Source organism: Chlamydotis macqueenii, chromosome Z (assembly GCF_036417535.1).
Source record: "Chlamydotis macqueenii isolate bChlMac1 chromosome Z, bChlMac1.mat, whole genome shotgun sequence".
Classification (NCBI taxonomy): Eukaryota; Metazoa; Chordata; class Aves; order Otidiformes; family Otididae; genus Chlamydotis; species Chlamydotis macqueenii.
The window spans coordinates 58,150,591-58,410,502 of record NC_141593.1 but is presented as its reverse complement, the minus strand read 5'-3'; the positions used below and the strand labels follow the sequence as shown (position 1 = coordinate 58,410,502).

The 259,912-nt window shown below is 38.8% G+C and overlaps 1 protein-coding gene across 1 annotated transcript; it reads left to right on the top strand.

The window, feature by feature from the left end:
• The first annotated feature begins 16,590 nt into the window (after positions 1-16,590).
• Positions 16,591-229,408, top strand: EFNA5 (ephrin A5). The gene is made up of 5 exons (XM_086770409.1): positions 16,591-16,752; positions 190,241-190,533; positions 219,611-219,676; positions 220,074-220,154; positions 225,204-229,408. Exons 1-5 carry the CDS (start codon positions 16,625-16,627, stop codon positions 225,323-225,325), a joined length of 690 nt encoding a protein of 229 aa, XP_086626535.1. The 5' UTR covers positions 16,591-16,624; the 3' UTR covers positions 225,326-229,408.
• Positions 229,409-259,912: the final 30,504 nt, after the last annotated feature.

The following is a 259,912-nucleotide window of genomic DNA, read 5'->3' as shown; positions in this document are numbered from 1 at the left end:
GAGTTAATCAAAAAGGTGTGAATATCTTCCTAAGCCAGCAAGACGAGTGTGGAAAAAGTGTACAAGTGGCTCAGCCCAACATAGACTATAAAAACTGAGCGATCAACAAAATGAACTTTGAAGACAGCAGAAGGCCTGAGCTGGCTTCAGTCCACGTGTTCCTTCCAGTGAATGGGGATGATGAGCACTGTGATGGTAAGCATATAGAGACTGGTAACGGAATCATATTTTTATTGTTATTTGACCATATACTGCAATTGGTTTATTATCCTTGTGCTGTGATTTCAGTACATTGTGGTATCACTCCACTGAATCAAAATGCCGTGTAACATCAAATATCTTAAAATAAGTAAATTTGGTACTAAAACATGAAAACTACCCCTGTGTGGAATATCCAAAAGAACCTGGTCAGAGAGTATTGGACTCTATCATCAATTTAGTCCAATAAGACAGAAGCAAACCTAATTTTTATAATTTTGATTTGAAACATCTTCTAATTAAATTCAAACGCATGCATTGCAAGATTGCAAATCCCATGAAGGAAGAGCAATTGTTTATGGACACAGCTAGCAAGATGGCATAAGATTAAAGTACAAGGAAATGTAGTTTGAATGTCAGAATAAAAATTTTCATGGTTAGATCTGCAACGTTACGGGGTATCTTCTGAAGAGAAGATGAATATTCAACACCTGGCAATTTAAAACTCCACTGGCAAAATCACTAGGGACTACACCAGAGGAAGTTCATCCATCTCTGCTTTCTATAGCATGTAATTTGTTTTAAATCTACTGTACATGCTTACAATACTGCTTCTTTCTAACTCTGATCAGAGTCTTTGGTTTTCTTGTCACTGATGTCTTTATCATTACCTTAAACATAGGACAAAGAAAATCAAGAATATAATTTATGTTGTTAAATGGGAAATATTCAGATGGATAAATCAGGCTACAGTGATCTAACTAATGCAGAAGAAAAAGAACTGAATAAAATGCAATTTACTCATTGTTGAGATCAGTATAATGATGGAGGTCCCAGAGGAACTGAATAAGGAGAGAGTGTTCTTAAGGATTGTTCTAGTTAGTTTGAAAGAAAGCAAAATGACAGAAAGAAGCAGAGGAAAGAAATATGGGGAAATAAAAAAAAAATGTTCTGTGAAAAAAAATCTTGCAAGATGCAGTTATTGCCTGGGGATTACAGAAGTAAAACTACAAAAATACGGTGCACAGAAAGGCTACTGACGCATACCTTTAGTCTCCCCAAAATTTTGAATGTAACTGTGTGACAGGGGAACACATAGAATTTTACATGCTACTCCTGTAAATGAAGAATCTGATATTCCTACATGTGGTGCTTGAGTGGACTAAAATGTAGCAAAGCATTCATTTATGCTACTCTTATTCAATGGACAAGCAACGGAATAGAGAAAATGATGGTCATTTTGACAGACCAATAGGCTAAAAGGCTTCTTTAAAAGACACTACGTTTATGTTTAGGGTGACTGATCAAGTGTTTATGAGCCTCTTTATTTATTTGATTCAACTTTACTCATAGAGATAATGCAACAGTCAGAAGCGTAGGTAGAGGAATACTTACCTGTGAGAAGTGAGACCATCTGTTACCTTTATGCAGCTTGCTGAGTCCATTTGCATCCAGTTCTAGTATCTACACAAAAAAATGCTGAAAATTATGACATCGTTCTGTGACGAACTACCAGAATGAATGGAAAATGGAAAAGTAGGTTATTATTGAGCTCCTAGAGTCACTCAGCTGGTCCAGCTTATCAGGGAGTTTTCAGTCAGAGGGAACGTGAAGCATCAACTCAAAGAGAAGATACAGGATGATAACAGAGCACTTATACATAGCAAACAAAGGCAAGATGAAATCAAAAGGGATAAAAGCTGTAGCTCAGCAGATTTGATCCAGCTGTGTAACAACTAGTTTTATAGTATCAGGTTACAACTGTCCAGGGATATCAGATAGTCCATCCCTCAAACTTTTTAAATCCAAGACTAGACATTATTCGAGGGGAGAGACACTTGAGCAACCACATAGCCAAATGCAATGAATTTACAGGGACTGTAATACTGAAGATCAGATTAATGATTACAATAGCCCTTTCTGGTATTTAAAATTCTGAGCCTAGAAGTAATTTTTTTTTAATTTAGTGTCTTTCATCCAAGGCATTTTAAGTGCTTAACAAACACTAATTAATTAATCCCCTCAACACTTGAGAACAGTGGGCAATTATTACTAAATCTACTTTGCAGATATGTAAGCTGTGGATCAGAGAGGTTAAATGACTTGTCAAAGGCTGTGCAACAAACAAATACCAGATCTGGACTGCAGGAAAATCTAAGTTCCGAGGACTTGTAACTACAGTAACTGTATTATATTCTGGACAGAACAAGGTTGATCTTCTGTTTTCTTAGCAGTCAGGTGGCCTTAACTAAGTATTTGCAACGGTAGAGAAACAGATCTGAACAGAAGAGGTGAAGGACCGGAGTGCTGATCTGTAAAGCTGCGAAGTTAGTGAAAAGATACCAACGAGAGAATACAGTTTATCTAACAAAACCCAAACCAGCTAACGATATTAATAAAGCTTGGGGTGCAGTGCTTTTTCTTTGTCTAAAAAAGATGGTGGAACACATTTGTAAAGCCTTTAAAAGGCACTGCTTTTTTGAAGCTACTCACCACCAGCAGCGTGCTCTGACTTTCCGCTGCCTATCTGATTAAATACAGCTTGGTGCTGCCTGGTATCAGCATGCCGGGTGTTCATAAATCCTGGTCTGGATTCTGCTGCATTAAACTGGGCAAAATTCCGATTTCACTGAAGTCAATAGTAAAACCCTTCCAGACTTCAGTCTTTTAATTTGTGTCGCTCCAAACTCTCAGTCCAAATGAGAATTTTCACTGCTATTACATTTTATTTCTCCCCTTACGTTTGCCTGGGGAGTAATTTCTCCCTCTTGTTTGCATCATCCTATTAAATTGGACCATGGAGAACCTGTGAAAACGGAATGAAAGCTCTGAGGCATGCCTTTCACAGTGTTTTCTCTGCAGCATACTTCCTGAGTTGAGAAGCTTAGTCCTAGTGCGGTTCATAATAGAAGAGTATTTTTGGTACTGCTGGAGAATGAAGCCAGGACAGCAATATTCCACAGTTCTGGTTTCTTAATAGGGTGGCTCCTCCAGAAATCATGACACCATTAGCCAAGTCTTCCTGTTGATCATTCAAGAACAGCTGAGGAAAGCACACAAAAAGGGTCTGTACATTTCAGAACTAAAATATTGTGCTGTTGTATTTGTGGATACCAACCTGCTGAGTTAGCAGTGATCTGTAACTCACAGCCATCCCTAAATTCAGGCATCTACAGAAAAGTCACAGCTAAAGACTTGAAGCAAATGCTCCTAGAAAAGTACCAAATTCAAGTGCCTCACACCTCCCAGTAAAAAAAGAAAAGAAGACAAAACTCTTCTCTATCTTCCTTTGTAAAATATATTTAAATTGTTGAGTACCTAAACACTGCACTTTATAATTTTTGTTCCTGTGGTGCCACTCATGCTTCAGGGTGGATTGCCAGTGTCCAGTCATGATTCTTAGAAACACAAGAATACAATAGATCTCCTAGAAGTGAGACCATGGATTCAGTGCCTTGCTACGTAGGCATCTTTTCTTCACATTACTGCTTGAATAACCATGGGCTAGTTCATCACTGCCAGATTGTTACGACTTCTATGCCTGCTTGAATCATCTCCTGTTTGCATATAATGTCAAGTGAAAATGCTAATATGACTGAATGTAATGCATTATTTCATTCTAACTCACATTCAGCCTAATATATTTTCCCTTGTTTACAACGAACTATATTTTCCATATATACTCCTGCACGTTTCTTGACTAAACAAGATCTATCTTCATACCTGCAGAATGCAACAAATCAGAGAATCTTCTTTTATACTTTGGAGTGAAATTTGCAAGCTTCTGAAATCCATTAAAATATATACCATTTTTATTTTTCTGTTAGCTGCAAATAAAACACAATTATGTTAGGAGATCTGGCAGAGTATTCTGAGATTTAACACCACTTTGTTGCGTACTGCAGCTATTCTGTTTGCTGCTGTTAGGTTACTCACTCACTGTGAGTGAAATCCAGATCTCAGTGAAGTCCAGGAGGAATTTTACCTCTATCTTTCTAAGTAGACCAAATAAAAAACTCCAACTGGAAAAGGTCTAGGCCCATACACATGACTGAGAAGTTATTGGCAAGCAAGGCTGAATACTTTCAAACAATTGTTATGCATATGCAGTACAAACAATAGGATATTGTGTATGTGGAAACTTTGTGCAAGTCTGAGACCTTTACTGCTTCTGTATCTTTTGATTTTAAACTGCCACTTCTTTTAAAATGCATGCTACCAAATTACAGCCAGCTCTTACAAATCAGTAACAAAAGCAAAGAGAAGCTAGAGAATATCAGGATAATGCAAGTGCAACTATAGCTGTCAAATGTAACCTGACTTGCTTTTTAAGTGCAGTTGCTTAAATGAGTATAAGAAAAACAGATAAATACAGTAGATTAGGAAAAGGGGAAAGGACAGTAGAAGTGTCTTGGGAAAACAATACAACAAAGCATCTGGGTTTTTTTTCAGTTCTCTAAAGGGTTGACATGCCGGGTACTGTTCTTTTCCAACCTTTTTTCTTTTTAAATGCTTCCCAATAGCTTTAATATATTCCATCTATGCTTAAAGAAAATAATGAATTGACAAGTAGATGATACTTTGAAGGGATTAATTGACTGCTGCGGAACAAACTAGATCAACTGCAAACTAACCCGAAAACTTAGTGAACTTATTATTTATAGATCCTTTCTAACAGAAAAGCAATATAGTCAAAATTAAGTAGTCTTGCTTTGAAAATTGTAGTTATTTTGATAAACAGTGCTGTCACAGCAACAAACGTGAATGCCACAAACTCTAGATCATTCGCTTTCATGTAAGGTTTACAAGGTTTCTTGTGAGAATACTTCATAGTTAAAGTATGTCTTCCCTTGGGGATCACACAAGCATTTAATTTTTATTTTGGCATTGGGCCCATTGTGTTTATGAGGTTCTTTGGAGAAGTGGAATTGATGACCACAAAGGAAAAATTGAGAGTTACTTATTTTAAACCATTATTACAACCTTTCAAGATTTTCGGGGAAAAAAAATGCTTTCTTCCATATATATATATGTATAAAAAGAGACTTTGTTGAAAAAAAGCCTTAGAGTTCCATATTTAGCCTACCAATATAAACAGTCATATCAGGCTTTATACTGTAGGGTCATTTATTGTGCTATAATGATATCCTTTGCTGTTTTGCCCAGTTACAGTAAATAACGTGTACTCCACTCTCTTGATCTGCAACAAACAATATTTTTGTTGGCAAACTAAGTTTGCAGGTAGAACACCAACTCAGTTGAATATTCTTTGATTTTTCACATAAGCTTTACAATTATTAATGAAAATTTATCATACATTTTATTAATCTTGATTTCTCATTGATCATATATTTAAACTTACACTGCATATACAAGAATCCCTTAAGTACTAAAGCCAATGCAGTGGAGCATGATCTTACAGGTACAAGTCAAGCAAGAGAAACCCTGCTGGGGCACATCTGCATGATATTGGCAGGACTGCGTTAAGTGTGGTGCTACAGCTCTTCTCATAACTGACTCGCAAGCCACTCTTTCTGACAATTTTCATGGATGCTGGGCACAATCTGTTATGTTTTCTAATGATACACTAATTTTCTTTTACTGTAACTCGTGGAAGATTTAGGTGCTGTAGGCCTACTCCTGTTGAATTCAGTCTCATAAAACTCTAGGCATTCTTTACAGCACCAAAGACAATGAGAAATGAATATGCTCAGTGTGTCACAGTATCACTTAGTGCCTTCCAGGAGCAGGAAGTTTAACTGAGCACTACTATACAGCAGTTGCAGTGTCAGTCGTGCACTGTGTTTGAATAAAGAACATCCATTCTGCTGCTTATTAGGTCATGTAGACAAATGCTGAATTTAACCTCGGGGATCTGTTAAGTGGGAAGATGTGGCAATAAATTATGTGACAAATTCCTCCTGATAAAGTTCTGATATTTTAATATATGTTAAAGGAATGACAAACCGGTCAGATCCTGGGTAACTTAGTAATAAAAAATCCCACTGTGATTGACCTCAGACATTGAGTGTCGCATTCTGGTTTGATTTGTCTGGGTTTTTTTTTTTCCTTTTCACTTTTTTCCCCTGTGAAGTAAGGTTTAATAGTCACATAAAATTAATTATTACTCCTATTTCTTTGCTCAGAGAAGATGTAGCAACATTTGCACAACAGAAAACAACAATTGTCACTCAAAATGAAAACCTTTTTACTGTCATAAATGATTGCAGATCTGTTGATTTCACCAGCAGCCTTTAGAGTAACATGATTTTCCACTCTTTTTCTGCCATATGTCTGTTGACAAAGGATTTCTGAGGTATCAAAAAATTACTGTTTGTTTTCTTTTGTTTATGCAGAAATGCTAAAAGTTCTAAAACAAAGAATAGACAGTGGATTTTACAAGATATTAATAATCCCTTTTAATTAAGAAATCTGCTTATGAATGCTTTTCATGATCATATTTCTACCCTTCTATTATTTATCAGTAATTGCTCAATTCTTGACTTTGGCATTTCCCTTTCACAATTATAAGACAGTCTTACATTTCCAAACTGTTCTTTAGTCATCTGTTAGCTGGATTCCACTATCTCCTCTGATTTCTTCACTTTGAAATGGAAGTTTGATATAATTAGTTCTGAGAACACCTTTCCAAAGTCAAATATAAGATGCATGTCTTTGGAGTGCATATGGCAAAGGTCCAAAATGAAAGATAGTAAAAGCAAATGATTGCCAAAAAGATGTGAAATTAATTTCTTAACTGTACAAGTCTTCTGTAACTTTAATTTCAAAAAGTAATATTTTCATGAACAGTTTTCATTAAGCAGTGCAAAATCTGTACAAAAGCTAAAGTGAGATGGAACACATAAAAAAAATCATAATGAAACAAGAGGGATCATGAGTACCAAAAAGAGTACTTTCTCTCATCTAAGTTTGTAACATTATGGTCTAAGAAAATAAAATTCTCATATTTTCTTCTCTAATGGTACAATGCTTTGCAAGGCTATGGCACAGCTGATGATAAGACAAATAATATTCACTTAGAACTGGCAGAAAGCAGACAATGTCATGCAAACTTTTGCAATCTTTTCTAAATTGAATTATCCACTCTCAATGAGACTATAATCAAAGTCTTGCTAAGCAGGCTTAAAAATTTTTAACCTTACTCCTTTTTTGCTTCTGGCTTTCCATGACCATTATCAGACTGGCATTTGTCAAGCTGACATCTGTTTTGTTGGCATAGATCACACACGGCAGCTAACTCCGCTGTGTTCTTGTTTGGCTGAGTCTAATCTATTGGAATTCAAGAGTCAGCCAAACTCAGTATATGGTATGGAACAGAAAAGGCTGCATACAAAATCTACAACAGTAGTGCTATGTCAGTGGTCCTCTCTGATTTAGGAATAAAGAGGGTTAAGAAAATGTTCTCCTAGTCCCTTCTTTCATGTCCCTGTCTTGAAAGTTGTGTTTTAGTTGCTTTCCAAAGTTTCTTTAATAACTCTCTTCTTTTTATTATGTATTGGAATTGACACAAACACAGAACTGCAAATGCCAGGTACCCAGTCATGAAGGTGAGATCTGCTATTTAAAAAACACTTAGAGTTCCCTCTTCAACCTCAACTCTGCAAACTGTACAGAAATGTATTTTTTAAATGAAAGGGTGTATTTTATCTTAGTCACATGATTTTAAGAATGGGATTTTCAATGAGAAACACTCTTGGAGTACAAACAGTATAACTACAGACACTGCAAGTGTCTTCCACGTTGCCTAAAGTAAATGTGTGTTCAGCATTTCGTCACTGAAACCCCTGAGATTTCTTTCCTCCAACTAAGACCTTCCCAGGTGCATAGCTGCAGACAGACTTCTCCAGAATTTCCTTGCTAATTAATTGTAATAACATATATCAGTCTTGTTTCTGTTTGTTCTTTTAACCAGATAAGATTTCCTCCACAACACAAAGGACCTTGTTCCATTACTGCAGTACCAATGGAACTGTTGTTCTACAAAATAAACAGTCAGAAGCTACACCCAGCATTCTCTGAGGTAACCTTTATACCTTGCCAACAGCCGCCTTGGAAGACCACCATCTGTACAGACCATGTGCCTGCCGTGGCACGTAACAACTCACTATCAGGTCTGTTGCTCCTGCTAAGGCAGCAGCTCCTCTGCAAATGGCTCTCCAGCATGTCATGCACACAAAGCTTGTATTTGCAAAGGAACTCTGAAGCTTCTGAAACGGAAGGACTATCTTGTGCCATTTCGCTAGATTTGCATATAAACTTCTTAGAGCTGTCTTTAGACTACAAAACTCTACCCATTGCTTGTGCTACATATCAGGGCAAGTGCCTCCAATGCAAAGAGAGCAGAGTTGTAGCATGACCTGTAATAACTTACTTCACAGCTCTTTGTGTAGCATGATCTGTGATAACTTACTTCACAGCTTTTGGTTTTTTTTCTGTTGATTCATTTTCACTAATGTGAGTAATGTTAGTTGATGGGTGGTGCTGCGTGAGGAGAGAACAGTGTCAAAGTCTAAGACTTTGCTATGCACTGGAAGATACACACAAGCCAGCGCAGGGTTTTGTGACAGATAGGAACTGTTTATGAATTTATGGCTTATGATTTATATGTGAAATGGGCAGCAAGGATGGTTGCAGCTTTGCAAGCTTAAATTGAAAATTATTTTGAATGTTGATTAAATTCTGAAAAGTGTTAAAGAGTATTTTGGGAATTTTTTTACTCTTGTAAAGTGTGTTACTAATAATAAAAATCAATAGTCATGTTTACTACATAAGGCTTGAAGGCAATCAAATACATGGTTTCCATCACATTTCCAGATGATAACAGTAGTCCACCCCTCCCTTGATCTTCTAACTTGTTTTTCTTCATTTAATCTGAAGATAGAAAAAACCCTGCTAGCTGTCCATCCCATGCAACAAGAATTAAACAACTAACAAACAAAAGACAGCATGCTCATAAACAAGATCAATGATATTACTACAAACCAAGAAGCACATGTGCAAACACATATTTCTTGTCATATATTATTTTGAATTTGGTTGTACCTGCAGACGTACCTCTCTTGGTTTTCTGTTTTTTTGTTTGTCTGTCTGTTGGTTTTTTTTATCTCCTTCTGTCTAGTTTGAAAAGACTGTTTAAAAACAGGGTTCCTAAGCAAACACTGATGTTCCAGACCACCAGCTGCAGTTACTCACTGCAGAGAAAGCATCTTGAAAAGCTAACTTTCATGAAGAGGACTGTGGAAAAATGCACTTTCAGCATAGGCATTTGAACAGCAAGCAACATAAAATAGCATTTAAAAATATCACTTAAAAATATCACAAGGTCAAATTTACTTAACTGGTTTCAATCCTGCCATGTCATCATAGAAGATGCACAGATGCTGAAATGAGAGCCTGCTCATGTAACGTAATCTGTATAATGTGTATAGTGTATCTGCTCAATACAGAGCTTTTTGCAGGAGTGAACAGGAATCTGTGGTACAGCTATATTCATACTGTCCACTGTATCTGATTGCTTTTTTTTTTTTTGGTTTTCTACTTTAGTTTTACAGTATAGTACTTAATTTTTCTTGCACCTATGAGCTTTAAGTACTTGTCTCTACAGTGATAATACCAAAATTGGAGGTTTTGTAAGATACTGGCTCTGTAATAAATTAAAATTGAGCAATAGCTTTCAGAACTCTTTTTAAAAGATCTTTAAATTAATGTCTTTAACTTGGAGAGTGTGGAAGAACTGAAGTGCACAGCAAAAAGGAAAGTTACACACTTATCCTAGGACCACTGATTCTCTTGCTTTGGCTTTATCCCTGAGCTATTCCAGTAATTCTTACTGATTCAATATTAATGACAAATCAGTGCAATGGGATTTGCTTTTTATAAATCCAGAAACTGTACATAGGATCTTGACTGAGTAGAAACAAATGCTTTTATTTGGACTTTCAAAATAGCAGTATTAAAAATATTTTAACCTGCACAGACAGATATTTAGAGCTCTTTAAAGTGTGTCAACAAACAAATTCCTCATAATTAGGTATTTAGCAAACATGAACCAAAATATTTGAAAAGACCAACAAATGTGAACTTGAATGGCAACACACTATATCTAAGTTATTACCTTTATATATGGAAGGAATATTCAAAGCGGATTTTTCTACTGTCTCAAGGGGTAGATAAGTGCCCTGCTTCCATTTATGTTTTTGAAAATCTCCTCCCTTGTAATTCTTTTTATCTCAAACTTAAAAAAAAACCAAACCCCAAACCAAAAATGTCACTATAAAGCCAGGAAACTTTTTGTTTTCTTCTCAAAGTTTTCCTCAAGGTATTAAATTTCTGAAGTTTCCAGACTAACATCCAAATAGTTATGTGCTGAAGAGGTCTTGCCTAATTTGTGAACTGAAGCTCTTTTGACTGGTCAGCCAGATACGCAGATTTTGAACTGACAAACTGAATTAGAAGCTAAGCTGATAACTGTAGATAATATTCATAAAAAAAACAACAGCAAATTCTTAAGAACTGTATGCAAAAAGAAGTATGTATGATTTCTGGACACAACAACAAGCCTGAAAATGTCTCTGGATAATATCATACCAAAAGATGCCTAGAATTCATTACTGTATTTTGTGTCATGGCATCTTCTTTTTTTTTTATACAAGGATCTCAAAGTTACTCCTTGTAACTTCATGAAAACATGAAAACATGAAGTTATTGAGCCTCTGTACATCACAGTAAAGTAAGCATCTATGTTATCGCTGGTTGGTAGAGTGGAAAATGAGGGTTAGAGATGCTAGGGAGTTGCCAGACAGTTTAATAAAAAAAAATATAAAGAATCTTAATTTAATTCCTCTGTTCTAGCCAGCTGAAAATACTCACACACAGAAGTAAACATTGGGTCAGGTTTGTCTGCAGCCATTTCATTCTGTTCTCTCCCATAAGATTATTTCTTCCTCTCAGGGAAAAAAAAAAAAAGGAAAAAAAATTCCATGTATGCAACACACACACACACAGTCTCTCACAGGTAAATGTATCTGAGAGGGGAAAAAAACATCTTAAAGTCAGAGAAATCACCTAGAAAGCAAGCTCTTATCTTACTCAAAAATATTTGCAATCAAATGATGAATACATTTCTCCGTAAAGAATTCAGTGATTCTCTCTATTCAGTGATTCTCTCTATTTATGCCTTTGGTACCTACTCCTCTCATATGGAAATTAGTCTAAGATTTTGTTCTGTATTACTCTTTGACAACTCACAGTATCAGGGATTACAGTAAAAGATGAGAGAATATGTAACAATTAACCATTCCATTCAGTTATTAATTTGCAAAACTTGAAGCTGAGATTGCTTCTCAGTCGTTTTTAGCAACATATTTATAGGATCAGAGAGTGATTAAAAATATAAGAAAGTGTGATGCTTTCAGGTCCACCAATAAACAAAAAAGCTACATTTGTGTACTATCCTTTTAACAAAACATCAAAGATTATTTAAACACAGACCACTAGAGGATTATCTATTTTTCTGCTTGGCTGTCTTTAACCAAATTCTACTAAAAGGGAAACACATTATTTAAAAGTCCACATTTTCACAAAATTTAGACAAAAAAAGTTTTATGATGCAGCTATATTCTTCACTGATTTGCAGTACACATCCATTTTTCCAGAAATATTTTCCTTAATTCTCTGAGTTTTAACAAAAGGGGAAAAAAACCATAGGATTCACTTGTTTAACTCACTTAAAGTCACCAGACTTAACGTCAGAAAAGAGGGATTGAGCCCTACTAGTTAGTCTGACTTCTGAAGCATTACTCGAATTTATAAAAGATAAAAATCACATGTACAAGACATAGGAAAAAATGTAGAGATATCTTTGTTATTGTTTGTATTTCATGGGTGCTAAAGTCTCTTTGAATGGCAAAGCAAATTATTTAAATTACTGTAACGGTACTACCTACATTGTAAAGCCAGAACTCATTTGTATCTGTTTAAGATACTAAATATTGCTGAACAATGATAGAAGCACCATGTCTATTTTTAAGGGAAATCATCAGAGAAAGAAAATCTACAGATCTATCACTTTTCCCTGCGACAAAGTCTTAAGCTCTGCTTAGTTTAATTATTTTGAGGAACACAATCAATTAGCATAGTACAGCATATCAATACACTGAAATTCTGTTCAGCTACCACGGAGGTACATGCTGCACAGCGTGTGCTGAAGACTCATTTACGTTGGAAACCTGGCGATCCAGGGGCAGCTACAGAGGCTTGTCAGAGGCAGTTTCAGATGCTTAATGTGGATTTTTCTAAACACTGTATTAAAACTAGTTTAACTGATGTTGAATCACTTGCTAACAGTCTTTACCTTTCTGCCAAATGAAGGCTAATGCCAGAGGCCACTGGTATACAGAAGCACTTTACAGCCATGATATCAATAATTGTTTAGTTGTGTAATCACGAAAATGGAGAGCGGACTAGGTGACCTTCTTCTGGGTACTGGGTATTTGATGGGCTCATATGAATTGGCTATGATGTAGCAAAAAGCTAACTTTTTGTTCATTTAAGTATTATTTTTATACTAGCAGAATTAATTACTTCTTACGTTAGTCCAAAGAATTTATGTCTTTGTATTGTTTATAAACTAATAAGATACAGTCACCTACATCTTGCTTGCTAAGCAAAACAGGGAAAAAAAGGTATCTTCCTGCTATAGTTAGTCTTTTTTGGAGGTTATTTTCAGTTATTAATAGTTTGACTCCTTTTAACAGCTTTGTACGTGATGAAGAAAAAAAACCCAAGTACTATAAAGGTATTTTAGACACTAGATTAAGCTCAGAGTCTGCTATTAAGAGGTGTTTTAAGTTATACAAACCAGACCCTCACTCTTTGTCTGTGATGCTTGTCACAAGGCATGAGCAAAGAGAAGAAAAAAATCATTAAGCTTTCCTTACAAATGTGGCTGAGGAGATGCTTCAGAAAGAAATGTGTTATTTATTCTGCTTCCTGTAACAGCAGTGATTTCCACACATCTGTCTGTGCTGGAGAGGAAAGAATACGGAAACACTGGATGTCCCCCGTTCCTATTCCAAGATTTCAGTCCAAAGATAGCAAAACATTGTAAATGCTGGGGGTCTTTTAATGAAAAGGAACGAAAAAAAGTTTGGTTTTATGGCGGCTGTTACACCTGGGGTATTCAGCTGATGTACTTCATACCCTGATCTGCAGACCTTAACATATTAAAAATAAGGCTGAAGGAAACCATAGAGAGAGAATATTTAGACAAGTTTTTAGGCCTTTCGTACAGATCCTTTGCTAAAAAAAAAAATAAATTAAAAATTAAAAAAAAAAAATCAAGGGATTCGAGTGTTTCTGTTTAGCTCCAGTCTGTTCGCCGTCGCTTCAATCGCTTCCGAGGGGACGACGAAGAGCAGAAGCCCCGCGGTCCCCCGGCAAAAGGCCGGGCGGGTCAGGTGGTGCGCCCGTGGAAGATTAACCTGAAACACCTTTCCGCGCTGAGAAAAAAAAAAAGAAAAAAAAAAAAAGAAAAAAAAAAAACAAAACCAAACCAAAACTAAAGGAAAGCGGGGCCAGCCACCCGCCGCGCGCATCCCCCTCCCACCACGCGGCCCCTGCCCCCCGCCCCCCGCCCCCCCCCCCGCCGCCCTGCGGCGCCGGCCTCCGCCGCTGGGGGGAGTCGGGGCGCTTCCGAACGGCGGCGCGGCGAGCGGCGCGCCCGGGCCCATCCCCGCGGGCACTGGCGGCGGGGCGCCGCGCAGGCCGCCGCCGTCGTCGCGGCAACGCCAGTGCCCGCCCTCCCGGAGGAGGAGGCGGCCCGGCCCCGCCCCGCCCCGCCCCGCCGGCGGGAACCGCTCACCTGCCCGCGACGCGCGGCCCTGCGGCTGCCGGCGGCGCTGGGGCGGTGGCGCCTCCCCCGCGGAACCGGTGTCGGCCGGCGGGGCAGCTGCCACCTTTCCCCGCCGGCGCGGTCGCTGCCGAAGGGGGTGGGGTGCAAGGCGAAGCGGAGCGGTGCCTCCTTCCCCGGTTGCGGCACAGCCGCCTGGGTTCTGCGGGCTCAGGCGACGCCTTTGCAGGCCGTGCCGAGCCCAGCCGCGGGGGAAAGTGGGGAAGGAGTTTTTCTTCGGGACTGAATTACTCGGCGTGCCGCTTTCCGTGGCAGACGGAAACTCATCCGTACGCAGCCCGCGTACGGAGCATCCGGCGCTGAAATGGTTACGCGTAGCAGCAGGGCGGCACAGGAACCACTCCGATCTTTTAGTAATTCAATTAGTCAGGTTTCCAGAAGGTGGGGCTGGGTATTTTTTTGGCGTGGAGGAGGAGAAGCCTGGGACGACGCCTCCTCTCTCGTGTTGCAAGCCAATCAGGTCGAGGTGTTAGTGGAGGAAAAAAAAAAAAAAAAAAAGGAAAAAAAAACGGGCAAGCTGTAAGCAAACAGCAGGCCGTGCCCTGACTGGCTCCGCCGGCAAATCCCCCCCTTTCCCGAGTAAACTGCATGCAAAAATCCCACATGACCAAGCAGCAGCGCCCCTGCTCTAAGCGGGCTGCCTGCACCTCCTCCTCTTCGCCTTCGTCCCTCACGCACATCGGCGCCAGATCCCGCCTCGGACACACGCGTGTGCATGTATGTATGCATGTAATGTATGTGTGCGTGCGTGTGTGCCTCGCCGTACCGCGTACCACTCTCTGCGGCTGCCCGTCGCGCACACGCATGCACAGAGGCAGCCGGGCACGCCAGGCTCCCAGCCTTTCCAGGCTGCTGATGTCGGATTTACACGCAGTGAAGGGACCGGTCATTGCAAAAGGGGGCGTGACTGTTTAAAGATTTTTTTTCTTCCTCCCATAAAGCAATTTCTTTTTTTTTTTTTTCAGGACTGACTTTTGCCCCTCCAATCCTCGTCGCGCTTTACGATCCCTCCCTGCCTGCCGCTGCATTCAAGTTTATTTATTTGCCTGCTGGCGTGGTATATTTTTCCTTGCTGCTCTTGCTGCTGCTGCTTCAGAGGGAAAAGAGGAGCAGCTGTTGGGCAAGACCGAGAAGAACTGGGTGTTTTTTTTTTTTTCCGATCTCCATATGTAGTCATCTGAGGGGTGGATTCCTTTTCTCTCACCCCCTCCCTGCTCTTTCAAACTGTTTTGTCCTTCCGCAGAAGTTGATGCTCCTGGGACTGGACCCTGCTTTATCACAGAGAGGCTCCGGGAGGCTGAAGCAGGAGATTTCCGCACCTCGCCGTGTCGCTCCGTTCGTCCCCCGAGCAGGAGAGGCCAGCCAAGACCAGCACCGTCAGAGGAGTTTGCAGGCTTGATTTTCCACTTCTCCGAGGTTTCGCTTCTTTCCACGCCCTCTCATAAACCAATTTTTTATTTCCATCTCCGTGGTTTCCACGCCGCAATATTTCTTGGATTGGACAGTTGTTTTTTTTTTGTTGTTTTTTTTTTTTTTTTCCCCCTCCCCTTTTCTTTTCTCCTTGCCTTTTTTTTTTTTTTTTTTTTTTTTTTTTCCGCCTTTGCTGTTGCTCAGTCCTTGGTGCATCCACCGCCCAGGAACAGGAAGGACAAGAAAACCACTCCACAAAGTCTCCTTCAAGACACTCTCTGTGCTGCAGAACAGGCTCCCCAACTCCATCAGCGCGGCAAACAAACTCCTCGGGGCTTTTGCTTTCCCCTCTTTTCCCTCCCTTTCTTTTTTTCTTTTTTTTTTAATTTTTCCTTTTTTTTTTTTTTTTTTTTTTTGTTTGATTTCATTCGCGAGGGGCGGAGGGCCAGGAAGGAAGACACAAACTTTGTACTTTTAAGATCTGCTGGTACTTCTCGCCCCTCTCCCAGCCGGTGGCCTCCGATAGACTGCCAGGGCCCCCGTGGGCTTGCAGGGAGGAAGCTCTCCTTCCCCTCCTCCCCGCTCCTCTCCGGCTTGCTCTCCCGATCCCTCCATCCCCGCGTCCCCCGGCCGCCCCCGCCCGTCCGGGACCGCTCGCAGGGGGCAGAGGAGCAGCGGCGCCCCTCGCCCGCCCGCCCGCCCGCCGCGCCGGCGGGCCGGTGTATGTCGTGCGGTGGGCTCCGTGCGGGACTCCCGGTGAATGAGCACCGCCTGCCACTCGCCGCCCGGCTCGGCCCCCACCTCCCGCTACCGGGGTGAGGCTCCCTGAGGGGCCCCGGACCGCGCCTCCCCGCCGGCTGCCCGTCTGCGGCGGCAGGCGCCCTCAGCTCGCTGCGGCGCGGCACGCCGCCGAGCCCGCACTCCGCTGTGCCCCGCCGTTTATTTATCCATCCCGCGCCCCGGCGTGGTCCCGTCTGCCCTCTTCCCCCACTTTTTTTTTTTTTTTTTTCCTTCTTTTTCTTCCCTCCCTCCCTTCCTTTCCCGATTTTTTTCCCGCATCCCGTCTCGCCGCGCCGGCCGGGCGCGATGCCGCACGTGGAGGTGCTGCTGCTGCTGGCGGCCGCGGCGCTGTGGGTGTGCGTGCGCGGACAGGAGCCCGGCGCCAAGGCGGTGGCCGACCGCTACGCCGTCTACTGGAACAGCACCAACCCCAGGTACGCGGGGCCGCCGCGGGCGCGCAGCGGGCGGGAGGGTTGAGGGGGGGTCTTGCCCAGTGCCTGCAGAAACTGCCCCGGCTGCAAGATGGGGTGGAACACTGGAAAACTTTCTTTTTTTTTTTTTTTTTTCCCCTTTTCCGGAGGCGAGGCAGCGGGTAGCGGTGGTTTTCTCCGCTGCCCCGCCACCCCCGCCCACGACTCCAGCGCTGCACCAGGCGAGCGGCTTCCCCGGGCTTGGCCGCCACCGTTCCGCGGGCGCCGGGCGGATGCGCCCCCTCGCAGCGGGGCAGCCTGCGGCCGAGCCTGCGCCCGGATTTTAGGCGGGATGAGGGGCCGCAGGTAGCGCCCCCACACCCCACCCCGTTCGTGCCCCTGCGGGCTCCTGCGGCGGGCGGGGCACGGCCCCGGGCGAGGAAGGCGGGGGGGGGCTCCCGTCCCGGCGGGATGGAGCGGGGCAGCCGGCCGCGGCTTGGCGGCAGCCCCAGGCGGGATGGCTGTCGGGAGCGGCTTCCCTCTCTCAAGCAGCCGTCCGGAGGAGAGATGGGTACCCCGTGGCGGGCCGTGGGGTGCCGGTGTCCCCGCCGGGGCTGAGCGGTGCTGGCGGAGCCTCCCCTCCCGCCCCAGAGTTTCTGACACCAGGCTTTGCCCGCGCCTGCACGAACCTTCCACGGGAACGAGGGGTTTCACTTAATTTTTCTGGAATCTTCCTCCCTCGTGTTTATCACCAGAAGTTTTCAATCCTGCTCCAAATGGTATCCAAGTGTTTGGGCAAAAAGTCACCTGGGTATTAAATTTTTTGCCTTGTGCATCTGAGGAGACCTAGGTTGGTTTTGTTTTTGTTTTTGTTTTTTTTTTTTTTTTTTAACCTGTCAAGGTAGTCTAAGTAAATTTGGGGACATTTTATCTTAGGTTATCTGTTTTTTATGCTTCTGATACTGCTGTTTGGTTTGAGATTAGCACATTGATTTTTGTCACAGGTCATGTTTTTTAATAGATCTGTGTTGCCTGCAGAAAACTCCTCCACTCGGTATTCCAGAGTGGCTTCAGAATAGGTGATGCAGAAGTTAACAGGCAGAATTTTCAAGTGCCCAGAGTTAGCTAGTCTGTCCAGCACTTTAATGCTATGTTCCTGGTAACAATGCCTCAGTGATAAATAGTTGGCACAGGAAGCTTGAGATAAAGAGGATTTATCCAAAGGAATAATCATGCTTGGGAATGATGACCATCTGTAATTTTAAATGCTTATCTCTACATTTTCCTCTTTTTACATATGTTACCTGAAAAAAAAAATGCTCAGCATAAATAAGACGAAAAGTTACATCTCACATCACATGTCAAATAACATATGTCCAAAAAAACTGCTTGTTTCTCAAAACCCGGATTATTTTTTTTTTCTGTTGTTGTTAAGCAAAATGAAATGTAACTGCTGGAAAAAAATAAAGTAATATTCAGAAATCCCACTGGGCGGAAGGAGGATTGTTGAAAGAAGTATTTTTGACTAAAACCACATGTTGCTGGCGTAACAGCCAGCATAAAATATTTAAAAAATAACCTTACATTCAGAATTTTTTCACTTCTTCTCTTGTGTGTCATGAGCGTACAGAATAGCTGCATAGGTAAAGACAGTTGAAGGTACAAGCAACGCTTACCTAGTTGGTAGGTATTCTGCATTAAGTGGATTTGTAAGGATTCTAGTAGGTTTAATCATATTTTATTGCTGTTAATGAAATACCTTCTTAGTCTGATATTAAACATCAGCAGACTGCAAAGAAAACTTAGTTTTCTTAGTCTTCCAAGCACTAGAGGAAGAGTTAATTGTAAGATGTTTCTAAACCTTTCCTTTTAAAAACAAATATTTCTTCTTGTCCTAAAATATTCACTGCATTCTCACAATGGAAGTATCTATTTGGACATGTCATGTTTATTCGTGAGTTAAAAATCTGAGAAAAAGCAGGGTGCAGATGTATTTCTCCTTTGTTTTATACAGTGCCGGTTTTTGCGTGGTTTCCAAGTTACACGATCATTACAGAAATACAGGCAAACACCTGATTGGTAGGTGTAAGAGACCCAAAGGAAAGAAAACACTTATGTTTTGAATTTGTTTCATTAGAATCTAAGCTGAAGGCAAAATTAACTTTTGTTATCAAAATTTTTAGAGCAGTTAACAATGTTGCAGGAGTGACTTTGCAGTGATTTATCTGCTTCCAGAGACAGACTCAGGGGATGAAGAATCTGGTTTTCATACACGCAGAAGCAAGTAGGGATGCTTACTTGGTGAAAAAACCGTTTGAAATTAGAAGACAAAATATACTGTCATTCTTCAAACACAGTTGTGACCATTGTGCTTTAGCTTACTTCTTTACTGAATTTATTCAGAATTAACAAGCTGCTGCAGAACTAATTAATTAACTTTAAAAATGACATGTTGATCATTTTGATAGTGATTAAAGGCGCTCTAAATTAAGGTTTGGTCAAAACTTTGAAGAATTTAATAATGATTGTACTTCCCTCAGAGGCAATGATGTTTAGGTTTTTAGTATGAAACTCCAGCAATTTATTGAAATACATAAAGAGCTCATCCCTGTTAAAAGACACATTAGTAAACTGATGTGTGGCCTAACTGATAAGTGTTCCTGGTGTGAACAACATTTCAGTAAATAAAAAATTGTAAGAGTTTATTAGTAAAGTTTGTATTAGATTTCTTGGTTAGTTGCCAAAGTTCTGCTAGAACAATTAAAAAATGTTCTATGATAATTATTGTAAGCATGTATCCATAGCGAAGTTGTATATTCTTACAGAGCTTGTCTGTTCTTAGAAATGTTTCAAGTATTCCTGTGCCTTATTTTTGTTATATATTTAATTATTAGCCTACGTGAAGTACCATAAATGCTGTAGTCCAATTCTGGATGAGAATTTAAGGGGGTTTAATCCTTTTTCTATGGATTGGAAATTAATCCTCAAGTAAGCTTGAAAATGTGTTCTAATATTTTTGTTATTTATGTAGGCTTAGAATTAAGTGTACATAAATTCTAATTATCACCTTAAAGTGCCTTAGTCTTTCAGCACTATTTGCATACGAGTTGTTATATGGGACAGCAAAATACTATTGTCAAAGAATATTATTCTGAATCCAACACTTAAAATAGTTTGAAGAGTTTGTTTTGTAATGGAGCGTATTCATTTACTCTCGATTCCTAGTGTCCTTGTAATGATAATTCCGCCAAAATGTCATGTACCTGGGCCAAATTTTGAAGCAGTCTGCTTGCTTAGTGCTTGCTACTGCTTTTAATGTTGTCAGAGTTCAAGCTGAACTACTTGTGGTAATTATTGCTACATTTTTTCTGCTTGCAGGATTGTGCTTCATCACTGTGGTTTATATTTGGGTGTTTCCGTGTGAGTTGTTTCAGTAGCAGGTTATGTAGCTTCATAAATTGTTACTAGTTTCAAGTAGTAACATTGCATTTCAAGCCTAGTTTCTTGGCCTCTATAGAAGCCAAACCTTGTAGCCTCACAAAAGCACATATTTTTTATTAGAAGTATTATTTGATTTGGCTGTATCTTATACAAGAAAATTGTGTATAAATTCTCTTCACAAGAGAATTATTATAAAGAGGTAGGATGCCAATCTATTTTCCGTTTGTGTATTTATGTGGATAATAAAATCAAGAAATCAGCTGATAATTAGAGAATTTAGATACTGAGAAATAATTTCAACTTCAACTGGTCAGTTCCCGAAATTTAGCTGGATACTACAATTTGATCAGTATTGGTAGAGGTTTTTTTAAGATAGATACTTGGGAACAGCGAACAGAAAAATGAGTGACTACTACTGAAAATTCTGTGCATAGACCAGAATTTCACAACCTGGATGTCTAAACCTGGGTGAATTTTGTAGTAGGCGCCAATTCAGAAAAGCATCTGATTTCCCTGAAATACTTACTGACACACTTAAGTTCTGTGGCAGTTGCGTGGATGAACAGATGTGTACTTAAGTGCTCCACCCCGCCACCGGACCAGCCACATGCATAGACTTAATTTTGCGATGCTCTGAGGGTGGCTGCTTCTGCATGCATGGCATTTCTCTGGAGTACACCGGTCGGCTGGCTGGATGTCTGAGTATCCTACCATCCATTTGTATGTGTTTTGCAGATTTCACCATGGCATCTTGGTTGTAGGTGCTGAGGCTATGTGGCTTTTTTTTTTTTTTAATTTGTTTGTTTGGGGTTTTTTTTTTTTGTTTTCCATCTAGAAATAGTTCTGGCTATGTTCAGAGATGAGGGAAACCATGCAGAAGTGGTTGGAATAGGAAAAAGGCAGTTACATGTGTTAAGAACAGCTAAGAAGTTGGGGACAAAGAGGGGCAAAATAAAGGCATTTGCTTTGGTTTTGGTATTCCATGTAATTTTTTGATGTCAAGGGAAGCATAAGAGCTTAAGTATGTGGGATATACACACACGTATAGATATGTAACTGTTCTGAAGTAGCCTAGCTTGTATTTTGAGAGCATTTTACCCAGCAGCTTGCTCTGAGAGCTGAAGAAATCTCTGACTGATTTCTTGTAATTAGAAGATCGGTAGTAGAGCCTTCAACTCTTTACACCTAATTTATGTGCTTTTAATACTTTCACTAACACCTTGTGTCTCCAAAAGAATACTGGTGTTTATTTTAAAAGTGGCATTTTGAAACAGTTTGAAACATTCTGTGGAAAAACTACACAGAGAACAATAGTTTCACTGGCTTCCACCTTCGTATGAAAGCCACCTTGTTAAGTGGTACATGGTCTTCACGTAATGCTTCTTATTAAATCTTTCCTAAATGCACGTAGCAAGGACTCTTCACTGCATTCTTTCTGCTAGCCCTACATCCTTTTGGAGAGGGACAGATAAAGATGAGCCTTCCTTTCTCTCCCCTGTTGCTATGATCCCAGCAATCTACTAGCTCCATGCTGGGCGGAGAAAATGAATGAATGCAATTAGTCCTTCAGGAGTCATGGTCTTTGCAGTCATACGGAGTGGCATATGTATTGTATATACATTTGTATGCGAGTATGTATGCATTTCAATGTATGTATATGTATGCTTATGTATATGTATGGATATATATATATGTGTGTGTCATTAGAAGGTGATGTGGTGTAGAGCGAATAAGGAATATTGTGTGAGAAAAAAACTCTGAAAATGAAATTTTGTAATTGAAGAACTCTTAAATGTTTAGAAAACGGATAGCTTTACAAAGTAATTCCCAAGTCACACCTTCCAGCTAAGATCTTTTGTTTTAAAATTTTAAAAAATAATTTAAAAAAGGAGTAGAGTCTGTGGTTTAGTTCTTGGCCGTCTTCCCATCGTGCTGTTTCTTCGCATGCTTGTAGTCCCTGGGTCAGTAGGTGGGCAGGTAGATAAGCAAGCACTCAGGCACACAAATGTAAAATGAAACAGAGAAGATTACAGGGATATGCGTTGAGAACTCTCTGGGCTTATTAGAGTACCTTGTTACTGCTTCTTCCTAAACAACCAGTCTGTCACAGTGTACTGCATTGTTGAAATATTAGACTTTAAGAATGCACCTAAAGAAAGCTGGTTGTTTGGATCACCTTAGAGAAGATACTAACAAACATGCAACCTTTCCTGGAGAAAGCCTGAGTAGACAGTAGTTTGCCTATAGCTGTGCAATGTGCCTCTCTTGTTTTGGCTCACTGCTTTTCAATTTTTTAAATGCAATTAGAAATATTTTGGAACAGAGATTTTCTTTGAATAATCATTCTTTGCTCTACAATCTGATTCTGAGCATTGTTTTTTTGTTTTGTTTTTTTTTTTAATGTATTTAGTCTTATGATTAATCTAATCTTCCAGTGTTTCTGAATGATCCAATTCACTGTTGAGAATAAAGGGCCTGTTTTGTTTAAGTTTTTGGGGCACTTGTGCTTAAAATTTAGTCAGTCAGCGGCACACCAACATAATGAAATGGAAACATTAGGTTTAAAATAAACAGACACATTACTAAAACTGCTTTCTAGTGGTATTACAGTTATCATGAGTAAGCTCTACTGTAATGTACTTCAGCATAGCTGAATGAAAGTAGAATCCTTCACACATTAGAAGTCTTCCTTGCATTTTTCCATTTTCCTTATTCATTGTAGTTTCTACAGGCTAGATTATAGTTGAGCTCATTTAAAATGGTGGTTATTATTTTATAGTGTGCAAACATGTATAGATGTCTGAAATCCTCTTTTTTTTTAAGAAACTAAACATATATTGTTACATTACAAAACCACAAATTCCTACTCCTACACATGTAAAAAATAATTTGTGTTAAACTCAAATATTTGAAAATATATTTTAAAAGGATGCTCTTCTGTGCGGACTGAGATTGTATTGTGCTCCTGTAGAACACCAAGGTTTCCAATAAAAGAAAAATACCCCCTCCATATATATATATATTTTTTTTTTCGTCTGAGGAAACATCCTTCATATGTTACTGTTGACAAGTTGATGAAAATACATTATTAGATCCTTGTTTTATGACATGAAAAAAAGAGTTTGTTTATTTTTGACTGCTGTAAACTGTAAAGAAATTGTTTGATACGCATGTTCCGTTAACTGGTATGCTAGGTGTTTTATGGCCATTTTTCTGATTAAATGCATGACCAGTAAAAATGCTATCAAAAGAAAAATCAACGAACGAGAAGGTACACAACAGTTCTGCTTGAATTGCTAATACCAATTTATAGCAAATTCTTCAGGTTCGGCAATTCTTACTCGAAAAGCCTTGAAAATTACAATTGTTACTGTCACTTGCATTATAATCTGGTGGAAGAATTTACCTATCTGTGCTGATATATAGTATGGGAAAAAAAAGGATCTTAGACTGACAAAACTTGTAAGTTCATTATTAGTTAATTTTCACTTTATTTATTTTATTTTCCGTCATTAAATCAACATATTAATCTAATGAGGAACTGTTGAACAGTAATACCTGCAATAAAAAAATTTACTGCATGTTTGTCACTGAGTAACTTTATATTTTTTGTTTATTTTCATTGGACTCCTGAAGGACCATCTTACTCGATAGGCACCATTTTTAGTTTTTGATGACAGTCATGAAGTGGTGCTGGAGTGCAGAGAAGGAACCATTTGCTTGTGAATCATCCAGTGAGCCAAAAAACTGGAGGAGGAAATAAGTGTGCTTTGACTCTGATCACCCTCTGCTAAAATATCTTTTTATTCCATTCTTAAAGATAAAATTTGACCTCATGACATTTAAAAGGATACATATTTTGACAGGACATGTAATTAATGTTTGCTGTGTAGCAGTGACATTCTTTATTTGTTAAAATAATACAATTTTTCCTCCCCAAAATTATTTCATTTTTTTGCTTGATGGTGGGTGCTGGATAGTGGTAGTGAGTTTGCATTATGTGAATTGTTTATCAGTAGTAGTTGAGCACTGCGGCCTTTGTTTAGGGGGTAGCAATGATGCACTACCGTTTTGTTTTTGTGGACTTGAAAGTAGTATTTTTCATATTACAGCTCAGAAGAAATTGTTTCTCTCTACAGACAGTCAGATCACATTATCTTATCATACACAGAATTGCTAAGAAATACATATTAATTTTTATTATAATAATAGTGCATAGGACTTTTTATTTTAACTTTTACCTTACACTTGTTTTAATTTTGTAAATAAATTTGAGTGTCTTATCTCAGTCTGTGCCTTTGAAAATGGAGCTGAATACATTCAATATCTTTTCATCCAAACTGAACAAAAAAGGCCCCCAAATCTCTCAATGTCTAATATTTTGTTGTTTTGGCAGTGCTGTGTAAATACAATACAGGTTTGTTTTTTTTTTTTTTTTTTTGTGAGGAGACAGAAAAAAAAAATAAATATTTTACTTTACTTACTGGTAGATTTAATTATGATCTTTGTAGCACAGTTACCAGACTGTGATGCTAGTTCATCAGCATTAGGTAAGGACTACTAGCAGTTTTAATAATGTTGAGTCCCCTGGAATTGTTAAAAGTTGTTGCAAAGATATTTGCTAATTAATATTGTTAATAAGCAGGATAACTAGCTGCATTTAGTTTCTTTTTTTTTGTTGTTGTTGTTTTTGTTTGTGGGGATTTTTTTTGCTTTAGTTGATGCCTACTCAGATCTAAAAAAAATAGTTACGTATTCATACAGGCAGGGTGTTTGGTGAGCAGAAGTTAACAAAGTAGGAGCTATCAATCCTTCTCTCTTTCCTATTGTTTCCAGAAAAGAAGGAAATAAAGAAAGACTCTGGAATTTGAAAGTATTGACCTTCTGACATGCACACACAGCATGGTCATTGCACTGGCGCATAAAGTGCCTTAAGCACCATAATGGTAAACTGCATTTTTGAAGTTACTGATATGAAAGCCAGCTGGATGGGGGATGGAGGGCCAACACTGATTCTGCAGCTATTTGCAAGTTACCACTTTAGAGCCAGACAGCTTCACTTTTATATTCCCAAACGTACCCCTTAGGAATAATGTTGCTTTGTTCAGCTTAGCCAGGGATTTGTGACTGCTACATAGACTTAGAACCGTTTGGTCCAGAATTGTGTGGTCATTCTTCATAGAGATCTGCTTCACAGAGTAATTTCATTCATCTGGTGGTGGGGGAGGGATGAGAAACAGTGAAGGGACATTCAGATATAGCATTCTTCAAGGAAAATGCGCATCCACATTAGATAGTTACTTTTTTAAAGCTTTTTAAAGATAAGGCAGAGATTTGGATCAAGTAGTTAAAAGCCAATTCAGACCTGTGTCTTCAGATTAAGTGTGATCTCCTGGATAGGCTCTCCATGTTCAGTGTGGAAAAGACCTCCTATTTTATGTACTGCAACAGCTTCCCTCCCACCCCTCTAAAAAAATTTGTTTACTGTTATTGCTCCAATACACTTATACATCTTTTTGCAGTTCTCGTGGGGCTTAGTTTATTAAAAATTAGTGATCCATCACTAAGCGGGGTACAGTACAAATACTGGTGCTCCCAAAAGGGAGTTTCCTGTGCCAAACCAGAAGAAATAATAGGGATACAAAAGCTGCCAAAAAGCGTGTCTCCCAATTGCTAATTAATCAGGCGAAAAAGCACCTCAGCAACTACAGTTGAATGTGGGACAGTTTATTGTAAATATGTATGTAAGAGGGCATAGTATCTTTTTGTTTGTAGCTATGTATAATTAAAAAAAAACCCCTCAACTATGTGCCAGAGCTGGTGGGGATTTCTTTTACGTCGATCGTATTATCAGTGGATAGACCTCTTTCAGACAACCTCATGCTACTTTTGTACAAAAGAAATTACCATTTTGTCGATTTATTTTTTCTGTCTGTTTTTAAGGTGGTGGTCTTTAATAACAATATCTGTGGACAATAAACAAAGCTTTAGAAAAGATAATTTAAGAAACTCATTATCTTGAGTAATCTGGGTTACAAGGTATGGGAGAAAAAGAACCATTGCTGTGAATATTTGGTATCCAAAGCTGCCAATCACTTTTGGCACAGCTCCCATCGTGGTCGCTGTGCCCATAATTAAATGCCTGTCATTAGTGTATTTTTCCATAACATTTACAATGGAAAAGGCAAGGGGTCCTTGCAGAGCTATGGCTGTCAGGGGAACAATAAAAACTAATTACACACTCTGCTGTCACCATTGTCAGCTCTGCTTTTTGGGGGAAAGAACACGGAAAGTGTGTGCCTAATAATTAGATATATAAAATTATATATATACAATACCCAATTGGGGAAACTCAGTCATAGTGAAGTGATATTTACTTGGAAGTTTATTATTCCTGCATTCAAAAGATCTTAATTCTAGGGTTGTATTTTTCCCTTCACTTAAACCTAAGTTGCATACACTTTTCCCTTTGCATTTCAGTCACTTTTGCCTTTCTGTCTTGCACACTTTCTGGTGAACCGAGCTTTCCAGTAAAATTACTGGGATCAAAGCCGGTATTTGCCTGCATTTATTAAGGGGGTGAAAATCATCTTATCTTTTGCTTGTGTCCTGCATAGTAAACTGGATTTTTAAAAAAGCTGAATGAAAGCAGCTAGTTTGCATATTCACTTTTTTTTTTTTTCTGTTTTCAGCCCATGGTAAGCAGATCATCTTCAGCAAAATTAGGTTAGGATTTTGGAGTACTGCAGTAGCGGCTTTGCTGAGAGGTGTGCTAGTTCTATTTATCACTGCACAAATATTTCCAAATGCAAGCATAAATGCATAATTGCAGAGCGAATTATCATGAATTCTGTCCTTAAAGACATTGAAAGAGTGAAGTTGTGGCTTCACACTAATATTTGCTAATTTTTTTTTTTGTACCCCCTAAAATGGGTCACTTATTTAAGCAGGTTTTAGCCCACTGATTTGAAGAAGAGTAGATCCTCAGAACTAGAATTCTGGATAGATATATTTAGGTTTATATTTAGGTACCAAGAGTTGCAGACAGGAGTCATGCGGGATTTTTGAGACTGCTTGGTGCCTAACTGTCTTGTAGATTTGATTTCTGCTTTTTTACACCCTCAGGTGCTTAAATACCTTTCAAAAAATGGTCCCTAAAGCTGATTAAAGAAAGTAGTTTAAATAAGTATCCTAATGTTCAAGAGTTGCGGAAGTCAGTAGGAGCTGATGGGTACTAACAAGGAATGGAAGTCCATCTATTTATTTGAATTGTATGCCTTGATAGATACTACAGGATCTAATGTTGGTATTTTTTTTCTTAATACACCATCTTTTAATGCTTTTTTTATTTTATTATTTTGAGCAATGTTTAGATCCAGCTCTATTGAAGTAAAAAGATTCCCCACTGCTGCAGATGGGAGTTGATTTAGGTCCATTATTGGTGACTTTATGGTGTAGTTCATGAATAAGAGTTTCAGTAGTTGGGCTTGTCAATTTTTGTAAGGCCACACAATGTACATGAATCAAATCTAGTGTGAGGGCACAGCAGCATGGGGCTATATATCCCTGTGGGTATTTGTCTGATTGGGTCCAAATAAATTCTAGACTGAGATTTTTTTGAAAAGATTTTTGCAGTGTTGGGACCTTCACCTTTTGGGGAGTTGAAGAGGGTAAGAGTGAACCTGGTAGAAGGAGTAGTTGTTTTGCTGTCAGCAGTTTCAGAAGTGAGAACTGGCTTACCATATGTGATTAGCAGATAGGCATTAATGAAACTCTGAGGTGTTGGATGCCTTATACAGTGGAGAACAATTTGGTATGTGCCAAAAAAAAAAATCATTAATTTAAGAGCATGAAGGTAAAATTAATCAGATATAGTAGAACACCATTGGGATACAAGTTACGTATTTTCCAAAGCACTATATGCAATATACTGCTCTCTTCTAGATAAGATATTCCTTAGAGACCAGATGAATCTTGTGAATGCTCAAACAGGATAGAATTGTTTCCTCACTGAAATAATTAAAACACTGTATTCAGGAAAGAAGTCTCTGTTTTCTAGAAAAGACAACAATAGCCTTCTACAAAACAGAAGTCCCTGTTTTGCTGGAGAATGCTACCTCTCCTTGCAGATGTTAACTCTTTGATATATATACCATGTGATTTATTACCTGCTTACCAAAATGGTGAGAAGCGATTCGCATGTCACTGTATTTTGAGGCTGCTGGGAGAATGAGAAAGCAATTTTTCTCAAAGCAATTTCATTAAATGGAATATCAAGTATTAAATTCTTTTTGATTTCCAATGGACCTGCTGATGTTTAGTGGCTGTGAGATACAACATAATGAGAGGAAGACACATCTTTCAGGAAATGTGGCACATGTTTCATTTGAGAAGACAGGTGTTGATGAAATCAACCTCTTTTTCTTAACATTGAGTTTCACAAAAAATCAAGTTCTAATTCTTAAACTGTATCCATCGTGCATACATTTGAAATTCGATCATGTTTTCTAGTCTCTGTGTTGGCAGATCCAGTTGTAAGACATTGTACCCAGTTTAATGTTACTTGTATTTGTATTTGTAGTGAGTTACCTGCAACATTCCCAGAAATTTTTGAAATTTTCTGTGAAGTTGATTTTTAAAATATATTTCAAAAATGCCCTGTGAATGTTTAATAGCTTTTTATGTTGAGTTCACAAATATTGTAAAGGAATGCATACACAATTTTATTGAAGAACTTATGTCTTAAACAGTCCTCAGACAAACTACGTTTACAAAAATACTAGGAACACCTCCAGTTCCAGGAACAAACCAGTCCATTAATGCATGGTACAAAAGTTGTATTATAGATAGGAACTTCACTAGCAGAAGTTCCGTACACTTGTTGAGGGTTTTGAGAGTCTAAAGAGATTCTTCATTAAAATAAAAACAAAATAAAAAGAGTGGTGTTATTTGCAGTATCTTTAATCAAGGTGATATGAAATTTCTCATTAGGGTTAAGATTCACATTATCATAACAAGTGACAGTGTGGGTGAAGAAGGAAAATTAATTAGAGAGGTAGATCATACTTGTTTCTCATTATTTCATGGCTATTCGCTGCATTCACATTCCAAGCAGACCCTTTCCCTGTATGACAATTATATAAAACTTATTTGCGAAGAACACTTTATGAAGAGATTCTCCATATTCAGTGTTTCCAGTCCAAAGCATGATAGTTAGCTGTAAAAAAAAAAAAAAAAATTAGAAAAAGTTTTTTTAGTGATTTACAGCATCACTTTAATATTACTTTTTCAGAACCTGTCTCTGGCTGAAATACATTTTATAGCTTACTGTAAAAAGAAATCTCCGTTTTCCATTTTTCATACTAGCTGTCTTGATTTAGTGCTGATATAATGGCCTTCAGAACAAAGCATTTGGAAGAGTTTCATAAGCACTTTATTTTAGGTGTAGGGTTTGGAGCTAATATATTATTACTGATGAAAGCAATTTTGCCTTTGTAATGTCTGTGAGTAAATCAGACTGTTGCAATGCCCAATTAGGATTTCTGTACTGTTTTTTTTTCTTATGTACAACAGAGGAATGATTGCATCTTCTTTGTGTTTATGTGGTTCTTCCCGTCATAAAACCAGTACAGTGGATGCCTACAAGACTTGATTTTTAGATTAGAATTAGTATCAGGTATGTTTAACCTAATCTTCTGGAATTATCTGTTATCTTTCATATTCAGCCCTACACTTAGGACAGAATGTCCTCTGCTTTCCACATGGTAATGAGAATGTCAGAGACAAAGCAAGTCTTGATAGTGTCTTAGGCTAAAAAATATGGTGATGTACACAGGTGAAAAAGTTCTGTGGTTTTCAGTGAAATGTGCTAGACATTAGTATTGTTACCTGTGATTCCTGTTAGGGATAGTATTCGTAATGGTTTTGGTCTGAGAAACATTCCTACCTTTGAGAAAGAAAATAAATAATTATTTTTTAAAGATAAATTTCATAGGATTTAGAGAGAACCTTTCCTGCACTCTCTACTTATTGTGGTTCACATCACTGCAGTGATATTCTTATTTAAGTAATACATCAGAAGCAAGAATATTGTGTACACAAATATGGCTTGTCAGTTGAGAAATTATCTGAGTAATACAGAATATTCTAATTTATGATAATACCAGATTACTGGTTACCTTTTTCTGTAGTATTCCATAAGTGATTGGGAACAGACTTAAGTAGTATTCTGCAATATTTATCTAACAAACAGAGGGTAAAAGAAAGAGTATGTTAACATAATCTGACCAGATGCTGTGCTATGTTTGCATGAAATTCCCATTGAGTTTACTGAATCATTGGGGATGTTATTTATTTTTTAAGTTGCAGTAATAGAAGAGAAATGAAGTATCAACTGTTCAGTCAACAGTACTTCACTGTGCCTAGTTCTCTTTTATTACCCTCCAAATTTCAAAAACATTATTAGTAATGCTAAGCTATTTTAAATCATAGTACATGATTAAATCTCTCTAGAAAGAATTTACCCTGTGTTTTCGTTTACCACTTCTGCAACGCCTGTTTTACTTTTTATTTCAGTTGTTGTTCACTGAATGTTTTTTCCTCTTCAGAACTTTGTTTCCATCTTAGCTACTGTTTTGGGCATGGTTACATATTTATTTTGTATACATTAAAGCATATTTATCCATATTTGGATTCAAATTCTCACCCTGCATAGGGGGTTAGGAGAAGGTAATATAAAAGATAGGTAAGATAGATTTGTTACAAACTGATTTTGGTATAAAGGAGCCTTGTACTTATTTCCTTTGGACTCATAACTTTATTCTTCTAAACTCTGTTTTGGGAACAAGCATTTGTCAGTTGCTCTGGAGTCTTACCTGTGTTGCAGATGTGTTTGTGTCTGTCTTTAATTGTAGTGGTTCTTTCTGCCTATCTTTTGATGCTTATAAGATTTCCTGAATTCCCTTAAAGTGAGAGGAGTGGAATGGAAAGCAGTTGAGAATCCCATCTGATGTTATAAAATTTTAAAAATCAAATGGCATGACAGTAATGCAACTTTCGCAAATAAAGCAACTGAAACAATCAAAACTCCATGCATCTGAAAATTGAACATGCAAGGTGGAAAGATGCATCTGTTCTGCTGTTGCATGCCCTTTAACCTCAGGGCTGGCTTAAAATGTGTTTTTCACAAGATCCTAACACATCTGAAGCTAAAGCTGTAATTTTTTCCTGTTTTAACAGTGGCTTGTCAGACTCTTTGACTCAAAACTTTCAGTGGAATCTAACATGAGAAAGCATGTTCAGACAGGACTCCAACCACTCTAAACAAAAAATCATACAGCTGCCTTTCAGTTTGAACAGGTAAATGATGATTGTCATCGAGTTGTACTTCACTGTCAGAAACATGGTTTTGGGAGGTTTTTTTTTATGATGTGAATGATTATGGGGAGTAAGGGAAGAAGCTGAAGAAGAAGGGAGGGAGATCATTCAAATGATAACCTCAGTTTTCCACCAGGACTCTTTCGGTTTTGCTGCAATTCTGCAAGCTGTTGGAAATACATGAATATCTCTACAGAAGCATGATTGCAATGGAAAAAAGAAAAAAAATCCTGAGATTTAACTTTGAAATTTTTTTATTTAAAAACATTTAATTGTACTTCCATTACTTGAGAAGTCATCCTTTTTTAGGGGCAAGTAATTACATCTTGCATATGATGTAGGTCCTTAACGTGAAAAATATAAATTCTTAACCCTTTTTGTATCTTTATTTGCTCAATAAACTTAAAGTGTGGGTTTTTACTTATGTTTTTTAAACATCAGAAGGTTGTATTTGTGCAAAAAGGTGCATTGCTATAATGTATGCTCATGCTATAATCTGTGGTCATGCTGTGACCTAGATGTTGCAAACAGAATGAGAGCTTTAGATAGTTGATGAGGTGAGTTTCCTTGCATACTTTGTTTGCTTGGGTCACTTTAAATGGATTTGTATATAGTAGCTGTCTGATGTGTGATTTTCAAACTTTGCTAATCAGCTTTAGGGGAAAAAATACTTTCCTAATTATAAGTGGCTGATTAGTCTTCAAACATAAGTTGTGGTATTGTTGAGGGTCCTCTATTGATTTCCTGTCTCTCTTTCCTTTTCCTTTTTTCTTTTTGTTCAGTGACCATGAGTGTTTCCAAGAAAAAGTATTTTTGTTTGGAATCTGTATACTCTCTTATTTTTACCTTGTTAGATTAAAATTGGGTAAGGTCTTGAGGTTCCCAACTGGAGCATTCTGCTTGGAAGGAGCCATGAAACAGTGGCTTCAAGCTGCAGTAAATATTGACTGGGTCTCTGAGCTGAGCCTTGCTCAAAGACCACTCTGAAGACTTGAAAGGCTCCTATTGTTTCTTCTAAGTCAGCACACCATAGCCAAGGCTAAAGTATGCATGTGTTAGGAGAAGAAGAAAGGCAGTTGGGGAAATTAAAACAGTGAACACAGCTGAAGGCGTAACTGCTCAGTGCAGAGGAAAGGGAAGCCTCCGACAAAAAAGGGGCAAGGACTTGCTGTGGGTTGCGTAAAGGTTTGCAGAAGTGGAGTGTCCAACGCCATCCACCCTCTTTCTGTGGGAGGTGCTAGATTAATGTAGCCTTAGCATCATTTAGGTAGGATGTGGAGAAGGGGTACCAACTTTTTCTTTCAGGGGATGATTCCTGACAAAGATTTTGCAAGCCTTTATGAACAGCTAGGCAATGAAATTGGATTCTTGGGCAACTCTTTGTCCCTCACTGTTTGAGGCTCTAGTCAGAGCAAGTTTGAATGAAATATTCTGGAGAGTTTAACCACTGCTGTTTTGTTCCTTTTAGCTGTTGTTTTGGCTGTGCAGAAGGAAGGCAAGATGCAGAGGATGTAGTTTAATTGGGCCACTACTTTTTATTAATTCATTTGGGAACAGTTTGGCAATAAAACACAGACTGCAGATTGTTGTGCTTTCATTGGCCAGTCCATCCTTGTTGGAGAAGCCTCTGCCAGCCAGTGCTGGGCGGGTGATGGACCTCTGCTCTAAGGCAGGATGGGGAGCTGTCTCATCTGTTTGTACCCTCCTGTCCCCTTTCTGTTTTCTTTAGAAGTGTTTTTTCCTAAGTTCCTTTCAAATTCTTGTTTGCCAGGATATTTCACCTCTTTGTAGGATGAGTACTTGTGTTGACTGGGTGGGTAATACAGTCTACTACATTATATTCACCTGAGCCGAATCTGTGTGCATATAGATCCCTGACTTGCTGTGATGAAAGTGAAATTCATCTCACCAGGCTTCCTAGCTCACTCCCTCCCTTCCCACCCAAAAAAAAGCCTTCAAAGAAAAATATAATTAGCATTGTACCTGCTGCTAGTCTTAAAAAAAAACAACAAAAAACCTTTCCTGCTGATTCATTTTTGCTTCTAGATAGGTGCTTTGTGAATGTGATGAAAGAGATGTGTCTCACACATTTCACAATGGTCAGCTGTCCTCATCCCTTTCTATTTTGTCTCACTTACGTTCTCCATTCCCTCCTGTCCTTCAATCTAGATGATGTAAGGAAACTTCAAAGGGCCCATGACCTCCTTTTCTTCCTACTCACAAGACAAAGCCTTGCCCTCTGCGTTTAAGATTACAGAAATGACAGTGTATCTATCTCATTATTGTAAAGCATAGTGGGATGTTTTGAATATGAAAGGAGCTGTATAAAAGCAAATTCTGTTTACTCTTCTCAGATGGGAATAGGATTGTCTTGTTACTGCACTGGTCCTTTATCTAGGAAGGAGAAGTGCTTGACATCGCGCTAATAACGAGTTTCCCGTGTGCTTTGTGCGCACCCTCTAGCAGCATGATAGCAGGAAGAAACCCAGTCTTCAAGGATGAGGTAGGAGAAGTTGAAACAAGGATGGGAATTACGTGAAATATGAATATACTGTTGATAAGAAACTTCAAGTACAGAGCCTTAAAGTTTTTCAAGCTTTTAGAGAGCAGTACTATTTCAAAGCCAGAAAAAATGACGCCTGATAAGTCGGTAATGCATTATTATAAATTGCTGTGGAGCAATGTGATTGAATTTTAGTTAACCAGGTTTTTCATTTCGCTGGAGATCAGTTGATTTCGTGTGTAGAATTCTTAAGAATATAAAATCTGTAAGGTTGAAGTAGATTCCCCCTCTGCCTGCAAACATAGTTTTCTTTTTTTTTTCCCTCTAATGAGAATACTCTATGTAAGTATTGTACGCTGATCACTAGATCCTGTTCAAGTTCCTTTATCTGTTCTGAAGACAGAAATGCATAGTTGAGGCATTTGTAGTTGTGATACAGAAGAAGGTGGTTTATAAGTTTTTTTTCCACAGTGAATATGTTTTCCTTTGAAGTAGTAGTTTAAACACATAACAGATTTACATCTTGTTAGTTTTAACCATTACTTATGTTTTCTTCTGTCTTGGAGTTCAAACCAACAGCTGGAAAATATATTTTACTGCAATCACTGCATCACAAACACCAACTTGAAAAAGTTAAACATCATTAGAAAGAATTTTTGTGTGTGCCTCGAATGCAAAACGGCTTTCAATAAAGCCAGTATAAGGAAACAAGTAACCAGCCACTTGTCTAGGCTAGTTTTCTTTTCTGTTCTTTTTTGATATCTTTCTTATTTGTGTGTCTGCCTCTCTTCCGCCTTCCTCAGCAAACATAACAATTTTAATATTATGATTGATATTTTACAGACAGGAGAATTAAGAGTTACTGCTTCTGCAACAATTGGAACATTTATCTGTTACACGAGCCATAAGATTTTTATTTTAACCTTAAAGCATGTATATACAAGATATAATGCCTGCATTTTGGAAGGGTTTATTGTTTAGACTGGAAAACAACATATTGATGTACAAATTATCCCTCTTCTACTTTTAAAATTTAGTGTAGAGTTGTTTTTTGTACTTGCCAAGTCAACTGTTCTAAATGACACTCATTTGTGAATTGACTGGCCTTTATTAAAAAAAAAAAAGGTCAGTCAAAGTTTTAATGTATTTATGTGCTCTTTTTCTTCAGTTTCATGCTGAAAAAACAAACCCCAAATTGTAGCTGATATTTAAACTGTAACCATGAGTTTTCCACAAAGTTTATAAGTCTTGGTAAAAATATGGTTTTACTTTTTTTTTTGTCTCTGTAATGCTACCTTTGCCTGACAGCTCCATAATGCAGCTTTATTTTGTATGCTAACATTCTAACCAGCTGTTTTCCCATTTTAGCAGAAGCCAGTTTGAAAAACAGGTAGTTGTTGGTCCTTACCATTGTGCACTTAGTTGCATCTGTTTTCTTTTTTTGATTCTTTTATTCTGTAAACATTTATCCAAATTTCAAATGAGTACCACAGTTGTACCATGTTAATGCAAAATACTCTCGTCCACATGCAGTAAGGCCCACTGTTTCTCACAGAATTTCTACATTTATCTTTCATGGTTTATAATAAGAAAATTTTATGATGGACAAATAATATCACAAAATTGAATGAGTTTATTGCAATATTCTTATTTTATTTTTAAAAATCTCATTCTGCCAGTGTTTTCTTACAAGAACTTAGAGAATTAAAATGTTGTAAGGACTGGGAGGAGTTTTAATTTCTCCAACACTCTTCTCAAGAAGAGTGTTTTATTTTACAGTAGGAGTCTGCAAAGAACAAAACAAAATCATACAAAGACCTGTTAGGCGTATCTCCATGAAGACTGAAGCAATGGATGCTGGGGCAGGTGGCAAAGGGAGTTACGCTGCCTGGTTCACTGCTAACCATTTACATCTTTCACATTGAAAAAGACCTGCTTGAGAACAAAGGGAAGAAAACCTCTTGTCATCCGTGCAGGTACTGATTTTCAGTTCAGCCTCACTGTAATCAGTTTCCTGGTTTGATCGGTACATCCTGTTTCCTATGGCAGTGTGGCCTTTCAATTAATTAATTGAAATCACAAAACATGATAAAGAGCTGTCCTCCTAGAGCATGGGGTTTGTGCATAGCCATTTTGTTGCTTTAGGTAGATTAACCAGGGATGTACACAATGTCCTAATTGAACGCAATTTCGGTGCCTTTGCTTCTGTGTTTCTGACTCAGAGAGGAGTTGAATTTATTTGTTCTTCTGTGTTTGTCTCTTAACCAAATTCTGCACTGACCTGCTCATCTGTGACTAATGAGAAATGTAAAAGTTGAGGTTTAGCAGAACTAAACTTAACGTGGCTTGATTAGTCAGCAAACATAGCAAACAATGGTACTGTAATTGGGCAACAAGTTTTATTTCTTGACAATTCTGTGCTAGTTTTCATTGCTATATTTTAATTGTAATGAGAGGATAATTTAGGACATGAAATTCAGGACAATATACAGATGTATGTTTTTATTATGATACATTTCAGTTATTTTTGGGAGGGATTACTGAAATTGCTGCTTTTGCCCACACTGACAATATGCATATATATCCTGTATGTATTTTTCATATTTTTATTTTAAAAACCAATTGTGACTTACACCAATGAAATAAAAGCAGTTCTATGAAACTGTTACATCTAAGCCAGTTTCCTTCTATTTTTAAATATGCTTCACATTTGTGTGTATGCCTTACTTCTTTATTTCTCATTTAACGTAACAGTTTTAATAGTACAATAGCATTTTACAGCCAGAAAAATTCAGGGTGCATCAGTGAAAGTCCTTTTTGAAGCATTAAAATTTGTTTCCTTAGAGTAGAGTCCACAACATGCATGGACATTTTTTTTTTTGCATAATTACTCATCCCATTGCAAAGTATTAGAATGGCTGTACCAAACAGGGTATAACAAAGTATGAACCCAGTGGGTTCCTGAAGCCCCATTGTAGTTTATAGTCTCTTATCTGAACTAAAAGTTCGGAACAAAGTAGTTTTATGTAATTTTTCCAAACAGAATATGAAAATGGTCATTTAATCTCTGTGGATATTAGATACAAGCCCAAATCATCCTTAAAAAGCAAATGCCTAGAGAAGATGTTCACTAGTTTGAGATAAGGATTCTTGCTAAACGCTGAAGTAACTGCTTCGTGGAATATAAAAATTGGCACATGTTTTACAATGATCTGTGCAGGTTTCAGCAGATGAGATTCATGATATCTGGTCTAGCACTCGGCCTTAATGGAAAAGAAAGCAAATGATACAGATTTATTTGTGTACATTTATGTATGAGAGTTGTCACATTAAAAAAAAAAAAAAAACAAAAAACCAAAACTTTCTGAAATTCTGGTCTAATATCTGTAAAAATACTTAGAACATGTTATATAAGTGCCTGTCTCATCAGGCTCCTCTCTAAAAGTGCAAGGACACTGTAGCAGTTTAGAAAAAATATGATATTGTGGAAGGCTGGTTTTATCTGTATTAATTAAGATACTATGCTGCTTGTGCTTAAAATAGTTTAAAGAAATTTATAATTTATAATAGGCTGTGTCATGAATAGTCAGGAAACAGGTAGAAGCGTTTTTCAGGTTTTCAACGTGATCTTTTACTTAAGCAGTCAGCTTCTGACATGCTGAGAAAAAATATTTATTTTCAGAAATTGATTTTGCAAATATAATACCTGAAAATACCAAATTTATAGTTTTCAGCTAGGGAACAGATGTATCATTTTATCCTTAGGGCCTTAGATGATTAATTACATTCATTCATAGTTATTTAAAAAAACAAATACATGTTGTGGCTTTCAGCATTATTAATGCAGACTTTTAAATTCTGTCCTCTAGAATATTTTTTTAAAACCCTGTTATAACAGTTTCTGAAGATATGCAAATTGCACATTCAGTTTCAGTTTTGAGTGTATTTTTGCACTAAAATATAGCAATTGACCAGCTCATATTCTTCGTTTCCCACAGCCTCCATTTTCTGGATAGGTGTTCAATAATCCCTTTTCAACAGCTTGTCTAAATAATTGCTGAAATGAAAGAACGCTTTCACTTACTTGGTAAATTATAAAACACACACACACAAAAATCCCTGCACTTTGGAAGGGTTAAGGCTTTCCATAAAGGTTTGATAGAAAATAAAGAAGTGTAGCAATGTAGTGTTTGTTTGAAGAATTTGAGCCAAGGTGTCTATTTATCTCTAATGGAAGATGACAACGAAGGATTTAAGAAGTCATCCCACTTATTGTCTCCAACACAAAAACCTTCCGCTTGGATCTTTCAACTTGCTTCGCCACATCTGAAGAAGCAGTGGGCAAACTGCTGAATTTTTGTTAATCAGCTTAACCTAATGAGATGAAAAGACCTTTTCAGAATTACAGGCGGAGAGACATGCATATACAGAGAAAACTGTTTCTGAATGCTTTCACATCTAGAAATTTTCTTCATACTAGCTGGGAAAGGGCTGACCTCAGTTTTGCTTCTGTCTTCCTCACCTGCCTTCCTCATTTTGCTTTCCTACCTAATTCTAGATCTTTGGTAAGCTTATGTTCCTGAGGTGTTTCCCCTCTTCCTTACCCCTTCAGGAACAACTAAAAGGAAGACTTAATGCAGGGTTGGGGTGGAGATACCTTTGGCAACTGAGGCAAGAAAGCCTAAGCTGATAAAACGTGACTCTTCTGATGGGGGCCCTGTTTGGATAACTTGCCTCTTCTAAATTCTTCTTTTCCCTTCCCTCCCTCTCCCCAGCTCCCTCTCCTTTTCTCTCTGTTGTCAAGCCTACTTCATAAACGGTAGCAGCTGGAGATCTTTTTAGTGGCATTCAGGGATTACTGCCCTTCAGGATTTTAATAAGCCCCACTGCCTGAAATGCCTGTGAGGGTGCTCTCTGAGACAATTACCATTCAGGGCTGAGATTGAGGGCCCTTCATAGCCCAGATGGCCAAGGGGCTGTGCACAGGCAGATAGTATTCCCCAAACAACAGATCATTGGAGCAAAGAGAGAGTGGGTTTGTTGTGGTTTTTGGTTTTTTTTGTGGGTTTCTTTTTTTTTTGTCATTGGTTTGGATGAGGAGCGGAGAGAGGGAGAAAAGGAAGTGAATAAGGGGGTTCTATCCCTTTGCAGCTAATCAAAGTGAAGTTTGCTCATCCTTCTATACATAACTGGATTTAAACTGTGACCTCTTAAGAACCACAATTTGAGGTTACATATCCCTGTAAGGCAGCTGCGCTTTGTAATTTGAAAACACAATACCCTGATTGTGAGGAGTATTTCTGAGCTGCCCCCACAGGAAGAAATAACCTGCAAAGGCCAGAACGAGGTATCTTCTTACTTTAGAGCTGGGAACAGAGGAGAAGTATTTCAGGTGGAAATGACTGGTAGCTGTGGATGCTTGGGCAGTCTGGAAAGTATAGCTGACTAACAGAGGCTAAACGTTTAGCCAGAAGGCCTTGGTCGTTTAGGCTTGCTGTTACTAGCAGTATGGCATGGCTTCTAGATGAAGCACAGAGAAATGAAGTAAATGAAGTAAGTGGTGAACTTCTGGAAAGACTTTTAGGCACTGAAATAAGGGCAGTGCAGGGTTTAGGAGAGAAAGTTTGGAGTTGTTTTAGCAAGGACCACTTCTTACTGACTTAAGTGCTTACAAAGCTAATTTCAGTACAGCCAAAGCTTTTTGGTCTTGTAGTCCTGTGCAAAAAGTGCGAAATGTGCCTTATTAGCTCAACAGCTGTTCTCTGTCTGGACGGACAGACATTGATTTTTTTAATCCTTGGACCCCCTGATCGCAGAAAAACTAATTTATGCCTCTTCACATTGAAGTTAATATTTGTGATACAGAGCTCAGTTGCTGCCCTTTTGCTTTTGACTTCTACAATGAATACTTCATTCTTTTAAATCATATTTAATAAGAAAATAAAATGCATCATGCCATAAAAGAGAGAAATTGCATTAAATAAAAAGCATACAGCTGGACTGTCTTACGGCTGAATAGTTTGGATGAATGGGACTAATTCTGTAGTTATTGATCTTGAGGTTTCTTCTCCCATACCCCAGTAAGCTGTAGCAAGTTAATTTGTGGAACGGCTGAAACTCCAATTCAAACTTTAAAAAGAGTATTTGATTGCTCTCTGAGAAAAATAATAGATATGAATTGATGCTAGAATTTTGCATACTGATAATGTATATGTAAACAGCTCTGCTTCATATATGGTTGGTACACCAAATTGAAACAGGGTGATAATCTCTTACTCTAGGATGTGTGGTGATGGCTAGGGCACAGAGGTAGGTTCTTCTATCTGTTTTAACACTTCTGAACTCTTCCTTCTTCCTGTAAATATCCAGAGTTCTTGAGTAACTGTGTTCACAGATACCTCTGTGGTTAAGAAAGTATTTGTAACACAAATAGTGATACAGGTAGATAGTTCACCTGAAGATGATGTTTCATTAGCCCCTTTCAAACTGATAAGCATGATTGCTTGGATATATTCCCATTATGAAACCAAATGATTGGCTTTGTTTCTCTCCTGCAGTACCATCAGACCCTTTCCCCCCTGCATTTAAGTGTTACAAGGATAACAAAATTAAAAATAAATAAGTAAAACGTTCATAAATCAGAGAGGACTTAACTTCAGTAATAGGTGCAGGTTGCTGACAACTCGGGTATCAATGGCCAAGTGAGACAGTGCAAAGCTTGCAGCACTTTCCAAGTGTTACAAGTATTGACACAAATTCTGCCTGCTATACTTGGATAAGTAGACTCATTGCAGTAATTGGGATAATCATTAAAGTGGATAAGGTGAGTAAGATTTGTGCAGTATTAAGAAATAATACTATTTTACTATTATCTTTTGAGTCCTCAAATTCAATTTGCATGAGAAGACAGCATTATAAATTATAACAAGTTATTTAACATTGAAACTTGAATCTTCTGTTTAATTTGAATCTGTAAGACTGGAAAAATTCAGCAAGAGATTACTTGTGTATATATAAACAGTGCTTCAAACAGTCAGGTATATGGTCTGACACTTCTGAGAACATCCAGCATACGTACTGCTGCATTTCAGCTACAGGTTGCAGAATGTGTAGTTGCCTACTGGAACATTTGGGTTTTTATTTTGGTAATAGATACATGTGTAATGTTACATATAATAGCAGTTGTGCTTATCAGGGACATTAGTGTGATTTACTGATTTAGAATTGAGTGCTTATAAGATTGGACTAACAGTGTCATGATGAATCAGGCTAAAACTTTAATAAGATGTGCAGAACTAACTATTCAGAATGATGGTGCAGTGTTTCTGTCTGTCAATGTAATGTTAAAGCTGCTTTATGGGCTCTTGGTTTTGATTATAATTTTGGATCATTTCAAGGTATTTCCAGTTTCTGATATGTGTGATTTATGTCAGAAATTGTGTGTTTTCAGAAGGACTGCTGGTCTGTAAGTTAGTGCCGTGTGCATCCCCTCATCTCTGAGCATTGCTGCAATGTCCAGATATGGATCAAAATAAATATTTAAGCTTCTATGTGATATCTCCTGTGAGAGACCTGTGATTCCTCAGACCAAGTTCAACACGTAGTTTCCTTCTCCATGTTCAAGTTTTGCCAACTTTTTTATTGTCCTTTATTTTTTCCCAATACTAGGATAGATCTAATTTTGTAATACTATTAAGAGATGACTTTCTCGCTCGCTGTGTTCTATCAGGATTCTTTGTTAATAGCAAAGAATGCTAGACATACATGCAAAGACAGGACTTGAAAAACAGATACTATGTTTGAAGGCCTATTTGTAACATATAAGCATGTAGCACTGGAATATTTTTATTCCTTTTCCTCCATCTTCAAGCATGACATGTCTGATTTTAGCCTTTTCACATTTTTTTTATTTCAGTGTCAGCAGACAGTGTATGCGCGGTAATTTACCTGACAGTGTCTACTGCTTCCAGGTCTAGAAGCCTGATGGAGTCATGGAACAGCATTATAGTGCTTGTCATTCTAAATGTCATGGGCATTTAGCTAAGGGCTCCTGCAGCCTGAATGGATTCTCTCCAGTTTTTGTTTTTAAAAAGGTACAACCCTTCATTAGAATTTGTGCATTTTTTCCTAGTTAATAATATATGCCATGAAATAATTATTCGATCCTAGTTTTATAAAGGCAGGTGTGTAAAAAACTGTTTTCCTTTCATTTGTCATCAATGTTGACGGTCCTTCTGTGTGTTTTGTATTGCTGAATAGTTGCAGAAATCACTGTGGAAGTTCTTCTAATAAACTTAGATCAGCTGGATAAAATAAAAACAGTTGAAAGGTGGTTGATAGGCCATTACCATAATTTGTAGGTACCATTTATAAACTTAACCAGCAATTTTGAATCTTCTAGTGGAAGTAATAGTTTAACATTCAAATATAAATTGTTTTATTAAAACATATCTCCTTCAACTATTGTTCTGGTAACTACAGAATCAATTCTGTAAGTGATAAAATATGAAGTATTTTCACTTCAGAACTTCTAAAATTTTGGACTTTTGTCTCACGTCTTTGACAAAGTATATGTTTTCAGATTTCTGTTAACAGAGAAGGGTGTTGCTACCTAAATGTCTCCGTGAGCACATCCAGACCACACTGTTCAAAGTGCCGTCCTGCAACACAATCTGATACACTGTAAATGGTCAGTATTCTTAGGTGTCTTTTAGTGAAATGAGATGATAGTGTTAGTCTCAATATGTGTGAAAATTCAGGCAATCACAAAAATACAGTGACATTTAGCAATTCATAGGAATCTTTTTTTCAAAGCTTTCTATGGATGTAGTTTCCCATTTGTATGTTAGGGTGGATTTGTTAAACTAGCATTGTTTTTACCATTTTGTGAATTAAATCCCTTTCCTCTTGAAAAAAAAATGATGAAAATAATTTTTAATGACATGTTTAAAGTTGGGGGGTGGGGGAAATCTTTCAGAGAATTCATCAGGGTAAAAGTACTCTGGTAACCAGTTGAGCCCTTGATATTTGGTCTGGTTTTATGCATCAGCGAACAAAAGACTCTTAATTGGTGTTTATTCACTCCAAGTGTCCCAAACAGTAAACAGGAATAAAAGTGTTCAGAAGTGTTTGCACGTCATTTCCTCACAACTTGCTATGACTCCCTGGCGCTTCTGGTTTTGTCGGATTATTAGTCTGTGAAGGAAGAGATAAAGCATTTCCTTGTATTGAATTTGAGCACGCTCTGTGCTTTCGGCTGAATGAAATATTAAAGGCTGTTTGCGATCTCACAGATGAGTAGGGCAGGCAAACTTTCGCACGCACATGGGGGGGGCGGTGGGCAGGCTGAGGTAAAGGCATCCATAGATTCCCGAATTTAGGAGACTTGTTTGTGGTTGCTGGCAGTATTTTCCTCCCATATACAAGGATGCTCCACCCACATGGATTTCAATGACTACTTTTAATTATTTTTGTAAGCATCTCTGGACCATATGTACCTGTTAATCCTTCTGTTGACTGTGGCTACTAAAACTATTTCATAAACACTGTAAGCATCACTAATTGTAATGAACTCCCAATCTAGCATTCCTGAAACCGTGGAACCTGCAAGACGTGCTCCTGCAAATGAGAGGGTGTGGGTGTACTGCTCTCGTTTTCATCAATAGAACAGATTAATTACAGTGGAGGAGGAAAGCAATAAATGATAGAGTCCACCTGGGAAAGTAAAATAATTTGGGATACTATGGAGTGGTTAAAATGTAAAGGGTTCAGCCTATCATCCGTCTTTATTTCTCATTTTCTATAAGTACATATACTTTGTATACACACCTGTGTAATAGCATACTCTCTTTACATATAAAGTGAGATGGTCAGAAAAGGATTTCTGCAGCATTGACTAATGTTCTTAATACTGTATAATACTACAGAAATGGTAATTGTCCTATAGAGAGATGATGTCCATGGCAATCCTTCTTTATTAAAATTACTTTACGCGTTGGCTCACTGCTGAGACCTTTCATCCCATGGATGGCTGGTTTTACAAGTCTGGCCTTATCTGTCAGCCTGCCTGTGTGGAACCGAACTGAAATGTATCTATATTACTTAATGAGAAACTTTGTCTTAAGTGTAGGGAAGTCTCCCACTATGAGGCTGTCAGCTACCTGAGCCCTAAAATCCATGATAATTACCGTGTCTGTAAAATGTCCCTCATTATGGCACATAAAATGCTTGGCTGCAGAGAACTGCTGTGTGAAGATGGTGTGCTGCATAACAGTCAGCATAAAATAAAACTCCTGGGTAAAAAATAAATAAATAGACATTATACCTGGTTTAATTTGCACAGTTTTGATGAACGAGATTTCCAGGTTTTCCAAGCTGTCTGGCTGTGGTACAGCAACAATTTCACGCGTGCAGTCTTGACCACAGAGGAACTTAGTGGCCCTACTGCAGTCTGGTGGGCCCTGCTAGTCTATTACAAATGAAAGTGCTGGCACTGGGAAAGTGTGGTACAGGAGGAGTTAAGCAAGGCTATTTGCCATCGATCAATACTGGAAAAAATATGCAGTAAGAACCTAGTAACTTTCCAAAGAAGTTGCTTTGAAATACTCGTACAACGATAAAGGTGCAAATTCTTTTCTTTATTTGAAGGAACTTAGCAAAGATGCATCTATCAGGAGGAAATATGAAAACACTTTTCCTCAATTACCAATTGTTAGCTCAAAGCAAGTAATGAAATTGTTTCAGAAAATAACTGCATGATTATTTATTGACTTTGGCCACATTGATTTGCTAAATCATATGGATGCTATTAAGGTTTGCTGTTTTAAGCAACAACACTCACTGCCCCACTTCACCCCTTCCTTTCAATTGACGTGGTCAAATCCCAACACAGTTTTGAAACCACAGTTTGAAAGATTGTGTATTTCAGTTATACATGTAATGGTTTCATATTTCTTAATTCCGTCCCCTTGGCCATTCCCACCCTTTGTATTTTTGAGTTTTTCTGTGTAGCATGGCCCTCAGCTCAGACATGAAGCTATGAACTGTGTTATTGTATATGTGTTTTTGGTTCAAAACTTGGTTAACTGGAGTGCGGACTATGTTTTTCAAGTGGCAATGTTCCAAGTATCCTATATTACAATGTCAAATTATTAGTGGATTTTCAAAGCAAATAAAAAATGTAATTTAAAGCCATCTCTCTCAGCTGCAGGTTTTTTTTCCACAGTCCCCCAGTTGTTTTAAAATAGCATATGTTAGAGCTGTCCCACATCTTATTACTGTGAAGGCCAGTGACAGAAATGCTGAATCATGCAAAGGATATTATAGAAAACTTGGAGCATACTTAAACTAATCCAGATATTGCAAACTTGTTCCTTAGCCATTTTTATCCTAGGAGGGCCCCATTTTGACCTTTACCTATGCATTTTGAAGGAGGTATCAGGTTCTTGATCTTTAGCTGTTTGTGAGATAGCTGAGTTGCATACTAGGAACAAAATTCAACTCTCTGGAATAGAAGTTGGAAAATTTGCTATCGTGTTTAAGTGGCAGCACCAATGTACTGTGCGGCCTAACAGAGGGAAATTAACTTTCTATAGTTTATAGTACAAAATCAATTTTTTTACTATTCTGTTGCTTAAAAAGGCAGTTTTGTCTTCCACTCTTAAGTAAGCCTAAAATTGTTTTATAGCTGCGTTTTATAACTTCAACATTACGTTCCCCATTTGAAAGCCCATTTTTAACCTTTCCTTTGAATGAATTAAGAGGTGAAGGAATCTATGTACCAGAGATGTAAACAGAGTTTGCCGACTTCTCTGAACCACAGACTTTCAAACCTGCATCTTCTCATACTTGTGACTCTCAGTGATTCTCTTTTCTAATTAAGAAACTCTTTTTTAACCCTCTCTGTTGTTAGACTAACAGCAGCATTGCAGCAGGCCCTCCCTATCATCTGAACAGAGGAGTTGTCAGTACATTAAAAGCCTGAGCCTTCCCCTGTGAGTGCATCGCATCCGCCAGCCGCATATCACTGCTAAAAGAAACATGGCACGCAGGTGTTTAAATTATTTACACTCATAATCGGCCTTTATGTTACATTGCTGAGCCAAGCCTCTGTTATTCTAGTGCATAATTGATGGTGCTCAGTAGTGGAAAAGTTAGAAAAGCAGAAGTAATGCGATGCGAAAGTCGAGTGAGGCAGCTCCAGCTGGCTCAGCGTGCCTGGGCTGAGCCGCCTGCGCAGCCGCCTGGTGAAGGCAGGGTAACAGGCCGGGACTGGGCATCATCTCAGGGCCTTGATTTGGTGTTTGAGGAGGAAAAGATTTCTTCAGCCAAGCTGTGTGACTAGCAAGGACTTGAAGGCTTTAGTAGTTTGTCGCAAGCCTCGTAAAGCTCTTGGGGGGGTTAGAAGTCTGTGTTCTCAGAATGGGGTAGCTTATAGTGAATCTTGCATGGTTTTGGATGGTCCAGTGGATGGCAAAAGGGTCATAATGCCCTATTCATTCTAGAACAGAGAATTGCACAACCAGGAGTATCTTGTAAAGGCTACAGACCTTCAGAAATTATGACCATTTTGTCATACACGGGAATCTCTTGTACAAAAAAATAATCCAAAGACTGCCCTATTTTGGAATTACTTGTGTGATATTCTGGCTATCTTGGATGCAAATCAGTATAGTACAAAATGCACTCAATTATTTCAAAATATCAATTACATTATTTCCAGAAACTTCTGTTAATTTTTAAAGCAACTTAATATCTCATTTTTGGTGTAAGTATTGAAATATTTTTTAGAGAATCTATGTGATTTACAAGTATGAGCTAATTTTAAAGGTTCATTCCTGCCCTTCCCTGCCTTTTTTTTTTTTTTTATTTTAAGTCCATGGATTTATTTTTCTGTCTCTCCAACACGCTACATGTGTGTCTTGTATGGTAACGCACCACATACCATGACATGACAGAGGATGAGTGATTGTGTCTCTAATATGAAAAGAAATAATCTTTCTATTAAACAATAATGATCGTTGTTTTGGGCTTTGTCCTGTATCTAATAAAATCTGTAAATGTTTAATACTAAATTATTTTGGAACAGCAGCAATTCCTTTGTTGCTAGTTTTTCTAGATGAATGTCCTAATCACCAAAGCCCGTAGCATTTCTCGGTTGTTATCATCAGGATAAAAAAGGCTCTTTCACTACAGAAACAAGGAAGATGGTTAGGGTAACAAAACAAGTTAGTCAGGAAGTTATTGTTGCTTGTATTATTGGTCTCTAGGTACACTGAAATTTTTTTGTAGCACTATTTGGTCTTTGAGGCGACTAGTATTTAGCCACGTGCTGTAGCTGCAAGTAGACTGCTTGTGTAACTGGCAATGAATAGTGCTAATGAGCAGGACTTTCTCCACTCTTGTGAAAACAAGAACTACAGCTTGTGCAAACTGCAATGGACATATTGTGACAAGGGATGCGTGGCTGAAATAATGAAACATTTGTATGCTTCACTTTTATTTTCACAGAAATGGATGCACTTTTGATAGTTGGAGCCCTTGACACAAACATAGTGTTTTAATGCACTTGAACTGATTCTGTATTTTCAAACTAAGACACTTTCTTGTGTCCGTGTTGTAAATTACCACGCACTGTTTAACTAAACCTCTGCTTATATTACCTTCATACGCAGAGGTGGTGCCAATGCTGGTATTTGTATGCTAAATGCTCACTGTGTGACAGTTCTTCAGGTGATTAAGTGTCTAATAACTTTTATTATTATTTCTAAGCAGAGAAAAGGAATGTTTCATTGTTAAGAATAGTGCAGAGATCCCAAATAATTTAATCCCTGTGCTTTAATAAGCTGGTCTCATTAATATTTCCTGTATCAATTCTGCCAAAAAGACCCAAACAGACAAACAGCAAGAAAAGAAAAAAAAGAAATGAAGGAAATCTTGCAAAGATTATTATGACAATAACAATGACAAAAAATGCACAAAATTGTATTTCATATAGAAAACACAGCCTTGTAACATTTAATGAAGCAACACAAATCCTTACAGCTTCTTTGATGATGGTGCTATAAAATACCCTATTAAGCTATAAAGAAGGGAGCCTCTGTCCTGTTGAAAATAATGACGATAGCAAATTCCTGTGCCACAACATTAGGGAGGCAAAAACAGAGAGAAAAGTAATTAGACACTGAACAATAAAAATCCTCAAGCAATCTTTTAGCCTGGCACTGCGTTAAACAAGAGCTTTAAGTATATGATATTAAGAAACACATTTTTTCAATTAGAAAACATTTTGAAGAATTTGATTTTGTCAAAGTGACTTGCACAGTGGAAATTACTTTCATGTTCCAGAATAAGGGAATCAGACAGGTACATACCATTTATATGTTTATATCTGTTTGTAACCTGGATGAGGCTCTGAGCAACCTGACCTAGTCAGGGATGTCCCTGCTCCTTGCAGGGGGGTTGGACTAGATGACCTTTGAAGGTCCCTTCCAACCCTAACCATTCTATGATTCTATAATCATGTGTTTGTGTGTATATAATTGCTATACGAACTCACATTTTTGTAGACTCTTTCTGTACCACAAGTATATGAATATCAGTGTCTAAATCAAGACTCCAACCTACCTTTGACTTTGGAAGAGAAGGAGGAAGAAAAGACTTAGTGGTTTGAACTGTTCTTCCTTGGCTTCCATCTTTTAATTTGTTATTCAAAACATTACTTTAAAGAAAAAGATTTGTAGTCCTCTAGGTGAGTGAAGGATTTAGCACTGGCAGAAATTCATATCACAGCTGCAGATGTGTAATGGCAATGGTGACAGGCTGAGTTTTAAAGGTTGTGTCAGGAAAGCTCTCGCATGCCAGCACTCTAAAAATCCAGATGTGTAGTCTACTTTGATAACTCAAAAGTGCAGTTACTGTTTCTGGTGTATTGTTCAGCTTAGTGAGTCAGCAAATATAAGCAGTTGCAATTTAAGAAGTTAGATGATCAAAAGTTCTTAAAATGGGATATATCAATCTATGAAACATCTTCAGGTATGGGCTGCAAATTTATGTGGGTTTCTTAATGCATCGTTTACATCCCAAGACTTCAGCAGTCCAAGGTTCTCTGTCTTGTTTTTGAGTTGCTTTCTGTTTCTGGGACACTTTTTGTAAGATAGCTTCATACACATTATTTGTAATCTAAATTTGTATATATGTAATGTATATTTGTAGCTATATATTTAGGTGCTGTAAATATATAAGGATATGAAATTAAAGAGTCTCCTTGCTGCTTCTCGCAGAAACAGATGGGCTCTGTTTTCTCAAATCTGTCCAGCAGTGTTCCTTGTTAGATGTAAGGAGAAGGCTCCGATCCTTTAATACTTTGTTGTGATTGTTAATTAGCACTAAGATAAAGTGAATCTGTCTTGTAGAACTACATTTCTTATTGATCCAAAATTAAACTGTTAATCATGTTTTCTACTGAGTAAATAGTAGCCAATATTTACGAGTGGAATTTACACCGGGGAATGTTGTGAAATCTGCCATTTTTGGTTTGGCTGGAGAGGTGTGCTTTGGGGTGGATGGTGAGAGTCCATCCTGGAACATGGTGGCAGACAGCTAACTAGCTTTCTGTCAAAAGTATGACAGTTAAATCTCGACTCATAGGACCATCCAGGCTGGAAAGGACCTGAGGAGGTCTCTAGTGCTGCCAGGTGCCCCTGAAACCATCCCTGCTCCTTGTGGACAGGCCCAGCTTCTTTGGCCTCTCTTCGCAGAGCATGTCTGCAGCGGTGACGGACTCTGTGGCCTCCAGCTCAACTCACTTCAGTCTATCTGGAGCAATAATCCTTGAGAGAATTACACATCACATACATAAAACACCAGACCTTGTAGTGCTGTGCCCAGAGGGGTCTGTGCAGGGTGTCCAAACCACTCATCTTATCACACTGAATCAGGAGGGGCTGAGGGTGTACTTCTAAAATGGTGTCTCCACCTCCTGACTGCCATTTCGACGGCTCAGGCTCACTCAAGCATCAAATCTTTCCGTGAGCTCAGGGCTTGCCCTCTGCACGCTATCACTGCAAAGGGAGTGCGCTGCTGGCACCCGAGAAAGAAATTAACCCAGCTTTGCCAGTCCTGCAATTAGTCAGCTCGCCGTGCAGGAGGTGGAGGCTTCTAAAAAATATTTTCCTCTCAGTCAGTGAATTTAAACATTTCTTACTTGAATCCTTATGGTTGTTTCAGGTCCCTTTTATGAGTTTTTCACATACTACCTTGGATACTGCTTGGTGTAATGAACTCTCATGTGTAAATCTCAAAACATCTTGACATCAAAAGTCACTCTTGTTTTGGTTTCTTGTATGTGTGTATGTGTCTGTGCTTTTTTTACTGGTGTGCTTCTTATGTCAAAAAAAAAAAAAAATTGAGACAGATATTTCCAGAAGCAGACTAAATTACTAAAGGCTGCCAGTTGCCTTCTTGACCGCTTTAGAAATTATACCAGTTATCTCAGAAACTTGTGTCTGAGATGTGCATTTGAATAGGTACCTTCTGTCACATGTAGTTTTCCTCTCTTCCTTTCTTGGTCCTTGTATTTTTTCTTTTTGTGTCCAACAATATAGTTCTGTGCTTGATTTTGTAGAGAGAGAGATGTCTTTAGGGGGAGGACATGCTTATTAAAGTGTATAGGCTGTTCCTAGGGAGCTGCATATCTGGATGGTCTGGATAGCTCCATGGCGTTTACCTGAGTTCTTACTGGCCTTATTTATGACTTGTGCTTGTGGAAAGAACATAAATAGCTGGGGAGAAAAACATGCAGGGAATACTATCCTGCAGATAAAGGGAGGTGGTGCATTTCTGTATTTAGCTTATCTTTTTCCATTGGAGAAGGAAGAATTAGTGCATCCTTCAGGGACATAAAAGATTTTTCTGCCAGAGTAATTTATAGCATGGACTAAGTATTTTTTGTAGCTGCCAAGTGCTTTTTTTTGGTTGTTTTTGAAAGTAATAAGGCAGGATTACAAACTATAAATTATTGTAGTGGTAGCTGCTCACAAGCTTGCCCACCCATTCATGATGCATAATACTTTATGGAAAGTTATGTTTAATTTCTCTTAATGAGTACTTAGGACTGAGTCTTCTGAAATGCTTTGATGGGCTGTTAAATTTACAAATGTCCTGCAGCTATAAATTACCAATAAAGATTAGTAGAAAGAGTACATTGCCATATATTTCACATGATTTACTTAATGTCACAGTCTTTTCTTCTTTTTTTTTTCCCCCCAAACTGGAGGCCCACAAATGGTGCAGCAGGATGTGCCTACCATCTGTGACAATTCTTATTTCTGCATTAAGGTTTAACTACTTTTTGGTGTTTTGATTTTTTTTTTCTGTTTGTTTTTCTCATAAGAAATGAGCAGAAGAGTGTGTGTGCATTTATTCATTAATGGACAACAAATGGGAATCTGGCAACTGCTATAATTAATAATATGACATTACAGTTAAATCGAATAGAAATACCTTTTAACCTACAAAAGGAAATCAGATACTATTTTTTATTCTCAAGTGTTGCTGAATGCTATTTCTAACAACAGAACATATTAACCAAACTTAATTAAAGGCTTAGTTGTGAAAATCATCTCTGTAGTCAAGTAGCCATTATTCCTTGACTTCACTGATACTTTTTTAAGTGAAAAAGGATTATTTTCCCTAGTCTATGGATTTGGAGTTGGGCCCGAAAATAATTTGCTTTGTATATGTAACTGAAGGGGAAATGCAGTTTGTACCTTTTTGAAACAGATTTTTGTTTTAATCTGTGAAGGGGACAGCTTGGGCAGCAGATGAAATAATTCAATTTCTTCTGATTATTTTCCAAATTTGTATAAAATAGCTGTCAAGCTTTAGAATGAATTGTTCTCCTTCTTATATTCTTGGATTTCAGTTGAGTTTTAGATAAAGAAATCTGGCTGCTTTGATTACTTTTTATCTTGAACATGTCATGGTGTCGTCCCTTCATCCTCTAAAAATAATCTTTCATTGCACTTGCTTTAATAAATGTAAAAGCTGTGTGTAATAGATTACAACTAAAAATGGTACTGATTGATAACTGTGCATGAACAGCTCTGTTAAAGAGTAATAAATGTGCTCTCCTAATAGTGTTTTAAATAAGATACTTGTTAACAAATTATTTTGTTGATTATTTTTCTGTAAATGTATATCTGAAAACAACTGATAGCTCTGCAGTTTTGTGTCACTGAGATTTTGTGGCAGGGGAAGATTGTTGTGGTTAAGTGCTTTTGGGGAGAGCTCAGTGTGCCTATAAGGACTTTTAAAAAATATTGCTAACTGTCCCTTTTGTAGGACAGTAGGAATTTGTGGGAATATCTTACATGTTATAAAATGTGAGATCTGAAGAGTTTTTAACATAATTTTCCTTTTTTTTATTGGATGAATATTACAATTGTGGTGCTATTTCTAGGTATAAGTTAAAATTTTGCTTATTGTCCTATCTATAGCTCCTGTGAAGACAATGAAAGTTACAGATAGAATGTTAACTGCTGGGAAAAGATCATATGGGAGAGAAATGTTTCTTTTGTCATAGATTATGTGACAAAATTATTAGTGGAGTCCTACAACAGGTATTGGGTTATTAAAGTACAGTAGTTACCTTTAAATGTATTCATATTTAAATTAAACAGCTTTCTGATTGTTGTCCATAGAAACATATTTAAAGGCATTTTATATTATACAGTAAGCAAGAATATAGACTCTCTTATTACTCTTTTCTCAATAAAATAATGTTTATTTTTTTCAGGAGAGGCTAAGCAAAAAAAAGGCAAAAAAGCAAAACAAGTTGCTAAAAAATGGTGATTTGAAAGATAACCCATATGTGGTTCATCCTCCTTCATTTCAACTAGATGTTTACATGCCATTTCTGATGTAAAGTACTGTTCTGGAAAGATGGTGTGTGATTTTTCAGAGCAGTCGTGTGGCAGTTTTTTCACTTTATATGGAAAATGCAGCAAAATGCTGCAGTTTTCTCTTTAAGTACCGGGTTTTCATTAGGTGGTAGGTAGTGGTGAATCCTGCTTTGTATCCAATGTTCATCTAAAGTTTTGACATCGAGATGTTAGATTTATTTCTGATATATTTTGAAGTTTACTCAATATGAGATTTGCTTATTTTGATTGCTTGGAGAGTTAGCCTGAGACAAATAGATACTGTATTGCTGACATAAAGTAGCAGTAGAGGAGCAGGACTATATGACAACTTGTATAATACTCATCTTTGGAAACTGAAAAGGACATTTAAGGTGTACCAGAGGAAACCTCAGAAAGGACAATTATTTAAAAGTTTTTGTAGGTCAATATATTAGGATTGCTAGCAAGTTAGTAAGGTCGTTGGACTGTGAGCACCTCCAGATGTTCTGATGAACAGCTTGCTGAGTAAACTAACGCAAGTCACTTGGAATTCGCTTTGCCAGGAATCTAAACTGTAAAAACTGACATTAAAAGCAGAGCTTTATAAAATTATTGAGAGGAGCTGCCAAATAATGATTTTAAAATCCTGTATTTGTGTTCTGGTATCAGTAAAAGTGTGGGAAGTAGATGGTAAAGGGGATGGATGAAGCCAGAGACCCATTAAAGCTAACCTGAGCATGGTAGATTTTTCTAAAGGCAGGTAATTCTTTCGAGGGTGTTAATACAAACACAGTAGAGTAATATCTGAATATTCTGAAATCTGCATGCTAGGCACTGGAATGTGGCTTTTAATTAAGTTAAGTAAAACAACAACAAAAAAGACCATTTTTTGAAGTTTGGTTTTGGAGGGAAAGAACCTAAGGAGAGCGCTAACTGTACCTTCTCCTTGTTAGAGATGCGATTTTCTGAAGTTCTGCTCTGCCATTTTTGAAACTGTAGTTCGCAGTGATCAGTCATTTCTGAAAGAGGGTAACTGAAGATTAAATAAGATATCATTAATGTCATTAACATACAGTTTTATATTTTAGAATATTAGCGGTAGATGTTGACTTGAAAACAAACAATTTTCTGCCTTGTAGATAGTTTCACTTTTAAAAAAAGTGTCTGAAAGTCTCCTCACATTTTTTGTTTCTGGTCATGGCTAATTCAACAATGTTGTTAATAGGAGGTACCTACCCAAGGGAAGCCACACCTGTACTGATTGCCCCTTATGGGAAGTGATAATTTAAATGTTTAGTGTTGTAAGTGACAAGTGCAGTGTTTAAGGTCCAAGAATTGTGTCTATTGAAGTCTGGTTTTAGTATCTTCTTTAGAAGTATGAGAGCAGAGGTAGCAGTTTGCCACACTTAAACCATTTGGCGAAGATCTAATCTTTTTGAATTCATTGCTTGTGAGTTATTATTTCTGATCACACGCTTGATTGACTCCAGCTAAATGGCTCTAACAGAAAAGGCAGGGAGTGAAATCTAAAACTGTAAGTATGTATTTTAACTGAAAATAGAGATCATCATGGAATGTGTTCTCAATCAGCACTTGACATCCATCTGAATATATAGCTAAAAAGAACAGAAAAAGGTAAGCACTGTTCTATCCTTGGGCAGGAGCAGTGTGCAAAAAACTGATTGAGCTCTGAGGATGAAAATGGAAGCCCTGGAGGGTACATGGAAATAAGAAAACTGAGGCCCCTGATGGTGATAGGCTAAGTGCAGTTAACGGTGCAAGTGTACTACTCTGAGATGAAAATCAAGTCACCCTTTGAAATCCTTCCGAGAGTGCCAGGTCATTTTGGAGTTTCAGAAAGATACCTATACAAAAGCTAATGAAAGAACTGATTTTTAGAATAAAATGGGACTATATGCAAATGTTATCAATATTTGGAAGATGCACACTGCAGTCTTGCCAAACCATTCATCAAACAAGAAGATCTTAGACAGATGAGTGGTCTTGTCTTTTCCATAATGAGAGAAACTCCTGAGGAGGAGCTTTTCAGTTGGTCCTAAATTGAAAGGAGTTAGAGATCACGACACTGGAATAGTAAAAATGTAAATTATTTTATTTTCAGAAAAAAACATACAAAAGAGAGTTTTTTGTTTTGTTTTTTTTTGTTGTTTTTGTTTTTTACAATAAGGGAAAGGTAATGGTACTTGCAGATTCTCTTTTTACAGGTATTGGCGTTGTTTTTTTTCTCTGTCTTTCAGACATTTGACTTTGTAGTTTTTGTTTTATCTCATAATGCAGATTGAGACTGAGGTTTTTAAGATACTGATGGGGCTCCTTCTAGATTCAGCACTTTCTTGGTCTATTGTTTTACAATTTAATGGTGAACAAAATGGGTTTTGTCCCTGCAAACCTGTATGCTGTGGAGTATCTGAGATGAGAGAAGGGCATTGTCTTTTACAAAACATGTGAATGTATTTGAAATTGGTAACCACAATGAAGAACAGAATTGGCAAAGTGAATCATTTAGAAGGCCCAACAATAAAAATTTGTTTTGTTTTCTTTTTAAGGGAGAAAATTGGCAGCAAGTGTAGATAATAAATTACGAGATGTGTTATTTTGCAACTCTTAAGTCCAACTCATGATCTCATTGAAGTCAATGGAAAAAACTACTATTGCCTTAAGTAAAATCAGGAGGATGATCTTTCTGAGAACAAAAATTGATTTAACCTCTAATAAGTCCAGGCATGTTTTCTTTTCTTTCTTTTTCTTTTAAAGCAGATCACAGATGCTTAATTTTTGCTTTGGCAATTATTGTTTCTGTGAGTTTTAATAATTTAAAATTGAGGTGATTTATCAAATGTTTTGATGTGGTTGGAGTATTTGGTTTTCTTACAGGTAGAGGATGCTGATGTTGTTCAACTACAACAAAATTGCTTTTATTTGTACATCAGAGTAAGATTTACATTTGCTGGATGTCATAACTGAGAGTAAAATATAGATCATGGCAGTGTTCGTGGTAGATGGTCCCATACATCGGGAAAAGTATTTTTGTTCAGGTTGTCAGTGACCACAGAGAGGTGCTTTAGTGGCTGTAGGTTCCCCTGGGATCAGAAGGTTAGACAAACTGCCCCCAGGATTTAAATAGGGCAGTTATTTCATGTCAGTTTAATTATCCTTATGTTTTGTGAGGCAGTCACTCAAGTGGTCTGGAAATATTAGGAAATGGAAGGCTTTTACAGCTTTTAGGGCAAAGTTCTGATTGGGTTTGTTTGGTATTCATTCACTTTTTGATAGTCTTAATGCAAGTGATGGCCTGTTAGAACCACAAGGCATGCTTAGTGCCAGTACAAGATTTAATCGAGACATTATCATTCAGAGGGAAATGCCTTTCAGTCCAATTTTATTTATATGAATTTACTGTGCAACTCTGTAATCTCTGCTTGGGGTCATTACTTTGATTTTAACTTAGCAATTTAACTCCTGAAGTGCTTCAAGTAAAAATATCCTTGAAGGAGTAATAAGTTTAAATAGCTCTGAATCAGCTGAAAATAGTTTTTTAATTTAGTTCAGGCTGGGCGGGCAAACTGGCAGGAAAACAAGTAGATAGAGGAGGAAAAAAGAGATTAAACATAAATAATCACACTGTGCTATACAGTTGCAGAATTGAGAGATGGGGCAAAAAGGTTAAATATACCCCCATTCTAGCATCCTGGTATAATAAATATCTAATGACAATAAATAAAAAGTAATAACTCAAATAATATTTATTTTAATACTTTTTTTTTGTTTGTTTGCCTGGCTTTGATTATTTTAATGGCATTACTAATACAGGAAATATGGAAAAGTAACTACTGCTTCCTAAATTAACAATTTAGTTACTAAATGAGGAGAAAACATCTTAACATAAATAAAATAAAAATCTCTAGTATTTCAGCCAACCCCATTGCTTTTATAAAGCACTTGAGATTTTATTTTCATTAGCACTGAGAGGCACTTTGAAATGAGTAACAAACTGAGATAATTCAAGTTTATATTGTTGAGTTAATAAAACTAATAAAATCTCTACATTTCCCAAGGTTTTCCATTATTACTATTTAATTTTTTTTTTCATTGCAGAAGAAAATTGTTAGGGTTATATAGTCTTAGGCATCATGGAAATTTTCTTAACTGGTTTTATGTCCTTTTACGACTTGATGAAGAAAATGAGACTTGTTTTGCAGCTTGTGAACAAGGAAAATGTGTCTTTTTAGTGGTTTCATCTGTGTGATTGTTTGGTTCCTCATTGTCTTTTGCCTGATGATGTGTGCTTGAAGGTTCATTTCTTCAGTAGCTTTCCCTCTAAGAGGATTCTAGTAGCGTAGTGTAGATTTTACAGGATCGAAAATAGAAAGTTTCTTAGGAACTCCTTTACTTTAGTAGTTACTCTGTTGTATTATACGATGACTGATACAAACATCGGGAGTTGCAGTTCTGCATAAGGTGCGTCAGTTCTGTACAGCACTGTGCTTTGCCGTGCTGTTTATTGGCAGCTCTTCTCCTGTGCAGCTGCAGTTTTTAGATTTTTATTATTTTAATCATTGCTTCTCTGCCCCCATCTTCTTTCCCCTACATTGTTTTTGGGTTTGTGGCATTTATTTTCTTTTTTCTCTTCTCCTTCTCCTTCTCCTTCTCCTTCTTCTTCTCCTTCTCCTTTTCCTTTTTCTTCTCCTTTTCCTTTTTCTTCTCCTTTTCCTTTTTCTTTTTCCTTTCAGACTTGAAGTGCACTGAGGAAGGGGAAGGGTCTTATGTCAGAAATACAGAAGCTTGATTTAAAAGTACATTGAATATTTATCTAACTGACGTTTAAAAGAAGCATTGTTTAAGGATTGTTTAGTAAGGTATGACACTGAAGATATATAGACCTTCTATTTTATGAGAGGATATTTTGCATTATGCCAGGTGGCTTTTTCTACTGTTCTTTTGGTTATACTGTAATTTGCATTCATTATCTGAGATAGTTATTAACTATATGACACTTAAATCTCAGTAAGTATCAAATGAGAAGACAACATGAATGTTAGCGGAGCAAAAATGCATACAAAATAGCCTAGCAAAGTTTAAATAATCTAAAAATATGAATACACAACAAAATATGTGAGTGTTTTTTTTAATCAGGTCATGGATTTTCTTTAGTTTTTAAAATAAATGTACATTTAACTTATTTACTATCCTGACTTCATCGTTAATGATACAATTTTATGATCTGTACATTGTACACATAAATACATAAGTATATATATGTCTGTCTGAGTGTGTGTATATCTCTTCTGATCTGTGTATATATATATTTTTAAAAAAACCAAATTAAACGATTTTTTTTTTCTAACATGGAAGTGACATTGAATTTAAATAAATGTCATTTGTATATAAATATACAAATTATTTGTAAAACATTATAATTAATTTTCACTGCTTATATGGCAGTATTTCAGAGGAAGAAAGTGAAAGAGCTGAAACCACACTGTGTTTAATGGTCCTTATTTGGATTTTTCTCCACTTTTCATTGTAGCCAAAATCCAAAGAGACCATTTTGTGCAGAAGAGGGAGAACAGCACTTCTTGAATGAGCAGATGTTTTTTCTGCTTTATCTTTTTAGTAGTGAGGTGGTGCCCTGAACAGAGGCATGGCTTGGGATGAGTGAGCCATCGAGTGGAGATAATTTAATTTCAGTCTACAACTGAAGAAGATTTTTTTTTTCCCCCCACCTTTTTTGGGTTCCGGTCAATATAAATATTTGCCTTTTCCCCCCATGCTGGCTTATGAGTCAGATTTATGGCTCACACCCCATCATCGGTTACCCCTCCTACCTCCGCTTTGCTTTTTGCTTTGTTTGAAAGTCACAGAAGTCAGTAAGGAGTTAATTCCAAATGAATACTAGACAGGAGCTCATCCTCGGTGTGGTGTTTTCGTGCAAGGTTTTGTGACTGTCACTGCCCCTCTTTCATGCTTCTGTGGGTATGGAAATGATTGGAGACGGAGTGGGGAGCGGGCAGTAGGCTCTGTGCTGCAACCCCATGACCACCCAGTGTATCACCCATCGTCAGTGCCTCCCCTAATGTTCCTCTGCCATTCGTGGCACGAAATGCTCTGGGGAGTGCAGCGGAGGCAGCACCACCTCAAATCTGCCCTTCCAGAAATTTCTCTCCAAAGCCAAGCCCTCCTCCCTCCTGGGTAGGGGGAAGAACTGTGAGTGACAGTGCTCAGGATCGCTGTAAAAGTACAAGTCAACGCAGTGATAAAACGTGGGCCACGGCAGTGGTTGGTCATGTAATTGTGTTTCGTTGTGGTTGGTTTTTAATAGTCTTAGATTTGATGCCGGAAACCTGTGTGCTGCATTGAAAATGGCAGCTGGCCTTTTTTTGTGCAACTCTCACTAAGAGCGTAGCTCTCTGACAGCCGCGCCTGTTTTTTTGTGCTCTGTCCAACTCTCAGCAAAGTAAAACCCAAAACACTGGGAAAAAAGCCCCCATGAAGCCGTGAGAAAAGGGAGTGGTTCGGCATTTTTTTCGTGATAAGATATAAAAGGTAATAGCTCAGCAATTTAAGGGGTTGTTTTGCTTTCTACCTAGATTTGGTAGTAGGACTTCGTTGCAGAGATCGTCTTTGAATACTGAAGCCAGTTCCTGCATTTGTTACCCTGTTTAGACTTTCAAAGCCTCATTTATCGGAAAATATAGAAAATACCAAAGATGCAGTGTTTACTAGCCTGTCTGAAATGGGTATTGTAACCTCTGAACCTAAAAGAAAAAAATAGGTCATACTTCCTAAAACTATTGTACTCAGCAGAAATTCTCTGTATATTATATTGTTTTTATATGTTCAGAAATGGGAGAATCTAATAACACTATTGTAATGAAACAGAAAAGAAACCTCTGAAAGTCTTCACAGTTGGCATAAAGTGCTATGATTTTTTTCCCCAAGCAAAAATTATCTAAGCATGTTTTTTCTCTTTATAAAAAAAAATAATACAGTGCTATGTGGTGCCTCGTACTCTTATCAATCTGTTTATTTAAGCCTAGAAATAAAAGAGAATATAATTTAAGCCTGTATTTTGAACAGAACTTTTTTTTTTTTTTCTCTTTTATGTTGCCATCCTTTTGGGCATTACCTATCTTTTACTCTCACTGTCCTTGCTGGTCGTGTTCTTTTTTTTTCTTATTTGTTATTTTGCTCTTATTCATTTTTTTCACTTTATTTTTTCTTTTTGCAATAATAAATTTGATTTGTTACTGTAATCTTCTGAGATGTTCAACATGGTCATCTTTTTCTTTTAATTAGCTGTTCAGTGTGGAAACAAGGGAAAAGTAGAATACAAGCTAGTTTCACATGCAAATATTTTATTGTCTAGAAAGTTACATGCAAAAGGGATAAGTAAAAAAAAACTTTTTTTGAATGTTTCTTATGATTATTCAATATTAGCTGTGGTTGATTGTATGCTGACAGAAAGCTGTTTTGCCAGTGATTCAGCATGATGCTGCATCTACCAGCCATGCTTTTTGTTGGGATTATTTGGAGAGGTAACTACAAAAATTGTTGTTATTACTGTTATTTTTTTCTGAACAGTTCAGGCTGGCATCTCGGCTGCTTGCCAGTTTCGGCTTCATTCCGCTCAGGAGCTACTTGCTTCATTCCTACTTGAACCTGCCGCTCCTGCAGCTCATGTTTGTAACAGAGATGGACAGATCAAAGGAGAGAGAGCCCCAGGAAGAAGGAAGTAGGGCAGTCCTCATTGGCACAACAGGCTATTAATTTTAATTGTTAGGATTATTATTTCTTTAATCTATAGGAGAGCTTTAGTAATGGAAATTGTGTGAATTAAGTAGGTATTTTCAATGATAAATCATGATGGTTTAAGAGTATTAGTTTTTTGTATGCAGACTTGGAGCTCTATCCCAATCTTGAAAACAATACGAGCAAGGCTGCTAGCGTCTCACCCAGCAGACAGGAGAACTCGGGCTATTAGGTGCCACGCTGAACACCACGAGTTGTTGTCACAAGGCTAAGTCCACAGAAACTACGAAAGAGGCAGGCCTGTCTGTCATGTACATGCCACATGCTTGAAGGACCTGCTGTGGAGGAGCAAGATTTTAGCCAAAACTGTTTTAATACTTGTTTTAGGTTAACACCAAACAAAGAAAGGTACTTGGTTTTGCAATGATTTCTCCCAGATGCTATTGTATGTAGGTCTATGGTCTGCATTTTCAGTGGAGTGAATGTTTTTGTCAGAGACAAAACCAGAAACAGACGGATGGTAATGAGGAAGAGCTGCATCCTTTGGAAGAAGATGGAGATCCTTGCCTTTAATTAGCAGGTCTTACCTTCCCTTCTCTCCAGTAAGTGACATGATCAATTTCCTTTTTAAACTGTGTCTTTTTTATTTGAGTAGTAGTAAAAGTAGTCCAGTCATTGCCCTTCTTCTGTTATTCTGCATCCCATGGTGGGTTGCCTTTGTGCTGCTTCTCTTTACTGCCACGCTGTGGAAAAAGAAGCCTGGCTTGGATGCTGTACTGTGTTTTCCACAGCATGGCAGTAAAGCAAAACATTGCAGCTTTATTTCACTCAGAAGCAGGGCTGACTTTTCCTTTTTTTTTTTCTTTTCCCCTTCCCACTTAAAATAAGCAGACGGTAGATGCATCCTTACAGTTTTTGTCTGGGGTAGGAACTGATGTGCTGCTCTTCTCCCATACTGTGGGATGGTGTTGACTGATAAAATCACTATGGAAAGAAACACATTTTGAACAAAGTAGTGTGTTTCTAAATTAACCATGTAGATGTGAATTTAACTATCAACACTGTATTTTGGAGGCCATCTGTGTAAGAGTGGTGTTGAGACTCACATTTTGGAGCCTGGGACTGCAGCACAGGGCAAGGGGTGTGTACTGATGCCGAGGGAGGAGAGCTCAGTGCTGTGCAGCACGCGGGACGGCTCAGCCCTGGGTCGGAAATCTCCCTCATGAGGAGAAGCCTGCTCAGGAGGGAGCAAATGTGCTCAGACACGGTCTGCATGGAGCGAGCCGTTTTCGATTCTTGAGTCTTGGGCTCTTGCGAGATTAGCTTTTGGTGAGCAGCCAGGCAGATTTACTGAATGACACTTAGGTAGTAAAAAACGGAGTGTTAGCTGTTTTAAGTGTCTGATCCGCTGCATATGTACCATAGACGTAGCTCATCAGACAATGAGCAGTGTTTGCCAACCACAGTGACAAGGGCGCTGGATACTTTGTTCAGTGACGAAAGGTACTGCTAATGTCTGCTTACACTGTTTGGCTGCTCTTTCCTGCTCCATTTTTTTTAGATATTTATTCAGGAGTTTTTGTCTTATTCCTGCTTATCTTTTAATTCCTCTTCCTCCATTTCTGCTTTCCTTTCCAGCCAGCAAAGAATCTGAGGAATACAGAAGTAAAGATTGCGGGAGCTCTCAGCCCTCCCAATCAGTCTGCTTTCGTCCTTTTGAAAGGGGAAGCAATGCAGGAAATGTTTAGTAGGTCAAGCCTGCTCTAGGTTACTGCCATTTAAATGCCATTTATATGCACATGAAAAATTTTTGTTTCTCTCACTCCCTTTCAACTTCTCTGAGTGACACTAGCTAGTATTTATTTCTTTTTTGATTAATCTTATTCAGACAAGGAATAATTGATACCTTTAATGTAACAACAAATGAGCATAGCTGTCTAGAAAGATTTAAATTTCCTTTGTCACAAGACAAGGTCTTTTCAGGTTTCAGCCGCTACAGCCTCAGCTGCCTGTGCACATCTGGTAGAATAAATATGTAGAATCACAGAATCATAGAACAGTTAGGATTGGAAGGGACCTTTAAAGGTCATCTAGTCCAACCCCCCTGCAAGGAGCAGGGACATCTCCAACCGGATCAGGTTGCTCAGAGCCCCATCCAACCTGGCCTTGAATGTTTTCAGGGATGGGACATCCACCACCTCTCTGGGCAACCTCTTCCAGTGTTCCACCACCCTCATTGTAAAAAAATTTTTGTTATATCAAGTCTGAATCTACCTCCCTCCATTTTAAAACCATTATCCCTTGTGCTATCACAACAGGCCCTGCTGAAGAGTTTCTCCCTGACTTTCGAATCAACAGTGCTAAAGCAACTATGGGTTTCTTGTTATTTTGTTTTCTTACGTGAGGTTTTTTGTTTTTTTTTTGTTTGTTTGGGTTTTTTTGTTTGGTTTTTGTTTGTTTTTTTTTGTTGTTGTTTTTGTTGGTTTTGGGTTTTGGTGTTGATTTTTGTTTTTCCTTGAGGGTAACTGGGACAGCTCAGTGGCTTAGCTCTCATCCAATTTTTTTTGACTCTGCCAATCAAGTATTAATTAAATGTGTGGCAGAGTGCTATGTTGGGACATTGCACCCTATGATGGTGAATGGGTTCATTTGAATACATGTACTAAAAAGACTGAGAGGGCATGGTGTTTTCCTGTATGAGTATGCAGAAAATGCTGCTCCCTTTTCCCCCAGGTTATTAGGCGTCACCTTAGAGTGGTAGTTCAAAAAACACATTTAGATCTTTTAGAATTACTCCTGCATCATAAAAATAACAGTAGGAATGGTAGTTACTGCAAAAAGAACGAATAATTTGGTGTGGAATACAGTCTTTTCAGTTATGTCTGCTCTTAGCAAGGAGAAATATCTTTCCTGCTTAAAGTTATTAAGGGTATTTTGGTGGAATAGTGAATTAGTTAACTTTCTCAAGAAATCGGAAGCTAGGTGAATAAAATGAATCATTAGATGTGGTGTGTTTTCTGTTGTTTATTGCAAAGGACATGAAAGCAAAACATTCAGAAAAAAAAATCTTTCTCACCTTCCTTTTTCACCCTTAGTAAACTAGATGCTTTTTGTCTTCTGTTTTTCTTTTATTTAAAAAATTTGGTTTTGAGGACTGAATTGAAAGGCATGATCATTTGTTTCAAAAGAAATGAGAATATATTTAATCACAGACAGTAACAAACAGGCAGAGCCTCTGACTGAGGTCCCAGGTAACTTGCTGTTGGCATTAATTTGCTTTAGAACTTTTTGCCAGTGTCACTGAAGGACAAAACCTCATCTTTATTTTTTGTTCGTATGACTTGTGGAGATGCTCACAGCAAACTGCGAGCCTGCTTTTAGGTGACTGCTAAAATGCAGAAAGGCATTTTGTTTCAGTATTGTCTTTGTTAGCGTCACCTGTTGAGGCGCTTAATGCAGTAATACACTGGCAAACTAGGACCAAAGCACATAATTACACAGAAAATGTAGACTGTGAAAAGCACATGCCTGCTACTAAGCTATCTCTGATTCATTCACCCAGCAGGGAAAGTCAAACCATTTGAACAGTTAAAGGAAAATCATTCTTGATTGCATCTGTCAGCTTTGGCCAGGCAATTGTTTTTTGTTTTTCTGTGATTGCACTTAAAACTTTTTATGCTCCTTTGCCTCTAAATATGTTGATCACCCATGGAGTCAGATCAGCTTTTCTGATGTATTTCTTCTGAAGAGGAACAGAAAGAGTGAAGGGTGCTTTTTTGGCTCCTGTATAATTTGGTTTCTATGCAATTGTGATTTGCCTGGAAGTCTGAAATCCAGATATTTGCCATTTCACTTATGCTGCATTGGAGGAATAAACATGGAGGGAGGAACGAGGCAGAGGAAGGGTGGAGAGTAAAAATGGGAAGAAGCAGAACTATCTTTCGAGGAACTGGGCATTGTCAGCTTTTCAGTGGTTTGAAACAAGCAGCCGGTGCTGTGTCCCATTCATTCGTTCATCCCGTCTCCTCTTCTGTTATCTGTGACTTTGGTGTTCATCCCACCCTAAAATGACCTGAGTTGATACGACATGAAGGTGAAGACTGTGGTAAGGGATGGGGGACTGATATAGCCAGGAATACTGATTTAGCTATTAGTTAACAGTAGCTACTGAGGTTGTTCTTCTTGAAAGCACTACGTGGAGTACTACAGTACAAAGTGGGGCGGTAGTCATGAGAAGATGTGAAAAGGAAGAATTCCTCTAGGGGATTAAATTTTCTTTGTTATCTTTTGTATTTTTGGTACCGTGCTGTATGGTACCAAATTACTGTATGTTAAAGTTAAAACTCAAACTACTGAGATTCTTACACACACACACACACCCCCCCCCCCGAATAAGCAAGACTTCAGTAAATAGCAATGTGCCTTTTTAACAGTTGGTGTTTTGGTATTTGGAGAGGGAGGTGGATGAGGGAGTACAAGGAAAGCTTGATCCAGCAACAGGGCAGCCATTCACCATGAGGTCTCCAGTTCCAGATTGTAGCTCACTTCATAATTAAAATTGATGTTCTAAAATTCCAATTTTACAGCATGTTATGATACTTGGATAAGAAAAAAATATTTTTTTTTTCTGAAATAAGTGGCTCTACCCATTGTTTTTACTTCTACGACCAAGTTGCCTCTCTCACACAGATTACCTTATATTCTCATGTCTTCTGCATGGAGAAGAGAGGTCAGTGTTGCATGTTTGTTCACTTGCTCTTGCTTGTGCATACACACATACGCATGCTTACTTTCTCTCATAATATCCATAAGGGGGTTAAGGAAGTGAAGGAGAAGAATATAAACAGAAAAACCACATCCTGACAGCTGCCTCCAGTTAGTCCTGTTTTTCCTCCTGACTTTTAAGTCTTACAGTGGCTCCTAATTTGTCCCACATGAGTCTTCTCCCTGTGGGGCTGTTTTCCGTTTCCTTTTTGCTTTCATTTGATCCAAAGTAAACAGTTAAAAAAGAATAAACCAATTCAGGCAGCTGTCAATGGACCATCAGCTTTCAGGTGTCTCAGAGAGGAAGAAGAGGACGTATTATTTTGAAGGTAAGAAGGGAAAATGGCAATGAAACTTGATGCCTCTGTGGACCTGAAAAGTATTTCGCGGTCAAGTCTGCTTAAGACAATGTGGTTGCAGTTTGTCCAGGAGATAAATTTTGGGACTGCTGATTTTGTTTTGTTAGTATGTCTACAAACCTCTTAATGTAAAAGGCTTTTTAGATTAAAAATATAGGGGGTTCATGACTCAAGGGAAAAAAATCACAACACTTTACTAGTAACTAATGAAATCTCAAGACCCTTTTCAGAGGGACCTGTTGGAGTATGCAAACATTTTAGCTGCCAAATATGGTAGTGCTGCATTTGTTTACTGATTTTTAAGATGAGGTTCCTACAAAGTCTGACTATATCTTTCCTTTTACATAAAGGAGTGTCTAGGAGCAGGGGAGATAATATACCTTTCTCTTAGAGATGTATAGAGCATGTCAGAGCAGCATTCTCCTACCTGTCCAGTTAGGTTAATCTCTTCTAAGTACAAATTACTTAACATGCCTGTAAAACTCAACAAAGTAATTTGTCATGTTACTTGAAAACTTCTCTGGTCTATATTTAAGGAAGGATCTAAAGGATTCCCATGGCATTTCCTCCGAAATAATGCCAACCCAAAACAAGAATTGATGCAAAATAATGCACTTTATATTGAGGTCTCCAAAATGAATGGCATTGAGCTAGTTGCAGGTCATTATTGACACAGTACAAGAGTAAAACCTATCTTACCAGCTATCTGGATGTGTTTGCAAAAACCTATCACTCTATGATTGAAACTCTGCTTCAGCTGAAATTTGGAGATATGTCTATATCAACTCTTTTCCTGTAATTTCCTAGCTTTGGTGGCTTGGGTTTTTTTTTTGAGGGAGTGGGGTGTGGAGATAAGGATTGAGTGGAGAAGGGGAAGAAGGACTAGTTAAGATGTTTTCCATCTTGTCTACAGTTTGTATGAGCACGATTGTCAGAAAGATTATTCCTACTGTAATGATATGTGGTGCATTTGTGTAATACAAGTTTTCAGTTGAAATAACTAATACTGAAGTTATTCTCTAATGGTAAAGAATAATGCAGTTGGCTTTGAACACCCAGTTCTTTCTCAAGGAAATAGGCCTGTTGCCTTCATCAGAACTGCACGGAGAAGTGGGATCCAAGGAAGATGCAGGCTCCAGAAGGGCAAAATAGACTCTAGTCCTTGCAGTAGTCCTGTAGGAAAGCAACATAGTGAGGGCTAGCTGGAACTTGGATGTGTTTGCCAAGAAAAGTTAGATCTGCTGAAAGCAAGGAGAGAAATGGAGAGCAGAAGTGGACCCTGAGATCAGTCAGGGCTTTCAAGAGGAAACAGGCAGGTTAGAGGGACCTTGGGGTCAGGACACCTCTGGGAAGACGTTTGGAGGGAGAGTTGGAGTTTGGCTGCAGCCAGCGTTGTGAACAGATAGATGGAGGCAAGCTTAAATGAACACTGAATTTCAGAGAAAGCAAGCAGTAGAGCCTGTAGGTGGCATAAGGTGCCTCATATGTGTTTTTTTTTAACAGAGCTGCCTAGTGAAGTGTCAGAGAAACATAGAAGTCTGTGCATGGGATGACTGCTGCTGGGATGCCAGAGGGAGGCTCAGCTTAGGGGCAAATACAAATGTCTTCTGGGGTGGGGGCAGCTGAGATACTGAACTGTAGTTCAATATAGACAGTAGCTGTGCTATCCGTGGTGCTTCTCACTGTTATCAGTACCATTTTTAAATTTTACTTTGCTTTTTTAAAGACAAAATTTGGGCTTTTTGTGTTTGGAGTGACTGTTCAAGCTAACATATTTCACAGCATTTACTGTGAGCATTTCTGTTACCATGTTGCCATGACATCTATCTGTGTAAATTTTTATCTAAGTAAAAATACCCCAAATTCCTCCCTTCCCTCCCAATATTTTGCAGCTGTCTCAACGTTTGTTTTGGTAAAGTACGGCAGTGGGGTTTTGGTAAAGTACAATAGTAGGGTTACTTTTTTTCCTCTTCCCAAAATTACATAAATGAAAGACTAGTTCCTGTGCGGTTTCATACTAGGGAACAGTGTGTCTATACACACATTCTGATTATTCTTATTTTTAAAATTCTGTTGAGGCATCAACTGTGTCTGCACCTTATCAGAAATATAGGAATCTCCATTTTTTTGCTGCTTTAGCAGTTGTAAAAATAGAATAGATATATGTGTCCTTATCCCATAGAAAATGTCTGGTTTAATATTTATTGAAATGGATCTTATTATGCCTGATGCGTATTTCATGGACAAGCAACAAGGGAGCTTTAGGGCCAGAGTTGCTCTCCCTGAGGTTTTGATTTCATTTTCTCACTTTTACTTAACCTAAGTGCTGGACAGTTTTTCATTTCTGCCATTTTATTGTCAAAATTGAGTGTCTATGTATGCTGTGATTTGGTTTTGTGCTTTGGAGAGAGGATGTGGCATGTTGTTTCAGTGAGCCTATCAGCACGTGCACCAGGAAAAGTTCGGTTTTGGGAAAAAAAAAACCCCAGAAGTTAGAAAAAACTTGCAGAAATCAGATAGCTAAGTTGTAAAAGTGTTTCTACTGGAGGTTTATGTCTGAGTGAGCAAGTGATGTTGTGAACTACAGGTTAATTTCCCCAATTACAGAGCTAAAGGAAAGGTGAGTGAGAGGGAGGGGGGCAGAACTGGTGATGGGGGCTGGGAAAGAGGAGAGGTGCCCTCTGCAGGGGTTGGGAGCTGGAGTAGAAATAAGGAGCAGACTTGAACGAGTACTTCGTGCCAGAGAGAGAATGAAGCGCATGCACCACATGCGTGAAAAATGTGTGTACACAAATGTCTATGCTACTGTCAAGGAGTGGTGTATATTTATACTACTATGACAGGGGTAGGTGTTGTTGAATTAAGTATCAACGATGCACAGTTTATGGGATTTTTATCACTGGCACCACTATTTGCCCAACTGGATATAGTAACACGTGCTTGTCTCCTGCAAAACATTCCTTTCATCTCCAGCTAATGCTGTTTAATGGGCCTGGATAAGGACTGTGTAAACAGAAACAGAAGCTGTGTGGTTTGTGTGAGTGCGTATGTGTATGTATTTAGCTTCACTGTTTTTAGTCTCTGTCTCTCTCTCTCCCTCTCTCTGTGAAACAGCAATTAGAAGAATGTCGCCTGGAATAGAGGAAGGGCCTTGTGTGGCTGTCATCTCTCACCTGTTTTTACATGCTTTTACTTCAGGCACATCATTACCTTCTCTTGCGTTGCCTTAGAAGTAAACCCAGCACTGCTGGAATAAGAGGAATAAATCAGCTGTATCTCTGCATATTTGCTGATTTCTGTGCTAAAGTGGGGGAAAAGAGGATCAGGTACAGATACTGCCAGCTGATTTTTGAGAAGATAAATGTAAGGCACCTAGTTGGGAATTAGATCTTTTGCTCTGTTTATTTATTTTTTTTTCTGCTTGAACAATCTTAGCATTTTTACAAATAAAACATTGTCTGGTTCCTTCCTGACATGGCAGAAACTTAATAAGAAAACAGACTATTTGCTGACATCTTTGCTTTGAATTTTTCTTTAGATTTTTCTAAGATGGTAATTATGCTCCTCTCCCATCTATTCCTTCCATCCCTAATCGTTCCCTCCAGCAGAAAGAACAAAAATGCGCCCCCTCCCCAAGTTCTTAAAAAGCCTCCAGCTGCCTCCTACTCTGTCTTGTACCCTAAGCTGTATGAGGGGAAGTCAGTCCAGCAGTGAAGATATTTGTCAACTGCGTTGCAGTATTTGTTAGAAGGACAGAGTAATGCAAGTTCTAGAGATGTTAATGAAGTTGAAATGAAGGTAACTGAAACAGCTTGAAAGAAATAAAATTTTCTGTGTGGTCTCCCTCTGTTGAGGGTGCAGTCAGACCACAGCAGCCATGTACAGTGAAAGAAACTGCTAGTTTACTGTTATTCTTGTGTCTTGTCTATTCCGTGTCTTAAGCAGCAAGTAATAGATCTTAGCCTCCTGTGTGAGATGTAGCTCAGTCCCTGGTCTAGTTAGTTGTTTCTCCATTTATTAAATGGCAAAGAGGACCTCCCTTTGCAAAGAGTTGTTGCTTTTCCCACTCCTTATGAAGATGAATTAATAATTTTTCTCTCTTAATTAGGTTCCATCTGCTGTTCCTGTCTTGAATTCTAAAGGTTATAGTTATTACCATATTCATAAAATTGCCCAACTGTGTAAGAGAACTTTAACAACAATTTTAAGCTAAGTTGCTCTATTATGCCTCATTCAGTGTATGTTTTGCCTTCAGTGGTAGGGAAGCTGATCATGTGGGGCAAGTCCTGCAAATGCTCTTCTGTTGTCTTGTAGCAGAAACATGCCACTCTACCAAGAGGAGTATGTCTGTATTTCAATAAAACTTATACAAAGTAGAGCTTCCAAACACAAGGTGCCCAAATATCCATAGCTCTTGGATGAAAATCTATTTCATATTCTGGCTTCCTCTAAATCTGTAGCGCTCAGTATCTTGTTGCTTGCTATTATAAATGGAATGCTTAAGGATATATACTGACTTAGTTGAGATTGGGTTTGGCATGAATAAGCAACCATGGCTTTCTGTCTCAAGAAATCTGAAAACAAAGTGTGATAGACCAAGATGAATACTATGTGAAGGTCGAGCGATAAATTATTTTTCTATATGGGGCAGAGGATGCTGGACATCTGATCTTAAGGTGCATGTCTGTTCGGGTTCAAGACCTGCAGCTACAAGATAATCACATTGCAATGTTTGGCACAAGGTTAAATTTTCCTTCTCTCTCAGCCTACATGTACAGACGTTTTCTTACCTTTCTCTGCTGTTCTCCCCTGAGTTCTCACTTAGTCTGTAGCAAGTACCTGGAGGTAAAGCTTACTTTAATCTGTTTCCTAGCCATCCATTCCTTCTGATCTAGGCTTACACTGATTATCTTTTAAATGATAGTATGTTTACAAGAAGGAAGCAAATAAAGACATCTCTGGATTGCTTGCTTGACGTAATTCCTTTCTTTAAGGAATACCATGTTGTTCCACTGATAGCTAAATAGTATGGTTACTCTCTGAAATCAGCTTTTAGAAATTGATTCCTCATCTTGCCTTTTGGGTGATTCCTTACCTCATCAGGTGGGTGGTTGTCTTTGTTTCTGCCCTGGCTTGTTTTTTTGCCTTGCAGTCCGCAGTACTGTGCAATATGCTGTGCTCCTAGGTTGATCTGGATGAACATGCAACATGACAGAGGATCTTCGACGTGAGTATCAGGCAATTCCTGCAAATCAGAGATTTGGGGGTCTGAGAGTTGAGATTTAATGAATCTTCTCTGGTCAGTTTTAATAGCTTACTTCCCCTGGCAACATGCTTCACCCCTTCACTCAAAATTACTGCCTGTTCAGTGTGATATATTCACTTAACCCTCTGCCAGAGGTTACCAGCTTTGTACCTGAGTGCTAAAAGAGAACATGTGCCTCTTCCCCCTTCACAGGTCAGTGCATTAGTCTGAGCTGCTGAGGAGAGCAAGTGCTCTAAAGACTGTGGGTGAAGATGACTGAGAGGTTGCTCAGTGATGGAGGGGCAGGCGGGCAGCTGATATTCAGCCGTCCCAGCATGGTTTACCAGAGACATCTGTCAGTGCCCTCAGTCCTTTGTTATAAAGGTGGTAATTTTTTGCCTGCCTGCAGTGGTGAATTACAGTGCTCAGCCCCTGCCTGTGTTCTTGTTTGGATCTATTTGAGAGGTTTTGTCTTCGTGATATTTGAGAATGGCCAGGGAGCTCTGGAGCAAAATGGGTTAAATGTGTGTTAAACACTGTTGAAAATTATGCAGGCTTGATTCCTCTCTGCCTTATATCTCAGTTGGTTCCCTACCACGCTGCCTGCCGTGTTCTTGACAGAGACAGGTAGCGATACACTCATCATTGCTGTCTACGGACTGAAAACCAGTATGAATTGTGTGCACATGGTGTGCAAACTGAGTCAGTTTGTATACTGGAAGTGACAGTCCATTCAGGTACTGAGGTACTGGAGGAATAATCTTAGCTGTGTTGCCATTTAATTAACTCTTGATGTAGCTGGGAAAGTGTGCACAACTGTATAATTTACATACTGACATCTATATCCGAAAGTAGCAATGTATTATGGAGCTAAAAATGAGACCACGTTTAATTTCAGCTTTTGGTGATAAGGGTTTTCTCTGAGATTGTTGCTAATGGTAAAGGAGCTGTGGGGATCTCCTCATTAGATTTGTTTGTGTAGCATAAATTGTACTCACACTTGCAAAGAGAGCTCTGGGACATTGATATTTGACACTAAGCTATAAATTTTCTTTATCTAACAGGCATTTTAAGGTATTTCTTCAAGCACTTCAAGAATCCCATCCTTCTCAGTGTTGCCCTTAGAGCTTAAGGTTTCAGAGAAGAAATACGTCCCAGGAGAAGGGTCAAATTCTGTTTGCATTTGTGAAGCTCAAATATATATATATATAGGAATTGGTAACACTCCACAGTTTGTGTCTGAGGTTGGTTTTTTTTTTTTTTGTGTTAGGCTGATGAAATCTGTGGGTGTTGGCAAATATATTTTTTTTTCCCTATGGCCTTTTGTGAGTGGGTATCTGTAAGTTTTGTGAGTATCTGTCCCTCCTTCTGTCCACAGAGGACAGAGTATATTTGGATCCTGTATACAGATCAGTCAAAAGTTTCTGTTGCTGACTTTTGGGCAAGTTGCTGCATTCTTCCCTATCTCCATTGTCTCCTGCTGTCTCTAAGGGCCTCTTGGATTTGCAGTTTTAGGAAGTATGTCTTGCAGGGGGCGAGGAATCAGTAGAAAGTACCTCAGCCTCCTATGTCACCTTAATTGCAGTTATTCTCAGGATTTGAATTTTGCTATCTGTCTGTCTGTCATCTCTAGTTTGTGGTTGTTATTTCAGAATTTGGTAAGGAGCTGCTTTGGCTTTGCTCATTTTACTGAACTGAGCAAGTCTGTCCAGTCTGTTCAATGCATGCGTATGTAGGCAGCTGATGATTTTATATTTTTTTTTTAATTCAAGATGCTGCTGTAGCAATTACAGATGGGATTTTTTTGTTGCACAGAATTATCAGCTTTATAGCTTAGGAGTCTGAAAAGCCGTTGAACTCAAAAAGGAATATCTATCTTTTAAATTTGGGTACCTTTTATTTGTGTCGTAGTTTAGCCCCGATTGGGACCAGGATACGCAGTCTCTTTCTCACTCCCCCCACCCTCCGAGAAAACAGGGAGAGATAATATAAGGAAAAACAGCTCAAGGTTTGAGATAAGGACAGGGAGGGATCCTTAAAGTTACCGTCACAGGCGAAACATACTCAATTTGGGGAAAACTATTCATTTATTACTACCAAAGCAGGATAGTGAGAATGAGAACAAGATAATTTCCCCCCACCCCTCCCTCTTCCCAGGCTTAACATTATCTCTACCACCTTCCCCCCTGAGTGGCACAGGGAGGAATAGGGAATGGGGGGTTATGGTCAGTTCATCATATGTTGCCTTCCACTGCTGCGTCCTCTTCGAGAGAAGAACTCCTCACATTCCTCCCCTGCTCCAGCGTGGGGTCCCTCCCATGGGCTACAGTCTTTCATGAACTGCACCACCATGGGTCATTTTTTCCACAGGGTGCAGTCCCTCTGGAACAGTTGCCCCAGCATGGGCACTCCACTGGCCACAGCCTCCTTCAGGCATACACCTGCCCCATCGTGGGGTCCTCCCCGGGCTGCAGGTGGATCTCTGCTCCTCTGTGAGCCTCCATGGGCTGCAGGGGCACAGCCGGCCTCACCATGGGCTGCACCTCGGGCTGCAGGGGAATCTCTGCCGGGAGCAGCGTTACTCCTCCCCCTCCTTCTGAACTGCCCTTGGCATCTGCAGCCATTCCTCTCACAAGAAATTCTTCACAACTGGCTCAGGCAGATGCCTCTCAGGTTCTCTTCACATCTCCTCTCCACTTCTTGCAGCCGGGCTGGGCCAAGTTGGGCCCAGTTGGGGAAGCCAGCGGGAAGCCAGAGGGTGAGGGCCACAAGAGCCACAAGGCTCACACCTCCCCCTCTCTGCCCCTACTCAGTGTCTTCACATCATCTTCTTTTTTTCTGTTTTTCCCCTTCTTAAATACGTTATCACAGAGGCGTTATCAGGGAACATTCTGCTACCAATTGGCTTGGTCTTGGCCAGCAGTGGGTCCACCCTAGGCCCGGCCGAGTCCACCGGACAAAAGGGGAACAATTTCTCGCAGCTTCTTAGAGAAGCTGCCACCATAGCCCCCCCTCACTAAATAAAACCAGAACGATTTGGAATTGAAAATGATAGCAATTTAGATTTCATTTGAAATGTAACATAGCAGAAAGGCTAAATTAACAGGCCCTCTTGTGTGGCTAGTGTCTTTCCTTTTTTTTATGTGTAAGATGAATGGATGGAAAGCAAACCAGTAACACTGCTTTTTGTCTAGCATGGCTCATAGATGTAGAAAATCAGGAAATAGCAACTGGGAAAGACTAACATAATTTTTGGCTTACTTACTGGAGGAGTTGTGGTAGGGATGATTCCCAACAAAGGTGACTGGTGGCATTGGAATGGAATCCTGCTCTTTTGACATTAGTAGCAGTTGCTGAAGAAATTAATAAACAAAGAGTTAAAGGCTAGTAATTTTTAAAAGTTTTAGAACAATAATGAGGAAATAGCAGCAAAGGACTTATGTCCTTGCCCAATAAATGGGAGAAGTGCCCCTCCTTCCTTCTGCTGGAGTTCTCATAAAGCAGGAAAGTGTTACCCAAAACCTAGTTTGACTTGCACTGAAGTGTACATAAAATTATCATGTATTCTCCCCTATAAAGTACGCTAGCAGGTTTGAGTACTGTGTCTGGCTTCAAGCCTCATGTGAGACTGCACATGTTGCTGATAGTAGGAGAAAAATTTTCCTTCTGTCTCCCAAACGAAGGGGAATTCTGATGCAGAACTGGTCAATGAAACACTGCCTGTGCTATGAAAGCCAGAATAGTGCATGCATTTGTGCTTTGCTATAGAGGCAAAGCAGCTGCTCTACAAGAGCAACCAGTGAAATTACTGGACTTTAATTGATGTTTGTGCAAAACAGGAGCATTTGTTTTTTCCCTTCTTGTGGTTAATGTTCAGTGTGATAATGCAAATAAGTCCGCCATTCCCCTCCCTACTCTGTCCTGTCACATGTACTTTTTATCTTTTTCCTTTGTCTTCTGGGTACTAGCAGTTGCTAAATGGCTTTTATGGAGGATAATATATTTAGGAAGCAATTTCCATTTGAGATTTTTACTGCTACCTCTCTCTCTCTGTGACCTAGGGAGTGGAAGGCTGATATAATACAGTTATTTCCAAGCTGAGTCACTTTAAAGCATGTGCTTGTAATATATGGTTTTTAATAATCTCTCCTGCCACAGAGCAGGAACTGGTCTCTGAATGAGGACAACCAGATGAAACTTGCTTCCATGTAAACATGACTTGGGCAGAATCAGCCAATTTCAAGGTGGATTGATGTCAGTGGAGTGAAAACAGGATAAGGAAAGTATGAATATGGGGAGAACTTGAGCATCACTTGTTAAAAAAGAAAAATCTCCCTGGGATCATTTCCCTTCCTCAGTCTCCCCAACTCCAAAATCTTCTTCTCCTATCTCATGAGCCATTTGTGATTTTAAGGGTAGGGCGACACAACAGGACAAAAAAACTGAAGGGAAAGCTGGCCTCCTGTGCGGGTGAGCAGAGCGTGATACTGGCTGCTCTCCCATCCTGCAGGCAAGACTGCAGGCCCAAATCAACAGGTTTCTCTTCCTGATGCTCCTCCCAGGCAATACCTCTGTTTGCTGTCCTATTTTTGACCAGCTTGGGATTTTTGTTCTAAATGTGTTGGTGTTCAGGCTGAGGAAGATACATTTTAAAGAAAAAAAGGTCTTGCAGGGTAACATATTTTGAAGAAATTTGTACCAGCTGCATTGGCAGACTCTACTTAAGCCTAGGCTACCCAGACACCTGCAGAGATCCGTCTTGTAAGTAACCTTTCGCAGGGAATGCTGTGTTTGGGCTGTGAGTGTACCTTTTTGGCTCTTGGGAGCAGTCGCAGGAGCTGTTGCTCAACTTGCAGCAGTGACTTATATAAAAACTCATATGTCTTGCAAATTTACTCTTGAGAATCTGGCTGAGCACCCAGGAACTCATGTCATCACTAACTTTCGTCTTACCCTTTACACCCATATTATAATAATCCAGGACATGCTGCGTTGTTAAATGGGTTTCTGCGGCAGGTTTGATGTCCAGTGCTGGTTTAACAGAGATTTTTTATTCTGTCAAGTATCTACTGTACCTGAATATTTTTCTCCTTCAAATTATCTTTACCCCTGAAAACAGTAAAGAGTGCTATTTACCTAGGACATATTATTTTGTGGGGTTTACAAACAGCTTATTCATTCTTAGTACTTCTCTGAGATGCAAACTTTTTTAAACAGCCTGCAAAAATTATCTGAGAATGAAGCTATAAAAAGCTGAGCGCTTGCACATCTGAAATTATGAAGAAAAAGAAACCTGCAGAAATTTGATTGTAATTTCCATGTTGGAGGTGATAGCCGGAGTTTTGCCTTCAGGAGCAAAACATTAGCAAGAGGCAAAGCTTTTTGTAGGAGTTCTGAAGTAATGATGTGGTGGTCCCAACTTGCAGCAGCTCATTGAAAAGCGTAAAATATATTACTGGATCAGCTTTCTCCTGAACAATGTAATTTAGGATAGCATAAATGTGTTTCATATTAAGTGGGATCTTATGTTGATTTATTACGTGACTAATGTCATCCTTCCTATCCACAGTGGTGTGTTTCCAGATTCCATTTCCTACTAATTGTTCGTACATAGTTTCTCTGGTGCTATGCTGTGGAGAGAGTTTCTCTTGAGATGAAACATTTCTGGAAGAAGGCTTCTTTTTGCTGAGGAGCCACATGTTGATTGGCAATGTTTTCTAAGCAGGTTCAGCCAACAGCATCCACACATTTGAATCTGCAGAGATTTCTGTGAAAAATAAATTATTTTTAACAGTTCCTTTCAGTCCCCTCAACTTTCATTTTACCCTTCTTTACAATGTAAATCATCCCCAAACTTTTTTTTTCCCCCTCCTATAAAAATATATGCCAACCAAGAAATGAGGCATTTCTGCTGTAATATTTTGGATAAGCTTACAGCTTTACTAACCCTATTTTATTTTAATCTTCTGTCACACATTGTAGTTCTTGGCAAGCTGAAAAGTTGTGGTTCAGCTGTTGTTTCCATTTTATTTTCTAAAGATGTGATATGTTTACCCAAATAAAGAAAAACTGTGAAAAGAGCATGATAAACTCTTTTCTACACATTCTTTTCTCCACTAAAGTATTGTAGGGGTATATAAAATACCAAGTTTTATATATATATATATATATATATAAATAAAATACCAAGTAATTACCCTGCACCTCAGGAAGTACACAACTACTTTCTATCCCACTTTATGGTGGGATAGCAAGAGCATGAGGACTCTTCTTCTCTGAAACCATAGAAGGAATCCTGACTGTACGTTATTTAAGCTGTTTGTCCAAAAAGCCAAAATTCTCCTTGTCTGTTGTTTAAAATGGCTAGGTGGCTGTTTATGAGCTTTGTTTTATTTTGTGTCTCTCATCTTTTTTTGATATAGCAAATTGTGTCTGTAAAGTAATTCTCTGTTGTAATATGGAAGCAAAGAAGCAGTGATTTTACAGAAATTATTTTTTTCAGAGCAGAATCTCTTGAGTCTCGAGCAGTTAAGTTTGTTTTTTTAGAATCGAATGCGTGCACCATAAGCAATAAAATTTCCAATTCAGTGGTAAACAGTCTCTTTGAACCGAGCTGGGGAGCAAGCTGTCTAATTTAAGTCCTGATCATGACGGTTGGTAAAGGCAGGAAAACATTGCGCTTGAAGGGTTGTTTTCAAGTTACCTGATAACACTGAGGTCTCTGAAAGGATCTCAGAGGAGCCTAGTTCTGTTCTAGCTATTCTAGTGCTAGGGAAAATTGGTAATAACAGCTTGCTTTCCTCTGTTACTAATTTTAGTCTGTACTTATGCACCTGGCATTCCTGCAATTGCTTTCTAAGTTTTATAAACTTGCAAGGAAGGAGTCATTAAGCATCTGTTTGTAACTATGGAAGAACCGCTGCTGATGCTTACACTGAGAATCTGTTCTTTTTTTTTTTCCTTTGGGCATGCACAGATTAGTTTGGATAATAAGAGCAGCAGTATTGGCGCTGTCTTGCACTGAATCAGGTCTTTGATTCTGGAAGTCACAATATTGAAGGGTTCTAAGAAAGTTTAGAAAAATTTTGCAAATATAAATCAATATATTCCCTTGGTGTGCTAGCCTGACATCTAGCAGTTGGTGATTTAGAACAAGAAAAAAAGTAATATTTGAAATGGAGATTCCATTAAAATATTAGTTAGAAATAAGATTTCAAAGCATTTTAACTTCTTGTAATTTTGAACTGACACTGGGTTTCTTCTCTGTATGGGAATAGTGCAGGATACTCCTTTTGTGAATACTTCTGATACTTCTTTGTGCCTAAAATTGCACAAAATTGTTCTTGTAGTTGCCCTTAGGTTGTAAGGAGTTGAAAAACAGCAGGAAAAATATCTAGACCCCTAGTGAAAAATTTGACCAATTTTCCTATGTGCTTTGCTGTGTCTATGCAGAGTCTTCTGTAAATTATTTCATATAACTTGTTTTCTTTAGGAGTGATGATATGAATTGCTCACCTCACCAAAGTGTGTTTTGATCTCAGAAAAAAAATGCTATACTATTTGAAAATACCTTAATCCCAAAGCCACTTGGTGGACAGATTCTGATATTTTGGTAGCAATTAGCAGTAGCGTTTCTGAAACTGAAGATCTTGACACCATTCAAAAAGTAGAGAAAAAGTACTAGAAGCAGATTAAATATTTAAAATGTAATTTTTATGAATGTCATTGTGAAATTAAAACAACTGCAGAATGGAATTTCAGTACAAAGTTGACCAAGAGGTGAATACACTTGAAGGGTATTTATATTGGTAGTTTTTTATTTTTAAATCCATGGACCTTCACTAGTAAGCAGTACTCCAGCTGCTATGTAGCTTTCAGAAGCTGTTGCGTTGATGTCAGTGTTGCTAAATATGCTTTCTTGCAGTTTTGAGAATGTGACTAATGTGGTGTTGTCTTTATGGTGAGGCTGAGATACTGCTGCACTCCTTGTTCAGAACATGTTAAGATCAGTTTTTATGTTCCATATAGTCAATGGTACGCTTTAAACTCAGGGAAGATTTATAAACAAAGATTCCAAGAGTGAGCTTTCTGTGGTGTTTAATTGGGAAGTCATTCTCTTCCTGAGAAGTTACAGTTGTTGTAAGCAGGCAGGAGTGAGAACAACCATCATATAAACTTGCTGAACAAAGCAGCAACAGAATTACAGCTTAATACAGTCTTACATGCAATGTAAGACATCACAGACTACATCTTTTAAAACTGATGGGTAGAGTGCAGCAGGTGCTCTAGGAGCCTTCTGGTGCTTGCTGTTGCTCCTTTTCAATTTCACCTCATCCTGAGTTTCCAGTTTTAGTCTGGTGAGGATTTGAAGGACTTTTGCAGCTCACTGCAGGGATCTTTCAAAGATATGCATGGGAGCAGCTGAGCTGCTTGAGCACAGAGAAAGCTTGAAAATGAGCTGACCTTGAACAAAACATTTTGCTTTGGTTATCGTTGAAGGTAGGAGGGCTGCCTGTTACTTTCTGCCAGACAGCTCGCCCATTGAAGTGAGAACCTTAGCTTCCCCTTGGATTAGCTGTGAAGCTGGCGTACTAAGCACTCTGCTGTAGTGTGTACAGGTTTGTGCTTACTAGTGCAAAATCAATTTGCTTGCCTCTTCCCAGTTTTAAGATTGTCTTTTGCCTGACCAAAGTTTTACAAAATGTTCGGCACAGATATCTGCTAAGCAGAATGGAGTACTGCAGTCCATTTTTTCCTTTAAAAACAAAATGTTTGCATGTACAAAGAGAACAACACTTCTCTAATCAAAGGCATACCTAAAATCTGCAGTTAGAAGAGGATGTTCTTACCCTCCACTCCAGCCAAATCCCAATTGAAAAGTATAGCCTGCAAGTTTGAAATGGGGCCCTTGGTTGTTTTAAGCTCTAGCATGCTGAGATTTTTTCTCAGCTTTTGGATGGTAAGATTGATCTGTGATTTCCGTCGATGATATAATTTAACTTTTGGCAAGCTGTATTGCTTTGTTCAGAAAGGAAAGATGAACTCTGGCTGAAGCTACTGAGGGACACATTTTACATTTAAAAATTATCCAACTAATCTCTCTTTTTAGGTCTCTACAAAAGCAGCTCTTTGTGGAGCTCAGCAATTTAAAATAAAATCATATTTGCTTTTCCAAAACTTGGCAAAACACTGTGTCCAGATTTCTTCTAAGTAGGGAGAGGCCAAGCTGATCTCTCTTTATATTTTGTAATGATATTCTTTCTCGTTCTGTGTTGGACAAGTGGATTTTGGATGCAGTCCATCTGGAATGTTAGGTGCATCGTAGAAACATCCCACTGTTGCAAAGAGCTGCTCTAATTTCCAAGTGCTACTAGATAAATTGCAACTCTGGTTCTGTCAACATTGTCTCTTAGGGATTTAACTGATAGGGGTCACCATCCCTGAGACAAAGGCAGATGTGCTTTTTCTCTGTGCTACTGTATAAGCAGCATCTATGTAAAAATACACGAACAAAGCCTCTGCCAGAATCCCAGGGATGTACTGTTCATATATTTCTGATTCATTTATTCAAGAAAACAATAACCAGATAGGAATGATCACTTCAGATGAACTCTGAAGGACCCAAGAAATGGGAATGCTGTTTTGTGTTCTGAAATTGAGGGTCTTGGCTTAGGTTTTGTGACCTGAAAGGAAGTGCTGGCAATGAAAGGTGAAAACCTGTTTGACTGGCCTGTGGTCTTTTTGATCTGTGAACACAATTTAGCATACCATCTGGGGAAAATGTCTTCTACTGGCACAAGGAGGAAGTAGACAAACCAAGAACAGTGTCCAAATGTACTTTAATTTCTGTTGCTTTTGAATCTGTTCAGTCTCATTTTGATTAAGGGACTAGAATTGTACATCTGCAAGGTACAACACACAGCAATCCCAGTCACTAGATACTAGATTACAACGATATATTTAGTCATATCCCTATTCTAATCTATTACTAAGGCTTTAAATATGCCTCCCCTGCCTTGCCCTCAGCTTTCCTCCTCCAAAAAAACAACAGAAACTTGTTTTAGGTATTTGTAAAGCTGCTTTTCTTAAGCGCAGCACTACAAGCTATCAAAGAAAAAATGAGGTTTGCTACTGTTAATATTATTTAATTTTAGTTAATTGTTACTGATAATGTGTGTACTGCTGTCTAGATTGCACAGGAATAATATTTGAATCTTGGATCAAAGTAGGTATTAATTAATTGGATAAACTGAGTTATCAGAGTTCCTTTGTTAGACTGTACTACACTGCCATTTTTTTTTGTAGAACTTTAGTCTTTTTTGTTGTTTAGGTTTTTTGACAAACAAATCTGTAGCTCGCTCTGTTGAGAAAGAACCTTCTAATTTAATCCTAAAAGAGACTGACTTTTTGGAACTAGAAGGCAAAATATATCCAAGGCATTTCCAACTGTCCTACTCATCTCTAGAATCTAGTGCTCCCTCAATAGCAGTCAAACAGCAGATCTTCTCTCCCTATAAAATTCCTTGCAGACATGGAGTAATTTAGACTCCTTTTCTTCTGTTTTTGCACTTTTCTGCTGAGTTTTCCTGGAAAGCAAGTAATAAACAATTATGAATTAGAGAATGGAGTAGAAATGCAATACAATGTCACTAAAAAGAAAACAAAACTGAATGTGTAGAAACTGAGGGATACATGAGAAGGAAAAGGGGAAGAGCTTAAAACACATTTAAACAGATGGAGCTGAGTATTCATGAGGATCTGAAGAAATTTATATTTTTGAAGGGCACTTAGAAATACTGTGTGGATAATATGTTGTTGAAAGCATAAAAGGAAGCTGCTGACATAAGTAAGTTGAACATTAAAAGGCAGTTAGATCTGTATTACTTTCTTCCATCCTCTACTGTGCCGAATTAACCTTCTTATAAATTTTCCTTATTCGTTAAACAAATCAAATCCTCTCCAAGCATTTGAGAAATATCAGAAACTTTATGGCTTGTTTTTGGCAAAAGCTCAGCAAGCTGAAGGGATTGCTCCCCTAATTGCTTTTTGCCATTTCAGTGCTCTTACAGAAGGTACTGCTACTGCAGAGTTTTTGGAATAAATGTTCCTGTAAGGGCTTTGGTTGTAATAGTCTGGGTTTAAAACAAAATCCTACCTAAAGGTGTGCAAACCTGCCCTGACTTACTGGGGCCATACCAGGTTGTGTTGCAGAAGCAGCAGAGATGGGGTGGGTGGGTTGGGAATAGCAGAAGGGCTCTCACCCAGGGCAGCAGTGCAGGCGAAGCAGGTAAAGGATTTGGAAGAGTTTGTTTCTGAATCATCCTGAAACCGATGTACCCCTCTTACTTGGTACGGAGCAGTCCTTTGCTAATGAGGAGGTGGGGAGAGGAGTTTGGGAGGATTTACTGTTCCCACCTCAATGTAGCCCAAGATTGGCCAAGGGTGGGACTGGAAAGAAATACTATTTAGGAGTGTGTTTTTCTAATTTGATAGTCACAGAAGATCACAGAGTTGGTGCAAAATGGTAAAATACCTTGCCTGGAAAAAACATCATGTCTTTTGTAAGAGACTGCTCTATGGCAAATATTTTTAAATCCCTGAGTCATACTAATAATTCTAGTATATGCCCATTCCCCAAAGTATTTTACAAACAAAACTGAAGGTTTTACTCCTTCCAAAAGGGAGTCTGTAAAGCAATCACTTGGTATATTATCCAAATTTGTTATCTTTTTTTTTTTTCTTTTTTTTTTTTTTTTCTCTTTGGACAGTCAATGAAAACCCGGCACTATGGTGTAATCCTTAGCTCACGTCCTTAAATAACATTCTAAAGTTATAGAATTGCAGGACTGTTCCAGAGTATGAGTCTGAGTGATACAATTGTTACATGGAAAGTACTATAAACTTATCTTTACCAGTATATATGTTTGAGAATGAAAAATGATCATGTGTAAAATGACTTATCAAAGCCGGAGGGGAGAGTCTGTTAGTTAAGGAAACATTGTCATGGTAATAGTTGCTCTGTTTCGCCACGTCTCGGACTGAGCCAAAACGCTGATCACTTTAAAATCTGTTCTGTGTGCAGCACTTGTTAAGCTTACATTTGGAGATGATCCTTTAATGGCTGAGGTCTGGTGTGCGTTGAACGCTTGAATTTACTGTGGGTCTTCAGAGACAAGTCAATTTATATGGCACAGCATATGAGGTGTTGAAGGCGTGTGCTGGGATGGGGTGGTGGCCCCTGGGGAATATTTCTTGCAAGGGAAAGGTTACTATGGTGATGCCGGTAAAGCAAGAAATGAGGTAATACTTTTTGATGGTTGGAGGGAGAAGTGAACAACTCTCACAGATTACTTTTTTTGATACCTTGGGCACTGAAGAATATGTTTTGATTTGGTTTTGTTTTAATGTTTAATCTGATTAACCAGTTACGAATTTCTGTCTGCAAGAGTTACGGTTCACAGTATATTTTCACTGTATAGCCCACTTTGATTAATCATCCATGTCTTTCCCTGGATGAGAAGCAATGAAAGACTCCAGTTTCCCTTTTTGCTGTATTTCAGGGATTAATGGGAAATAGTGTCAGGCTTTGTCAAGGGACGATTTTTCATATTAACGTTTGCAAAGCAGAGACAGTGCCCTATGCTGTGGCTCTTTACCATATTCAACAGGAATGTCCTTCAAAGTCTTTGTCAATGATGGGTATAAATCAAATACTGAGAAAAACAGTACATACTGAATTTAACATAACTGCATTTTTTAATAGGTAAGTAGGCTTAACTTTTCCCCATCTTAAGCCCATCAAGATCAAAATCAAGCAGGCCTTCACATCCACAATTGAAACTTGCCAGCCTTTTCCTTTAAGTTAATGATGGTCCAAACTCTCCCCACTGCTTTTGTCAATACATCTTTTAAACGCGAGCTTTAAACTTAGGTTTGCCTTAGTCTTTCTTTTCTTTATTCTTTTTAAATTCTTTTTCTTCTTCACAGCTTCAGGCCCAAAGACTTCTTTTAATAGGTGTTAGTTAAGGCCTGGAATTGAGTAGACATTTGTGAAGCAGACTTGAAGTTTGGAACAGAATTGTCCTTTATAGTTTTTCCATGGAGGAAAAAAATCTTCTTATGAGAATAAAGACTTTAGCCTAATCTCTTGCCATCTGGAAAATGTAGAAGCCAGAGGTTGTTGGCACTAGGTCACATCCCTTATGTAAACTGTCAAATTCTTTTCATATTAATGGCATATCAAGTTAAACCCATGAGATTTGTCATTGGCCAGAGTTAATGTATTGATTTTTTTTCTTTGTTTTTTCTTTTTTCCTTTTGAAAATTTTGATTCTGTCCTGTTAGTACTTGATAGCATTGACTGATTTTTTATAAATGTTGGTCATCTTGGTTGAGTATAGAATTTTATAGTCTTTCCCAGTTCCTCAGTTGTCTAGTAAGTGATGATGTTTTTCCAAGGCACATAAATGTGAAACCTCCATAAAGGGGAGAATTTTCTCAAGCGACTTTTACAGCTAATTAATTTGAAATGAAGCTGGGGACAACTGCTAGGTGCAGTGAGATGGCCTGACACATGCCACCATATATAATTCTAGTGCTTAAAATTTCTGGGTGTGTGCCAGCATCCAGTATGGTAGTTGTCTGTAGACAACTCCTGTACAGCCTTAGCACAATCAATCAAATTAAGGTTTCCCCCCGCACAAAGGATTTAGCATGGTGTTTGTTGTTGCTTTTTTTGTTTGTTTGTTTGTTTCTTTTACAAGCAGGCAGACTGGGGGGAGTCGGGTTGCCATCACATCACACTCCTCGTCTTTGTGCTTGCAACATGCACATAAAAGTGACAGCTTGCCTCTGCCGATTACCAGAGGAAAACAAAGAGTGTGGAGATAGGGCAGAAACAAAGAAAGAATGTTTATAATCATTAATTTTTTCGTCTGGGAAGGTAACTCTCTCTGGAAATTGGCCCTTAAGCTCTTAGCTGTATTGACAGCTTTATTCAAAGAAGGAACACTTGCCAACAGCTGCTGTTACCAAAGTTGATAGGTATTGATTTTTTTTTTTTCCTTTTCTGAAATTTTTCACAGCTTTCTTCCCATCCCCAAATAAAAGAGAAACCATGAACTCTGTTTTAGACCTTTTGATAGGCCAAAACATTGCACCAGTGAAACCCTCAAAGACTTGTTATTGCAGAAAACACGCTTTAATGTTGCATGCTGAGAATACTGGCCAGTAGAAGGAAACCATAATGTTTCATTGCCAGGCACTTCATAACCACATTATTTTGCCAGAAGGTAAGACATGTTTGGGAGAGAACAGCATACTTGCTTTCGCTAGTACTTTCTTCTTCCCTTTCCCCCTTCCCGTGTGATTCGAGTCTTACCTGAAGTAGATTGGTAAAACAAGGCCAGGCAAACTAAAGCTTGTTACAGCTGCTGATTTGTTTTAGCCATTGTGTCTCTGCTGACTGGTAGATCGCCCTTTCTCTTTGGGATGTTTGGAGGAGAGAGACCAGGAGCAGGTGCAGGGCAGAGGTCCCTGGAGCATGTTGTTCGCCCAGAGGTGACAAACAAGACAGGTTTGTTTTTTTGTTTTTTTTCTGCCCTGCATTAGCGCATCTGAAATCAGGTATCTTCAGAGAGGGGAAACTTCCAGGGATGGTGGCGGCAGCTCGTGGTCAGTTGCCCCGCGCTTGTTTCCAGAAGCGATGGTGCTGTCAGAACAGGCAGAGCCGAGTGGAACATATTGGCAGATTTTCTTAAGTAAGCGTTTCCAATTGATGACGGTGGGAATGTGCTGGCGGACAAGCTGGCTGCCTGTGTTACACAGGATTTCCTGTCACAGCCCTTAGGTACTATAGGGGCATTGATAAAAGGGGCCCCACTCTGGTGGTGCAGAAAATGGTTGCTACAACATATCGTTGTACTTCTGTCAAATCCTGGTCAGAAAACAATGTGAAGAGGGAGGGTTGAATTAAGTGTGAAGATGGGGTGAAGAATAGGAGCGTGATGGAAGGGAGAGAAAGAATACAAAACTCTTGCATTCAGTTGATATACAGAAATCTTAGCTTGTACTGCAGTGACTCTAAATAGTGTGCCCTAGTGCTGACTAGCAGCATGTAGAATTGTTTTATGATGGTGCCTCATAAATACTTGTTTATAAAACTTCGGCATTTGCTTGACTTCCTAGTTTTCAGTGAAGTGAAAGTGTGTTTTAATGCTGTGGCTCTGCTACCAAGGTGCAGAGCCGTAGGACTGCCAACCACTTGCTGGTGCCAGCTTGGGTTGTGTTAGCTTTGAAGGGAACAGGGGCTGGAAGGGTATTGTGGCTTAGGGTTTGTTATTTTACTGAGCCATTTTATTTTCTTTTATTCCTTATTCGGGTGGCACAGTTGGTGAGGATACAGCTGATCAGGTTAAGGATCTCTCTGGCAAGGGAGAATGCCCATGTTGAGGAAGACAGCAGGAGGTGCCCTGAGCAATTAAAGACAGATGTGGGAAGGGTACCGGATCAGCAAGTAAAGGAGGAGTTCACACAACCAATTTAAATTTCTCTCCTTTTATGAAATTAGTCAGCACTGAAGCAGTTCCAGATTTTTTCTCCATATTTCCCACCCCTTCCTCCTTCCCCTCCTCCCTAGCCCCCTACCCCCCCATTGATACTGTTTCGCTCCTAACAGAAGCCAGGGAATTGTGCATTCTTTATAATATTTAGTACCCCTTGTCTGTTCAAAATCCATTTCAGTAGTACTGGTCTCACAGAGATATTGCTGGGCTGTAGGGAAATTCCTGTGTGTGAATAATAAAAATAATCTTTAGGCAACGACTGCTACTTTTCAGATGGTAATATTCCCAAGTTTTGTTATGTAGTTGCTAAAGTATGTCGAGCCTTTCATCTCTCTGAAGTAAGAGCAGCTTGTTCCTCTGCTGTGTATTCCTCCACATACAAGGGTGTATGTACACTCCCTTGTCAGTACAAGAACCATTCACTACCCTTGCATTTGAAACATGCTAGAAATTCTAGCAGGAGAATCCCACTGATTTTTTTCTTGTAGCCTGGAGGGGAACGTGGATTATTAGTTGTGGTATGATTTTATTCAGAAAGTGAAGTAGTGACATAGATTTGTTTGCTGTTACATTTTAATTGGCAAATGTAGATTTCTCCAATTGCCGTTTGTAAGGGAGTGGCGTAATTTAGCATCAGCCCCCCCAAATGTGAGTAACACTTAAGAAAGCAAAATAAAGTAAGTCAAAAGAGAGATTCCTTTTACTGGCTTTAAGCCTGTTATGCTGTACCCAGACGGGAAACCATCTGCACAGTGAAAAGTTCACTGGTTGTGCGCTTTGAGCTTATAACCACAATGTGTTACTTTATCACTGAGTGCCTTGGCTTGAATGACCGACCCAGTGGGTTCCCATGCACTATCCCCCATGTCGGATTATGTGCATCGCTGATGCTGGAGCGCTTCCCATTCCAACTGAGGCAAACCAGAAGAACAGAAGCCACGCAGCAGGTTGCACAGCTTTTGATGAAGCTTTTTGCACAGACCACTTTCTCTTTAACTGGGAATGATCCCTAATAACAGCTGCTATTAGTCACTCAGTTTCACTTACAGACAGATCTAATCCAAGAAGGTAATGTTAACAAAATGTATGTACTGGAGGAGCAGTCAAAATTACATACTGCAGACAATTAGTTACTCTTGCAGTGGGTTTGTTTGTTGGTTTTTTTTTTTTGATAGATTTTGTGTATATCATTGTTGGAAATTTCTCTTGCTTTAATTTTTAATTGTTTCCCTTTGGAAATAGTCTTGTGAACACTGTTGAGTTTGGGTAAGGTTCATACCTATTGCTCTCTAATGTGCTCACAATTAATGAAAATGTGTGTACTCTATGTAAAGTCACCGGTTGAAATTCCCTAATACATGAGGTTTTATTGTTCGTAAATTAATGTCATGAATCCATTTGGACACTAACCAGGAACTTGTTGTAATTGTTCACACATAAGTAAAAGCTTTCCCTGTGTATTAATTAGTTGATGCAAGGGATTAAGATGATTATGTGGAAGGCAGTGCAGTTTACCTCTTAATAAATCAGGCAGCGTGAGTGCCAAATCAGCCCTTGATCCCATTTGGGCAGAGTGCTTTGATAAAGGCACCAATCAGACTGCTAAAGCTTCCTGTGGCAGCAGCAGTGTAGATCATTTGAGTTTGCTGATACTGGTGATGTGCAATGTGGGATATTAATCAGGACTAATTATACGCATTGGCTATGAAACAAATTCAAGGCCTGTGCAGGGCATGCTTCTGTGTATAATTACTGACTTTAAGGTACTGGGTTAATTGATAGAAATTAGGAGGACCTTCCATTTACTGACATTGCATTTCAGAATATCAGCTCACTGCACTGGCTTCTTCTTTGCAATTTGGTCCAGCTGGCTTTAAATGCGTGCCAGTATATGGTTAAGCAGACATCCATTACACTTTGCGTATTTTTTGCCTTCCTCTTCTGTACTTTTAAATTTTCTCTTAAACCCTGTTAGAGAGGCAGCAAACAATGAAATACTTTAAATAGATAGGCAGCATGCTCTGAGACTGCTGTGTAGAATGTCATTAGACATTCAGAATTGCAAACCCCTGTTTTGTGAATAACACTGAGGGCTGCTTTTTTGATGCAGATTAGAATGTGTGCATGTTTACCATATGCATCTGATAACGCAATGGGCTTCAGGTCTTTTGTTAGGCCGGCAAATGTATATATGTAAGAGACAAAATCTCGGTTTAGTGAACTCTCATATCTATGTTTAAATCTGAGTCAGTGCGTCTTTCTTGATGTGTGATACAAGTGAGTTTATTCAGCAGGGCTCAGAGGTGATCTTCAATATTTGCCTGTACAGAAGGGAAACTGGGATAAAGGAAGTTTGAGTATTCTTTCACGGAGATGGTTGCAGATGCTTTTGAGTATTTACTATCTTAGTCCATCATAGGACTATCATTCAGGGCTTTAGCCAGAATAATATACCAAGAGTCTAGAATTCAATACATATTCCTCTTGCTGTTTATTAACTTTATACTTTTGCAACTGTAATTGTAAATGGAAAACGGAGGTCTGAGTATCTGAGCTAAAGGAGATATTTCTATTCAAGTTTCATGTCCCTATTGCCTTAGTGTGTATTGTTTGCTGGATGAACCAAAGAAAATGTAAAAATCAGGTTTTGCTTTTTAAATTTGTTTTGTTGTCATCTGTGCAGCTATGAGAAAAATGTTTTTTTTTTCTCTATCAGGTCTGTTTTAATAATAATTGGTGCTAATGGTAATAGCGCTATCTTCTTTCTGCAGAAATATTTGATTGCACTTCAGTCATTGCCATCCATAACAAGCAGGAAACTTGCTACTGTCAAAGCCTTTTTTCTTTAAGTCTGAACCTCTGTGGCATAAATTGCTTGTAGATGGGGTGTGAGCCAGTCCATTCCCATTGTCTGTGGAGAACTAGCCACGTGAATGCCACAAATTAATCACATCTAACACAAGAATAGAAAGCTCTCACCCACTAACACATTTGTGAAAGCAGCTTTGAATCCGAGGGAAAGAACCTCTCAAATGAACATGAAAAATGTTAGGCTTTTGAAGGCCAAGGAATTGTGCAGCCTGACTGGACCTGCCTGCTACCATGTGGGGGGAGTGAGGGATGGAAAGACGACCAGCCTGGGAGGTTTTCTGCTAAATGATCTGCTTTCACTGACTGATGCTGGGGTCGTAAATGAGCTGCTGACTGCGGCCGGGTTGGCGCTCAGAGTGCAGTGCCAGCTGTCTGCCTTGCTGGCGAGACAATAGCAGTACCCTTTGGCGTGTAAGAAAGGGACATTCAGGCATAATGTTTTATTAGACTTTGGGATAACCTTTCCTTTTGCGAACCTCAGGATTCTTAGATAGGAATTATACGGTGTCATTTATAATTAACCTTTTTTCTCCGTACCCATTTGTGCATAAGAATTCCTTAAAAGGTATCCATGAATGGCCTGCATTACGCATTCTAGTCTTGTCTTTCTTTTTCTATGTTTCTTATCTGAAAACTGAGGTGATTTTGAGTCATTCTCTTCCTTTAATTTAGGAGGGGGAAAGAAAACCCAGAACACCCAAGTACAAGCAAGAATAATTCTGTGGGGCACGCTTGTAATGCAGAGCCTGAAGAGAAGGGTATTGATGTCCTTTCCCTCCCTTCTCCTCAAGTCCCTTGGACGTAAAGGGGTGATAGAAGGAGAACTTTTGAGGCTCTTTGTTTCACAGGATTCTTGGAGTACAAATTCTTTTGAACAGGAGCAGTTTCTATTTAGGTGCATGCATGAAAGCGGATACATACCAGCCACTGTCAGAACATACACGTAATTATTATATTTATAGTTTATGATAACAAGGCTGAACATGAGCTGAAATGGTAGCCAAAGGACAACTTTTTAAATAGTGTGTTAAAAGCATGGTGTTTGCCTCATCAAAAAAAATGCAATTGAATGCTGTTTTCCCTAGTCTTTTGTTTAAACATTTACCCTGAATGCTGAAAAATCTTGTCTAACAGAAAAAGTGTACTTTTGACAAACATAAACTTCACTGTGGAAGACCAGAAATCGTATTAGCAAAGAAAATAAAAGATACCGTGACATTTACATAAAGATTATAATAAATACAAAGCATCAAGTGTGCATACTTTTCTGTTTTTTCTGATCATGCGAACATTCTGGCTAAATTGAAAGTAGTTTCTAGTGTTCAGCCTGAGTTCTTGAGCTGCAGGCTTTGTATTGTTTTCGTTCTTGAATCTTCAGAAGGCTTGTTTTCTTCATCATGTGTACTTTTCTTCCTTCTTTCCTTTTCTGTTTTTAGAAGACACGCAGAGCCTGCTGCGCGGTGTGGGCATGTATCTTGTACAGCATCATTTAGTCCCGTTGTGGACTTTCTTCGTGGCTTTGCCTTGGAACTGCTGTCACACCACTGCTGCCCTTCAGATCTGCTGCAGCATCTGTACTTTTCCAACCTCAAGCCTCAAGTCACACCAAAGGTCACATTACAGCTAACCCCAGAGAGTAAAACATGAAGTAAAGGGTATACAGTTTCTCAAAGAGATGACCCTTGTGCACTTGGCCTCTGGGAAGCTCTGGTATAATGACAGAGTTTAACAGCTTGTGCAAGCACTGGTGGCTTGGGGTTAGCTCTGTTAAACAAATGGCTAGCTCACATTACTCACTGTCCCTGTCATATTCATAACTAGATATTCAAGAAGCATCCTTTAGGAAGTTGCGAAAAAGGAGGAAATAGATAGAAGGATTGCAGAGACTTGGTGGTTAGTTGCTTACAGATGTTACTTGGAAATTTGTCTGTGTATCCTTTTTTCATCTCCATCTGAGAATAGCTTGTGGGAAATGCTACATAACAAAGTGAGCAGCTCTGTTGTCTGAAAATACTAGAAAAGCATGCCTTGCCAGTACTCCAGAACTAACTGAAAGACACAGATTTCTGAAACCAGCTCAGCCCTGAACCACCACCTTTGTAGATACAGAATTTTTGCCCCAAATTCAAATGCAGTGTCATTTAAAGGAGGAATGTATGAGTAAAAGTGAGGAAGGGCTGATTTTTGTCAATGACTGAGATGGAGTTAGCAGTACAACTGTGGCTGCTGTTAGATACTCTGCTCACCAGAACAAGCTCTACCCTGTACGCATCTTCAGGGCTGTTGACAGCTGATGCTTGCTTTCTCTTCACAAATGGTTTTGAACCACTCGCATTATCACAGGCTCTCTTGCTAGTCTCGTTATCACTTCTTGTTGAGAAACCATAGTGTCCAGAAAACCATGTGGAAACCTGTGCTCTAAAGGCACAAAATACTGTCTTGATCACTGATGAACACTAAATTCCTGTTCCTACATAGACTAATAAACAAATCGGGAAACTGGTACAAATTCCATTTGCAGCAATCTGAAGGATTCTTTGACAGGTCAAAAATACTGTTGACATGTCAGAGCAGTGTCCAGTGTCTGGACTTTTAGGATACTTGTAAAAAGAAGAACCTGGAAGATTGTCACTTGCTAAATAATTCATGCAGTGTCTTATGAAGAATTTAGTGTAGTCTGGCAGAGTAGAGTATGTGGTAAAGTTGTTCTGTATTAAAACATTTACCACAAAGTAACGTTACTGCAAAATGCAATCTGATCTTTCCTCGTCTTCTCCCTTCTCCTTACCTCTTCCTTTGTGTCAGCAGAAACATCTGTTGGCAGCATTGTGGACCTGTGCCAGTGCAAAGGGATTGTGAACCTGTATCATAAGTCAAGCTGTCTCTGTGGTAAAGGTGTAAATAGCTACTGAAATAGTCCAGCATGGTCTCATAGGCAGAAGAAGAAGAAGAATGTTTATTATTTCAAAACCCCCTTGTCTAAACTCCAGAATTTGATTCACTTACTTTGAAATATTTGGTTAGGATTTTTTTTTGTTGTTGCTTGGCGTACTTTCTTGGGTTTTTTGGGGGTGTTTTAAAGTATGGTTAGGAGAAATATATCAGGTATGTAATCACTGCACAATTGTCAGAGGACGAAGTAATTTTTTATAGCCTGAGGGGTGATTTATTCCTTTGTTGTTTTTTGGATTTTTTTTTTAGTCAAAACTGAAATGCCCTTTTACATCTACTTGCATTTATACTATTATATTTATTTTTATATTATATTTTGGTTAACTGTCAATGATTCTAGCCTTTACAAAAGTATGTTTGCCTCTTGTAGATTACCTAGATCCTGAGGCAGTACAGATCCTCACAGGTATGCTTCCAAACTCAGTGGAATACTGTTCGGTGAGACTTCTCCATGCCGCTGTATTAAAGCAGGCCTGTATTACAGACACTTATACAGTATGTGAGCTGACTACCTGATTCTCTCCTGTTACCCATTATGCAAATATTTCTTATGTCAGCACTGTATTATGAATAGATAGATTTGTATTGTAATTCATTTCATTATGTAAGAAAAATCCTTTTTGAAAAAGAAAAGTGAAGTGCAAGGAACTTAAACCTCAGTGGTAGGAATCTAGGGAATTTAAAGTAAATTTTATATAGCATCTTTCAGATTTTTTTGTATCTCAAAGTACTTCACAATAATTGGTTAGTGGCTAGAACTGATCTGAATACATTATATTGAAAGCTAGTCTACTTATCTTGTCAATTTCAAAATGTATGTTGAGGTAAGCTATATATATATGCATTTCCGTTTAAAGCAGTCTGGATTTTTCTATTTCAAAGCTGCAAATCTAAGTAAGTTTCTTTTCTAAAGGATAATGGGCTTTCCAGATGTATCAGCAACTATCTTTGCTGTTTATGTTTGAGTTATAATGTGACTGACATTCTCTCTCAGTAATTCCACTCATTATACTGCAGAGATCACTATGGAAGCCTCCCTCTTCAGTAAGGCAGAGAGTTGTTTTAAAAAAAACTTCTTTTCAATAATTTATTTTGCCTGCTTTGAGAGAAGATACTCTTTCTACACTTTATATTATTTAACTCAATGTACATGCTGATGAAATCCTTGAGAGACAGTCACTCTGCATTTAGTCACAGATGGATCAGCAGCGCCACAGATTATTACGAGGCTTTGCACTAAGGAGGTGAAGAATTCACAGTGTTTTCTGAGAAGAACAGATGGCACTGAAACCTTTTTACTGCCTTTGCTTTTAAATATCCTTTAAGCAATGGTTGTATAGGAAAATTAAGCACTTATTTGCATTTGGTTTCATAAATCTTTGGAAACAAGCGTATTGATTCTCCTTATTAAACCTCTGTGGAGCTACATTTGACCTTCTCATATCCACTACATCCCCTTATTTTCCCTTTTGAAAATAATGTTACTATATTATTTCATTTATTTAATAAAATCAGGAAGTTGTTGGCAGGGAGTATTCACTGGCTAATATAATGGCTTCCCAGATTCAAAATTACTGTCATACCTGGTACACGTATGCTACGTTTCTGCATGTTTGCAGGGCTATTGTCTTAGTTGGAGAACTCTTCAAGATCTTTTTTATCTTTGTAGATAAGACCTACTCTGTATGGCAGATAGCATGGGTGGACAGCTATATGGCTTTGAGCTTTCTTTCTATATCTGTTGTCTAAAATGCTCAGTGTTAATATTAATGCCGTGCGTGTGTTTCTTCAAGAAACATGCAAATGCAAAACTCAAGAGCTGAAGCGTCAGTAGAAATAAGGGAGTCGTTATAAGCTATTTGTCAGCCTAGTCCCAGGGTTTTGGTGTTTTTCTAGCTGCCTGCCATCATTCCCCGAAATCCTTTCATGTGAAACTGATGTCTGCTCCCTGCCCTCATCCTGGATTCCTGTAAGGTTGCTCAGTGCCACAGGCAGAACATTTTTCAAAGAGAAGTTACAGAGCTGCTTTCTGTTGCTCTTGAGGTGTATTCTCTGCTAGAGTAATGTGTACTGCAAGGTCTGCTTTAAATGTCTGTCATTCCTTTTGGTATGTAAAGAGTGTGAGCGGATATGAGGATTTTACTCTGGCAATCTAAGGCATGTGCCCCACAGAGTAAAAATTATGCAGTTATTGTGTTTTGAGTCGTGCTGGAGGCGGAGGAATATTCATCTCGGAATAATCAGGATATAATGGAGTATGGTGCGCTTTTTTTTGGTCTTTCCTTAAAATAAAAAAAAGGAAGGTGAGGGAATGTGTTAACTTGATTAGTCTCAAGGGCATGCATGATCTTTATCTCTGCAGGTTACAGAATGAGGACAAGCTTTCCTAACCATTAGTCTTAGCTGGGATCTGGAGACATTTTGTCTGCAATACAAAGACCAGGGTATCTTCACTTCTTAGTTGTCAAGAGAAAAATACGTAATATCTATATGTGTTCATATTTCACATCCACTCCTCAGCAGTGCTCCGTACGCACCAGTTCCTCAGCAGGCAAAAAATATATCTTGATTTTGTTACAATTTATACAATACTTAGCAGCCAAAATATGTTAATATGACTGAGCCTGATAAAATGAGGTAGAAAGCCTTTAAGCTGTTGATACTCACTTTAAATACAATGTCACAGTAATGCTCTGAGCAGCACCTGTGTTTTTGTGGCAAGGATGTCAACCGGTAAAACTGCCACAGCTCTGCAGTTCAGTTTATTGCAGGTGGGAGAGACAAAGAAATAAGTCACAATAGAAACAGCTAGAAAGCTATGAGATAATAGACCCTCTCCACTTCCAGGACCACACAGATCTGCTTGCTGGATGTCCTGCAAGGTGACAGGGGAGGATAGCCGTCTGAAGGTTTTGCAGGTTTTATCGGAGTAGGGTAATGGAATTGACTGTCTGGCAGACAATCTGATTTGGGAATTCTAGCCAGCCACACACCCATGTGTTGACTAATAAGACAAGTGGCTTGCTAAGCCTTATTAGCTAATATGTTTTTGTTTAATAACTTGGGGCCTTGCAGGAGAGCCCTGTTTACATTGTAGTCTCTCCCTGTTTTATTCTTTTTCCCTTCCCTCAGAGCTCTGCTGGGTTCAGAAGCTCACGGCATGGAGGCTCTCAGCAGGAGATGCGCCTGCATTTCTGGTGTGCTTGTGATACAGTTATTTGATAGTGTTACTGGGTAAGGAGGTCTGAACTGTTGACATAATAGAAGTTAATTACTTATCTAGAAAGTGGAGGCAGTATTATGACCAGTATCACCACTTTGAGACTTCATAATTACTAAGGCAATATAATTGCTTGATTTCTGTTACTGAACCAAATAGCTGTTGGCATTCATTTCTATAAAGCAAGAATTCTTTTAAAGCCCTTTAAAAGGAGATTTCTTACTATCCAAATTTGAAACTTTGATTTACATTTTTTGTTATGACGTACTATGAATATGCATACATAGTCCAATATTTTTCCAAATCTGCTTTTGTGGCTAAACTTTGGAGTCTACAGCCAGCTGCACAGTTTTTGATAGTGGTTTTTTTGTGCTTTGATATGCCAGTACTTTGGCAGATAAATAGTTGTTTGCATGCCTAAACCTGATGATTTTAGTAATATGTGTCACTGATTCATTACAGACAGAAAACTCTGAGAGCAGATATTTATGCTTGCAAAATTTAAGGCCTACACAAGTCCCAGTTGGAGTTCAGACATTCAGTTGCTTGTGTGTTTGCCCTCTTTCTGAATTCATTCTCTGTTGCATAGGAAATAATTTTTTGTATCCTATAAAAGAAATTTAAAATAGTATTCCCTCCCAGTAAGATTTTTTCTTCTTATGTGAAATGGCTGATGTTTTTCCTACCAAAGAGCAGAGCAGCCAACAGAGGGAGCACAAATTCTGTCATGTTCCCAGTCTTTCATGTTGGTGATAGCCTGACTAGTAGGACAACCAGCAGGCAGGCCTCATAGCAGATGTGGCAGAGAGAGCAGAGTTAAAACATGGCATCAGTGCAGTGATATTTGAGTACATATGAAGTGTTATTTTTCATAGGTGAAATCTATCTTGTTTTTTACTGTTTCCTTTTTGGATGAGTCATCCTTAGGGCATAAAGTATTACCGAAGAAATAACACTTGAAACAAACATTCATGGAAGTAGAAACAGCAAAATATTTCAGTTTTGTTGCTCTCTTTAGATGGATCTGACTGAATACAACACTGCAAATGTAGTGCATGCATTATTTATTAAATTATTCCTTTTCAGGATTCGTGAGAGCAGGGACGGAAGAGTAGCATCTGTGTGTAATCTGAATACATAATTAAGAGCCATAATCTCCTTTAATTTATCTACTCAGAAAAGTTGGGAAAAAATGAGACTCTGTGACCCATTAAATGGACTTAGGAACAAATACCTACCATACGTAGATGTGGTCTCTGATAACTGTGATTTATTGTTACTATGATGTTCTGAAGTTAAAAAGTAGTAGATTAGTGTTACCCTTATAATTGTTGTTATTGCTATAGTATTTATTAAATGAATTCTCCTTGAGAGTATACGGTTTTCCTTTTGACTATATTCAGTTGTATGCAGCATTTATGCACTTGAGTTTTAAATTATTATTTTGACAGTCTGCTTCAGATTTACTCATTTTAGCCTAATCATGCAAATGTCTAAGCACGTGTGTGACTGAACTCGTATGAGTGGTTTCTCTGAAGTAAGTTGATAGGTTTGCTTGTATGAGCATATGAGCAAAGGTTTGGGCATGCATAACTTCAGCAGCAGAACTGCAGTATGCTTTACAGAAACAAGGAAGACAGGTTTATTAACCTTAATTTAAAATGTACATTTCCCCATAGATGGTTTTTTAACCTCTGAATTTACAGGATGTTGCAATGAGTTTGTAATGCAGAGCTGGAACAGAGGCTTGCCAAACTCATCTCTCATGTATTCAGAGAGACTGCTAAGTAATAGAAATGGCTGAATTGGGCTGGATTCAAGCTGGGGAAATCCACAGATGTGAAACTCTTTGTAGCTTGCTAGCAATACTCTGAGAGACCTAGCCACCCAGTGAGTGCTAGTGTTAAACCTTTGAGAATGGAGTCTGCTTTCTTGGCAGGGAATTTATTAAATCAAATACTGACCTTTTTAAAGCCAGTAAAGGCAAGTGTTTCCTCTATCTGGATATACAAACAAAATCTCCAGCATTACGGTCTTGCAAGCACACTGCACAACCTGCTGCCCTACCCTTTTATAAAAGAGGCGCCACACAGTGAAGACTCAAATAGTGTTGAAATCTTGTAATGGTCTCCTGAAGACCTTCCTATCCCAAGTGTGCTATTAATTTGTACTGAACAAGCAACTTTTGGCTACACAATAAAAAGAGGAAAACATTGCTAGTAACAATAAGGGTTCCTGTTAGTTGTAGTGAAAAGTAACAGCAGCATTGTTTGGCAGGAACTCGAGGCTCTGCATGTGTGAGCAGCGTGGTTTAAGCTGTAGTTGTATAGATTGGTTTGGTGTGTTTATTCTGAAAGGTAGCGGGCATGGGTTTTAGTCTCATCTTGCAAGAACATGGGGATCTGTTTGCAGTTCTCCCTGAATGAAATTGATGCAATGTATTAGCTTCCGTAATTGTGGAAGAAATGCCAGTTTCTTGCCAGCTATGAAAATTTTGTCACTGAAACAGGACTACTGAACTGCATAATGGTTTTTACATTGCCCAGTAGAAGAGATGAAACCAGAATTCCTGGGCTGCAAAGGAGACAAGAACTGTGCTGAAAGTATATGGAGTGGAGATGCAGGTAGTTTTAACCTCAGTGTTTTTACCATTGCAACATTTTTCTTTAGTTGTTTATTTGGAAGGCAAAGAGGAAGAAGCTCTTTGCTGCAGCCTGTAGAAAATACATTCTGTGCTTCTAACTGAATTGGTTTCTTGAAGTCTGATTTTACTCCTCTGACTTGCATGAGCAATGCAAGGGAAACCACAGTGCTTAAACTTGACACTTAGAATTGTATTTAAGTACTTTCTTGTATCTACAGGCTTTGGAAAACAATGTAAATAGTTAGTAACAAGTGGTATGGAAGTATAATGGACCATGGATAATGCAGCCTGCAAGGGTAGCTAACATTTAGCAACAAGTGGCAGCTTTACTTTTAAGTTAAGTTTATAAGGAGGGCATTTTATATTTCATCCCTTTTCAGCACTTGGATCATTTATTTCCCCCTGAGCAATATGAGACTGTAATGTGAAAAGGTTCTGGCCCTTCCTCCCCATCCATATTAGTGATTAACAGAGTGAGTAATGACTTCAGGCGCCTTTGTGGCACAGTGATTGCAGGAACAGAATCCCACCATAGTGAAATGTGGTAACAAATGTAGAGAACTAGGAGAAAGGCAAAATAATGTTTACTTTGCTTTTTGTTTGTATTTTTAGCACAGTGAAAGCCCAAACCTCTGCCCTTTCGTTGTTAGTGATTCCTTAAATTTGGCTTTTAAAAAAAGACCTTGAATGTCACTGGTTTAGAAAAGAAAAAAAAGCAGTTTAAGATTGTCCAGGGATTCTCAAAACTTTTTATTATTAAGTTGTTATGTAAAAGGCCTATTTTCCCTCCGCAGTAATTTTTTAAATTTTGAGAAATTTATTTGTGTGCAAGAAATTATCTGAGGGAGATCTGTATTAACCTCATGCTAGGGAAAATGCAAAACAAACCTGAAGACATTTTGTTTGAGGACTAACAGGCAGGAGGTTGAGGTGGGAAGAAAAGCAAAGTAAAAATGCCATCTTACATCATCTGTGTAATGGAAATTCCAGTTGTAATTGTAATTGGAGTGAACTCTGTAACTATGCAGCACTACACACATCTATTTTAATAACTTTGAATTAACTTATTTCAGTATGTCATGTTCAAATTCCTATGGAAGAGCACTGAACTATGCGGTTGGCACTGATCAATGCTAAAATACACAGGCAGACTGTGAAGAATTTTGTGGTTACTTTGTGTGCTGAGCTCTCTTTTTAAATGCATCTAATTGTTCTGCCATCTAAACCTCACTTTTCAGTTAGGATTTTGGAACTCAAATATATAAAATCGTATGCCTAACTTGCAGCCTTGACTTGTGTCAGAACAGGAAAAACTGGTTTGCTGTTTGCGTGCCTATGCAGATTGTGTGTACAGTGAGTTTGTTAAAAGTTAACAGTTGTTTCTAGAAGTCCCTCTGAAGTGGGCTGATGAAATTGCAAGAGACATTATTGAATTCTGCTTTTTATCCACAGACTAGATTTATCCCAAATACTGAAACAAAAGGTTCAACTCACTGCACAGCTTTCCTGTCTGGCTTTTAAAGCACTTATCTGAATGAGGGAAGTGGGAGATCACTTGATTCATGCATGGACTTCTTTCCAGAAAACTATTAGCAACACTTACGACTCTTTCAAAAGCGGTGGTAGCTCCCATGCATTGGTACCTGTCTATGTGGACGAAGACCACCAACTTACTTGCTATAGTTACTAAGGTACGTCAGCTGATAGGAGACCTTATGTGTTTTGTCACTGTGCTTGGGGAACTTCTTGAAGTAATTTTGTTTCTTCTAAGCACTTCTGTATCACTTCTGAGCTGTTACAGCAGCTAAGAAGTTGATTTTTCCATAGTCTCATGTTTCAAGAAATACCAAGGCTAAAAAAAAAAAAAAAAAAAAATTGTTATACCTCTGTGGGAAGAATGCATTTACACCATTCCTGGCCATTACCAGTGTTAAGTCCTTTTGCTCAAGAAGAACCTCTGAGAGAAGAACTCATTCATTTTATTTACTTCTTCTCTTTCACATATATTTATAGGCACATGCAGTATAACACAAGATTAATAGTCCTGAAGATGATGGCTTGCTTGTATGTGTGGCTCTGCTTGGCTTGTGAAGTGCATGATGCTGCAGCATGCTGCATCACTCACTCTCTCTGGTCCATGGTCTGCAGTTGCTGTTGCAGGATGTCAGCCCAGATCCCCTGTGCAGCCCAGGGTGTGGGAAGTGCAGGTTACTCAGCCAGTGAAGGCAGCTCTGCCTGCAGGTTCATTCTGTTTTCTATTGCTTGGCAAATTTGTCTTATAAATATGCCGGTTAACACAACTGCTTGATTTTTTTTTTTTTTTTTTTTTTTCTGTGCATGGTTGCTGGTTTCTTTTTGTGCCATGCATTCAGTTTCCTGCCAGTAGGAATAGGATTGAAATCACTGCTGAATTTCATATAGGTCAGTAGTCTGTATTTCTAGCCATATCTCATTTGGCTAGCAGCAACCAGGGCTGTACTGAGATCAGGTGCCTAGAGATTACTCCATCTCTGAGCCCTCCTGCACCCCATGAACTGTGTTCTTACTCCATTATTCCACCTCTTCCCAGGAACAAAGCGGATTTGTCTCACTGTAGAAGAAAATTTTGGGCTAGATATGCTTGGATTGCACTGATTGTTAGTATCAGTGAATGCAGGAAGCTAAAGATGGCAATTAAATATCACAGAACTGCCCTTCTCCAGCTCTGAGCTTCCCTTTGGGACCTTCCTCCTCCCTCAGAAGACTCTGCTAACACTGGTGGCAAGACTTGTGGTTTTGCCCTGGAAGTCATGCCATTACTGTATAGTAACTGTATTACTTCAGTAAAGACACAAAAATAAGTGCACTTCTGGTGACACAAAATTTGCACTTTCTGCTCCTCCATGCTGGGTGTGTGTGTTTGAGAAAGGACACCATGGGAGACACTTGTAAAAACAGCAGAGATTTGCCCATCTGTTGTGAACCAAGAGATGCTAGCAGGATTTTATCCTCTGTGAAGCAGAGACACTGGATCAAGGCTGATCATTGCTCCCCTGTGAGACTGCCTTGCCGCTATGCAGCATCACCAGACTGCTGAGCAGTGATCTCTCTGCTATCACTGAGTCATAGAATAGTTTGATTTGGAAGGGACCTTTAAAGGTCATCTAGTGCAATCCCCCTGCAAGGAGCAGGGACATGTTCAACCAGATCAGGTTGCTCAGGGCCTCATCCAACCTGGCCTTTAATGTTTCCAGGGGTGGGGCATCTACCCCCTCTCTGGACAACCTGTTCCAGTGTTCCATCACCATAATTGTAAATTTTTTTTTCCCTGATGTCTAATCTGAATCTACCCCCCTCTATTTTAAAACATTTACCCCTTGTCCTACTGCAACAAGCCCTGCTAAAGAGTTTCTCCCTATCTTTCCTGTAGGCCCCCTTTAGGTACTGGAAGACTGCTATAAGGTCTCCCTGGAGCCTCCTCTTCTTCAGGCTGGACAGCCCCAACTCTCTCAGCCTGTCCCCATAGGAGAGATGCTCCAGCCCTCTCATCATCTTTGTGACCCTCCTCTGGACTTTCTCTAACAGGTCCATGCCCTTCTTATGTTGGGGGCTCCAGAGCTACATGCAGTACTCCAGGTGGGGTCTCATGAGAGACAAGTAGAGGGGGAGAGTCACCTCCCGTGGCCACGCTTCTTTTGATGCAGCCCAGGATACAGCTGGCCTTCCAGGCTGCAAGCACACATTGCTGGCTCATGTTGAGCTTTTCATTTACCAGTACCCCAAGTCTTTCTTGGCAGGGCTGCACTCATTTCATTCAATTGGACTTCATGATCTTGGAGGTCTCTTCCAGCCTTAAGATTCTATGATTCTGTGATTCATCCCCCAGCCTGTATTGACACCGGGGATTACCCTGACCCATGTGTAGGACCTTGCACTTGGCCTTATTGAACCTCAGGAGGTTCACATGGACCCACTTTTTGAGCTTGTCCAGGTCCCTCTGAATGGCATCCTGAACCCATCTCTGAGGCTGTTTATCTGAATCCCCATTAGAATTAGAGGGGTGCATACATTTAGTGGACAGTGCAGTCCATCTCCTGGGAAACAGCTAATTGGATCTTATTAGATTATTAAATAAATTAATGAAAACTTGCATATCTGATAATTGCTTTATGTTATCCACAATCTGTGAGTAAATATTATGGTGCGGAATATGCATGGCATAGGCACTAGATGTTAGGATATAAGTCATCTTGCTACTCTAGGAGAGGTAATATTACTTTGCACTTGCAAACTAATGAATCTGTGTATACCCCAATATCTTTGTTGGCATTACAAGCAGGTCTTAACTCCTAAATCAGGGTTTACATGAAGCTGCCTTTCTTAAAATAATCTTTTTTGTGTGTGTGTCTCGGTGTGGGGGTTGACCATTTTTGTTATTTTTAATGTGTTACAATTTTGAGATGGAGAAATGTGATGTGGTATTTCCCATGCTCTATGTTTACAATAAGAAAACAAGATTAGAGGAATAATACAAACAACTGCTTTTTCTCACAGTTTGATTAAAATAATCCTGCTTACATCTGCTAGGTTGTCAGCTCAGGCTGGACTCCAGCTCTTTTCCTGACTCATTTTTCCATCCATCATTCCTGAGAGTACAGAAGGAGGAATAGATATAGTGATCTGTGCTTGCTTAGGCCTTGGCAAATACCAATTCATCAACATCCTAGCTTTAAAAAAGATCATTCTTTGGCTTTGAAGAGCATTACAATTTACCCAGTGTCCCCTGGTGTCAGCAAAATCACATGACTGGATCTAAACCAAAGAGAATCCTGCAATATATTCTTGGCGTTATTAATAAAAATAACTGCTTTGTTGAAGGGAAAGTGCATGAAAGCCTTTGTTGGGTGACCTTCATATTTTGTGGATATTTCTTGGAGAAAAATGCTCAAAATAATATACTTCTTGCACCCCCCACCCTGCCAAAGCAAGGACCAAAAAAAATAAATCCCACAAAATGTTGCTAGAGGGTTTTCTTTCTATAGAAGCTCTTTTATTATTGTTTCAGAGCTGTTGTTACACTGGGGAAGAATAATGTAATCAAACCAACTGGCTGCTGGAGATCTTTTTTAATGCACTGCTTTGGACACAGTACATATGCTCTGCAAATAAATACAGAATTAGTGTTCCTGTTGGAAGCACTTGGTGAGAATGAGTGATTCGTCTTCCTTATGAAAGGTGCATATATTTCCTCTGTTAGCTGTTTATCAGACTGCTGTTTTTCTGCTTATGGATTCTGAGATGGGATTCATCATTTGTCAGCTTGTGAGCAGATGTTCTGGAGACAACCAAATTGATCACAAGGATGAACTGAAGAGCAGTACCAATGTTGGAGGGCAGCCTTTACAAAGTCTATCTCTCTCCTGTCCTGGCACCTCCATCTTCCTCTTATTTTCAGTCATTAAGTGTCCTTCAGAAAATTACAGGAGGAGAGAAAAACCTCATTTATGTATGTGTGTGTGTGTGTGTGTGCAACAGTTTGTTTTTATTTAGAGAGACACTCTCCAGTACAAGAAGACAAAAAGAAGGCAAACAAAGACACTCTGCACTGAAATGTCTCTGCTGCAAACCAATCTATAATGCCATCAAGGAAGGCACATTTCTGGTCTTTTTTTAACAAAACAAACCAAAATCCCTAGTACACAAAATGCAGAATGATAATTTTAGGAAGTATTGCTTGCTGTTTTATCAAGCTGTTGCTACAATGATTTACTTTAATTGTTGTTTGTCTTCCATGCATATCAATGTTTCAGCAAAGCTGATGGGAAGCAAGAGATAATGTGTTACTTGTCAAAACTAACTTTCAAAAGTTTGATTTGCTCTTAGTAGATACAGAAAGGAACTGCTGGAGCTGTGTTGATTACACAGTCATTAAGGACCTTTCTTGCCAAAAAAACCCTCCTTTTGCACTTGTGTGCTGTTGAAAGTTGTGGGCTGGTGCCAGAGGATTGAAGAGCTAAACACATGCTTCTGAAGACCTACATGTAGCTTTTAAACCATAGGTTTCTGACCCCAGCTTTAAGTAATTAACAACAACCTCTGGAATGATGCAGTATTCAGTTAGAATTGCTGAGAAAAAATACCTGTCCTTCTTCAGAAAATGGAAAGGTTTGGAAGTAGGCATTCTTTTTCATTTAGAGCTGAGAGGAAACATGGAGTTCTTTGTAACCTTTGTAAATGGATTGGGGTGGGGGAAGAGGGGTTATTGTGAAATATCCTGGTCAGAATGGTGGATGAGGGTGCACAATGTGTTCAGACAAGACTGATACAAGAAACGTGCTTAGAAAAAGTTGAATATTTTTCCTTTAGAAACTGGAAATCCCATACATAGTTGTGTATTTAGTACGGGTCTGAATGTTTTCTGCACCATGGGTGTTTTATTTCATAATGGTTTTCTTCATTTGTGCCAAAAAAAAAGGAGGATGAACTGCTTAACTTCTTCAATATTAGTAATCTTTCATATTCTGCTGATGATGCATGAGGCTTTTGATACAGCAGCTGATGGAGTAAGCATGTATGGCTAGCAGCTGAGATCACAAAATGCATTTTTGGCATGCCGTGGCCTGATGTCTTGACAGACAGGTAATGTTTGTGAAAGATGTAGCTTTGATGTGTAGCTTTGATGTGTTAAGAAACGTGAGAGGTTCAGTGCATAGTTTTTATTCCCCCATTTACTGGACAGCGAAGAAGGGGTTTAGACGACAGGGAAGAACATGTGTTCCACGACTGTCGTTCAGCTTGGGGTTGCTGCAAGCTGTCAGATGCATTTATTACCACTGCGTTGCAGCACATCCATTGCAAATAGCAAATATCATAAGTAGGCTTGTGTGAAGCCACAGTTTAAAAATTAAGAGGAGATTGTCACTTTTCAAGTGTGACTTTTAAGAGTTATCCACAGGAGAGCAGGGTCTTTCAAAAGGCTTAATCGTGCTGTCTTAGTCTGCAGTCTGGTTCTCAGAAGGTTAAAAGGAGTTACTTCTGAAGTTCACAAAAATCCCATATTTGCTTTTTTTCCAAGTGCTTCCTGTGCCTACTTTGAAACCTGGAGTTCTGCAAGCAATCACAGGCGTATCTGAGGAGTGGACTTCTTCCTATGGTGAGAGGGGTGGATGTGGTTTAGTACCCACACAGGTCACAGAGGAAGAAGCTCATCTGTGGTCTGGCCAGCAGCGAGGGCTCTGAGAGGCTGCCATGGATGCCAGATTTTAGGAGCTGTGTACTGCGTATTGCTACACTCTTTATAGAGGTAGAAAGGCCTCTTTTATGTACAAGCACTGTGGTTTTCTCCCTTGCTTGCCTTTCTGACTCAAAAAATATTAGGTTCAGCCTGCATTGGCTGAACTGTGCTGACTGGCCATGACTTAGCACTCTCCATTTCTCCCTGGACCTCTTCCTCTGTTCCTTAAACTGTTTTAGTTGCCTAACAGAGGCTTTATGCAGAGGTTTCTTTCAGTGCTAGCTGTCTTTCCTTTAACAAAATAATATTAAATTCAGTGTCTTGCATTCAATTTTAAATTAATATCAGGTCTTGCTCTGTCTCTGATGTGTATGTATCAATAGCAATCCCTTTTTTAAAAGTTTCTAAATTCTGGTGGTTTTATGTTTTATCGCAGTGCTAAACTTCAGATATTTTTCTCAGATGCCTTTTATGTGACTGTTGCTGGCTTTTTTAGGAGCTGAGGGTCCTCGGAATATGTTATGGCCTCTTTTTTGGTGTCTCAAGTTGGGCACTCCAGACTGATGCACAGAATTAACGGACACTTTGGAAATACGGCTTTTAATCTATGTGCCCTAGTTTCTTCTTGTAAAATGCAGGTTTGTAATAGTTGATTGCATCAGATGGGAATATGGGTTTGTGCGGATTAATTAGTTAATTTTTAAAAGTAGTTTACATGTGTGAAGTGCCATATAAATGCTGATAGGAGTTCTTGCTGTTGCTATTTTTTTCCCTTCTGCCTCCTACCTTTCGTTAGTTTGACCTCATTAAAGAGAAAAATTAGTCATCCAACCAAATTCTCTCTTTGCGTTCCTTTCTGAATGTCTTAGCAATCTTACGCGTTTTTTACTGTTGTTCTTCACCTTACTATGTAAGGACTTTTCACGAAAGATTAATAGTCACAGCCAAGTGGTTGGGTTATCTGAAGGATTCTTAGGTCATTCTCTTTCAAAATAAAAATGCTGCTTCAGTTAGAAATTTTGTTGTTGAGTGGTTTATTATTTTATTGATTCCCTTTTTGAAGTAGAATTAGTTGCAGTGGCATCTTCTTAGCCGGGAAGTGGTACAGTTTATTATATGGTAATAAGGTACTTTATCCCCAGGGCCAAATTCTTACCTAGTGCTTGGAAGTGTTTGGGCACAGGAAGAATAAGATTTATTGAGTGAAGTAAACTTTTTAAAAAGAGTTTATATGTGGTTTTAGGTAAATAGCTTAACCTAGACTTTTTACAGATGGTTACTAACTGTATGTTCCTCATTTTCTGGGTGACTTGAGTTGAAACTATGAGATCTGATCTGCAAAAGTGCTGAACTCTCTTTCACAGGTGCAATTGTCAATGGGAACAGTGCTTTGAACATGAGTGACAAAGTGTTAAACAACTATAAACTACTGCAAATCGGGGGTGGGGGGCAAATTGTTGTCACTCTTGGTATTAACGTTTTTCTCCCTCAATTACATGTCTGCACAGTACAGTTAATAGTAGCCTTCAGCTGACAGAAGTGTTAAAATGTAAGTTTTGTCAATATTTGCAACCTAAGTAAATACTGGAGTAAGTGGCAATGAGATGCTTCTGACATTTTTTTTTTGTTGCAAGGCTGTTTTTTTAAATATGGAAAAACACCCCTCAATTCCATTAACTGAAATGTTTTGTACTGAAAAAAAAACCTGTTCCTTGAATAGATTTTTCTCACTCTGACTGAATGAGGCAGGGGTCCCACAGAACAAATAGTACTATGATCATGTAGTTCCAGACTGTATAATACTAGATGCAAACTTAATGCCAAGGTAAAATGCCAGTTTCTCAGCATTTCCTAACTTTGAAAGGCTTGACTTTGCAACCTGACAAATGTTTTTAACACTCTTCTGAAGTGTGCAAATGCATCTTTTTTCATAACAAATCAAACTGTCAGGGATCATTGGGAATGCTGGAATTAGTAATTCACTCCATAGTTCTCCACTATTTGAGTTAACAGAATAAATGGTAACAGCAGCAGGTTGTCATCTGTTGCATGGTGGCACTGTGCAGGGAGGGATTTGCCGATGGGCTTCGGTATCTTCTGACAGCAGGGTAGTGGTGGGAGTTGGGAATCTCCATGCCAGGCTCTATAAGGAAGCATTTTCTCATGGGCATGGATTCTGCTGTCCTTCCTTCTGCCTTCTTGTCTGAACTGTTCAGTGTCAGTCTTTTTTCCTGTTTAAAATACCCAACAGGAATGTTCCAATTGTGGAAAATTAGACAAAAAAAAGAACAGTATGAAAAATTGGGTTTTATAGTTGGGAAATACTGGATTATCTTCATAGATGTTGCTGCTAGTGTTACTTTCAATGTAAATGTCTTTGCTGAAAGATCTGATGCATTTCTGAGTTGGAGTAGTTAATTCTATATGTTATTGTTCAGTCCTGGTACCAGGATTGTAGTAATAATAAGGAACAAATGAATAAAGAAATGAATGGAAATTGCAGATGTTGTGCTCCCATCTGCAGAATAGTTGCTGATCTCCCATTATGGAAGCAGATGTTATTGAGCTTGTTGTTTTGCAGCTTGAATTACTGAGAAGACTATGATCAAATATACGGTCCTAAATTTGAAAAAAAAAAGCAGAATCCATAGCAATTAATATACTTGAAGACCAGGTACATTTTCCAAACAAAATCCTTAATATAACTCTTTAAATTCTCATTCTTTCCCCTCCCCACCACCACTTAGATGCAAAGATAAAGAATAGAATAGCACTATAAGGTGGGTTTTTTTAATTGAAAGTGGACACATTAAAATAAATTACAGAGTTGCTGATGCTACTTGTAAGAAATTCAAGACTAGGAGTGATTGTTTTTTTTTCCTGTCTTCTATTTTTATATGTGCAAGTTAGTTTTGTACTTATGAAAGTGAGAGACGGAGAACACCTGTGTTGTAGAGACACCTTTGCCAATGCACGCTGATTCTGCTCTTCAGAGCCCCAGCTATTTTCGTCTTGGACCTCTCCTGAGAAGAAATTGCCAGATGCTAGCTTGCTTTAAGCTTTTTTCTTTTTTCTTTTTTTTTTCTTTCTTTTTCTTTTCGGTTTGGCATGAGGTACACCAATGAAGAATTAAATTCGCCCACTAGTATCCCTTCTAATTGTCTTAAGCCTCAGTCCCTCCAGTGTGTATCTGTGGTCTTTTCTTGGTTTTCCAAATGAGTTTTGCTGAAGTTTCTTACATGAACAAACTCACAAGCTTTTGTGTTTGTGGGATCTGAGTGAGGGAGAAAGAGAGAAGGGAGCAGGGAAGACAATTTGAATTCAGCTCTCCAGTCCTGAATATTGACAGTAGAGAATGCTGTCTTTCTCCTCCAAGAGGGAAATGGTGCATACTTGAATTGGATCAAAAAGGTATTATTAGGTATTTTCTAAGGTGCTGCACTGAGTTTCTGAGTCGTGCTGCATTAATATGTCAAGTGTTCTTAAATCAAACTGCCTGGTAATAGGGAGATCACAGGCTTGGATTTTGTTTCCTGGTCAAGCACACATAAAGGCTGTTGCTACTAGTAGAGAAGGCATGTCTTTTCCTACCTGCTCTTATGGTGTAGGCTTTTTACATACGTTTGAGTTTAGCATTCCTGTTTTCGCTGGACCAGGTCCTGGAATCTGCATCTTCTTTTTTTTTCCTCTCTCCTTTGGATATGGAGGCTCCCAGTCCTCTGCATGGCAAGCTCTTCATGTGCCTAAAGGACTACACAAAAAAAAAAAAAGTATTTCACATTCAGTTCTCTTCATCAGCACCACAATATTATTTTGTCAAAGTACTTTTTACTTACTTCCTGAGGCCCTTTGTCATTGCTTCCCACAAGTCTCCTACAGTCATTAAAAACCCATAGACAAAACTGCTCTTTCAGAGGAAAGTGGTTAAGAGAATGGAAGAACTAAGATATAAAATACACTCTCCTACTGTGTTTCTTCATTGTTCTTTCATCCTTTCAGTGATGAGTTGTAGTAGAGAGCCTCTGACTAATATCTACCTGAGGCCATAACCTGTGAATATACTGACAAAATAGTGGAGGACAAGGGGGATCGTTAAGAAAAGTGGAATATCTAATGTTGAGTATGGTGAAGTCACATCAACTCGTAGTCCTCATTACTAGACATCAATTACACCCATCTTCATATGCCAATTACTATATTGAGATTTGTGTAATGAAAACCTAAAAGAGAATAGCCCTCAAACTTAGCCTTGACCTGGAACATACAACATTGTTTTCTTGAAACTTAGGAAGGTGATAATAGTAAATTAATGACACCTCAAGAGGATCCTGAATCTCTCAAATAAGTTTTCTTCTGAAGGAGTGGCTTGAGAGGATTTATTGTCCTCATATGCTTACACCACCTGTGAATTCAGAGGTTGCAATTGAAAAGAGTAGCTCATTGATAGTGTGGGTTGTAGTTCTGCTTATATCCACGTGCATAGGAATTGTTTGTATTTCACCATAGGCAATATTTCATAATATAAAAAATGGCTAGAATTTTTTTGATCTTTGTATCATCTCAGTCTGTCAGGCCATCTGTCTCCATGCACAGAATTTCCTAGCCTTCCTAAAATAGTCTGGAACAAATAGTCATGACCATAAGATAGCTAATGAGTCTTCCAGTGTGAAATGCCATGTAATAGCTGTGGCTGGTACCTGCTCTAAGTATATGAAGCAACTAAAGCTATGGACTAATCTTTTTTTTTTTTTTAAGGTTATTTTGAACACTTATGGGATGAAGCAGTTCAAATAGCAGAACAGCAGTAGCATAGCGATTGCCTGCAGTAATACATCCGTACTCGATATAGGTCTGTCTAATTACAGAGTATAAATGGTCCAGATCTTTTAAAGATCTTTATAAAGCCCAGGATAATTTTTCTTAAATCTCTTTTGTGTATGGGAGTAGTTTCTTTGCAAGATAGTGAATTAAGAACACTCCCAGGAAACTGAACTGATGTTCAGTGCTGCCTCTTGCAGCTCTGCTATTAGGTCTTGAAAGATGGGCATAATCCCTCATGCATGCAGTGCAAACTATAGCCTCTTGCATTTTCTCTGTAAAAGCTTCAGCTCCCCTAAAAACATAAATTAAATTAGCATGTGTTGCGCCCTTAAACAGTCCAGACATGTAAAGCATAGTTATCTTGCTGAGAAAATGATCACGACAACATTCAAAGAGCCCAGTGTCTCCCAGCAATCTCCCAAGGACATCTCAATGTGGCATGACCTTTTCAGGATAAATGGGATTTTAAATTCAGCCTTTTCATTAGTGTCCTCTCTGTGTATTATGTCTTGCAAGTTGGAGCGAGCTTTGAAGCTCTGAATGTTGTGACAGTGGCTATTGTTTCTGTACGTGCATTGTTAATTGTAGTCACAGGAAATGTGCAAGCCATAACAAAAAAAGTAAGAAGAGGGCAGAAAGGAGAGAAGCCTGAAGGGAAAAGAACTTCAAAGTGAATGTAAACAGAAAACGTGCAAAAACTGCAATTATGTTATCGAGGAGTAAAACTTTGTATAGACAAACTGAGTTGTGTCCCTCCCCCCGTAAGAAAATGTGATGGAAGCATTAGCAGCCAAACTATTCATTCCTGAAACACGTTTTGCTCTGAGGGGAGTATTTAATACTCTCACTGAAGAGGTGAAGAAGAGCAAGCCATTGATCTCAGTAAGATGCAGAGCAATGGTTTGAATGCTGAAGAAATGCAGTATACATATCTGAAATAGTATGTTGCTTATAGGGTTGCATTGCATCTGTCTGGTACCAGGCATCTTTTTCTAGTTAAAATGAATGAGCAAAACTGGAGTCATAAAATAAGCAGTTGGAATAAGCCGCTAAGCCTTTCTACTGGCCATATTTTTGGGAAAAGGAGTAGTAAGACAAGAATTACTTCAGTAATTCAAATGGAGCAGAGCAGAGATCAAAACAGACTAAAAGGGCAAAGCATGGTGATACAGAAGTTGTACTCATACAGGCAGAAATAATGCTCTTATTTTGATTAAGATAAAAGGAGGTGCTTAAGAAAACACAGATTTTTATAAATGGACTAAAAATACCTGAAAATATTTAAAATTTACTATATTGTATAGTAACATTGTAGCTCAAATGTGACAGGTATTTGCAAATAAGAGTTGTAGTTCTGTTAAGCTTTTCATAGAATTATAGAATCACAGAATGGTTAGAGTTGGAAGGGACCTTCAAAGGTCATCTAGTCCAACCCCCCTGCAAGGAGTTCATTTCTAGTCTGTGTTTTGATTTCTGTGGGCTCAAGGAGAATGCAGATAATGAAAGTTAGGGCACAGTGCTCCTTGAAGGCTAAAAAGAAGTTGTCAGGTGAGATAACTGAGATTTCAGGAATGATCTTTAAGCAATGTCATAATTTAAAAAAAATATTCTCATTTGTAAAGACCAGTTATGACATACTCAATAACTTTTTTCTCCTGTTTCTGTTCTCTGAGTGAGTTAGGCTCACCAGGCAAAAGATGAGGAGGCAGAATATGAAGGATGCAGCAGATGTCCTTGTGGGTAGACTTGGACAAACAAAATCTTTAGCTATAGAAAAAGGTTAAGGGTTTTTTGGTGTGTTTTGGTGATTTTTTTTTCTTTTATTTAGGTGTTTAGGTTGAGTATTCACAAGGATGGTTGTGAAGGAGGAGAAAAAGTGTATATCCTTGCTTTCTAATGTGAGCAAACTTCATCTGAAAGTGACTGAAATAGTATTTAAAAGATTTTCTACATAATGTCACTTGGAGTATTCACTTTGCAAGTTTTAAATAGCATTATTAATGGTTAAATAACATCACAGCAACTCAGTATTAAAAAGCAAAGAATCAGAAAAAAAAGAAAATGGGAGTCAAGACTCTTCTACTTTTAATTTTGATACCATTGATCTTTTTTTTTTTTGTATGGAGAGGTCACAGTTAAATAGCAATTAGTAGGAGTAAAAAAATAATGTATGGATAAATTGTAAAGTTTTTTCCCATAGTTCAACTCAGATGAAATTATCACCTTTTCTAATGACTTCTCAATTATAAAGGCTTAACTGAATTTGGAGAGAAACTGTGGGGAGGGGACAGTATTTTAAGCAACGCTGTGTTGCCTGCTGCTGTTTTAGCCTTTCTTTGGTTAAAGCTGAAATTTTATTTCTTAATGTCCATGATTCATTTAACCATATTCTCCTTATTAACACTAGTTCCCAGCAGTCAATTATGGTTTTGCCCTGTGGGATCCATTAGTTAGCTTTCATATCAGCCCTCCCATTTTGCTCTCTTCCCGTGTTCCTGCCTTTTCCTTCCAAATGAACAAAATTTTATACACTTACTAAGAAATCTTCACTATATTGTGTAATTTTTGAGTGAGTAAAAATTTGCAGCCTTGTCGGAGGGCTTTGGCAGCAACCATTAGAGATAAATCATGAAGCAGGTTAGGGTGTGAGCAATACTAGACAGAGATGGTAGTGAGTTGCACACTGGAAAGCAGAAGTTGGTCAGATGTGAGGCAAAAGAAAAATACGTGCCCTGTAGTTCTCTTGGAATATTCATGCTAGTGGCAGATGCTGTGAACATCTTCCTAAATTTAGAATGCACCTATATCTGCTATTGGTACCAGTATTTGCAATCCAGCAGTGTTTATATAAGTCATTAACAGCTGCTGTGTTTAGTCCTGGATATGCAGTGTTTTCCTTTACTCACGCTGTGCTATTCCCTCAGCTATGCATATGCCTCCTTCCAGTGCAGAAGAAGAGTTAGGTCCTAGGCTGTGTTCTTGATGTGGCAGAGAGCACATTGCATCTTGCCACTTATGTGTGTTAAATGGTATTTACGGTGAAAGTCAGGGTCTTGAAATGCTCACTGTTCCCGATTTTAATTGGTGTATCTGCTGCTATCATAACAATCTTATCTCTGCAGACAGTTGCATGGATAATATTTGGAGATCAGAATTCAAGCCCAGCCACCCGGTGTCATCCAGCAATTATGTGTTATTTGATAGTTCTGTCTGTGGCTCAGGTGCCGAGGAGCTCTTGTCTCTGGTTGACAGTCTTTATAGCATCATAAAACATTTCTCAGGGGAAATCTGGATATGGAAGGCTTTCCGAATGGAAATGGGATGAAAAGCCTGGGCAAAGTGCAGTTTGAGCTCTAGTGGCGGTTCAAATCATCGACTGTTGGCTAATGACTATGCAGTTCAGGTCTGAAAGATGTTTAATTATTTCTGTTATTGCATTCGGTGAAGGAATAAAAAAGCTTCTGTTTCCGTGACATGGGTGCTTATGTGTACTATGAGGGAGAATGTAAAATGTTTCAGTATTGCGTTTCTCATGGCTAATTTAATCTTTCGTATGAGAACTATGTAAAAAACATGCTGTATGTATGGGAATACTGGATGACTGCAGTCTAACTGCATAAATCCAATTAAATGCAATTGTGTCTCCCCAGGTGATTCACTTGTTGATTAGGTAGCTGCTCTGCTATTTTGTTGGGCTTTTGGCTTTTTTTTCTTACTATATGTTGAGAGAAACAAAAACATTTCATAAAGAAGCTGTGAGGGGAACATCACATTTGACATAAGTAGAGTTTGCACTGACTGTAGCATTTCTTTAGCTCCTTTTGATACTAAGGCTTTTTCTCAATTCTCCCTGCTTGTCCTATGGAAATATACAAAGAAACTCAGTATGTCTGTGTTTGAGGTAGATATGCTAAGGGTTCTGTGCCTTCGGTGTTTTAATTGCTCATTGTGCCTTATAGGTGGATTAACTATTGTAGAGCCTGATTAATTTCCTTCTTTTTATCTACTGCAGATGAGGGCAGAGACAAAAGAACGACAAATGGGATTGCTAAGTGGAGCACTGATCAATAGAGAGTGCTGTCCATTTGGGTAATGGACATCTCTGTCATATCAGCTGTTAAAGTATTCACTTGAGATGGGTCCCTATAGATCTACAAACCTTAAACCATCCAATACAAGAACCATTACTCTACACCCCTAATATATAGAGGTAAATCTCAGGAGCTCTGTCTTTGAGATGCTAGAAGCTCTCATTTGCTAAATTTATTAGGTTTTTGGTTTTTTTTTTTTATTTTAAACCATCCTTTGCTTAGAGACAGCACTTCTTTTCTTGAAAGAAAAGATATATTCACATACACGTTATGAAGATCATCGTGCTTGTTTTGTTTAATAGAGGCGATAGCTCTCCAGTTCCCCTCCAGTTTTCTTTAAGAAGACAGATAAATAGCTTTATCCTCTCAGAGCAGTTTCAAATAACTAGTACAACAGATTCTAGGGATTGTTCAAGACTCCCCTTGTGTCCAAAGGTGGCTACATTCCTACCAAGTTTCGCCAGTTGGGCTTTCATCATCACCTTTGGGAAGTACAGAAGCCAGTGACATTGAGATTGGCTCTAGAATGAATCTTTTCTCATGATCATCACATAAATCCTTCCCTGTCCATGAATGGCCACATTTTGTGGAACTGCACTCTCCGTGGCCCCTTTGGACTGCACAAGCTCCAAGTGGAAGGCTGAATAAGACAGTTCTGGCCTGATGCTCCCTATCTCTAGGAGATCTAGCCCATGCTCTGGTACAGTTAGGTCAGCTTGTGAAGATCTCACAGGAGAAAGATTTTCCTGGCAGACAACTGAAGACTTGTGAGGTGAGAAAACATCTCTGTATCTCTCCATTCTGGGTCACTTTTTCAGAATTTTGTATGGTGGGATCCTCTTATTTTCTGCTCCTTCTTACATGCTTTTTCACATGTGCCTTTACTACTTCCAGATAGTAGGAGCTCTGATGCTTAGTAGGACCTCTTGTCATTTGCTTTCCTTTACTCCTCTTCTCCTTCAGAGTGCAATACTACTTTTGGTTTTGATCCTTTCCTCTATGTCCCTTGTGTTTCCTTTCAACATGCTACTGCTTTTCTCCTCTGTCATTGTTAATTTCTCAGGTCAATATATTCCATCAATGGCTTCCCTGTAATTGATTTCCCATAACAGGGAAGGCAAGAAACAGGAATATTCTTCTTTCCAGATCTTACTAAGCAGAGCAAATGGAAGAATTCTCTCCCACTTCAGAAATTAGGATACCAGGCTGTGGCTTATTTTTTCTAAATTTGGTGGGAAATCTACAGCAGTCCAAAAGATTTGCCCAGAAAGGGTCCTCTAGCATGTGGGAAAAAAAACTTGCCAGAAAATCTGAAAGCAAAGGGTGCTAAAATATGTAGGTAAAAGTTTAAATATAACTATTTTTAAAAGAAATAATTTTAGCATTTAATTTCAGTGGGAGTGGATTTGGATTAATGTTACTACATGCTATCATGCCATTTTGGAGGGGCTTCTTGTTACATGTAGTACTTGTTTTCTGTGCTGATTATTCTCTCAAGTTCGAATCTTTCTCAGACGCCCATATGGTAAGGTTCTGTTAGGAAGTTATTGCTTAGGTATTGGGGTACACCGTATTTTTAGGACGTTGTTTTTTAATCCTCAGATGAGAAATGAGGAAGGAAGTGGAATAAAACAGGCTGTGTAATAGAAAAGACCAAAACTGTACTTTGGCTAGAACCTTTATTGCATCTTCTTTTCCTTTCCTCACTTCTTTTATTTCCTGTTTCTTTTCACCTGTCATCCTTCACTATTTCCATCCCATCTTTGTCCGACACAGCCACAGTTAGCCCCAGACTACTGTGTTCATATGTAAGAAACTGTTTCAGAAATTACCCCAGAGGAAGAGATGACACTCTCACAATGTCACAAATATGATGTTGGTACAAATTAGGGAAAATGGGAGGGAAAAAGATCAAGGAAAAGGACTGAGACGTCCCTGCTCCTTTTTGAAGCTGTAGTCTAAACTTTTGTGTTTCCCTAATTGGATTCAATGGGATAGAGTTTTAGTTTGAGTCAGAGAAAATAGTTGAAAAATTACATTTGTTTTATTTTTATAATTTTTTTTCCTACCACTCTCTGTTTTTCCCTTACTCTAATTTTTCTGCATTAACTGATTGGATTAGAAACTTTTTGTTTGAGGACATTTCTACTGCTGTTCATTAGCTGGAAAATGCATGTTAGAGGGATTAACTGAAGCAAAGGTAGGTTTAGTAGTCTGAGTACACAGGGTATAATAATTGTACTCTACTGATTGTTTATTTAATAATTTTAAATAATACTTTATCTACATGAATTAACTTTATGTTTACGGAAAAAAATATTTAGCTGTAGGTTAATAATGAACCTTGAACCTTAAGCAGTTTAAGTGTCAGCATAATGCCAAAAATATGTGGTTGATATTTTTGTATTTAATATAATGCATTGTTCTCATTTCCCTCATGTTTTCTGACACGTTTTGATGTAAAACATCCAGTTTGCTGTTTACTTTATCACTCATATGCTGTAAAGGCCTCCAGGTTGTTGTTCACAGATCAGCTGGTGTGTGTCAGTGTATGAGACGTTGAACATCATACGTGGTTTTCTGTGTTCTACACTGCAGAGCTGAGTCTAAGACAGCTTTCATGAGCTTTATGCTTACACCTCTGTCCAAATGCTTCAACCTTTTGCCAAGTTATGGAATGCACAGGATGTAATTTTTATTTGTCCTGCTTTAATGCTTTCTAGTTAAAATTAGTTATTCTCAAATAGTCTACACTAACAGCTACTTGCTAAATCCATTCTCAAAAGTAAACATTGTTGTGAAGAGTAGATTTTCACTGGGCAGTCAGATGCAGGTCATTAATTTTCACCACTGCTCCTTGACTGTTAATGAGGTCATGACCCAAATGGCAAGAGTGATTTTACCTATCAAATGTCCTACATACCCCAAACGGCTGCTCACTTTTAGCTAGAGGTCTTCACCAGTAATTGTCCCATGTAGTGTTCACACTCTGTTGCTTTGTCTTTTAAGCTTACCTTCTCAATGGCAGAGAATTCCTTATGCTCCTCTCTACAATCATTTATCTTCAGCAGGACCCATAAAACAAAGCTGTCCCCATACTCCATTAACCTCCAGGTCCTGAGCCCAATTGATATGCATACTTGTTTTGTCTAAGGACTACCTGTTTGCCATCAGTGTATTTCTCAGCTGTCCCTTAGTTTGAGAAGCATCACTCCCCATTGTTAGTCACCTTATACAAATGTGCTGTTCCCTTGCTCATAAGGTTGACATTTATTTATAGCTGGCACATTAAAAAAAAAAATAAAAAAAAAGAAAGAATGAGATGAACAAAATAGTTCTTCTAGCATAACAAATTTAAGTTATGTGTGGATTTTTGAGACCTTACAGAACTTTGGGAGATCTTTCATCTGCTGTGCCATTAAGATCTAGGGATTATGTCAATGTACACTCTGAAAAGGCAACCTTCTTGGATTTTTCTCTTGCTGATTGTGTTTTCTGTCCCTTTTGCTGCAGCACACAGTTCTGTACACTTGATATGGATGGTGCATATTACACTGTTGTTTTAAAAGCTGTTTACATTCAAAAGGGAACAGAAGGATGGTGTTGTGGGTCCTCTGGCTAGAACAGTGTTGCAAATAATTTCTTTTGCTTTGTATTCTGTAGCAGACTTGCTGCATAACCTTGGGTGAGCCACTTACTTTTTCTGTTCCTCAATTCTCTGGTAAAATAGAAGTGATTTTAATTCTTTTTTTTTTCCTTCACCAATAGAGTGGGACAGTCTATAGATGTTTGTGGTATTTGAATGCTAAGCATGGCACTGGAGCTGTCCAGATACCCAGATCTTAAATATTGAGATCCTGAAAAGACAGTCCCAGCAAAACAGCATCCCTTTCCCACAGCAGTTCTGAACCAGACCTTTTGAATTTTAAATTGTGAAATGTCTTAATTTAAAACAACAAACAAACAAAACAACAAACAACAAAGAACCCAAACCAGGCATCTCAGACTTGGCTAGTAAAATCAAAACACTTTATCTTGTAAAAAAATGGAGAAAGTAAGTTTTACACTAAACTTGTCTTGGGAGTTAAAGCCCCTGACATGATTTTATCATGAAAGGAAGAATGGTGCTAAAGACACACTAGAATCCTTACATTGACTTTCCTCATTAAAAACATGTGATATCCAGTAAAAACTGCCTTTCCTTGTGGTTAAGCATGTAGATTCAGTGGAGTATAAACAAAGAGTAATAAAAGTGAGATCCTTATATATGTGGATCTGGGCTGTTTTTCAGCTGAAGTACAGTATATTTTTCAGCTGAGTGCATTACTGTTTTCCAGTTCATATACACTTACTTCTGCAGTAGTGCTCTTATAAATACATCTGATAGAATTTGTACATTAAAACAAAGGCTTCAGCATGTGAATACATTGTTATATGGAAAATAAAGAAGCATACAAATAATAAATCTGAGTATGTAACCAGGATTTTACATGTCAACAGTATATATATATGTTTAAATTATTTGGTGTAATACTGTTTTGTGTGCTATTTTAAGTATACATGAAAAGTGTTTCTTACAATAATAATATTTATGGCAAATATTAAACCCCTTTTTTTATATTACCATGGGAACTATTACTGATCTCTGTATATATTGCAGAATTTATTTTTAGAAGAGAATTAACAAGTTTAAATGTAACCCCATTTGTATTATTAGAATCTATTTATATAGGTAAAAACACATTTATGGCAAGAGGAAATAAAAATATGACTAATAAAAGCATAAAATCTCCATATTGGCAATTCAGACTTAAGTTTGCATTGTGAATTTCCAAAGGAATCCTAAATACAAGTATTTAAAAATTCAATTTAGATTTATATGCCTCATTCCAGCTTTCCTTAGCTCAGCGGCAAAATAAAACCATTATTACAGTTTTATTACAGCTAAGCATTTTGGAGGTGAGCTTTCCTAGCATTTGTGTGATGTTCTTCTGCAAGTGCACTTAGAACAGGCTGCAGATAAATTCACTTAATGATGACTGCAGTGCAAAATGAAAAAAACTAAGTTTTTTTGTTTACCTTGCAGAGCACACTTGCTCCATGCAGCATATAGTATGAAAATTATGACATGTCAGTATTTTTGCCTTGCCACACTGTTCAATACATTCTGTAATTTATGGAATGCTGCAGTTATCAATTTTTCTGTTTATCTGTGGCTTCCCATAGCAAGGAAAGACTATTTAAAATTCAAGACTTTCCTGTGAGAGACCTTGTGTTATCCTTTTACAAAGTAGTCTCCCTGTAGTGATGATTTGACGTTATATTGGGTGACACTAACAATTTTGAGTTAGCCAAGTTTATTTACTTATAAGAATACTTTCCGAAATAGAATAAAGTATCTCTGATCATGATCCTTGAGAATATACACCTTTCACAGGTTAATAAATATTTTAAGAAATCCTGGTTTGATTCCAGTGTTTTTATTCCGTTCATGCTTTCCCCATTCAGTTCTATTCTCCTGAGAAATAATGCTGTTCCATTTGCCTTATCTGTACTTTTAATTGTCATTTTTAGTCTTAAGAGAAAACGATTGTAAAGGACTGTCCACACATATTTAGCATAATATGTGCTTTTTGTGGAATCAAATTTTGATAGAGGAGGAGTAAGAGAAATCTGAGAAACATGACCTAAAAATCATTCTGAAGGTGTCATCAGTCGCATCATTGGATGCGTTTTAGGGAACTTAACCCTGCCAGTGGCTGGGAAGCCTAGGCTGTTCTGATAACATGGGAGATCACTTGCTGGAGTAGAAGATTTTTACTGTTGTTGGAAAGATGATACTCATGCTGATTGAGGTGAGCAGGGTTTCCTCCAGAATGTGACAAGTGCTTACTCTATCTATTGTGTGCAGGACATGCTTAATGATTAATGACTTTTCCAAGTGTTGTTCTTAGGAGTTCCAGTTCAACATATGCGACCTACCAGTTGCATGTGCTAACTTCAGGGTTTAACTTCTATGTCATGTGCTACTGATTTTTATCTTCTGAGCGCATAGCACAAGACTATGGAAAAAAATAAAAGCAATAGTAAATCTTTACTAATAGGTATGCTGCAGCTGAGAGCAGTGTTGCCTAAGGGGAGGTGACAAAAGCTCCAGTACTGTGAGAGCCCAGCTAGCTAGAGGAGGATAGAAAAACATCCAGAGAATTTCAGATTTGCTGTTTGAATGGTAGAGATCATCAACTGAGCAAAAACGAGTCCAAGACTTTCAGATATCTGCAGGTCTGTGAAAACACAGAGCCTGGCTGTTGCCACATCTGTCCCCAGCATCAAGTGTGGATTAAATATTGATTTCTCCAGTACTTACTGAGCTTGTGGAAATTTCAGCCTATGTGAGTTTTTGGGAGTAAAGGGGGGTGGATTTTTTGAGGTTTGGTTTTTGTTTTTTTTTTAATATATGTATGTCTGCTAACATCCTTTTGTTAACCTCATGAGGTTTATTTAGGCTGGACTAAGGCATAAGAACAGCAGATGTATTCTGAGAGTCCCAGGTTCTGGCATTCTGTGTTTACATTTGCCCTTCCTCACTGTGAAAAAAGCTTTGCCTGACTATTAGTTCTCAGTGCAGTGGTGTTTGCTGAAGTCTGTAGTTGAGAGTTGTGAACTGACCCATTCATCTCAGTGATGATACAATTAAATTGTCAGACCTGATGTGTAAAGGGAGAAGAAGATGCCATTAGAGAGGCCAGCATGTCAATTCAAAAGATTTTTTCCTCCAGTCTCTGCAATACACACTATAAACCTTTTCTTTTTAAGATGAGAAAGAGGCTCCCAAGCACTGGATTTGCTGCTTTCGGGAAGTGTAGGAGGCTGGTGATATTTCAGGGGGCCAGAAAGAGTTCCTTGATTCACTGGGAAGCAAAAGCGCTCCTGTGCCCTTCCACCACCTCTGCTGGGAGGCAGGGAGTCCAGGCTGTACAGGCTTTACAGCTTCAATCACATCCTTCAGCCCTCAGAAAGTTTGCTGTGGTAAGAAATTTCATCAGAGTTCAGATTTTAAATACACGTTACCAATTTGTGTCACAGTTCAGAGTCTGTTAATAGTTACAGAAATTGAAATACCTATTATATAGTGGCACAGGCTTGATTGCTTTCATGTCTGAGCTCTTATAAACAGAAATTCTAGACAGCCCCGAAAATCACAATTGTAATGAGATATTTCCAGTCTGGAAACTATAATAGCTTTTTAAAAAGCACTCTTTAGCATAAAAAATTATCTGTTACCTTTAAACTAATGGCTGTTGGCCTAATTCACCTGCTTTCTAAACACTGATTTCTTACAACATGAACAATTTGACTTTGATTGAAGACAATGAGTCAAATTCTCAGACATGTTGCTGAACATGTGCGTTGGAATACTGTAATTGAGGCGATACTCACTAATGTGCCTTTCTTAGATACACATCGCCCTGCAGACTGTAAATGCTGAACAGACAAACAGATTTATTAAAAAAATCATGGGAAAAAATGCAACGCTTCAATATCTCATTTGAGTAATAGTAGCAAAGTTAATTCCTGAAGCAGATTCACTGATATTTTAGTCCACTGTTTGCTTTATTTTTGAGAGATAAATATTACTGGTATGGAACAAAAAATGTTCTAGTGAAGATAGCTAGGAATATTTTTGCAGTTACCTTGTATGTATGAACCATTTCATTCTAGAGAGAAAGTTTCTTATGTTTCTTGCAAGATGAAGAAATGGATGTTGAGAAGGTTGCACCTGTTGGATGCATCTATCCAACTAATGATGCTACGGGCACCTGTATTATTACTGGCATTCCCTGTGTCCTGGTAAGATGTCAGAATATGACTAAGATCTAGACCTTGGAATTTCTTTCTGATAATGCTCTCTATACTGGGAAAAATGTTTGCGTTTTTTGGAAGGTTTTTTGACTGTGCTGGGTCTAAGATAATTATGCATATGGATATTTTCATCAAATCACAATTTCTGTTGATCATAGAGGGTGCAGATGTCAGAGAATATAAAATGTGATTCACCAAAACCTTTTCAGGAATCGCAGATGTGTGGAAGGAAGGAAATACATTAATGCATTAAATTCTAGGTAGCATATATAGAAGGCAGGTTAGATGTGCTGTTCCAGCTGCACTTGATTGAGGTTAAAGGGGTTATTGCTTCTAAATGTGCTGTTGACATTACTGCATGTGTAGCTATGCTCCAACCTCATTCTGTCTGTCTATGTTTTAAAATGCTACCAAGTGTATAAACTAACCCAGGTGATACTGCGGAGTTAAGGGCTGGCTACACATTGGTTTATGCAAGAAGGCTGGAGGAGAAGGCCTCTTGTGGCAGAGAGCTGGAAGCGGGCACTGCACGAAATGTCTTCTTTATCTAACTCAGCTTCCACTTCTCATCATTCACACAGTCTGTTCGCCACAACATTACTGAAACAATAGTCATATTAAATAAGACCATATTCGGGTAGGACTAAAGTTACTGACTGTCATAGTACTTCTTAAAGTTAAGCCTTTTAATGATGATTTTTCAGATAATAAGAAATGTATAGAACTCTAGTGATTCAGGAACACAATTCTAGTTCTTCTGCTTGTGTATGCTTTTTTACAAAATTAAAGAAGACTTTCAGTGTTTCTCCAAACATTTTTTGGAGACAGAAATAAACTTTGCTATGTATGCTTTAAAAACTGAAAGCAATGGATATCTGGTATACGCAGCAAAACTGTGTGAGTTCAGGAAACTGGAAAATCACAGTTCAGGAACTTTTAAATTGATTATTACTTTCTTTAGTTGTTGTTCACTTGAGAATCCCTAAAACTTCCTCAAAGGTGTTACAGATGGTGGAGTAAATATAAAGGAATATATGCTGCCTGTCTTGCTGTCAGTATGTTTCTGTATGCTGGCTGGGTTTGTAAACTGTGTTCATTAGATTTTATATGCTATTTCAGCTGAGGGAAAATGTCCAGACACTTTAGCCCATTACTGAATCACATTGCTTCCTTTATGTTAAGAGTATCCATGTTAAGCTGGACAAAACTCAATTTGATTACATGGTCCCTTAAAAAAAAAAAATCCTGTTAGAATGTTTTAACAATTAAATTTATTTAGTGTCCGTGTTATGGTAGAATACATGAAAGGATATCTTAAAGTTCAATTAAAAATGTTTGGTTTTTTTGGTTTTGGTTTTGTTTTGTTTTGTTTTGGGTTTTTTTTTAGATAGGTAAGTACTCGTTTCAGTGATACTAATGTGTGTAAGATGAACAACAGTTTCTTTCAGAAATTAGTCCTGCATCCCCCTTCTCCACCTATCTAGTTCTGTTCTCCAGAAACTGGAGGGTTCTTGATTGCGAGGTATTTGCATCACTCTCTGCAATCACAACTCAACAGCCTTGCAAGTAGAAATAAAAAAAAGCCTGAAATGACATAGAAAGTGAAGTTTCTTCCAACTTTGGTATGAAAGAAGAAATAAAAATCGTTTATGTATTTTTAGTGCTTATATCTCCTACAGGGACAAAGATTGTTACACTGGCAACGCACTGAAAGACTAAATATGATAATAAATAAGAGTGCTGCTGTAGAAGAAAGGCTTGGCAAGAAATTCCAAAACACAAACTTCTGTTGATAACCTGCATAGATACTTAATTTATTTTTAAATTCTGCAGACAAAGTATATTGTAAGAATAATGTTAGGGTACTAGAATCAACATAAAGGGTGAGGGTTCTTGTTCCTATTTTTAGAAAATTCCGAAGGTACTTACGGCATGGAGCCTTTATTGAGGCCCTTTATGATTTCTGTGTATGGTTCTCTGTTTCAAATTTTAAGTATTTGTGTCAATACTTAGTAAATGCTCAAGAGAAAGAAGATAAAGCCATGTTTCTGTCTTCAGTTTGTCTATTTTTTTCTTAGTTATGGTGGTTTTGAGGGTATTTAATTCTAAGCATGCATAGACTGTGCAGAGTGACTTACTAATTTTGAGTTGTTGGTGTGTAAAACATTAAAGCTTTTAAATTACAGAGGAAACTTGGGTAATTTGTTTTATAATGGACAATTCAGCATTTTGGAACTAATCTTTTATCATCTTTACTCATGTGAATGTCCTCTTTGTCTTCAAGCCCCACATGATAGAAATCACAGATGCAGTCAAGACCTCTGTGCCCTTGCAGAATGAAATCTCAGGCTATTTAAAATATTTTAAAATTATTCCAGTAGTCTTTTTGTAACTTCCTAATTTTTAGGTTTTTCTGAAAAAATATGTAATTTATAAATTGCCATCTAAGTAATATGTAAATACATTCAGGAAATCCTTTTTCTAGAATAAGCTTTTGGCCATTCTCCCCTTCCTTTTTATTTCTAATAAATACAATGAACATCTGTATTCCTCTTCACAGCCAATTTTTAAAAGCATTCCTAAGCTGGTGAACTGTAGGGTATCCTGAACTCTGTAAGGAACTTACGCCTTTGAAAGCCTTTGGCAGGACTGCAGGAATTGGTGCTGTATAATCTGGAACCACTCCCCTCATTTCTTGTTTCTGCCCACTCTTGAGTCTGGGAATGTGTTCTTAAAAATCACTACATTAAAAATAATTAAATAAAAGAACTATCACCAAAATTAGCTTTAGTAGCTTTAAATCACTCTGCATTGGAATTACTCTGTTATAATAAGAAGAGTTAAAGAACTTAGTGGGGGAAGCAGGGAAACAGGGAGATCCGTTTAGTTAATTTTGCCTGTAATCCCTAAACAGTTCATGCTACCTGTATGTATTGTCTTTTGCCAGCCAGATGTAAAAGCAGCTCTGTCCCTCCTCATCTGCATACAGGCTAAGTAGCAAGGCTCGTTTGTTATTACAAAGGGATTTATTTCAATGAAGAAATGAAGCAAGGGGTTGGCAGATAAGGGCACTTAAGCCCTTTGAGCATTACAGCAAGCTTGTAGAATATGGGCACCAAGCACGATAAGCTTTGCCTTCTTTGTTAGCGATAGAACCTTGCTGAGAAAATACGATGTGGCCTGGCCCGTGGTCTCCTTTCATGCTTCTCTGGAGGCATCGATCCTTGCAGAAAGCCTACTCTGCAGGTGCACTACTGAAATTTCCTTCTGCTTACCTTTGAAAACAAGGACATGCTGCTTCCAGTGACATAATCCATGGTGTATGTTTTACATTCACCTATACACATGCAAGCACTTCTACATTTTTTTTTAATGTTGTACCTTGGTTTGGGACTTGGAGGAGGTTTCTTCATTGCAGAGCTCTCTATATGGTAGCCAGATTTAAGTGACTGATCAACACCTCTGATGTCTTGATCCTTAGAAAAAAGCACCATCATGCAACTGCCTTTTACCTCTCCATCGTAGTCTCAGAAACGTAGTAGCTGAGCTGAGAGAAGTAATTTCTTCTACCTTGCCAAAACCAGACGTGCTGCAACTGGCCTGTGCAAGGAGCCTTTCCCCATCACTCACTTGGTTATGCTAGGATGAGTATAGCTCCAAAAATTTGAATTTCGAGCTCCAAGGAAAATTTAAGAATATCAAGCTTTCTTGCCTTTGCACCCCCCTGCATAGAAAGTAATTTTTTATTTCTGATTTTGGAAGGAAAAAACCTTCAATGTTGCATTTGTGAAGGGGTGACTTGGCTTTAGCATTTTCTGTTAGCAAAATGGGTGGCATCTTCTGAGAGGATATGCTTGGGTAATGGCAGTACAGGAGCTAATATTAAGCATGTTGGTGTATAATTAGTCAGCGGGACTAAGAAAAGGAGGCATTGTCTGGGTTTTACAAAAAGATGTTCAGTGGAAATGTATCACACAAGTTTAGAGCTATTTCAAAGTTAATTAAGACTTTTAACACATTCCTTAAGAATACATGTGTTTATATCCGTTGTGTTAAAAGTATTGGTTCTGGTTCAGTTTGAAAATGATGATGGGCTGTTAGTCAGTTGCTGTTATGTTATATTCTCAGACTAACAGCCGTTAAGTGACCTAACAGATTGTGTGCCAGTTCTGGAGCCCCCAGCACAAGAAGGACATGGACCAGTTGGAAAAGGTCCAGAGCAGGGCCACGAAGATGATAAAAGGGCTGGAGCACCTCTCTTATGAGGACAGGCTGAGAGAGTTGGGGCTGTTCAGCCTGCAGAAGAGGAGGCTCCGGGGAGACCTGATAGCGGTCTTGCAGTACCTCAAGGGGGCCTACAAGAAAGATGGGGAAAGGCTGTTCAGTAGGGCCTGTTGTGATAGGACGAGAGGTAATGGTTTTAAAATAGAGGGGGGTAGATTTAGATTAGAAATTAGGAAAAAATTTTTTACGATGCGAGTTATAGAACACTGGAACAGGTTGCCCAGAAAGGTGGTGGAGGCCCCATCTCTGGAAACGTTCAAGGCCAGGCTGGATGAGGCTCTGAGCAACCTGACCTAGTCAGGCATGTCCCTGCTCCTTGCAGGGGGGTTGGACTAGATGACCTTTGAAGGTCCCTTCCAACCCTAACCATTCTATGATTCTATGATTCTATGATTACTATAATGGATTGTGTAGCTTTGCAGTCCTTGTTTTTTCAGAAGAGCACTGATAAGTCATCTTCATAGACGAGATGTTTGTATTCTACTTCAGCTGGTCCACCTGCTTTAGGTACCCAGTATAATACATGTGCAAATGTTAGTAAGTGTAGAAATCAGATTAAACAATATCTGAATACACTTTGTACATTAAGGCAGGAGTCATTTGGTAATCACAGAAGAATGTGAAACATTAATTTCTAATTCAGTCTGACTGCCTCATTTGTGCTTTCATGTGTCTTTGTTTATTTAATTTTAAACAGGTATGCTTAAGTATACATATGTTCTATAAATATTTTTGTCATGTCTGCCAGCCATACCGCTACCAGAATTAAATAATGTTGTGGCTATGGGGAAGCTTCAGATGATGGACAAAGTCATGTCGCTTTTAGTTACATGAAAGAAATTTTACATAATTTTAGAAGTTTTCATGGTTTCTCATGAACTTACTGTAATTGGCTTTGTGCTAACTGAAAATTTAAAAAAATCTCTACATTGAAAAAAAAGGCCCTTACCTTTAAACTGTCCAGAGATTAGAAAGTGATCTTTTTCCCATGCCATAGAAATTTCTAGCTGCGAAGGGTTACAAGAAATCAGACCTTTAAATCTGTCACCTTTTCAGGACAAAAAAAAAGCTAGCTCAACACTAGAGTAATTTGGAACAGTTTTTTTCGTATTGGGAAATGAAGACAAATTTATCTGGTAGTTTGAAGCTACTCAAAGACTTGAAATTTAGGAAAAGATTCAATGGCTGGGATTAATGGGAAGGCCAAAAATGAAGTACTCAGAAATTAATGGTGAATCCAAATTACTGCATGGACATGACCACCATGTATGTCTGCGTGTGAATAAACAACCAAGAGAACAACAGAAGTGTAGTGGTAATAAAACATAGACTAGAAAATGCAATTTGCAGAAATAAGTGAAGGTCTTTTTCTTCATAAACTTGCCACAAAGTGGCTGTATCATTTATTGCTGCAATATGGGAAGGATTTTGGTGTGGGTTTCTTTTTTTACCTCATTTCTTCTTCTGCATTGCCTCAATATGTTTAGTCCTTCTAGACCACCATTTTCTAACTGGTTTAGCAGTTGAATATAAATACTTTGAAGTGTGTGCTATGGTGTGGGCCAGAGATTTCGGAGGAGGAGAAACCAAGGCCCTACTCACAAACCTTAAAGCACTATGTTTGACTGTATAAATAGCCTGTGGCAGCTGATAATTACTCATGCTTTGGAGCTGGAAGAAAAGTGAATTTTCAGAAAAAGTATCATGAAGACCCCACCCATCCTTTATCACTGTCAAACTACATTAGATTGGATTAAATTAGGTAGAAAAAAACCATGTACTTTAAAACACTTGAGCAGACTCAAGTGGTGACCTTGGTGGGAGTGCTCACGGTAAAGCAGATCCATGACAGTTACTGTGGTGGGGAACACGCTGATGGAACAGGCCTTTGTTCCCTCTGACAGTCTTGTCATTTGAGCCGTTATCTTGAACCTGGTAATCGGGGCTGGTAATACCTCATGTGGTCTGCGTCTGTGAAAGCTGTCTGTAACGAAGCATATCAAGAACTGAAGAACAATCTCTTGGTTCATTCCATTTATAGTAGCTAGTGACAACCCAGCTGTGGTATTTGCAAACTGTATCAGCTAACCCATACAGAGAGGGGTAACCCAGAGTGCATTACAAGAGAGCAGTTATTGTTGTAATACAGTGACACTGATTTATGAAACATCCGATAAACATGCCACTGAAGAAGTCTGTTCTTTGTATCTGTCTTTCGTGCATACTTGTGTTGTCCTGGTGACACCCTGTCCCTCTACCTCCTGAAGTATTTCTGTGCCCCAGTTGGAAATGAGTGGAAGGCTCCTCTTTCGTTCCAAGTAGGAATAACCAAGCTATGAATGAGAAACTGGGAATGGGAAAGTGCGTCACTGTGCCTTGTCACACCTGACACAAGCTGAGCAGTACTTACACTTCAAAGGAGAAAACCAGTCCTTACTCTGGTATCATTTAGTTTCAGTTCCAGAGCTGCTGAAATATTAAAATGTTTCTCAAATGTGTGCATGGCTGGTTGGTTTTTGTTTTGTTTTGTTTTTTTTTTGCTTTCAAAGAAAATATCCAGAGGAAGCTGTTTAAGCAAGACTCCATTTTTCCTTTACTCCAAGCATTTTTAGCAAGACTGTAGCACTTACTTAAGGTTTTAATTTCACTTTTAAGAGGTACACCCATATTTTATTCTTTTTTTTTGTGTAACATGCTTTTCCAGGAATGCCTGTGTTGTGCCAAAAATAATTACCCAGCCATGCTTTCTAACAATATCTTTTTTTAAAAAAAAAAAAGTATAAAAAAGAAAGGACTTTGCTGGCTCTGGCATCTGTTTTCTTGTAGTGTTGAATGTATTATTCTTTCCATGGAACCTTCCTGCTGCACTTACCTCTGTCTTGTTTCCATATCGCACTTGAACTGCACACTAGGCTTTCACAACAATAGGTGAAATGAAATAGATGAAGAGCCCAGCCCTATCCACTGAGCTCAGTCACACAACAGTGGTGCTTCCATTGTCTCCAGTACTGGACCAAGCCCCAGATCCTTTCTGGACAGAAAAGGCCAGCTGTTGGTGAATGGGAAAAAGATGATGGCCCAGCAGGTCTTTGAAAGATAACTGTGCCAAAGCTGTGTGGTTTTTACTGGATTTTTTTTTTTAAATTTGTCACAATACCACTTGCAAAAAGTGCATGAGAAAATAAAGGAACAGTAGTTCTTTGTGCAGTAATGGTACTCTATATGTAAATAGTGATGCTGACTTCCTTTGCAAAATGCTGTTGAGTTTTACTAGTGAAAAGTGCTAAGATCAAAGTATTATTCTTATTACAAGTGTGATGACTAAGGTGACTTCAGTAAAACAAAATAATACTGATTCTTTTTTTTCCTGCCACCTACTGCTGCTGAAAGTTTAATCATATTTATATTATTATTCCTCTAGCCTGTGTAGAGATTCAGTAAAGCTTGAAAAGCATAGTCAATATTATTGGTCAATAGTTCTGTTCATTGACAGTATACATTTAAACACTGAATAGAGCTGTTTTTCCTTTGCTAAACAGACACAGCTGTCTTTAAAATGCTAGCTGAAGTCAGATGCAGCTTGAGGTGTAACCTAATGAATTACACTAATGCCTTCAAAACAGCAAGGAAAAGTTAAAACAGCTGCAGAGGTAGACAAGTACTTATACAGGTCGACAAATCCATGGAGTCACATCATAAACCGCTGTTACAAGCACGCCTGTGGAAGCAGTTTGCTGTCTTTAACCGTACGTAGGACAAGCACACAAATGCCACGACCTGGTTTAGAAAGAGTTAGAAGAAGGGAGAGTCATCATCAGCTTCCCCAGTGGTGTTTCTCCTCCTTCACGCTGTCTGAGTGAAGACTGGGGACTCAATGAGGAGCCACGGAGAGCTGCCAGCCATCTGGCAATGCTCTGGGCGCTCTTTGTGCCAGGCTGCCATGAGCACTCGCGGTGGGATCTGTTTGGAAGGAGCCTTGTCTGGCTTGAGGCCGTGGTTTCCTGTCTCTGTCACACCTTATGAAACCCCATTCTTAGCACTTCAGTTATGGTAGGATGTAGAAACTCAAGCTTGCGTGCCCTGGCTCAAATTGCTTTTCTAAACAGCTTTACTGCTCCAGTAACACATACAGCAGATTCCCTTGTGGGAGCCCAGGCATGTGTGTGCAGCAGTAAGGTGCATGCTAAGTGTGGCAACAAAGGTAGCTTTATGAAAATGCCTGGGAGTGGGGGGAGATTTTATTTGCATGGTATACCATACCCTCCTGCTTTCTAATTGGTACTAATTGATGGAGAATGTAATTTGCAATCTTTTGGCCGCCCCTAGTTCATGAGGGTTTGCTTGTGCTACATTGTTCAGCCTACTGGCTGCCCTTTGCTTATTAGGCATGGTCAGTGCTCGGAGTTTGCCTCTCGAGCGATGTGTATGCATTATCAGCCCTTCTACAGGCACCAAAGGCTTGTCAATCACTGTGACCTCCAGAGCCCTCTAACAAGCCCAGCAAACAAGGCATTGAGATCTGCAGTAGGGTTTTTTAAATTTTTTTTTTTTTTCCAGTCAGGGTTTTTGGAGTGGGTTTCTCTAATTATTTGAAAGTGTATGCAAACAGTGAAGGAGAATTAGGAGCATCAAGTGGGGCCTCTGCTTTTATTAGGAGACTCTTTCTTTTTTAAATAGATGTCAAACATATTCTTTACTCTTTAGACAGTTAACCTTTCATCTCTCCTGTAGCAGAAATTCCACTCCGAGGTATGCTAATTTGCTATTTGCAGCATTCTAAAGTAGAGGGAAAATGTCATTTGCAGTGCCTTCATTAAGAAGTCCTTTATCCAGATTGTATTCATTTTTTGCATTCTGGTTAGTTACATTTTATTAAATAAAAACACCCATCTAGTCTCCTTATCCCAAAAAATTAAAAAGAAAAAACACTGAAGATTAATCCTGGCTGTAGATTACTTTGCCAGGCTTGATTTCACCATGAAGTGTCCCGTGGCTTCATCTCCAGTCTTCCTTCTGTCCTTAACTCCAGACTGGAACTACAAAGCCTTCTTCCACTCTGTTACTGTTAAAAAGTAATGTATTTTATGCAAGATAGAGTGTTAGAAGGGATAAAAATGGGAGTAGGAGGCACAACAGGGCAAGGCTTGTGTGAAGAAGTAAAGCTTCTGTTGCCTGTCTTTCAAAGGGACCTTCCCTCTTTTCCTTGTTTGCCTGGTCTGTGTGATACAGCCAGATGTCTGAGCCAGCTCTGGCTGCAGAAAATAAGAGATGCTTGTCCACCTGAACTGGTCTGCTCAGACACACTGCACTGTTGGAGCTAGCACGGGTCTTCTGGTATGATACTTTGCCACCAGTAGTACCAGTGTCCCGTTGTTGTAGAGGAGAAAACTCATCCACCGCAGTAAGTTAGCAGTGCTGGATTTCTTGCAGCATCAGGAACATGTATGCTGCCTTCTTCTCATTTTAATTTTAGTTGTCTGGAAAGAGGAACATGAAAGGAGAGTGAAAAAGGACTCTCTGCTTCTCATCAAAATAGGGCAAATATGCTGTGGTATCCATAAAGTTAGATAGTGTGTTAGGTGTGGCTGTCTCCAGCATGGGTATTTTTGCATGTGTGTACAAGTTTACAGCTGCTGTAGGAAGAGGGCAGCTGTTTGAAGTACTTCCTATGTGCTTTCAGGGATGCTGTACTTCCAGGCTGTGGTCAAGCAGATGGTGGGGAGGAGATTTACACCAAGCTGGGGAGGATGGACCCTTCAAAGTATGCTATTGTTTGTGGAGGAGATGTGCCTACAGAAAAGCAGTAGCCCTTGCTGCATCTTTGAGGTCATCCATCAAGAGACAAATGTAGCAGGATTTGTTAATTTTTAATACTCTTTCCCTGACATTTTCCATACTCCTCATAAAAGGACTTGTATTCAGGTGCAGCTGTGAGCTATTGCAAGTTGTTTGATGCCCAAGTTTTTATCTTGAGGGAGAAAAGATACCAGCTCCCCTAACCACTAGGTAATGTGAATATATCTTCCTCTTGGTCTCCTCCCACAATATGGTTATTTTATTCCTAGTAGGTCCTTCTTTCGTCCTTTTTTTTTCCAGTAGTAAGTAATGTACACATTTTTCCACCAACTTCTGTTGGAAAGCTAAGCCATATTTGTGGTTTGAAAGCATGCTTTTATTGTAATCTTCTCATTTTGTCAGACTAGAGCCTTTTCGGAGGTGTTTTTTTTTTTTAAATATATAATTTTAATAAATACTTTTGCATAGAGTTTGTGATGTTCCTAGCTGAGGTTTTTGGTTTTTTTTTTCAATTACCACAGATAGTTAAGGAAGGCAGTAGCAGCCATGAGGGTAAAAGTAATAACAAGTTAAATTTCTAAGCCCAAATAGTTAAAAAAAATGTTCTGACCATTAAAAAGCAGTCAATCACTTGGAAAACATCAGATTCAATAAACAGGTTTGAGGCATTTTTAGGATACTTACTTTTTTGGTTTCATTTTTTTTTTTAGCAAGTTTGTTTTCCTGACAAGGTAAAGAGAATTTCTCGTTTGGTTTTTTTCTGTAAGTGCTGAAGGCACTCATGTTCTTGGGCAAATTAATTTAGCCCTTCAGATGTGAACGGTCGTTCCTCAGTACCTTTGCTTTGTATGCAGCTAAGTGAAAAATTAAAGCTTTGTAAATGAATTCAGTTTGGGGTGCTGGTATGCTGTTTTGTCTGCTTACCCTGGGAATAGGAAGGATGAAGGGAGGAGGAGAAATAATTATGGGCGAAACAGTAACCTTTTCTTCTTCTTCCAGACTTTCTCATAGGCAAAGAAAAACACACAAATGACTCCTTGCCTATCACGTACTTGGACATTTTGTTAAGATGGATCTTTGTGGATTCCTAGGAGGAGACTCAATTTGTATTTAGTCTGAAGTGCGGGGCGGCGGGCGGGAGGCTCGGGAGGGGGATGCCAGAAGGCCTGTGCAGTGGTCCTCCTTTGTTTAGGTCTGGAAGACTGGCTCTGTTAAGGTCTCAACAGGGGGGTGTTTCCAAAGAGTTTCGGGGAAAGCAGAAGGATTATTATTTTCTTCAATGATGTGGCAAAACACACAGCTTAAACCAGGAAATTAGGAACAGAGTGGCCAGTGAAATGCGATGGTCATAAAATAAAAAACTGTGGGAGGTTTTTTTTTCTTTTTCTTTTGCGTTTTTCTGTTGGTTGGTTTGCTCCGTGCAATGTGAGATGTGTTATTTTTTCCTCCCTCCTTGGTACTGGCAATTGTTTTTTATGTTTGCTGCAGATGTTCAGGAAACTAATTCCAAGGCTTGCACCTGTGTGACACTGACCTAGGTCTACCTTGCCACATCCTGCTTTTATTCTGCTGCACAGATCAATTTGCAGTTTATTCCTCATCCCTCTCTCTTTTGTCCACAAAACCATCCGTCAACCCCCTCCTCCCCTTCCTAGGTGGGGGAGGGCCTGCGCGATTCTGAGTCTCAAGGCTGCTTCGGCAGAGGAATGGAGGCCAAATTTCTGTCAGGTCAAGGTGCCGTCTATTAAGACAGTGTTCACATTTTCATTATGAGACCCTGTTTGAGGGATTTATAACTTGGCTGTGCAAATTTGCTGCAGGCTGAACTTGTCATACGTAGTTTCATCTGGGGAAGTAGTTGCTGGGCTCTCCTAGATTCTCAGCCAAAACCCCTGCATCAGCTCTGCTTCTCCCCCTACCGGGAGGTGGAGCAGAGACATTGCTAGGGAACATTTTGGAATTTGTGGTGTTTTTTTTTTGCTTTTAGGCATCCATGAAGGAGTGGAGGGGAGGAGGGAGGGAGGGGGGTGGATCTCAGATGTGCTAATATTTTTAGCTAAGATTGTGTTTTGGCAGGCTCTCACAGACTTTCTGAAGCCTGAAGTGAAGCTGCTGCCACCAGCTTCCTCCTTCTGTTTTTATATCACTTATAACCTGAGCCTAAATTACCTTTATTTTTACATTGACGTCAGGATAATAAAACACGAAAAGCAAAGCCGCTGCCTGGGGCTTGCTGCGTGAGGCGTGCTGCAGTGAAATGTCTACTGCACTGTGCGCTTGTGGCTGGGAGGCTCCACAGCTTTGGCGGCAGGGAGGTGGCCATGGTGGGCGTCTCCTCCGTGCCGGAGGGCCCAGGGAGGACATCTCATCCCAGCCGGCAGCCTCCCCTGGCCTCCTCCTCAGAGCACCGCTGAGGTGACCTCTGAGGCCCTTCATACCCTGTGTTTTTATGACGCGGCCTGGTTTTGTGGCACGCAAAAGAAAGGGGCCAAGCTGGGGGACGCAGCTGAGACAGGAGAAAGCGATAGAAAGAAGCACCTCTGGTGTACTCGTGCATGCCTTTTTGTGGATCTAGTTACCTGTGGGACCTCAGGGAATGCAAGCGAGGAGAGATCAGCATTCTAAGAAACCCTTTACTCATCCCACAGCTAAAGAAACAAAGATTGGGGTCTCATTAGGCAATGTCTTATCTTTCTAAATACCAGCTATCATGGACTTCAGAATGGACAAAGGAAAACCTCTGCATCCTTAACACTGGAAGTATCCTTTTGAACTTGCCAGAGGCTGCTGTGTGTTGCTGGCAGATCCACCTACCAGGAATTTAATAATGCACTGGTGATAATTCTCCTTTTATTTCAGATGAGCAGATTTTCTATGATCAGCAGTGGAGCAGAGAGCCTCAAGTTGAGGAATCTCCTTATCCAAGGCTACAAAGCCACGCAAGGCTTCCTAGAGAAGAGGCCTGCTTCTTTAGTAATGTTCTCAAATAGAAGGCTTTGTCTTCTGTAAGTCACTCTGTGCAAATTTTCTGGCTTCTATATATTGGCACGCACTTTAGTCAAACAGTAAAAACTATTGCTAATGGTTACAGAGGCTTGCTAACCTTACAGATTTACCAAGTTAAAAGACAGAAAATTATTCAATGCCAAATTTAGTGAATACTATAAAGGACACTTTAATTCCCCTTTTTGACTTAGGAACAGAAAAATGACACAAGTTACAGGAAAATCCACCTAGGACTTACTTATGAAACACGTTTATCATCTAGATTTTGTAATCAGATGGATGGTACATTTTGCATTTACAAATTACACATTCCTTAGGTAAATTTTGTACGTGATTTGCAATGTACACACAGTACATCTCAGGCTACTCTGTGCAGTCTTGAAGTTATTGCTTTATTACCTTTTTTTCCCAAATAAGTGGTAAGACTTATAACTTGGTCTTTTTACTCCACTCTGTTAAATTTTTATGATAATGCTGATGCTACAGAGGTAGACATCAGCTTGCAGAATCTTCTCCAAGTGTAAGTATTCACGAGTTCTCTTCATACAAAATGAATTTTGCTCTAAAAACAGAACATTAATACTAGTTACAAAGAACATGTGATAAATGTAGGAAAATTTATACAGTGATGAATATAATTCCAAATCTGAAACAGATATCTCTCAGGGAAGATGTACCTCTCAGCCTTATGTTCTATTATTCTGTCATATATCTTTTCTATTTTGAAAAGCATTACTGTAGCATTCCTGCAGTACCTCTTTTCTGGTTCCTTTTTGTTCACTTTGACTGTCTTTGTCGCTGACTATTAGCAACTTGGTGTGTCCTAATAATTTTAGTGAAATGAGTAGAAAACGTCTTGCCTTTATGCAGAGGCTTGTATTACCCAAAGCTGCAATTGTATTTGGCCATGTATTGTACCTCATGGACAGCTAGTCTGCACCTCTGGAATGGTTCAGTGTGATTTCCAATCCAGGGTAACCCAGCTTTAACCCTTGGTGAAGCTACAGGGACAATCAGAGATGGTAGTCGTTTCCTACCTGGGGACTACTCCTGGAAGTGTCTTCTTTTTCATAGCTTGATATGATAGAGGTATCGAATGTGCCTCTGGTATTCATGAAGGACCACAGACTGTGTGAGGGGTTTGGCATGCAGCTCACCTTTTCTGTCACAGTACTTAACATTTGCCAGGTTTTCCATTATAAACTGATAAACAATTTTATTATCAGCTAAATCATAGCACTTAGATCTTGACTTTTTTACAGCATAAATATCTATGGCTACTTTTTTTTTTTTAAAATAACTTACGAGACAAAAAGAAGTCTCACACTAGATACCTCTTTATTTTAAAAATATTTCTGACATTGACAAATACTTAGATCAAAGTCAGTATTTGTTATATAACTAAACTGAAGAAGAATGTAGATCTTGGCAAGGATTAAAAATCATATTAGTAAGTTGCTTTATTTAAAAAAAAAAAACAAAACAACAACATACTTGGAGTGGAGTCATTTGCAGTGCAAGTATGTGTACCAAATAGATGTAGTAGGCTGGATTACGCAGAAGGAGAGTTTCTGATCCATAAGGGCAGTAAGTTCTGACCTAACGTTTGACATGACAGAAATGGTAACTGTGAAGGAGCTTTTGACAGCAAGTATTTAGTGCTGAAAAGAGGTTAAGCAGGTGACTGCACAAATGATGGTGAGAACTTCAAGGCTGATACTGTTTTATAAGACCCACCCTTAAAGTTCTTTCCTAAGCCACAGTTCCATGATGTGAAGGGTCGGCACATAGGCAGATTTTGGGTCTGGTTTCTCACTCCTTGGCTGACTGTCGAGATCTCCCTGTAGTTAAGCATTTGTCATTCTCAGTTGTGCTGACAACTTGCACACTATGAAATGGATTGAGGGATTGATCAATATCAAAAATAAGTCTGCTATGGGCCATCCATTTTTATTTTAACGTAATCACTTCTCTTAGGAGGGTCCACCTTGTAGCCTCAGGAGGCTGCTTTAATCCATTGTGTAAATGGCCTAAATTTTACAAGGTAAACAAAGGTACTTAATTGTTTCAAAGATGGTTTGAAGAAATTAGCTTTTATTGTGATTTCACTGTGAAGTCAGATTTTGCCATCTGAAGGCAATGGGACCACATAAAATGGAGCAATGCTACATTTAATGTGTGTAGTTTTTAACCACAGAGCAGCACTAGCATGTCACCTTCAGACATGGCACTCATGACTTCGGTATTCCATAGTTTCTGTCACCTTGACAGTTTGCCATTCAAGTGATCAAATAAATACATAAGGTGCTGATCAGTTTTGCTGGTTTTGCTACAAATTAAATTTGCCCAATCAGTGACACACAAATGCACATTATTTTGCATGCAATTAGTGTGTCAAATCCATTGGCAAGGTTAGGTCTCCAGTTATACTAGTGCAGCCTACTTGCACGCAAAGTATTATTTTACGTGTGTATGGCAGTCTGTAGAAAAGAACTGATTTTCTCTGGTACAATTTGCTAAAGTATTCTCTTGAGGCAGATGAGGCTGTTATTTTTTATTAAATCTTTTTATGTGTAGCGTGACTACAAGAAAGCGTATTTTAAATCTTATTTTTGTCATTAGAGTCAGCAGATAGGTCTTAACATCTCTAGCAATAAAACATGTTGTCCAATAAGATGATGTTGTATAAACTTTTGTTTAAAAAAACCCCATTTGTTTTCTACACAGTGAATGTAAATTTAAATATTAAATCTTGATACAGAACTTGCATTTGAAATTAAACTGTTTTTTCCTTTGGTTCTGCTTGGCATTGCTATTAGTAAATTGTGACAGGACGTGATTCCAAGTTTAAGTGTTGCATTCAACAAAACAACAAATAACTTCAAGGTAATGATGCTTTCAGGGCATATAGACATCCAATCCTATGTTACAACATAGTTTTCTGTCTTGGTAAAGGCTTTTTCAATTTTCGTAGTAGTTTTTATTTCTTAATGTAATAAAAAGTCGACATTGAAATACTTACCAGTCGAAAGTGATGGAAGTGTAGATTTTGCATTAAAACATTTTTAGCAGAGTATGTCCTGAGGGGAAGAGAGGACTGTAGGAGGTAAATGACTTAATTAGGATACAGCTAAAAATTCTCTCAAAACAAGCATCTATTGTATAAGCTGAGAGAATAAGCAGCGTGAGTATAAATATGTGACTTCAGGGCAGAGCTGATTTTCCCTGACAACTTTAAATCATTGTTTTGGGATGTACTTGTGTTAACACTCTCTGTACCACCCAAGTTCCCAATTCAGTTCAGATTCAGCAAAAGCCTGTAATTCTGTTTGTTTGGGGTAAATTTAGCAAGCTGCTCCTGATTACACCTTAGCTTGTGACCATCTGTTGCCGGTGACTCTCAATGGAGTAGTTCCTGAAGGCAATGGATGGGAAAAGGAGTGGAGCACCAACGCTGTTAGTAAGCAGATGCGTGCTATCAGGGAATGTCCTTCCCGCCTTTCCAGCTGGCAGCTCTCTGTATTGATGGAGTGTTGCATGCCTGCAAGCCATTGCAGCCGAAGGCAAGGAGAAGTGCTCTCTCAGGGCCCATTCATCAAGTGTTTCTGCTGGGGTTTGATGGAGAGGAGCTCCGAAGGCACAGTTTTGTATGCAAACATACAAAAAAAACCCCCTGGTTCTTCTGTGCTGTTCTCCAACTTGCGCATAGCCATGCGTGTGCTTTCCAGCAGCAGGCTGTCAAAAGACTCCCATCATGAATGACAGGATACAGCTGCTATTCATAACAAAATGAGTAAACCCCAAAGTGTCAGGGTTAGGTTATTTTAATTCCATTTCCACTACTGAGATTCCTGCTAGTTAATTTACTTCAGATGAAAAAGATGCCAGATGAAATATACCATTTTAGGGGATCGTGTTTAGGAAATCCATCCTTGATACGCTGGAGAATTTGTAACTGCTTGTTGCTGATGATGGCACTGATAAAGGTGCTGTGAGTAAGTCGGCACTGCTGTGGGGTTTTTTGTTTTGTTTTGGAGTTTTTTTTTTCCCTTCAGTCCACTGTAAGCAGCAGTGGGGTTTTTTTTTTTTGCAAGAAGAGTAGGAAAACAGGTTGTATAAGATACCGTGAGTTGCTTCATCCTGTCTCTTGAAACAATTGGAGGAGAGAGGTAGACAGGCAGTGTGATGGACTGGATAATGAGTTGTCTGTTAAACTCTGGGAAGCCTGAACAAGATCAGTGAAGTGAAATGACTGGTTTACAGTTTGATTGTAAGTGGTGTATAGCTCACTTCAGACAACCAGCAGTGTTCTGCTCATTAGAGTTAACAGCTTCATTTAAATATCCTTTCTGAGTCAGCAAGGATGGAAAGAGAATTTACCAGTCCCGGTAGTGTTGATCCTGCTCAGATAACACAGTATGCTGCAAAGGCTCCACTTAATCTGCAGTTTCTGTTGATGAACCATAGAATCTGGCTGCTTCCATTAGCTCTCAGCTTTTGTGAACCAGGAAAGGCAGGGGAAAGATAGTAGAAAGAAACTGTATATCCACCAAAATCTTCCTACATCATACTCACTGCATACATTTAAAATCCATGCATCCCAGTTTAAGGAAAAGGAAAGTAGTGAGAATCACTAAATCTTATGTTGCTGCCAGAAGTTCCTGTAATCCTGAGTTAACAATTTAATGAATGTGTGTTTGATTTAGTTTTGTGACAAAATGTTGACTGCATATTTAATATAAAATGGGTGGCTAAGGAGTTAAGATTGCTGAGCTGTATTCAGTATCACCTGTCAGCAGTTCAGTATTGCATGTTTTCCCCTCGTGAAGGAGAATAAGAAATAGAAGTACTTGGACTTTCTGAATAGCGTGAGACAGTTCTGTTTTATAATATTGGAGTTTAACAAATGCAAGATTTAATCTTCAGTGATGATTGCACTAGTCCAGCAAATAAGCACAATTTCTGACACAGCACCACTATACAAGAAACTGCGCAAGTGTATAGAGTGCACAAAAGAAGTGAGACAGGAATTAAATGTGTGGGTTGGAGCTGATTCTGCGATAGCTTTTTAATTTTTTTCTAAATGAAGTAAAATCTTACATTTAGTTATGGTAGCCAGTGATTCCAAAAACAAATATCAAACTTCAGCTGTTGCTACAAATTATAGGAATTATTTGTGCACTATATCCTTTGGAATCATAAACTGGATTCGTTTGTGGTGAGTGCGCTACACTGAAGTAAGGGCTGGACAATGTGCAGGAGAGGTGCAAGACAAGAAGGGGAAACAGAGGTGTAAAGCAGCATGTTGTCCAAGGTCATAGGGCATGTTACTGATCACACTGGGATCTAGAGGTAGATGACTATGCTGAATCTAGTGGCCAATTTGCTATATTACATGCCTTTCCTATCAGGTTGTACCTCAAGCAAATAGAGAAATAAATAATAAAAATCTCTGTAACAGAGCTTTTCATCTTACTCATTGACGTCAACATAAAAAAATCCCTCCGATTTTTGGTTGGAGTTGGTCTTGAGCTCTTTGTAGAGTTACCTGTGGCATTTCAGGTCAGTTCTAGCTAACGATCCTCATGAAATGGTGCTCAGTAGCTTCCTTGAAGGTTTCCATAGGCAATAGCCTAAATCATAAAACCATTTGAATAAGTTTATGCACAAGGCCATGCTTGAAAAGTCTCCTGGCTGCATCAAAAGGAATTGGTTTTTTTCCAGGTCATGGCAGCTGACTGTTCCGGAGAGAGTTTCAGTAGCACTGTGTTCTTCTGCTGCATCTGATTTGGTGAGGCATGAGGAACAGCTCAATCTTTGTTTTCGATATGGTAGTGTGAAGGTTGCGTGGTGGAGCATGGCCCTTACCTTGACGTATGTAAAGCTCATGGTTGTAACGCAGGACCACTTCTCAAATTCTTGACTGTTCAACACAGTGTAAAACAGCAAACAATGCATGTGTCCTTGACTTTAAGCATGGGTGAAGGTTTAGCATGTTTGAGTTCAGCTTTTATGCCTCTCAGTATGAAACATAAGAGAAAGAGAGATACTTTTAGAAATGTAACTAGACAACAGCAGCACAATCCCATTGGTTTTGGACATTTCTTAAGGTGGTCCGTTGAATGAAACGGCAGCATACAGTAGAATATAACAGCATTTGGTCAAGTAGGAAAATACAGATTAATGACAGCCCGCTATCTTCATCATAATGGAAACACGTGATAGAAGTGCCAACATGCATTCTATATGCAGTTATAAATGATGATTTTTCTTTCCTTGCTCTATTCCCCTATGTGGTCTTTTTTAAAAAGCACCCAACCAAAACAAAGCTGAAAAAGCAGACTACTTGTTTATGATGAGCTTTTACAATTAGGAGGAGATAATGTCAGCATCTGCTGATGGGACCCTGCAGCGTGGGTCAGGCTGCAAAAGTATGACATTTGGATTAAGGGAAAAAAAAAAAGGCTCTAGTCAATAGACTGTCACAGGGCCAAGTCGCAGGTGCCTTGAAGCTATTGATCAGTACAATTTCACCAGGCACATTATCTCCACCAGAATGACTGTAGAGTGCCACAGAACTGAGTCACTGACCTGTTTTTTGTTTGTTTAGCTTTCTCCATATACTTTCTTTGGTTTACCTGCTTTGTGATCTGTGTGTCATTCCATGCTTGGAAGATTGAACCATCTGTGTTGGTAATACTTCCACCTTAGGGCATTCATATCTTTTCTTCCACGTTGAAATAAAGCATTATGATAAAATGGCTTACACTGACAAGGAAAGAGCGTGGAAGAAATAAACTCCGTGTTATGGCAGCTTTAATTAAAAACAGAAAAAGTATTTTATTCTAGTGTAGTCATTAGTTGATACCTCTATATTTAGCATACATCTGGGCTAAAACTTTTGCTAGGCATTTGCTTCAAGTGTTAGAGTTTATGGGCTTTTTCGTCATTGTCTGTGCCTGTCAGTTTCAAAAGATGATGATCACAGCTTCAGGGGGAAAATATGTCAGGATTTTTATGCCACAAAAGGCATAAAGTAAGGGTGATGTGAACATGTGGAGAAAATGCCTCCGAAAAAGAGAAGTACAATCAAGTACTGATAGAAAATAAGCAAAGAAGATTATATTTGCTTGCTAAATTTAAACTACTAGAGGCAGATAGATTGTATATTTTTAATATTAATTAACCTGGGTAAAGCTGAGTGCTCCTAGTGACATCCTCCTTGACTCTGTAAGTGAATAGTAGTGGGCAAAGAGCAAAGTTCTTCAACACCAACAGCATGTGATTTTTGTCATGAGGTTTAGAGGAGGACTGGCTGTATGCTGTTTTTGGTCAGCAGGTATTCTCAAGTATAACCTGTATGATTATTTATTTAAAGTAGATCTAGGCATTAAACTGTTACTAAAGAATCTGCAGGCTGAAGTCACAACCTGGAGAAAATGTTACAAAACTAGAATGGCTGTTGTAATTTTTTTTTTTTTTGTGGAGCAGCTGGCAAGCCTGAACATTAGGTCGTTTATGCATGATTTTTACAGTGGTAACATAATTCATACATGCCAGCGGAAAAAAAACTGAAAGATTTTTCTCCTTCAGATAGAGCACCCTGAAGAACAGAGGGGCAAAGAATACGCCATTAGAAAAGTGCCATATTTCTGTTGTAATTGTCACTGTTTCTAGGTCTGCTCTGTAACAATGAAATTGGAAATGATATTTTAGTCCCCATGCTGTCTTTTTGTCTTATGTTTGGAAGGATATTCCATTGGAAGGGCTACTTTACCTTATAACACTTGATTATGGCAGTCTAGCTGAGTAGATCTGGACTTCAGAAAAGAAACATTGCAACGCTCTTTTTCTTGAGAACGCTTCTCACTGGGGGCACTCAGAAGTGGACATGAATAATTTTTGCAGTATAAAGCTTTTTTGAATTTAGCTTTTTTATTTTCTTTCTCCTCCCTCCCCTGAAAAAATAGCATCCCTGCTGAATGCTCTTAGACTGCAGTAACTGTGTCCTATGAGTGGCTATTTTGGAACAGCCATTGCACTTCACATTCATAGCCTGTCATATTTGGGAATAATTCTTCCATATAGACAAGACTTAAGGAAGACAGAAGCAGATGCTCAGTTTGCCCATGCGATTAGTAAGATGTTTCTTTGATCACAGAATTCTTCATGCAGGACAGACGCTTTACAAGTACTGATCCAGGTGCAGATCAGAGAAGAACTTGTGAACTCCAAATGTAATAATCCAAAACAGAGCTTTTTAGGAACCTGGGGTTTCTCTTCCCCCCCCCCCCCCCCCCCCCCCCCCGATCTCTCCCTCATTTAACAAGCTGAGATAGATGAGATGTACCCAACTCTTTCATGGAGAAATTCAGTGAGAATTTTATCTGAAGATTATGGAGTAAGTTTCAGGAGCTCTATATTGTGCAGCTGTGGAAGTCTTCCATGTTGTGGAAACTTGTTTTGGATTGCTTAAAAAAAAAAAAAAATTAAATCAGTAGTATATGCTGCTAAATAGTAACAGTTCTCTAGTTGTTCCATTTTGCATTTCTTGTAGGTTCTTACACAGCTGATATATAATTTTAACAAAAAAAAAAGGGTTCTGGAGTATTCAGAGTAGTGGTGAGATAAGCCCCTCTTATTTAGAATGCATATCGGTTTGGCATCCAGGGTTTAGAAAAAGATCAATTTACATTGCTAGAATTTGTTTCTGCAAGAAATTTTACTGATATAAAAAAAAATTGGCCTTTTGAATTTAGGCCATTCAGGAAAATTTTGCTGACGTTGCAGGAGGAGGACTCACACTTTCCATTCTTTTGGCTCAGCTGCAAGAGTGACTACAAGTTTTTGGCTCACCAGTGCGCATTCTTACTACAGAGAAAACACATTAATTTTGTTACTCTTTTAGTTCATGTTGTTCTGGAAGCAGTGTAAGCCATACCAGAAAAGCAAAACCCAAAAATATTCCTGCATTTCTGTTCTGAAGCTCTTTCTAAAGGAGTTTATTGTGATAGAGCCCTAGTTGTGTAATTATTCTGGTGTAGTATGATTTGATTTCCTCAAATAGATAAATGTGAATGTAATAATATTTCTGGATAAATCACTCCTTTTATAGCAGTAGGCTGTCTTACCAGAGAGATGCTTGTTTAGGATTTGTATTTAGGTGCTTACCTCTGAGTTGGCACAAAGCAAATTTGGGCTTTTGGGGGACCTGCTGTGCATCAGAAGTTTTTAATAAAGCTATGAAAGAATGAAACAGTGGTTGAAATCAGAGAAAGTTACAACCTTGCAAATATAGTGTGGATTTTCTTGGGAAATTTTTGTTTGTGGGGGGTTTTTAAAAATTTTATTATTATTACTTCTTTCATTTAACAGTGATTTCCAACCTCAGCTGTGATTGATTGATATTCAGGATTGGTTTAGCAGAGAGACAGAGGAGATTTAGTAGATAGACAAAGAAGTGTGAGAGGTGGGGTCCAATTACTTAACAGGTTTTGCTGCTGAGCCCTTTAATTTTTCTTATCAGTTATTCACTTAAGATAGCAATTCTGTAGATAAATTTGATCTTCAAGGGGGAAGAAATAGAGGGTTTATTGGCCTTTAGCAGTTTATTCTAAGGAATGTTTTACTGTAAACATTTAAAAAAACCCCAAAACTATTCTGTCTGTAGTAAACAAATGTCGCAAGTGTGGGCAAATACAGACTGAAGAGTATTTGCCTTTCCTTGGTCTCTGGCCCTGTCCTTTCTTTGCTCCTTAGCTCTCTTCATTTCTAGCAATCCAATGAACACCTAGCTTCTTAAGGTTAACCGTTTTTTTTTCCACTCCAGGCAAGAAATTAAGACCTGCCCTGCTGTCGTGGTTTTGTTAGTGAGGGGGAGGCCTAAGGTGGTAGCTTCTGTAGGAAACTGCTAGAAGTCGCTCCCCTTTGTTCAGTGGACTCGGCCGGGCCTAGGGCGGACCCACTGCTGGCCAAGGCCGAGCCGATTGGTAGCAGAATGTTCCGTGACAACTCCTCTGCGATAACGTATTTAAGAAGGGGAAAACAGAAAAAAAAAAAAAGAGGAGAGAAGATGTGAAGAAGCTGAGCGGGGGCAGAGGCGCAGAGGGGGAGGCGCAGGCCTCATGGGCCTTGCAGGCCTCACCCTCTGGCCTCTCGCCAGGCGGCCGACTGGGCCCAACTCGGTCCGGCCCGGCTGCAAGAAGTGGAGAGGAGATGAGAAGTGAATAAGATGTAAAAAAAGATCCTGAGAGACATCTACCAGCCTGTTGTGAGGAACGGCTGCAGATGCCAAGGTCAGTTCAGAAGGAGGGGGAGGAGTAATGCGGCTCCTGGCCAAGATTCCCCTGCCGCCTGTGGTGACGACCATGGTGGAGCAGGTTGTTCCCCTGCAGCCCATGGAGGTCCACGGAGGAGCAGAGATCCACTTGGAGCCCATGAAGGATCCCGTACCGGGGGAGGTGGATGCCTGAAGGCAGCTGTGGCCCGTGGAGGGCCCGCTGGGACAGCTGTTCTAGAGGGACTGCACCCGTGGAAGAGATGACCCATGCCGGAGCAGTTCCACGAAGGACTGTGGCCTGTGGGAGGGACCCCACGATGGAGCAGGGGAGGAATGTAAGGAGTTCTTCCCCCGACCATGAAGCAGCGGCGTGAAACAACGTGTGATGAACTGACCGCAACCCCCATTACCTCTTCCCCCCTGTGCTGCTCAGGGAGGGGAAGGTAGTAGAGATAATGTTAAGCTTGGGAAGAGGGAGGGGTGGAGGGAGATTATCTTGTTCTCTGTCTCATTATCCTGCTGTTTGTAGTAATAAATGAATAGTTTTCCCCAAGTCGAGTCTGTTTTGCCCGAAATGGTAACTTTGAGGATTTCTCCCTGTCCTTATCTCAAACCTCGAGCCGTTTTTCCTTATATTTTCTCTCCCTGTTCTCTCGGAAGGTGGGGGGAGTGAGAGAGAGACTGCATAGTCTCGTCCCGATCGGGGCTGAACTACGACACCTGCTCTTGCTCTCATTTGTATTCACTTCATTTTTTTCTCAAATCTGGTCTCAGGTCAGAACCTTGTCTTGGGAGAAGAGCGTATGAGAGAATCATTAAGAAAAGCCAAGAGGTTCCTGTTTTGGACCTGCAATTATGATGATACTTAAGTAGTTGAGGAGGAATTGTAATGCTACATAAAGATTAATTATGATTCTCTGCACATTGATGGCTTCAAATAAGAGTACTTACCTAGCTTTTTTATCATTGTTGTTGGAAAATAATGATTATAGTGATCATGTAATCTTCCTTTTTCACACGATGAGATGGTGCTTGTGATAGTGTAGGAGTCCTTGGGATGATAAGTGCTGGAAGGATGTAATTAACAAGCAGTTAGGTAATTTATTAATTTACCACATAGAGAACTCTTTCTGCCTCTCTTGGAGAGTTGCGATACTTTTTCTTTTGCGAGACTTTTGGAGTAGTTAGGTTCTAGAAAAACAATACAGATTCGTAAGTGTAAGCCAGCCAACTGGTCTTTTTCACCCACCATTTTTGCATGTGATGACTGCTGCTTTACCATTTTTAATCTCTCTTGTTGCCTCTTTACCTAATTTTATACATTATGCTTATTTAAGAAGCGCAGCTGCAATTAGAAAGAAAAGCACATCATCTTTGGTATTGTAGTCCACTTAAGTGCATCTGTTCTCCCAGCCTTCTGTTTTGCAGACACAGGCAGGACCAGAGAAGAGCTGAATTATTTTCTGTCATTTATAAAAGGTAACAAAGTTTTAAAATATATTTCACAGCCAGTTCCTGATGTCAAAAGCACATGTGCATTGACAGAAAAAATGCACAAATGTTTCTCTGGCTAAATTTTCATTCACCCAGCTATTTCTTGCTACTCATGATGGCTGACGTGCAAGGATCACCTCTTGCCTTCTGAATACAGGACTGGTTTCTAGAAGAAATACCTGTTCAGTATGCACGCTGCTCCAGTATTCTCTGAAAGACGTTGAAACACATACAAAAAGACAGAATTGGAATTTTTTTCACAGCTGCCTTAAAGCTGACTCACATACTAAGCCGACTTATTTTTTTTTTCTTTTGTGTCATTAGAGTGTATTTGAGTGAGTCCAAATAATTGGAAAGGTAGCTTGGAAATGAAATTGGGTTGTGAGTGTTCTAACTTATTCCAAGCCGAACATGCTTTATTGGGTACTTTCAAAAGACAAAATTCTTTGTCAGGTGTCTATCATATGTATGAGATATAGTTTGGATTCAATCATACGAAATACTGAGAGAGAGACAGAATATGGGAGCTAAATCCTTCCAGTTCATGTTGTGACATATAGAAGATGAAAGATTAGAATATTCAATTAAATAAAAAGGATCTATAATAACAAAGAAACAGCATGTTCATACAGTGCTACATTTTTTTTTTTTATTGTTCTCAAACAAGAAGGGGAAAAACTAGAGAAAAGTCTGTAGTTGCTACAGTCTACATATTACAAAATAAATTACTACTTCATAATTTTTCTAATCAAATACGTATACACTGAATTAGGAACTCACAGGCTGCCTGCTGTCATAAACCAGTTCACAATATCCTAGTTTGATTCACAAAATTTATTTTCCCTTTTTTTTTTTTTTTAAACTGTAAAAAGGGAGAGTTTAGTACAAGGAAACACTAAAAGTGCATCCATATCTAAATTCATATTAGATTATTATGGGTTATAACTCATAGGTTCTTAAGGTAGAAGTATTATTTCTGATCATTGTTATTATTGACCAAGGCCACAGATATTAGCTAGTAGGAATATAATTGTTCTTGTGACTCATCCGTTGGCAAAATAAGGAATTGTGCCATATTGATACTACACTAGGCTCATAAAATTTATGCTGTCAAGCCTTTCAAGTAAAGAAGATGCCTATTTATTCTGTTTCCATTCGTATAGTTCTTAAATATTTTTAGACAGTTCTTACTCTCATGCATACAAATATGAGGATGTTTGAAATGTAATTCCATAGTGGGTTTTTTTTAGATAAACCTTCTTTATGTCTGTTAGCATTTTTAGCTCATATTCTCTTTATTCCTGAGACCTACAGTATCTTTTTAGCTACAGTAATTACTATATGACCTGGTAAAAGTAATCAGGTTCATGCATTAAATCGTACATTAGCCACCACCGGTGTTACAACTTAACGGTTTTCTTTTTACCAAGGTAGAAAGAGTACCAACCATCACTTACTTGGAATAGTGATCGTTTCTCAGTCAGAAACACAATTCACAGCAGCAACTTCCATCTAATTTATTATCTTTTGGGCTTTCAGCTTTGAAGAGAACTTGTATACATCTGAATAAACTCCTGCACTTTACAGTAATGATTTTCAACAGAGAGACTTTTTGGAAAAGAGAAGACAGTATTTTACTGAAAATGCAGGAGGGATGAATTTGATAATGTTTTTAAAGATCAAAAATACAGCTTTGAGAAGCAAGCCTTAATGTAAGAGTGCTGTTCTTCGGTAAAAAGCAAATAGTTTTCAAATACAAAATGAAAAGCTGACATGAGGCTGTGTAGGTAGATAAGGAACAGCAGTAGACAGGAATTTTAAGTTGAGTGTTCAAATTAAATAAGTTTGTTTTAAAACATGTTGCAACACTTTTTACTTCCATAGTCCTCCGGGGAAAGTGTGTGGCATCTATTTTTTCTTGTAGGTAAAACTGTAATAATTTGAAGACTGTTGTGAGTGTGAGATTTTATTAGTGTTCAACATGCACCTTTGACTAATACTTGTGAACAAGCTTGATTAGCAATTAACAGTCTGATGCCCATAAACAGAGAGTGCAAACCTCAGTGGTGTTGCTTTGTAATAAAGCTGCATCACAAGAGGCCAAGTAACACTCTTTGCAGTCTTTCTCAATTATTTCTCAATTACCTTTTTTAATTTTTTTTTTTTTAAGTAATGTACCTGAGGAGCTGCATTTAGATGCCTATGCCACTAGTGAGTAGGGATTTACTGATGTGTGCATAAAACTTGAGTTACATAAGAAACCATTCAGAGCTGAAACTGGTAGCAGGAGCCTCCCCTGCTGATATGCAGAGTGGAACAGTCCTGCGGTGCTGGGGGGAGATTTTCTCCAGGGAAGAGCAAGCGGAGCTTGTAGCATTCACCCTTTCAGGCAGTGTTGTGTGTATGTATGTCTGAGTGTGAAGAGAGAATGGTAATCCCTTTGGGAAAGAGCAGCTATAACACAACATCTGTAATGCAGAGGTGGGTAACAGATTTCTCAGGGAAAAAAAGTGATGGGTTTTGTCCAAGTGTAGTCAAGGCTGAAATCCTTCCTATTGGTAATTTTGGTCTACATCATTCAGTTTACGTTTTATTTCCTAACTTTGTGCATTGGATAAGAATGGGTACAATATATGTGGGTGGATACATTTTTATAATAACAACTCTCTTTGGAATATAATTTCTGGGCTTAATCTGTAGGTCTCTGTTATGAGTTCTTACTGCAGTTAGTCTTGAAGTAGACCACTGTCAGTCAAGTGAGGAGGTGTTAGCAGTGGCTGCTGCTGGCCTGGGAAAGTTCCAGCCGTAGTGCATGTGCTGTGATTTAAACTATGATAGCAGCTGCAGTCAGAGCAAGCAATCATCAGATAAAAAGCACAAAGCACAATTTGTGCTTTGTAAAAAAAAACAAAACCCACAAAACAGCAACAACAACAGAAAAAAACAGCCAGAAGGTAGAAGAAAAACTCTGAGAAAAGGTAGTGGGACATCACACACATGGAATCTAGCCAGGCTTTGGCTAGTGATTTAAAAAAAAAAAAAAATCATGGAAGTGAGCCAGATATGGATTGAGTGGTATTTTTGGTTGACTGCGAAGTAGGTAGGTTGAGGGGTTGTGTTTAGGAGGAAGAGCATTGCGATTTAGTGAGAATTTTTGTTTGTAGACTTTAAGTGAAGAGAAGGAAGAACATATGAACTCTTCTAGGTAACGTGTAGATGTTTTCCAGCCACCATAAATTGTGTAGCTATTTAGTCTTAAATTAAAAAAAAAATATTATCAGGAATGTGACAGGATGAAGCTGAGAAATAAAACAAAGCACGAAATATTGTATAAGAATATTTCATCTGCTTGAATACATTTAATATGACACTTCATAATCTTTTGTCAGTCACAGTAATAGGTTCAGAAAAATCAGAAAAACACAAGCTAAAAGATTCAGCTGTGAAGATGAGCCTACAGAGACTTGACTTTTCCTGCTGACCAGAAAAAATATTCTTGCCAAGCTGGTCTTATCCAGTGTTAGCTGATGCAATTAGTTCTCTTAAGAAGTATTGCAAACATCAAAACTTTGCCTGTTTCATCAGCTCCCATGAGTCACAAACACTGGTTTTTTTTTTCAGGAAGAAAACTCTTCTCTTTCCTTGTGAACTAACAGTTAAAACTGTTTGTAGAATGTTGGAATATATTGATGGATTATATTAAGAGTAATAAAAGATCTGCTTGATACATTGTGGAGTATTAGATGTAAGTTAAAAAAAAATGGACGCTTTTTCTTTAAATGAGAGAAAGGCAGTGGGAATGAGCAGACATCCTTCATCCCTCTCCAGTCCTCATTAAATTAGTCCAAAACTAAACCATGAAATGAGGAGAGAAATTAAGCAGCTTGCAAAGTCTTCCTGTGAATAAATGGTTAAAGTTTTATGTGCTATGCGGCTTTGTAATTTCTCATCTTTCATTCCTCCTGGCCTGTTTACTGGTACCAGTCTGTGTTGAATAGAAAAGCTTGCATATATTTAACATTAGATAGTTCTGGGAGTGCATGTATTCTTAAAGAGAAAATTTTTAAGCAAAACTTCAACCTGTAAAGTTTTAATCCAGCAGTTTGAATGTAAATTGAAGGTTAATAGAAGTTAATATAGCATTAATATTTTTCACGCTTTTAACTCTTTTACAAAGTTTGTTCCTGTAACCTTTCAGGCATTCAGAAATAATGCAAGCTGTCTGCAGCCACTGCTAAATCCCCGAGTAGCTGGGAGATTTTGGGTATCTTCAGTTAAGCAGCCTGCATAGCTGCCTGCTCCCAGAGGAGTTATAGGCATTAACCTTGGGGAAGAAGGGAGAAGTCCCCTAAGCACAGCAGGACAGAGCTCTTGCTGGTGTTTTTGCGCTCGTGAAGCTGCAGCTGTGTCACCTCTCTGTACTAATTAAGAGTTACTGGGAATCTGTCAACTAAGGACAGCGTGAACTTTAATGTGCATAAGCCTGGGGTGACAGTAGGCTGTTCTAAAGCAGGCAAAGAATCAGAAAGGAAAATAATGTTGACCGTATGCACTTAAACAATCTGCGTGACATAAATGTCCAAGCAGAGAACTTGGTCACTGTTCACAAATGATGCCTCCTTATGAGAGACTGATACGAAGGAAAAGGTTTAGGCACTTGCCAGCTAAACACTGAGATGTCTGATATCTTTGTTAGAGATACAAGCAGTTAAATAGTAAAGAAAAATATTTTTTTCTCTCTCATCTTGTGGCTGGAGTACTCATTCCCCTGTTTCCAGGATAATTTGTGATTTTACATCAAGCAGTCGTCGTATAAAACCAGAAATAATACCAAAGGCAGGAATTATACCAGTAGTATGTACATGGACGGTAGAATATGCCACTAAACGACTGGATGAAAAGCATGTACTACAATCTCCCTTTCCATGCTTTGAAAAGACAGTGTTCTGCAAAACGTGCAATCCTGGCTGTACATGTTGAGCATGAAAGACAATCCTCCCATGACGCTGGTTGGAGTCACTTAAAAAGCTGGTACCCCAGCTGTCCACTAATATGCTTGAGCATATGTTTTGACTTGAAAATCTAACTAGCTCTCTGAGAAAATCTAATCATTCAGTATGGATTTACTTAACCCAGCTTCAGTGTTGGTTGAAGTTAGCCTGGCTGCCTTGACATGAATGCAGCTCAGTATGCACCTGGGTTTTTTTGCTGATTTTGCTTATCACATGGTAATGACAAGAGGCAGAATGACCAGGTGGAGACAGTAATGTCCTGACCTCCTGCAGGTTTTGTACTCTGTACTTACTGGGTCAAGTCTTTCAAAGGACTCGCTCATGTTTTTGGACTGCAGTGTGAAATAGGGAGAGTGGTAGTCAGCTGCTATGATTGAGCTAGCTCCAGACACGCTCACAGTCCTGGACATCACAAAAGGCACTTTTAAGGGAATTAGGAAATAGACACGCTTCCAAGCTCTTGAATAACAGGGCTTTTTTTTTGTTTCTTTATTTATTTATATGTTTTCTTCTAATTCAGGCCAGTCATTGTAGATGAAAATAAAAAGATTAACCTGTTTCAGATTTAAAGGTTTGCTTGGTTTATTCTTAACTAGTTATTGTTAGCTTTTTCCAGTACTTTTTAAAACAAGTTGAACAAAGATTGTCAGTTAGGGATACTCTTTGATTAGTAAGACCCGTGAGGGAGAAGAGCAGTTGTTTTCTTTTCAGAGGAAGGCAAACGCAGTTGCTTTCTGAGGGGTAGCTAAAAATGAGAAATTAAATGAACTGGATAAGATTAAAAAAAGAAGAAGAAGAAGAAAAAGTATAGCATAATCTTTAAGATCTTTGAAAAACAAATGAATCAATGCTGTCAGTATTGTGCTCCCCAAGAAGAAAAAAGTAAGGGAGGGTAGGATAGTTTGATGTCTAAATGAAGTAATCTCCAGGAAAAAAAATAAATAAAAGAGAGATTATATTTGTTAAACTGTATAAGAAAAAAATCAGAAGATAATATGGCTTTGTTCAGAGTATTACATAAAGAAGATTAAAGACGGGAAACAAGCTGCTTAAACACTGTAAACTAATTAGTTCAACGAATTGTTTTCCCGAGGTTCATGAGATATGAAACATTGGCACCAGTGCGTGAAATACACTCTGCCTCAGTGCTCTTTTCAATTTATTTTTTCTGTTAGTGTCATATGTGTATATAAAAAAAGAGCAGCCAAAACCGAAAGAGTTTACAGAGGGAGACCAAAGCCTGTCAGATGATTGAAGCTGACATTTTGTCATCTTAAGCCTGATACGAGAGGGCCCCCTTCTAATGCCCGTGTATAAATATCAGCTTCATTTTCTGCTATCACAGGCTACACTGCCCAAATGATGTCCTGACGAGGCCCAAAGGGACTCCTGTTGTTGCCCTGTGCCCACCTCCATGCTAAGACGTGCACAAGCGAGCTGACAAGTCGCTAATTAGCTCACCCAACATCAGGGTGATTGGGGAGGAGGCAGGCAAGTGGGGGCACTGCATGGGCTTTGACTGTGTGCTTTGCAGGAGGTTGGCTGGGTAGGGGAATAGCAATAGCAGGTGTTAGGCATGGTAAGTGTTTCAGCAGCTTTGGATATTTGTCTTTTCTCTGTCAGTTGACACACAAACTGGGTAACATGCCAAATCGTGCAAGTATTCTAGATGCTCTCTAGAACACACATTTGTCTGTTGAAGTGGCTTTCCTTTAGGAAGATAGTAGCTTTAACAAATGTAATTATTTATCATTATAATTTGATAAATATAGTTTGATAAATTATGTTTAGTTTGATAAATTATTCATTTTGTTCTGCACCACACCTAAACACTTCATCAAATGTGTCCAGTATTGTCATGTTTGTAAGAAAATACTCCTATTTCTTGGTAATGGACAGAGTACCGAGGATTTTACCACTCTACAGAAATATAGCAATACAGATTCCTGGGTTTTGACTTTTTAATTTATATATATATATATGTAGTAGTATGTGGGGTATGACCGTATGGAACCCTACATTAACTTTTGTATCAGATAGGAACGTCAGAGAGTAGTGCTTGGGGGGTGCCTGTGCAAGTATAAGAATAGTTTTGCTTAGAGAAAATGAGGAGAGAGAAATCCCATTATGACTTCAGGTTGTATTTTTAATAGTACTGAAATACTGGGGATAGTGAACATTTCAATTTAGGTAATAGCCCAAGGGGTTTTAAGTAATATCTGAGGGGTACTGAATATATAGCTAAATAATAAGGACATAGTGGATACCTCATTTGGCTGAGGCTTCATCAGTTGCTTTCTGGAAATGAAGGGGGGAGATTTGATTTTTTCCTCTGGGTTTCATAATGATTTTTGCTTGCCATGGGACACACATGATATTCTGTTGTATGTAACCAGTGCAGAACTTGGGACTTGTTGATATTTACACTGTTACTTGTGAAAAGAAGTCTGTCTGTCTAGCTTGTTTTGTTTTCTTATGTTTTTAATGCATACAAATCTTTTTGCAAATGTTATGTCTTATGTGGTAATCATCTCCTGTATTTGAGGTTGAATTTCTTAAGTATGCTACTATGCAGTATAGGTTTGCAGCTTGAAAAACAAAGCAATGGGTTTGGAAAGGGAAAAAATGAACCAGGGAAAGGAAGGGAGGGGGGAAAGACACTCTCAAAATCAATTACTGTGTCATGTCCTACTTTCAAAAGCTCCCTGTTTGGCAGCAGGGTACCTAGCCAGTTCTGCAGTGGTAACTTCAGAAAAAAAAGCACCTCATCTGAGCACAAATAATTATTTGGCCAAAGTAACAGAGGACAGGGGTACATTTACAGACTTCTTACTCCCACTCACTCTTTCATTTTTTAGCTGTTGAGGTCAGTACATCAATTCCTAAAAAGTGAAACCAGCCTGAGCGTCTTGATAGCATAGGTTCTACTCAATTATGGCTTTTAAATAGGCAAATCACATTCTAATCAGCACCACAGTCAGAACAAAGTGCTATTTTTATTACCCATTACAGTACATTTGCTTACATATGTACCCTGGAGTTACAGATGTGTTATTCATTATTTGTTTTTGTTGGTCACAAAGGTAGCATTTGTTACTTATGTTTTCTAAAGTTACCAACCTGAGCAATGCTATTAAATCATTGTTCACAAAAGTATGAACAAGCAGCACTTGTCAATTTTAGGTCAGGCCCAATAAACTAAAAATCTGCCTAGTGAGGAGGATGATTGCCTCCTTGTAAAGGTGACAATATAGCCCTGTCTTTCCCCTGGCGAGGTGATAGAAAAGATGTTTTTGTGGCCTGCAGTAAAGTAGAAATTTAGAAGTGAAAGCTCTTGATCTAAATCTGACATTTTCTTCAAAATCTGGAGCTACTATATGGCCTGATGCCATGACTGATATTGTTATGTATTTCTCCTAAGAAACACATTTTGTGTTACTTCCATTAGGATATAGTGTTTAATATTGCTTAGCAATACTCCCTTGGAAGAACATACGGTACACGGTATTCTATCATGTCTATGAGAAACAAACCGTAGCTTCTTAAAAGGAGTATATGTCAGTTTAATGTGGTATCTGATGAAGAATGAACTAATCTGTTGAGGAATAGAAGGGAATAAAACCTCAGACTTTTTTTCAGAAATAATTAGATACTTAGGGACCTTTATGGGTTCCAGAAGTAAACCCGTGTGACCTTGTCCTATTTATTAAGACTGATGAACTCTTGTTAGTATGTTTACCATTTCCCTCTTGCATTACCACTGCTTTACAAGCTGTCTAGAAGTTTGCAACTTTTATACTGTATATTTTTTACTGACTTTCCTGACTTTTTCCATAAAATGTATTGGTTGTGGGAATCTTAGAAATTCTAAACTACTTGGTAGTTCTGACTGCATCCATTGTATAGCCTTTTTTTCTTTTTTTTTTTTTTTCTCCCAGACATCTGTGTAGATATCTTCTGAAATTTACAAAACCTTTGTGACTAATCCCATAGGCTAACCTACACGCTGAAATCCTACCAGTGTTTGTTGTTGCTAATTATTCTGTGTAAACCTATGGGAATCAGGCCCTTTCTTAATGAGTTTGGGAACTAAAAATTTTGTTCACTCTTAGTAAGATTACTTACCTCATCTTTGTGCCTTCAGTTTAGGGCAAAATTTGTGTTCTGCATAGAAGTGGTATCCACGAAACTATTACTTTAATTTTGTTCATTGTAAATTTATAGTGAGGAACACGGAAAGAGAGAATGGACTGTATTTGGCAGTGCCTTGTAACAAAAACAGCTGTGTAATGTTGCACAAGTGAGTTAATAGATATGACATAATGTGTAGTATTTCTATCATGGCATTATATATCTGTCAGGGCTTTTGGCATTCAATTTTTTCAGAGTTTGAAATCCTTCTCATGTATTTTCAGTGGGTATTGGTTAAAATATCCAGAAATCCCTCTGCAACCAATCAGTTTTGCTTCCTCTAAGTATCTGCCTTTAATTGATGGCTTATTAAACTGAGTTAGAAAGCCATTGGGAGCTCAGCCTGCACTGTGTGGACACAGCCATAACTTGACACAGAAAATATGGATTTGGAAAGGTTTAGGCAGCATGTCTACATCTAGATTTATTTTTTTTTTTGTAATTATAAATCTGTGTAATTGAACACCGGACAAGTTTTTAATTCCTCTTTTGGTCAGGAACGCATCCTGTACCTGCATATTTTGAAAATGTTATATATGCCGATTTTCTAATGACTATTAAAGAAGAAACACATTAACAACAGGTTTTTTTTTGTTTTGTTTTGTTTTTTGTAATTGCACAGACACTTGGTTTTGAAAGCAATTGAAACAGACAGGAGTCTCTGGTGGGGGGAAAGAAAAGATATTTTTCTTCCATAGGGAACTCTTTTTTTTTTTTTTTTTTCTGAAAGGAGATACTCCCCCCCGCCGCCCCCCCCCCCCAAAAAAAACCCTTGAAAAATCTGCACCTACTTTTGCATATCTTTGCTTTACGTAGCCTGTGTATCAGCAAATGTCTTCTTTAGGTAACTTATGAAGTTGCGCAGTGATATCCTTGTTGCTTTAAGTATTTCTGCAGTGTTACATGATGCAGATATTTCAGATCAGCAGAAGTGATCTGGAAGAAGAAAGCGTTTTTATGTTTCAGCACAGGCTATTGGATTTCTTCCAGGATGTACCTTACACATAATAGAATATTAAAGGAGTGTCTGAATACTAAGTTCATTCTAACTTCCTGCCAGGGATTTTAGGGCCACACATCCAAGTTTGAATAAACTGGCAGATTTGACCCATACAAAACTGCTGATGGCATCTTTCGGGTGAAAATGAAACACTGAAACATCTTTGCATTCTACTTAACCACTCTGCAGTTTTGCATTGCTGCAGGCTGTGCTACAGAACTTAGTAACACTCACACTTGGTGTTATCAGTAACCAAAGCGAGTAAATCTTTGCAATCTTGAGTTATTAGCTCCCCAGCTTTACCAAGCACTAATGTGGTTACTTCTAGCTGTTATTTCATGCAGCTCTGTATGTTGCTCTTAAGTACTGAGAGCTTTTCTTTTATATAAAAAAGGCTCTTTTTAAAAGTGTATACATGTCAAAATCTGATAATTACTTTTTCAAGTACCATGACTATAAATTGTTCCTTGGCAATGTGGTAATATAAACCTTTCTCGATTTCCAAATGGTTGAGCGGAAGAAATTCAGATTGAAAGAAAAAAAGAGCAATGTGAAGAGTAAGTACAAATGAACTAAAGAAGAACTAGGACTTTTTGTAGCTTTGAAACAGAAGACTCTCTGAAGTGGGACTGCTGGACACGAGAGAGAGGGAGGAGGACTACAGTGAGCAAACAGGCATTCCTCTGGAAGTTTGGGGGTGATATTCTTTTCACAACAATCCTCCAGGAAATTAGTATTCCTAACAAATTACCTTCAACAAATGTAGCTTTGATGATTTGAGGTCTTGCTTCCCACAGCTGGCCATCATACCTTGCTGCCAACCCTGGTGCAGTAGTGGAGGTGGCAGAAGATGCCCATGCCCTGAGACTCTGGCTTACCTTGTTAGGGAGCCCGTGAAATCTGCTTGTGCTAAGATTATGGACAGGCATGCCCAAAGTGTCAACCTACTGATTCATGGGCAAGTGTTTCCACATGCCACCACTCGCATGGTAGCAGGCAGCTTGTGAAGGCTGGGATGTGCTGGGGCGACAGTCACTTAAGCAGCTCCAACTCTTTGTGTGGGCAATATATGCAAGGGGCCCAAGGGTCGGCAACATATCAAATTACAATGAAGTAGAGAATGAGTGCTTCAGAAAATGCCTGCCAAAAATTTTTTACAGATTTATGTTTTGATCATGTGATTTGCTTATGCAATTCTTCATGCTCACTTTGAGACCTGCATCCTGTTTTTCTTTAATCATGTACCTTACAGATTAAACAAAATAGATTCTTCTTTTTTTCACTTTGTTTCTTTTCTCTGACAAGTTTTGACATACCCTGGCGTGGAAGCGCTCTATGTGGTTGAAAAGAGGAGGGATCAGCCTAGAAGTCTGCAGCTATCCTGTACTGATTTATTGAAAGTTCTTGGTTTCTAATGGGGATGTAGGAGGACAGAGCTGTAGGAATGCAAAGTTCTCTGAGTTGTATTTGTGGATCTGCACAACTCTGCCAAGTTCTCTTCCAGCCGTAAACTTAATTTACCATTTGAATTTCTTGAATTCTGTTTGGTGTATAATACTCAATCATTCAGCCCCAAATCGTAGCACATTGTCTTGGATAGACTGAAAGATCTGTGCTTTGGGAATGGGAGAAATAAAAATTCTAGTTCCACCTGTAATAGAGACTTTTCCCAAAGTACATCTTGTTTTGGGAGGGAGGAGGGAATTCACAGTGAAAAGGATTTGCTTGCCATAAACTGCAGTAGCAGGAACTGTGATTAAACAAATTAGCATTTTTGCTAAGGTCCTTAGCAAAAATACAAGGTGAAGGCAAGACAATTTGCTTTTTAGAGGAACGTGTGGAGCAGCCTACACCATAATGTCTGAACAGATGAATGACATTTCACATGTCATTGGAGACTTGTTCACACTGTAAAAATTCCCATCAGTAAGCTTGCCAATATTAGTCAAGGCTTTTCATCAGTCTTGCATTTGTGTTACTTAGGTATTTTTATTTCAGAAGTGCGTGTAACTCAAATAGCTGATCAGGTTCATGTAACTGAACTCTATCTGTTTGTGATTCTACCCTCTTTACCTTCCAGTAAGTTGTACCTTTCTTGTGCTGTCCTACCGGTACCTCCCCATGAGCTGCACCTTTATAGTGCAGATAAGCTGCTGCTACTGCCTCTACTTGATCTCTGTACTACAGATGTTTCTAATTAACTCTACTGTGACAGGCCAGGCGGATATAGTTACAGAGGTTGACAGGTCCCAGAGTCCTTGGAGGCACTGTTCTGTCACCTGATGCATTCCTTGCGCTCACATCTTTTTGGCAAGCTTTCCTAATTATTACCGCTAACGAGTACCTCTGTGTTTAATAAGGAGATTGTGGAGTGATAGCGTCTAAAAGTCAGTAAAGAGTGCAGGCTTCTGAGGACGGAAGGGTTTCAGTATCTGTTTTGTGGTTAGAGGCATTGGTGCTGCCGTTATGCCTGATTTCAGGGTTTTTTTTACGTTCTGCTTTACCTTGCACCAAAAATGCACTTAGGCTGTCTTTACTGTTTAAAGTCATGAATAAGATTCACACCACACCCGCCCACACCCCTCTTCTCCCCCCCACCCCACCCACCCCCCAAAGCATTGGCATGCAAGTTACTAAGAACCAACTTCTTTGTATTGCAAATTTTAAGTAGTGATTGTGCAGTGTGGTCACCGCGTAAGTTTTTTCCTCAGACTCGATCAGAAAACCGTCAATTCGAGAGTACTTGCAGACACAGGAGGAATCTGTCCTGCTAAATGAGCATGAGCGTTCCTTGTTTCAGGGTGAACCTTGAATTTAGAGGCTTCTGAAAGAAGTGAACAGTGTTTGTGAGGAGGATATTGCACCTGCACCTGAAGATAGATGGATATCCTGAAAATGTTTTTAGCTTACTGCTTGATATTATCAAACAAAAGTGAAGGTGCCTGCACACTTCAGTAATGAAAGACAAGAGACACGTTTCCAATAAAGAAAAATTGATTCTTTCTCAGACTAGGAAATGAGAGCTGCCCATCTAATGAATTTAAGATAGAGAATCTTGTTCTCTTAGATCTATCACTTGAGAATAAGAGTAATTATTTCCTATTGCTCTTCATGGAGTACAGTTATAATTGCCTTACTGTAACAATGTTCACATTAACACTTTATTGTTAATGTCCTCCTAATTTGAGGAAATCGTCACCTCTTCAGAATGTTCTTACACTGGAAGAGCATTTGGTATCACTGAATAAGGAAAGACTACATATGACATATCTTTAGCTGGGAAGGCATAATTTAGATATATTTTCTTGAAATGTGTTTCTGTTGTCTTTTGGGTAGTCAAACTTTTTAGAGGCTAAATTGCACTGACAAAATTGCTTACTGTACAGGAACAGGAACTCTTGCATAGTATAAATACCAAAATGGTGTTAACTGGCACAGAAAGGCAGTTGCTTTCTTTGTCTCATTTGTACATTCTGTCTTGTGCTGAAAAATGCATTAGTAAGGATGGAAAAATTACACTGTGGCAAGATCAAGTTGACAGTAGTGGTTTGCAGTTTTCCCCTTCCAGATGACTACAACTTATTCATTTGTACTGGACTGAAATTCTTTGTGAAAATAACCGTTACGCATGGATGTCCACGGGACACTGACATCTATATACTCAGATGTACTGTAGAAACATAGGCAATGGTCACAGTGTCTCTTCACCTTATCAGAAGAGGCAAATACTTGCCTTAAAAGCACGGAAGGATTGTCTTCAGTCATTAAAGCAGTTCAAAGTAGTGAGGTCATCAACCTTAGCAATGGCCACACGGTTCGAGTGCCATTTTGTCTGGTGAGACTGAGCTAAGAGAAAAAAGAGTGTGAAAGTCTATAAGTATAAGTAGGTATACACAAAAGCAACACACATTTGACACATCCTACTTCCTAAATACAGTAGAGACAATACTGATGGAGATGACAGGGGAGCAGCCTGTTCCTCATATTTTTGTGCCAGTCAGTGGACTGTGCATTGCTGTCGTCTGAACCAACTAGTGTGGGAGATTTGTTCCAAACTAGCACCAAGTACAAATAAGTGACAGTTTACCAGGTGTTTCCCTCTTACATTGGCTGTTTCAAAAGAAAATTAAAAAAAAATATATAGTTTCAGTCCTTCTCTCTGTCATGACAGAGTGCCATAGGAGGCTGGAAAGGTAAGTGGAATGAAAGATTGACAGGTGATTTCTTGACTGGAAAAACTCCTTACTTCCCCTTCAAGTTGCCTTACCTACTGACTGGAGAGTGCCCTCCTGTTGTGCTGCTTCTTCAGACTTCCTTCACTAGGAAGTTCTCCCATAACTGTCTGAGAAGGGAAAGCTGCAAAAGGAGCAGAGCTTTCCAGGATGAGGGAGAACAAGAAAGGAGAGGAAAACAGAGGAGAGGGGAAAACTGTTCTTGTCTTACTTTCTTCTATTCACTTCCTTCCATTGTCAACTGGAGATTAGCAGACATCATATTGTGAGGATATTAACTTAATATAAAAAAAAACCCCAGTTTTTGTCCACCAGCTGTCTAGAGACAATGCTCCACAGTGCTTTGCACACTACCATTCGGTTATATTTCAACAATTCCCTTTAGGTCCATTTTCATAAAATCACTAAAGCACATTGCAGCTGTGTTCTCTTTTGTGGGAGTACAAATGGTTAATCTTCAGTCATGTGGATTTTAGCATATAATTTCAGTTCTTAGATCTGTCAGAGCTGCTGATTCAAAGTCTTTTTGTACGAACAAAATACATATACGTGTAAAAGGGAGGAGGAGGAGAGGTTTTATTGTTGGACCCCAGGGAACTCCTTGTATTGTAGGAGTGTGATAGCTGAATACTGGAGAATTTCAAAAACACCTTTGGAAAGTGAGCACACTGCTCTAAATAATGTTGATTGGCAGAATTATGATTCAGGAATGTCTGTGAAAAGATTGCTTCTAGCATGAGCTGATATCTTACGAGGTAGTTTGGTGACAAGTGAGAAACTATAAAATTAATTTTCTTCTGCTGTCGTAATAATACAATCATGAGGTTGTTCTCTTACAAATGTCTTCTCCCCTCCTTTTCTTGAACATACATGCTAAAATTATTGTCACGGAAAGCAAATCTTTTCTTCTCTGCCTAAGGAAGATTGTTTAAAATGAAATGTTCGGTTTTTTTTAATGATATGGGTCTTACCTGTTTAAATCTGTGTTGTAATCCCATTGTATTTGGTGATAAACTGGTTTTCAACTTTCAGGCTTTGGGAGAAAAAACATTTTGAAGAGTTCTACTTACATAAATAAACATCTCTCTTTTAATGTTCTTTTAAATATCATTCAAGACAGACTTTATGTAGATATATTTGTTCCATCTACTCTATACTAGCTGTGCACCTGACATGAATATTAGTTTCCAGTTTCAAGCCAAACACAACTGGAATTCTGCAGAGACTGGAAGAGGAATAGTGAAACACATCCTTCTCATCAAAAAAGCCAGGCAAGGCAAATAATCCCGTATCAACAACCTAATGAACCTCTTCCTTAAAAAATACATGTAAAAAAAGCTGAGAACCGCATAAGATATGAAATGAGAATTTAAGTTACGGGCACCATACATTTTTCTAGCTTCAGTCCTTTACTAATGTGTGTTTTTCTGCTCTAGTATGTGCAGTCTGGAAAAAATCTGTTGCTGTAAAACAAGCGTTTATTTCTTTTCTTCCTAATTCTCTATGATCTGTGCTGTACTGTTGCATCTGCTAGAACACTTTTCCAGCATCCATGCAAATTGTAATTCGTGCTGGCTTCACAATTGTGCAGGTGATTGTCACAGCAAGTGCTAGATGAAAGTGCTCTGTGTGTCTGTGTGTGTGCATGTGAGTGCAATATATCCTAACCAACATAGAAGAGAAGTAATCCCTACTAAGAAATATTTAAAAATGTAGATCAGTACATGCACATTTTGGCTTTCCATATTTGAATTAACAGATCTAAGTGGGATATTGAGTTTTTACTTTGGCTGTGCTTGGGCTTGTTCACAGCCCCTGACGAGGAATGTATGAACTCTTTAACAACTACAGAGAGTCCAACCTGTGATTTTCTACCATAGCATGCATGCATATACATATGGTTGCTCATTCACTCGCTCTCAACTTCTTTTTATGCCTCAGTTACAGTTTCTTAAGTGTTATTATAGTCACAAGATACATGGTGTGATCTGTGCAACTTTCTCCAGCGGATGGTGTAGGAGGCAGGGGGTGTAAAGAGCATGGCTGTGCATTCCCTCCCTGGGAATCTGGGAGGACTGTTTTGCCATGACCTTGGTCTGGTTTTTCTCTACATTCTTTGCTGTCCCCAAGCTGTGAGGCTGATGTGTTTGGACAAACTCATTTTATTAAGTGGAAATCCCCTTGGAAAACTAGGAATAGAAATTGATGGGAACTCTACATGATTAAGTGTTCGGTGAATTTTTTGTGCAACCTATGATGAATTTACTTAGGAGCAAAGTCTAATAAGTATTTTGATTATCTGCTTCATATGCTTTCAGCTGAGTGGTCTGAATTCTTTCTGTAGTTACTATGACACGATAGTTAACAGTCTGGCTTGGCCAACGTGTTAAGCTGTGTTTGCAAAAAGAATACATTAATGCTTGTCTTTGCCAGAGGTTTTGTTTTCAGTTTTAAATAGCTATCGTAAGAGAATCTTAAATATGTTGCATTTTGCTCTCTCTTTTTAAAGAGGAGAAAGAAGCTGAGGACATTTTCAAGGGAATAGAGAGAAAGATAGAGAGAAGTGTCGGTTCATTTCTGTGTAATTCTTAAGCCAATGAAAGACTATGTTAGCCTGTGTAAGCAATGCAATCAGTAGAAGAAAGAGCTGTATTTTTTAAAAGGAACAGACTCAGCAATATTCCTGTGTTAAGGGGACACGTATAGTCACCTGCTTGTCCTGTGAAAATATAAGCCTGGTGGAAAGCAAAAGTGTGTATCATAGAATGTTCACTGAAGAAAACATAAATTAGTTATTTTTGAGTCACAGCTATAAAACTTTTGGTGCTGTTTTGCCCATAAATTGGCACCAAAGACAAAACAAAAGAGTTTTAGATTCCCAACAGATAGCATTCCTCAATCAGGGGAGCACAGGCTGCCATGGAATGCCATATCATCCCTGTTAAATAAAAGAGCTTGGAATGAGAAGCAGTAAACTGTTCTCCAGATGTTTATCTCTTTGGTTTACATTCTTTCTTTTTCTGTGAGGCAATTACCTGCCATGTACAGTATTTGATTTAATCCCAGGTTCTGCTGAAACAAGTAATACTTGGGAGACTGAGGAAGGAAGTTTCTTTCAGCTGAAGTCTGTTTCAATGACATTGAGGAGATGCAACCTACAGGAACTTTATTTCCAAATTTAGGACACCTGGGAGTGGTGAAAGCCTGAGTTGTATCGGCTTACTCTAATACTTCAGTCAAGAAGTGGAATTATGTGTCAGGCAGGGAATGAAAAGCTACAACATTTTAGGGGTGAAGTCAGGGTCAAAATACTTCGTGGTAACTTGCTCCAGTGCAGGAGTACCTCTTATTTGTCTCTCAGCAAAATTGTGTGTAATAAATTTTGTACTGATGCTATATCAGCAAGTAATTGCTTTTACTGTATGTTAAAAGCTTTTGAAGTTCTTCAGTGCTCTTTAAATTTTATGTATTGCATTGAGTAACTTTCCTTCACACTTAAATCCCTTCCTGCTTCCAGCCTTACTGAAAGTGGACCCTGCATAAGAAAATTACTGCTGTACTTAGAAGAGGTTTGCCAGCTAAACACTTCGTTCCCAGATATATAGCTCAATAACTGCACCCTAATACCTTTAAAACAGATCATGAGTCATGTACAGTTGTTGCATTTTGAGATGAAAGTGTCTTCCTCCCTTTCCTCTCCATGTTATTTCCCTCCCCCTTCCTCAAAAGGAAAGAGAAAATGGGATATGGGGAGGGTTGTCGATTTATTTAAAACTATATAAAACATAATATTCAGCTGTTGTGTGGGGAAACATATCCAGCTGTATCATTCATAGATCAATTCTGGCAGGAGTTTTCTCAGCCATATACTCTAGATCTAGTCATTCCATTGGTTACAGTTCCATTTTATATCAGTATTACATTCGTACGCTGCCTGCAATGCTAGGCCTAAGTGATTTTATTTCTGAATGCTTTTTTAGGAAACATATTTTAAGCTTAATCTATCTCCTTGCTACATAGTGATTTCAGAGGTATTCAATCAATTTCTCTAATTTTTGGCTGGGAAGAGACTTTTGGGATTGTTCAGAGAAAGGTCATACGGTTAAAAGCAACAATAAGTCTCAAAGATACAGAAAGAGGATCACTTCTTAAGGGAAGCAATTCAATGTGAATACTTCCTTGTATTTGTTAAAACAGCATACTTTTTTTTTTTTTTTGTAGGCACAGTGTTAGTGTCCAGCTGTTTTGAATGAACTTCTTGAGTTATACTGGTTTTCTGTTTTACATTTCTTCAAGCTGCCTTAGTGGAAAGAGAAAAGTTTTTCCATTCTATGAAGTGACCAGAGGCTACTCTAAACATGCAAGAAAAGTGAGCTTTAAAAGTACACGTGAGACTCATCAGAAAATCACAAGTAAAATTCTAGCCACCTAGCTAGTGATATTTTTTTTTTTTAATCTGCAGCCAAAAAGCAAAGTTTTTTTATGGAATCTCATTTAAGATAGTGGTAGAATTCCCAGTGACATTAATGGAAATAGGTTCAGACTTTCTGTATTAAATTGTTTTCTCTGATGCAGCATTGTGGGTGGCTTGCTTGAAACAAAGTTTGCAATTGAATTTACAGTATTAACACCAACTCGGCAGTGGAGCAGATGTTTTATTTTCTGTTTATTTGCTACATTTGTCAATGCAAGCCTTGGCACTTTGGCCAAAAACATATCATGTGCATCTAAAATGCCTGCGTCTTAGTCTGTCTAATAACTGCACACTGTAAAGATCTTCAGCATGAAGTATAATTATTGTAGTTTCATTGATCACCTGATATACCCAAGGCAAACCTAAAAAAGAATATTTTGAAAAGTTGCAGGAAACAATTGATCAAGAGGTTACAGTATATGGGACACACTGGAATTTGCGTAGCCTGAAGCAGAAAGTTCCTTCTTCCTTTCAAGCCTTTTTACAAACTTCTGGAACTATTTGTTGAGGAATGCAGAACTCAGTTTAGCTTTCTTTGTGTCTACAATATTGCAGGAGGCACTGCATAAGTTACAGATGGTTATTTAAAGGTATTGCCTGTATTAGATAATTGACTTCTTACAAATCAGCTTAAAGAAATCAGTTAATCAGCTTATTGCTGTATTTGTTTAATGTCTATTGTGCTTTACAATGATTGTTACTGTGGTCTTCTGCATAAGAAGGCAGCCTCGATTCCAACCCTCCTTACTACAGTTTTCAGTGCTACTACACTTTTCAGCTGAAGTGGCAGCTAATACAGTGGGATGATGAGCAAGGGGCCAACGTGGATTGCCCAAGATGCAGGCATGGCCACCTAGCCGAGCAGCAAGTAGCTTACGTGGTCCTGGGAATGTCCTCTCCTTTCTGGGAGACTCTGGCTGGTGCAGGAGGTGGATGGGGTAAACTGCTCTCCTGCTGTTGAAGCTGGGTGGGGTCACAGTCAAGCCGGTTACCCGGAGCAGTGCCAGGACCTGTGCATGCCAGCTGGAGAGCTGGGCTGGGCTGCAGGATAGGGAAGCAGATCAGGAGCTGTGCTGGGCCATTGTCTTCCCATTGGGTTGGAAGAGTGGAGAGAGATAAGCTAGTGTCGTAGTTTAGCCCCTGATCAGGACCAGACTACGCAGTCTCTCTCTCTCACTCTCTCCACCCTCCGAGGGAATAGGGAGAGATAATATAAGGAAATAATATAAGGAAAAAGGCTCGAGATTTGAGACAAGGAGAGGGAGAAATCCTTAAAGTTACTGTTACAGGCAAAATAGACTCAACCTGGGGAAAACTATTCATTTATTACTAAAATCAAAGCAGGATAATGAGACAGAGAACAAGATAACCTCCCCCCACCCCTCCCTCTTCCTGGGCTTAACATTATCTTTACCACCTTCCCCCAACCCCGAGCAGCACAGGGGGGAAGAGGGAATGAGGGTTATGGTCAGTTCATCACACGTCACTTTATGCTGCTGCTTCCTCCTCAGGGGAAGAACTCCTCACATTCCTCCCCTGCTCCAGCCTGGGGTCCCTCCCACGGGCTACAGTCCTTCATGAAACTGCTCTGGCGTGTGTCATTTCTTCCACGGGGTGCAGTCCCTCTGGAACCGACTGCCCCAGCGCGGGCCCTCCATGGGCCACAGCCTCCTTTGGGCATCTGCTTGTCCCAGCGTGGGGTCCTCCCCGGGCTGCAGGTGGATCTCTGCTCCTGCGTGGGCCTCCATGGGCTGCAGGGGCACAGCCGGCCTCACCATGGGCTGCACCACGGGCTGCAGGGGAATCTCTGCCGGGAACAGCATTACTGCTCCCCCTCCTTCTTCACTGACCTTGGCGTCTGCAGCCGTTCCTCTCACAAGGAATTCTTCACAACCGGCTCAGGGAGACGCCTCTCAGGTTCTGTTTACATCTCCTCTCCACTTCTTGCAGCGGGGCTGGGCCCAGTTGGCCGCCTGGCGGGAGGCCAGAGGGTGAGGGCCGCAAGACCCACAAGGCTCGCGCCTCCTCATCTCTGTCCCCACTCAGCTGCTTCACATCTTCTCTTTTTTTTTTTTTCTGTTTTCCCCTTCTTAAATACGTTGTCACAGAGGCATTATCAGAGAACATTCTGTCATAAATTGGCTCGGCCCTGGCCAGCAGCAGGTCCACCCTAGGACTGGCTGAGTCCACTGGACAAAGGAGAACAACTTCTAGCAGCTTCTTACAGAAGCTACCACCGTAGTCCCCCTCCTCACTGAATAAAACCAGAACAAACAGGCAGAAAGTTAAATGAGGGCAGGGAAAGGTCTCTGTCTTTTCTGATGGGGAGAAAAGGGCCATGCCTATCTGTGATTGCTTATCGGACGTCATTCTTTTCAAAGGCATTGACTTGGCAGGCCAGTCTTGCCAGAGCCCAGGCTAGTGTAAAACAAAGTATGGGGTATTTCTTGTGTTGCTGAGATGCAGTTCATAGCATGAATGAAGGAGCAAAGTGTTGTTACAAGCCTAGCAAATTAGGAGAAAAAGAAATCTGGAAGGTGTCACTTGCTGGTGTAGGAATTAAGGAATGTTTGTTTTGTGATAATTTCATACTGTTACTGTCCAGTTTTGTTCCCTCATCTATCTTAGAGATGTTTTTTCCTGTGTTGGAAGTAAGATGGCAACCCAAAAGTACAGGATATGAAATGAATGAAAAAAGGCAATCAGAATGACTTATGCTGGTATGCGAGTGCAGTTGGGTGCAGTGTGGTCACTGTTCCTCTCTGGCTTGTCTGTTGTTTGCTTTCCTTGTGAAGTACACAGGCGCAGTCACCGACCTTTGGCAGCTGATGCAATAAATGTACCTGCTGAGTTCCAGTGTAGTCCTTCACTTCCAGTTGTCACCCACCTCTCTGATGCTTGGAGCTAATGCATTTCTTCTCTGGAGAGGGCTTCACTCTCCCTTATTAGAAAGACAAAAAGTTTTTTTCTTTTCTTCTCTCACTACCTGATGAAACTTGCTCTCTGAAACTTAGTTTGATTTTATTTCTAATTCTCAGCTGTGCTAAATGCACTGGGAATTAAATTACAAAGCCGATGTTACCTCATGTTCTGCAAACTAGCTCCCTGAGGTATTTCATCGCTGTGCACACATGAGATTTTACAGTGTTGCAGCAGGGTTGTAAAGTGCCTAAACAAAACATTATGCAGTTATTAAAAACAAAATAAAATAATAGTTAAAAAATAGGTTAAAAGGGAGAGAAACTCTTCCAGCCAGGTTTCTAGGCAGAACTGCCAAGTGCTGCATATCCCTGGTGATGTGCATTTGGCAAGCACATCCTGGAGTCCTGATGCAGTCTGCAGGGAGGCAGCAGGATTCCCCTGCGATTCATCCTGCTCACCAAGCAGTGCTCTTCTTCCTGCTGGATCTCGGCCATCGTCCTAAAGCCACAGCCGGGCATGCGGAAGTAGAAAAGGGAAGTAGGCTGCCGCCCTCTCGAGGGTTCCCTAGCTATGAAGCAGAAAGGCAGTTGGAATGGAGGTTAGCCCCAGGCATCGCTTCTGGGGTGGAATACAGTGCAGAAACAGGCATGGAGAAAGAGGAGGAGGAGGTTTCTTCAGACTCCTTTTGACCATTGAGCCCTTGCCCAGGTGAAACCGGTCTCTGTCACAGCAAGTTCTAGTCCCCTGTTAGCATAATCTTATGCTCCAGCTTCTCATTGTGCCTTTTATGTATTATGATCACCAGCTAATACAAATCCTGAATATTTTTTTTTGTTATTTCTCGTATTAAATTCTTACCCACATTCTCCACATGTATGAGGGGAGTTCTGCCTGTTGTGAAAGGAGTTGATTTGTTATGTTTGGCTCTTGAAGCGTCAATTTAGAATTTATTGAGAGAGGGAGAAAGTAAAATTATGTGTTTCATTGAGTTCTATTTTTCAGCTGTTTTTCTTTGCATGAAAATAATAATTAAAAAATTGGGTTCAGGTGGACTAAAGCTATTCATAAATGCATGTTCAATTCATTGAGTGGTTTTAGGGAAAACAGTTGCAAAAGGTCATTTGAGCATTTAAAAAGAAAATTCAATTTTTTAAAAGCGTTAATTAAATTATAAGAGTTAAGCTTTTCCCATGTCCTTGAATCAACAGTTACATGCACAGCAGTAATGCTTACATGTTGTACAATCAACATCCTATACACTACAGCTAGTTCCTTCCAGCTGATTCCTGTGGTGACTGCTTCAGCAAGGAAATGGTCTCGTATAAGCCACTATATCTTCTGACTGTATGAAGAGATTCGGGTGAATTTCAGGTAGCAGAAGCTACTCCTGGTGTTGACAGGTCTCCTGCCTGTGCAGCTGCTCGTGATTAATTGGTGAAAACAAGACTGAGTGTTGAAATAGGAGGAATAGTAGATAAATCTGAAAGTTGTATGTACTGCTCATCTCATCTTCCTAAGTAGATGTTTATGTGGGCTAATAGTATCCAAAAGAGTCAGTCATCAGTGTTTATTTTCCCACAGCAGTGAAATACTGCTGGTTTTACTAAGGAAAACCTGAGGCAGGACAGCATACAGGAAATCTGTTATTAGGCCAACACTGGAACACATTGTTCAGGTTCTTAATCTACTCCTCTGTGCCTTGTTTTCTCCCACGGAGGCTATTTAACCACATTTTTGTTGCAGACCACAGTAGACAAGAATGAATAATACTAAGGAAATAATGTGGATAATCATAGTAGGGTCTAACTTTATGTATTTATTAATGCATCCTCCTGCTTTTCCAGGGTCTCAAAATGCCTTGATGAGATCCTCCTTCTTTATGTTAAAATTGTGCAGAAATGGGCTTCTTCGCAGGAGAAAACAGGATAACAGGGAGCCCCTGTGGTAACAATCTCATCAGTTGTGTGCTCATCAGTTGATGGGTCTCAGAGTAATATGTAGTCAGGTGCTGTCTACAAGTGGCTGGGAGGTGCAGTCCTCAGCACATTCAAGAACCTGGTAAGTCTGCAGGTGTGGAGGAAGGCTTCCTTGCACTTTGTCAGTTGGTAAGTTAGGAGCAGCTGAGCATTTAAAGCTGTCATCTGTCACTTACCGTTCCTGGTGTGGGAGCTCTGTTTAAGTCAAATGAGCTCTGGTCTTGCGAATGCCATCTGGATGGAAAATAACAGAGGCTTGAGTTGTCAAAGCCTTAGATCAAAACAGAGAATAGTGTGGAACTGTTGTCTCCATCCTAAGGTTAGGAGACAATATCTTACAGCCCCTAGCTGCAAATAGTGAAATAGTAGGACTCTACACAGGTATTCTGCTGATTGAGTGTCAATTAAAATGTTTAATGCTGACCTGCAAAATCCTTCAGAGTAGGCTGGAAACAAAAATGAGAGCAGTTTTGTAGATGCTGGATGTAACCCTCCCAGCCCAATCCAAACCATCTCTGCAGAACATTTATCAGTGATGTAAATCTAAGGATTTACAGTGTAAAAACCTAAATTATTTCCTAAAGTTGTAATCAGTCAGTGACAAAAGCAACTGTTCTGCACTGACCCTCGTATGAAACTACTTTTGGGTCATCAGTGATTTTCTTAAGCTTATAAGAACATTTGTTTACACTGAGCTTTTTACTGTTTCTTCCAAGAGGACGTTTAAATTTTCTGCAGTCTTAATGGGTACTGAAAGGTCTGTGACATGTCTTTTAGCTGAAGCAGACATTGATCGCATGCTGCTAGTGTTACGAACCTTGAAAGCAGTGTAACTTCATTCTCTACTTGTTCAGACAAACCCTTCTTGGTTACATGGCAGTTGTGAGAGCAGCTGGCTCTTCTGCTGCCTGTAGTGTTGCTGTGTACTCCTACTACTGTACACTGCTTTTGGGGATGGGGGAAGCCTTTAGCCCAGAGATCAGTTTTTGGAGTTGAGGAGAGGGCTACAAACACTTTTGCAGAAGAGGTCCACCAGCAACTCTGTGGAGGCTGGAAGCCAGGTGATAGAGGAGCAAGATCCTGAGCTGTCTCAGATTCTGGCAGTGGCCAGGCTTTGTAGCAGCACAGACAGTGCCCTTGACTACTGCTGTCAGTCACATCAATGTAAACCAGCAGGCATCAACAAAGTTAATAAATGAAAAAAGCAGTGCAGTCAAAAGTTGACATAATTAGCTGGTGGTTCTAATTACAGTGTTGTTGAGTGCCTTACTGGATTTTGTACCAGAAGAGTAGTTGGAGTAATGTGTATCTTATGCCTACTGTAAGTGCTCAAGGCCAGGCTGGATGGGGCTTCGAGCAACCTGATCTAGTTGAAGATGTCCCTGCCTAGGGCAGAGGGGTTAGAAGCAGATGGTCTTTAAGGTCCCTTCCAACCCAAACCACTCTATGATTCTAAGATTCTATGTATGTTTACCAAAGTAAGATACAGGAGGTGCATGTGTATATATTAAAAATGGACTGAAAATTCTGCTAGCACAACAAAATAATGCAGGTGAAATCTACATGCTGAAGACTCAAAACTGGAGGTTCTGCCTCAGTAAGTCAGTGTGGTCATCTATTATGGGAGCTGGAATGTCGATGTTAACTGAACCAAAATGTTGGTTTTACAGTTCATTAGCAGTCTTGGTGAAATGAGCAGCTCACACTGAGCCATCTGAAAAAGTTTCTATTTCTAGAATACTCAGAGCCCCAATTACAATGCTGAGGAGAGACAACTGATCTTTTACCAGACAAAATTTGTTTGAATGGAGAGAGTTGGAGTTGGGGAAAAAAAGTATTTTATCTTTCAGTACTTGCACAGCATTCTAAGAACAGGGGATGGTTTTTGTTTCAAGAAAATTTCTATTTGGCGAAGACAGATGGTCTCCTGACATGCAGAAGATCTATAAACTAGGTCTGCAGTAAGCTCTTTCGCACATTTACTCGTTCCTTCTTTGGTTAAATGATTTCCGGCAACACACTTGACAGCTGTAAATGTAAGGGTCCTGGACATCTCTCTCCAGACAAGACCTGTTAGCAGTGTGAGCGGGTCTGGGCACAGCTAGCTGATTCTTGCTTATCCTCACAAGAAGAATGTAAAAAATGTGCCAGCTTTCAAGGGTCAGAGGCTAAAATATGGATGTATTTATTGCATATTTTGGTTGTCCCTTTAATAGACAGTTTGACACATTCTTTTGGTGAACTTTCTGGAAGACAAATAGCTCAAAATGGACACAGGAGAAATCAATCCTGTCAGGATTCCCATATATGTAATTACCTTCAGGTGTCAGGTGTACTTAGTGACTGTTGATTTTAATTTTTTTTTGCTGTTCAGACATTTATAGCTTGTTGTCGGTGAGGTATTTAATTTTATTAATGTGGACATTCTTAAGGGGAGGACGTGAAAGATCAGTTGTTTCAGACTTCACTTTCCTTTATGAAATGGCTGGTATCACGTTGTAGATAATTCTTTTGAAGACACGCTTTTGGTCTGCTTTTTCGGTTAGCAGTGTGAAAGGATGCCTAGATCTCCTTGCATAACTTAAGCACTGCTCTTAAGCCTTTCCTTCTATGTGTGTGATAGCTAGAAACTTACGAAGAACTGTTTTGAGCTACTTTGTTCCTTTGCTTTTAAGCTTTTTGTGTGTGATATGCTTAACAGTTTTGGAAGTTATTAAATCAGCTAATCTACCATGGTGCAAAAACGGTGGCAAAATGTGCTTCTTAAAATTACTAGCCTAGGAATATAATTGTCAGTACATATTACTCTGCATTCAAATGAATACTCACTTTTTTTTTTTTTACAGCAGCAAGTGACTAATGGAAGGATGAAATTATTGTAGTTGGAAACTAAATGTCTCAGAATACGGAAGAAAGCGGTACTGAGAAACGTAGTATGAAGTCTATTTTGAATATGTCTGGCTCGAAGTTTTCCTGGTGACTGAGAACGTATATAATGTACTGAAAAAACTGGGAGAGGTGATGCAATTACAGAAAGGAAAATGGAAGTTTTATTGTGAATGGACATATTTAGATAAAATTAGTCAAAACATTGCTAAAAAAGAATTCAAATTAAGTTGTGTCATATGCAGCCAGCTCTTAATACTCCCATTTTGCATTAGATAAGCTTTTGCTGATCCAGAGCCTGCTGGAATTTCACAGCTCTTGCTTTCCAGTCACGAAGTGTGACTGGTTCTCCATATCCAAGAAAAACTGGAGATCAGCATTTTTTTTTTCGTCTGTCATCTCAAAATGACAGAAGGAGAATGTTCAGCCTAATTACGAAGGGAATTATTGGCTTTGTTCGTATAGGAATCCCTGTAATATTTGGAAGAGTGATTTAATGATGTGATCTGGCATTCATTCTGCAGTGCATCATCATCAAACAAACAACAAAAAAAAAAGCCCTCAGTTGGCATTTTTGCCTAAGGGCTGCTGAGAGCTGATTATTCTTCTAATCAGAACCATCACAATCAAGGGAGACAATTAGCTAGGTTAGGTCTCTGCTGATTTCTCCTGTGGCCCTAAGCATCAGATGGCCTTGAGCACTCTTGAATCCTATCAACAAGTATTTGAGTAATACCTGTTTTGCTCCACCTGTTGTCATTAAGACCCTCTTTTCTTCTGTTGAAGTGCTTGGTTGTGTGCATGCTTATTTATATTACACTAATGCCAGAAGGCATTAGCTGTCCTTCCAAACAGAAAGCTTACTAGCCTAGACAGTAAATACAGAGTTTAGGTTTCTAGTGTGTAGTACAAAATTGTAGACATTATTTTAATACACCATGTATGTGTTTGTGAGTGTGTACCTAATTCTGTATTTTTATCAGTAACATTTATTTTCATACATAGAGTAAACATACATATTTAAACAGTCAGCTCTGTAACCGAATATACAACTTGGGTGTGTCATGTGGTGAACCTTTGTGTTTGTAAATGGCAATCTGCTCCTTCTGCCAGTAGCCTGCTTCAGTCATTAATTCTGGTTTTCCCCTGTTATTTTTGCACACAGCTGATGCTGGTCTGCTTAGCTGGAGTTTATCTACCCAAGTGGTCTACTTGATATTTAAAGAACTAAACATTACAGTTAGTAGGCCTGATTTTGTCCTATTCATCCCATGTATTTACATGCTGAAACCAGGTAGTTGCTCCCAGTTTTGCCATACTGCAGCAGCAGGTGAAATTTGATCCAGTGGCTCTTGTGGGGTGGACATTTTTGTGTACAAATCATTTTTAACCAAAGTAAATTGCAAGCTGTCACATTAACCTAATTGTCCCCTTTTTCTGCTGTATTCTTAAAAACCCTTAATGACTCAATAATGCTTTTCTTCCTTCACCTTCTAGTCTCCTTTTGTATAGTGTGTGGTTTACTACTGTTAAAAAAATGGAACAAGCCCAATATATTTAGACTGTAAAAGGCATATTTAGCTTATACCTAACATAGGCAAAAGAGAAAGTAGAGCACAGCAGGTGACTGAACTGGTAATTCCCTTCAACACCTGCTGTGAAGGTCTGAAGCTTTTTGGTACTATTAATGTAAATTTTGTGATATTTCTCTAGCATTAAAATTAGTATGGAGTGACAAAAAAAAGATTTTTTTTTTTTCAGAATAGGGATACCTTCAGTTCTTATTGAATATAAGAATTGCTTCTTTGGACTATCTTGGAGGTTTGCACCAAATTTAATAAATTCTTAAGAGTAATTATTCATGTCAAGATGATTCTTTTTCTATATTTGTTGATGGAAGACTTCAGCTTGCTAAGTGGCTGGTTTTTAGCCGTGCGGTCTTGCTACCACTGTGACTGAACAAAATTTGAGGAATAGGAACCATTTTTTGTAGTGTTAGACAGCAGTATGGAGATTCTTGAGTTTTATCTACTTTGAAGAATTCAAATAACAATGTTCAGCAGACAAAAAAATCATTTTGAGAGTATAGAAATGAGTGAAACAATGTTTAGCCAATCAACATATTAAGAAGTCATCTTCTCTATTGTGCTGCACTGGAAAATGATCTCTGTGTTTTAGGTTGAGAAGTTTAAAATAATTGATTTTGAAAGGAAGACCAGGTTTCAATTAGCCTTAATACGAGTTTACTCATTCGTAATGCTTTAATGAGAGTAGATATTCTATACCCCATGTGATATGAGCACACACATTTGAACAGGCTGTGTGTTTCTGTGCCACACACACATACAGAACTGATATTAACCAGTAGAGCTGATTCAGTCTCTTGATGTCTGAGTATTTAATCAAGAGCATCATCTTGGCACATAAAAGTCAGAAAATTACACGAGTGAAGTGAATTAAGCTTTAATGTATGAACACATAGGAATTACGTGCTGCCACCTACGTTTAGATTGCTGGTAAGATCAATGGTAGCGTATTGATAAAGTCCTGGGTCGTTTTTTATCTTGCTTAGTGTGGGGATAGTGGTGGTGATGTCATGACCCTCTAATGGACCAAAGAACCATATTTAAAATGTTAATCCTGGTAAGAATTTTTTCTTTTGTGCTATAAAGGTGCCTGCTCATTAAAGTAAAAGCTTTTTAACCCTTTCCCTCTGTGGATTAAGAGTCAAGTATTGACCGCTAAGATATCTGTAGTTCAGCTCCTGGAGACAGAATAATTAAATGAAAGTCGTAAGAGGAATTACTGCAATAATATTGCTAATGAATGATTCTCAGTACGAAGTCATTCGTTATCATGTTTCATATCATAAAGTGCTGTGTTCACACATTCCTCTTTGGCTGAGGTAGTTTTCCTCTGACATCAGCATAATAATGAATAATGTTACACCACTGTGTAATCCATGCAGATTCACTGCTTTGTTGAATGCTTTCTGCGCAGCTAGGCCTCAATTCAGGAAAGCATTCAACCATTTACCTAAATCCTTCATCTTAGTATGTGGCTAATTCTAAAGCATCAGCTTAATTGCTGTCTTGAACAGAGCTGTTTATTGGAACAGAGGACCTTAATAGTATCTGTACCCTTTTGGGAACTTTGAAGCTACTTTGTCAGGATGTATTTTTTACATCAGTCATAGCTATGATTTAAACCGACAATAAATATTCATGTACTGTTAGTCAGACCATTTTGCACTCTAACAAAAGATCTTAACATATATTTAAGTGCATTTAAATGCCTGAGTTAAAACATACAAAGGTGTCAGTAAGGGGGAAAATGCACTAAAAAGCTGAAGGTGCTGATTCATTAACAGAACTAGTTCGTAAACAAAGGCAAAATAACTGATGAAATTGAAAAAAAGCAGTTAAACGGCTTGATGCAGCAGCTTGGCAAAAACAGTCTAATAGCTTAACAAATGACAGTAGTTTTCTTTCAGTTTATTTCTTTCTGTAACCCAAGGAATTGTTAACATTTTTTAAAGGATTTGGAAGGTTCAAGCTGCTTTGTTTCTTTGATATAAAAGCTAAAGTAAATAACTACATTGCTATACTTGAGTTATCATCTTAATACATCAAAACTTATTGATAATATATTTAAAACCATGATTTGTCTTTCATTTGACATATTTAATGTACAAAATAATTAAGATTTTCTTTCCCTGCTTCATTGATGAAGGGAAAAGTTAGGGAAACAAAGCAAATGACCTCCAGCTGTTCAGCAGGTTTTCTGCAAGTTTAGTGAACACCAAAGCCTTAAATTGCCTTTTGCTCCTGGGAGCTTGGAAGGCATAATTTAGGAGAAGATTTTTCATTTGTGGGTAGGAAGTGGAGGTCTTTACAGATGTTTCTTGCCATGTGGTAGGAAAAAGCAGGTGTAAAGCAAATTTGATTACATTTGCTTCACTGTAAAAATTCTTGCAACATGTCTTTGAGGCATTGATAACCTCCCAAAAACCTTAAGAGGCCAAGCTTGAGCAACAGAAGAGGGTTTCTAAAGCGATGACCATCTGATTATGAGCTGTGCATCCCTAAAAGCACAGGACAAGCTGAGCAATATAAAAATCTAAGGTATCTTTGAAGTGCAATAAAAGACTTACAGGTTGTATTATTTTTGTTATGAGTCAGAACTTACAAAATGAAAGGACAAATCTTGGGATCTATATTCTGTTTCAGTCAATCCTTAGCTGAACTTGTATTGCAGACAGTAGAAAACTAGGCAGCTTTCATTTGTTCAGGGTTTTATGTGACAGCCTTCCTGGAGAGCTGGTGAGATGCATTTAAACAGAGATTTTAATATATTCTTTTACATGTGTTTGTTTTGATCAAAATTACAAACTGGGGTAACAGAAATCAAGATTTACTTTTTCTCCGATGTGTAAATTTTGTCTCTAGAAAATCATCTTGTCTCTGAGGGGTTCCCAAGGTGCACTTTGCCTCTGAACGTTACCAAGGGTGAAAATGTTCAGTTGATAAACATTTGAGGACTACTGCATTTGGTTAGACACTTGTAATCAGCTATATCATTTCTTATCACTCTTCTTCTAAGCAATGCAGCATCATAAATTACTTTCTTAGCTATGAAATGCGTAGTACAAATTGGATCTCTGGTAGAATTGTCAGGTGTCAGGCTCAGAAACGCAGAGGAGCAGGTACTTTTCCATTTTGCAACAAAGCTGTACAACTCCATGTCCGCAGACTGTAGTGCACCAAATTCCAAACGTTTCCAGAGGTTCAAAAATGATCAGACCAACTGATCAAGAAAAATTATTCTGTGGTAAAAAAATTATTCTGTGGTAAACACAAAGAGCCCGGACCCTTGGCTATGCAAAAGATTGGTGGCTGTTGTGAGAATGTGCTGGGGAGGTATGTCTATGTAGGTGTATAGTGTAGTCTAGACATCTTCTAGACACCTTGGCCAGGTATTGGGAGTATGTTGTTGGCCTTGATGGGAATTTACTCTGTCCCAAGATAACTGCTGTCGTCATTTTTTTGCGCTGATGCTCTGTAGCTGGAATTTTGCCGACAGAATTGGTCTAAGTTGTGTGTGCTGTCTTTTGAGCCTCAGATTATGTGTTTATGCCTCAGCTATGTGCTATGAGCACTTTATTCTTTAGTTTCAAGGTTTGTTTTGTTTCTTTATTGCTAAACTAGTACTTAACAGTAAGAATGAAAGAAAGAAATAGTTTGTATGCTCAATAATTCATTTTAACATCTAAGGAACAATGCAGAGGCTTCTCAATGTACAATAATTGTTCTTGCCAGACCTGTGCCGTCCCTTCCTCACACCTGCCTTCTGGTGTCTTTATAATAAGTAGGAAGGAGAAGGGAGGGCAGGGAAAGAAACCTTTGATTTAATTTGTCTGTGATATTCTCTGCATCTTGTCTTAAACATTCGTGTCGGTAGTTTTAAAAATAGTTACTGTGTTTTATGCAGACAGTATCATCGTTCAATTGTAAATGAAGTGATTTCACTACAGGTTGAAGATTAGATTTCATTTAAGAATGGTTTGGAAACACTTAAAGGAAAAATGCAATAGGGAAATTAAGAGAATAGCTTCAGTTTTACTCCTCTGAAATTTCTGATTGATCTGAGAGCAATGCATTTTTTTTCTCCCTGTTTTTCTCCTGTGTGAATATTTTACACATGCATATGAAAGTAAATGAGCAGGTTTTGCACCTTTTATCAATTCAAGCTTTATTTATACATATTGAAAAACTGTTTCTGTCACTCTTGAAGAAATTAGAATTCCAAAACCCAATAATAGGAACCACATTATGGGAGTTTCATAATTTGAGAAGGGCGGAGGGGATAATGTAAAGGCTACATTAAATTCAGCCATTTGTCAATCTCATTCAGTTAAAAAAAAAACATAGTTGCCCATCAGATTGTAATCTTTGTAATGTCATAGGTGTTTTACAGACTAGTTGTCAGTTTATAGTGCAAAGCTTTTCAGATCATATTTATAAACAGAGGCATGGATCTGGATCCGGACCTATCTTGTTCATAAGATATACAAAGCCTAAGATAAATTTCTCTAGGTGAAAAAACATTTTAAGTCCTATTATTCAGAGACCATGTGTATCAAGATTAAACCTGATGGGGAATTTTGTAGTCTGTGTGCTATCAGTCTTTAGAAGAAATTACAAAAATGAAAAGAAAAAAAGTCCTAACATTAATAATAACTGTGCTACTTGGTGCTGCTGCAGTCTGTGATCTAAAACTCTGGTTGTTCTTCTTTTGCTAGCTTGCTTAGCACAACAGAGAGAGACTAATATGGAAAGGTAACAGCAAGAAGGTTAAAGTACTAGATTTCTCCATAGAAGTTTCTCTAAAATGCCATTTCCGTGTCAGGAAAGGAAATATTTTTCCTCTGGGTCTCTTAAATAAACAGAAGGCTATTTTGTAGCAAGAAATAAATTCACTGATTGAAGCTCGCTTTCCTGATAGCAAATTGTCTGCAAATATATTTGTGCACTTGTTGGCTATTCTAACTTTATTTTCATGTGAACAAGTTCAAATAGCTTTTGAGAATGTATTTGAATATAGGTTATTCATGTTAATAGCAAGTAGTGGTTGATACTGGAATTTCTTGTTATCTTTCTAGGTCTGTTTGTGTGAGTCTGTGATTATTTTTTTTTTCTGTGCATTTTGCTCAGGCTGTTTTATATTACATCTAGATTCATTCCTTTTAGCTGGAGGATGTGGATTATGACCATAGCTTATTAAAACATACACAGTTTATTAAACATAAAAATATTGTGAAACATCTTGAGGATTAGTTTCATTTTATACACTTACATATTGGGAAATGAAGAAGTAGATTTTACCAGTTACAAGTTATTAGGATGTCTGAGTCTCCAAATTCTAATTTGATCGCAAAATATTTTTTAAATTAAGTTTGTTAACAGGTTGAGAGATTTCTGATAAACAGCTGTAGCTTACTGTTGGAGAAGAGCATTTCTAATGCAACAGCAAGTGTAGGTGTATATGCAGCAGATGCCCACTTTTGTCAAAATGTGTGTTTCTTCTCAAGTACTGCCCATATATATACTGGTGCAAATTGATGCAGCATTTTTTTCCCTAGAAGTATGGAAGGGATGGAGATTCCAGTTTATATGACTTAGCCATCAGTCTACTTATAATATATTAGTGGGAAAATAAATTTGCGAAGCTGATTTGCGTTATGTACACTTCCTCATGAAAACAGACTGCAGTTTATCTCTGTTATTCAGTGTGCAGGTCAACATGCTTGTTGGGCAAGTGTTCTTTTCTTTCATTTTGTGAGTGTGAGAAGCAAGACCTTTCTGCAGCTAGGGCATTGTTCTCCATATCCATTAACAGATGTCAGCAAATGCCTCGGGCAGGGTTAGCAAATACCAGTCACAGAATCACATTCCATTAAGGCTGATAGACTATGTCTTCTGGATTAGACACATGGTCGACACATGGTGTTAGAGTCCAGTTGGGACTCTTTAGTAGTGCTCCTACCTGTAGGGTTTTATTCTTATTATTATTTCATTTTGATTTTTAAGAATTTAAACTTTGAATAGGTTGTTTTCTCCCAAATGTGCCTGATCGTAAAGTATGTGTTAGTACAGCAGAGATCATGTAAGACTTTCTTGCTTTGTAAGAAAGGTAGATATGCCGATGAATCAGCAAACTGCTGTTTTTCTGGTATGGGCCAGAAGTACCTAAGCTAGGTTTTGTATTTTCAAGCAAAAGCATGGAATAAAAGATGAAGCTGACATCTTGTGTGGTGTTAGTGTCTAAAGTAGACAAATGGAGAGTCATGTGTGGATGGTATTGATGACCACTTTTAGAAATATGTGAGTAGTAGTTACCACTTCTCTTCATTCCACCTCAGATAAAGTGGGATAAATGTTGCTTGTGAACTCCAGAGTAGTACTGAACACAAGTAATGAGCTTGTGTCCATAAATCAACTTAACAAAGAGACTCGCTTCAGCCCAGACATTTTGGATTCACAGTGTGGACAGAAGCCCTAAAGACAAATCTCAGACTGCCTTTAGTAAATGATTGGGTGTGGTACCTTTCAGATTATGTTACTTGGGTGTTCAACAGTGAAGTTTGTCCTGTAAGTCTGAAGTGATGCCTTTGACAGAATAGTAACACTTTCTTTACCTTTCCCTTCCTCCTTCTCTCTTCATCTGTCTCCGCAAGTTAAATGCCCACAGCAATGGAAAATCAATAGCCAGGTAGAGTCTGTAGTCATGGGGATTAAAGCTACTGGAGCTGGGACAGCTGAGAAAGAGAGCCTGACCTCTTTGGGATCAATGCTGTAACATGTTGTACTCCTTTACCACCGTTATCCACAGCATGACTGTGTCACTGAAGCCCCCAAGATGCAACGAGTGGTTCCCTTCAGAAGTTGCAGGAAAAGAGAAATTCTGAGAGATCAGGTGAAAGTCGTGTGTGCCAGTTTTGATCAAATTTTACAAATGTAGAGTCTGAGAAAACATTTTTAATAAGCACAATGAAAAATGTCCAGCTCATCGATTAGGAGGTGCAGAATGATGGGAAGTTAAGTGGGTGAGGGTGTTGCAGTACTTGAGAATCTCTGGAGTACTCAGATTTATAGGTGGGAAATAAATGTTGATTTGTTTATTCCCTCCCTCCCTCATATCTACTCAAGGAAGAGCAATTAGTTTCTATTTTTTTAATGTTTGCATTATAATTGAACATAAATCTTTCTGCAGTGCCAGCTATAAAAAGTCAATACAGGACCCAGCTGTACAAATAAACATACTTACGAATGTAAGAGGGAAATCATTAACAGTAAGCGGAGTAAAGACATTTTTGCACAATTTATTTCTTAAAGAGCTTTTAAATCATAAAAATAAATGAAAGATGTGTCTGTATTTTAAATTCAGTGTCATTGTTAAATATTATAATGTGACTAAAATTTTTGTTCAGGAATAGAATTGGGGAAAAAAAAAGGATATTTCTGGTCTCTTAGGTTAATGAAATTAACACAACATATGTCATTCAAAGAATTCTTACATTTTAGATAGGACATATCCCTTTTCCATTTCAAACCTACTCCTTTCCCCCTGTATTTTGCAGTCTTTTTTGCTGCAGTTTAGCTAATAGAAGCCTCCTCCTTCTGAATGTAGGCTTTCTTTGTTTGGGAAAGGACATGTTTCAGTCAAGGTACATTAGGAAGCTTTCAACAATCAAGTTTTATTTAAAAAAAAAAAAAAGTAGGGGCGAAGTTGTGGGTCAAGTTTTTGTGGTTTGGGGGCAGGGTGGCGAAGTATGTTTGGTTTTTTTTCTTTTCCAGAATGTTAAAGACTTTTACCATACTGGTTTTGAGGAGGTTTCTCAGTTCTGGAAATTAAGATAATTAGAAGGTTTTAAGTGGTCACCTGCAGGATAACTGTACTTTTTGATAGCATGGGAAAAATGAAGTTCGAAGGAAGTGAAGGTTGAGCGATTACTTTACCATTCTTGTAAACTTTATCCTGTCCTATCTAAGGACAGTTTCCAGATGAATTGCCTGTACAGGCATTGGTGCTTCTGACATTTTGAAAGGTCTAGTTTTTGTATCAGCACAGAATAAAAATAATTATCGTGTGTTTGATATTTTTTTGTGGATTTCTTCTGTTCTGGCCAAACATTCTTTGATTCTTCAGAGCTACTCCATGCTTAATGAGTTATTTTCTTTAACAACCTAAATACTAGCTCAAACTAATTTGTTTCATGTTTCTTCCCATGTTATAGTCCCTATAGTAAATCACTGGTTTGTCTCATTTAAATAGGCAGTATGAAGTACCAGATACAATGGTAACTGATCAAAATCCTGTTCCTTAACAAGAAAAAAACCACATCCCTCCTAATAGGAAGGCACAATGTCTCTCTTGTACTGTTGGCTGATAGGAAGGGGTAAAGGCATGAGATTCTCCAGGGAGACAAGCCATGTAGAACTCATGTTTTTTCTCATGACATTCAGCTTAATGCAGCTCTTCTTTCTGATTTTAATTTGTTTGGGGTTTTTGCTTTTGGGCTCATCCAAGTAGTGTGAAAAATCTCCCAGACAGGAGGGACATAGCAGGAATAAAAGGGGAAGGTAGATCTTCGACAGATGCATGTGAAGTGAAATGCAGGGAGATCACTCAGCTCTTTCAAGAAATGTGATAGGCTCTTGCAGCCGGTTGTGAAACAGTAATTTGAAGTCTGATGAACTCTTTCAAGTGCAGGAGCCTGATTCTGCTCAGCTGTGTAATTGTGATTGAAGGGAGCCAGCCGAAGGCAGAGACCTGGGCACAACCTTTTGGGAGGCTTGTTCCGGCAGAGTGGGTGGGAAAGTAAAATGAAGGTTACAAATAATAAGTTTCTCTGCCTGATTGATAATGAACTAGTAATAAGTAGCCTTATTATAGTAATAAGTTTCCCATGGAAGCCCGATGATTGCAGAGAAGCTTTAGCTGAGTGCGTGTGACCACATCTTATTTTGATCAGCTGTAGCACAGCAAAGCTGTGTAATTATCATAATCTAACAATTAGCCTGGCATCCTTTCCCAGTGTTTAATTACTCCAATAAATGGTAATTGAATAGAAGACTTCATGACAAGAGAATAAGTTTCTTTCTGCATTGTGTACTTAACTTGCAGTCTTTTCTAGGCATAATTTTTGAATACTGTTTTTTTTTTGAGCAACAGCCTTGATTAGTTGTTTGTCTTTTGTTTTGTCAGTATTTTGCTTCCTGCATAGTGTTTTCTCATGGTGTTTTGAACTTGTCTTAACTTGTGAAACTGTAACCTAGGGACTAAAAGGTCACAGGCAGCTCCTTTATATTGCAAAGTTTTTTTATTTGCTTGCTCAGGGTCGCAATAGCCTGCGAGAGATCTAAAACGTCACTGGCTTGCTACTGTTAGGAAACCCACTTCTCTAAGCATCTGGAAAATGTTGAATTTTCTTCTGGTTTGAATAGAGCTAAAATTAAAATAGCTCTTTGATTACTTCATTGTTTTTGCATCAGAGTCATTGTTGATGTCAGCAGAGCTACGGGAACAGAGTTTTTTAAACGTTGCGATAAAGCCAGTAAAAAGAGCAGAAAAGCAGTAAAGAGGTTATTTTTGCGTAGCACAGAAATAGCATCTTTAAAATTATCTGCAGTAAAATGGTACACTTAGTCCCACAACCCCTCAGATAATTAACAACCACAAGATTTCCCCCATCACACATAACAGCTTTAAGTTAGTTGAAATAAGGAGGCTTGGAATGTCTGAAAGACTAATAAGGCACAAGTTACCCTGCTGTTTTACAGTCACAGCATGAGAGTAGGGCTTGGGATGGTCTAATGCACTATGCTTGCCACCTAAACAGAGGCAAAAGCTGTGAGGAAGCACAGTAGTGTGGAATGGTAAATAATAGACATCATCATATCCTAAGAGCAACTAAAATGTTGTCCTTTTAAAGGGTGTTGATGTTTTCCAGAAAATGTTTGGGTTTTGTGTGTTACTGCATATACAAATACATACTTTATACTCATCTCTCTGTTATTAATAAGGTAAGCAAATAGTTTCATAATTGGCTAAGAGAAATAAACTTGATTCAACCTATTTCTGTATTTTTCCAGTTAAAGCTTTTCCTCTATCTAGAGCATTTGTAAGAGATGTTTCTGTTGTCTAATAACATTTAATCTACTGGTGGTTCAGCCTTTGTTGGGATACTTTCAGGATCTTCTCACCTGGCTGGTATTTCATGGTACTTATAGGTATGTGCCTTTCTTTGAGACCTCTCTGTCTCCATTAAATTTAGTTAAAACTGGCTTAGTGGCCGTGAAAGTAAAAAGAAGGAGCTGAGTGACCATGCACATGTGGTGCTCACAGAAGCCCTTTTTCCTTAGGAAACAGAACAAGTAACTTTTTGCTCTGCTGTTTCTGAAGAACTATGGGTAATAATGGTTTGTATTTACCTCAAGAATAAATGGATTCAGTGAATGTTGTTGATGTTGCTTTGCATTTCAGACTATCAGTTGAGAGGAAGGCAACTAACTGGTATAAGACATGCAGCAGAATTCGGGCCGTTTGCATCTGATGCCTTCTGATACCAGACTGAAGACCAGAATTTCATAATTCATTGTTAGAGCAGTTATTTGAAGTCTTTTCTGGTTCACAATGAAGCCTTGCCACATGCCTTTGATAGAATAGACTCCAAATAAAGAAAGGTTGTTTCAGTGACCAGCAAAGTTATTAAATTCAAGATGAGCCACAAATGCTTCAGAACTTAAAATTATGACGAGAAGCATACACACAGACTGTGTACTTTCACTTACATTAATGGATAAACAGAACACAGAAGGCATTAATTACTTGGAAAATATATTGCTAGTCTTGTGTTTCTGTGTCTAAAATTACCATGAAGATCTTTCTCTGCATCCTGAATACCTGGACGTTTGATCAGTGGCACTTGAGCATAGGAACATTCATATGACTGTGTTACCTCGAAAAAAGTAAGCAAATTTTCTGTAGCAACCTGATATTTGTTGGTTATGGAAATGTTTAGGTTTAGAAGCTACTTAACTATCTGTCTCTGTCTTCAAAATGACTTTTATAGCTCTACTGCCTAATAGCTAGTTGTGTAGAATATAGGTTTCCAAGACACTGTTTGAATGCCACCTGACACAGAACAAAGGCTAATTATTTTTGAAAAATAGCTGTGTTTTGCTGTATGTAAGCCAGAGTGCACAGAGACAAATGACATGATTTGCAAGAAGGTTTGTAGATTCTGTCAGAGTTTTGGGGAAGCATTTTTGGTTGCTTTCTACCACAACACAATGTTCTGTTATGCAAAATCTAGATAGTACTGGTTTATTCCTCATAGTGGGATTTATATAAAGAATCCTGATTACTGCGTGGTTCTGGAAGGACATAGGAGTCCACATGAGGATCTACCAGAACAAGTTGAAAACCCAACTGAGAAAAGGAAAAGAACATCAGTAGCATTACTAGAAAATATAGAAAGGCACACTTTCTATTCTGAATGGGACCAGAAAAAGACACGAACTTATTAAACCCTAAATGCAGTTAGCAGGAGATCTGCTATTCCTGTCATCTCTCCAAATGTACCTGTTAATAGATTCCACCTTCACTCTACATATTGTGCTGCTCAACATATGTAGGTGGCTAACCATTTATAAATGCTTTTATTTGAAATGGAACTTCTGTTTCACAGGAATACCTGACATTACACTACTATAAAGAGGTTTTCAACCTGTAAATGTTAAGTGTTTTCCTCCTGGATGTGGTTTAGAATTCTTGGAAATGTGTTCCTGAAGTGTTTCCCTTAATAGCTTTGAGGAATCTGAGCTGGTGAATTTTTTTTGTGGATTACTTAACGGCCATTGCTTGCCTTTCTGTTCAGATTAGAGGCTTTTCTGTTTCCTTTTTGAGAAGGTAAATACAACACACTGCCTTGTAGCTGGAGACACAAGAATGGTCTCAGTTCACTCCAAAGAAGCACATTGGAGATTTTGTAGCCTCTTTTGGAAAAACAAAATTAGTTCTATGTCTTCAGTACACATGCTGAGGTTTTGATTACTGGCTTCTTTAAGATATTACAAGAAGAGAAATAAATACTTACTTTCTGCTTCTTAGTTAGCTAATAACCTCTTTTCCGTATTGCTGTTCCTGTGTGGAATGAAGAGACTTCACTCAGAACTGCTTGATAGAATACCTTGGTACATGTTTTCCCTGGAGCAGATTCACTGCTGTGCCAGCAATATTGGCTAAAGGCCAGTTTAGATCATTCAAAATATGCACCATCATCTTCCTTTTTTAGACAAGTAAATGTGAACACTTTCTGGCTATTGTGAATGGCTGTGGAATGGAAATACTGAGAGCAGGGAAGCTGGGAACGGGGAGGGAAGGACACTGGGAGAAAAAGGACGTGGTTATGTGCTTCACCCTCAAACCTGCTTTGCAGGCAGCCCTTACTTCTTACTTTCCACATGTTTGACAGGTAAGGGTGTGCTGGGGTGAATGAAGACACTCAGCTGCTTCAGCACTTAGGCAAGCGGAAATAAGAATGAATCTACTAAAATACCAGTGATCAAAGAGGACAGCTGCATCGTGGTTTTGTTTGTTTAATAAGAATACAGTAGGGAACTTTGCCAAAAGGGAGTTGGATAAGCTCTTTGTTTGCAGTGTTGGGTAAAACAACTCACTGGTGCAGGTTACAAGTTCTATTTCATTGCTAATGCAAATTTAAGGTGTGATCACAAATTTAGTTGACCATCTCTTTGTGATTATCATCTCTATTATCATAGACTGTGCAGTCAGATTGTTCTCTTAAAATTCTGCTATTTACAGTACAGACTCTGGGAAATGTCTGTCCAGACTCTCCTTTTGGTTAAAGGAGAGAAATAGCTGCTTCTGGAGTGTGATCCATCTCATTCCAGTGCACCCTGGGCCTGAGGAGGCCAGATTAATTGGACTCAAGAAGTTCGTATTTCTCTCTGTTGACTTAAAGAAAATGTGGAGAAGCAGTTCACATAAAAAAAAAAGCGCATGCACACAAGCACACACACACACACACATATAAATAGATACTAATTTTTACTTACTAAAACTGTAATTAAAATAAAAAAAAAGATGCATCATTGCTAGAATGTGGTTTTCCTATTCATAACTTAAAAGATACTTATTCATTACCTGTGAGAAATGCCAAACTCTTAACTGATGCAGAGAACAGAAACCAATTTGAAAACATTTTGCAAATGTATTAAGAGAGTATCTGCTCAGGTGACAGGTTTTGAAAGCACTGGAGTCCAAAAATATATTTTTAACTAGTGATTTAGATAAATTTGAATTCTCCTGGAAGAACTGTGCTTCAGAGAGGCTTTTCCATGTTACAGAATGGAACCATGAGGCTATGCACAGGCTGAAATTATACAGATATATCATACCTTGATGCGTGTTCAGTTTTTCCCCTTTAAAAAGCTATTTTATTGAAGTTAAATTATTGTAGGGATATGAAAAGGTGTAGTTTGCTCTGAATTTATCCTTGGAGGGCCAGCAGATCATTGCTTTTTCTCTGAAATTAGATAGAAGGATCCAGATGGCAGATTTCAAGCCCATCAGGTGTTTAAAATATGCCCCTCAGCTAAAAAGAAGTATTATAGTTAAATCTGTCATGGCCTTTTTATTGCTTTGTGGTACACTTGACAACTGCAGCCGTGAAACGGAGAAGCTAGCTACAAGTAGCCCAGTCAGCCTGAAGTGGAGTAGGTCAGTGGTTGGTTTCTTTGACTGCCCCAGGGAGTCTGAAAGACGTACAGACCTGGTTTATGGAATCATTAAATCCATCATGGTATAAGCTCCTGTGGAGGCCGTGAATTTGTTCCCATAGTTTCTTCCAGATACTATGGTAGGCATTAGAGAAGTAATGTAAGTGAGTGAGACGTGGAGGGGAGAAAAAAATGGACACCCTCCCCACTCTCAACAAAACAAGAATCCTACACCTTCTAAGGACTCCTCAGTAGTAATAACAGTAGTTATAAAGTGCATCTGGGCTGGCACCTTGCGCTGCATTTCTCAGCTGGCACTCATTCAGAACTGTCATGTTAGGCTGAGTGCTGATAATTTGTATCCCAGAATCCTTTTATCTGAACAGAGCAACATCTCTGCTGTATTCTTTTGGCAAAGGAGATGCACTGCTTTTCCAATATATTTAAAAAGCAATACAGGCTTTTCTTTGCGTCTTGACAAACTGCTGCTAATCATGAAGAAAGAGTAAACCTGTTTGTGCTCTTGTAGTAACTGTAAGTACTTGCAGTCAAATGAGCTTTCAACACAGGGATGATTACTGCGTGATTCAGAGAAAAGGATATGTTTGGGTTATTTATTTGCATGCATATGTAGATGTTTATACAGACACTGATTTGAGGAGGCTGATAACAGTTTTGGCTTCTTTGCTTCTTCCTTCTTTCTCCAATTAAAAAAAAAAACAAAAACCACAACCAAATAAAGCAGACACTTTGTTTGTTTATTCAAGAAACCATAGGGAAGCGTAGCCTATAACTTGGTGTGTGTTAGCAAGAGACTAATTTTGTAAAGTAAGAGAAGAGTACAAAACCTTCATCCAGAAGGCCACATGATCATAGTCCTACATAAGCAGTCTCTGATAGCTCTGGTAAATTGCAAGGGTTACTTTTGAGAGTGGATGTGCATGGCTGGAGAGAAATGAAGTGCCATTAATGATGCCCCTTTTATGAGGACGTTACCCTGCAACAAGGTCATCCCAAGTTAACTGTGCTTACATCTGAACTCTTCCTGTGATTTCAGATTCCAGCGGGGCGACTACCACATCGATGTCTGCATCAATGACTACCTGGATGTGTTCTGCCCTCACTATGAAGACTCAGTGCCAGAAGATAAGACCGAACGCTATGTTCTGTACATGGTGAACTTTGATGGCTACAGCTCCTGCGATCACACCTCCAAAGGGTTCAAGAGGTGGGAGTGTAATCGGCCACATTCCCCAAATGGACCATTGAAGTTTTCGGAAAAGTTCCAGCTCTTCACACCCTTCTCACTAGGATTTGAGTTCAGGCCAGGCCGGGAATATTTCTACATCTGTGAGTATATAGAGATTTACCACTGTTGCACAGCAGGTGCTAATTTTTCGCCTATGCTCTGTGGAAATACAAAAGGCCAAATGGTATATAATGCAGATGTTTTATAGTATATGCAGGCTTAACTATCCCCAGATACATTAGCTAGCAATCTAGCTAGTGAAAATGAGATAGAATCACAGCTTCTTTTCTCACATGAAATAGCATGTCAGCCTGTTCACTGAACCATGGCTGACGTTTGAAGTGAAACGCACTGTTACGTTTATTCCAGCACTCTGAAGTGGAGGTGGAAGGGGTGTCCTGGTTTCAGCTGGGATAGTTAATTTTCTTCCTAGTAGCTGTTATAGTGCTGTATTTTGGATTTAGTATGAGAATAACATTGATAACACACTGGTGTTTTAGTTGTTGGTAAGTAGCCCCAGCAAGCATTCTGGAGGTGCACAAGAAATTGGGAGGGGGCACAGCCAGGACAGCTGACCCAAACTGGCCGAAGGAATATTCCATACCATATGATGTTGTGCTTAGCATATAAAGCTGGGGGGCAGTTGGCTGGGGGGTGGCCGTCATTACTTGGGGACTGGCTGGGCATTGGTCAGCAGGTGGTGAAGTGTTGCATCACTTGTTTCTCTAGAGTTTCATTTCTCTCTTTTTTTGTTGTTTTCCTTTTTGTTATTATTATTATTATTATAATTTATTTTATTTCTATCATTAAACTGTTCTTATCTGAACCCACAAGTTTTTTTTTACTTTCACCCTGCCAGTTCCCTCCTCCCTTCCACTGGGTGTGGGGAGAGGGTGAGTGAGCATCTGTGTGGTACTTAGTAGCCAACTGGGATTAAACCATGACAGGAGGCAAGAAGGGTAGGTGGAAGCTCTCCCCAAATATGATGAAAAATAGTTAATCATTTGCATGTGAAATTCATAGATTTTCTTATTTCTTCAGATGAAATACTCTAGTCTCTGTAATATTTATCACTCAAGGAAAGTGAGGTGTGTGTAGTCTGTAAGTGTTATGGCAGCTGATGTCAGCAGTCCAGTGGTATTTAAAGTTTAATAATTTCTTAGGGTGAATACTCCTAGCATCAAGACAAGTGGCTCCTTTTTATTTCCTTCCTTGCCCCACCCCCACTTTTTCTCAGATGAGCTGTTTGTGTCAGCATGCATGATGTGGGGTACTGCAGGAGCAGGTGGCAAGCAAGGGAGTTGAGTGGGCTCAGACACCTTCACATCTGCTCCCTGAAGCAATGGGGAGCTCCCTCACAGAGCTCTATGCTCTGCACCACAGAGGCCTGCCTTGGGGCTGCTCTGGGCACCCAGAGGACATATAGAATAACACCTGGCACTAAGGAAGTAAAAGCATCAGGATGTTATAAACCAGTGAGTTGAGCTAACTGATTCCCTGACCCCACTGTGGGGTTGATACTGCTTCAGCTGTCTCATTTGTTTAATCCTCCAACTAAGATCTTATTTCATCAATTTGGTTTTTACCTGAACCTTCCACTCTAACAAGTTTTGACGGTTCCAGCAATATTTTTTTTTTCTGCTTTTAGTGTTAGACTAAAGAGTTGGAAGCTTTAGACAGACTGTAGCTCCCAATAAATATTACCTTCGTGTGTATACCTGGCCTTTCTGCTGTGACTCATTCCACCTTATTTCACCCAGAAAAACTGGGTATGTATGATCCCTGTTTTTCAGCCTCATTGAACACTGAGATTTTTCTTTTCCATTTCTAAATCTACAGGGAAATACATTCCTAGTGGATAGTTTTCCATTCATTTATTTTTCTTCCAGCAAATAAAAACCTCTGAGTGGTGGTTCAGCATCAGAACAACAGTGCCTTGTTCTTGTGCTGAAGCACAGCAATAATAATAACAAGAACAACAACAGCAAACGGTAATGTTACTTAAAACTGTTTTTTAATATATTAATGGGAAATCATGTCAAGATACCTGAGTTAAGTGGATAAAGTTCTAGGATAAATAAATCTGTACTGTGTAGGGTCAGTCCGACTCCTGTCACTCACAAAAGCTTACCATTAACTTCAACAGTTTTGTGTCATTCAGAACTCTGACATCAAGCTCCCCAGCAACACAGGACTTTCTGGGTTTTGTTTGTTTGTTTGTTTTGAGGGTCTGTTTTTATTCTATTCCTGAGCATCATAAGTAAAACCATCAGGAATGCTTAAGCTAAGGAATGTCTTTACCATCACATGGTCACAATAAAATGTGGCACAGGGATGGCATTAGTAGCTGCAAGCATTAAAAAAAAAAAAAAAAAAAAAATTTCTGAATTTTAAAAAAGAAAGAAAGAGAAGTGTTTAATAAAGGTGAAAACCAAACACAAAAGTGAAGGGTTTTCCTCATTGATGGTTAAATTCAATATTTCACTAAAAATCATTATGTATCTTCTATAACATTCATTTAACTGAGTCATTTAACTGTCAAGGGCTCCCTTCAAAATAATTGTTCCAAAGTGCTTTAAAATATGAAGAGCTTTATGATATTCAACTGCATTTAGATGAAATAATTTTTTTTAAAATGAAAGATAAAATAGCAAAAAATTAGCAGCAAAAAGGTGTTAATTTACTAGTAGCTTATTGGCCTGGTAGTCACTGAAATTAATTTTTTTAGGCATGTTTCAGAGACACAAAAGCATTTTTCCTCCTTTTCTGTAGTTTAAGTATTTTTTGCCTTCATCCTTTACTCTGCTGAGGACAAGGTTGCAGCAGTTGCAGGGGAGCACCGTACGACACTAAGTTAACACCTAAATGCAGACCTTCTCAGGGGAGAGCTGTCCACCCTGGAGTGTTCTTCTCTTAGTTTGTGCTGAAGGAACACCATGGTGAAACGTTCCTTTTTTTCATCATCAAAATTGTAAGCAGGCTGTAGTCCAGGCTGTAGAGAGACCACCTTTGTTAGCTTTCTGAATCTACATGTTAAAAAATTACTGCTTTGCCAGGGAAGGGTTCCTTTCCTCTGCAGATCTGAAACCTTTGCCCTCTTGGCAGGAAAGGGAGAAGGCTGACTATGCAGCATCAGTCTAGTGTATTCTATTTAAGGGTTACAAAATATGTCGTGTGATCTAGACCTCTGGAAAGACAGAAATATTAAGTGGTTGGTTAGATATTTAGCTTAATTATTGTTTGGTGCTTTCTCAAAAATCTTTGCAGTTTTCCTTTTAAGGATGTGACTTGCCTCTCTTGCTTCCATTATTTTCAGAAAATGCAATAATTTGAGAACAATCACTGTCTCTTTTTATAAATTGTTGGTTTTCAAAATACCGCTTTTCTTTGTTATACCATTACCTTCGTATATTGCTCAGATGAACTTGGATCTGCTTTCTTTGCATGTTTGTTTTAGGAAAACACAAGAAAAAAAAATCTTATCTTTCTGATACCAAATTTACATTGAAGAAGTGAATTCAGCATTGCAGACATGCAATCAGGAAGTGGTGATTGAGTTCACTTTTGAAAGAAGAAAAGCTTATTAAATATTTACAGAGAAATTAACTTTTATTTAGTTTGGGAGTGCACAGTGGGGTGCTGGGGAAAGCAAATAATAGATCATGACATGAAGTCTCAATTTTTACTTAGTTCTTAGTAGGTGCTCACCTCCGGTTAGTGTGTGTTAGCCTGAAAACAGACAAAATAGTATCACTAATGAAAGAGAAGCAAATGAAATATAGAGAAAGCGGAAACTAAGTACTTAGTCGTATGGCACTGATTTTAATGTCATTGGGAAGGGAAAATAAGCTTGAGTATGCTGGTTAAGGTGAGGTACTGTGCAAGGGGAGAAGAACACAAAAGCAAGAAAGGGGAAAAAAAAATCCTGAAATGTACAATGCTATGTAATTCTATAATTCAAAATGAGGGTGTAATTTTCATTACTTTGACTTGATCACAGATGTTTTATTTTTATTAATGTACTAAGTATTGAATAAAATACTACTAACAGCTTAGCAAATATACATCAGAGATGTGGAAATTAAAAAATGAAGACATCGCTAGAGCAAGCCTAGTACAGATTACTGCAGAATCCTGACCACAGTTTCCGAGCCAAGCTCCTGTGTTGATTTAAGCTGGAACACATTGCTCTTTTCTTGAAAGCAATGTATCATTGCTGTAATGTTAGAAGGTGTACTACTATTAAGCTGTAGCATATGCTTTTCTCTGAGCAATCAGTTCAGTTATTCCATCAAAGAATTCAATATTTGACATTATTTATCCTTAAGAAATCTATGCTGTTTTTATCATCTTATCTTCCAAGCTTTTATCTGTATTGTTTATGTCATTTGATCACTGTTAATATTGTCATTTATACGTGCTTGTACCCTTTTCCTACAGAGACCGGGTAGGTTTACTCTTCTTGACAGTCCTCCTGCTGCTCTCCTGTTCTAGGCAAGGTCTTGAAGGCTTTTACTAGCAGTTAGCAGGCTTTACATATAATTTATCTAAACATAACTTAAGTGGTTCTATCTCCATTCCTACTGAGAAAATAGCTCCTTTCCTTGGTTCACATCCTTCTTATGTTGGGGACTCCAGAGCTGGACGCAGTACTGCAGGCGGAGTCTCATGAGAGCGGAGTAGAGGGGCAGAATTGCCTCCCTTCAGCTGCTGGCCACGCTTCTTTTGATGCAGCCCAGGATGTGGTTGACTTTCTGGGCTTCAAGTGTACGTTGCCAGCTCATGTTGAGCTTCTCGTCCACGAGCACCCCTAAGTCCTTCTTCTCAGGGCTGGTCTCGATCCATTCTTCCCTTAGCCTGTTTTGATACTGAGCATTGCCCAAACCCATGTGCAGGACCTTGCACTTGGCCTTGTTGATCTTCATGAGATTTGCATTGGCCCAAGTCTCCACCTGTCCACTTTTTATGGAAATTAACAGAGACCTAACAAAAGTTTTCCATGACTAAGAACCTGGAATAGCTTCCAGCTTTGTCAGCTTGGGGAATATTATTCTTTTAGGATTGATTTTGGTGTAGCAAGAATTAAGAAAAGGGACTTCACAGGGGCAAGGTTGAAGAGCCTGTGATACTGTATGGGAGAAAACTCCTGAGAAATCTTTATACTGTAGTTTGTTAACAGGTACTTGGTATTTTTCATGTGCTCAAAGAATGGTATTAAACAGCTACATAGAGCTTATTGCTCTTGCTCAGGCGCCACCTTAATGTTAGGGATATCAATGTTCTACATGAAAAGTTGCAACTCACTGTAGGATGATTATTTGATTTAGAGATCTTTGCATCTTTGCTAGAGGTTTAGCTTGATGTAAAGGGAGCACAAAACAGAAAGATTGTGAACTGACTTATCAGAAAAGGTTAATATGAGACTCCCAAAAAAACCTACACTTCTCTCTCTTTTTTTCATCCTGTTAGGGACCTCAAAATCCCACTTTTTCAGAACCAGTTGGTGGTGTTAGTGCAGCAGTTTATACTGCTGACTGTAGGTCTGCTGGTAGGAGGGGCTGTCTGAGGGCATAACTATAGTACTTCTCAGGTTTTGACTCTGACTTACTTGAGGAAACTCCTGCTGGAAAAGGAGATAATGTAAAGAAACCAGTCTTATTACTTAGTTCATACTGGAGAGTATTAGAACCAATCAAGGGTTACTGTAGACAGTTCAGCTAATGGTTAAGTTACTTTTTTTTTCTGAAGTCAGCTGTTACTTTTGTTATTGTATCGCAGCTAGGGTAACACAACATTATTTAACTAGTAATACTCCAGTAACAAGTTGGGTTTTTTTAAATCCAAAACTTAAAATATATTATTTCTCTGTAAGCAGTCATACTTGTAAAGACAAATCTCTTAACCAGCAAACTGGCCTTGGAGTAAGTGGGAAATTATACCATCTTGAAAATTCAAAGAAAGCACAGTGGACATTTTGTCTCCGCCTTTACTAGTGTAAATGTAAAGACACTGTCAGCCTAATTTTAAAGTTGCCTTTATGTGAAGGAGAATTGCTCCTTAATATTCACCAATGCACCTAATAGTGATTCTTCTTCAGACCATCCTTACAGTTGTGGGGAAGAAATTAGTTTCATTTTAATGGCAATACTCTCAATTTCTGTGAGTTTCAGCTCTTCCATTTGTATGATAAAAACTGGACATCTCTTGCAATCACCCATTGTGTACCTTATGTATCTGCTTGTTCAGGCAGTTAGTCGTTTTGTACATTTCTAATGCTACTTGTCTCATAAAGTCCTTGGCTAAATCTCTGTTTGACTTCTTGACCAATACCTGTGGTACCTTTTTTTTTTTTGTACGACAAAATAAGACTATCCATACATGAAAACAGATTATTTTGCTTTTTCCATTCAGCATAGTCTGCAATTGTATGAGAAGATCTTTTAGCAAAACTCCTATTTTTGAGGGGTTTTTTTTCCCTCATATCAATAACTTATATGCTGTAAAAGGCCTGGGTTGAATGTTTCTCCTCTTGAGTCTGTCAATACTGGGACTCAAAGTAAAAAATTTGGCTTGGGATGAAGTTTGGACTTTGGCTTTAGAAAGTTGTACGAGCTCTAGAGAGATGAGTAGAGTAGATTGATGGTAAGCCTTGTCATTCCATACTCAACTTATACTGGGGGCAATGGAGTCACTGTATTTACTCCATAGGCTAAACTTTTATTAAAAATTCTTCCTACTCATTGAAGTGGTTGACTTAAGTAGCAAATATTTTGCTTTGAAAGTGAAGACTAGATTTGGTTTTCAGGAAGTGATAGAAGGCCATCTATCTTCAATTCACCAGGTGTTAGTTACTGCAGGTACTCCTGGTGTTTGTGTTTTCTCATTGCTTTTTTGAAGACACAAGGTCAGAAGATCCCTTTTGGAACTCTCTCTCTGGACATCTTGGTTCTCACCAAAAGCTAAAAAACGAAGGTTAAATAAAGAACGTTATTGAAGTATGCTGAAGGAATTACAAACTTTAGTGTGTTAATTGCACTTTTGGGGAAACATTGTTTATTGCCTGGTCCCCCATTAGCCTTTCAGTCAAGATCTGATCAGCATAAACGCTGGTGCTACTTTGACAGCAGTGGGCTAAGACATGCCACTCTCCTATGAATCTTGCTTTGCTGACTGGTTTACCAAAATCACTTGAGATGTTCTGAATGAAATCAAAGCAATTGAAAGGGTTTGATAAATCTGTACTCTGAAAAATATTTTTGTGTGATTACATTAGACAGACAAGGAAGGTGACCTTTAAAAGGGAATTCATGCTTAGCCTAGTATGTAGATTAAAGGGCTGGTTTCTGTTAGAAGAAGAATTAAGTGCTGGTCCTGCTAAAAAGAAAGCAGAAACAATCACCAGTGGCTAATAGATTTTGACGTTGGTAGTGTTCTTAGAATCCTCAAAGGGAGCATTAAAAGCTGTTGAATAATTTGGGCCTTGAGAGAAATCCATATAGCAAAATGAAGAGGGAACTCGTGGAAGTGATGGTCTCTGTTGTTTGAGTTTTTCAAAGGGAATGAACGTCTTTCAGATAACAAGTTAAAAGAAGATGATCTGGGTTTATGTTCTTCAAAAATTCAAGAGCCATTAAGATCCTGATAGAAGCAAATGTATTAAAGAAGGGACAATATCTGCAACTTTGAAAGCTGTCTCATGAGCATATTGTATAATGTCTTCACCCATGTAGGAAGACCAGTGACTTGTATTGCTTTCTACTGAAGTGCTGATTTCGGGTGTTAGAAGAATCAGGGAGTGCCCACAGAGAGAAAGGGTGAGGGACAGTGTTTTCTTTGCTCTGTCTCTTTTTTTCCTTCTCATTTATCATGCTCAACGATGGGCAGTTCATTTTGTAGGAAAATAAAGCATGTATTGAATGTTGTTAATGTGATCATCAAATCACAAATGATAAAAAGATAATATTGGTTAGATCTTGGATAAAAGACCTCCAAGGAGCATTAGGAACTTGATAAGGCCATGTGTGACACACCTTCCTTAAGGGAAATGGTAACTAGGTGTTCTGTGCTGCTGGCTATGGATTACTGTAGTTTTTAACATTTGTGATTCTTGTAAAAACCCATTGCAACTTTCTTGAAGTAAGTATTTAAATTCCAGTGCTCTGCTGGAAGTACAATTGAATGAATTGCACACAGCCCTTGAAATCCTGATGGACCATTCATCATTCCTTGCTTTAAATCAGTTTTGACATTCAACAGCTACAACTTAACATCTCAGAGGTGGCTGCACTTCAGTGGTGGGTGAGACTCTTTGCAGTGGTACTTCACTGGGATGTTACGAGATTAATAAGGTGAAGCATGTAGATTCCTTGGATGAAAGAACTCATTGAAGTGGAGAGTATTATTAATAATTATCTGAGGACTTACAACTCTGTAACAGTGTTCTAATTTGATTTCTGAGCAAACTGAAACCTGTTTAATGAGCTGTTGTATTGGAAATATGCGTGTTGTAACATGGAGCAGATGCCAACAGAAATGGAAATAACGTAGCAGTGACATTTGGAATAACAGTGTTGTACTTCATTGCCTCCGTGTCATCAGCATGTTAGTCTCCCTGTTCCTCAGACTAACTCACCAAGGCAGCACTTTCTTTGCTGATACTGTCTGTGTGTCGTGATACACACTGAGTATATATGCATGCCTGCAACCAATAGACCAAGACCAAACTCCCTCAATGAAAAAATGCTTCCACATGCTGAGCAATTGGCTGATGATCTTGTTTAATATGTTAATATTCAATGTTCAACTCCATATTTTCATAAATACTTGAATTTAAAATAAGGAAACTTGTTTCTAAGCTACCTAACCCTCTGATGATAGAGGAGGCTGTAAAGTAGGAGAATGTTACGAAATTCTCAACAACTTTTTATTTTTATTCCTCAGTAATGCATACTATTCAGACAAAGTGGCCAAGACTCTGGGCTCCAAATGCCAGATGCAGTTAATACTATCTCCAAGATTCTTGGCAAGTCAATATAAATCATGTAGAATAAGATTTTTCACAGAGTATTCAGAAATGCATAGAAGTGCTTTGTTCTGAAAAATTGCAGAAAAATCTTTTCAGACTTCCAAATATTTCCACTTTCCCTCAGGAAAGCAGTAGGTCATTCTCAGATCTACATTATTGGCCAAATGAGATTTTTACTGCCTCTAAAATCTCCCTGGCTTCTCTTTTACATCATGGATATTTAATATTTAAAGTATCAAGTGATATAACCAGCTAGATACAGCACTGCTTTAGGGAATTAAGAATGCCTTGAAGGTGTATCAGAATCTCGCTTGTGCCATACCTCTATGCACAGAAGTAACCAGGCTCCTGATGATGAATATGGGGAATAACATTGCTACATTGCTGTTGCTGATCTTCTGGGGGTGAAATGATCTTAATTATTTGAAAGATAATCAGAATGGCACTATATTAATCAATTTAAAGAGCCCTGACAATTCAATCGTAGTGGCAGTCAGAATGTGTTCAGGGAAAAATACAGCAGAACAGTTTAACGTACAGTATATTTCAAGAGTTGTAGGTGGGGATATTGTGAAGATATGAGCTTGGATTTCTTCTTACGTATTTTTTTAACACATATGCTTTTAGTAATACTGGGTTCATCTTCCTGTGTCTTGATGCCTGTATCAGTAAAAAACTGCATGTGGACTACTTCTTTCTAATAGTTCAGGGTTTTGGAGAAGACATTCAGCTGTGAGGCATTGAAGAATGCACTGTCCTACAGCATAGAGCCCTTCACTGGAACTGAAGTCAGGATCCCTATCAGCAGCTGCAGCAGGGCTTGCTGTCTGTACACGTGACTATTTCTGATGGAGAAATCTTGAGTAGAAATAAAGTCACAAAGCATATATTTCTTCAGAAATAAAGGTGTGTTCCAATGAGGATGATGACAGCATTGTGTAGTTTAGAGGTGAGCAACTGACATGGGTAGGTTATTGTTCAACAATTCCTTTTCTCGAATTTTCTTATAATTCACAAGACTTTTAAAATTATTTTATTAGCAGTTGGTTACAAGCAGGCAAATTGTAATGCTACTGGAGTTTCAAATAATAATTATGTGTAAGAATACATTTAAAGTAAGTTTATAACAAGACAAAGACATTCGTTGTTGAAACAGTTGTCTGGAGCCTTGAGCTACAGATAGTATTTCTTTTCACCTTTGGTAGTGCTGTGTCTCTTACCTGGGTCTCACTGGGGTAATCTGTTCAATCACAAGACCGCCTCTGAGGAATGAAGCTTGACAGCTGTTCGGCAGTGTGCCGCAGAGCACCCACATTCCAGCCCACACGCCTTACTGCAGTGCTGAGTTCTGAACTCAAATTGGGAAGATTTTAGCTTTCTCCCACTGTAGCACTAAAAAAATGCTGCTGACTAGGTAGCAGAGGCAGCAGCCTCCTTACAGCCTCACAATTTGTTGTAACCAGCTCCCACGTCTGTACAAAATGTGCCACTTCCAGCTTACAATAGGAGTGTGTTAGGTAGCTTTCACTGCTGACCCTGTCCCCCCTAGACCACGCAGAGTGATCAGCTGATGTGGTTAAAAATCGTTGCCAGACAGAGTTCCTCATCTGTAGCGCTGCACCTGTGGTAGCTTTGCTTAGAAACATACACCAGTGCAACAGCGTTTTTTGTTCGCAGTCCCACTTGAAATACTCGGTGGCAGCTCAAGCGGAACTGTATAAATTAGTCACTGTCACATTTAGGCATTAAAAGTGGAATTAGTAATTTATATTAATCACAAATGTTTCTCCAGGTTTTATTAACAAGCAGATTGGCTGCCAAAATGCTTTCTGGAAGACATTTTTTTCTCCCAACTGCCATAGAGAACAAAACAGTTATTATGGGCATTTAGATAAAGATTAACGGTTTCTGCAATTCATTTGAGGGAAACTGTATATTGCTATACATTCCACTTCAGTGCAGATCAGCACTGCCAGCATGATTTGTCACCTCGTTGATAAAATTATACAGTGGAGACACAAGATGGTGTAATTCATTTTAAGAGCAGAAACAGGTTAATCAACAAAGCAGAATGAGGTTAAAAAACAAACCAGACCTACATTTCTTAATTTTTTGGCAAGTTCAGATTTCGAATAGGAGAAGTGAGATGTCTATCTAACTGCTGTTTTAACACATTTGATTCATTTTGTCTTTATGCTTTCGTCTTTCTTTGCCCACATCATGCCATTTTTTTTCCTCAAGATGGCTTCATGTGCCTTACTTAGATCTCCAGGAAGAAGTAATACGTGTGGCTGCTCCTTATTCTGTGCATCTGCAAGTAGTTCTGTGGAGAACTGTAGGAGCGGTCCATGAACTTGATACAGAAAGTGAAAAAATTACTAGAATTATGAGAAAGAGGTCAAGGTGAATATTGTGGGGTTTAACAGCAATGCAGAAGACACTGCCAACCTGACCCTCACACTTTCACATATTTTGGACAGACAAAATCAATTTCCTAGCATACTACTTTTTGAGTTTATCATGTTCCAAGGAATTAAAGAACAGACATGCTATATTTTCTTCGTCATGGCTAGCTCCCTTTTTTCTTCCACTTTTGTGTTTTAGGATGGTATAAAATGAAGGAAATCAAAACACAAGTGAAAAATCAGCTGTTTGCTACAAAGGAGACAAACAAGGGTTGAAGGAGAAAAAAACTCATTACAGAGAGATTAGAAAATTAATTGATTGGTGACTCTGACAGTTCCCATTAGATGTCTAAGGATCCTGTGAAAAGAAAGTATAGTCTCAAACATAACATTTTTTCCTATTATTTCTTTATTTCGTGCAGAGATTCCTCTGAAGCATCATTAGGTTCCAGTTATTTTCAGTGAAATATTTCAGAAGAAAAGGACATGATAAAATCAGTAGAGGTCGTGTTACTCCCCTGAGAAACTTACTATGGCTAATACTCAAACTGTAATATAGAAGGCTTTTGTTCAGCATCAAACTTAAGAGATTTCCACAGGGGTAATTCGGTTTCATGGGGGTTTTGGAACTCCTGTGACACTGATTTAATATGCTCCCTCTTTCCCCAAAACTAGTATGAGGCAGCTGATTAATTCAGTGGGATCTGAGAACTTGGTCATATTAATGGCTTAATATAAGCATGTGTGAAACTTGCAGTGAATCTGTTTAGTGAAGAGTCTATTACTATATTTTTTTTCCCCTAAGGCTGAGTGTTGACTTAGAGGTACTATTCTTTCAAAAATGACAAAATATTTATAGCAATGTTTACTTCTCTACTCACTGATCTTTTTTTTCTGTACTTATCCTGTATTTGTTTAGCAGCTGTGTATGGATGGGTTGTATGCTCTTACATGTGCATATATAGACACATATATGTAAAAAACAATAATAGTAAAAAGTTATATTGGTTAAATCTTTGATTGAAAATAATATTTTTGTGTTAAAGGCTTTAGCTACTGTGATTATGAAAATGCTAATTTGGTCAAACTAAAAGTACACATTATTTTAACTCCACTGAAATATAAGATTTTTGTGATATAAAATAACAGTGAAGTGCCTCCTGGGCATTGTATTATACTTTCACTAGATTATCATTCTCCATTATGGGCTGAGCTGACCAGTTCTTTCTTGTCCTCAGGACAACTGTGGCATAACTGTGCTATTATCACTACACACGCTTTCCAAAGGGAAAATGAGGTTAAAGATAAATTAACCCCTAGCTTATATAGGAGATAGCTTGCAGGGTAGCTCAGGGTAGAGGTATGACTATTTGAGGTGTTAACTTTACTTCCCTGCTGTGCTTAGTTCCCTACCCCTTCTTCCTGGTGACTGCTGTGGTAGTGGATGTCCATTAGAGGAGAAACATTCCCACTGAAATCTCTCCTGTTGAGAAAAATGGCAGAAGGAGCCATTCTCTACAGACCTGCTCCAGCTTCCATCAGGAAATATGACCACGTTGCAGAAAGGAAGTGTTTTGGTTTGCCACCAAAATCCTTGGGATGCAAAATATAAAGTGTTCATTTTCACTGGAGTGCTCCAAACTAGGTCTCATGCCATTCTGTTGCTGTCTTCTTAAGGGTGAAACTGCCTTTTCCAGTAGCTTTGCAGTACCTGGCACCTAGTTCTGTGTGATGGTTGGTGTTTGCTGTGAGGGATGATTTCAGGGTGCTGTGCACTTTCAGATCCTTGAACTGGTCTCTGCTTGGCCGCATCAGCTGCTTGTTCTCATCAGAAACAATAGCATTGCTTCTAGCTAAATTATGGGATAATTTGGAAATCAAATAGCCCATTCTAGATTTTACACAGATCTAAAAGATGTGAATTAAGAGTGAGCTTGGGGAAAGCCCTTATAAAGGACTATCTACAGAGAATATTTCTTCATATGCTAACTTGCCTGAGAAGACATATTTCTGCCTAGGTCTTTTTCATTTTAGTGAACTAGAGAATATTTTGAGTGGAAGATACTCTTAAACCAAAAATAAATTTCTTGAGGAACTTGGTGCCACATCTAAGTTGTAGGCAGAAAAGGAAAATTTTTTGGAACTGTATCGACTACAAGGATAAGGAACATGGTGCTTTAGAAATGTAAATTAAAATTACACTTTTGGTACTTGTGTGAATATAGCAGGATTTTCACAAGGATGTATGCTGTTCCACACAGTTCTTGTGAACAGCATATGGTGTTCTATGTGCTAATATGTACATGTAAAAATGCACTGCACCCTTATTAATATGCAGTGAAATTATAAGCACATGTACTTTCTACAAAAAGGTTGGCAATGAAAGCCACACAAATAAAACAACAACAGAAAATCCCATTAAATTGCCCTAGCTCTTCAGCAACTGTATTTTACACTGAAGAAAGAAGACCCTGAAATAATAGCTTTCTGTGAGAGGAGGGGGGAAAAAGACTAAAAGTAGCGGCAAGTTTTTTTTATGTGCCATTTAATGAAGAAATAGGGGTGGCTTTTTATATGCATAAACTTCCCATTGATGGTTTTGTTTCATATTTGAAAAGTAAATAGAGATTGTGTATGTACGTTGAATGCTAGAAATTATTAGTTTGATTCACTTTCGCTGGACTTCTGAAAAAAAAATTCTGACAACTATGCAGACCGAGTAATTGGTCATCGTGGTCTTTTTTTGATTTGACTGTCAGTGAAAATGACATTGAGATCAATGCATCTGCTTTTGAGTGAAATCTTTATTTAGGCTTGCAGGGACTGATCTGAAATGCATCTGAAGACATAAATTTTCAAAAAAGCAAAAAAAAAAACAAGCAACCCACAACCCACCTAAACCTGAGGTAAATACAATATATGTAATTTATTCTGTGTAAGTTGCACATATGCTTCTTCAGTCTTGTTCTTTCTTGATCCCAGTCCAAAAGTAGGTAAAATAAATAGGTTGCATATTACAGGCCATATGTCAGAAGTGCTTAGCATTCCCAATTACAGTCATAATTTTAGAAGTACTTAGCTGTCATTTAGGTGTCCAAATAGTTGGCCTGATTTCTAAAATGCTTTGCACATGAAGCACTGACTTATTCTGAAAATGTGATCTCTGCTGCAGATTGTAAACATCTTGAAAGCTTTTCAGTAAGTTCTTTTGAATGGTATGTTTGTGTTTTACCAGGTTTTTTTTAAATTTTTTTTTTCAAAGTGCAAATACAATATTCTTACCAACTTGAGCCCCATTTCTGCTCTCCCATAATGAAGAGCTAAGATAGTCTAGTATTTTTAGCTGTTCCTTCCTTTTAGCACAAAGTGCAACTATTAGTTTAGAAACACATAAAAGAGTCATTGTAGTGTTGATGTGGACGGAAATGAACTTGAAAGTACAAGGTTTCTTTTACGTTTAACTGTTACATTTTACATGTAGTGTTTTAAACAGCAGCCTCTCAAGAGCAAGTGTGTGTCTCTAGACAGGTAATGCTTTAATCAGATGGAAACATCTAGGTGGGGAGACAAATAACAGAGGGAGCTGAAGCATTGGACTATCTTGGCCTCTTGCTCAGGTGCCACTAGAGTCCTGCCGTGCTCCTCAGAGGAGGTGGGAGCAGGGTTCATACCCTCTTCTGGTATGAAGGTGCTCCACTACTCGACAACGGGATTTTCTGCAGGGCTTTTGTCCAACATTGTGTAGCAAAGCTCTAACATGAAGCTGATGGGATTTTTTTTGTGACCCTGTAGGTGTTTATTTTATCAGTAGTCACATCTCAGGTGAGAAAAAGTAATTTAAAAAACCCCACTTTTGTTGTGAGCCACTGATGACCAGGAACTGTGGATACAGCCATATGAACCTCCTTCTCTCCAGAGCAAGTGCGCAAAATGTCTATAATTGGTGCTGATGGAAACTCAAATGCCATCTCCTTTCGTTGGAGGTGGCTCCTACATGCCACTCCTGAGGCTTGGGCTAAAAAGCAGACCTAATGAAGGAGTTTTCCAGCCCTTGGTGCGTCTGTGGCACTTGCTCTCCCTGCTGTGCTGCATGGCGCACCGGCCATTTGTTGGCAAGTTCATATTTCACACTGCAGGGAATTGAAATGATTGAACAGACAGAAGATTTTTATTTGCAGTAGCCTGTGTATCCCTAGACTCTGATTTGGCATAAAACATCTGCTTCATGATCTATTTCAAGGCCGGTTCCCTTCCTCCAACAAAGGTTATGACTTCAGGCAAGCTGTGCCTTTGCTGGCAGGGGGAGATTTGCCTGAAGACTTGATTTAGTCAGAATCAAAGCATCCTGCCACAGAAATTCTTTTTTCAATTACTTCTGAAAAAGCAGCCAGACGGTAAATGTATTAACATATTAAACAGTGAGTAAAGCAGGCCGCTGACTTCTGTTGTGTGGGTTTTTGTGAGAAGCTGATATGAACCATATCTGTGTGTATGTGTGGCTAGTAATAAACATCAGTTATTGTTCTGATAGCAGGAGAAGTGACAGACACTCTGCCTGTACCTACTTAATTCTGCTATAAATGAGCAGAGTCAGTAGGTACATCTATTGGTTTCAGCTACTGTTTATGCATATTCTCAGTTTGCAAAGTTGATTGGTCTAATATTGATGTAGTTTCTCTTAAAGTCTTAAGAAATAGGCTCAACAAGATGTAATATTTGGAGATAAATCGATGCATTAAATTATTTTTATATTCATGATGGTGGCCTAATTTCCAGGGTTTTTATCTCCTGCCAAAAAAGTCAATTTTTGAAAGACTAATACAGATTTATTTACAGAAGTGTCATCTTGATCTAGACTTAAATATGTACAAATAAAATCCATGTTCCTTCTTGCAATAACGTAGTTAGATGCAACCTTTATTAGAGTGAGTAGCATATTATCATCTATGTACTTCACTGCCATTGATGCACGCACAGTCTTTGCAGCATATGGGTATTTTTCCTCAGAAAGAATCCTTTCTCGAGCTTAAAAAAAAAAAAAAGTAATTGAATATTTGCATATCTCCAAGGAGCCATGCGGGTTAAACTCTGCATTCATCTTCTGCAGTTCTTAGGCCGCTTTTGGTTTAAGAGTAAGAACTATTGCTTTTATGAAGTGCCTTTTTCTATAAAGTCAAAACCTCACAGCAGTGCACAGAAAGCCTGTGCTATAAAGGAGCTAAGTAGAGTCTTTAATAGAGAGAGCTAGGTTGTAAGTGTTTTTGTTCCTATGGAGCAGATAGATTTGGTTCCATCTGTTCCATATTCATAACAAAGGAGCTCACTTGCAGGAGGACTGACTTCCCGGGAGTAGCATGGTAATAATGATCTTTTCACCACAGATTGAAAGGATCTGAAAATGGTCACTTCAGCTCAGCAGAAAGCGGCTAGCACTGATAGCACTTCAGACCTGCTATTTTTCCACAACTCTATTTCAGGATGCATTTTTTTTTTTCTGAATAAAACAAAACTAAAACATAAACCTTGATCTCCTTCCCACTCTGCTACACTCCCCCCCCACCTCAATCCATCCTCCTTCTGGGGAGTTCAGCATGTTTTCTCAAACAAAAATGGAATGACATGTTACAAGTACATGCTCAATTTTTCTTCATCTGATCTTGGTATTCAAGGCAGAAGTGAAAAATTATTTACCACCACTCTGGGTTCTGTCTCCTGAAATTTTTTCATGATCTCTATTTTCCCAGCAAGAAAATTCTGTGAACAGGAAATCTGAACTCCACAAAATGTGTGCAAAAGTTCCTTGCTGAGTTCTGTAATTGGGATGCTCTAGTGCCAGCTTTGATTACACACCTCATGGGCTTTCAAAAAACAAAAAAAAAAATCCATCTTAATCCAAGAAAAAAAAATATTCTTGTCTCTGCAGGATATTTCACAGGGTGAGAACAGAAAAATGCAGGAGTGTACCACAAGCACTTTTATTTGGCTAAAGAACAAATTATTCAGTGATCCCCTAAAAGGTGAACTGAAAGTTCACGGATACCTTAAAAATTAACCAGGAACACAGAACGAGAAGGATGCTTCTGTGTCATTGGTTCTGGCTGTGCAGTCTCTGAAAGAGGCCATGAGACAGACCCAGGTTTACTTTTATCCTGGCTGGAGGTCCTGCTACGGCATGCTGGACCCCGCAGGTCTCCATGCTCCACGACAGCTGGTGCCTGAGGCAGCTGAGAGAGCAGGGTGGGCAAGCAGCAGGTATGCACAGCCTGCCTTAGCTGCAGCATGCAGGTGGGCATACTCAGGGCTTTTTTGACCTTCCAGCCAGCAAGGCCATACAGTGTAATTGATAGATGTGTTGTAGAGCATCCACTACATTTAAGACTCCAGAACAAACAGTACACACGTATTTGCATATCTCATGCTTGCCCCCATCCCAAAGTGAGAGATTTGGTTTCAGACTAGGGTTTTCTGTTTGTTCAGTCAGGGGTTAATTTTTGAGTGCTGCATGTTTTACTGCAGTAACTCAAGGGGAAAATATATGCATTTCAAGTGACTCTTTTCCTAACGGAGGTAAATGAGAGTGTATCCAGCCTTCTTTGAAGAAACTCCGTACACTGAACCCACCTTTAAATGTGAGGAGAAAGAGGCATCTGATGCACGCTGTCATGCAGCTCTGCACAACTACCAGAACTGGGTCTACTGCAGATGTTCATTGATATGGATTAGCCAGGAGCTGAGATACAAATGTAACTGCATCTTCATGATTACAGAATATGGGATAGAGATTGTGCACTTCACTGGCAGGGTTGCTCTAGTATGACCAGGCTTGAGGTCTCCACCCACATTAGGTGGAGATACCATATTAGGTTAGAGGCACTTAAATCGAGCAGTGATAGATACTATGTGGTTGAGAGAAGTTAATTTGGCAGAGTTTTTGTCCATTTCTTTTGAAGTGAAATATGCATCAGCAAGGAGGTTTCAAGTAAGTGGTTTTTTGTTACCCCATGTTGTTTTCCATATGTATGATCTTAGATACGCATGGGAAGCACTATTAGAAGCTGCTTGCAACTTGGTTAGTCGAGTTTCTTAACCGGTTAACATGTAAAGAACAGAGGAGCAAGCTTGCGGTGGGGAGGTGCTTGCTTGGATCAGGAAGTAGCAGGTGGGAAACAGAGATGAGAATTTCCCGATCTGCTTGGGAAGATTGTTAGTGTGAAACAGGGACTTTTCTGGAAGAATGGTAGAGAAGTGCTTCAGTTCTGAGAGAACAAACATTACAACATTCAGGAAGATAAAAGCTTGAGAGGTACCTGTGTGTTTCAACAGTCTGATGTGGTGTTCATTGCTTTTGAGAAATGGTTTCCAAACCACCAGGGCTTTTGAGTCTCAGTTATGGAAGAGTGTACACATACATGTCTAGTTTTGAGTTCATCTGGGAATGATCACTGGAAATAGGGCTAAACATCCTGTGGTATACGTTAATCTAAAAAAAAAAAAAAAGGCACAGAAGGAAATAATTTGTGGCAGAGTAAAATGAAAGGTTAGCTATCCCATGGGTGTTTTAGACTTTCCCACAGTCATAGTTATGACAGTCTACAGTCCTTCCCTGGCATAGGTGAGGCATGTCAAATTCCTGACAAGGCAGCAGTTCTCCTTGATGAGGCTGCAGCTATTCTCACATAGGTTGACTTTTTTCAAATACAAATTTCAAAGGAGTACAACCTGTGACACAGAACACAGGCTAGACAAGTGACAGAAAGAAGCAGGGATCTAAAAGTTTAAATAAAACTGCTGTCACCCAATACAGTGGCCAAATTTTCGTTAAAGAGAAAACTAGAACTTGATATGTTTCAGCATTTTTCATGGTAAAGGTAGCAAATTGAAGGGTTAAGGAAAGCCTTCTGAGAGCTGGAGAAAAATTTCTGGCTTGTTTGGTGGTGTGATTGAAGGTTCAGTAGTCCCTCTACAGGACTTGAACACCTGATAAAGATGTACTATTATTAATATAGTGCTGGCATCTCTTACTGTGTTTGTACTCTACTCGGTCATGGCCTGGGACCCCATCATTGTAGGTTTAATGAGACAAAAGGTCTCTACCCTCACAATCTTTAGTTGTCAGAATCAGAGCTTGAGTTACAGTAGATTACCATGTATTTTACAAACTTTACCTTTTCTATTTCATATCTGTTTTCCGTCCTGCTCAAATTTGCATTTATCTGTGTAAGAACTGACTGTGCATAAAGACTTTTTTTTTGCAAAGGCTGTGCCAAGGTGCTGTTAGAACTTTGCCAAGAGAAAAAGCCCTTCAGAACTCTTCTGAGCAATGGTATTCTCTGTAAGCAGTGCATTTGCAAACTTTTGGGCATGCATGTGCGCTCAAATACATTCAAACTTGCATTTTTCTCACTGTTTGCCTTTGTTTTAAATAACAACAAATTACAACCCACCATCTGTGCCTTTTTCTAAATTTCCTCTGATCCTGAGGCAGCTTCTTGAAGGTCTCTTCCTCCTTTTACATCCTCTCCCTCCTTCACAAGACATAAACAAGATATTTTGTTGCTTTGCTTAGGTGAGTCAGTGGAAGTAACTTTTCATGTCTATGTATGTGTCACACTCCTAGCACAATACAACATTTATAATTACTTCTATATTTTCATAAACTGACAGAATTTACAAGCTTAGCATGGGAAGCTAGAAGTATTTTTTTTCTAAATATTTTAAAGATAGTGGCAAGCCCATGAAAATGGAGTAGAATGGAATGCTTTTCTCTGCTTTAATTATAGTGTCAGCAGTGGTAAAGCTAGACATGGATAATATGAAGTCCATTAAAGTATATGAGGTTTAGTAACATGATACAATATGCACAGATTCCATGTGGGTGAACATGTTGCTTTAGAGATCAAAAAGAGAAGGTCATTACTAACAAGACTATAATGTGTCTTCAAAGGATTTACTTATGTCTAGTTCTTAGAGATGGAAATTAGCAAAATGGATAGCCTGCTTGAAGAAAAACATTTTATTTCTAGTGATACCAAGGGAAAATCAAAGTACAAAAGTGCTTATGAAAAGTATGAGGAGGATATATTTTTCTCTAAGTGCTCTATTTGATAGTATTAACTTGTTTTATTAGCAATTTACTCTAATACAGTCTTAATGTTGTACAATAACTGTATTTGGTTTTGTTAATGCCACTGAAAATAGTAATGAGATCTGAGGGTTTTATTTCATTCCAGTTAATAAGTGTTAGTTTGTTGCAATATAAAAGTATGACATCAGTCATTTATATTGTGCTAGTGCAGAAATGTTAGTCCTTATTTTGTGGTATGTAATACAGTTTGCATTTATGAACGAGAAACCTTCTTATACGAGAGAAAGACCTGCAAATATTTAATGTGTGAGCAACTATATGATCTGTTCTTCATCTGTACCTCCTTATATTTCACAGAAGCTTACATGCAACTAAAAGTCCATTCAAAGTAGAATATGCCTTTCATTTATTTCTGCTGAGCTTTGTTTGTTTTTTAATGAGAAGAAATACTACAGAGGCAAGACAGATTCTCTGGGAAGCTCAGGCTGCAGTTAGATGATAGCTTTGCCCTGGTTCATAAACAAACATAGCTGCTCTGGCTTTTGTGAAGAAGAAGAAAAAAAAGTCTTTGCAAAGAACAGCTCGGCTTGGTTCTCCTGTTGGTTCAGGGCTTCGTTCAGAGGAACAGCTAGGCAGGATTGGGTTTTTCTGCAGCTGAAATGTCTGCTTTGTTTTTCTCCTGAAGGTGTGAAGGATATAGGCTGCCCTGTGCTGAGGTGATTTTGTGTTTTCCTGAACTCAAGTGGACTCGGCAGCTTGGGAGGACAGATGATAACAGTATGACTATAACAAAGGTTTGGACTAGATCCAAAGTGGTGCTGTCTGCCTCTGCTGCTCACCTCTGGAAGTGCCCAGTGCTGTGAAGGACTGGGCTTTGGGATGCTTTGATGTTCAGCACTAAAAAAAGTCTGACTCCAGTACACCAGCCAGGCCAGCAACAGAGAAGCCCTGTCATTAAATCACCCTCTAGAGCAGATAAGGAGCCTTCCTGAGAGAGATACAGGGCTAGACCATGCTAAGTCCCCTAATAGAGGAAATATGAAGCAAATGGCTTAATTAAACTGGAAGTCTATGGTTTACATTTCTTACCATACAGGATTTGATTTTGTTTTGTATGACTTTGATATGAAACCTAATTTCAATACATGCAGCCTTCAACCAGATATATAAGCTGCAATGGATTAGAAACTGCAAGAAAAAATATATTCTTCCTGGCCAAGAAGTTGCAACGGGACAGTTAATTCAGCATTAAGCGCTAATTCAGAAATAGTAACTATGTATTACTTTCTTCCAAGAAATCTCCCTGAAATAGGGTTTGTCTGGCAAGTAATTTCCATTTACTACGCTATTTTTAGGGATTCTGGGAAATACAGTTGCTTGTGAGATGGTCCCTAATAATCCAGTGTTTTTACACAGTACAAAGGCAGTGCAAATTAGGTGTGAGACATTAGGAAATAAAAGTAGTATTTCACAATCTGCTAGTTGTTGTGCACACAGCTTTTATCAAGTCTTTTTCTCCAGTGCTGTGCACTTTGTGATTTGTATTCTGCATGAAGTGCGGAATATAAGTCTGTGTCTGTGTGTAGGCATGTATGTATATGCATACAGAAATATTATGTGATTGTAGGTAATGGACATTCAGTATTTTAATTTTCTTAGAATGGAGTCGTGTTTATGCTGCTAGAACAAAACTTTTGCTGATATGTTGGAATGAGAAAGCAGACATGCAAAAAACTCTTTTTAAAATTAAAGTCAAGTAAAGCTGGGATTTCCATAGGAACAGTATTTATCTGGTTTTAATTTTTTATTTTAACACTTACAAGGAGAAAATGATCAGTAAAACCTTTCAGGCAGTTTTTTTTTTGTTATTAATTTCGAAGACCCCTTCGTTGTCTTTAGGTATGGACCTTGCTTCATGTATGCACACAAAGGGATGTTTTATTGATTCATTAAAGTCTAGCTGACTTTTTCAGTTGTACCGTTTATGCAAATTTGTAACTTTTTTCAATCTAAATTGTGAGAAGAATATTAATAACTAATTCTGCATTTACCTGGCTAATTTGCATACATTTGTGTTGTATGGTAAATCACATGGAAACCTACAGGGGAAAGGCTCAGCTCTTCTAACAACTAATAGGCTATTTTTTTCTTTTGACTTGCACAAATTGAGAAATATTGCCTGTGGCAAACATAATAGAAAACTGCATTTTTAATGCTCTCACACATACGCATTTCTTTACAAAGAAAGAAGTAGATGACTGTTCTTAAAAATAAAACTTTCTAAAGCTGTGTAGCTGACACAGGATATTGGATGCTAAAACACTTCAGGTTGGTGGAATTATGATTTGCAGGTTGTGTAAGGTTACTTGGATATTGGATTTGACTAATGGGAGTGGTATTGTGCCTGAAAGAGCTAGAGGCAAATCACAGCTGTAAATATTTTCTCCTGAAGAGAATGTCTGCAACTTACAGGACTAAGAGAGTGGAAGTACTGCGTAAACATCAGTTTCTGATTTACAACACACAGAGTCCTGTGTATGGGGTTGTTGCAGGTTCTCTCTTCGTGGCGTTTCTCCAGGTGATTACAGAAGTTACAAATGCAACTCTTTTGACTGGGCAGTAGATGTTAGGGGTTTACTTCAGCTATAAGCACGTGGCATCTCTATTTAGTGTCGGGGGGAGAAGTTCAAAATTAATTCTCTATTGGCTTCCCAGTCTGAACCAGTACTTCTATTCAGTGCCGGTGGTTGGGAAGCACTTATGACTGCCAGAATTTGTGTAACACGTAGAGGGTGCTTGTATTAGTATATCTGCAATGAATGGACGTGAGATCTTGGTGAGATTTCTGAAGTCATCTCTACAAGGAGACCTTGTTTGCTGGACATCTTAGCAGAGAGCAGAAGAAAACATTTTGTTTTCAAAACTGTAATGAACACAGACTTGTGTCCACCGTGTTTCATGAACACTGCTTTGTAATCCTTCAGAGAATACTCCAAGTAAACTTGTAGTAGAAACTTGAAATACAAAATAGTAAGAGCATTATCAGCAGCAAAATATCTGTGGCATGTTATATTAAGACTGTGAGGAGGCACTGTAGGGGTTGTTCCTTTCTGCGTAAGGAAAGGATGCTCCTTTATCAGATTCCACCCATTTTAAAACAAAGGTGCTGTCTGACTGACTTAGATAAATGGAGCACTATTTGTAAACTGAGCAGTTGCAGTTTTGCTAATAGGGCCCATAGTGGATTGTGCCTTGAATATTAAATGTATTTGTAGTGCTAAATGAGGATTTGATTTTTTTTTTTTTTTAATCAGGATTTGCCTTTTAGGAAAAGGTGCAATGCTGTAATTAGAAAGCTAAGAGTGAGTGAGGAAACAAGCAGAGGAAATCACTGATTACACGTGAGTATCAGTGAACAGGATGGTTGAGACAATTTTTATATGCAGCATCCTGATAACTTGCTCTTAGGTTAGAAACAGCCTCAGATAATTGCCAGCCAAACTGCTGCCTGTCTCAGGAAAGAAAATACTTAAATACAGGTTTTGTCACATGACTAGCAGGTCCTGATAACCAAGTTACTTTTGAAATTTTAATATCTTTTCATTTTGTACATTCACTTTGTAATTAGCTTACTTTCTAGGTTGATTGGCCCATATCTTGATGACTCCTTTAAGGAGTTTTTGGGATTTAACACGGTAAGTTTAACTGCAAAACTGTTGGAGAAAAAACCCCACACTGTTTTCTATTTATGTTACTTTTTGTTTTCTATCTGTGGCTTCCTGCAGTCATTGAATGACTCTGCTAAGCCTTATCAGGCTGAGGAAGGATCTAACCTGTTATTTATGTCTAATATATTAATAATGTACCATGTGCTTCCTAGCAGAGAACTGCTTAGGAGTGGGATGAAGGGAGCTGGTTTTGGTTGTTTTTTTTTTTTCCCTCCATATTTAAATATAGCTAGCAAATACTGAAATATTTATGGTTTGGCTCTAGATGAGGAGAGAATAATTTTGTTCGCTGTCTTTCCTTTCCTTACAGGGTATAAAAATGGTAGCCTGAAGTGGTTCAGAGAAGAGAAATTTTCTCATCTAATTTGTCTTTATTGGCCATTTTTGGATCCATCTTGGATCTAGTCCTATGTGCAGTAGTTCATTGTATGGGTTTTTTTTTTTTATCGTTCAACTAATGGAAATGGAAATTCTCAAGAATACAGAAATTATGACTTGAATTCTTCTGAGTCATGGAATTTTCCTATTAAAAAAAAATGAAGAGACTAAATAATTTATTTTTGTAATCATTGAGGTGTTTTCTTATATCTATAATTTCAGAGGAATTTCAGTGTGCACTTCCTTCTAACCCCAAGTTCTTTGTGTAACCATGAAGTCTAAAACATGTTCTTTAATAGAGAGACCCAGGAGGTTGTCATGAAGTTGCTGTAAAGGTGAAGCAGGGCAGGGGAGGAATGAAGTATCACAGGAGTATAGGAACTATCAACACTGCAGAGTTCCTCTTCTGTTTTTCGTAGTGATTCTTCTTGTCACAAACTACACCAGTCAGACGTTTTCTATTCTAATATCATTCATGGAAAAAAAAAAAGGAGGATATAACCTCTTTTGCTCTTTACAACAGATCTCTTTTTCAACGTTTTCTTTTTGTGGTGCAGCAAGTTTTCAATTGCTTTTTGTTTTCCTCGGGAATTTTGTCTTTTGAAATGGAAAGTGTTGCTTGGCACAGGTTCCTTTATCATCAGAGGCTTCCTGCTCTCAGAACTGGCCTCTATTTTATAGCTAATATCACCTTTAAAATGGGCAAATAGAAAAGCCTTATTCAAAAGCCTTGGGGGCTAACCTGGTTTTGTGCAGAAAGGAGAATGAAATTTCTCTTTGTGCCACCTACGAAGGACATCTTTTCTTATACTATAGCTAATTGCAGTGGAATGTAGCAACAACAGCAATACTAAACCTCTATATAGATCCCACCTGACAAAGAGCAGATCACTTTCTTCTCTCCAGAGTTCAGCAATGTTGCTCTACTTGCAAGGGAGTTTGGCAGACTGCTGCATTGGAAACCCACCTTTCCTGGAAAGCAGAACACCTTAAAACTGAACTTTCTTCTGCTAACGCTTTGCTTTTTCCAACCCTTATGTCCGGAAGTCAAGACTCACATTTTTGCAGTTGCAATCAGTTTGATAGGAGATCTTTCGTTCAAACTGATCCCAGATTTTTTCCTGTAAGCCTCAACTTTTGTTAGGTCCTAGCTGCAGCATTACTTCTGCTTCAGAAAAAACATATTTAGCATTTATACTGAGTAAATCTTAATATGTGCCGTTTATCCTTTCTACTGTGTGACTTTGGTCACTTGGTGTTTCTTTGTAGCTATTATTCAAAATACTGGTTCATGAGTCACCCAAATTTGGATGGAGTTTTGCCCCCTTCAGCAACAGTTTGCCATTGAAGCTACTTTCATGTAGAAGAATAGGACTTCAGACTTCAACCCGAGTTCAAGCTTCGAGGCATTAACTTACAAAAAAAAACACCAGACAGATTTAATGAGAACTCTTGGCTTTCCATAGTAGAGAGCAAGTGTGGTGTGCCTAACATTCAGAGAAAAAAACATCGTGAGCTTGTTGCTGAATGAAAGGGGAAAAAAATATCCCAGCTGTTGCCATCATATCCTGGACATCTTAATCCAACAGGCAGGATTTTCATAGCACACTAGTGAAAATACTGCAAAATAAAGAGGACAGAGAAGAGAACAAAACAATACTGACAGACTTACTGCAATGTGTGTGAGAGGAGGATATATGACACGAGCCAACCTCACTCTTCCCTGTGGGTGATATATCTGGTCTTAAGGCAAATACTGCAACTGGTCTGTGTTTTTTCTTTTAAGATGAAAAGGAGAAGGGAGAGAGAGGGAGAAGAAGAAAGGAAGGAAAAAAAAATGGATTTAAGTAATCCAGCTTGGCGAACAGTTCTCAATTTCTCAGGAAGGCCAAAGAGGTTGTTATTACCTTGTTCTTGGTTGCTGAGGCAGATGTGAGAGCAGAACAATATGCCATTTGTTTTTTTTTAAAATTCATTATTATTCCTTCTGAAGGAGTAGAACACTGATTAAAGCGGAATATTTCTGGGTTTATTGCAAACATTGACAGTACATAATTTCCCTGGAAAAGAAAAAACACTTATTCATACTTATCACTAAAACTGCGTCAGTTTCTGGGATGATGAGTTAAATGCAACTGCTATGGTTGTAATAGGACTGCAGTTCATGATATAGTCTATATGCAAACCTATGTGAGGACTAGTGGAAAAAGATTTAAGCAGGGAACGGATTTTAATATTTTTATTCCAGAGAACATGGCCAATCTCTAGCTGTTGTTTGCTCTGAACTGTGTGCAAATATTATGTAAACATATAAACTTTATACCTACAAAGCATTAATTTTCTGGTTTTTGCAGGTAAAATATTATTACCTTCTAGCTATGCTAGGTAGTCAGTGGTATCCTAGTTAGTCACGGACTAACAGGGTATTTTAATAAACAGCAGTGAGCCCAAGCATGCTTATTTTATGGACATAAACAACAGCATGTAAGCATCAAAGCTAAAACTTGTCTTTAAATAAATATGTGTCATGATGCACTTCAGAAACCACTTCTGAGCAAGAAAAAATCCATTACTGATAAAATGAACTCTATTTTGGCTAATGTTGGAAATCTTGTTTCCACCTTTATGCTAGTAATGTGGTAATGACTGTAAGACTCTTATCTTTTGAGAAATCTACAACTTCTACAACTGTCTGTTTAGTCTGAGCAAAGCATTTAGCCAGTTGCATATATTCTGTGAGGGCCACAGAAAGGACACAATTTCCTGAGTATAACAACAGAGTGCAAATATTGTGCCCTAAATAACACACCAGTTACTGTAAATGTCAGTAGGGGGAGTTTTTCTGACTTTGATTTAGTAAGAGCCTACAGCAAAGCCAGATGTTAACACTTCTTAACTGCTTTTCGTTGTGAAGCAGTGAGCATCGTTTCTACACACTTTTGTCTTTTGATTAAAAGAGGGAAAAAATTTCTCAAGCACTTCCCAACAGGTGCAGAACCACACCGTTAGCTGTATTGGACTCTTACTTTGCTCCTTTTTTTTTGTGTTCATACTGAGTTTGCTAGTTCTTCTTGGTAAGTTCTAGGAAAAAGCTGACACTTGCCTTGGAAGCTCATCATGAAAGACTAGGGGAATTAATTTCAAGTTAGCTGAGGAGCCCTTCAAGTGTGAGCTTAGCATGAAGATAAAGAGTGTGCATTCATATATCTGTGTATAAATCACTATAGTTATTTGTCACAAACAGGGACAGAATTAATACAAATGAATGAAACAGTGATAAAAAGAACAAACTAGCATCTTGGCAGCCCAATCATCTTTTTAAAATCAAGACAGCTTCCAATAGTTGCTATTTTCCACAAAAGGCAACTTGTTCTACCCTAGTACATAACTTTTTGAATTATAGCAGAGACTAGGCAATGAAATAAAAATTACTTTGCAGTTCTGCAAGCAATATTTTTCAGCTGTAGCTCCTGAGGGTTTTTGCAAGGGCAAAAAAGTATGTTTACAAATGATGTCTCACAAGTGAAAATTTGCATGCCGAAGTCGTCGCTTGTGTGCAGTGTGCATATTGAACTGCAGGCCATTGTAAAATTTCAAAATTGCAGACATTGATGAAATTTACCAACATATTCAGACTGACAGACAGTACACTAGGGACTCCAGCCTCTGGTGACAGGCAGGTGTATTTCTCTGTGATCATCTGTTTTGAGGCAAGTATGGTTCTAGAAAGGACGTTTTGACAGGAGCACTTTTCCTGGGAAAGAAGTAGGTGCTGACACTAGTATTATGTGTATGTATGATCTTTTGCATTACTGCTAGTCATGTTGTTTCCACTTATTCTTTTTCTCTTAGTACAGTAACTACTCTTAAAATGAAATACTTTGAATGGGAAATGGTGAGGGAGGGCAGAAAGAAGGAATAAGCTGGTTTTGGTTTGTTAGTTATGTAACATGGGGAATCATGTTTTAACTGAAGCAAGGTAAGTGTTTTCTCAACAAAAGCAGATGTATTGGAGCATATGGAGGCTGATTTTAATGTAGAATTTAATGGTGTGTATTTCTGCTTTTGTGCCAGTAGACACTCAATTCTACTTTTAGCATTGTCACCTTCAGTGTAATTTTGTTTTTTCATCCCTTTTTGGGTTGCTGAAGCCTATGGCCTAGAGTTTCAAGACTAGCTTTTGTCTAAGTGATCTTAATTATTCTGAAGTGTAATTTTTCAGAGTAGACACCTCCAGCAGAAACCATATTAAACAACCTCTTGAGAAAAAGGTGTGGAAAGGTGAAAGGAGATAATGAAACACTGAAAATACCATGTGCTTCACTTCTTCCTTGTAAAATAATCAAAAAAGGGATTAGAATAAAATCTGTGATTCTTTCCCTGCTTTTGCATAATGAAGCTACTTTGTGCACTTGAAGTCCTTACATGCAGAGGCTGAAATGTGTCCAGCCCTTCAGATGAAGGGAAGATAAAGCATATTTTGTATTAGCACAAAAGATTATTTGCATTTTCACTCTCTCACTCTTCCATTTGTCTTTCCTTTTTCTCCATTTGCAGCTTCTGCGATCCCAGATAATGGAAGGAGATCCTGTCTAAAGCTTAAGGTCTTTGTGCGACCAGCAAGTAAGTTGTTCAGATTAAGCTTTTGAGGGTGGCTTTGTAGCGCATGCTTTACTGTGTGGTCTAGTAAACAGCAGTAAATATTTTTTTTTTTACTGTTAAATATTGTGTATCTGTTCTGTACAGCAGCATTTGTGTTATGATTTTCATCATATTTTCTTATCATTTTTCATAAAGCTTTGTTTTAGTTATATGGCAGTTGCTAACTTGTTGTTTCTTAAACTGTTGTACAAATAGAAGACTATACTGGCATTTGGACAAGTGCCACAGACTTTAAAATATGATTATTCTTAATTATATGTAGTAAATAGAGAGAAAAAAGAGAGAGAAAAGAAGGAAAGTGGGGAGTTTAAGGGTATCTCACTAACATATTTGGCTGTTATCTCTATTTTTGTTATAGACAGCTGTATGAAAACTATAGGTGTTCATGATCGTGTTTTCGATGTTAACGACAAAGTAGAAAATTCATTAGAACCAGCAGGTTAGTATGCTTAGAGAATCTTTCTTAACAAATGCATGTATCCCTGTGGTGCTTCAGTACTTTTTTTTCCTCTTTTCTCTGCATGCTTTGCATGGTACAACTGCTCTGCTTTTGCACATTTCTAGCAGTGCTAATATCTCTTACGGTGTATTTCCTGTATCCTTGTTTAATGCAGGGGAGGAAAAATGTTGCTTTATTTGGTTTTTGGGTGACGTGGTTTAACAAATATGGTGTGTGCCAGTGTAAAATTTTCACCAGTATCCTGAAGTCACTGGCCCATCCAAGCCAAACACCCAGCATGCTGGCAAAACACTCTATTTACTAACTGGGCCCGAAGTTTTAGAAATAAAGTCAATGGGCACAGTTCATTTTTTATGTAGTTTCAAAAGGCTTTCAGAAAAACAGACCCACTGCTCGTTTAGTGCTGGTGCATGACACAGGCATGCAACGGACAGAGTTAGTGTTTAAGTAAGAAATTAGTCCTTTAAAATTGCTTACATTTGTATGTATCTTTGGTTAGGTGAAGTATTGTTTTTACATATGCATACAAACACGTTCTGATATATATAAATTCCTATCCTGTTTTTACTGAGGCAAACTTACATTTTGAGGGGCTTTTCTGTCTTTTTTTTCAAAACACTGCCTTAAGAATAAGAATAATGCTTGCTGTGATAATGCTCATCATCTGCCCAGGGCAAAGTTGCATTAACCTCCACCACCAATCAAGCTGATGTGTCTCTGTGTGGAAAGTGCATGTGTATTGTTTGTATGGCTCAGGTTTATGGCAGATAGAAGCATGTTTAATTCTAGGTGTGTGAGTAATCCCACCAACTTCAATGGGATGGCTCATGACATTAAAATTAGGTAGGTATGTAGGAAAAATATTTGCAATAGTGGTATTACCTGTTTGTTTTAGATGTACTTACACATTGCTGACACATTGTTGTATTCAAGCCTCAATAATTAAAATACATTGTTAAATAAACAAACTATACCAGAAAAAAAAAAATTACACATGTACCATTTAGTACATACCCTGAAGAACAGATTACCAAGATCTTTTTGGGTTTTTTTCTTTCTTACGCTATTTGAAAGAGATTTCCCCTCTGGTATGAAGAAACATACTGGTTTTTTTGCTCTTTGTTATTTGCAGTTCCTTTAACTAAAAGTCATTATTCATACAGAAGTATAAATAACGCTTTCATAAGTTCTTCAGTTTGAATTATTTACCTATCGATACACAATAGATTTTACTATTTTTCTTTCAGAGGATTTTTGGAACTCTCCTAAAAATTTTGGTTTTGAGAATCAAAGCTGTTCTCTAAGCAAATCTAAATGCAAGCATTTACAGTAGATGCATTTATACATTTATTAACAGTATTCTTCTACAGAAGGCATTAGGATGGATGATCTTTCCCTTTCTCTAGGTAACCTACAAATCTAGAAACTCAATGCACTTTTTTACATTTTGTGATTGGTGAACGTAGGCTAATCGCTGTGTAGTTCTCCTGTTACTGCTTTGCAAAAGAGATCATTCAAGTAATAAGTGCCTGATTTTGTTGAATTCACTGAGCTTTTTTTTTCAGCACTGCTGCTCAATTCCCATTGAATGGCTATACCTAACTGGCATCATCACAAAAGCAGGTTGTTAGAAAGCAACAAGCAAACTAGGGAATAAAACCATACAAAGACCATCCTACAGTCTGAGATTAAATAGTATTTGTGTTACCAGGAGGAAATAATAGCTTTAATGAGAAGGTTTGGTACCGAAAAGTTCCCAGTCCTGACATCAGTGTATATTTGCATTATCATTTGAATCAGCCACCATTAGATAATCAGTCATTCCCAGATATGACAACTGCTGTCGCACTTTTCTGTTATTGGGCTGTTAGGCTTGCTGCTGCCTTGGTGGATCTTGCTGCATGTGGTCTGTGTAATGTACTAATTTACCTTCCTCTGGTGTGCATCTTCTGCTTCTGTCCTCTCCCCTAGCCTGCCACTGTCTTCTTCCACAGTAGACAGAAGAATTGGGAGGCAGGAGGGTCAAGTTCAGCAGATTACTTACTGTTACCTTTCTTTTAAAAATCACCATTTGTGTGATTTTTAAACCCTTATAATTTCACTGGTTTTGTTCAGGAATTTATAGGAAACTGGTCTATAGAGATCACACTTATTTCAGAAGTGATGAAAGTAATTGGCCCTATTCCTGTCCTCCCTTTCTCTTCCTCCTTAATAATAAAACTAAAAAGTCCCTAAACAAAAATTGCAGCTGTGCATATCTGGAAAAATTATACCTGAAGCATATCTTGTAAAGCTATGTGATCTGGAAAATTCGTGGCTGTCAAAATATTTTTTTTTTTCTAATTACTGCTAGCATTCCCAGTCTTTAACATTCCCAGTCTTTAAACTCAGGAAGTTTATCCTCTTCATCACTTGCCTTCAGTATTTAAAATAAAGCAAAACCTTTTCCCTAAGCATTAAAGAATATGCAGTGTTATAACTCTGCACCTCCAAGGAAAATCATATTTGTAAAGTGATTTTGAGAACTACAGATGAATTGTATGCTTTAATATATGAGTGCAGAGACCTTGGGGCTGCATTGACAGAAAACCTAGATGATTTCTTGAAAGGAAGCCCTTAATGTTACATGAAAATTAGTTCTCCCATGAAGAATGGCTTTATAAAAATGGCATCTTAGAAGATCTCCATATTTTTCATTTAAAAGAAGTAGTCTTTTTAGTTTAGGGCTTTTTTTTAGAGTTATTTTAGCAGTAGCCAGTGTTCCAGTTGTGACAGTGTCTGATAGTCAAAGAGAGTGAGGATTTATTACTGCTCTACACTAGTTCTGCCCTATTGTGTTTAAGTGCTGACTCATACATGTAATTAGGACAAAACGGTTGACATTCAATGTTGCAAATTCAGACTTATTTGCAATTCTATTGATGATGCAAGAGGTAGAAGGTAATGCACATCATTCTCCCCTGTAGTTTTAGTTCATCAGCAGTGAGTAAATGTTTCCAGACTGGGAAGAGCTGACGTATCAATGTATGAAAGGAAGTAGAACTGACAGTTAGAACAGGGATATTTTTTCCCTGTAACTTCCTAAAGTATGATTTATTTGGGAAGCTGCTCTTGCGAAGTATTGTATTCTCACTGCAGTGCCACCAAAACACAAGGATGTAACTCAGAAGTGAAATGTGAAACAGCTTTTGGTACTGACAACCACTGGAAATGGCAGTTTTCAGTAGCCAGCATTCACTGAGATTTTTAGATTCCTTTGGAATAATTTTGGAGGAAAAATACTAGTCCTTGTTCAGGACTGAAGTGCCTGGGTCTCCCTGCTATACATGGTCAAGAGCTGTAACTAAAGTTATTCCAGCCAGTCTTTCCCATTGATGTCAGTGGGACTTCAATCTGGTGGTGTCCCTTTCTTACAAACGTGAATATGGATGTATTTACAGCTGATCAGTGCTTACTTTTCATACTTGTGCCTTAAGCAGCAGTGAAGACCTGTTGATAAGCCTCATGCAATTGTGGCATCGAATAGTGCTGGAAAAAAAACCCCACATGATTAATCCAGTTTATTGTGCATCTTACTGTGTAACTGAACTGAGGCTGAAGAGCCTGTTAACCTAAATTATGCTAAGTGCTCTACCTGCTTTTGTGCTAGGTGGCAACGGTATGAAGGGGAGGGAGCTTGTTTCTAGCTAAAGCTGAGGAAGGTGAAAGGCTTTGTGCCAAAGTGGCATGGTGATCCCAGTATCCTGACTTCCGCTTCCCTAGTGCCTTTAATTGGAATGGCACAGCTCTCACGCAGAGTAATCCTGGCAGTGCAATTTGTTGAGATGGGAGCTACGAGACAGATACATCATAGATATGTAGACACCTCTCATAAAATGGGAGAGCTTATTACACTAAGTAGTGAGATACTATTAATTTTCCTGGAAACTTAGACACTCTAAATTATGAATACATTTTGAGGCCACGTCACACTTCCTAAAATGGTTTGGCTTATTTAATTCATTTAGTATTAAGAAAATTCAAACACAGAGCTGATTTTTTATGGCAAACCTGAGGCAGATTACTTTTAAAATACCCAGATTAGACAGCTGTGGATGTTGAGGGCTTAGCAGAGAAAAATACCACACCTATAACAACACTGAAGTTGAATTTTACTTTACTTGCCTTTTTTTTTTTAATGGCACAAGCTGTGGCTTTAAGGCTGATCTTTAGTTTACAAAAAGTAAACAGAGCTTTATTTGGTATCATAAATTTAGTATTTTCTACTGCTTTGTCTTCTGCCACCAATGAGCAGGCATGTTTTCCCACCTCAGCTGGTTCTTTTTTTTTTATTAGTTTTAGCAGCATGTATGTAAATCTGTATTCTGTGTACCATAAAAGGTAGTCTGTTACCTATGAGGTTTTCCAGATTGAATATGTATTCTATAAAATTGGAGATTATCATATGTTAGCCTTTAAAATTCTGTTTCAAGAAAGGCAGACTGGTCTTCTATCCTCTGCATATCCCCAAATGCAGTATGCTTCAGTGGAAATTTTATGTGTGGAAGTGGAATATATGCTTGGGCTTACAGGCTGTCATTTCAAATTCAGGAGCCAAAATATGTAACTCAGTAAGGGGATTAACTGCAAAATTAATTCTGAGCACGTGCAACTCTTCCTAAAGCCCTTTTGAAAATCAGGTGTTTTTATTTATTTGCCTCACTATTGACATTGCTATCTAATGAGCCATCCAAAGCTAGAGCTATAGTGTTTTATTAGAGAAGGAATCTTTCATTCCTCAGTCTGCTGAAATCAGACTTACTTTCTGCTCCTCTGGTCTTCAGTGGGAGTTTTGCCAGTAAGAAATGCAGGACTTGGCCCCAAGTTGGTTACATAATGAGGTATTACACGCTTGTGAAAGTCAATGACAGCACAAGGTTCATTGCCCTATTTCATAAAGGCACTGAAATCTACTTACAGTTGTCAGCTCAGTGAGAGTTTATTAAGGATGCAAAGTCTCATTGGAATGTATTCTTTCTGTTTGAACAGATGATACCGTACATGAGTCAGCCGAGCCATCCCGTGGTGAGAACGCGGCACAGACACCAAGGATACCCAGCCGGCTTTTGGCAACTCTATTGTTCCTCCTGGCAATGCTTTTGATATTATAGCACAGTATGCTCCGGCAACCTGTCACAGAAAATATCAGGGTCTTGGAACATCAAAGATCCACCTAACTGCTCATCCCAGGAAAGGGACTTTATTGTTTTTGCAGATGTCAAATTGTTATTTTTCCCTTTTCTTCTCCCTTTTAGCCTGAACTCAGCAAAAATTTGAAGGGGATAACTAGCTTCAGCACCCATCCCTACCTACCCTGTGACTTTCTTAACCCCTCCATATAAATAAAAGGACTCCAAATGAAAATGCCAAACTATAATAGTGACACTAGTGATTCTTATTTTCCTCTGCATTCTCTTTTAAGAAGTCACCTCTGTTAGCTCACTGTGTCATCCATATGTGGACAAGGAACAATAGTGGCAGATGCAGTCAGTGAAGGATAAGGAAAGTGAGTGAAAGCCTGGGAGAGTTTTCTCTCTGGTACAGTACTTATGCCTTCTCATTCAGCACTGTAAGAAGATCATGCAGGGCATCGTGCCACCATGTCAGGACTGGAGGGGAAATATTAAGAATACATATAATATAACACCGTGTCCTCCAGGAGTTTCTAAATGAACAGGCTTCTGAAAGGGAAAGATGATATTTCTTATAGGACTGTCTTGGAAGATCTTTGACAGTAAAATTTGTGCTCACAAGTGAAAACGCTGTCTTTGGTGAGAGGAAGAAGTTAGTATTTAGGAATGTTAGCATACAGCAGGCAAGGTCAGATTTAGGAAACTTCACTGGGGGTGTGAGTGCCTCTGTTATTTCGTTTTAAGGGGATAATGCACACCGGATTATTTTATTTCAAAACAAATCACCGTGGTGCTACAATTTTTTTCTTGAAATGCAGAGGCACTTTTGAGAATAAAGTGACCTTCCCCAGCGCTGACTTAGTAGCTGATAGCCTTGGATGCTGCTCTGGGTGTCAGTACATGCTAAGAAAGGACATCAGTGGCCAGAGGAAACGTGTGTGGGACACAGGATCTCCAGTGTGCTCTTGATTTGTCTCTCCTGCAAGTTCCTCAATCATGGGAATAAACCACATGTAGAAGAAGGCAGGACAGTCTAGTAGCATTGTTTGGTGGGGGGAAAGAAAAGAAGTGTGGAATACAAATTCAAGTGTTGATTTTTTATCTTTTCCCCTTCCAGCACAGTTTGAAGAGTAGAGGAAACGTGTTTATCAGCAGGAGATAAACTAGATGGGCTCCCAAAGACTTAACAAAATATTTTTTTAAAAATCCACTAGAATAGAAAATACATTATTTAGATATACTTTATGCTGAGAGTGAGTATATATGCTTGTCCTGTTTAAATATGTGAGAGAAGTGGTAACCCTTGATGCAATTAGGAAATGGAACTGTCTTGTGTGATGGAACTAGGAGTGTCCCTGTTTAAGGAATGTGAGCCTTGGCCAACGTAGAACTTTAAGAAGTCATTTGCCAGGAAGTGCAAGCCTTGGGGTATTTTTTGGCGAGGTTGCCATGAAATTTGAACTGCTAAGCATAATCGGGGAAATAGCAGACCAAGACTGAAACAGAGCTTTTGTAAGAAAAGCTGTGATAATTATGTCAAATGTGAAACAAAAGATGGAGCACATTCAAACAAAACAAGGGTTTTCTATAGTAATTCTGAAGAAAAAGTCTGCTGTAGCAAAATCAGTGATACCATTAATGGACAGTACTTTGTGGGCTTTTTTTGAATGAAGAAAAGTGATCCAGAAGTTAAAGCAGCCCACTATGCAAAAAAAAGAAGGAGGAAAGGGGGAAATAAATTTAAGATATAAAGAGAGGTTTTATGCACGCTAAACTATGATCTGGGTTTGCCTGATATCGTACAATGCAGGGCCTGTGCTTACAGGAGGAATATAGGAAATTTCCTCTAGTGTCAAGTGCACACAATAAAGATACACAGTCTAAACAGCGATGGGAAGTCATCGTCTCATTACAGGCTGTCTGGTACTTTTCTCTCTTTAATGTGGATGTGCTTGGTGCAGACACTAATACTTCCTGTAGGTAGGAATTAAAAAGCTTTCGGTGAGGTGAGCTTAATCAAAGTGCGCCTTATCAAATGGATTATTAACCAAAGCACAGATAATATTGTGTGATAGGTAATCATATTAAAATGATTCATAGTAATTATGGGCACTAGTGCCAATTTCAGATAGAAATGGTGACTTCATTTTTCATCCTTTGTCTCTGAATAATGTCAGAGTTCGAGATGTACGTTTATCTACAGCAAACAATTTCCACTAGTGTTACTTCTGGTGAAATTCAACCCTTCATTTTACCGTAGAGCCTGCTGGGTAGATAAGGAACAGCACAAGTGACGCAGCTGCAAGGCAGGTCCCTGCACTGCCTGGGGTGGCTGGGAGTGTACCGGACACTGCTAGTTCGATAGCTGATGGCATCAGGCAATCCCAGTCATGCCAAGTACATAAACGCTGATGGACTTTGTGTTGCAATGCAAATCTCTGGATGCTTTAAATGCAGATCTTGGCCCAAAATAAGGACATTTCTGCTCCCTTCCCCTTTATCTGCTCCAGCTCAAGTCTGAGGGACTGATTCTCCTTCAGCCTAGGTGGCTTCCTTACCCCCGTGACCTGCACTCCTGGCTGCCAAGGGCGTTGCAATGTGAAGCAGGGAGAATAGGGATCAGTCAGTTTAGTGGATACTGTGTATCCTTTAATAGACAAGGTAACATTTCGTGTTAGTTTAGAATATTGTTTTGTACTGTACTTACTCGGATGGCAAAGGAAAGACAAGTAAAACTTAAAGCTATGTTCTTTAAATTCTGTATTATTAGCAACCTCTGTTGTATATAGTGTTTGATAATAAAGTATTCATTTGATTCTTATGTCTTTTGTAAGTGAGAACAATAGACTTTCAGGATATTAAAATCACGCGTTGATTACAAGACAGAGCTTTGAAGCATCAAGTGTGATCATGGCTGAGAACTGAGAGACAAGTGGCCATGACACTGCAGCATACAGGACTCATCTTTGAAAATCGTTCATCTATTGCAAGACTTCACAATGTCAAGACCTGTAACAACATGACTTTTGATGATCAATGTTTTGTCCTCAATGTTTAAAGGTCTGATGTTGGAGCCCTGTGGATTCTGTGTTGGTTTTTGTTCTTTTGTATCATGTTTGTTTCTAAAAAGGCTTTGGGGATACAGCAACTCTTTTGTTATTTTGTTTGATTTTTTTTTCTTTTATTTTTTTCTTCCTATTTTCCTTCTGGTTTTGTTTCCATTAATAGTATTTTTTTTCCAGAAAGGATCTTGCCAGTGTCATGTGCGATATATGTATGTACTTGGTTCCAAAAGAACTAGAAAAAAATTTGGGACGTACTGAGAGTAGATTAGTACATTGTTTCCTTTCCTATATAATTGTGGAAGGAAAGTGGTTGTATTTGTTCCTGTTGATTCCCACCCCTAACCCTCAAAACTGAACTTAATCCATTGCCTTGTGAGAGCAATGGTTCAGTCACTTTCAGAGGCTTAGAGTGTTAACTTTTCCCCTTCTTTCATTACACTTGGATTTTGTAGTCACTAGTTCTAATGTACAACCCTCTACACTTCTCTTCACTCTTCCTGCCTTTCCTCCTCTCCCACCCTCCTCCTTTTTTAATTTGGAGCTGTGAATGGGCAGATCTGTTTCTGGTCTGGCATCACTGAATTTTTCCCATGCATTTGCCCTCGAGCTTCTCGGATGTGAGACAAATCTCCCTACAATAGGCTTGCTGCCATTGTCTGTACAGTTTAATAGATGCTGGCATGTTGGAGGTTACCCATGAGTCTGCGAAATCCGCTTTCCATGCTTACTCTTGACACCCCATTGAAGACACTCATTGTGTATGCATCTGGGTATGAAAGTCCAGCTCAGTGTGGTCCTGTGCTTGTACTGCCCTGCTTTGCAGTTTCTTTGCACTTATTCATTGAGTGCTGTTTTTGAAATGCTTACATTATATGAACTTAAAAGAAAATGTTAAAAAAAACCCCACTGAAAATCCCTGCCCCGGAAGATCTGTATTTGTATATACACGTGTCCGTACAATTATACTTAAATAAAATTAAAGATTTTCATCATTTTATTTGATTCTCTTAGGCTACATTTTTGTTCAATGAATTACGTCTTTATTTTGGGGGCTATTTGTAGCAACCTTACATATTTGTGGGCAATGGAAAGCAATGACGAGTGTGAGTGGGAAAGTGTGAAGAATGCAGTGGACACAACAACTGACTATCTGGAGCTGTAACTGCCAACATCCTGGCTGATCTAAAGCCTGGCTGCTCTGCTCTTTACCTTTTTTTTTTTTTTTTTTTTTTTATGTGTTCATAGTTCTTCCAAATCTCTAGGAAAGTAAGGACCTATGTTGACCAAATGCTGAAGCATGACATGGTTTCCATCATCACTTTTGCTCTGCTCTGGGCCTCGTCAGCAGTCTTCCTTACTCGCCTGGATAACATGTCATTGTATAGTGTAACTCTGGTTTATTAAGGAATAGAGTCAGCCCCAGAGGTGTGCAAACAGGACAGCTGCACACGATGCCCCTCTACCCAGGATGCCCTTAAACTTACAAAGAGAAGAGGTTGGAACTGGCTTTGAAATCTCAGCCATATTTTTCTTTACAAAAGCAAGGAAAAGGGCTGAGAGCAGTGGGAGTCACATGGGCAGGAGAACTGGAGCAAGGGTGCCTCCTGAAGGGAAGAGGAAGAACCGGGAAGCAAGCAGCTGACTGGCTGCTTCTCCTCCTTCCTTGCACCCTTACTCCTAGATGCTGATGTAGTACCTCTAAAAATGCACAGGGCTAGATTGGGGTTGACTTGTGTTTAGGTCTGAAATGGTTGTCTTTGGCAGTGCCCGTTCACTAATCACATGATAGATTTAACCTGAGAATTTAGGTTGTAGAAGGTAGGGGGCATGTACCAAAACCTATAATACATGCACTATGCATTCGAAACTCAGCTGTAATTACACCACGTTAGCATTAAACCCACTGAAAACTTTTTATTGTATTTAATTAGTTGACAGGGCAGCAAGTACTAATTATAACTTACCCTAACCTTCTTTACAAATGAGAAGTGATGGCTTGGTGAGAGAAGAAAGTGTGTGTGAGTTTTTGATACAAAGAATTGATGCACCAGACTTCTTTCCTCTGGAGCTGTGATGTTACAACCAGGGCAGGGATATAAGTGACACATGTTCAGTATGTCTTAACATAATAGCCATGTCCAGAAAATATCCTGCAGTCTGACACACTTAATAGCCTTTGCTCAGAAGACACTCTGCTTTTGCTGAGAATGGTATTTGATTTCATTTTTCTGCATTAGTGTGCACAATGGGCCTTTGTGCTCCCTCATCTTTCCTTCTGCAGAATAATTCTGCTCACAGAGTACCTCTGAGGGCATTCTTAGGGATATTCAGGCATGCATCATACCACTATGATATGATTGTGTGCCAAAGTGGTTTTATTCATTCAAAACAAAGCTTTGATTTATATAGGTTAGAGATGTGGTAACCAGCTGGGATGGTTAAATTTTTTACAGTCTTTAACAGCACAGGATTGAAAAGTGCCTCCTTCCTTATAACTCTTATTTTTCTTAGCTTTTGCCCTAACTAGTTTAAATTAGTTTAGTTTAAAACATGATTAATCTTTGTATTACAGGTGATTGCCTAGGAGCAAGATTGCCTAGATCAAGATTCAGTCTTCACTGTAAAGGCTGCAGTATAGACAGCTCCTATATGAGATGGCTATTTATGATTTTTTGCTTTCAGCACAATTTCGGTTTACTGCTATGAATCAAAGCAGGCTGAAGTATCACCAATTTAAAATTTTTGTTAAAATTGTCTCTTAGACCATACAGAAGCTTTTAAAACAAAGTATATGTTAGATGCAAAAATATTCTTTAAAGAAAAATGAAAGTGGAAATGATACTGCAAAAATGTTGAAGAGCTAAGCACATTTTTTGTTGATTCCCTCCCCCTAGATAGATCTGTTAGCTGATTGATACTGTCAGTCATATGTACTTCGGAAGAATTCAACCCAAAAGATAACTCTTGCAGCCACCAGCACATCTTGAAACAGTCATTTTTCCTATAATGTTCTTCAAGCAAGTTTTGTTACACAAGGAGGAATATAAATACAAGAAACTGCAGGGCAGCAAGCTAGATGTCTACTTGGAGGGAAAGAAGAATTTTCTCTTTTGGCTAGAACTTTATGAAAGCATACACTGCATTCAAGATCAGGAGCACAGAGTGATTTCTAGATGCTTATCCACCTTGTAGTGTATGTCTGAAGTAAGGGAAGGAAGAAATATGCCTCTTTCTGTATATACAATCTTAAGTGCAATCTTATACACAGCTATCTTTCAGTTCTTATGTTCAAAGCATGCTTTAAGTGCTATTTTGCAGGACACACTTTCCCACTTAGCCATATATATTTTCCACTACTGATTTTAACATTTAAACACATTTCTCTATCCACAGACAGAACTGTTGTTGGTAAAACTGAAGTTTTTGTTTGTATGGTATTTGTAAAAGGAAAAGGTCAAGTAAATCGATAGGATACTGTAGGAATCAGGATCCCTCTGTTCCTTCTACTGCTGAGAACCAATTGTGCCTTTTGTTGTAATGTACTGTAACTTGCAATATCTTAACTAAAGGTTCGACTAATCACTGACCACCTAGTCCAAGAAGTTTAAAAGGCTTTTTTTTTTTTCTCCCTTCTCCTCACTGTCATTTTACCTATAGCAACACACAGGAATAAGAAGTTGAGAAACTTAATGCAACAAAGGCAAAGCATCTTCAGGTCTGAAGTTGCAGCCCTGATGTGATAGTGAAGTTCCGATCCTTTTTTTCACTTGGGAATAAATGGAGTGCTACATATTGCAAACAGCTAGCTGTGGTCCTTCAGCAGCTGTCCTTGCCTGGGGAGGGTCAGAAGAATCAGGCCCTTGGCTGGGTGTGAATGCTTCAGTGGAAACTTGGCATGCTGTGCATTGCATAGCACTGACTGTATCCTGATGCTTCTGTTTGCTACAATGGGGATGGAGAAAGGGTGGGGAAGAAAAAGAGAGCTCATTCAGTTACAAACAGCTAAGCAGCAGCAGGAAGTATACAGTAGACTCTGAGCCAAGGAAATGGCTACTGGTGTAAGCTGTCCATGCTTAAAAGTTTTGCTTATTTGTTGAAATTCATAAAAACATTAAATGGAAAACCTGCAAAGTGACAGATTGTGCTCTCTAGAAGTGATCCTCTGGTCAAGCACTGTGCTCGTGGAAGTCAGGGAAAGATTTACCATTTGTCAGGCCAACATTGATCAGTGTTGAAAACCTACTATAATTTAAAAACATACACCTCATTTAAAAACATACACCTTCCTGAAACAGGAAAAACTTCAAATCTTGCACTCTGCAAGGCTCCTCAAGGCTGTATCTGGAGCTGTTGCATGTGGAGCTGGCAATTCAGGATTTTGAAGGATCAGACCCTTGTGAGAGATCTTCCCCCATTTAATAGTGGCTTTTAAACTTGAGTCTGGGAGTAATTTTTTTGTTTTGTTTTGTTTTATCTTTGCCATCACAAAGATCCTGAAGCTGAATCAGGAGTGCAGAGCACAGATAAACTGACTTTTAATGAGCATGATACAACTACATTTCTATTTAGGATGACTGCAAAGAGAAGGATGGCTGCTCTGCCTTAAAAAGGATTGAACAAAGGCGTGGATCATGCATGATGTTAATGCTTAGACATTAAATGTGAGGCAAAGCCAGATGAACTCACGCACTGATGCTTATCAGGATTTGTACATTAGTTTTACAATATCCTGGTTCTTGCACATACTTGCATTACAAAAGGCTTTGTGTTCCCCTTGACACAGAAGCCAAAACAAGTGTGCATATCATCCTTGCTATATCCTTGAATACCTGCTCCTTTTCTTGTTGTTCATTTAATTGGTTATTCTGCATTTATTTGCAGGTAAAAAGAAAGGAAAAGGGTGCACACTTCCTGTGCTCTGGTCTCATTAGCCAAATTTCCTCAAAACTCTTGTATTCCAGAGAAGTTTTGCCAAGTGACTAAATGAAATGCACACAGTATGAATATTTATACTGTTTTAATGATGGGATTTTTGCATCCATTAATAATAAATGTTTTAACAAGAACACATAACGAGATTGGCACAAAACAGTGAAGTGGTTAATCTAGCAGCCTCTGCGTGGGGGACTCCATTGAGAGCAGCAGGGAGAGTGTGCCTCCCTCTCCTTCTTCTTCCTCTAGCACCAGAACTTGTCTGACTGGACAAGTAGATCTTCCAGACAGCTTTGCAGAAAACAGGTGTTTTATCTGTACTTTGTACTACAGCCACCTCTTACTTACATGCTTTGTTTGACAAAGCGTGTTTAGTTTTTGACTAAAAAAAAGGATCTTCAGCTTTTGAACACTATGTTTATTTCAGATACTCCCCAGCAATGTTTGCATTTGAATCTGAAGCTTCCACTTTTCTTTGTCTGTTCCGCAGCAACTGACTGACAAGTGTTTTCAAGACACAGAGGTTTGGAGGCCATAAGTCAAAACAGCATGATTTTCATAAGCGGAGGCAGGGAAGAGTGATTCCTGCTCCTCCCTTGCTCCAGCTGCATGATGCTGAAGGGACATCACTTTAAGGTCTCCTCTTTGGTGAGATACAGGGAAACTACAAGGTCCTAAACACCACAACACTCTTTGTATTTTTGTCTGTAGCTACAAGTCCTAAAAGTCTAATCTCTCGTGTCAAAGTGAGATTCTGTAAGGTCACAATAATGGCACGCTTGGAAGGAACCCTGAGTATTTTACTCTGATGAACTTCAGAGCAGAGGTTTATCACATGTTTACTATACTTAGTTGTGCTGGACCTATAAGTATAGGTGTCAGGCAACTTACTTGTAGATAGGCAATGCCAAATAAGCAAAGAAAGAAACACCCACTTGTGTGCTCACCCTTTCTCTCTTGGCCAGCACTCCCTGCACTGTCCCTTCATCAGGCTGCTTCGCTGCCATCCCTGCTACCACTCTCACATTAAAAAGGCTCAGTTCAGGGGTTGGGGTTTTTTTTATCCTGGGCAGCTACTATCCACTCTGTGGGCTTTTTTTTTTCCACTTGGAGATACCAAAAAACATTTGTCTGAATTTTGACCTTTGGCCAAACCTGTCCTTCAAGGCTGATGTTCAGGGCTGTGCTGCACTGTTCATTGCAAGGTTGCCTGTCACAGTTCACTATGCATCTGGTGAAGATCAGGCCTCGAACAGGGCCATAGGCAGCAGCCTTGCTCTCAAAGTAGGAACTGAAAGATGCTTTAGGTAGGAGTGGGACTGGAGAAGCTGCTTAGCACTAGGCACAGGGGTTCTATGTGAGTCAGAGAGAGACAGATGATATCACATGCATTTGAGGCAAAGTAAAGGTATTTATTATAGCAAAACTACATTTCTTAAAAAAAAAAAAAGAAATAAAATTTAAAACAAAACAGTGACCTGAAATAACTCACAGCTGAGTGCTTTTAAAAAGATTTATTTGATTTGCATGGAGGGACAATCAGGGAAACAAAAGGCGACCTTTGATCTTTAGTGCAGACTAAAATAAATCAACATAGATCTTATGTTACATTCTTGCCATCTTCTCCATATGGAAGTTTATTTGGTGTTATATCTAACACTGTCACAGAGAAGAGAGGAAAAATTATTTCAGAGTTTAAACTATTTTTAAAACTTTCGTCAAGAGGCAATAAGCTCACTATGAAACAGATAGATCCTTTTGTCCGTGTGTTTACACAGGACACATGACCAGTCGGAGCAAGACATCCCTGACAGTATTATCTGGGTGTCTTGTCACTGTTCTTTTCAACTTTTTGCTCTGTTTGCATACTTTCAGTGAAAACTTGTCCCAGAAGCCACCAGAAAAGCTATTTACTTTTTTTTTTCAAACAAGAAAATAATGAAAAAAAGTAAATTAAAGATTGCAGGCACTACCCTAGTTTCAGCTCTTACGGGCAACAGATATCTGTCCTAAAAGTGTGGTTTAATACACTGAAGAATAATAAAATTCTTCTGTTTTGGGAAGTAATGCAGCTTACTAGCTGCTTGTGCTTCAGGAGGCTGAGTACATCGTAAGAACTCTACATTTCCCTCTTCCTCTCCTGAGTAAACCATGAAGTCTGAAGAAGTTGCTGCGGAAGAGACCACAAGAAAATGCTCACCTCTCCCATGTGAAGCACCAGTTGTATCTGCAGGAGCAGAGGCAGATGTAACCCAGGACAAGTCCTCAGAGTATGTACGCCAGACACTAAATCTAGGGTCGAAGAATTGAAAAATATTACGTTTTCAGAAATAGAAAATACATGCAGTCTTGCAATGCAGTTTGAGGGGAAAAATTAAAGCAAAAGAATGTCATAGTTGGGCATCCTACAGACAAATGTAAAAAGAAAGCTATTCTTGTAGCAGAGTGGCAGAGCATGGAGACTTCTGAGAAGAATCTTCTGAAGGAGGAAGAAAACACACAGTGACTCATTGGACAAGCATTTGGAAAAATTAGGCAAGAAATATGAATATGCCAGGTTTGGGAGCTGTTTACATCAACACAATACACCACTTATTGTGCATACAGAGTGAGTGATACCAAGCCTTGAAACCGTCATGTCTCATTTAACCACAGAGTATCCACGGTTGGTTGAAAAGGGCAAGTGAGAAACAACGCAAGTGTTTGAAATCTAACAACAAACAGAGAACTTTATGCATTGGCTACCTGGTACCGTGCTGTGAGCCCTGGCTTTTAATTTCAAAACGATCTCCAACTAAATTAGAAGTGAAGCTAGCATACCTGATAGCAATTCTGTCTGTAGGGCTTGCTGGAAAGAACAGAATTTAAAGGCTGTATTATCACACAAGGTGTGTCCTGTACACAGTCCTTCTAGCCCAGCTACTAACAAATACACTCGGACTGTATGTATTCAGCTGTGTAATTTGCCTGTCTATTTATTTTCAAGGAACTGGTAACTCCACCACTAGGAATGAAAATTAAAACCTAGGAGCAGAAGTTGAATCTTTTGAAACATAGTTGTTAAAAGGACTGGGAGCAAGAATGGGTAGGAAACGAAAGCAGAATTAAGGAAATACATTGGCTCTTCCTTGTAAGCCAAGGAGCTTTCTGTTTTGCCCCACTCCAGGAGCCAGTCATTTCTTAGTAATTAACTTTGAAAACAGTCCCTTCATTACCTAGTACTGTGGGATAGGTGGACAGGAGAGATGCTATGAGGAACTTGTTTGGGCAGAGTGCTAGGTGTGTATACATATATGTGGTTGAAAAACCTCTGCACAGGCAGGAACTCCTGTGATATATTATTTTTAACAGAGGAAGGTGACCATGACTATGACAAACTACGTATTCATCCATAAAAGTGCTCCAGGCCCTAAGGAGTATTGTAAACAGATTGTCAGGCTGTGCTGAGCCTGGCTATAGAACACAGGAAACAGAGCTCCATTTTGCCCAAAAATGTTAACTTCAGTAGGCTGTGGGTCCATTGGGGACATGCAGGCATGATGAGGACAGAGGCAATAGGCACTCTGGGGGCTGCTGAGTCTCAGCCTGAGATCTCCCCCTAGGAACCCCATCTGGCCTTCCACACAGAAACATGCATGCAGGAAAGCCCTCTAAGACAAACATATTTTAGCTTTCAGATTAGAGGTTGGCATTGCTCTCTGTGTGGTTCCCCCAAATTTTTTAATATAAGATTTTCTGCTCTCTCCCCTCCAGCACCCCAGCTCTGTTTCTTTGAAACTCTTTATGTATAGTAATTATCTCTGCCTTGGCCAGACTTCTGTGAGGGTGAAGGGGAAGGTGGAGCATTTTCTCTGGTGGGTAGATATTCCCCAAATCAGGAAGCTCCTCTTGTAAGACATATGTTACATGGAATAGAGGACAGACAGAGTTAGAAAAGGACAGTGACAAGTAGTGTGGTCTCTTTAAACAGCTCCCACACATTGCCTCTTGCCAGTCCAAAGATTTGTGTTTTTTTTTTCTTAACCAGAATTCATTGACCTCTCACTAAGTTTTTTTTCCCAGTGTGATTTGCATCAGATGGATGGTGACCTTGTTTTCTTCTTCAAATCTTTTCTTTAAGTGTTGTTTCAAACTTAATTCTGTGCTGTCACATCACATGAAGCTTTTGCCAGCCCCATCTGCTGCAAAACACAGCTGGGAGGCTAAAACCACTTGTGATGCCTCACACTCAAGAAACACTCATCTTAAAACAAATGTCTCTAAAATATTCTGCCAAATGGCATCTTTGTAAATCTCTCTGTCTAACGTCATAGAAAGGAGAAGGCAGCAGAAGCTCTGTATGCACAAGGAGAAGCAATCACTAGCTACCCACCTGAAGCAAATAAGAAATGTTAATTAGATAAATTCTGTAAATCAGAGTGCTTTACAAAAGTGCCCACTGCTATTTTTACATGGCAATAAAAATCCTTTTTCAATAGCCGTTAAAACTAAAAACTTGGAGTGATAGGAATGGTTTGAAGGGATAAAAAATGAACTAAGAGTTTGAACAACACTGTATAATTCTTCACTCACTCTGTAGGCAGTCAGATTGGGCTATTTTAAAATTAGCTGTAATTTGCATAACACATTTTATTGTTATAATTCACTGTCTGTATTTATAGCTATGACATAACAATCTTGGGTTTTCTTTTTATTTTTCCCTTTGGCTGGAGTTTATGATGTGTATGAAAACTGAGTCTAAGTCATGCACTGTTTGTTCCAAAAGCGCAAGCCAGATGAAGAGACGTTGGGTTGTCGCAAGTTCAGAGCACTGTTTGATATGATAATTGCAATCTCCAAGAATTAGCCTCACTAACTCTTGTTTTTCGCCTTGTAACTAAACAAAGCAAACCTTTTTGAATGACTGATAGTTTGAAATAGCCAACTATGTGCACACACTCCAGTTCTAAATTAAGGCTGGACAGAAATCTGTTCAAACAACATGACAGTTTTGTTTTTACATATTCAACCAGAAGAAAAGGCGGCACTGAATGCCAATGTCCTGCAGAAACAGTCAGCTACAACGCCTGAAAATCACTACATGAACACAGTGCTGTAACAGAACAAACAGAAGAAAAGGTCATTTCACTGCATTTTGTATTTTGGGGGGGATTTAAGCTCTCACAGCACAGATAGGTCTTTACTTTCCAGTAGAATTGCCTCTTAGCAACAGTTTTGAAGCTTACATCAGCAAAGATAGCTGGACAGGATCTGCCAGAACAAAATTCTCACAGGCCAAGTGTGGAGACTTCAAACTCCAAAAGCTGTATCAGGGAAACTTCTCAGCCTGTGAGGATGTGAAGCATAAGCATATGTTGATGACACAGATCAAATTAATTTTTGACAGGTTTGATTGTGTGAAGCCCAACTTTCAATATATGTTTCAAACAAATATGTTTATTAACATCTCCATAGCTTACTGTTCTTCAGCATTCTTCTGTTTGCCTACAAAATGCATTAGAGAAGCTGTGAAAGCATTTCTGATAAGTTTTTTTGGTATGTCTCTCCTCCACTTTTCTGAGAAGTAAAGTTGAGAAAATTTTAGTGACTCAAGTGTGAAGCTGGCAGGTTGATCTGCCCAACAACAAGAGTACACATCAGGGTTGCTTCCTATGGAGAGAAACATTCAGGAGGTAGCAATCTTTCAGACTGTGTCTGATAAACAGAGACCTTGGGTCTCTCATCAGCCTTTGTTCACTGTCACCTTGATCATACAAGGGACAGATAGAGAATACAAAATAAAAACATACAGAACAACAAAATGAGATTAATAGGCAGGACGTACCTATTTTGTCAGGTTTGAATTTCCGTATCTGTCCAATTAACACTAGTCCCTTGGATACATTTGTGTGATATGATACTGGGCTCTGTGCCATCTGACTGACTGGGATAATGGCAGCAGCATAGCTCTGCCAGAGTAGCAAAAAATTCACCTGAACAAACCTTCCTGACGTCTCAGGAGCCAAGTGTGTTGGACAGGCTGCTGTGTTAACACAGATAAACGAGTGTCTAAAACTGTCCTGTTCCCAGTTAACTTCAATGTTTTTTCACAACATTGTATTTCTACAAATACATGCCCTTTGTTCTCTAATGTCTGCTGTTCTTGGAACAAGCCAGTTTTGTTCTGGCAGAAAAGCCTTTGGAAACCAGATGAAGAAGATTGCTTGCAGGTCATCATCCTACTGTGTTAGATGATCATTTACATCTACTGAGGTCCATATGTTTTTGTGCAAGTAGTCAACCAGACAAGTAGATCCTACTCACCTCTAAGTCCTGTTTCAGTACTATTTTCTTAGCAAATGAGGTATGTGGGGAGAGACATTAAGTAATAAGCTCTAATGTGCAATTCAAATATTGGGCCAACGGTCCTTGATTCCTGGCTGAAGCCCAAACAAATAAAAGAAATGGAAGAAACCCAAACTCTAGACCCTTACATACCAAGAGACAATCGGGTAAAATGAAAAAAAAAACCAAACCAAACCAAACCAAAAAAAAAAAACCAACCCCAGAACCTGTGCAACACCCTGACAAATTTGAAGCAGTCCAGCTGAGGATTAGCCAATGGAATACAGTGCAGCAGGCACCAAACCTTTCTAAGAACCTGGTGATTCCTATGATCTTCTTGTCTTGTGCAAAACTCCCTCAAGATGATAATACCAGCTAGCATTGCAAGGGAAGAGTATGGCTATTTCAGGGCATATTGTGACAGGGTATTGAGACCTGTTTGCTGTCCGTAGATTCAGCCTAAAGCTCCTAAAAGATGTGCTTGTCTGACCTTTGGGAATATGACACGCTTATGAGAAAAGTGACAATTTTAATATCTAAGGAACTTGCTAAGCCAACCTGCTGAAAACATCCTAGTTCCTCTTCCTTACTTTCCTCTTGCATATGATTGTGTAATTTTTTAATGTGTAATTTTTTATTGTGCACATGCTGAACACTAAATGGATTATTGTTATATTCTGAAACCATCACCATGACACCAATTGTAGCAACTTTTATTTGCCTTGAAACTGCTTCAAGTTTCTAGTCAACACCAGGCTAAGTGCTAATTCCCAAATTGCAAGTGTAGGGTAGGATTTTTTTAAAGTTTTGCGTTTGGGTAAAATCAGCTTTTTATTTTTATTGCTGTAAGGAGTAGATGTAACAGAAGGAAATGTACTTTCTTGTTCAACTCTTTGTTTTAAAATAGTGCTCTACAATGTATGTACCTGCCCAGTGTCAATTGGTGTAAAAAATTCAAATATGAGAGGTAATCTAAGAGCCACAGCCCAGTGTAAATCTGTGCACCAATGGAGTTCCTTCAGTTTGGCTTGGAAAATTACGGGCAATTCTTCCTCTATTTCTGTGTCTTGTGCTACCGTTATAATTCTGAGATAGCTTGATTCACCTTGGTGTTGTGGGAAGACAGCTATTGGGCACCAAATTCCTCACATGTACCAACCAAATATGAAAATTTTTGTTTTATCTCTGAGAGACGATCATACTCAGGGTGACTTCTAGCCATTTGTATACCTGAGGTAGTTCAGGATGAAACCCTCCCACTGCAACTGTGCTCAGGGGCTTGTAAAATTCAGTTCAGCTTTTGGGGGTGGAGACCTCTGTGAAATATGGTGCCTGGGGCACTAAATTGTTAACACTGATCGATCTTGCAGATACTAATTTTGATTTGATCTCGCGACCCATGAATAGGCAAGCAGTGCACAACAGGTGCCATTAAGCTGACTATGACAACTTCGTTTTGGATAGCAAATATACTGCTTGGGTGGGATATTCAGAAACTGGGGGTGGCTGGGAGTAGGAACTTGAGTACAACGTGTCAATTCTGCATTGTTATCTAGGACGCACTAAAAGATCTAAGGAGGCCAAGTTTAAAAATAGAATAATAAAATTAGTACAGTGCTGTCTACCCTGCGGGGCTGACATGACCTGACTTGATGAAGCTGCACATACAGAATGGCTTTTATTTTTAGGGCACTCTATCTGGGATAACAATGACTCTGCTGATAGTGAAGCAGTAGGTATAGCTTGTCTTGATGACTGGCACTTATGCTTGAAAAGAACAGAATAGCGTATTTAAACTGTCAGGCCTTAATTGTTTCATTAGATGGTGGTACTTTTTGCACAAAAGGAGCAAGGGAAGTGCTGAAAGAAAGAATGATGAACAGCAATTCTAGAAGGGCACAAAGGTACTGCAGGAGTTACTTCTCTTTCTTTGTTTCTTCCCAGTTCATCTCTGACACAAGAATCTTCATTTTTTAACATAATGACCGTTATTAAAATCAGCTTGAAGAATCTCATGAGCACTGTGGTGTATATCTCCCATATTTTTAGATATAAACAAAACTAAAAAAAAAGTTCATGCCTCTGAATTTGGTTTCTGTGTCTCCAACTTCCAGTTTATTGATGATAATGATGACTTGCATTTCTAAACGAGTCTTTTATCTTGTAAGATCCCTAAGTGTTTTTAGAGACATAGTACATATGCATGAGTCACTTTGCCTACCATGTGAATTTTAGCCACCACTGGGGTGTTAACTGTTTGTGCAAAGCAACACAAGAAAACAGCTTGAGCTAGAAAGCAAAGAACATTAGTCATATTCAAATGAAATTATTACAGAGCACCCACATGTCCAAGAGTCCTAATAACACAGGCACTAATTGGGTGGTGGCACCAGCGCTGACTATCAAAGCTGTGAATTTACATAGTGTCTGAAAGGACAAGCTTAAGAGTACACTCAGGCTGCAAGAAGTGTGTATATATTTTCTCCTTCATGGCTGGAAGGTATTCTGAGACAGAGAGACTTGATGGGAATCTTTCCCTCTGTAAAACAGAGAAACACAGCTAACTTTCCACTTCCACAGGCATGGGGATTCAGAACCTCTCCAACAAAGAGGTGGTTATATTTCATCACGAAATCTGATCCCAAAGGTAGGTGGTTTTTTTCTCAGTCATATTCCCCCCACAGAGTTTTTTTTTTTCCCTCAGATACAAAGAGAGGAATGTGATTAATGTTTTCTCGACTCCCGCGCTTGCTACTCTGGAGAAACTGAAGGGAGGACTTTTCACAGATGTCCTCTTTTATCCCCTGGAGGGAGGATGGCAGTAGTTTGGCTGCTTCTCCTGCGTGGGCTGTGCTTCTCTGCCTTTTAAGATGAGTTAGCTGATTTATTTTGAATTCCATTTTTAAATTAATTCTCTTTAAATAGGGAGGTATCTTCTCGGTCTACTTTCACTCTTAGTTAAGTCGTAGTGCAGGCAGACATATCCACAGCTGGGTTATACAAGACTGAGAGATCCTGGGTCTGATTCTTATCTATACTGAAGGCTTGAACACATTGTTCTGTCAGTGTAAAGTGGTTAAGACCGTCCCTAGCATTCATCCTACACATGCCAGAGTTCCGGAAAAGGCCTGCTTGTAAAAAAATTTAGTTTTCTGAAACTTGGAGAATAATTTTAACATCAGTTGTGTTGCTTTGGAGTGGTATGGTGTGTTTCCAGCCTGGTTTCAGTATTGGTTCTCCAAAAAGACACAGTTAGGGAAAAAAATTTCTTCTTCTACATTTACTTTGCAGAGCAAGTAGAAGAGCAGGGTGCAGGAGAGGTGGGTGGATCCTGCAGCTTTCCACTGAATGCCCACTTCTCACAGAGTCAAGCTCAGGGGATTTATTGAACTCAGTTCAGTGGCTCACAATTTAAAATGATGAGAGGATTGGACAGAGCAGGGAGGGGAGGAATATCATGGAGAAGGTTTGTCAAATGGTGGATGAGAAGCTCAACATGAGCCGGCAATGTGCTCTTGTGGCCCAGAAGGCCAACCGTAGCCTAGGCTGCATCAAGAGGAGTGTGGCCAGCAGGTCAAGGGAGGTGATTCTCCCCCTCTACTCTGCCCTGGGGAGACCCCACGTGGAGTACTGTGTCCAGTTCTGGAGCCCCCAACACAAGAAGGACATGGACCAATTGGAGAAGGTTCAGAGGAAGGCCAGGAAGATGATAAAAGGGCTGGAGCACCTCTCTTATGAGGACAGGTTGAGAGAGTTGGGGCTGTTCAGCCTGGAGAAGAGAAGGCTTCGGGGAGACCTTGTAGCGGGGTCTACAACCTTAAGGGGGCCTACAAGAAAGATGGGGAGAGGCTGTTCAGTAGGGCCTGTTGTGATAGGATGAGGGGTAACGGTTTTAAAATAGAGGGAGGTAGATTTAGATTGGATATTAGGAAAAAATTTTTTACAATGAGGGTTGTAGAACACTGGAACAGGTTGCCCAGAGAGGTGGTGGATGCCCCATCCCTGGAAACGTTCAAGGCCAGGCTGGATGAGGCTCTGAGCAACCTGATCTAGTCGGGGATGTCCCTTCTCCTTGCAGGGGGGTTGGACTAGATGACCTTTGAAGGTCCCTTCCAGCTCTAACCATTCTATGATTCTATGAAATGGCTTGAGAATTCTTTTTGGTAGCCTCCTCTGGGAGTGCTGTGCCTGCAAACAGGAATTTTGAAAAAGCTGCTGCAGAGACCAGTGACCAAAGCAAATAAAAAGGGAAAGACTACTACAGAGAGAGAAACTGTGTTCACATACTGTAGTGGTACTACCTGTTGCATTTGCATTTACAGTGAAAGAGACGGTAGGAAAAGAAGGTGAGTTGCAAGAAGAGTATTAGTAATTACTGGGTTAGTAATACAAGATACTGGGCAGGGCTAGCTTTCTATAATGAGCTTCCTACATACAAAAGCTGATGTTAGTATTTTATGGCTCTCTCCACCCAGAGGTCCAAGCCACTAATTTTTGCTTTGAAGTTGAGTTGCAGTTTCTGCCAGGTGATTCATAATGATTCATTGTGTTGCCTAGACCAGTGTGATGCTCATTTGCTAATTTAAAATCTTCATAGTCCTTTAGATCTGCATTTTTAATCTTTGAAGTATTCTATCTCATTACGGTTTTAGGTTTCTGCCTAAATAGGTGTGAGCATTATTTGGTAGTCAGATTACTCCTAGCTAACAAAATGGTCCATATTTTGCCGTGATTAGGAAACCATATTGTTACATATACTATATAGTCAGTGCACGAATCAATCTATAGGCACACAAAAGCAATTGATAGGCTTACAGATGTGAGACCGATGATGTTGACAAACTGGAAAAGGTTGAGAAACATGGTGAAAACATGATCTATATCAGATTATTATTTTTGTTCTTGTATTCTGTCATTTTCCAGTGGCACACGGTTTGTTTCCTTTAATTCAGTAATTTTGAACACTGATGATTTTTGGGTTGAAAATTATTCATTTGGTCTTGGACACACTCTACTTCTGTTCTGTGCTCTGAATTCTTAAGAGTTAGTTTCATAGATTTCTGACTAGGTTCCTGTACATTAGCTTCCTCTGTCTTTGCATCTTTTTCTTTGGATATTTAGCATGGGATTAATACCCAGATTAGAATATCTGAATTTAGGTATCTGCAATAGGTTTTCTACAGTAGACCTAATGCAGGTGCCTATTTTAAAGTGTGTGTGTGATTTTCTGGACCCTGCTGACTAGATTCTCGTTGACTATAATGGGATTTTGGACAGCAAGGCTTTTGCATAGCTGTGGCTCACAGTTAGCTGTGTCTACTTTGTGTCTTGGAGCCAAATTGGACTCTTAAGTGAATGAGGTTGAAAATTTGATTGTGTTGTGTAAGCATCACCTACCCTTAGATACCCTGAAGTATCTAAGACATCTGCCTGAAGTGGTAGATACAACACATGAGGAGGCCTGCAGCCTTCTGGAGAGACAGGTGGAGGCCAAGTGAATATAGCATCACATCTGATGTGGCACCAGACATCTAAGTGACAGCAACTGAGTCAGGGCCTTGGAGCCCATTCAAATAGCCTCACTCAGCAGGCACTCCTTCTGGAGCTAGATGCCCTTGGTCTTCACATTTAGACCTGTTATTTTTAACTCATCTAATAGTTCAAATAAAGACATTATTATTATAAATAAACTTTGTTCTAAGACCAAAGGTGGTCAGTATGCCAAAGCACTTTGTTGAGGACATTGCACAGACTATAGTTCTTGGAGTGAAAGCAGTACTCTTGGATCTTGACAGTTCCTGTACAGAGCATAGCTCACAGCTGAATCACCCAATGGAGCCTGGTAAGAGCTGTGTAAAAATTCAAAGGCAAAAACTTGTATACAGATAGCTAATGAACAATCAGCTTTAAGCCTTACAGACACAAGCCGTAGAAAAGATTTATTATCTGGCAAAGTGGAATAGTAGAAAGATGTGAAGCAGCCACTTCAGGTAAGATTTTGTTTCTTGGGTGGTTTTTTATTACTAATGGATTTATTGGTGTTATCTGTCTACCTAAGTCACATATATAAAATACATGTACATGAGAGTAAATTGGTTTTGGTCACTCTCCACAAAAGCCACTTGTCAAGGCTCATGGCACCACTCCACATGATGCAATGACTCCTTCTTCCTTACATTTGGGTTGCACCTGCCTTTCTGTAAACCACACCGATTTGATCCCTGCTGGTTTAAACAAAGTTACAAGCTTTAACACCTACATGCCTAAGAAGATACAGCTGTTGCGAAAGACACAGAATACCCGCTGCATGATGGGTTAAGGCTTTCAGAGAGTTTGGGAGTGGCAGCCTGTCCTCGGAGAGGGGTACACCTTCTGGTGCTGCTCCGTTAAGATTTCTCCCCTCTTGAAATTATTCTGAAGTCAGCTTCAGTTTTCTCTTCTCTTTCTCTAGATAAGTGATGAGCTCCTAATTTACAGCTCCTCACATAGTGCTCTTAACCCACTGTCCTTATCTTAATTTACTTCCTCACTTTCAATTTATCATAAACTTTCTTTCTTGTATAGTCCACTAGACTTTTTCTCACTGTAAGGACTTCAACATAGAGACACTGCAGCACAAAAAAAAAATAATCTTAAAGCATTTCAGGATGTTCTGAAGCTTCAGCATGTTAATTTCTTCTGTTTTCTCTAAGTTCTTTGCATCTGATCTCCACCTCACTTGTTTATAGAGCAACATCTCTTGAGCTTGGTAGAAACTAAGTTTGACTCACAGTTTTGTAACCTTGATGGATATTCATTGCTTAATGTGTTCTTAGTGTTGTCGTTTCAATGATAGCTTTATTCTACTTTGAAAGCATTTTTCAAAACAACAGGAGAACGTAAAAATTCAGTTAGCCACAAGGATTGGTAAGAACTCAGTATTTTAGATATATGAAGACATATCCATTAAGTTGGAAAGTAAAAACTGGCAAATATGCAGGAAAACATTTTGAGTGATAGTTACAGAAGTACAGTGATTTTTAAAACTGACACATACTGCTGAACTTAAACCTGACGAGGTTAATTACATTGTGGTGATGATCTGATACATAAACAACTGTTTATATATGCAGAAAAGAATTGCAGTTCAGTTTTCCTTTACTTTTTTTAAAGTCAGAAGATGATAGCAGTTGGAAAAAAAAGAAGAAAAAAATTGAGATCTTCTTTGAGTTGGTAAAAAATGTGGAGAGACAGCATGTTTTTCTTGTGGTTGCTTATGATGAGTATGTGTATATGCATACTCCGTACATACTTTTCTAATCACACAACGCACTGCAGTAAAACATGTTAATTTGCAAATGGTCAGAGGTGAATGAAACAAGAACTGTTGCTTAACTATGCATATGAATTACTGTGTTCAGTGTAATTTTGAAAGTTCTCTCATAAAATCGGTAATCTGATAGATTTCATAAAGGCTGTGTTGATTAGAACTCCCAAACAACTAGACAACTTATTTTAGGGTGCTAGAGGTCTTAGAAATCTGTGTGATTCTCTGTCAATGTGTTTACTTGATCCTCTAAATTGTTGTCTTCTTTCTGCTTTTGTGAGGTAACTGCTGACTAGTAGAGGTAGACTTTCTCTTTCTGTAAAGCAAAATGTAAAGAAAACGTAATTTTTCCTCTAGGGCTGGGCCACTGTAAATGACAGGCAAGGGACACAGTTTATAGCATGTAGTCAAACCTAAGTCAGTGAGAAACTAGATTCTCGGTTTGCTTACATGTCCCATCTCTACCTTACCTGGCAATGGACGTCTGGCTTTTTCAGCCACTATGGTATTACTGCCTCCCTTGAAGCAACCAGCAGGACTTTAGGACTGCATAACTGAAGCTAATGACAGTGTCTTTTCATATTAGCTTAAGATGGACTTGCCAGAGTTAATAACTAGCAATTATTTTTTTTTCTCCATTTGGTCATAATTTTCTATAGTTATTAATTTACTATTTTCTGCAAGCAAGCTACTCATATTCTACTCAAGGGCAGCCTTGGCTGCCGTGACCATGAGATTGTAGAGTCCAAGATCCTTGAGGCAGTGAGGAGGCTGTGCAGCAAGCTCTCTGCCATGGACATCTGGAGGACAGACTTCGGCCTCCTTGGGGATCTGATGGATAAAGTGCCATGGGATACAGCCCTGGAGGGAAGAGGGGCCCAGGAAAGTTGGTCCATATTCAAGGAGCACCTCCTCCAAGTTCAGGAGCGATGAATTCCAATGAAGAGCAAGTCAGGCAAAAATGCCAGGAGGCCTGCATGGATGAATAAGGAGCTCCTGGATCAACTGAAAATAAAGAAGGAAGCCTACAGAGGGTGGAAGCAAGGATAGGTAACCTGGGAGGATTACAGAGAGGTTGTCCAAGCAGCCAGGGATCAGGTATGGCAAGCTAAAATTGTGACGGAATTGAATCTGGTGAGGGACATCAAGGGCAACAAGGAAAGCTTCTATAGATACGTTAGGGACAAAAGGAAGTCCAGGCAGAATGTAGACCCTCTCTGAAAGGAAACAGGAGATCTGGTTACCTGGGACATGGAGAAGGCTGAGGTGCTTAATGGCTTTTTTTGCCTCAGTCTTCACCTATAAGAACTCTAGTCATGCCACCCAAGTTGCGGAAGGCAAAAGCAGGTAATGGGAGAACGAAGAACTGCCCACTGTAGCGGAAGAACAGTTTCAGGAACATCTAAGGAACCTGAAGGTGCACAAGTCTATGGGACCTGATGAGATGCATCTGCAGGTCCTGAGGGAACTGGTGGCCGAAGTTGCCAAGCCACTGTCCCTCATATTTGAGAAGTTGTGGCAGTCTGGTGAGGTCCCTGATGTCTGGAAGAGGGGTAACATAACCCCCATTTTTAAAAAAGGAAACAAGGAAGACCCAGGTAACTACAGGCTGGTCAGCCTCACCTCTGTGCCTGGCAAGGTCACGGAGCAGATTCTCCTGGAAACCATGCTAAGGCACATGGAGAGCAAGGAGGTGGTTGGTGACAGCCAACATGGCTTCATTAAGGGCAGATCGTGCTTGACCAATTTGGTGGCCTTCTATGACGGGGTGACGGCATCGGTGGACAAGGGACGAGCAACAGACATCATCCATCTGGACTTGTGCAAGGCATTTGACACTGTTCTGCATTACATCCTTCTCTCTAAACTGGAGAGAGATGGATTTGATGGATGGACCACTCGGTGGAAAAGGAATTGGCTGGATGGCCGCACTCAGAGAGTGGTGGTCAACAGCTCAATGTCCAAGTGGAGACTGGTGAAGAGTTGCGTTTGTCAGGGGTCCATGTTGGGCCCGGCCCTCTTTAACATCTTTATCAGCAACATGGACAATGGGATAGAGTGTACCGTCAGCAAGTTCGCCAGTGACACCAAGCTGCGTGGGGCAGTCAACACGCTGGAAGGGAGGGATGCCATCCAGAGAGACTTTGATAGGCTGGAGAGGTTGGCCTGTGAGAACCTTATGAAGTTCAACTAGGCCAAGTATAAGGTCCTGTACATGGATTGGGGCAATCCCAGGCACAAATACAGGCTGGGCAGAGAATAGGTTGAGAGAAGCCCTGAGGAGAAGGACTTGGGTGTGCTAGTGGATGAGAAACTCAACACGAGCCAACAGTGTACCCTTGCAGCCCAGAAAGCCAACTGCATCCTGGGCTGCATCAAAACAAGCATGGCCAGCAGGTCGAGGGAGGTAATTCTGCCCCTCTACTCTGTTCTGGTGAGATCCCTCCTGGAGCCCCCAATATAAGAAGGACGTGGACCTGTTGAAGAGGGTCCAGAGGAGGGCCAGGAAGATGATCAGAGGGCTGGAGCCCCTCTCCTATGACAACAGGCAGAGGGAGTTCGGGCTGTTCAGCTTGGAGAAGAGAAGGCTCCAGGGAGGCCTCATAGCAGCCTTCCACTACCTAAAAAAGGCCTACAAGAAAGAAAGGGTGAAGCTCTTCAGCAGGGTCTATTGCGAGAGGCCAAGGGGTAATGGTTTTAAAATAGAGGGAGGTAGATTCAGATTAGATATTAGGAAAAAAAATTTACAGTGGGGGTGATGGAACACTGGCACAGGTTGCCTAGAGAGGTGGTGGATGCCCCATCCGTGGAAACATTTAAGGCCAGGTTGGACAGGGCTTTGAGCAACCTGATCTGGTGGAAGATGTCCCTGCTCCTTGCATGGGGGTTGGACTGAGTGACATTTAAAGGTTTCTTGCAACCCTAACTGTTCTATGATGCTATGATTCTACTGAAAACCTTGATTCTTGAAGAATAAAAAAAATTAAAATAGCATTGTGGCGGAATATTTATGAACAGAGAGTTCTCAGTCAGTACATATTATGCATTGCTCTTTATGTTTTAGTCCAGATTTCATACCACCTTTCTTGTCAAATCAAACTCATCTGAAAATAACTGGATACTATGAATATGCATTGCCTTTTCAGGCTATAATGGTTTGGCTGCAGAACTGAAACCACAACACGCCAAATTGAAACTCTTCCCTAGGTCTTGGGCAAATGAAATTCATAGTTACCTGAGTGGATTTTTGTCTTAATGAAAGCCATGTAAATATCTTGAGATTTGGCTCTGGATCAACATGGAGAATTACAGGTACCACTAATGAAGTTCCTGACTGTCTGAGTTTAATTAACTTGTGACATCCAGTTGCCTTGATCTCTCAATGATTCCAGTTGGAAGAGAATAACCTGCTCTCCCAATACAAAAATCCTGCAAGTATAATTTCCTGTAAGATCTATTTGCAATTGTGAAGAGAAATACTAACTTGAGAATTTGAATGCAGCTAACAGCAGAACTGTTGAAACACACCTACAAAATAAAGGCTGAGGAAGTAAAATGCAATAATGAAATTAATGTTACTATGAAGCAACTTTTATGTTAATGCCAGTAGTACTGCTGCCTCTAGTAGCAAACTCAATAGCAAAATTTTCTTGTCTTCTCTATTCATGTTTTTTTTTTTTCCCAGTACTATCTCCTTAGCAGCAGTAAGTGAAAATTCAAGAATGTGCTCAGAAGACTTCTCTGTGTGTACTATCATCCTGCAGTAAGCTGTTGATCAGCCTATTTAGGCAGCTAGGCCGTGGTGATCGTCAATTATGGGACTGCCCCTCACGAGCTTATCACATGGATGAGATGTATGTCTCCACAACAGGTGAGATGAGCTTCAAGATTTTTTTTTCCCTTGGTTCTTAAAAGTAAAGAAATCAGACTGAAATAAAAAAAAAAAAAACAAACAACCCAACAATCCAAGCTAAAACATCTAACTGCCCCATGCCAGAGACTTTCTTTTATGAACTTTTGTTATTTGTGTTTGTTCAAATACTTCTTAAATATATCAGACACGGAAAATTCAGTATTACCTGTTTGGAAGGAAGGCGAAACACATAGCTCCAAGAGGTGCTATTTGATAGGCTTCTTCCATACAATGGTTCTAAGGTGTACTTTTGGTGTATTATTACTACACATAAAACGGTCTTAAGATGCAAGTATTAAAAACTAATGTGTATAAATCACAAACAGAATTCCACACAACAAAAAAGCTGCCAAAATTAGATCTGTCCCAGGTTTCAAGCGAGGCCCTGGGGAGAGCATTTAGCTGACAATATGGTTCCGATTTCTAGAATCGTCTTACGCTTAGCCTCAGGTAGACTTTGTTTTTCTTCCCTGCCTATTCACTCATGCACCCTGAAATTCTTTAGTATTCAGGTATCATCAGTCCTTTTGAAAGCTCCTTGTGGTTACATGTTTAACTGCTCTAAGAGCTGAAAAGTGTTTAAATGTTACAACGATTCCTTGCTGTTAGATTTACTCTTTTAATCAAGGATGCAAACTAGTATTTCTAGCTCTCAATGAAGCTTCTGGTTGAGACAGCAAAAGTGTGAAACCAAGTGAATCTGCTTTTATGCATAAGAAAATCTGCGTCTCACTTGAATAATTCTTGGTATTCCCTAGTATTCTTCTTAGTGAACAATTATTTTTAGGGGTGATTACATACCTGCACACATGCATGCACATATATATTTCTGTATATGAGCACCTCCTACCAAGAATTTCAGCTAAGAAGAATGTCAGTCTAGTAGCAATGTGGCTGTGTACAATGAAGGGAATAATCTTTGAGCACGCAAAGGGAGCGAAGTGAATACTGGCAAGGAGAACAGGAGAATGCTTTGGAGAAACTTTGAGCTGCTTCTAGCCATTACATTTGCAAGATTCAACATCTGTCACAGGGAAGCCAACAAAAGCAGGATATTAAAATGGAAAATTCTTATTTCTTTTAGAGCTGTTATGGACTCAGTAAAGATCTCTTTCCTAAAACATTCATTTTAGCTAAAATGAATTTGTCAGTTTCAGAAACCAGTTTCCAGCTCCAGATGAAAAATAATCTTGTTTTGATTTATGTATTTAATATTTCACACTGAAAATGTAAAACTACAGCAGTTATTTTATAGTGACTGAGATCAGGAAATATAAGGGCAATTTATTATATTTATTATTTTGCTTTATGAAACTATAAATCAACATTATTGAAAATTAAATGTACATTAGATGACTGTGAGGGACTTTTGAGGTATAACAATGTTTTACATATGACTTTTGAAGATATGATGTTAATCTGAATTATTCATGGGAACCTTGGATTTTCCTTAGACTTAATAAAATTAATAAAAGAATTTAATTTCTAAACCTCTTAATGCTCTGCAGGAGGAAAGCAACAGTAATGAATTTAGCATCTGTGGGTTTTTTGGTTTTTGTTTGGTACAGGACTGTAAACAAACAAAGGAAAATGTAGTAATCCTAGGGATTTTGCACTTTTCTTTGTAGTAGAATCTGATCATAGGGCTACTGTTTAGAATCTGTCAATAGTCCCGTTATAGCTCTGTAGTTCAGGAATTATTCCAGCTGTAAAAATTGATCTGGACAGAAACTGCAATGGAAGTCTCAGACCAAGAGCAATTTTAAAAATCAATTATTAAAAAAACACATTCATTTACAAATGTCAATAACCATTTACTAGAGCAGCTTGGTTGTTTCAAGTGTTCCATTGTTAATTTTTTTATTTTTTAATTTTTTTTTTGTTTTAGTTGTAGGAGTGTTTTACTGTTTTAGGAAAGAAATGGTGTGAACTGCAAAACCAGCTTGTCCTGTGCTGCCCTAGAGTTAGCTACAATACTGCCAATGTGTTTTCAAATCTGGCCTGTAACACTCGGGCCATTCTGGTGATAAGTTTCTTATACTTGCACACTCAGACATGTTATTTTTCTTCCCTGTACATCCTACACTGAGGTCAGTTGAAATTTGCAACCCTGTAAAATGGACCTTTAAAAGACTCTGCAGATACAGCTTTGCTGCAGCACATATTCCTCTCTATCATATGTTATCCTGCAAAAGAATGGCATATCTGGGAGAGCAACAAATAGCATTTTGAGCCTATTTTAATTTTCAAAAGATGATAGTCTGCATTTGGGTATTCTGTATCTTCAAAGTGACTAATACAAGTAAAAGGATCATACATACAATTAGAGGCAAGATTTCTAAAAAATGTATGTCTGAAGTTAAACTTCAAAGTTTGCTCTTTGGCTCCAGGACCCATATTTGCTCAAATACGAGAGCTGTTGGGATTTAAATACTGAAAAATCAGACTACTTTTTTAGGTGCTTGAAAACGGATTTAAGATGAAATCTTGGGACTGTGCAAGTCAGTGTGAATTTGTCACAGATGCAAACAGAGCCAGGATTTTAACCTTAGTCCTTAAAAACCAAAATTTAAAGGTACTTAGAAGCTAAACATGCAGATAGACAGGTAGTACAATTTTTAGTAGTATTCTACTGCTTATGTCCATTTGATATTAAGGGGAACTGAATAGTCACACACACTTGAAAACCTCATCCCGCCTCTATCTAAAACCTAAACGTTGCCAGTATTTTTACCCAGCACCAGCCCTCATTCAAAATATGATTATGAGGATTTAAGTTTTAAACTCTCATTTTTTTTTTTTTTGGAAAATGGTGATTGTGTAACCCTCCACAATATGACGTAAGAAGAACTTCTCCTATCCCCCATCTCCCCTTCCTGGTGAAAAGATGAGCAGAGATCGGACAGACTATCCAAGAGAGAAGCCTGTGAGATGTATCTTCCATGCTGGACAGAAGTGATGCTATCAGAGGACAGACGTATGCTACGAAGACACGCACAAACCTTCCCCCACACAGTGGAAGACATTGCCTGCAAGTCAACACAAAAAAGACGCCTACAGAGCAGAGAGCCCTGGGGTAAACTGACATATATGTTGACCTGCTACTGGACCCACAGATGTGGAGTTGCAGTGGGCTGTATAAGTGGTCTGGGTCAGCAGCTGGAACCTCTGATGGGCATGGTAAATTGGTGCTGAGCAGGTCTACTGGAAGCTGTGCCTTTGCTCTCACACTGTTTTCAGAATTTGAGCTTTTTTTTTTTTATTAAAGCTTGGGGGAGATCCCTCCTGGATCATGGCTAGAACACAGTTTGAGATGATTTTTCTGTGATTTGGGCTTTCTGTTTAAGGTGGTTTGGGGCACATTGTATTGTTACTGGGATTTTTTTTTTTTTGAAAATGCCCTTTAATAGTCTGTCTTCCCAATTACTGTGTTGTGTCTTCCTTTCAGCTGGCTAGCACCTATCTGTGTGGGGTAGTTATGCCTAAATACATTCCTGGCACTCCCAAAAGTCACATGAGGGAGTCCAGAAAAGACCCATGTACTTCCACTTAGAGTGCAGTTTGCAGCTTCTGGGTTTCAAAACTACAGTGTGAACTTTAGTTTTGTGACTGCATAGAGAAAACTGGACTGAGCAAGAAACGGATTATCCAAATGCTTTCCTATGCTTTAATTGACTCCAGTAGAAGAGAAATTGTTCCTCAGAGGTGATTTGTCAGCTGTCCTTCATCACATCATCAGTTGCACCCAAATGTAAGGTTCCTTTTGGCACACACTCCATACTGCAACTCCTAGCTGATTGCATTTCCAAAAATTTTCCACTAGTTGCAGCACGTTTTGTAGTTTTAAGGGACTTATTTCAACTTGTGATCTTGGCATGGCTACTGGAAAATATAAGGAAACGGATGATGAGCTACAGTCTTCCAGTAATTTAGAAGCATTGATGAACACTAGCTCAAATTGTAGTGAGTACTGGAGGAAGGGTAATATATTGAAAGAGTGACTGTTGCTTTCAATGAAAATTAGAAAAAGAGTAAGTCTTCTAGGCTAGCCATTACCTTTCTTTTTATATAAATCATAGTTTTAATACTTAAAAGGGTATAATAACAATATATTTAGAGCAGGCTATGTAATCCATCACTACAACTCTCCTGTACAGTCTTGAAATGGGCATGCTGACAAGCAGAAGTTGCTCTAGGTTTGCTGGGATGCAAATAAAAATGAGTGCTGGAAAGGTACTGTTTGTAGAGGTCAGTCTCTGCTAGAAGAACACATGGCCCTGGAGTCTGTTGGTGGAGAACCAGCTGGCTTTCACTATTCTGGTTTTTTTCCTTCAAGATGTAGATGGTACTTTGCATGCTGACTCAAGTAGAGTGGTAACAGCCCAGGCTGGAGGACAACTCTTGGGTTTCCTCTCATGCCTAACTCCCCTGCCAGCAGAACAGAAATAGGCAAGACCCCATGACTTTACAGGGTTATCTGGCTTCTGCTGGCAATATGCTGCCTAAACAATATGCTCTGCCTGCCCTGTTGCTTTGTTTTGGTGTCCACTATTTAATGTCGTCAACTCCTGTTTGTGATGCAGTAAGTAGGAATGCTACTCCTGTTTTTCTTTTTCTTTCACGTAGTTCACTAGGGTCCTGAGCATTAGCCATATTACTAAGTCTGTCATTTCATTCAGACACTGGAATCTTTGGGTAAAAGGAGAGGGGAAATTGCCAAGTCTGAAAGGGCCTGAAAAAGGTACAAGACCAAGGAACCACTTGATGTCCCCAAAGATAGCAAATTCACCACAGAAAAAGAAATGTTTTTTCTATCTTGCCGAGGTAGCTCTCCTTACTACAGGATATTGTTGAGACCCAGAATTCAGAGACAATTTGGAATTAAGCAGCTAATTTGATATGGGTATAAAATAGGATTCAAAAGCCGTGGACTTAATATTAACAGAAAATCATATATTTCAGAGTTATCTCTGAGTATTAAGATTAGAATACAATCTTGATTGCCGGAAGGAGGTGAGAAAGATACTCTGTCATGGGGGAGATAATCTGGCAGCTGCCTGCGTCTGAAGCTTCTGATGTTGATCACTGCTGGAGACAGAATAATGGGTAGATGGACAACTTTTCTGGTTTTGGTATGAAAGTTCCTAAATTTGTCTGATATGATAGATGAAAATTTGATTATCTAAATACAGCTGTATCTAAGTATGTAAGTCTCCAATGTAAAAGAAACATGCGCTTTCATGCAGTTCTTTGAACAACACTGTTTTCCTTTTTCCTCTCATAAATACAATGAGATAAATAAAACCATTTAGCTAGCCATTAAGACTAGTTACTGCCACACTGAAAGAATTGTGTTAGTGCCACGCCCTGAAGTAAGATCATGGGTGGAGTCCCTTCTGTCTACTGTAAAGCTAATATTATTATAATAGTAATGTCACAGAATATTTTCCTATCAATGAGCTATAGACAAATTTCTGTATTCCAGAAATGATTCTTTGCCTGTTTTCTCAAAACTAAGTAACTGGATGACTCTTGCAAATGGCTTCTGGAATTAGTCAGCATTTTCGAAGTGAGAGCGTTTAACATTCTGTAGGAAAAAAAACCCAACAAACAAACCACAAAGGAAAAAAAAGCACGCTAAATTTCTGTAAAGTACTTGATGAAGCAACAAAGTGAGGAAACTCCTAATTGCCTCTCTCAGCTAGTACAAGCATGCTTTGGTACTACAGCATGCAGATTGAATTAAGCACAGTTCCAAGATTTCAGACTACATTGAAGGAGTCTCTGGCTCTTTGTGTGTATGTGTGCTTTACAAGCAAATGTGGAGTAGCTTTGTTGTGGTTTCATGCCCCTGTATAGCAAGGCAAATATTTTCAAGTACACACTGAAATACAGTGACTAGCTCTAAAAGCTTGCAATGGCTTGTTTTTATAATTTTGCCTGCAGAGTAGTCTTCTCAACTGTAGCTAGTTTGTTTTTAATGTAGGTGAAGGAACAACTGGGTTTGCATAGCTGTGCTGCATTAAAGCTCACAGAAGAAGAAATTCAGAGCAGGCTTTGGAGGCTGGGATTCTGCGACGGGCCTTATCTAGCACGGGTTCTGAAAGATTGCTTGCAGGGAGAGCTCTAGTGATCGTGTGCTGCAACCACATGGCTGATCTCCTACCCATGTATGTTTTCCCTACTGAACACTGCAGCTACCCAGAGATGCAGTGTGGATGAATGGAGAATGTAATTCCTGCTCCCAGCCATTACTCCACGTTACGGAGTTCAACTGAGACAGAGGACTTCCTACGAACTTTCTGTACCAGCTAATTTTAACTATTTAAATATCTAAACGGGAAAATGCATATGCATTTCTCAAAAGCAGACTATGCTTTTTGACTGAAATTCTGGATTAGACTACCAGTCATGGAAATGGCACTGAGGGGGCAATATGAGGCGGGCAAATCTACCTGAAGCCTGGATGAGAGGTGGAATGTGTATGGTCTGAGGAAGCCCCCTTGCCAATAACTCTATGTGCGAGTTATCCCTGCCTCCGTGTGCCTGTTCTTCGTTATTTGTATTACATGCCATAGTCCCATGGCAGTGGGATAACGAAATCCTAGTATTAGCTTGACTGGTACAAGGGAAGTATGAGAGATCATCTAAAAATATTCTTATCCAGAGCCTCATGACAGAAAATGAGGCTTCCTTACAGGCTCTTTGTCAGCAGAACATTAGGAGGAGAGGTTTTCAGCAGGATAGGCCTAGTGCCTCTTACCAGACATCAGGCAGATTTTGCTGGATTTGGCCTGCGTCGATGGTTTAGTATGAACCAGATAAATATAGTTAAATATATTTATCTTCCCCTCAGAGATGTGTATTTTTTAAGGAAAATGCTAGAGCATGTAGAAATTTATCTTGAGCCATGACAACGAATGGTCTATTGTGAACCAATACGAACAAGAAAAAGGTGATAGATCACCTATTATGTAAAATATTGGACAATGACTTACTCTTCCAAGCTGATCCAGCTCTCTCCACCTCATCTCCTGCTCATGTGTTGCTGAACTTACGGGCCTGATCTTCAGCTCCCTCCATCACAGTCACCCCATGGTGATTTAAGACAGAGCATTTGGTCTATATCATTTAGCCAGCAAACAACTGATACTGAATCAACTTCCCTAAGAAATCAATGGATTCAGAAAAAGCTAGGGCAGACTGAACTGGCAGCTCTTAGAAAAGTATTTCTTAAATCGGCAGGGTCAGTTCGCTGTCTGATACACCTCCAGTGAAGAAAGGTGCAGTGTTATTGATAAAGTCCAAGTATAATATAATTGACTGGAGCTTGTGTAAATTTCACTGCTCTTTTGCTTCACTTTATCCTTAGGAGGATATACACAAAATATTATTTTTAGGGACACTGTTTGTTCCTTAAGGGAACAAAGAGAAAGTCTTCTTCTTTGACCTGATCCTGTATTTCCAGAAGTGTATAATTTTATCTGAGTTGCCAGATTAAGTTACAGACAATCCATTATAATATTATTAAGTAAACTAATGCCTCAAGTAAAAATCTTGACTGTGTGTATTGCCGTCTGAGCTCTGTAAGACAGGTTTATTTATATCATGTACAAAAATATTTGGTCAATAAGTAAACACTGATAAATAACTCTTTAGGAACAAGTAACATCTCTAATTGCTTGTTTTTCAAAGTCAGGCTGTTTTACTTACTTCCAGAGTTGGTGCCAAGAAAGACAGGCAGATGAGGAAAACGGGTGCCTGTCGTTAGCAGTAACAAACAGGCTGCCAGAACTGATTCACCTTTGTCAAACCTGTACTTATTCATGTAGGGTGAGGTACTGGCTTTTTTGTTTGAAAACTTATATTGAGAAATGGGCAGGGAATATATTCTTCCTTTCTCTTTGTTCCCTTCTTCTTCTTTTTTTTTTTTTTTAATTTTTTTAATTTGATCTTTACAGGATGGCTGCAGTGGACTGGCAAGACAGACACCACTGTGCAGCCTGTAAGACTCAATGCTACTGCAGAAGGAGGAGGAGGGAGGAAGTCCTTCTGTTTTTCTTTCATTTAGATTCATTGCATGTTTACCAAGGTGAAAGGATTAGTGCCCTGGAGATCATTTGCTTTCATAAGCTTTAAACTAGAGTAGAAAAAGTTTCATGTCTTGATTCTCTTCCAACAACTCTCTCTCTCAGCAAGGCATATAGGAGCAAGCTGAGACATATTGATTGCCAGCAGACTCTTCCAACAAAATTGCCCTGTCTGAATCAGTTAAACTGGGTGGGAAGAGATAACTTCTGCCAGTTTTCTCCCATCAACTCTCCTAGCATGTGGTGAAACACCCAGGGCATTCCTTAGGGTTTTATAATCAAGACAAAATGCTCCAGATTTCTCTATCTAAATAATGTCAAATCTGTATCCCAAATGTAGCCATACTTGACGGATCTTGTAACCTTTTTGCGTTTTATACATTCTTGCTTTGCAATATTGATTCTCTTTATGTTTAATGGAGGAAAAAAAGTTTAAAACCAGACAGGAAGTAGGAACTTCTTGTTTCATATTGTCCCTATTTAAATCTAATGTGAGGGGTAGGTGATGATGTTTAAATCTTTGCTCCCCTGAAACACATAGGATGTCTGTATGACTGATAGCAATGAAAAAAAAACCTGAAACCCCCAATCATAAAAACTATAATCTGACTCACACAAAGATAATTCTGTGCAGAACACGCTGAACCCTAGAGCAGCAAACTTTAACTACATTTAACCAGATTGCTTTCTCTAACATTTTCAGAAAATCATTAGAATGTTTTAATGATGACCAATTTAAAAACAACAGTTGTTAATGAAGGTTTATTTACTGATTTGGAACAAAATACTGTGGAGGTATTCAAGGGACAATAAGAGGAATCTCCTGCTGTACTAGAGAATAATCCAATTTCCAATTCCCAAGTGTATTAACTACCAGTCTGAAGGTCAGATATTTCGCCTAAGTGACGTTACTTGATCACTACTGGGGATATCAGA

Bases quoted from the DNA above. Each gene is read 5' to 3' on its own strand.
- EFNA5 (XM_086770409.1), top strand. From the start codon at position 16,625: ATGCCGCACGTGGAGGTGCTGCTGCTGCTGGCGGCCGCGGCGCTGTGG. The intron at 190,534-219,610 runs GTGAGTATATAG...CTCCATTTGCAG, and splicing joins CCGGGAATATTTCTACATCT to CTTCTGCGATCCCAGATAAT. The intron at 219,677-220,073 runs GTAAGTTGTTCA...TTTTTGTTATAG, and splicing joins GGTCTTTGTGCGACCAGCAA to ACAGCTGTATGAAAACTATA.